Source organism: Phacochoerus africanus, chromosome 3, assembly GCF_016906955.1.
Source record: "Phacochoerus africanus isolate WHEZ1 chromosome 3, ROS_Pafr_v1, whole genome shotgun sequence".
NCBI classification, from domain to species: domain Eukaryota; kingdom Metazoa; phylum Chordata; class Mammalia; order Artiodactyla; family Suidae; genus Phacochoerus; species Phacochoerus africanus.
The window spans coordinates 124,751,480-124,989,898 of NC_062546.1; the positions used below are offsets into that span (position 1 = coordinate 124,751,480).

Genomic DNA, 238,419 nt, shown 5'->3' on the forward strand with positions numbered 1-238,419 from the left:
TTCTCCATTTAATATTTGTAGATTCGTTAAAGGTGTTACCTTTCTCATTTCCGTTATTGGTAATTTGTGTAATCTACCTTTTTCTTAATTAGCTTAATTAGAGATTTATTCACTTTAATTACTCTTCTCGAAGAACCACATTTTGCTTTCTTTGGCTTTTTAATTTATTTTCTTTCTCTTTCTTTCATTCTTTCTTTTCTTTTCTTTTCTTTTTCTAAGGTCCAAACCTGCAGCATATGGAAATTCCCAGGCTAGGAGTTGAAAGGGAGCCATAGCTGCCTGCCTACACCATAGCCACAGCAATACCAACCAGATCCGAGCTCCATCTATGACCTACACTCCAGCTTACAGCAACACTGGATCCTTAACCCACTGAGTGAGGCCAGGGATCGAACCCGCATCCTCATGGATGCTGGTCAAGTTCATTATTGCTGAGCCACAATGGAAACTCCTCATTTATTCTCTATTTTCATTTTCAGTGAAATTTTCTCTTTTATTTCCACATTTCTGCATGATTTAGGTTTAATTTGCTTTTCTCTTTCTAGTTTCTTAAGAAGGAAGCATAGATCATTGATTCAAGAACTTTCTTTCTTTTTTTTTTTTTTTGTCTTTTTGCCTTTTCTAGGGCCACTCCCGATGCATATGGAGGTTCCCAGACTAGGGGTCTAATCAGAGCTGTAGCTGCTGGCCTGCACCAGAGCCACAGCAATGCGGGATCCAAGCTACGTCTGCAACCTACACCACAGCTCACGGCAACTCTGGATCCTTAACCCACTGAGCAAGGACAGGGATCGAACCTGCAACCTCATGGTTCCTAGTCAGATTCATTAACCACTGAGCCACGATGGGAGCTCCCCATCAAGAACTTTCTTCTCAATGCTCTAAATTTCCCTCTAACTACTTAGCTGTGCTGCACAAATTTTGATATTTTGTATTTTTAATTTTCATTAAATTCAAAGTGTTTTCTAAATTCCCTATTTCCTCTTTGACTCATGAGTTATTTATTTATTTATTTATTTATTTATTTATTTATTTAGGACCACACCTGTGGCATATGGAAGTTCCCAGGCTAGGGGTCAAATCAGGGCTGCAGCTGCTGGCTGCACCACAGCTCATGGCAACACCACATTCTTAACCCACAGAGCGAGGCCAGGGATCGAAACTGCAACCTCATGTTTTCTAGTTGGATTCATTACCGCTGTGCCACGACGAAACTCCTCATTGATCTTTTCTATTATCTATTTAGTCTCTATTACATTCGCTTCCACTCTGATCTTTCTTATTTTCTTCCTTGTACTAGCGTTGAGTTTTGTTTTTGTTTGTTTGGCTGGTTGGGTTTTTTTGGTCTTTTCTAGGACAGCACCAACAGCATATGAAGGTTCCCAGGTTAGGGGTCTAATCTGAGCTGCAGCCTACGCCACAACCACAGCAATGCAGGATCTAACCTGCATCTGCGACCTACACCACAGATCACAGCAACGCTGGATCCTCAACCCACTGAGCGAGGCCAAGGATTGAACCCACAACCTTATGATTCCTAGTCCGATTCATTAACCACTGAGCCATGATGGGAAATCCAAGTTTTGTTTGTTTTTCTTGTTCTAGTTCCTTGAGGTGTAAAGTTAGGATGTTTAATGAGATCTTTCTTGTTTCTTAACACAGGCATTTATAGCTATCAATAGATGAGCTGATAAAGAAGATGTAGCATATATAAAATGGAATATTACTCAGCCATAAAAACATGCAATTTTGCCATTTGAAACAATGTGAATGGACCTGGAGAGTATTATGTTTAGTAAAATAAATCAGGAAAAGAAAGTGTCTATTTTCACTTATGTGTGGAATCTAAAAAATAGAAACCTAATGAATATAACCAAACAGAAATAGACTCATTGCTATAAAGAACACACTAGTGGTACCCAGTGGGGAGGGCCAAGATAAGGGTAGAGGGTGAAGAGGCACAAATTTCTATATATAAAATAAATAAGCTACAAGGATATATTGTATAGCACACAGAATAGAGGCAAAATTTTATAACTTTCAATAGAGTATATTTTTTTGCTTTTTTTTTTTTTTTTTTTTTTTTTGCTTTTTGGGCCGTACCCACAGTATGTGGAAATTCCCAGGCTAGGAGTCAAAGTGGAGCTACAGCTGCCCACCTACACCACAGCCATGGCAACTCAGGATCCAAGCTGAGTCTGTGACCTACACTACAGCTCATGGCAATGCCAGATCCTCAACACATTGATCAAGGCAGGGATTGAACTCTCACCCTCATGGATACTAGTTGGATTCATTTCCTCTGAGCCACGATGGGAACTCCCTCAATGGAATACATTCCTTAAAAATTGTGAATCAGGAGTTTCCATTGTGGCTCAGTGGTTAACAAATCCGACTAGGAACCATGAGGTTGCAAGTTCAATCCCTGGCCTTGCTCACTGGGTTAAGGATCCAGCATTGCCAGGGGCTGTGGTGTAGGTCAAAGACATGGCTCAGATCCCAAGTTGCTGTGTCTCTGGTGTAGGCCGGCAGCTACAGCTTCGATTAGACCCCTAGCCTGGGAACCTCCATATGCCACAGGTGCAGCCCTAGAAAAGACAAAAAAAAGACCAAAAAAAAAATTGTGAATCATTAAGTTGTATACCCAAGACTTACTTAATATTTTAAATCAACTATTCCTCAAAAATATGTAAATAATTTTTAAAAAAAGAAAAATCAGTGTATGGAATGGGAGAAAATATTTGCAAACCATATATATGATAAGGGGTTAATATCTAAACTATATAAAGAACACATACAACTTAATAGCAAAAAAAAAAATCTAATTTAAGAAGATGGTTTAAAGAAATGGAAAGATATACTATGCTCTTGAATCAGAAGAATCAACATTGTTGGCTAACTACCCAAAGCAATCTATAGGTATAATATGATCCTCATCAAATTATCCATGACATTTTTCACAGAACTAGAATAAATAATCCAAAAATTTATAGCAGAGTGATAAAAGACCCAAAATTGCCAAAGTAATACTGAGGAAAAAATTTTGACCAAAGCTGGAGGCATAACCCTCCCAGACTTCAGAAAATACTATAAAACTACACTAATCAAAACAGCATGGCATTGGCACAAAAACAGACATATGGACGAATGGAACAGAATAGAGAGCCCAAAAATAAATCCACACAGCTATGGTCAGTTAATCTTCAACAAAGAAGGCAAGAATAAACAAGGGGAAAGAAGCAGTCTCTTCATAAGTGGTGCTGGGAAAGTTGGACAGCTATGTGTAAATCAATGAAATTAGAACACTCCTTCATACCCTTCACAAAAATAAACTCAAAATGGCTTAAAGACTTAAATATAAGATATGCCATCACAAAACTCCTAAAAAATAACATAGCCAAAACATTCTCTGACATAAATCATACCAAGATTTCCTTAGTTCAGACTCCCACGATAAATGGGACCTAGTCAAACTGGAAAGCTTTTGCACACAGCAAAAGAAAACATAAACAAAATGAAAAGATAATTCATGGAATAGGAGAAAAATCTGCAAAAGATGTGACTGACAAGGGCTTAATTTCCAAAATATACAAACAGTTCATAAAACTCAACAACAAAAAGTGAACAACCAAATTAAAAATGGGAAGAAAACCTATACAGGCATTTCTTCACAGAAGACATACAGATGATCAAAGCACATGGAAAGATGCTCATCATCACTAATTATCAGAGAAATGCAACCTCAATGTCCATCAACAGAGGAATGGATAAAGAAGATATGGTACAGGGAGTTCCTGCTGTGGCAGAGTGAGTTAAGAATCTGACCTCGAGGGGTTGCTGTGGAGGTGCAAGTTTGATCCCTGGCCCCACACAGTGGGGTTAAAGAATCTAGCATTGCCACAGCTGTAGCATAGGTTGCAGCTGCAGCTTAGATTCTATCCCTGGCCCGGGAACTTCCATATGCTGGGGGTGCCACCATAAAAGAAGGAAAAGAAAAAAATTTCAAAGAAGACATGGTACATACAGGTAATGGAATATTAATCAGACATAAAAAAGAATGAAACAACGCCATTTGCAGCAACATGAATGGACCTAGAAATCATTACACTTAATGAAGTAAGTCAGGCAGAGAAAGACAAATATCATCTGATCCCACTTCTGTGTGGGATCTAAAATACGACACAAATGAACTTATCTATGAAAGCGAAACAGACTCACAGACATAGAGAACAGACTTGTGATTGCCAAGGGGAAGGAAGGTGGGAGGGGATGGACTAGGAATTTGGGATTAGCAGATACAAACTATTAAACAGAGAATAGATAAACAACAATGTTCTACCTACTGTATAACACAAGGAGCTATAGTCAATATCCTGTATAAATCATAAAAGAAAAAATATATATATTTAAATACATTTGAATCAATTTCCTGAGTAGCAGAAATTAACACAACATTGTAAATCAACCACACTTCAATAAAATTTTTAAAAAGAAGAACTTTGTCCCTTCTTTTGCAGTCACTATGCTTTTTTCCATTTTTTTTTATTGTGGTAAAATACGCATAACATAAAATTCACCATCTTCACCATTTTCAAACATTTAAGCAATTTTGACCAATGAGCTGATCTCGCACAAATCTTTACAGAGGAAGATATTGGAGAAGGGTCCCTCTGATCTGCACATGGTGTCTGGTGTTGAACGTGGCTTCAAGGAAAGCCTGAGTCTAATCTTCTAATACCACATAGAGTTGAATAATATCAGCATGGAGTGCATGTCCCAACAGCCTGGTCTATTGGGGGAAATTATTTGGGTGTATAGTGCTGGAAGCCACAAAGTTTTATGGTCCCCATGGTTTCAGTTAGGCCAGGGAATAGTCACCCAGGTCACAGAAGAGATATAGATGGGGTCCTGAGAGGAATGCTGGGTGGGTCACGATTTCATCAGGAGAACAGAAGCCACTCTAGATAGTCCAAGAAAAAAATAAGAGATTTACACAACTGTGCTGGAAAGACTCTCAGATGGCCGCAGAGATTCCCATCTCCTGCTGTGCACATTCTTATGTAATCACTTTCCCACAGATATGGGTGATCTAGCAACTTACTTTGAACCAGCAGAATGCAACAAAGACACATTGTACTCTAAGAACAGCCCAAGGAGGTTTTAAGGGAAGGTGACATCTTCCTAATGGACTCTTTCTACTGCCTTTTCTTTTCCTTTCTTTTGTCTTTTTTAGGGCCACACTGTGGTATATAGAAGTTCCCAGGCTAGGGGTTGAATTGGAGCTGCAGCTTCCAGCCTCTGCCACAGCCACTGCAATGCCAGATCCAAGCCATGTCAGTGACCTACACCAGAGCTCACGGCAATGCTGGATCTTTAACCCACTGAGTGGGGCCAGGGATGGAACCTATGTCCTCATGGATACTCGTCAGGTTCATTTCTGCTGAGCCGCAATGGGAACTCCTCTACTGCCATTTCTATTTGTATTGAAACAAGCAGCCATGTTGGCAAGGTTCACCGAGCACAGAATTGAGGGTGGCCCACCATCATCCAGCGGGGAACCTTCACTCCAACAGACCACAAGGACTGTTGAATGCTGCCAGCAATCACATGAGCTTGCAAATGGACTTCTCCCCACTCAAGCCTTCAGATGAAGCCCCTGCCCTGACCCGCACCTTGATTTCAGCCTTGTGAGAAACTGAAGCAGAGGACCCAGCTTAGCCATGAGCACACTCCTAGCTCAAAGAAACTGTGAAATAATTCATATGATTTATTTTAAGCTGTGAGTTTGTGGCAGTTCGTTTTGTAGTAATAGATAACTAGTACAATAATTATTGGAAGGCTCAGGAAGTGACTGTCTAGGAAATTGCCACCTTGGATTCTTTACTGCCTTCAGAATCTTGTGTAAAGGAAAATATGAGTCTGGAATGTGTTGGATGACAGAAAATAAGGGAGTGCTTGAATAAATATGGGGGAATATTGAAAGCACACAGAGACCACCAGAAGTTCTCAATGGTCAAATCTCAAGCAAGTGGGGAAATAAACTAGATAGTAATAGTAGTGGAGAATAACTCAGAGAATAAAATAAATATCCAAAGTTCCATCTGATATTAATTAATTAATTAATTGGAAAGAAGGGACAGCCATTCCCTATGAAATAATATCAAATTATTTGATAAAGAAGGGATAAGGGAAATGTGAACTAGTCATCAGGCAAATACCATAGCAGTAACTGCTGGAAGCAAGTTGTACTAAGGGATGCTAAAATCAGTGGACAAAACAGGATATTAGCATAGTCTCAAAGTAAACCTAAGGTATTTAGCAGTTACAAAGAGGGGAAATTAGTAATTTTAGGTTGGAGAAACCCAGCAAAAAACACCTTAACCAAGTGATCAAGGATCACCACCTGACATGATGCAAGATATACACAATATCCCATGCATAACTTCAATCTAATCACATGAAAAAATATCAGACAGGGAGTTCCCGTCATGATGCAGTGGTTAACGAATCCGACTAGGAACCATGAGGTTGCGGGTTCGATCCCTGCCCTTGCTCAGTGGGTTAAGGATCCGGCGTTGCTGTGAGCTCTGGTGTAAGTCACAGACTCGGCTCGGATCCCACGTTGCTGTGGATCTGGCGTAGGCTGGCATCTACAGCTCTGATTAGACACCTACCCTGGGAACCTCCATATGCCGTGGGAACGGCCCAAGAAATGGCAAAAAAGACAAAAAAAGAAAAAAAAAGAAAATGTCAGACAAATTCAAAGAGATATTCTACAAAATACCTGACCAATACTCATCAAAAGTGTCAGAGTTATAAGAGGCAAGGAAATGAGTTTGAGCAGAAGAAAGAAACAGTTGGTAGAGACAAGGATGTACAAAAGCTAAATGCAATGTGGGATTCTGGTTTGGTTTCTGGAACAGTGAAAGGATATTAGAGAAAAACTGGGGAAATTTTAAGAAACTCTAAGGTTTCATTAATAGTATTATACCCTTGCTCATTTCTTGATTCTTTTTTTTTTTTTTTTTTTGCCATGCCGGCAGTGTAGGGAAGTTCCCTAGATCCAACCTGCACCGCTGGAGTGACAAAGCCAGATCTTTAACCTGCTGCACCACCAGGAAACTCCCATTTCCCAATTCTGATAACTATACGTTTATATGACCCTATAAGTTAATATGAGGAGAACCTGGGTGAGAAGCATGTGTGAACCCTTTATGCTACTTTCACAAATTTCTATTTCTCTTTCTTTTTTTTCATCTATTTTCACAAATTTCTGAGTCTATATATTTTTTTCAAAACAAAACCTCAGGGCATGTACATAATCTCTTACTCTGATTTAAAATGCCAAGAACAACTAAAACTCCATCATCCCCATTCTTCCTAACACCCTGCTCCTGGTCCTCACACCATCAGAGATGATCTTGAGACCCTGTTTCCTCCAAGTTATTGTGTCTCTCTCTAGATGATGTTTATTCCTTTTCTAGATCAATTGCAGTACACTTTTGATATATTTTACTCTAAAATCTAAATTATTATAAGGTTAATATAAACAAATACAACTAAGGTCAGTAATAGCATAACATGCAGAGACATTTATAAACCAAGCCTGGGGGGAAAACTAGTCTTTCTCAGTGGGCTGGTCTTAGGAAACGCCCACAAAGCTATGATGTGGGTTGAGAGAGCAGTGTCAGTGCAGCAGGAGGAGCTACTGTGGGCTCTAAGCCATTTGCTCACACAGCTCACTTGTGTCTTCAGGACAGTTCATGCACAATCTTATATGCACTGTTGAACTTGAGGAATTATTGGGATGCGTGACCAACTTTATGGATTCATAGATCCAATAACACCCAGATCATGATAGCCGATTGGCGTCAGGTAGTAACTTAGTTTCCCTTTGGTTTCTGTTGTTGTTGTTTGTTTTTCTTTTCTTTCTTTTTTTTTTCTTCTTTTTCTTTCTTTTTTTTTTTTTTTGGCTTTTTAGGGCCGTACCTGGGGCATATGGAAGTTCCTAGGCTAGGGGTCGAATTGGAGCTACAGCTGCTGGCTAAGCCACAGCCACAGCAATGCCAGATCTGAACCTCGTCTGCAGCCTACACCACAGCTCACGGCAGCGCCAGATCCCCAACCCACTGAGCGAGGCCAGGGATGGAACCTGCAACCCCATGGTTCCTAGTCAGATTCGTTTCCACTGCGCCACAATGGGGACTCCTAAGAGTGGAATTTCTCTTCATATGTTAAAGCTATGTTTTAGGAACTGACAGACCTTTTACAAAGCAGCTGCACCATTGTACATTCCCACCAGCAGTGCATGAGTGTTCCAATTACACTACTTGTTCTCACAGTCCCTTTTACCACAGCCATCTTAGTGGATGTGGATTAGTACCTCATTGTGCTTTTGATTTGTACTTTCCTAATGACTAATGAAATTGAGCATCTTCTCAAATGTTTATTGGCCATTTGCATACCTTTGGGGATATATCCATTAATATCCTTTGCCTATTTTTAAATTGGGTTGTCCTTTTTTTTTTTTCCGCCGTGCCCATGGCATGCAGAAATTCCAGGGCCAGAGCTCAAACCCTTACCACAGCAATGACCCAAAGCACAGCAGTGATAATGCCAGGTCCTTAACCTGCTGAGCCACTAGGGAACTCCTTGAGTTGTCTTTTTGTTATTGAGTTATGATTCTTTGTATAGTCTAGATATAAGTTGTTTATCAGCTACATGATTTGAAAATATGTTCTCCTATTCTGTGGATTTGTCTTTTCAATTTTTTGGTGGACACCTAAGAAGATTTTGCCTAACACAATGTCATGAAGGCCTACTCATATGTTTCTCGAGCTCCTTCTTCTGAGAGTTTTACAATTTAAGTTTAGAGCTCTATTTTTAGGTTTATAATCCATTTGGAGTTAATGGTTGTGTACGATATAAGCAAAGGATCCCACTTTATTCTTTAGCATGTGTCTCAGCACCATTTGTGGAAAAGAATCTTCTTTGCCCCATTGAATTATTTTGGCACACTTTTTGAAAAATCTATTGATCATAAATATGAGGGCTTATTTTTAGATTCTCAATTCTGTTTCATTGACATGTATATATATATACATATATTCTTATGCTAGTACCACACTGTTTGATTAATTTAGCTTTGTAGCAAGTTTTGAAATCAGGAAATGCTTTTTTTTTTCTTTTAAGATTGCTTGGGCTATTCTGAGTCCCTTGTATTTCCACATAAATTTTAGTTTGTCAATTTCTGCACCAAAAAAAGGCAGCTGGGATCTTTAGAGAGATTATGTTGAACCTGTAAATGGTACACATTTCTAGATGGAGCTAGGTGCCAGGGTCTCTACTACTCTTAGCAGAAGGAAAATCTGAAGACTGCTGGGGAAAGAGTTAAATTTCCCTTTTATGAGTCAAGAAATCAAATGATTAATTCTGCATTTTTCTCTTTAAATAAATTATCAGTGTACCTGATAAATCAGCATGTATTATATTTATTAACTTGGAGTTATTTATTTTATAAAAAATTTTATATATTCATTGATGTTGAATCTTGTTTTGCCATTTAGTCTTGGAAGGAATTTAATCTGGTATTGAAAAGTCCATTGCAATTTTCCTGTGATCCGTCTACACAGATAAGAAACTTCTAGGTTTAGCATTCATTTGTGATATTACTACACATTCCCTGACCTATAAACTGCATAATTGTTTCCTTTTTTTATGGGCAAATGCAATCACTCTAACTTACAGTCTAATTTAAATGCTTATAATCTTAATAAATTGGTTTGTTTCTCAGTTGTTGCTAAATTTCTTGTCACTGTGAAAGATAAATATTGAACTAGTTTTTTCTTAATTACATTAAGCAATCCTGAAATTATATTTTGGATTTTTAAATTTTTTTATTAAAGCATAGTTGATTTACATTGTACCAATTTCTGCTGCACAGCAAAGTGACCCAGTCATACCTATATATATATATATATGTATATATATACACACACACACACACACACACACACACATATATATATATATATATATATATATATATATATATATACATCACTTTTCTTATATTATCTTCCATTATGGTCTATCCCAAGAGACTGGATATAGTTCCCTGTGCTAGACAGCAGGACTCCATTCTATGTGTAATTGTTTTCAAATGCAGTTTCAAACATTACTCAAGTATGATGAGGCCAACGGGTCAAGAAACAATTGCTATTGAAAACATGATTTTGGAGTTCACTTTGTGGTGCTGCAGAAATGAATGTGATTAGTATCCATGAGGATGCAGTTTCAAACCTTGGCCTTGCTCCATGGGTTGGGACAAAAAAATAATAATAATAAATTAAATTAAATTTGAAAAAAAGAAAACATGGTTTCTCACAGTTCCCAAGAGGAAGGGGCATGGTACATGATGCAGGGCCACCAGGATGAGTCAGGAGGCAGAGCAAGGAGAAAAATGTGGGAAAGAGTTTTTTATTACAGTTCCCAAGAGAATGAACGGGCTAGGCAGGGTCAGCAGATTAAGCACATGTAGGATTGTGTGTTTGAATCATTTCAGCAGGTTCTGGAGCATTGGGGCTGGCTACTAATTCTAATATGTTATCTTACACATTGGAAGGGGTACTTGTTGATATGACACACATTGTGCTGGGAAAAGATGGTGTCAATACTAAACTGGTTAGGAATATGTTTGGTACTAGATAGGACGGTCTTTCATATTAGGCAGAATTGATGGTGCTTGGCAGGAGTCTCCAGGAAAATCCCTTTGTAAGAAGGGAAGCTCCCTAAGGCAACACTACTTTCTGTGGTTACCAAACCATCTCCTAAAGCAGTGGAAACCTCTAGCCCTTGATATATAAATTTGGCTGTTATAGCTTGATTACAACAGATGAGTTTGAATTTAGGCACCAGTTTTAAATAAGAGTTTTGGAACCAGTTTTAAATATAAGAGTTTGCTTATCTTTTATATATATGTGTGTGTGTGTGTGTGTGTGTATATATATACATACACGTATATATGTGTGTGTGTATATATGTATATATGTGTTTGTGTGTGTGTGTGTGTGTATATATATATATATATACATATATTTTTTTTAATCTTTTTAGGGCTGCTCCAGCAGCATATGGAGTTTCCCAGGCTAGGGGTCTAATCGGAGCTGCAGCTGCCAGCCTAGACCACAGCCACAGCAACATGGAATCCAAGCCATGTCTGTGACCTACACCATAGCTCACAGCAACACCAGATCCTTAACCCACTGAGCAAGGCCAGGATCAAACCTGTGTCCTCATGGATGCTAGTCAGATTTGTTTCCGCTGATCCACAACAGGAACTCTGAGTTATATATTTTTTAAGCATTTATTGGAATAGATACAGAACAGTGTGTGTGATATGCTATTACATCTGAAATGAAAGAGGAGTTCCCATTGTGGCAAGTGGGTTAAGGATCCAAGTACAGTGGCTTGGGGTTGCTGTGGAGGCACGGGTTGATACCCGGCCGGGTGCAGTGGGTTAAAGGATCTGGTGTTGCTGCAGCTGTGGTGGCTAGGATTCAATCCCTGACCTGGAAAATTCCATATGCCACAGGTGCAGCCATAAAAAAATAAAATAAAAAAATAAAAAGAAAATAAATGAAAGTGAACAATTGATACACACATATTTACTTGTAAACATATCAGCAATCTTAGGAATGGCAAGAGAGAAGCTAGTAAGATTCCTTGAGGGGATTTGAGGGGCAAAGAGACAGAAGTAGGAAGGAGACTTTGTACTGCACACCTTTTTATAACACGTACAAGTATTTTCTATTCAAAGACAAGTTTAAGGAGTTCCCCTCGTGGCACAGCAGAAATGAATCCAACTAGGAACCATGAGGTTGGGGGTTCAATCCCTGGCCTTACTCAGAGGCTTAAGGATCTGGCATTGCTGTGAGCTGTGTTGTAGGTCGCAGATGCAGCTCAGATCCTGCATTGCTGTGGCTGTGGTGGTGGGCCGGCAGCTGCAGCCGAGACTCAACCCCTAGCCTAGGAACTTTCATCTGCCACAAGTAAGGTCCTAAAAGAACACGCATACACAAAAAGAATTAGGACTAGGCCCAGATGAACTAGAAAAGGCAGGCCCAGTGGGAAAAGCCTTATGCCTGAAGCTTGCAGCTGCTGACAGAGTGCAGAAAAGACCAGTCTCCCAGTTGACTAACAAATGGCCCTAGTCCCTTGGGGATGAAGAGCTCATCCAAACAATTTTTATGGTATTAAAATTTTGTAGGAGAAAGTTTTTATTCTTAGGAAATGCATACAGAACTTATTTATTTATTTTTGGCCTCGGCATGCAGTGGTTTGATGTGGGAATCTCAGTCCCACACCAGGGATTGAACCAAGGCTGCAGTGATGAGAGTGACAAGTCCTAGCGACTAAACCACCAGGGAACTCCCAACACTGAATTATTTTAGGTGAAGCATCTTTTTTTTTTTTTTTTGTCTTTTGTCGTTTGTCTTTTGAGGGCAGCACCCGTAGTATATGGAAATTCCCAGGTTAGGGGTTGAATTGGAGCTATAGCTGCCAGCCTATGCCACAACCACAGCAATGCAGAATCCAAGCCACATCTGTGACCTACACCACAGCTCATGGCAACACTGGATCCCTAATCCACTGAGTGAGGCCAGGGATCGAACCTGCATCCTCATGGATACTTGTCCGGTTTGTTAACCATTGAGCCATGACGGGAACTCCCTAGGAGAAACATCTTGATGCCTGACCTTACTTTCTGATGGTCTAGGGGGAAAAAGTGGGTGAAGACAAATACAATCACATACACATCAATATGAGAAGACAGATGAGGACATACAAAAAACAGATGTTAAAAATTGTTGGGAGGAGAGTTCCTGTTATGGCTCAGCAGATTAAGAACCCGACTAGTATTGATGAGGATACAGGTTCCATCCCTGGCCTCGCTCAGTGAGTTAAGGATTTGGCGTTGTTGTGAGCTGTGGTGTAGGTCACAGACTAGACCCAGATCTGGTGTTACATTGGTTGTGGCACAGCTATAGCTCCAATTTGACCCCTAGCCTGGGAACTTCCATATACCACGGGTGCTGCCATTAAAAAAAAAAAAAAAAATCACTGGGAGTTCTCTGGTGGCTGTAGCTCTGGTTACTAGTGTGGTACAAGTTCAATCCCTGGCCCGGGAACTTCCGCATGCTGAGGACCTGGCCAAAAAAAACTGTGCAAAATGTTGTAAATTGTTGAATCTAGTTGCATGGAACCTAACCATTCATTATGCAATACTTGCAACTTTTCTATGTGTTCAAAATATATCTAAATTAAAAAGTGAGAAAAAGAAAAATAGCAGTGGTAAAGTGCTTCCAACAATCAGCTGAAAGTGGGGAGAAAAAAAAAAAAAGCTAAACACGAGGCAGAGCACTGTTTATTCCTAGATAGATGCCTGGATGAGATGCATACATTTGTCCCAGATTGGTTCCTTTCTAGATATACCAACAGCACCTCTTTGCTAAAATCTAGAATCTCCATTAAAGGAGTGCTTGGTTACTGATGGTGGCCTGAGCGGCGAAGAATCTATCGGGATCAGTACAAAAGAAATTAACACAACATTGTAAACCAATTATAATTTAAAAAATAAACATATACCAAAAAAACAAAAAAAAAAAACAAAAAAAACAAAGATCTATTTGGATCTGGACCCCCACATAGATAAATGTCCGCTACAGGCAAAGTATGGTGGGGAGCAGATCAGATAGAGTAAACCAATTAGAGCATTCCTGCCCAAAGGACATCAGTGAACTTGGGATATATGACCCAGACATGAGCACCACTCCCCAGGATGGCTGGCGATTCGAGATTCTAGACCCCGCCCCCGCCCCTGCCCCCAACCCCCTGAAGCCCCAGGGCTGCTCTTCTTCATTCACAGGGCTCCCTCTAGAGGCCAGAGTGTGCTACTGACACAAAGGCTAAGAAGGGCCAGCTGCACATGGTAGGTGAGCTCTCCCTTGAAGAGGATGGGGTGGAGGAGATTTAACATGGTCCTTGCCCACCCGAGGAAGGTATCATTCTGTTCTTTGTAGGAGCGTGGAATTCCTCCAGCGTCGGCCAGGTGGGTCAGCTACAATGGGAGTTCGGTGTGCACGGAGAATCCACTGGGAGGAAGATCCCAATTACTGAAAACTGGCAGACACCGTATTGGGAGAGGTGGACATGCTCCCTGTGGCCATTGATGGTGGGTGATGGAAATGTGACATCTTGGGACTGGATGGCCTTGTTTGGGGATACCAATGCAGGTCATGAGCTGGAAGTCTAAATAGGAAATGAAGTGGTGAGGGAAGTCACAAAAATCAAACACCTTCAGAAGGCAGGAACAGGTCCCTGGGGCCTGGAACTGAAGGGTTCTTCTGTGCGGCTGCTGTTATTAGCTGTTTTGCTAATGGCCATAAGCTCTTGGGTAGCCTTGTGGCCCTGGGTGGCCAATTCACTTTCTTCTTCCTCCTCTTCTCTTTCTTCTTCCTCCACCTCCCCTCCCCTTCTTCTTTTTCTCCTCCTCCTCCTTGCAATTTTCTTTCTTTTTAAAAAACATTTTATTAAAGTGTAGTCAATTCACAATGCCATGCCAATTTCTGCTGTACAGCAAAATAACCCATTCATACATATATATACATTCCTTTCCTACATTATCTTCCATCATGGTCTAGCCCAAGAGACTGGATGTAGTTACCTGTGCTATACAGCAGGACCTCGTTGTTTATTCATTCTAAATGTATTAGAGTTCCCGTTGTGGCTCAGTGGTTAATGAACCCGAATAGTACCCATTCTAAATGTAACAGTTTGCCTCTACTAACCCCAAACTCCCTGTCCATCCCCCTCCCTCCCCCTCCCCCTTGGCAACCACAAGTCTGTTCTCTATGTCTGTGGGTCTGCTTCTTTTCTGTAGATAGGTTCATTTGTGCCATAGTTTAGATTCCTCATAGAATTGATATCATATATATTTGTCCTTCTCTTTCTGACTTACTTCATTTAGTATGAGAATCTCTAGTTGCATCCACATTGCTGCAAATGGCATTATTGCGTTCTATGGCTGAATAGTGTTTCATTGTACATATTAACCACATTTTCTTTATCCATTCATCTGTCCATGGGCACTTAGGTTGTTTCCATGTCTTGGCTCTTGTGAATAGTGCTGCTATGCACAGAGGGGTGCGTGTATATTTTGAATTATAGTTTTGTCTGGGTATATGGTCAGGAGTGGGATTGCTAGATCCTATAATACTTCTATATTTGGTTTTCTGAGGTACCCTCTATACTGTTTTCCATAGTGGTTGTACCAGTTTACATTCCCACCAACTGTACCACAATGTACCAGTACCAGTACCATACTGTCTTGATCATTGTATAGGAGGCTTCTCTTTTCTCCACACCCTCTCCAGCATTTGTTATTTGTAGACTAATCATGGCCGTTCTTACTGGTGTGAGGTGGTACCTCACTGTAGTTTTCATTTGCATTTCTCTAATAATTAGTGATGTTAAGCATTTTTTCATATACGTGCTGGCCATCCATATGTCTTCTTTGGAGAAATGTCTATTTGGGTCTTCTGTCCATTTTTCAGTTGGGTTGTTGTTTTTTTGTTATTGAATTGTGTGGGTTGTTTGTATATTTTTGAAATTAAGTTCTTGTCGGTTGCATTGTTTGCAAGTATTTTCTCCTATTCTGAAGGTTGTTTTTCTTTTTTTTTTATGGTTTCCTTTGCTGTGCAAAAGCCTGTAAGTTTAATTAGAACCCATTTGCTTGTTTTTCTTTTTATTTCTATTACCTTGGGATATTGACATAAGAAAACATTTACACAGTTTACGTCAGAGAATGTTTTGCCTCTGTTCTCTTCTATGAGTTTGATGGTCGTCTTATGTTTAAGTCTTTAAGTCATTTTGAGTTTATTTTTGTGCATGATGTGAAGGTGTGTTCTAGTTTCATTGATTTACATGCAGCTGTCCAGTTTTGCCAGCATCACGAGTTGAAGAGACTCTTTTTCCCATTTTATATTCTTGCCTCGTTTGTTGACGATTGATTGACCATAAAGATCTGGGTTTATCTCTGGGCACTCTCTTCTGTTCCATTGGTCCATATGTCTGTTTCTGTTTTGAGGGGGATTTTTTTTCTTTTTTCTTTTCTTTTCTTTTTTTTTTTTTAGGGCCACACCCATGGCATATGTAAGTTTCCAAACTAGGGGTTGAACCCCAGCTGCAGCTGCCGGCCTACACTACAGCCACAGCAACTCCAGATCTGAGCCCTGTCTTCAACCTACACTGCAGTTTACCTTACCTCCAGATCCTTAACCCACTGAGCTGAGCCAGGGATTGAACTCCCATTCACATGGATATTAGTTGGTTTCATTACCGCTGAGCCACAATGGGAACTTCAGTATGTCTGTTTTTGTAACAGTACCACACTATCTTGATTACTATAGTTTCATAACATTGTCTGAAATCTAGAAGAATTATGCCTTCTGCTTCCCCCCACCCCACCCCACCCCCAGGATCACTTTAGCAATGCTGGGTCTTTTACTGTTCCATATAAATTTTTGGATTATTTGTTCTACTTCTATGAAAAATGTCATGGATAATTTGACAGGGATTACTTTTTTTTTTTTTTGTCTTTTTGCCATTTCTTGGGACTCTCCCACGGCATATGGAGGTTTCCAGGCTAGGGGTCGAATCGGAGCTGTAGCTGCCGGCCTACACCAGAGACACAGCAACGCGGGATCCGAGCTGCATCTGCAACCTACACCACAGCTCACGGCAACACCAGATCCTTAACCCACTGAGCAAGGGCAGGGATCGAACCCGCAACCTCATGGTTCCTAGTCGGATTCGTTAACCACTGCGCCACGACGGGAGCTCCAGAGATTACATTAAATCTGTAGATTGCTTTGGGTAGTATGGCCAGTTTAACTTTTTTGTTTTGTTTTGTTTTTTAGGGCTGCAGCCATGGCATATGGATGTTCGACTAGGGGTCGAATTAGATCCGTAGCTGCTGGCCTACACTACAGCCACAGCAGTGTGGGATCCGAGCAGCATCTGTGACCTACACCACAGCTCATGGCAACACCAGATTCTTAACCCACTGATCGAACCTGTGTCCTCATGGATGCTAGTCAGATTAGTTAATTGCTGAGCCACAATGGTAACTCCAATATTATTAATTCTTCCAATCCAGAAGCCTGGGCTATCTTTCCATTTCTTTGAATCCTCTTTAATTCCTTGATTATTGTTTGATAGATCTCAGCATATAAGTGTTTCACCTCCTTGGTCAGGTTTATTCCTAGTTATGCCCGGGACTGATAACATTAACCCCTGTGACACCCACCCTGTTACTTCACCATCAGGCAGTCAGATGCTGATTGTGTTGATCACTTACCCTGTGACCCCTCTTCCTTACCTGACTTTGAAATGCTTTACAATTTTGATTCAGGCAATTCAGGCTTTTGGGGGGATACAAACCACCAATCCCGTTGCAAGGCCCCCTGCAATAATCCTTTCTCTCTCAAAATTCCTTTTTTTTTTTTTTTTTGGCCTAACTTTGCTTCAGGCCAGGAACTTGTGCTAACATTATCAAGGCAGGTCCGTTGCCCATAGGCTGCATGGCAAGAGCTGAGGTATAAATAAAAGCAGCCTTTGGGAAATGTCAAGTCAAAGAAGACCTCAGTTAAGGAATTCTCTTGAGGCACAGCAGGTTAAGGATTCAGGGTTGTCACTGCAGGGGTTTGGGTCACTGCTATGGTGGAGATTCAATCCCTAGCTCAGGAACTTCCACATGCCACTGGTGCGGCAAAAAAAAGAAGAAGAAAGAAAGAAACAAAGAAAAAAGTCTGGAGTTCCCATTGTGGCTCAGTAGCTAACGAATCTGACTAGGAACCATGAGGTTGCAGGTTTGATCCCTGCCCTTGCTCAGTGGGTTGAGGATCCGGTGTTGCCATGAGCTGTGGTGTAGGTAGCAGATGCAGCTCGGATCCCGAGTTGCTGTGGCTCTGGCGTAGGCCGGCGGCTACAGCTCCGATTAGACCCCTAGCCTGGGAACCTCCATATGCTGCGGTGTGGCCCCAGAAAAAGTCCTCTATTAAAAGAAACTGATCAGGAGTTCCTAATGTTTCTCAGCGGTAATGAATCCGACTAGTATCCATAAGATGCAGGTTCGATCCCTGGTCTCGCTCAGTGGATTAAGGATCCAGTGTTGCCGTGAGCCGTGGTGTAGGTCACAGATATGGATCAGATCTCGAGTTGCTGTGGCTGTGGTGTAAGCCAGCAGCTATGGCTCCAATTCTACCCCTAGCCTTGGAACTTCCATATACCATGAGTATGGCCCTAAAAAGCAAAGAAAGAACAGAAAGGAAGGAAGAAAAAAAGAAAGAAAGGGAGGGATGGGTGGAGGGAGGAAGGAAGGAAGGATTGATTTGAAAAAACAAAAGAAACTGGTCAGAAGGAAAGTCCTGGTCATATCCAAAAGGATGGAAACTAAAAGAAACAGATAAGAAAGGACTCAGGGAATTCCCATCGTGGTGCAGTGGTTAACGAATCCGACTAGGAACCATGAGGTTGCGGGTCCGGTCCCTGCCCTTGCTCAGTGGGTTAACGATCCGGCGTTGCCATGAGCTGTGGTGTAGGTTGCAGACGCGGCTCGGATCCCGAGTTGCTGTGGCTCTGGCGTAGTCCGGCGGCTACAGCTCCGATTCAACCCCTAGCCTGGGAACCTCCATATGCCACGGGAGCGGCCCAAGAAATAGCAACAAAAACAACAACAACAACAACAAAAAAAAAGACAAAAGACAAAAAAAAAAAAAGAAAGGACTTAGATGAAATGTAGCAGAGGCAGGATCTGAATCTATAAAAACATAGCTGTAGGGGTTTTCTCTTTTTTTTTAATTCAGGTGTAGATTTACACTGTTGTGTCAATTTTTGCTGTACAGCATAGTGACGCAGTCATACATATGTATACATGTTCTTTTTCTCATACCATTTTCCATCATGTTCTACCCCAAGAGATTGGAAATAGTTCCCTATGCTGAACAGTAGGACCTCATTGCTCATCCATTCAAAAGTAATAATTTATGGAGTTCCTGTTATAGCTCAGGGGTTAACGAAACCGACTAGTATCCATGAGGACACAGGTTTGATCCCTGGCCTTGCTCAGTGGGTTAAGGATCCGGCATTGCCATGAGCTGTGGTGTAGGTTGCAAATGTGGCTCAGATCCCAAGTTGCTGTGTCTGTGGTGCAGGCTGCCAGCTGTAGCTCCAATTCGACCCCTAGCCTGGGAACCTCCATGTACCATGGGTGTGGCCCTAAAAGACAAAAAAAAAAAAAAGTAATAGTTTGCATCTACCAACCCCAGTCTCCCATCCATCATACTTCCTCCCTACTGGCAACCGTAAGTCTGCTCTCCCTGTCCATGATCTATTTCTGTTTTGTAGATAGGATCATTTATGCCTTATTTTAGATCCCAAATATAAGTGATATCAGAGTTCTGGTTGTGATGCAGCAAAGATGAATCCAACTAGTGTCCACGAGGAAAAAAAATATATATATATATATGTATATATGATATAGATATCATATGACATTTGTCTTTCTCTTGCTTTTTTTTTTTTTTTTTTTGCTTTTTAGGGCCACACCCTTGGCATATGGAGGTTCCCAGACTAGGGATCAAATCGGAGCTACAGCTGCTGGCCTACACCACAGCCACAGAAACTCAGGATCCGAGCCATGTCTGTGACCTACACCACAGCTCATGGCAATGCCTGATCCTTATCCCACTGAGCAAGGCCAGGGATTGTACCCACAACCTCACAGTTCCTAGTTGGATTCTTTTCCACTGCACCACAATGGGAACTCCTGTTTTTCTCTTTCTGACTTACTTCACTTAATATGAGAGTCTCTAGTTCCACCCATGTTGCTGCAAATGGCATGATTTTGTTCTTTTTTATGGCTGAGTAGTATTCCACTGTGTATATATACCACATCTTCTTAATCCATTCATCTGTTGATGGACATTTAGTTTTTTTCCATGTTTTGGCTATTGTGAGTAGTGCTGCTGTGAGCATAGGGGTGCATGTGTCTTTTTGAATGAGAGTTTTGTCCAGATATATGCCCAGGAGTGGGATTGCTGGGTCATAATGGTAGTTCTATATTTGGTTTTCTGAAGTACCTCCATACATTTTTCCATAGTGGTTGTACAAATTTACATTCTCACTAATAGTTCAGGAGGGTTCTCTTTTCTCCACACCTTCTCCAGCATTTGTTATTTGTTGACTTGTTAATGATGGCCATTCTGACACATGTGAGGTGGTACCTCATTGTAGTTTTGATTTGAATTTCTGTAATAACTAGTGACAGTGAGCATTTTTTCATGTGCTTACTCACCAACTGTATATCTGCTTTGAAGAAATCTGTATTTAGGTCTTATGTCCATTTTTCAGTTGCTTTTTTTTTTTGGTTTTGTTGCTGTTGTTGAGTTGTATGAGTTGTTTATATATCTTGGAGATTAGGCCCTTGGCTGCTCCATCATTTGTAAAGATTTTCTCTCACTCTTTGGATTCATTTTTTTAAATTGTTTTCCTTTGCTGTGAAAAGGCTTTTGAGTTTAATTAGGTCCCATTTGGTTTTTTGTTTGTTTGTTTGTTTGTTTTTTGTTGTCTTTATTCTAGGAGGTGGATCAAACAAGATGTTGCTGTGATGTATGTCAAAGGGTCTTCTGCCTATGTTTTCCTCTAAGAGTTTTATACCATATGGCCTTCCATTTGGGTCTTCAATCCTTTGTGAGTTTATTTTTTTGTATGGTATTAGAAAGTGATCTGATTTCATTCTTTTATATGTAACTATCCAATTTTTCCAGCATCAATTATTGAAGAGACTATCTTTCTTCCACTGTATGTTCTTGCCTCCTTTGTCACAGATTTGTTGCCCATAGGTGCTTGGGTTTATTTCTGGGCTGTTTATGCTCTTCCATTGGTCTATATTTCTGTTCTTGCACCAGTACCATACCGTTTTCTGGTTTGTTGTTTGTTTGTTTGTTTGTTTTTGACTTTTTAGGGCCGCACCTGCAGCATATGGAAGTTCCCAGGCTAGGGGTCCAATCAGAGCTACAGCTGGTGACCTACACCACAGCCACAGCAACATAGGATCCAAGCGCATCTGTGACCTACACCACAGCTCACGCAATGCCAGATCCTCAACCCACCAACTGAGGTCAGGGATTGAACCCCAATCCTCATGGATCCTAGTTGGGTTCATTAACTGCTGAGCCACAAAGGGAACTCCAGTGCCATACTGTTTTGATGACTGTAGCTTTTTAGTATAGTCTGAAGTCAGGGAGTCTTATCGCTTCAGTTCCATTTTTCTTTTTCAATATTGCTTTGGCTATTTGGGGTCTTTTGTATTTCCATACAAATTTTATTTATTTACTTATTTATTTTTTTGGTCGTTTTTGTCTTTTCTAGGGCTGCACCTGTGGCATATGGAGGTTCCCAGGCTACAGGTCTAATCAGAGCTACAGCTGCCAGCCTACACCAGAGCCACAGCAACATGGGATCTGAACCGAGTTTGCAACCTACACCACAGTTCACGGCAATGCCGGATCCTTAACCCACTGAGCAAGGTCAGGAATCAGACCTGCAACCTCATGATACCTAGTCTGATTCATTAACCACTGAGCCATGACGGGAACTCCTGTTTCCATACAAAGTTTAAGATGTTTTCTTCTGGTTCTGTGAAGAATGTCCTTGATGATTTGATAGGGATTGCATTCAATCTGTAGATTGCCTTGGGTAGTATAGTCATTTTGACAGTTCTGATCCTTCCAATTCAAAAACATGGTATATTTTTCCATCTGTTTGTATCGTCTTTGATTTCTTTCATCAATGTCTTATAGTTCTCAGAGTACAGGTCTTTTGTCTCTTTAGGTAGGTTTATTCCTAGGTATTTTATTCTTTTTGATGGGATGGTAAATGGGATGGTTTCCCTAATTCCTCTTTCTAATCTTTCATTGTTAGCATATAGAAATGCAATTGATTGTATAGAAATCAATCAGTTGCATTTCTATGTAGAGATTTTCGTCAACAGTTATGTCCCACAGACTCCCTTTGACAGTTTTCTGAAGACTATGGACTCTTCTCAGAAAAGTGTTTTGTTTTGTTTGTTGCACCCATGGCATATGGATCTTCCTGGACCAGGGATTGCACCTCCATCACAATAGCTACCCAAGCTGCAGCAGTGACAATGCTGGATTCTTAACCTACTGTGCCACAAGAGAACTCCAAAAAAATGTTCTTAAATGCATAAGAAAAAAAAAAAACTAGTGTTCCTAGGATTTCCCGTTGTGGCTCAGGGGGTTAAGAATCTGACTAGTAACCATGAGGTTGCAGGTTTGATCCCTGACCTCGCTCAGCGTGTTAAGGATCTGGCATTGCCGTGAGCTGTGATGTAGGTCACAGACACAGCTTGGATCTGGCGTTGCTGTGGCTGTGGTGTAGGCAGGCCACTGTAGCTCCAATTAGACCCCTAGCCTGGGAACCTCCATTTGCCACAGGTGCGGACCTAAAAAGACAAAAGACAAAAAAGATAATAATAATAACATATCCTGAATGTGTTGAAATCATGCTTCTCTGTGGTTTCAAATGTAATTAAAAAGAATGCCAAAAATTAACTAAATATGCCAATTGCATTGCCCAAATATGATCTTCAAATATTTGGTGAGATTGATTTTCAACTAGAAAATGTGCTTCTCATTCTAAGCATAGCCCATGTTTGGTAATTTTCTTTTTCTTTTTAGGGTCACATCTGCCACATTTGAAAGTTCCCAGGCTAGGGTTCTAATCTGAGCTGCAGGCCTACACCACAGCCACAGCAACGACAGATCTAAGCCACATCCATGACATACAACACAGCTTGCGACAATGCTGGATCCTTAAGCCACTGATTGAGGCCAGGAATCGAATCTTCTCATGGATACTGGTCAGGTTTTCAACCTGCTGAGCCACAAGGGGAACTCCGTGTTTTTAACAAAGACTTGAATAATTTACAATGAATGGGTCTGATTTGCCCCAGCTTCTGATCAGAACATAGCTCAAATTTGGCTACTCAGCGATCTTCCTTGAACAAAAATTAACAACTTCCATGTCATTTGTCAGTGCATCCATGAGATCTGGCAAAATTTCTTTGGATACCAGAGCTTCATGATACATAAAACAGTGATTCCAACCAGAATTGATATTAGCAGCAGAGATGTTAATGATATGCTCTGTTCTCTGATAATATTCACTACACTCTAACTTCTCATTCCTTTACTACATTTTAAATTCGATTTATATTGTTCAACTTTGTACTTTTCCAATTCTCTAAATTACTGTTAATATTAGTGGTTCATTCTAGACAACACTAAGTTATAAATGCCATAAGAAAAGGTATATTTTTTCACTGCTATATCCCCATTGGATAATGGCTGGCTCACACCAGGCACTAATTAAATATTACATGATAAATATATGAACTAATATGATATATGACATATGATAGTCTTGCCACAGCTACAGACATAAACTTGAAAGAATTACACATCTTAGACTTATTACTGCTCTCATCAACTTGGACTGAAAATTCTATACATAGTCTTCTCTTTTGGCCATGCCCATGGTGTGTGGAAGTTCCAAGGCCAGAGAGTGAACCTGCAACATAGCAGTGACAATGTTGGATCCTTAACTGCTAGGCCACCAGGGAATTTTTTTTTTTTTTTTTTTTTTTGCTTTTTAGAGTTACACCTGCAGCATGTGGAGTTTCCCAGGCTAGAGGTTGAATCGGAGCTACAGCTGCCGGCCTATGCCACAGCCACAGTCACAGCCACAGCCACAGCAACATCAGAACTGAGCCATGTCTGTGACCTACACCCATAGCTCACCGCAACGCCAGATCCTTAACCCACTGAGCGAGGCCAGAGATCGAACCCAAAACCTCATGGTTCCTAGTGGGATTCATTTCCGCTGCGCCACATGGGAACTCCCACCAGGGACTCTTGTAAGTATTCTTTTAAATGTTTGTCAGTGGCACGGATTTGATGAAATACTCTACTGTCACTAAAATATAATTTAAATTTCTTACTTGATTTATAAAAAATCAAATGTCCTAGGAGTTCTCTTGTGGTGAAGTGGGTTGGGGATATGGAGTTGTCACTTCAGGGGCTTGGCTGGGTACTGTGCAGGTTTGATCCCTGGCCCAGGAGCTTCCATGCGCCACCAATGTGGTCAAAGTAAAAAAAAATAATAATGTCCTATATTCATGAATGATGGGAGATTATTTCCTTATATAGTCTCTTCCATTGCCACTTACTTCCTAAATAAGACATTTAAAAGGTGTTTTTATTAATATTTGTATAATAATTAAGAGATTGGTCCCATGATACAGCCACCATGAGAAGGTGGATGTGGAAGATGTCAATGACTTTTGAAAATCAACAAAAAATAAACAAGCTTGCATGGAATACAAGTAAAATGCGAATCTCAAACTTATAATTTATCCCTCCCCCACATACACACCTTTCCACTTTGGTAGCCATAAATTTGTTTTCTATGTCTGTAAGTCTGTTTCTAATTTGTAAATACATTCATTTGTATCATTGGTATTTAGATTCTGCATATAGGTGATATCATTATGACATTTGTTTTTCTCCGTCAGACTTATTTATTTATTTTATTTTATTTTATTTATTTATTTTTTTTAGGGCCACACCCGTAGCATATGGAGGTTCCCAGGCTAGGGGTCTAATCAGAGTTGTTGCTGCCGGCTTATGCCAGAGCCACAACAACGCCAGATCCTTAACCCACTGATCGAGGCCAGGGATCAATTCCGCAACCTCATGGTTCCTAGTCTGATTTGTTTCCGCTGCGGCACAACAGAACTCCTTCCTTCACTTATTTATGATAATCTCTGGGTCCGTCCATGTTGTTGCAAATGGCATTATTTCATTCTTTTTATGGCTGAGTAATATTCCATTTTGTATATGTACCACATCTTTATTCATCTGTTGATGGACATTTAGGTTGCTTCCATATCTCAGCTATTGTGAATAGTGCTGCAGTGAACATAGGGGTGCATTTATCTTTTTGGATTAGAGTTTTCTCTGGATCAATGCCAGTAGTGAGATTGCTAGAGCATATGGTTACTTCATTTTTAGTTTTTTAAGGAAACTTCATACTGTTTTCCATACTGGTTGTACAGATTTACCTTCCCACTAACAATGTAGGAGGGTTTGTTTTTCTCCACACCTTCTTCACCATTATATTATTTTTAGACTTTTTTTTTTTTTGCTTTTTAGGTCCATGGGTGTGGCACATGGAAGTTCCCAGGCTAGGGGTCAAATCAGAGCTACAGCTGCTGGCCTCCACCACAGCCACAGCAACATGGAATCCGAGCTGAGTCAGATTCGTTTCCACTGTGCCATGACGGGAACTCCCTATTTGTAGACTTTTTAATGATAGCCATTCTGACTGGTGTAAGGCAACACCTCATTCTAGTTTCGATCTGCATTTCTCTAATAACTAGTGATATTGAGCATGTTTTCATGTCTCTATTGTCCATCTGTATGTCTTCTTTGGAGAAATATCTATTAAGGTATTCTGAGAGGGGGAAAAAAAGGGAAGTCTTCTGCCTATTTTTTGGACTGGGTTGGTTTTTTGGTTTTTTTTTTTTTTTTGATAGTCAGCTATATGAACAGATTGCATATTTTGGAAATTAATCCCTTGTCAGTTGCATCGCTTGCAAATATTTTCTCCCAGTCCATAAGTTGTCTTCTCATTTTGTTTATGGTTTCCTTTACTGTGCAAAAGTTTTTAAGTTTAATTAGGTCCCATTTGTTTATATTTTCTTTTATTTCCATTACTCTAGGAGACAGATTCAAAGAAATATTGCTGCAATTTATGTCAAACAGTGTCCTGCCTATGTTTTCTTCTAGGAGTTTTAAAGTACACCGCTTACCTTTAGGTTTTCAATCCATTTTGAGTTTATTTTTATATATGGTGTTACGGAATGTTCAAGCATCATTCTTTTACATGTAGCTGTCTCGTTTTCCCAGCACCACTTATTGAAGAGACTGTTTTTTCTCCATTGTATATTCTTTCTTCCTTTATCATGTATTAATTTGTCATGTTGTGTAAGTTTATTTCTGATCTTTATATCCCGTTCCATTGATCTATGTGCCTGCTTTTTTTTCCTTTTAATGTATTTAAAGGGTTTATCTATACATTCAACATGAGTTAATTTTTATCTATACTTTGAAGCAGGAATCAAAGTTCATTTTTCTTACCATATGAATATCCAATTGTCCCAGAAATAGGGATTTGGAGGGGTGGTGTTTGTTTGCTTGTTTTTTGTTGTTTTTATGACTGCATATGGGCATTCCCAGGCCAGGGACTGAATCCGAGCTGCAGCTGTGACCTACTCTGCAGCTGTAGCCTCTCCAGATCTTTTAACCCACTGTACTGGGCTGGGTATCAAACCAGCCCCTCCACAGTGACCTGAGCCACTATAGTCAGATTTTTTACACACTGTGCCATGGCAGGAACCCCAGCAATAGTTATTGAAAAAATTATTATATCCCCACTGAATTACACTTGCACCATTTTGAAATGCCATTAATTGTATATGGGGGGGTACTTCTAAACTTTCTCTTCTGCTCCATTGAACAACATATCTATCCTTACCATACCATATAGTCCTGATTATGGTATCTTTATAGTAGGTCTTGAAAGACTTGATACCAGGTAGCGTAGGCCCTCAGCCTTTATTCTTTTTCAAGATTGTTTGGGCTCTTTTAGGTCATTTGCATCTCCTAATTCTAAAATGAATATTTCCAAACACATTTTAGAAACAGTCTATCAATTTCTGCAAAAAAAAAAAAAAAATGAGCTTGCTGGGGAGTTCCCATTGTGGTGCAGTGGAAACGAATCCACTAGGAACCATGAGGTTGCAGGTTCGATCCATGGCCTAGCTCAGTGGGTTAAGGATCTGGTGTTGCCGTGAACTGTGGTGTAGTTCACACATGCAGCTTGGGTCCTGCATTGCTGTGGCTGTGGCATAGGCCAGAAGCTGCAGCTCAGATTCCACCCCTAGCCTGGGTCTGAGAACCTCCATATGCTGCAAGTGCAGCCCTAAAAAGCAGGGGAAAAAAAAGCTTGCTGGGATTATGAAAGGGATTGTGTTGAATCTACTGATAAATTTGGGAGAAACTGTCACCATAACATTTAGCCTGCTAATCTAAGCTTTTGCCCTTAGACTCACTCTACCCTCATGCCTTCAGGGAACTGACCTGTCCCACCCACCCTGAGTCAACTTATATGACAGGTTCTGCCAATGTGGCTTACCAGGACATGAACTCTGGTGTGGCCTGCTAGCTCAAAGATAGGAGTTATCTGGCCCAGGGTCAGACAGCTGACTGGAGAAGAGCTGGGATAGAAATCAGATCCCCTGACCCCAGTGATTAATCAGTAGTGTGGTAGGTAGAATAATGGCCTACCAAAGATGCCCACATGCTAATCCCTGAAACTTTACATGGCAAAGGGAATTTGCAGGAGTTCCCATTGTGGCTCAATGGAAATGAACCTGACTAGAATCCATGAGGATGCAGGTTTGATTCCTGGTCCCGTTCAGTGGGTTAAGGATCCAGCGTTGCTGCGAGCTTTGGTGTAGGTCATAGATGTGGCTTGGATCTGGCATTACTGTGGCGTAGGCCAGCAGCTATAGTTCCTTAGCTTGGGAATTTCTATATGCTGCACATGTGACACTAAAAAATTTTTTTAATTTTTAAAAATTTTACCAAAAAGGACAGGAGTTCCTGTAGTGGCTCAGCGGAAATGAATCCGACTAGTAACCATGAGGTTGAGGGTTTGATCCCTGGTGAGATTCTCATTGGTAGGACAGTAAGACAACAAATGTGGGGTCTTTCGGCTTGTGGTATTTTGTTATAATAGCAAGAGAAAACTAGACACATACTGGAGAGCACACAGAATCAAAGAAAGAATCAAAGGAATAACCAAAACGGGAGGTGGCAAGTTGGGGTGAAGGCGTCCAGGCAGCACTGACTTTCTGTGCATCAGCACCTGGAGGGGCTGCCGTTGGTAACTGCGCTCCATGTATTTCAGTCTGCATGGCTCCACGAAGTTGTCAGTTCATGACAAAGGAGTCACTCCTCCAGTGAATCCACATTCATCCCTGTGATCAGAGGACAGGGCCATGCAATGGTCAAAATTACACTCCAGGTTATGAAAATGACAAGTTTACAACAAGAAGGCCTATAGATCAGCCAAAATCCTAGTTGCTCAATCATGGTTCTTCTACAAAAAACATTTGAGCAGTGGTTCTTAACTGAGATTTCCATGCCCACATAAGCCTGGGAGTAAAGGGACTGTCATAGTGATGGTCAAAAATGATTTATTCTGGAGTTCCCATTGTGGCTCAGCAGGTTATGGACCCAACTAATATGTATGAGGATGCAGGTTCAATCCCTGGACTTGCTCAGTGGGTTAAGGATCTGGCGTTGCCATGAGCTGTGATGTAGGCCATAGATGCAGCTTGGATCTGATGTTGCTGTGGCTGTGTTATAGAACAGTAGCTGCAGCTCCAATTCGGCCCCTAGCCTGGGAACTTCCATATGCTGCAAATGCAGCCCTAAAAGAAAAAAGAAAAGAAAAGAAAGAAAGAAAGATAGGAAGAAAAAAAATTATTAGTTCTTTGACTTATGCTCTCAGGGAGTTTTATTGCATGTATGTAATGCTCCCTGAGGGTGGTGATGAATCTGTTTTGTGGGCCTCTGCACTCCTAGCCTCTGTGGAGTACCCCTTACTGCATCTGTAGGGCCCACTCTTCCTGTCTGCTCAGTGGGGCATGTGCCATTGTTTTCTCCTCTGGCTGCTCGGGTAATCTCTCCTGTGCCTGCTGATACCACAGATGGTAACCTAGCACACTCAACTCTGATCTGGCAGCCACTCTTGGGCCTGGGGTCCAACACACCGGCAATTTTTACCATGGAAATTGCTCACAGCCACATTTAGTGGTTCCTTGACATCTCAACTTCCCACAAAGTGAAAGAACTTCCTTTCTACATTTGTGTTTATCTCTATCCCTTGGATAAGTTCTATGCAAATAGCACACGTTGCCTACCAAATAGCCTATCTTTCAATCTTTCTTAAAAATAGTATCATAAATTTGTTCTTTAGACATATTGTTGCCCAGGTAAAAATCACATTCCTCAGCCTCCCTTGCAGCACATAGTCTGTGTTCTGGCCATTGAGATATGTGTGGAATAGTCCTGTGCAACTTCCAGAAAGTATTTTTAATTATTATTTTTTTCTTTTTTAGCTGCACCCATAGCAAGTAGAGTTCCCAGGCCAGGGATCAAACCCATGCCATAGCATGCTTCCTGGAGAAGATAAATCATTTTTCCCCAGGATGGAAGGTGATTCCGGACATGAAATACCTCTACTTAGATCAGGTAGAGAGAGACTTCTCCTCTACTAGGCAGGATGGTGCCCACTCCCAGCAGGAGGTAGTTGCAGAAGAAAAGAGACTTCTGCCTCAATTACCAAGAAGTATCCTGAGTATGAAGTTTCTCAGGGGGATCTGTTAGGGACCCATTGACCAAAACTGCCTGCCCTGGTAAGACTTGGAAACAACCACTTGCATGAGTTATCTCACAACAAGAGGTCCTGATAAAGAGCATGGAACTGATGACAGGAAGAATTTGGGAGGGGCAAAGAGGTGGGCCAGCCTATAATATGTCCCATTAATTTCCCAGAAATCCTTGCGCTAGAAATCTTTTTTTTTTTTTTTTTCCCCTGGCCTTGCTCAATGGGTTAAGGATCTGGCATTGTTCTGAGCTGTGGCATAGTTTGCAGATACAGCTTGGATCTTACGTTGCTGTGGCTGTGATGTAGGCAGGCAGCTACAGCTCAAATTTGACCCCTAGCCTGGGAATTTCCATATGCCTTGAGTGTGGCCCTAAAAAGCAAAAGGGGGGGCGGGTATGCACAGATGCAATGAAGGGTATAAACTTTGAGATGGGGCAATTATTATGGATTATCCAGGTGGGCCCAGTTTAATCACGAGTCCTTAAAAGCAGAGAATCTTTCCTGACTTGATAATAGAAATGAGATAAAAGAAGAGGAAATTCAAAGCCTGAGAGGGACTTAACCCACATTTTGCTGGCTTCAGAGATGGAGAAAGGGACCAAGACCCAAGGGATGTGGGTAGTCTCTAGAAGCTGGGAACAGCCCTCAGCTGATAGCAGAGGGGAAAAGGATCTCAGTCCTAAAACCATAAGGAACTGAATCCTGCCAATATTCCAAATGATTGAAGACATGGACTCTCATCTAGATGCTGCAGAAGAGAAAGCAGCCTGAATTGTACCTAGAAAGCAGATGTGATAGTATGGTTTAATAAGCAACTTGTGTGGCCTTTGTGCTGGCATCAAGCTTCAAAAACCCTTGGGATTTCCCTGGTGATAGGAGTATCTTTGTTATGCTAATGAGGTGACACCTGGTGAGTCTCTAGATACCTTTAGAATGGGGGTAGGGACCTTCAGTTGCCCAACTTCCAGAGTTGAAAGAAGAGCTAAAGATTGAGTTCAGTCACATGGCCAATAATTTAATTCACCATGCCTAAAGAGGGAAACCCCGATAAAGACTCTGGACAATGAAGTTCAGAGGAGCTTCCTGCTTGGTGAACATGGTGATGTGCTGGAAGGCTGATGTGCCTAGTTGTGTGAGGAGAGGGCATGGAAGCTCTGTGCTCCCTCTCAGAACTCACCCTACGCATATCCTCTATAATAAAACCGTAATTGTAATTGTAATGTTTTGCTGAGTTCTATGAGTCATTCTACTGGCCTATTGAACAACTGCATGGGAACTCTCAAATTTGTAGCCAGGCAGCCAGAAGTGTGGGTGCTGTGGGGACACCCTGAGACTCAAGGCTGACACCTGAAGTGAGGGTAGCACTATGGTGGACCCTGTCCTCCACCTGTGGGCCTGGGCTAAGCCTGGGTGGTGAGTGTCAGGACTGAACTGCAGTCCACTAAGCATTAGACCATTTGGGGTGGAAACAGCATGGATGGCTAGAGCTGGAGCTGCCAACTAGGACCATGAGGCAGCAGGTGAGATTTTGCAGAGGGGAAGATACTTATCTGGATCCTTCTAGATTGAGCAGCTACCAAATCAGCTCTGTACTGTTGAATATGATTTTAAACTTTAACTTGACAGCTTTTGACTGCTGCTCTAAAACTCACTCAAGGTAACGAGAATTTATCCAAAAAAAAAGTGTGCATGGCTAGACTTTTTCTACTAAAGAAGATGACTGGAGTTCCCATTGCAGCTCAGTGGTAATGAACCTGATGAGTATCCATGAGGAGGAGGGTTCAATCCCTGACCTTGTTCAGCAGATAAAGGACATGGATCCAGCATTGCCGTGAGTGCAGTGTAGATCACAGACACAGCTTGGATCTGGCATTGTTGTGGTTGTGGCGTAGGCCAGCAGGTGCAGCTCTGATTCAACCCCTAGCCTGGGAACTTCCATATGCCATGGGTTTTCTTAAGGTTTTCATGGGGCTCAGGCTCTTCAGGCTTCTCTTCCTTCTAACTTTATATCATTTTCTAATTCTGGAGAGACTTGAGAAGTTTGGTAAATTGCATTCCTTCTAGGTTTTCCTTCCAGACAGCCTATAGAATAGCTGCCCTAGGATCAGATGCCATCCTGCTCTGGATGTATTGGTTAGCTCTTGCTGTATAAAAAAACACCACAAACTTAGCAGCTTAGAACAACACACACTGATTATCTCACGGTGTCTGTGGAACAGGAATCCAGGTATGTCTTAGCTCAGTCCTCTGCTCAGGGTCTCACAGGCTGCAATTAAGGTATCAAGTGGACTAGGTTCTCATCTACAAGCTCGACTAAGGAAGGATCAGTTTCCAAGCTCACTCAGGTTGTTGGCAGAACTCACTTCCTTGATGTGTAGGACCTCTTGCAGGGGTCTGGCTAGAGGCCACCCTCAACTCCTAGAGGTTGCTTGCAGGTCCTACAGACCATCCACACTTCCTTGCCATGCAAGCCACGTGGCTGCTTCCTCAGGCCATATACCAGAGTCTCTAGACTGAGTCTTGCAGTATGACAGTCGTCTAGAATGTAACATGGTCAGGGAAGTGACATCTCATCACCTTTGCCATATTAATTTTTTTTCTTCTATGGTTGCACCTGTGGCATAGGGAAACTCCTAAGCTAGAGGTTGAATTGAAGCTGCAGCTGCTGGCCTATGCCACAGCCACAGCAATGCCAGATCCAAGCTGCATGTGCAACCTTCACCACAAATCCTTACCCTACTGAGTGAGGCCAGGGATTGAACCGGCATCCTCATGGACACTATGTTGGGTTCTTAATCCAGTGAGGAATTCCCACAATGGGAATCCAATAGTCTATTGATTAGAAGAAAGTCACAGGTCCTGCTACATTCAACAAACCCCAGGAGGGGGATCATGAGGGGTCATTCTAGAGTCTGTTAACCATATGGAACATAGGTACATTTGGGGAGGGACAATGGTATAGAACATGGTGCCTGGAGGAGACAGATCCTGAGTTTGGTCTGGGTAATAAACCAGATAAAGGTCTTTTTTTAATTTTCTTTTTAGGGCTGTGCTCGAAGCATATGGAGGCTCCCAGGCTAGGGGTCGAATCAGAGCTACAGCTGCCAGCCTACACACAGCCACAGCAATGCAGGGCCCAAGCCACATCTGTGACCTACACCACAGCTCATGGCAATGCTGAATACTTAACCAACTGAGTGAGGCCAGGGATCAAACCCACATCCTCATGGATACTGATCGGGTTTGTTACCACTGAGACACAGTGGGGGCTCCATGAAACATGTATTTTCCTTCAAGTATCCACCATGTGAGGGACTAGAGACAGAAGTGGATAAAGCAGAGACTGTCCCTGGTAACTAAGGAGAATTCAGGTTTCATTCCTGTACTATGGATGTGTTTGTGATTATACTCTGAAAATATTTGTTGAATCCTTCCTGTTGACAGGAGATATAAAGAGTCATTTTCCCTCAACCTAATCCAGGAAGAATACAGGGGATATGAGTAGTGCTATAACAGGGATACTGAATATGCTCCATGGACATATTCTGTAGGTGGGGCAAGGCGAGGGATTCAAGGTAGGCTTCCTGGAGAAGATAAATCATTTTTCCCCAGTACAACATTGTATTATTGGCAGCATTTTGCCACATGATTGCTGAGGGGTAAAGCCTCTGGCATTCTGGCTTGAGCAAAACACTGGAAGCCAAGCTGTGTGTGGAGAATTGGTGGAAACTATTGTCGCTAGAGTACCCAGTGTTTGGAGAGGTAGGAGGGACAAAATTATTAAGGCCTTTGAACTGCGCTTAGAGGTTTGAAATATATTCTGAAGTTATGGGAACATTATGGCCGGGAAGAACAGATTCAGATAAATGCTTTAGGAAAAGATCTCTGTTGGAGTTCCCATTGTGGCTCAGTGGGTAACAAACCTGACTAGTATCCCTGAGGATGAGGGTTCGATCCTTGGCCTTATTCAGTAGGTTAAAGGATCCTGCATAGGTCACAGATGTGGCCCAGATCCCGTGTTGCTGTGGCTGTGGCGCAGGCCAGCAGCTGCAGGTCCGATTTGACCCCTAGCCTGGATACGTCCATATGATGCAGGTGCAGCCATAAAAAGCAAAAAGGAAGGAAAGAGGGAAGGGAGAGAGGGAGGAAAGAAAGAGAATTCTGTGCAGGGTAGGTTGGGGTAGGAATGACTTGAGTGGGGTAAGGACTACTATAATCCAGACAGGAATTAATGAAAGGTTGAGCCAAGGCTATGGAAGTGGCTGGAAAGGAAGTACAGAGTACATATGGTGACTCTGGGAGATGGAAGCACAGAAACCACAAAGAGTAAAACCAAAGGCAGAGAGAATGGTGACACCATTAATCCAACCCAGAAATCAGGAGGTGAGGCTAATCAATACAAGTGTTCAACATGTTAAATCTCAGGGGCTTGTAAGACATATGTTTGGAACCGTAGGTGTACAACTCAAGACAGAGGTCACTATGCAGATAAAACTGAGTCATTTTCAAGAATGATGCTGTAGGAGTTCCTAGAATCCAACTAGGAACCATGAGGTTGTGGGTTGGATCCTTGGCCTCCATCAGTGGGTTAAGGATCTGGCGTTTTCACGAGCTGTGGTGTAGGTCGCAGACGTGGCTCAGATCTGACGTTGCTGTGGCTGTGGCATAGTCCGGCAGCTATAGCTCTGATTAGACCCCAAGCCTGGGAACCTCTATGTGCCACAGGTGCGGCCCTAAAAAGATAAAAGACAGAAAAAAAATGCAGAAGAATGATGCTGTAAATTGTGAGAGTGTATTAAGCTACTTAGGAAGATAGTGTAGCATTAAGAGAGGGTCGGAGCCTTGGAGAAAAGAGAAGTATAAAACAGCTGAATAGGGGCAGAAGAAGAATCAGGAGAGAGTGTGGTTCTGGAGGCCAAGGGAAGACCATTTTAAGGAGGAATTACTGCTCTTAAACTAAGCAAGGACCACTGAGTGAAGGTGAGTAGGTTAGTGGAGGGAGCAGTGTAAGAAGAGAGGCAGGAGCAGGCAGAGTCTAGGAGAGAGATGGCTAAAGTATATCACGTCAGTTACTTATAGAAGAAATGTGAGAAGGGAAGAGTGTTAGAAAGGAAGATGTCTTGAGAAAGGAGAGGGGGCATAGCCTTGAGCTGCCCTTTTTGTACTAAGAATGTAGCTGTGCACGAAAGGAAGAAGGGATTTGAGCCCCATTTATTTCCTATCGCAAAACTCCAGACTAATTTACCATCTAGGAAGATTGGCGGAGGGACATAATCTCTATTATCAGACTCATTCTGCTTTCGCAGCTTTGGCTAAGACTTCCACAGCCGTATAACTCCAACCCTCTACCCCAAACAAAACAAACCACCACCACCTCCCTCCGCTTCTCCGTAATCCGGAAAGTCTGAGCAGGTGCACCGCGCCTGAGTCCTGCGCCAAAGGCACCTCTCCGAGATGGCTTTAACCCGAGTGTGCTCGGCTCCCGGCCAAGCTCCGCACGCAGCGAGGTCAGTGCAAACCCGACTGAGTCCCTTCGTTTCCGTGCACCCGAGCCTCCCATGACGCTCAAGCTTCGCGGGTGATGGCCTCAATGGGGACATCAAGTCCCACACTCAGCGCGGAGAATCCAGTACAGTCCGGAAAACCCTCAGCCCTGCCTGCGGCCCCTTCGGTACGCTGCAGTCGGCCTCCATTACCCTATTCCCGCGCCGCAACTCCCTCGGAAAAATTAAACCTGGTGCCATCACATGAGGCAAAAGGGTAGCAGCTTTTCACTAGGCAAAGAAAAAAGGCAGAACCGTCGCTAAATAGCTAAGGGGTGTGTTGCTTCGGCCGGGTCGCCAGGACGCCCCGCCCAGGCCCGCCTTCTCAGCACCAGAACTACCTTTCCCAGAGGCCTCTGCGGCCCCGAGGGGCAGGCCCGTCCGCTCTCCACTCATATTGAACGGTGATTGGCTTTCCCGGATGAGGGCGGGGCCTACCTCAGCCAGTGGGTGAGAGGCTCGTTACGGCGGCGGAAGCAGCGGCGCTGGGCAGAGGGGTGGGGGACCGAGTGCTAGCGCCTCGGCGGCGGCGGCGGGTTTTGGAGCCCGAGGACGTCGGCTCCGCAGGCGGAGAGCGCACGGGAACCAGCTCGGGGCGGCACGGCGGCCACTCGGCGCAGCACTCAGGTAATGGCGGGACGTGCGCCCAGGAGGGGAGGGAAAGGGGAGGGGAGGAGACGAGGGGGCGGGGCGGCCGAGCCGGGCTGCAGCGTCCGTCCCGCTGCGCGTCCCCAGAGAAGGGCAGCGGTGCCTCGTTTTCTGCGGCGTGGACCTGTACTCTTTCGTGAACTGAGCACGGCAGTTGGGCCGGCTGCAGGGGCCGGGTGTCCTGCGACAAGGAATGGAAAGCCGTCGGGAAGGCTGGGCTGAGTTGGGCTTGGGGGCGTGGCGGGCGTGGGCCTTGGCGGGGAAGCTGAGAGGCCGGGGGAGCGCGGGCGGGCGGGCGGCCCAGGGAGTTTGGCTCCTGGAGCAGTTTAAAGTGACTCTCCACATCCGGGCCCTGCGCCCGCCGCTTTCAGACCCCGACCGAGGCGGGGCCTCCCAGCTCTCCGCCCCTCTCGCCGGCAGCTCTTGTCTTCCTCTGCCATTGGCTCTTCCTCGGGGGGTTTGGGCTGCCCCGGCGAGGCTCGCGCCTGATTGGCTGGCAGTCGGCGGGAGGGTGGGGCGGGATCACAGCGCGCAGGCCGCGGTGGATTGGTGCAGGCCCTGGAGTGACGCACCCGGCGTGGGGCCAATGGGCGGGCGGGGGAGGTAGGAGCAGGTTCGGGGAAGAGGACTGGAGCAGAGCGGCGGCCGGGGGGCCGGGGTGAGTGGGGTCGGCGGGACTGGACAGCGACGGGCCCGAGGGGCGCTGCGGCACGAGCGGTCCTCGCGATCTCGGAGCCTAGCGCTGCCACCGCATTGGGTCCTCCGCAGCACCCCCGGCCCGGCGAGGTTGAATTAGGAGGGGCGGGCGGCGGCTGCAGGTAAAGAGGCACACTGGTCCTGGGGCTCCTCAGAACGCCTGCCCCCCTCTCCAGAGGATTCAGAGACCCGAAGTATCTGGAGACCTGTGTTCTCTGATCTCGGCGGTGGGCTTCACGGTGGGGGTTAGGATTGCGGGCTAATCAGGGATATCGGCAGAGCTTGGCTCCTGAGCGAAAAGTGGGGGTAGATTTTAGAGAAGGTGAAGGTCTCAGTTCCTTTTGGCTGAGCTGGGGTCTGTGAAAGGGGCGGGAGATGCGGGGTCGGAGAGAAATCTGTAAATGGAGCCTGTGCAGGATAGCATTGAAAATCCCTTTTGCGTCAGGTCTTGATGTAAGGTTTCTGATCCCGTCTTAGGACAGGGCTCTGCCTTCAATTTCTCCTGTGACACACTGATGACAATTCTATTCATCTTTGTATGAAGCTTAAGTCTTTCAAAGGCACATGCCACTTGTCAGGAAACTTTACATGTTTACATAAATGTTGTGTTAATACCTGTCGTGTGACTGTTGTACAGGATGCAATGTGGACTTTTTAGTGTGGCAGTCCACAAGTATTTTGGGGGGAGGTGTCACAATATCTCTCAGAACCGTGTAAACGATTTTACGATTTTGCCATTAACTGAACCTATGTACATCAGAAACTTAAAGAATTTAGACCATTTATGCACTGAATGTTGAACACAAGTGCTGTTTTAGATGAATGATGCTGCATTTGCTCCTCTAAGGGAAGATATAGGCACTAAAGATGATTTAATTTTCATTATTGGTTACAACCTCAGAATCCAGTAATAACCATATGACTATGCACTGCAGGTGGAAATGAGTTCTCAACAGTTTCCTCGGTTAGGAACCCCTTCCACCGGGCTAAGCCAGGCTCCTTCACAGATAGCCAACAGTGGTTCTGCAGGATTGATAAACCCAGCTGCCACAGGTGAGACGTGTGATATTCTATATTGCTTCCTGCTTTAAAGATATTGACAGTTTTCTACTTTAAAAATTAGCAAATTCCTTGTGGGATCTGAGTGAATACTAGGTTATTGAATTTGAAGAAAGAATATATTACAATTCTAACATAAATGAGACTTTTTTCCCCTTTTTTTTAACTGCTTGATTCACATGTACCAGAGTGTACATAAAACTTATAGTAAACCACATCTATAAGAACTATTTTTAAAATATTTTAATGTGTTCATATTTAATTTAATTAAGGCTCAGGGGTATAATAGTAATGCCATGAGGGAGCACAGAAGTACATAATGCATAGGTCTTGCCTTTTAGGTGCTTACTATCTAGGAAAAAAAAATCTTTTTATCTTTAAGATATTTATACATGTATATTTATCTTGGCTTTTAGTTGTATACTCTTTGAATTCTGTGGATCAGTGGTCCTCAGCTGGTGATAATTTTGCCCCCCTAGGGATTTGGCAGTGTCTGAATATATTTTTGGTTGTCACAAGTAGGGGGTGCTATTGGCATCTGATATTTATAGGCCAGGGGTGCTGCTCAACATCCTACACTGTGCAGAACAGCCCCCCACAACAAAGTATCCAGTCCAGTCAACAGTGCTGAAATCTAGCTACTCCTTCAAATAATCTGTGTTGTATGTATCAAAAAGATGACATTGCAAAATGAAATAAAAATACTCCCTTTTCTATTCCTTTTTTTACTGCCTAATTTCTTTGTTCCTTATCATGGTAAATGGTACTACCATCTACTCATTGCTCAAACCAGAAACTCGGGCATCCTATTTAATTGGTCTGTCTTTGGAGTTCCCATCATGGTGCAGTGGTTAACTAATCCGACTAGGAACCATGAGATTGCGGGTTCGATCCCTGGCCTTGCTCAGTGGGTTAACGATACGGCGTTGCTGTGAGCTGTGGTATAGGTTGCAGACGCGGCTCGGATCCCGAGTTGCTGTGGCTCTGGCATAGGCCTGTGGCTATGGCTCCGATTAGACCCCTAGCCTGGGAACTCCATATGCCGCAGGAGCAGCCCTAGAAAAGGCAAAAAGACCAAAAAAAAAAAGTTCTGTCTTTGTCTCTTACCTGTGAACTGTTGCCCTTTGTTTAATGTTTCAGCCTCATTTTCTATTACTTTTTCTCCTTCCTGCCAGTTTCATTTTTGTTACAAATTTATTTTAGTTCTGTTTAGACTGAAAGTATGTGTAAGCTCCTTTATTCCTCCTGCTTAACAGTAGCTACTCATATTTTCTGAATGAATGATAAAAAGTTCCTAATTTTCTTGACCTGAGGACATCAAATATTCTGGTTTGGGGGTGTTTTATTTTGTTTGTTTTTTCTTCTCCCCCCGAAGTCTTCTTCCTTTTCACACTTGCTCATCTAATTCTTTTTTCTTCTTTGAGGTTTCATCTCAGATGTCACCTTCTTGAGAAGTCTTTGCGGACTTCATTAGCCACAACAATTCAGGGTGGAATCTCCTCCTAGAATGGTCAGGACGCATCTGTCCACGCTCCTGTGTGTGGCTATACTTGCCACAGTGTAGAAGTCAACACATTCTCACAGAGTCACTGAAAGTTCTTTACTCCTTAGTAAATATTTTAGACAATATTTTGTCTTTGGTATAAAATCACAGTGGAATAATTTAAAGGAGCATCACTAAAGAGAATTTTTGAACATCTCTTTGCAAGGGATTAAACAGCTCATTTAAAAGTTACCTGTAATTGTTAGCAGTAATTGTCCTCAAATTTTGCTGAGAAGGAAATCATTGACTTAGACCAAAATTGTCTCTAATTTTACTTCTGAGATATGTAAGTATTTTTCTCCTTCAGTTGCTCTTAAGAAATAAAAGTTTTCCTCTGAGTTCCCTTGTGGCTCAGCAGGTTAAGGACCCAGTGTTGTTACTGTCATGGCTCTGGTTACAGCAGCCCCTCAGGTTTGATCCCTGGCCAAGGAACTTCTGACTCCTGCTGGTGCAGCCAAAAAAGAAAAAAAGTTTTCCTTAAGTAGTAGAGGTCTCATCATTTCCTCTTGCTCTCGTTGGAAGAAGTAATTTGGGATCCTAAGCATATCAGGATTTCAGTACATCCTTACAGTTCAAAAGTATAAATTACAACCAGTTCTCTTAGCTACTGCTTCAAGATTCCTTTCTGATAAAAATAAACTGAAAATAAAGAATTCAAAATGCTTAGAAACAACAAATTATTTCAAAAAAGAGCCTAACGGGCAATGATCATGCATTATATCTTAATGAAAGCATCAAAAATCAAGTCTTTCTGGACAGATAAGTTTGGGGAAAAGTTATAAAACTGTCCGCTTTCTTTAAAATTTTAATTATAAGAAATTCTGAGAGTTCCCATTGTAGCGCAGCGGAAACAAGTCCAACTAGGAACCATGAGATTGTGGGTTCGATCCTTGGCCTTGCTCAGTGGGTTAAGGATCCGGCATTACTGTGAGCTGTGGTGTAGGTCGAATACATACAGCTTGGATCTGGCGTTGCTGTGGCTGTGGTGTAGGCCAGCAGCTGTAGCTCTGATTAGACCCCTAGTCTGGGAACCTCCATATGCTGTCGGTGTGGCCCTAAAAAGACAAAAGGAAAAAAAAAGAAAAGAAAATCTGGACATTGGGGGAAGGTTAAAAATCAATAGATAATGGAAAGATGGAAGTAAAACTGTCTTTATTCACAAACATGATCATGTGTACAGAAAATACTAAAGAATGTTTTTAAAAAGCAGTTAGAACTATTAAGCGAAATTAGTAAAGATACAGAAATCAGTTATATTTCTAAATACTAGTAATAAACAGTGAATTTTTTTTTACTTTTTTTTGTCTTTTTTTTTTGTCTTTTTCTAGGGCCGCATTTGTGGCATATGGATGTTCTCAGGCTAGGGGTCTAATCCAAGCTGTAGCCGTCGGCCTACACCACAGCTCAACAGCACTAGATCCACACCACAGACATAACAACACTAGTTCCAAGCCACTTCTGCGACCTGCACCACAGCTCACAGTAATGCTAGATCCTTAACGCACTAAGCAAGGCCAGGGATCGAACCCGAAACCTCATGGTTCCTAGTTGGATTTGCTAATCACTGAGCCACAACGGGAACTTTGAAAAAAATTTTTGTTTTTTTTTGCCCTTTTTTCCCCCTTTTTTTAGCATCAAACCCAAAGCATATGGAAATTCCCAGGCTAGGGGTCAAATTGGAGCCGTAGCTGCTGGCCACACCCACAGCCTCGACCACACCAGATGTGAGCCATATCTTCTACCTACACTGCAGCTTGTGGAAATGCCAGATCCTTAACCCACTGAGCGAGGGGCAAGGGATTGTACCCATGACCTCATGGATACTAGTAAAGTTAACCCGCTGAGCCACAACAGGAACACCATGAGCAGTTAAAATTTTAAAATGTCATTTGCAGTAGCATCAAAAAAACACCCCGAGAAAATACTTATGAATAAATTAACAAAATATATGTAAGATCTGTGGTTAGAAAACTATGAGAAATTAACGACCTAGATAAATGGAGAGATCTGTTATGTTCGTGGATTATAAAACTCAGTATTTTCCTTTACCCAAAGAGATGTGTAGATTCAAATAAATTCTAATCAAAATCACATCAGGTACTTTCCTAAAAATTGAGTATCTGAATCTAAAATGTATGTGGAGGGAGTTCCCGTCGTGGCTCAGCAGTAACGAACTCAACTAGGATCCATAAGGATGCGGGTTTGATCCCTGGCCTCGTTCAGTGGGTTAAGGATCCAACATTGCCATGAACTGTGGTGTTGGTCGCAGACATGGCTCAGATCTGGCATTGCCGTGGCATAGGCCTGCAGCTCCAACTCAACCCCTAGCCTGGGAACTTCCATGTGCTGCAAATGTGGCCCAAAAAAGCAAAAAAAGAAAAAGAAAAAAAAAAGATTGCTCTTCAAAAGATACTATTAACAAAATAAAAAAGCAAGCCACAGAATGAGAGGAGGCATTTGTGATAAATATATCTGCAAAGGACTTATATCCCAAATACATTAAAAAACCTGTAACTCAATAGCAAAAAGATAGCCTAACTTTTTTTTTTAAGGGACAAAATGTATGACTAGACACTTCATCAAAGATGCTATATAAAGGACAGATATGCACAGATAAAAGATACTCAACTGCATTTTTCCTCAGGGCATTGCAAATTAAAACCACAGTGAGAAACTTTGTCACATTCACTAGAATGACTAAAATTAAAAGACTAACAATACCTAGTTTTGATGTGTTTGTGGAGCAAGTAGAACCCATACATTGGTGGGAATGCAAAATAATCTTGCCACTTTGGAAAAGTTTTGCACAGTATCTTAAAAAATTAAACATAAACTTGCTGTACAACTTAGCAGTCTCATTCCTAGGTATTTACTCAAGATAAATGAAATGTATGTGTCATACATACAAAGGCTCCTATTTCATTATTCACAGATGCATTATTCATAACAACCAAACACTGGAAAGAACCCAGATTTTATCACCTGAAGACTGGATAAGCAAAGTTTAGTCTAGCCATACAATGGAATACTACTCAACAATACAAAGAGCAGATTACCATAATATACAGTAACATGGATGAACGTCACAAGCGTTATACTGAGAATGAACCCAGACACAGAGGACCACATATTGTGTGGTTCTATTCATACGAAATTCCAAAAAAGACAAATTGATAGTGATAGAAGGCAGATCAGCGGTTTCTAAGGCGTAGGGCTGGGATTGACTCAAAGGGGTATGAATTCACTTGTTAGAGTAAGGGAAATAGTCTATGTCATGATTTATGTTGTGCTTACAGTACTGAGTACATTTTTGAAGATTTAATTTTATACAAAAAATTAATAGATGTTACTTTTAAGTTGTACGTCAATCAGTAAAGCCGATTGATTAGAAAGTGGACAAGGAAGTTCCCGCTGTAGCACAGGGGGTTAAGGATCTTGCATTGTCTCTGCAGCAGCATGGGTTTGATCCCTGGCCTGTAATAGTTAAGAATCCAGTGTTGCCACAGCTGTGGCGTAGGTCCCAGCTGTGGCTTGAATTTGATCCCTGGCCCAGGAAGCTTCCATTTGCCACAGGTGCAGACGAAAAAGGAAAAATAAAAATAGACAAGAGGTAGGAACATATACTTCACAAAGGAAGATATATATGAATAGCCTGTGGTCACATAAAAAGACTAGCTGTTATGGAAATATCAATGAAAACCACAGTGAGATACCCAATACACACCCACTAATGTCTGTGTATCAGGAGCAGTTGGAACGCTAAAACACTACTGGTGGGACCATAAGATGATATAACTACTTTGAAAGTACTTGGGCAGTTTCATATAAAGTTTACCGTTTGACCCAATCATTCTGCTCCTAAATTGTTGGTGAGAATGTTTGTAAAAAAGTTACTGAACTTTTTAACTATTGTAAATCTCAATAAAGTAGGTTTTTTAAAATAAAGCGGTTTTAAAAATCAAAATTAAGAAACATTCTGAGTGCCCTAGGAGAAAAGTCAATATATAGCAAAATATAAAACATACACCAGTGTTTTCTCCTAGTGTTTTTTCCTACAAGAAACTTTTTTCCTGAGGAGATGACTGAATAAGAACTGCAAGTACATATGGGTATTTACTCCAGAGTTGATAATAGCAAAAATTTGGAAATAACCTATAAGTCTGTGTATCAATGATAGGATATTTTATTTTATTTTTTTTTGTCTTTTGTCCTTTGAGGGCCCTGCCTTCTGCATATGGAGGTTCCCAGGCTAGGGGTCTAATCGGAGCTGTTACTGCCGGCCTATGCCAGAGCCACAGCAACACCAGATCCAAGCCGAGTCTGCGACCTACACTACAGCCCTTGGCAACACTGGATCTTTAACCCACTTGGCGAGGCCAGGGATTGAACCCACAACCTCATGGTTCCTAGTCAGATTTGTTTCCGCTGCGCCACGACGGGAACTCCCTATCAATGATATGATAGCTGAAAAGCTATAGTACATCCATGCAATAGAATTCCATTTAGTGGTTTTTAAATGGTGCAGTAATATATTCTGTGTTACTCAGCAATTCCACTTTTAAGTATATATCCAATAGAAATGCTGCATATGTTCACCAAAAGACACATACATGAATATTACTGGCTCTAATCTTCATAAGTAAAAAGCTGAAAACTAACTGCCTACTGGCAAGAAAATGAATAACTTGTGATTTATTCAAGCAATGGCATACGCTACTGAGTGGAAGATCTATAGCTACGTGCAGTAACATGGACGAATCATATACCTGTAAGTGAAAGAGGCAAGATGCAACCAGGTACATTTGTTAAGAGTGCATTTATATAAAGTTCCAAGATAGCAGTGATCTATAATGTTTGAAGCTAGCATAGTGAGTATCATTGGGAAGGGATAGTGACTGGAATCAGGCTGAACAGAGAGAACCCAGTAGCCTTCTGCTTCTTGAGCTGAGTGCTGATAACTCAGGTGTATTCCGTTTGTGAAAGTTCATTGAACTATACAGTTAATACTTGTGCTCTTGTCTCTTTGAAGGTTATATTTCAATAAAAAAGTTAAATAAAAACTCTCCCCAAATTAGAGAAGTGAGAAGTATCTGAAGGCTAGTCTTTGTTTCTTTTTTTTGGTTTTGATTTAAAAAAAATTTTTTATTACTCAGTGAATTTTATTACATTTATAGTTGTACGGTGGTCATCACAACCCAGTTTTATAGCATTTCCATCCCAAACCCCCCGTGCATTCCCCCCACCCTGAAGGGTAGACTTTGGAAGCAGTTTTACTTTCTTAATAGTTTTCCAAATAATTAAAATTCTTTACATAAGTATAATCTGTATTTTCAGAAAAATAACATTAATATTGTTTTGGGAAAATTATAATGCAAATTAATATTGTCACAAACTCTCTTTCATTACATTAGTTCCTTGATTTTTTAAACTTAATTATTAAATATGTTACGTGTTCCCATGACCCAAAATTCTAAAAGAAAAAGAGGATACAGTGAAAAGTATCTCTCCCATCCCTGTACCCTAGTCACCCACTTTTTTTCCCTTCAGGCAACCAGGATGGTTTGGAAATATGTTAGCCATATACACATACACATGCATTTATTTTGTGTGTGTTATCAACTTTTTCACTATTCTGTACCTTGCTATTTCATATTTTTTTTCATAATGTATATTACACATTTTTCCATTAGAGTATCTAAAAAACTTTTCTTGTTTTATTTCTGTATGGTTGCATGGTAGCCTATTGTGAGTATACCATAATGTATATAGCCAGTCCCTTGTTCACAGACACACAGGTTTTTCAGTTCCTTTCCTAGTCTAGAAATGCTGAAACAAATAATCTTATATTAGGGTCATTTTACACATATGCTCTGTATCTATAGGATACATTTAAGTAAGTGGAATTGTTGAGTCTCAAAGGGTTACATGCATTATAATAACAATAGAGATTTATTTGTTTGCTCTGTAGAGATTTTTTTTTTTTTTTCTTTTTACAGCTGTACCTGCGGCATATAGAAGGTCCCAGGCTAGGGGCTGAATCAGAGCTGCAGCTGAGGCCTGCACCACAGCCACAGCAATGCCAGATCCAAGCCACATGTGTAACAGTGCCATATCCTTAACTGAGCGAAGTCACGGATTGAATTTACCATCCTCATGGATACTAGTCATGTTCTTAACCCACTGAGACACAGTGGGAACTCCCACTCTGTAGAGATTTACACTCAGAAATTTGTTTTGAAATATTATACATTCTTAAACATTAAACTATGGTTAAATTATCTTTTTAATATTAGGTTTTTATAACTTTCTAAATAAATACTTTAAATGGGATTACCTTATATCTTACAGTCACAACCATTTGAGCTCATTTTAGATAGTTGTCAGGTCCTTTTTCATAGGAAAGCCATAATATCTAAAACAAGTCCCATGTTTCATAGGTATGACTTTTGGGTTTGATGTCCTTCAGGGGAATTTTATGCCTGGATTCTCCTTATCAAGAAAGTCTCACAATGAAACATTTTAACAGTCCTGAAACTTCACTGCAAGTGCCACTCTTGTGTGTGCTGTTATGTTGATATTGGAAGGACATGACATGCTGTTTCACCCTTAATGTCTTCACTAGTCAACGATGAATCTAGTCGCGATGCTGAAGTCACTGCCAGGGAGCACATGGGTTCCAGCAGCTCCCTACAGTCCCGTGAAGAGAAGCAAGAGCCTGTTGTGGTAAGGCCTTATCCACAGGTGCAGATGTTGTCTACACACCATGCTGTTGCATCGGGCACACCTGTCACAGTGACAGCCCCACCAGCCCATCTGACGCCAGCAGTGCCACTCTCATTTTCGGAGGGACTTATGAAGGTAATGGAGAGGTTTAAAATTACACATTGAACCCTAGCTAAAGACTGGCTAGTCTTTCTGACCATGTTCACAAAGTCTTAGGCTGTATCCTAGGATGACAGTTTTCCTTTTCGACCCATCAGTTCAGCCCTTCTCTGTAACTCAGAGGCTGCTGTTCCGCAGTGCCTAGTCTCGTGCCGCTGGGCAGTTGGCATCACAGGATCTCTTCTAGTATCCATCCATTTTGACACCAGTTTTATTCAAGTTATGGTCATGCCAGTATAGCTCTTGGCATAGCATCCTTCTCTGAGGTTTTGTTTTGAAAGCTTGCTAATTTGGGGGCATCTGAGAATACCTCCTTGTGTGTTACCTTGTGGATATGTTTCAGTTACTGGGAGTTTTTGTTTACTTCCACCCAAACTTGGGAGGCAGCATTGTATAGATGAAAGAATGTGGGCTGTAAGCCATACAGATCTGGGCTTTATTCCCAGTTCTAGTTTTTACTGTCTGTGTGGCTTTGAACAAGTGACTTAGTCTTGCTTTGTCTATTTCCTCATCTGTAAAATGAAATGCTAGTACTTCAGTGGAAAGGCTCTGATGCTAAGAGAGAAAATACGTAAGACTCCTGGCATCTTTCCTGGCCTTCTCCAGGTTTGATTTGTGAACATATATAGAATGAAATGCATCACTAGTAAAAAGCTATTGATATGTTTCGTGTGGTTTTCTGTTTGCAGCCACCCCCGAAGCCCACCATGCCTAGCCGTCCCATTGCTCCTGCTCCACCTTCTACCTTGTCACTTCCCCCCAAGGTTCCAGGGCAGGTTACCGTTACCATGGAGAGTAGCATCCCTCAAGCTTCAGCCATTCCTGTGGCAACAATCAGTGGACAACAGGTTTTTTTCCTCTTAATTTGCTGATTTTCAAACTGAGATGCCAAACTGTTGATCATTATTTATTGAATGCCAGCAGTACATTAGGCACTGGAGTAAATAAATAAAAAGTTAAATGGTCATTGGTATCTGCAAGGGGACATGAGTAGAGTTGACACAGAAAGGATGGCATAGGGGATAAGACCAGTAGGCACAGTGGTCTTGTCCTTTAGCCTGTGTGTACCGAGCATCTGCTGTGTGTGAGGCACCACCTGCAGCATGGGATACAAACCTGGATAAGACAGCCTATGACCTTGAGCTCAGGGTCCGGTTGTGCTTAGATATAGGTACAAAACTCTAGTGGGTAGAAAACGGCCCCACAGCAGTAGTGCTTCTCTAGGTTATTCTCTGAGAAGAGCAATGTGTATCTCTTGGGCAACTGGCAGGTCCCCTCATCAGCGTGCCAGTCGTGAACATTTACTTTGAAGTCTCATGTTTTAACTTAATTTTTTTGAAATTGCAGTCTTTCTCAATATGTATTTGATTTATTGAAATTTTGTAGATTACTTACCAATGGAAACTGAATCTCAAAACTCTTTCCCTTCAAGTTTTCAAGAAAAAAAAATGGTATTGCAAAAAGCTGCAGTGTGATTTTGTTCATTTTGTCACATTGCTGGATACTCCCAGAAGGGCTGGAATGTCCAGCTGAGAAGGGGGCAAGGGCTCCAGTGTCCATCAGGGGTGGGCAAGTTTGAGGAAGGGACACTCAAGGGCGAGCCTGTTGGGTGCTGACTGGATTTACTTAGAAATCCGGAATAGCGTAAAGAGTGGGTAAGCACAGTGGAGTGTAAAGGAGACAGTGAGAATAAGAAAAGATAAGCTTTTGGCCAAGACAGAAAACAAGGGCAAAAGACTAACATTGAAGATGAGTGTCTGAATGTGGTCTGTCACGTGTTACCAGTGACAGGGATCCAGCAACAAGCCAGACTCAAGGCGGTTGATGAGTCTTCCCAGTCACCTACCACATGCCTGCTGGCAGGTCATTGTGCAGTATGCTGGGTAAAAGAAAACTGAGTGTCCTTTCCCTTGGGTGCTCACTATCTAAAAGGAACAACCTGACCCACATTTGGAGGCAGCTGACTTTCTAGAAGCAATGGCTAAGCACCAGTGGCTAAGACCAGGCACTTGGAAATAACATCACCTCCTGTTTCTTGCAGGGACATCCCAGTAACCTGCATCATATCATGACTACCAACGTACAGATGTCTATCATCCGCAGCAACGCTCCTGGGCCCCCTCTTCACATTGGAGCTTCTCATTTGCCTCGAGGTAAAGCCTGCTCATTCTGTTCAAACTCTTGAAGTGCAACAGTAGGTATATGTTGGGTAGAAGATAACTGTAACACAAAGCATATCCAGAATCAGCTTATTAAAGATGCGGGGCAACAGAAATACACTTAGAGTAATGCACATTTTTAGCATGATCTAACAGGTGCTAATTTTAGTTGTGTTACAAGTATGTACATATGTCTATAAACTTAAAGAGTTCAGATTTTTAGAATGGTTGAAAAATTGTCCTTGATAGTGAGGAACTCCTCAAAGCTATGGTAGTCTAAACATGGTCATCAGTTTTAATAGGTGTCACAAATATTAATGCTGCATATTTTTGAAGTCTAGTGAGGGAGGTTACTCAAATCTGTTTACTCATAGCAATAAGATGAATTTATTCTTACAACTAAATTCTAAGAAGTTGTTAAGGTACTTTTTTTTTTTTTTTTGGTCTTTTCTAGGGCCGCACCTGAGGCATATGGAGATTCCCAGGCTAGGGGTCTAATCAGAGCTGTAGCTGCCGGCCTACGCCAGAGCCACAGCAACACTGGATCTGAACCATGTCTACAACCTATACCACAGCTCATGGCAACGCTGGATCCTTACTTAACCCACTGAGCAAGGCCAGGGATCAAACCCTCAACTTCATGGTTCCTAGTCAGATTTGTTAACCACTGAGCCACGACGGAACTCAAGAGGTTGTTAAGGTATTAAATGAGTTTTTTCAGTTACTTGATCAGAAATCATTACCTTCTACTGGAGAGTGTAAAGTTATTGTTAGCAAAATCTGTCTAATGAATGTTATGTTACAACCTAACTTCGTGGTTCTCAGAGTGCAGTTCATAGACTGCAAGAGGGTCTGTGTCACCTAACCCATCACATGCCCTTTTCTCAGTGCTGACATTTGCACTGATGCTGCAAAGGCAGTGGTGGTTCAAATGAACTCTGTCTGATGGTTAAACTGCTGGAGCCTTGGCTTGAATCCACGTAATGGCGCCGTGCTGTGCTTCACTGTCATGTACTTGCAGTTGAGGAAAAACAAAGAAGCCAGTTTCATTTAAGGACATCCTTGAAGAAGCAGCACAGATCATTGATCTTATGAAATCTCAGCCCTTGAGTGCACATTTTCTTTATTTTCTCTGTGATGAAATGGGAAGTATACATAAAGTGTTGACGCTGAATAGGAACATAATGAGTTTATAGGGAATGTAATCAGAGCTATTTAAATCATGAGCCCATTAGGCATACAAATGAAAAACTACTGTTTTTCCAGGTGCAGCTGCTGCTGCTGTGATGTCCAGTTCTAAAGTAACCACGGTCCTGAGGCCAACTTCCCAGTTGCCAAATGCCGCCACCGCTCAGCCAGCAGTACAGCACATCATTCACCAACCAATCCAGGCACGTCAGGGTGCGGGTGGTCAGCCAGCAAGTGTGAAGTGCCTCCTCTGAGTTACTCACTCTGTTGGGCCCTGTGAAAGCCCTTTGACCCTAAGTGCCTGTGGATCTAGTCACCAAGATCTAGGGAAAGTTGAATTATATACAGTGTCATGTGCTCCGCTGTAGGGATGTAGGAGAGAGGCGGTAAGGGAGGGCTTTCTGTAGGGGGGGGGGGAGCTGGCAGCAGGGAGTCAGAGAAGTGAAGGGGAGCAACGCTGAGCAAGGCAAGGAAGGTAGTGATGCTTGTACACAATGGAGAGTAAAGGCTAGTTAGATAGGATTAGAGTCCTAGTAAGGGATTCTAATTTGGATAGGGGTGTGTGAAACCCTGAACATATTATGCACATTTTTATACACATATGTAGGCTTGCTGAGGTCCATGCCTTTCAACTCCTTTTCAGGGAAATCTGTGGCCTTTGGCAAAAAAAAAAAAAGAAGAAGAAAGAAAAGCCCTTTGGAGGCCAGACTAGTAGTCTGTTTGAAACAGCTGGCTTTAAGATGCTAAGGAAGAAAGATGATAAGTTCTAGCCCAGAGCTTCCAAAAAATAAAACAAAATAAAAGACCTTGGTGGCTAATAAAACACATTTGGAGCCTGGCTGGGGCCCCAGGACTTTAGTGATAAATGGGAAGGATTGGAGGAAGAAGGGAGCCAAGGTAAGGAGCTGACCAGAGCTCACACTGTGCAGCTTTACTGGTGTAAGACGAACCGTAGCAGCAGTGCACTGGGTACGGGGCCTGGCTGAGAGAAACAGCCCAAGAGTGGGTGGAGCTTGCTCAGTTACCCTTGCGTCAGGATCAGGAAAGAGGGACTACTTGGAAGAGCTCAGATGACTGCAAGAAATGACAGTGGACAAGCAGGTGAAGCCCAGTGCAGAACTCCTCAGTCAGGTGAAGGTTTTACACGCAGACGTAGGGGTAAGGAAAGTATCTCCATGGGAAGACACCCAGAAGGCATCAAAGCACCCTGCGTCTCTCCCAGCAAAGAGTGCTGTTGCCAGGTGTTTGCCCTTAGCAGCTTGAGAGCCGGCAACTCCATCCAGCCCTGAGGAGGCCCTCTGTGAAAGGCTCCTGCTTGTGTGGTCATGGAAACTCCAGAACCAGCTAGATCTGAAGGGTCAGATCCCAATTTGTGCCATAAAATAGGACAGAATTTTGAATCTCATTGCATTTGAGAGGAGGGACTTCTGTATTATCCAACCAGAATTGAATTTTTTTTTAGATAATTCTGATTCTCAGCTTTCTAACAGCCTATCTGAAAAGAGAACAGCTTAATCAGAATGGCCTGAGTTTACTTTCATTTGAACATGAACATGCTTGTTTATAGGCCCAGGTTTCAAATCATGCTTGTGCTGTTTTTGGCATACTGTTTTATTTTGCTTTTAGTTTTCAATGCAATATTCTCTTCTCTGGGTAGTCTCGTCCACCTGTGACCACCTCTAACACCATCCCTCCTGCTGTGGTAGCAACTGTGTCCGCCACCAGAGCCCAGTCTCCGGTCATTACTACGACAGCAGCCCACGCCACTGATTCCGCACTCAGGTATATTTGGAGGTCTGAAGACCAAGCCATCCTGCTGCCCTCCCTTCTCTCTTTCCCTTTTCCTTTCCTTCCTTCATTCCTTTACTTAACTCAATACGTACATATTGAGTGCTTTTTTTTTTTAATGAGCTATTTAGTGTTCTAGATACTGAGGGTAAAGCAGTGAGCAAATACAAAAGAAATTCCCGCCCTTCAGAGTTTCTATTTTTTTTTTTCTTTGGTGTGTGTTCTTAGTTCTGGAAAATTATATACAGAGCCATGTGCAAAGTTCTCTTTTGCCATTGGGTTTATTTTTATTCTTTTTTTTTTTTTTTTTTTTTGCTTTTTAGGGCCACACCTGCAGCATATGGAAATTCCCAGGCTGGGGGTCAGATCAGAGCTGCAGCTGCCAGCTTACAGCACAATTCAGGATCCAAGCCACATCTGCAACTTACACCACAGCTTATGGCAAGCCAGATCCTTAACCCACTGAGCAAGGCCAGGGATTGAACCCACATCCTCACGGATACTAGTTGGGTTTGTAACCTGCTGAGCCACAGTGGCAAGTCCCAGTGTTTCTATTTTTAGAAAATGACTGGAGACACATAATAAAAATACATAGTTTTTCTTGGGTGGTAAGAAGTGCTTTGGGGAAAAATTAGGTAGGGCAAATGGGCTTTGGACTGACACGGGTAGTACAGAGGGTTTGTTTCATATAAGGTGGTCAGGGAAGGCTTCATTGATAAGAATATATTTGAGCAGAAAATTGAAAGATGTCGGAGTTCCCGTTGTGACTCAGCAGTTAACGAACCCAACTAGCATCCTTGAGGACACGGGTTCTGTCAGTGGCCTCGCACAGCGCGTTAAGGATCTGTCATTGCCGTGACCTGTGGTATAGGTCGAAGACATGGCTTGGATCCCGCATTGCTGTGGCTGTGGCCTCAGCTGGCAGTGACAGCTCAGATTGGAGCCCTAGCCTGGGAACTTCCATATGCCAAGGGTGCGGCCCTAAAAAAAAATTATAAATAAATAAATAAAGATGTGAAATAAACCATATGATTGTCTGGGATAAGAATGTTCTAGGCATTGGAAATAGTAAATTCAAAGGCCTTGAGACAGAAGTATCTTTACCATATAAAGAGGCTGATGGTAGGAGAGTGGCCAAAGGTTATTTTAGGAGGTAACAGGGTCCCCAGATCATGCAGGGCCTTATGAAGATGACTTGGACTGTGCTGGCCTGCAAGGGGAGGGAGGCTTTAGCAGAGGTTGGAGCAGAGCAGCACCGTGATCTAAAGTAGTTGGATCAGCTTGGTTGCTGGGGAGAGTGGCCTGTGGAGAGGCAAAACTGGAAACATTGTTCAGAAGGGTGTGGTGGGAATCCAGGAGAGAGGATTATTGGAGGTGGAAAGACTCAGTTAGATTCTGGATAGAATGTTGAAGATAATCGAGAGGACCTCTGAGAAGTTACACGTGGAGTTGGAGAGAATGAGAAAAGTCAGATTATGCCAGCACTGGTTGGCTGTGCATCTAGGAGAGTGGAGTGGCAGTAACTTGAGATAGGGAACAGGAGAAGGAGTAGGTTTGAGGGAGGAAGGTCAGACTTTGGTTTTGGGCATTTTAAAGTTGTACATGGAGATCTCCTGTGGTGTAGCAGGTTAAGGAGCTGGCATCATTGCAGCAGCTTGGGTCACTACTGTGGCGAGGGTTTGATCTCTGACCCAGAAACTTGCAAATGCCACCAGCATGGTGGAAAAAAAAAAATTAAAGTCGTGCTGATTTCTGAGCACTCAGATGAGATGTTAAGAAAGATGATTAAAAAGATCAAAAGATGTGGAGAAAGATGGAGGTGTCCTGAGTGTGCAGTCTACAGAAGAGTTCTGGAGGTGGCAGAGCTGGTAAGAGGTTTATGAGAGAGGGCATGGCTCAAAGAGACAGCTGTCAGGGAAACCGTGTTCTCATGTGAGAACTGGATTTACTAGGGCAGCAAGGTAAAGGGTGCGTTCACAGAAGAGGTGGAGGAGAGAGGGGATTTTGCTGAAGATGGATTGTAAATTATCTGTAATGAAAAATTCCAAATCTCTATCTTTGAATTAAGGAGATAGGTTTTTTGTTTGTTTTTGCTTTTTAGGGCTGTACTTGCGGCATATGGAAGTTCCCAGGCTAGGGGTTGAATCAGAGCTACAGCTTCCAGCCTACGCCACAGCCACAGCAACGTAGTATCCGAGCCGTGTCCACAACCTACACCACTGTTCACGGCAACACCAGATCCTTAACCCACTGAATGAGGCCCGGGATCGAACCCACAACCTAATGGTTCCTAGTCAGATTCATTTCTGCTGAGCCACAATAGGAACTCCAAGGAGATAAAAAGTTTAAACAGACCAATTTCCGTAGAAAAAAAATTTCCAAGCACTAGCTCCAAGAAAAGCACTTGGCCCAGACAGTTTCATGGAATTCTGCCAAACTCTGAAAGTTTGATTGACTTGTACCAAACTCTAAAAGACCAAATAAACCAACAATAGGTTCAAGGCATAGAAAAAGGAAAGTTTCCAAAAAAATTTAAGTTGTGTATCTTACTCCTTTCGTCAAATAGGTTCACATAGGTTCATTCTTGTTTGCCAGTTCTTTGATCACTTATTGGTGGTAGTTGTATTATATCACTTGGCTGAATGAAATTTATTCTCTTACTTTCATCAAGGGCTTATAGAACCAATATTTTAAGTTTTCACATATTCTAAATTGTTTTCTAGATATGCTTATACTCAAGCAGTTGTTTGGCTAGTAAAGATTTTATTTTTTTGTCTTTTTGAGGGCTGCTCCTGCGGCAGGTGGAGGTTCCCAGGCTAGGGGTCTAATTGGAGCTGTAGCCACCAGCCTACGCCAGAGCCATAGCAACATGGGATCCGAGCCGAGTCTGTGACCTACACCACAGCTCATGGCAACGCTGGATCCTTAACCCACTAAGCAAGGCCAGGGATCGAACCCACAACCTCATGGTTCCTAGTCGGATTCATTAACCACTGTGCCACAACGGGAACTCCAAGAATTTTTTTGGTTTCTATATTCTGTAAGTACTCTATAGGTATTTTTCTTCTTCTATCTAGATGTGGCTAATGCTGTACAGAAGTCTAAGTCTAGCCTAATTTTAACCCCTTAAAAAGACCTTGAGGAGTTCCCTTCGTGGCGCAGTGGTTAACGAATCCGACTAGGAACCATGAGGTTGCAGGTTCGATTCCTCCCCTTGCTCAGTGGGTTAACGATCCGGTGTTGCCGTGAGCTGTGGTGTAGGTCACAGACTCGGCTTGGATCCCACGTTGCTGTGGCTCTGGCGTAGGCCAGCGGCTACAGCTCCGATTGGACCCCTAGCCTGGGAACCTCCATATGCCGCGGGAACGGCCCAAGAAATACCAAAAAAAAGACAAAAAAAAGACCTTGATATTTTTTCCTGATTGCATAAGATTCTTTATCTTTTTTTTGTGTCTTTTTTTTGGTATTTCTTGGGCCGTTCCCGAGGCATATGGAGGTTCCCAGGCTAGGGGTCCAATCGGAGCTGTAGCCGCCGGCCTACGCCAGAGCCACAGCAACGCGGGATCCGAGCCGCGTCTGCAACCTACACCACAGCTCACGGCAACGCCGGATTGTTAACCCACTGAGCAAGGGCAGGGACCGAACCCGCAACCTCATGGTTCCCAGTCGGATTCGTTAACCACTGCGCCACGACGAGAACTCCAAGATTCTTTATCTTTGAATTTCAGCAACTTCACTAGGATGTTTCATAGTGACCATTATCTGTCAGTTTGTTTTATTTATAAAAAGTTTTCTTGAATATTCATAAATGTTTATGTATTATTTATATGTTCTCTTCCGTTCTATTTGAGGGAGATGGATGAGCATCCAGTTATGTGTTTGTTGCATCTCTGTGTGACTTCCTTATCTAAATCCATTTAACTTTTTCCTTTGAATCTGCGTACTTTTTCATGATCTTCTATGTCTCTTACTGAATTTTCAGCATTGGATCTCATGTTCTACTTTTAATTTTGCCTTCATTCCTATAGTAGCTGAATGGTTTTTTTCTGTTTTCCCGTTTATTTCGTCGTCTTTTGTTGTCTTGTCATCACTCCCATTGAGCTCTTAGATCTTTGCTTTGTGTTTTCATTTCATGGAAGCAATATGTTACTAAGTTTCTTAATTCATGGCATAATTTCCATCTGCTTGGTGAAAGCATTTGTAGTGAACATCCTCATATCTGTCCACCTTTTTTCTCTTTTTCTTTTTTTGACCGCACCCACGGCATGCAGAAATTCCCGAACCAGGGATTGAACCCGTACCATAGCAGTGACAACACCACATCCTTAATTCCTGTCCACCTTTTTTCTTGTTGCATTTTTTTTTTTGGTCTTTTTGCTTTTTCTAGGGGCGCCTCCCGTGGCACATGGAGGTTCCCAGGCTAGGGGTCTAATCGGAACTGTAGCCGCCAGCCTATGCCAGAGCCACAGCAGCGTGGGATCTGAGTTGTGTCTGCAGCCTACACCACAGCTCACGGCAACGCCGGATCCTTAACCCACTGAGCAAGGCCAGGGATCGAATCTGCAACCTCATGGTTCCTAGTCAGATTCGTTAACCACTGAGCCACGACGGGAACTCCTCTTGTAGCATCTTTTTAAATTTTATTTTATTTTTTTGCCTTTTGTCCTTTTAGGGCCACACCCACGGCATATGGAGGTTCCCAGGCTAGGGGTCGAATCAGAGCTGCAGCCACTGGCCTACGCCACAGCCACAGGAGTGCAGGATCCAAGCCACGTCTGCAACCTACACCACAGCTCACAGCAATGCCAGATCCTTAACCCACTGAGCGAGGCCAGGGATCAAACCCATGTCTTCATGGATGCTAGTCGGGTTTGTTAACCACTGAGGCACGCACGATGCTTCTTGTAGCATCTTTAAATAGAACCTTTCTGAGTCAAGATCCTTCTTTTGAGGCTTTTGGGCTATTACCTCTCTCCTGCTGATGAAGATATCACTGCTCAGAATGAGAAAGTTTCTCTTCCTGGGTCTCACCCACGTTGTTTCCCATGCAGGGATTACATGAATCTGTGTAACTCTTCATTCATGCCTTGCTCATTGGATCTTGGAACTAACTGGTCAGGGTCCAGGTACCACTTTACTGTCATCTCCCACTGTTATAAACTAAACATTTGAGTTTACCTAGAGTATGCTTATCATTTGGGAGAATTATACTTTACTGGGTTTTATCTCCTAAATTGTAGCTGCTGAAATCCTCTTTCCATTGGCTTCTGTATCCATGTTTGGTTATCACTGCCTTTGGCAGTTCTGCTACCTGTGCTGTGGTTCAAAGTTTCAGGTATCCTAGTTTTGCCAGAGATGAAGGATGCCTTCCCCTTTTCTCTTTTCCTTGTTACTGTTCCCTGAGAGGAGAAGGGGAAAATGCCAAACTGGCAGTCTCTGCCTCAGTCCTTCTTGTCCTCACTCCAAAGAGGTCAAAGAAGGACCCAGCTGAATATTGAAGGGTGGTTATGAGTCCCCTTGTTGTCAGTTAGCCCCTATTTTCTCTATTTGTCAAGTCTCTAATAGAGTCGCTATCCTTAGAGTCACCCTTGAGACCATTAAAAGAAGCCAGTCATGGAGTTCCCTCTGTGGCACAGCGGAGTGAAGACCCTGACTGCAGTGGCTCCCGTCACTTCACAGACGCGAGTTCAATACCTGGCCCTGCACAGTGGGTTAATGGATCTGGCATTGCCGTGGCTGTGGTGTAGGTCTTCCCTAAGGGAGAAAGCCATCCATTCTTCAATTTATAAACTTTATTCACCAGTATATCACTAGTGTGATTTTAAAGCATTTTGAGACAGGATCCTTATGATGAAGCATTGCTAAGTTTGGACATAGGAAATCCCAATCAGGTTTCATCCTTATGGCCAACTTTTCATGTTTTTTTCCTCCCAATTTATGTTCTCATGGTTCCAAAATACAAAAACCTGAAAAGATATAGAGTAAGGAGCATCACGCCTCTCCCCGACCTTCTAGGTTCCTTTGTTCCCTTTGCCTTTGTAAAGTAACATGTTAATAGCTTTGGGGTATCCTCCCACTGTTTCTTAAATATAGTTGAATTCAAATGCAGTTCTTAACTTTTACCCTTTTTACTCCAACGATTGTTTAATTCATGTATCATTATGTCAGTCTCCTAATTCATATGTTCCTCTTTTGGTTTTTTTTCCGTATAACAATATATATCAAAAGCTTTCCATTTCAGTACCTGGAGTTTCATTGTTCTTTTGGTAGCAGTACAAGGACCCATTGCGTTGTATAAATGGATCTGAGGTCTTTTCCAGTACTTTACTATCATAAATATTGTAGTGAATAACTTTACATTTATGTCACTATGCGTGTGTGTAAGAATATCTATAGGATAGAGTTCCCTTTGTGGCTCAGCAGTTAATGAACCCAATTAGAATCCATGAGGATGCAGGTTCTATCCCTGGCCTCGCTCAGTGGGTTGGGGATCTGGTGTTCCCGTGAGCTGTGGTATAGGTCGAAGACATGGCTCGGATCCTGCATTGCTGTGACTATGGTGTGGGCAGGTGGCTACAGCTCTGATTCAACCCCTGGCCTGGAAACTTCCATATGCCACCAGTGTGGTCCTAAAAAGCACACACAAAAAAAGAAATACCTATAGGATAAATTCCCAGAAGTGATCAGAGGGTATATGTGATTGTAATTTTGCAGCCTGTGTCTTACTGCTTTCCATGGGATTTGTACCAGTTTATACCCCCTCCAGAATATTTAAAGTGCCTGTTCCGTTATAGCCTGAACAACGGAGTATACTGTCAGTTTTGCCAATTGATTATCTCAGTCTATTTTTTTTTATGTCACGCCCTCAGCAAATTGAAGTTCCCAGGCCAAGGATCAAACCTTTGACCACACCAGCTCCTTAACCTGCTGCACCACAAGAAAACTCCATCAGTGTATTTTAAATTATATTTCTCTTCCTATGAGTAAGACTTGGAATATTTTCCCTTTGTTAAGGGGCCATTTGTGTTTTCTTTTTAGCAAACTGGCTAGTCATATACTTGGTCTGTTTTTTTGTTGGGCTGTTATTTTTCTTGTGGATTTCTGGGAGCTCTTAGTACATTAAGATTACACCTTCACCTTTGAGTCTTAAATTTGGCTGTGGGATGTTTAGTTATGTTAGGAGGTTTTCTTACTTATTCACAGAGTCAAATTTACTTATCTTTTATAGCTTTTGGATTTTGAGAACTTTTAATTTTTCTCTTCTACTTCAGGGTTATCAAAGAATTCCATCTTTTCTTCATGTGCTTTTTCATTTTCCATTATACCTTTCATCGCTTGCATATTTGTCCTGGTGTACTGTGTGAAGCATGGATCCAATTTTATTTTTTCCAAATGGAGCCATAGTCTTACCAGCCTTATTTATTAAATAATCCATTCTTCCCCTTCTAATTTGAAAAGTCAACTTTGATATCTTGTCAAGTTTTCTTACTATTTTTGCAGTTTCAGTAGCTTGTTGCCAGTTCATTTGATATGCGTTCTGTGTTGATATCCCTTTCAATTACTAGGCAGTCATAACTGAAACTTTATCATCTGGTAAGCGATGGTATAAACTTGGGGAAGGAAGTCAGTGCTTCAAGGGTCACAGGTTAAACTTATGTTTCTCAAGTTTTTCTCTAATCTTCCCACATGACATTTTGAATCTTAGTGTGTATCTTCAGCTTTGTTCACAGAGTGAAGTGTATTCATTACAATGATGCGTTCTTGTGATTGTCATAGTGTTGATTAATTGTGTCGAGGACACAAAGAATGACTTAAGGATTAATTTATTCCATTCATGGTACATCCTGATATCTTTTTTATTCTTTTTTCGGCCATACCTACAGCATATGGAGGCTCCCAGGCTAGGGGTTGAATCAGAGCTACAGCTGCCGGCCTATACCACAGCCACAGCAATGCAGGATCCGAGCCATGTCTGCGACTCACACCACAGCTCATGGCAATGCCCGATCCTTAACCCACTGAATGACGCCAGGGACTGAACCTCATGGTTCCTAGTCAGGTTTGTTGCCCCTGTGCCACAACAGGAACTCCCTTTATACCTTTTAAAATGAGGCTTAATGGCAGTTTTCTCAGTGGCCAGTTTACTTTATTGATTCACCTGTGGACTCCACAGATCTTTGAAAAAATAAAACTCTTTGGAATTCCCGCCGTAGCACAACAGGATTGGAAGCGTCTTGGGAGCACTGGGACACAGGTTTGATCCCTGGCCTGGCACAGTGTGTTAAGGATCCGGCCCTGCTGCAGTTGCAGCTTAGGATGTGACTGCAGCTTGGATCTGATCCCTGCCCCAGGAACTCCATATGCTATAAGGCAGCCAAAGAAGAGAGAAAAATAATAAATAAATAAATAAATAAATAAATGCTTTGATCCTGATCTAGCTCAAGACTATAAGTGCCTTGACTACCTGCATTGCATCTGGAGACAAGTTTGAGTCGTAACGTCTTTTTCTGTCTCCCTAGTCGGCCGACTCTGTCCCTCCAGCATCCACCATCTGCAGCAATTAGTATTCAGCGTCCTGCCCAATCACGGGATGTGACAACAAGAATCACTCTGCCCTCTCACCCTGCTCTGGGGACACCAAAACAGCAGCTCCATACCATGGCTCAGGTAAAACCAGAGGTGAAGAGCCATCTGTCTACTCTGTGGGTTAAAACCAGAATTGTGCAAAACTTGCTACAGGGCCAGCAGTGCTGAAGGCAGGGATTGCTTTGCAACGGGATCTAGTGGGAAATGTTCTTGTAATTCTCTTATGGGGTGTTCCCCCCACAGAAAACGATCTTCAGTACGGGCACACCAGTGGCTGCGGCAACAGTAGCACCAATTTTGGCAACGAACACCATTCCTTCAGCCACCACAGCCGGTGAGTCGGCAGCCCTTCCTGCCTGGGAAGCAGAAGGCACAGGTTATGGGTCCGTTTTTCATTGCTCAGCCTCTGTCAAAAGATGAGAATTAGGCTAGAAAAGCTCTCTTAACTTTCTCTAAGAGCTTTTCTTGAGTTCTTGAGAATCTTTTATGTGTGCAGAGAAGCCATTGTTGAAGAATTTCCCTTTTTCTCCTATTCCAGGATCTGTGTCACACACACAGGCACCCACGAGTACAATTGTTACCATGACAATGCCCTCCCATTCATCCCATGCTACGGCCGTGACCACCTCAAACATCCCGGTTGGTAAGTGTTGTGCAGCCTGCAGACAGAGGCTTAAAAGGAATTTTTCAGCACCTCTGACCAGGTCCTCATATAGACAGCTAGTGTTGATTTTTTGTATTGTTAATTTTCAAAGCAGCACTGACTTCGACTTAACATACAAATTTGGCATTTTGATGGTAGGGAGAGAAAAAGAAGATAACAGTAAAGCATTGAGAGCTCAGTGTAAACAATTTTAACTCTGTTTTTGACTTAATCATCGAACTTCATCTCTTCTATGTGTACCTTTAAAAAAATAAATATTAACTTTACTGATGCAAGTTTGGCAAGAACAACAGGAAAAGCAAGAAAGAAAAAGCTCTAGAACAAAAAGAACTTGTGCACTGATAGATAGTTCAGGAAAAATCTCTGGGTGATGCAATAGTGGGAAGAATGCTGAACCTCAGATTATTCACCCAAGGGTTCTTACCTGAGTGTCACCAAAGGTACTTCGTGACCATCCAAAAATTTCTTCCAGGCATTCTTATTCCCCTTATAAATATGTGTATATTTTTGATATTAAAGATTTCTGGCAGCCAAACTTCAAAGATCAAGAGCAGGGGTGGCAAGCTTTTTCTGAGGACCAGACCATGAATGCTTTAGGTTCTGCAGGCCTTACGTGTCTGTGCAGCCACTCCGCAATGGACCATGTGTAAATGTAGCATGGCTGTGTTTCAGTAAGACTGTTAATGGACACAGAAATTGAATTTCATATCATTTTCATGTGTCACACAATATTCTTTTGATTTTTTTTTTCCCCCCACAACGGCTTAGTAGTGTGAACCTATTGTTAGCTCAAAGGCCAAAACAGGCCTTGGCAGGTTTTGGCCACAGCTCATCGATGCCTGTCCTAGGAGCTAAGAGCTCACTGTTACAGCTTCCAGAGCTGAGACCATGTCCTGTGAGCCATAACACTTCCCTCTTTAACCCATAAGTCACAGGTTTTAGTTTCTGATGTTACCTGTGCCTTGTCTCTGAAATGGTAAGCGTGCCATCTTCTTTACTCCCAAAGATACAGGACAGCTGCCATGTTTTTAACATACTGTACTTTTAGAAGTAAGACTGCTTTTTGTGAGAGGATGAAGTGACACACTTAGTTGTCAGAAATCTGGTGACCAGACACAGAAGTGTGTCTCCCCTGCCTGTGGTGTCCCAGCATTGGAGTGGTCCCTCTCCCTCTGTTTCCTTCCTTTTGCATGTGAGATAAGCTGCAGCTGCCACGGACCTCTTAGCAAACTTCGAAGACACTGTTTTTTTTCTTTTTTTGACCATGCCGACAGCATGTGAAAGTTCCTGGGCCAGGGATCAAATCCACACCACAGTAGTGACTCCCCAAATCCTTAACTGCTAGGCTACCAGGGAACTCCCAAGGTCCCTTTTGCAGAATAATGGCAGGATCCAGGAAACCCTTGCTCCTCTTTTGGATCGCTGGACCATTCCAGTCCTTACATGGATATTAAGCACCACCGAAGGCTTAGCAGGGAGGATACGGCAGGCTTTCCTGCGTTACTGCTCCCTGAAACTTGCCATTGGAAAGACCAAATTTCTCCCATGCTCCTCTGAATTTAATATCACTTCTGTGAACTTTGGTGTGTGGGTTGGGGGAGTTCAGCTTTAATGCACTTTTGTTGAAAAAGATGATAGGTTTTTCCATATTGTCCTTGCAGACCGTTTTCTGGCTCTACCTTGCAGCATCATTAGTCATCCCCAGTGCTGTTAAGTCAAAGCCAGGCCTGTTCTTTTCAGTTTTGTAGTTGGAAATCTCACTGAGGAATGTGTAGTAGCTATGAAGAAAATTAGGCCAGTAAAGAGGGGAGGTGTACACTCTAGGGCTCTCTGGTTTCATCTTGAACCCTCTATGTGAAGAATTATTTACAGAGTTCTTGTTAATATCACTGTTAATATCACTCTTAGAGGGTACTAAGACACTTCCAAAGTAAACTCACTAAAAAATACCTGGCAACAAGTAATTAATATTCATTGATTGGGCTAACACTTTCAATTTTTACCTGTTCTGAGTTACTATATTGCTGTATTCTTTATTTCCCCAGCTCATTTATCTTTGTATTTTAACCGTTGACTAAATTCTACATATGAAAATCATTTGACAGAAGTGTCCCAACAGATTTAACATGTGCTACTTAATGTTATTGGTTTTGTCTAAGTTCTTTCAGGTTTATGCTCTAGTTTTGTTTTCCTCTTGTATAGTATCCCACATACTTGTTAAGTCATAATAGGATCTCTGAACAGAAGTGCCTTGGTTGTGAAAGGAAACCTGATATTAACCCTAGAGCATTGATTTTCAAGCTGGGGGAATAAGAGATATATTAAAATCACCTAAATGGCTTTTTCTAAATGTCATATGCTTTTTCCAGGTGAGATTAAATACTGAATTCAGCCATTGTTATTAAAAAGAATGTGTTCCAGGAGGAAAGCCTGAGTAACCACAAACATGAGGTTTTCGCCTGCAGTGAATTCCCGTTTCCAACAGAATGCCATCCTTATTTTCTCCACGCATAACAGTGGTCTCAGAATTATAAAAAGCAGAATCAGATGATCAGTGTTCAGAAAACAGGGATTATCTTTGGAAATAACCCCAACTTACAGTTTTCCTGTGGTTTTTTTTTTAATAATTGAAGGTAGTGACTTTTTTAATTTAGGAAAATGTAAAGATATAATTTGTGTGTGGGTTACCAACCTCTGCTTAGTTACTCTACCAAATGACAGCTGCTTTCCTACTGGAAGCATGATTTTTTCCTACTTCTATGCACACAGTGAAGAAACAAGGCTTTGTTGCTTTTAACACCCTCTCTACTTACTACTGATGGAAAATACATCATGCCAGTTTCTCTTTCTGCATTAGCCAGTGGAGACTGTCCTCACTGGTCAAACTGGGCATCCTACCCATCATCCTGCAGGAACTTCCCCAGCCGCCTCCCTCAGGAGACAGCTGTGCATTGGGGGTGGGGTGCTTATCTTTGTGCTGTTCATCTTTGGTGTTCAGTATGCTGCACTTTAGGTAATGTGATGGCACCATCTCAGTCTCTGGTGTTTCTGTGCTGGTCATTGGTGTTACTTGGGCCTTGAACCAAGTGGAGGCTGTCCCTCTATCTCTCTGAGGTGTTTTTTTTTGTTTGTTTTTTGGTTTTTTCAGATTCCCAGGCAGAGAGTTAACAGACAAGTCTGTAAGAATAGCTCAGCTGTACCTTTTAAACAAAATTTGACTGCAAATTGTAGAGGAGAGCAAACCTTGAGCCTCAGATTAAATTTGAAAACTATATGGGTTTTTGTTTTGTTTGGGGGTTTTTTTGGTGGTGGTTGTTTGTTTTTTTGGCTTTTTAGGGCACCACCCACAGCATATGGAAGTTCCCAGGCTGGGGGTCCAATCAGAGCTGCAGGTGTAAGCCAACAGCTCGGGATCTGAGCTGCGTCTGTGACCTACACCACAGCTCACAGCAATGCCAGGGATCGAACCTGCATCTCATGGATGCTAGTTGGGTTTGTTACCACTGAGCCACAGCAAGAACTCCTGTATGATCATTTTGATTTTGCCATAAAGTATTATGCAGACTCACAGGACATTCAGAAGACTTTGGTAATTAAGTGATCATCAAGAGAAGGCCTCGTCATAGATGAAGAAACTGCAACTTGGAAATTAAAGTGATCCTCTCATTACTATGACTAGCAGCATATTACTAATTAGTTATGGGCCCCAGAGTAGAATCTAAGTGTTTGCTATTTTTGCGTTCACATTTTTGTTGATTTTTTTTTTTTAACTTTCCTCCTTTTGAAAAAAGGTCTCCAAAAAAAATTTTTAATTAAGGAGTTCCCTGGGGGCTCAGCTGGTTAAGGATGTGATGTTGCCACTACTGTGGCTCAAGTTGCTGCTGTGGTGTGGGTTCAGTCCCTGGCCCAGGAACTTCTGCATGCCAAGGGCATGGTGAAATAAATAAATACATACGTTTACATTTAAATTTTTTAAAAGTCTCCAAGAAGCCAAGTCAGGGGTAAAAGGGCCTGGTTGCTCATATTTTTGTTCAAGTATTAATTTTGAACCCTGCTTTGACAAATAACAATATATCAGTGGATTATTAAAGTAATTCAGTTGAACCATATGTACTCATCTTTCATACTTTATTGTGATTAAAACTAGAAATCCAGGCGTCTTATTACTGTTTGCATTCTTAAGGTTGTTGCTGGCTAGGAATGCTTCAGCAGATGAGCAGTAATGTAATTGGATTATACTTTTTGTAGCTAAGGTGGTGCCTCAGCAAATCACACACACTTCTCCTCGGATCCAACCTGACTACCCTGCAGAGAGGAGTAGCCTGATTCCCATTTCAGGACACCGAGCCTCTCCAAATCCTGTGGCCATGGAAACCCGAAGTGACAATAGGTAGGAGGGGATGTGCCCCATTGTGTCGTTAATTATTTTGATTTTTCGGTAAAACAAATTGACCCACAAATATGGAATATGTTTCATTATTTTCAAGTTTTCCCCCCAAAACAATCTTTTAGTCGTATGAAAAGGTACTATACTTATTCAATCATTCTCCTTTTGATGAATGTTCTCCTAGTATCCATTCTTTTAAATTTGTGTATTTCTCTATTTAATTTATTTTGTGCCATTTTAAGAGTAACAGTGGCAGTATCGTGCCCCTTTATCCCTAGCTATTTCCATTTTCATCTCCAGAGAACAAGCTTTTCTTATTTAACCACAGTAAATAAGAAAAGTATGGGTATCTGCAGCAATCCTTTAGCCTTCCATTCTCTTTCATACATTGACATTTTTAAAGAGTGTATATAAATAGGCCAGTTGCTTTTGCAGACTATTCTTCAATTTGGGTTTGTTGGATTGTTCCTTGTAGATTCAGGCTGTGCATTTTTGGAGTGAATATCATTTAGGTGGTAAGTTCTAACCACTGTTAATACATCAGAGAGCTTATGCTCATGCTTTGTCCCATTATTAGTTATGTCAACATTAATTATTTAGAAAAGGTGATGTTTGCCAGATTTTTCTACTCTAAAGGTGTGTTTTTCTCCTTAGTAACTAATCTGTGTAGAATTCCCTTGAGACTGTAAATATCCAGATCCCCCAAAAACTGTCACTCAATAGTTTTTGCACCTGTTGATGATTCTTGGCTGAAGCTGTTGGTGCTTGCAATGTAATGGTTGCTAGATAGTGACTTTTTCAATCATTTTTTCCATATTTATCAGATGTAAAGAATTTTTTTCTTATCTGGAGTTCCCATTGTAGCACAGTGGAAACAAATCCAACTAGGAACCATGAGGTTGCAGGTTCGATCCCTGGCCTTGCTTAGTGGATTAAGGATCTAGCATTGCAGTGAGGTGTGGTGTAGGTTGCAGACATGGCTCGGATTTGGCGTTGCTATGGCTGTGGTGTAGGCCAGCAGCTGTAGCTCTGATTCGACCTCTAGCCTGGGAACCACCATATGCTGAGGGTATGGTCCTAAAAAAGGCAAAAAAAAAGAATTATTTTTATCTGTCACACTTTATTTTGTTGTGTATTTTATTTTTTTAAATCAACATGAGCTCATGGATTTGATTTTGTTTATTCATAATTGTAATCCATTACTGTCATCTGTTTGGATGCACTAATTGCCTCCGGGTTGGTCCTTGGGAGCCCCTTCAGACTAGTTCCTGTGGCTTTTGCTATGTCCTGGTGATTCTAGCCCTACCTTACTTCATACTGGAATGAGATACTTGAAGTTTCTCCTGAGCTTGGTCTGTCTGAGCCCTGGAATCTGCCATTTCTCCAAGGAGCACTTGGACCTTTTCATCATTTAGAATCCAAAATCTAGCATTAGCTCTGTTTGTTGTTACTAGATTATCATTTCTTCTAGGCCCTTTCAGCAGGTAGAGGTGGGAAGTAGGTAACATTTTAAAAACTAGTGTAGAAAAATCTGGCACATTTAAGTAGGTAACATTTTAAAAACTAGAGTAGAAAAATCTGGCACATTTAAGTCATATCATACGATTTTTTCTTTCTCTTTCCGCCTTATTTCACTTAGTGTGATAATCTCTAGTTGCATCTGTGTTACTGCAGATGTCATTATTTCTTTTTTTTTAATGGCTGAGTAGCATTCCATTGTGTGTATATATCTATATTATTATAGATGTATAGATATACACACACACCAGATCTTCATAATCCATTCATCAGTCAGTGAATATTTAAGTTATTCCCATGTTTTTGCTACTATAAATAGCATTGTTACGAACATAGGGGTGAGTGTATATTTTCAAATTAGAGTTTCCTCTGGATATATGCCCAGAAATAGGATTGCTGGATCGTATGACAACTCTATTTTTAGTTTTTTGAGGAACCGCTATGTTGTTTTCCATATTGGCAACAGAAATGTACATTCCTACCAGCATTGTAGGGGGTTCCTTTTTCTCTACACCCTCTCTAGCATTTGTTATTTATAGTTTTTAATGATGGCTCTTCTCATTGGTGTGAAATGGTACCTCATTGTAGTTTGGGTATTTTGTTTTTTTTGTTTGTTTGTTTGTTGGCAGCACTCACAGCATGTGGAAGTTCCCAGACCAGGGATCAAATCTATACCACAGCAGCAACCTCAGCCACAGCAATGACAAACCAGATCCTTAGCCCACTGACACCAGAGAACTCCACATTATAGTTTTGATTTGCATTAGAAATGCTTATTAGAGATTGATTGGGATGGCAGGGTAGTAGGATGTGAAGCTTGCCTTCTTCCAAAAACGTGTCAAAAATACATCTACATGTGCAACAGTTCACATAGAAAATCTACTGAATGCTGGCAGAAGACTTCAGACTTCTGAAAGAGCAAGAAAATCTCCATATAACTGGATAGGACAAAATAAAAGAGAAACTGAGAAGGAAATTGGGATGAGACCTGTGTCCCTGGGAGGGAACTGGTATAGAAGAAAAGTTCCTATACACTGGAAGTCCCTTCACCAGTGGGAAGATCAGCCATGACTGGGGTGGGGGTAGAGGTGGCTTTAGAGCCTTTGAAGAGAACACAGCAACAGGTTTGCAGCAGCCACATAGGAAACAGACCCACACAGTCAGTGCCATCACCCTGCACTCTCCAGACCAAGATGTGCCTCCATGGGTGTGAGTGGGGCCTGGGTGCTGAAGTTTGGGCTTTGGATATCAGACTTGGGGAGAATTGGGATTGGTTGTGCAGAGAGAACTGGGTTTGGTTGTGCCAAAATAGCCCGCAGGGCCTAAAGACTAGGGTAACCACATTTGAGAGTGTACGTGAAGGTACCCTGGGCTGCCTTAGAGACCAGGTGCCATTGTTGAGGGGTGCGGGAGGAAAGGGGCAGGACCCACCATTACAGCCTTGTTCCCTATGCAGGCTCTTAGGCAGTAGGAATCCTTATTCATGCTCCAGAAACAGTCACATGAACCATCACCACCACCTGGTTCTAGGAGTGGTCACAAACTACCTCTACTCCCATCACATACTTTGGATACATATATAAGCTGGTACCACTGCTGAGAACTCCAAGACCAGGAACCAGCCACCACATCTCCACATCTACTATCAAGAGGATAATGGCCAGCACAAGTTGAGGAAAGGGATGATGGGCACCTGTACTAAAAACAGCCTTTACACCAAAAAAGTTAAGCTCAAACAAGCTACACGGGTTGTTTCACATATAAGGAGCCCTCCATGACCACAGTAGACAGTTGTTTCTCCTAAACTCACAGAATAAAAGAGATATAAGTAAAATGAAGCAGAGGAACCATTCCCATTGAAAAGACCGAGAATTCTTCTGAAAGAACAATGAAACAGACCTGTTTAGTCTAGTAAACACTGATTTCAGAAAGGACATGATGAAAATACTGAAGGAACTAAGAAGGGCTATCAGCAGAAATGCAGAGTTGTCTAAAAGGAAACTAGAAACTATAAAGAGGAACCAAGAAACATTCAAAAATTCATTTGCCAAGCCAAAAGCTAAGCTAATGGCAGTGAATAGCACAGTCAGTAATGCAGAAGAACTAGTAAGTGATCTGGAAAATGGAACAATGGAAATTACTCAGGACAACAGACAGAAAGCCAAATTGGGGGGGGGGGGGGGGAAATGAAAGCAAACTAAGAGACCTGTGGGATAATATAAAGCATGCCAATCTACACATGATAGGTGTTCCAGAGGCAGAAGAAAGAAAAGGTGATTGAAAATATATTTGAGGAACTTATGGCTGAAAGCTTCCCAAACCAAAGGAAGGAAACAGACATTCACATGCAGGAAGCACAGAGGGTCCCAAGCAAGGTAAACCCAAACAGATCTACACCAAGATATATTATAATAAAAATGGCAAAAGTTAAAGAGAAAATTCTAAATGGCAGCAAAAGAAAAAGAGTTAAATAAAAGGGAACCCCCCCAACCCCCTGCAACGAGGCTATCAGCTGGTTTCTCTATAGAAAGGCGTTGCAAGATATATTCAAAGTTCTGAAAGGGAAAAATCTTCAAGCTACAATGCCCAGCAATATTATCATTTAGAATGGGAGAGAGAATTTCTTAGACAAACAAAAACAAAGAATACAGCAATACTAAACCTATCAAAAAGGAAATATTACAAGATTTTCTCTAACTAGAAAAGAAAAATCGATAGGAAAAAGAAGATCACAGTTGGAAAGTAGATCACTTAAATAAGCCAGTACACTGATTTAAAAAATAAACTGTTTAAAACTTTTCTTAGAGTTGGAGTTCCTGTTGTGGCACAGTGGGGTCAGCAGTGGCATCTTGGGAGTGCTAGGACACAGGTTCAATCCCTGTCCTGGCACAGTGGGTTAAGGATCCAGCATTGCCATAACTGCAACTTGGATCTGATACCTGGCCCAGAAACTCCATATGCTAGGGGGCAACCAAAAAAGAAAAAATAAGTTTTCTGTGAAAGTGATGGTATAAATCTATACCATCTATAATGGAAAAAATAAAAATCATTTAAGAAACAAAGTATATACATGAAATGAATGAATAAAATGAAAACACATGCAACCAAAAAATTAAAAAGAAATTGATGGTAACCACAATGAGCAGGAAAATGATGCACTTGAAGATATAAAAGAGGACCTCAAAATTATAAAACGAGGGGGAGGAAAGTAAGAAAATGTAGATTTTTTTTTTTTTTCCCCGGAATGTGTTTGAGCCTACATGACTACCAGGCTAAGGCAAGTAGGTATGGTTAGGGGGTAACATACTTGAAAACAGAGTAACTCCAAATCAAAAACATACAATAGATTCATAAAAACCTAAAAGAAGAAAGCATAAATGTAATATAAAACAAAATCATCAAACCACAAAAGGAAAAAGAAAAAGGACAAAGAAGAAGTATAAAACTAGTAGGAAAACAAGGTTTAAATGGCAATAAATACATACCTATCAGTAATTACCTTAAATGACTGCATTAAATCCTAAAATCAAAACACAGAGAGTGGCAGATTGGATTTAAAAAAAGAAAAAAACAGGAGCCTACAATATGCTATCCACAAGAGACCCATTTTAGGGTAAAGGACACACACAGATTGAAAGAGGATGGAAAATGTATTTTATGGAAATGACAAAGCGGAGGTCACAATGCTCATATCAGAGAAAGTAGATGTCCAAAGAAAGGCCATAAAGATGAAGAACACTATATAATGATAAAAGGATCAATAAAAGAAGAGGATTTTATACCTGCCAACATATATGCATCTAATATAGGAGCACCTATAATATATGAGTACTAACAAACATAAAAGGAGAAACCATTGATGGAAACACAACAAGAGTAGGAGACTTTAACACCCTACTCGAGTCCTTTAACAGATCTTCTAGCAAGGAAATCAGTAAGATAACAGAGACCCTAAATGATACAATAAAACAGAATTAATTGATATTTTTAGGATATTACTTCCCAAAAAAAAAGATATACATCTTTTTTTTTTTTTCTTCACTTTATAGGGCTGTGCCTATGTCATATGGAAGTTCCCAGGCTAGGGGTCAAATCAGAGCTGCAGCTGCTAGCCTGTGCTACAGCCATAGCAATGCCAGATCCAAGCCACGTCTGTTACCTATACTGCAGCTCATCCACATGCCTATCTCATTAAATGCAAAAAAAGCATTTAACAGAATTCAGCATCCATTCATGGTAAAAAGTCTTATCAGTATAGGTATTTCAGTACTTTATTATGTTGAGGAACATGTCTCAAAATAGCAAAAACTATCTTTCAGAAACCCATAACCAATGTAATTCTCAATGGTGAAAAGCTGAAAGCCTTCCCACTAAAATCTGGAACAACACAAGGATCCCCACTATCACCTCTTCTATTCAACATAGTATTGGAAGTCCTAGCCACAGCAGTCAGATAAGAAAAAGAAATAAGTTGTCCAAATTGGAGGGAAAGAGGTGTAATTGTCATTATATACTTGACATGATACTATATATAGAAAACACTAAACACTACAGAGAAACAGTCAGCAAGTAGGAGAGTACAAGATTAACATACGGAAATCAGGATTTCCTGCCATGGCACAGTGGGTTAAGAATGCGACTACAGTTCCTGTTGTGGCACAGCAGAAACAATCCAACTAGGAACCATGAGGTTGCGGGTTTGATCCCTGGCCTTGCTCAGTAGGTTAAGGATCCTGCATTGCCTTGAGCTGTGGTGTAGATCACCGATGCAGCTCAGATCTGGCGCTGCTGTGGCTTTGTCGTAGGTTGGCGGCTGCAGCTCCTATTAGACCCCTAGCCTGGGAACCTCCATATGCCATGGGTGCAGCCCTAAAAAGACTGAAGAAAAAAAAAAAAAGAATGCGACTACAGTGGCTTGGGTTATGGTATAGGTGTGGGACCAATCCCTGGCCTGATACAGTGGGTTAAAGGATCTGGCATTGCTGCAGCTGCGGCTTAGATCATGGCTGTGGCTCAGATTCAGTCCATGGCCCAAGAACTTCCATATGCTTTAAGTGAGGCTGTAAAAGCAAAAGCAAAGACAAAATTCATATAGAAATCAGTTACATTTCCTCATGCTAACAATGAAATATCAGAAAGGGAATTATAAAAACAATACCTTTTAAAATTGCACCCCAGGAGTTTCAGCGGAAACTAATCTAATCTAATAACTAATCTAATAACCATGAGAATGCAGGGTTGATCCCTGGCCTTGCTCTGTGGGTTAAGGATCCAGTGTTGCCATGAGCTGAGGTGTAGGTCACACACACAGCTTGGATCTGGCATAGCTGTGGCTGTGGTATAGGCCAGCAGCTACAGCTTCAGTTTGACCCCTGGCCTGGGAACCTCCATATGCTGTGGGTGCAGCCCTAAAAAAATAAATAAATAAAATTGCACCTCAAAGGTAAAATACTTAGGAGTAAAACTGACCAAGTGTTAAAGATATATATGCTAAGTATAAAACATTAATAAAGGAAATAGAAGGTGATTTAAATAAACAGAAAGATATTCTATGCTCTTGGATTGGAAGAATTCATATTGTTAAAATTGCCATACCTACCCAAATCAATCTACAGCTTTAATGTAATCCCTGTGAAATTACTCATGACATTTTTCATAGAACTAGAACAAGTGATCCTAAAATGTATATGGAACCATAAAAGACCCAGAATTGCCAAAGCAATCCTGAAGAAAAAGAACAAAGCAGGAGGCGTAACCCTCCCAGACTTCGGACATCACCATAAAGCTACAGTGATCAAAACAATGTGGTATTGGCACAGAAACAGACATATGGATCAATGAATGGAATAGAATAGGGAGCCCAGAAATAAACCCACACACCTGCAGTCAACTAATCTTTGACATAGGAAGCAAAAATACACCATTGGAAAAAGACAATCTCTTCAGCAAGTCGTGTTGGGAAAGTTGGAAAACTGCATGTAAATGAATGAAGTTAGAACACATCTCTTTACCATACACAAAAATAAACTCAAAATAGCTTAAAAACTTAAACATAGAGTTCCCTTGGGTTCGATCCCTGACCTCGCTCAGTGGGTTAAGGATCCGGTGTTGCCATAAGCTGTGATGTAGGTCGAAGATGCAGGCTCAGAACTGGTGTTGCAGTGGCTCTGGCATAGGCCAGAAACTGTACCTCTGATTTGACCCCTAGCCTGGGAACTTCTGTATGCCATGGGCGGGTGCAGACCTAAAAAGACAAAAGAAAACAAAAAAAATAAGACTTGATTCCATAAAATTAGGAGAGGTCGTAGGCAAAACATTCTCTGACATAAATGCCACCAGTGTTTTCTTGGTCAAGAAAGGCAATAGGAATAAAACCAAAAATAAACAAATAGGATCTAGTAAAACTTAAAAGCTTTTGTGCAGCAAAGCAAATCGTAAGCAAAATGAAAAAACAACTTACAGAATGGGAGAAAATAATTTGCAATTGAAACAATCAACAAGGGCTTAATTTTCAATATGTACAAACAGCTCATGTAACTCAATAACAACAAAAATGGACAGAAGACCTAAATAGACATTTCTCCAAAGGAGAAATACAGATGGGTGGTAGGCACATGAAAAGATGTTCAACATTACTAATTATTAGAGAAATGCAAATCAAAACTACAAGGTGATATGAAGTTTCCATCGTGGCTCAGCAGAAATGAATCTGAATAGTATCCGTGAGGACTCAGGTTTGATCCCTGGCCTTACTCAGTGGGATAAGGATTCACTGTTGCCGTGAGCTGTGCCGTAGGTCACAGATGCAGCTTGGATTCCTCGTTGCTATGGCTGTGATGTAGGCCAGCGGCTACAGCTCCAATTTGACCCCTAACCTGGGAACCTCCATATGCCACGGGTGTGGCCCTAAAAAGACAAAGGCAAAAGAAACAAAAAAAAACTACAAGGGGCTATCACCTCATACCTGTTTGAGTGGCCATCATAAAAGAGTCTACAAATAACAAATCCTGGAGAGAATGTGGATAAAAGGGAAGCCGTCTACACTCTTGGTGGGAATGTGTGTTGGCACGATCACTAGGGAAAACAGTACAAAGTTTCCTCAGAAAACTAAGAATGGAGTTACCGTATAATCCAGCAGTCCCACTCCTGGACATATACCCAGACAAAATTATAGTTTAAACAGATGCAGGCACCCCTATTTTCATAACAGCACTATTCACAATAGCCAAAACATGGAAACAACCTACATGTCCATTGATGAATGGATTCAGACAATATGGTACATGTATACAAGAGAATACTACTCCACCATGAACAAAAAAGAAATAGTGCCAGTTTGCAGCAACACAAATGCAACTACAGATTATCATGTTAAGTGATATGAGAAAGAGAAGGACAGATACCATGTGGTAACATTTATATGTGGAATCTAAAATATGACATGAATGAATCTTGTAGAATCTAAAATATGACACAAATGAACCTATCTACAAAACAAAAACAGATTCACAGACAAGGAGAACTGATTTGTGGTTGCCAAATGGGAGGGGTTTTGTAGAGGGATCGTTGGAGGTTGGAGTTAACAGATGTAATCTGTCATACACAGAGGAGATAAACAACAAGGTCCTACTGTGTAGCACAGAGGACTGTATTCGGTGTCCTCTGATAAGCCATGGAAAACGAAAAAAAGAGTATGTATATATTTGTATCTGAGTCACTTTGCTCTACAGCAGAAATTAATGCAAAGTTGTACATGGACTATATACTTCAATAAAAATAAACTTAAAAGAAGAAATGCTTGTTAGCTTTTAGTATTATTGATCTTGTGCCCACCCACTTTGCCGAACATGCTTATTAGCTGTGAAGGTTTATAGATCCTCTTTATTTCCTATGTAGATGTCTGCAAATAAGGACAGTTTTTTGAGGAATGGAGTTTTTTTTCTGTTCTGTATACCTATGTTTTTCTAATTGTTGGCTAGAGCTTCTTATATGGTGATAGTGAGCATCCTTGTCTTATTCCTGACCTGAATGGGAGTTCTGAAATTTCATTGTAAGTTTTGATAAGATACTGTTTTCAGTTTGAGGGACAAAATTTCTTTCTGTTCCTGTGTTCTTAGGCATTATATATCATGAATAAGTATTGTATGCTGCTAAATTTTTTTGTGTATCTTTTGTAAAGTTTCAAATGATTGTTCTCTTTTAATTTTTTAGTATCTGAAACATTAATAGAATTTCTTTTTTTTTTTTTTTTTTGGTCTTTTTGCTATTTCTTTGGGCCGCTCCTGAGGCATATGGAGGTTCCCAGGCTAGGGGTCCAGTCGGAGCTGTAGCCCTCGGCCTACGCCAGAGCCACAGCAACTCGGGATCCGAGCCACGTCTGCAACCTACACCACAGCTCACTGCAACGCCGGATCGTTAACCCACTGAGCAAGGGGAGGGACCGAACCTGCAACCTCATGGTTCCTAGTCGGATTCGTTAACCACTGCACCAAGATGGGAACTCCAGAATTTCTGATATTGAATCATTCCTGTCTAAGATAAACCTTATTTGATCATGATGCAGTTATTTTGTATAGTTCTAAATTCAAGTTTATTAATTTTTCTTCAATGTAGAAAGTGAGATTTGTTTATAATCTTTTCTCATACTCTCTGTCCAACTTTGGTATTAAGGCTATATTTTGCTCAAAAAGTGTTAGATCTTTTTTTTTTGTGGTCTCTGAATCAGTTTCTGTAAGGTTGGGATTGTATGTTTTATGTATGTTTGATAAAATTTGCCAGTCAAAACAGTCTGAACCTAGAGTCTCTCAAATGGAATTGAGCAGGAAAGATTTTTGATTACTGAGATTTTTTTGATCTGTTTTGTTAATTACTTTTCTATGTATGTGTTTTATTAATGTAGTTATTGATAGTATCCATTTCTTTTTTGATTTTTTATTTTATTTTTTTCTATATAATGATTTAAAATTTTTTTCTATTATAGCTGGTTTACAGTGTTTTGTCAATTTTCTGCTGTACAGCATGGTTACACATACATGTATACATTCTTTTTTCTCACGTCATCATGCTCCATCATAAGTGACCAGACATAGTTCCCAGTGCTACACAGCAGGATCTCATTGCTAATCCATTAGTATCCATTTCTTTGTTAAATATTCTTTCTGGGGAGTTCCCGTCGTGGCGTAGTGGTTAACGAATCCGACTAGGAACCATGAGGTTGTGGGTTCGATCCCTGCCCTTGCTCAGTGGGTAAGGATCCGGCATTGCCGTGAGCTGTGGTGTAGGTTGCAGACGCGGCTTGGATCCCGCATTGCTGTGGCTCTGGCGTAGGCCAGTGGCTACAGCTCCGATTCGACCCCTAGCCTAGGAACCTCCATATGCCGAGAGAGCGGCCCAAAGAAATAGAAAAAAAAAAAAGACAAAAAAAAATTCTTTCTGGGTCTGTGCCCTTTGATGTAATTAGGACATAATTCAAGAAATGTTGGTATGGCAGAAGAGTTTGTAGGGGATAGGATCACTTGAAGGGAAAGAGGAGAATTGACCATTTTGGTTCCTATTATCTGTGTTCCATCTGTAGACCGTCTGTTCCTGTTCAGTTCCAGTACTTTCTGCCAACGTACCCACCTTCAGCATACCCGCTGGCTGCTCACACCTACACCCCCATCACCAGCTCTGTGTCCACCATTCGACAATATCCAGGTATGAGCCCCACTGTGAAGATGACTTTTAGCATTTTAATTTTTGCAAGCAATGAGACAGAAATTGATCAGTGAGTATGTCTAGTATGTATTTAATTACTCCAGTTTCTATTTTCAAATTCCAATAAAGCTGAAATCTGAAGCTTTAAGGTTGCAAATCCCCATCTCTGCAATCTTTGAAAGGTTGTTACTTACTAGTGGTATTAGCATTCTTTTCCCACCCTGAAGATAATTATGTTAACAGTTTTTAATATAATCCCTTCAAGTGGTGGTACAGTTAAAATGAGTAAAGTGGAGTTCCCATTGTGACTCAGCAGAAACAAATCTTACTGGTATCCATGAAGACGCAGGTTCAATCCCTGGCCTCGTTCAGTGAGTTAAGGATCCGATGTTGCCATGGGCTGTGGTGTAGGTCGAAGATGTGGCTCAGATCTGATATTGCTGTGGCTGTGCTATAGGCCAGCAGCTGCAGCTCCAATTTGACCCTAGCCTGGGAACCTCCATATGCTGTGGGAGCGGCCCTAAAAAGACAAAAAAAATTAAAAATATAAAAAAAATAAGTAAAGCTTTATAGAGTATCTATTATTTTGTGGGATATTTGTTGTGGCTTTTTTTTTTTTAACCTTTTTTTGCTGCTCCATGGCATGTAGAGTTCCCAGCCTAGGGATCAGATCTGAGCCACAGTTGTGACCCAAGCTGCAGCTGACGCAATGCCAGATTCTTAGCCTACTGTGCCAGGCTGAGGATCGAACTTACGTTCCAGCACTCCCAATACACTGCTGATCCTACTGTGCCACAGCAGAAACTTCTGTTGGATTTTTAATGTTAGTCCAATTATGCTCAACATTCACCATCCAGTCTTGTTTTTTAAAAAAAGTTATTTTTGCCAATTCAGGATAAACAGTACTTAAAATTCACGGTTTATAGGATGTTTTCTTGTGGGACCCTTGGCTCACTTGGGGCTGAAAAAAAGCTGTTTCATGAAATTGTGACAGTTGCCCTTCTGCAGTACAGTCAAGGACTGCAGCCAGGGCCACATGTGGCCATTGAGCGTTTGAAGGGGGAGGATGTGGCCCAAATAAAGAACTGAATTTTTTTTTTACTTAATTAAAATGAGAGAAATTTCAAATGTGTTCAGAACAACTTAGTGATAGGAAACTACTTTTTTCAAAATTGTAGATTTTACGGGATTGAGATACAAAATGAAATATTTCTAATAAAAATTTATTATGTGAATTGAGAAGCATTTTAAGAGTTAAATGTACCCTGCATTTTGAAGACATAATATGAAAAAAAGAATGTAAATTGTCTTACTAATAATTCTTACAGTGATTACATTTTGAAATGATAATTTAGGGGGTATATTGAGTTAAACAAGATATATTATTAGGAGTTCCCATAGTAGCTCAGCAGTTAATGAACCTGACTAGCATCCATGAGGACACGGGTTCCATCCCTGACCTCGTTCAGTGGGTTAAGGATCTGGCGTTGCCTTGAGCTGTGGTTTAGGTCACAGACACAGATCGGATCTGGCATCGCCGTGGCTGTGGCATAGGCCAGCAGCTGTAGCTCTGATTGGACCCCATCCTGGGAACCTCCATATGCCACAGGTGTGAAAAGATGTATCATTAACGTTAATTTGGCTTGCTTTTTACTTTATTAATATGGCTATTGAAAAATACAAAATTACATGTATCACTTATATTTTCATTGGACAGTGCTAGTTGAAACCTTTCAAACACTAAGGTTTAAATAACTTTATTTTTATTTTTTATTTTTTTGGTCTTTTGTTTTTTTTTAGGGCCGCACCCTGTGGCATGTGGAGATTCCCAGACTAGGGGTCGAATTGGAGCTACAGCTGCCAACCTACACCACAGCCACAGCAATGCCAGATTAGAGCCACATCTGCAACCTACACCACAGCTCACGGCAACACCGGATCTTTAACCCACTGAACAAGGCCAGGAATTGAACCCACAACCTCATGGTTCCTAGTTGGATTCGTTTCCAGTGCACCATGATGGCAACTCCCCATAAAGATTTCTTTACAATCCTATAAGGTAAAATCATATTTGATTGATTGTTGCCAGAAGTACAATACAAAAACTATCATAGAAACATATCGACAGTTAGGAAGTAAATTTCATGCCTCTTTGTGTGTGTGTGTTGGCACTGCGGAAAATTCTTAAGTTTCTATATCAGTAACAGCACTTGCCTTCAGCTTCCTTCATCTACTGCCTTAGCCAATTGATATTTCTGTAACAGTGCAGTCATTTTGCCTGCACCAGAGGAGGTGATTCATTACCAGTATGTGTTTCTGAATGCTACTCAACTGAAAAGGGCATGCCAAGCTGCTGCAGACACTGTCACTTTGTATAAACATTTATTGTGAAAGTCCATCATAAGAGCACCGTCCGAAATGTTGGGGGTCCTGCCAGTCATCTCTTTCTCTTCATGATTCCTTTTTCAAGGGTCTTTTTTCACCACCACAGTAGCCCTGCTGGTTACTAACACAGTAAAGTGAATAGTACAATCAGTACATTATTTCATCCAGTAGCTATATACTGTCACTGGTGCAGATGAGAGCTAATATATTATTTCTCAGACATGTGAATCTATACATGGATGGACATAAATGAAAAAATGATTTAGTAATTAGCTTACACTGTACTGTTTTCCAGCATTATGGACCCATTAGCTTATTTTAAGGGAGATGTTTTTGAATCATGAAGAAACGGGAGGAGTTCCCTAGTGACTCAGTGGGTTAAGAATCTGTCATTGTCACTGCTGTGGCTCGGGTTCTACCCCTGGCCTGTGAATGTCTGTGTGCTGTGGCCACGGCCAAAAAATTTTAAAAATTAAAAACAAAAGAGAACGGAAAATTTGTATATATTAGGCTCTGGTGTTGACAAATATGGAATTACTCTAATACATAGTTTACGATACATTAAACCAATTGTTTGTGGTCTCTAGTTGCTTATAAAAATGGAATCTTGGAGTTCCCCTCGTGGCTCAGTGGTTAACGAACCCAACTAGCATCCATGAGGACACGGGTTCCATCCCTGACCTCGTTCAGTGAGTTGAAGATCTGGCACTGCTGTGATCTGTGGCGTAGGTTACAGATGTAGCTCAGATCCCAAGTTGCTGTGGCTCTGGAGTAGGCCAACCGCTACAGTTTCAATTCGATCCCTAGCCTGGGAACCTCAATGTGCAGCCTTAAAACACCAAAAAAAAAAAAAAAAAGGAACCTTGTTGGTCTATTAGTTATAAGTTAAATGGAGAGGTGAATATGTAATTATGAATGTAGATACATAATCTCTATCATTTGCAAGGAATTGATCCCTGTCTTTGTTCCTGAAACTTCACTTGTTTCAGAGATGTTTTCCACTTCATTTTTTCACTCATGCATTTATTGATTCCACAAATACTTATTGAAACTCTACTGTATGCAAGGTCCTATGCTAGGCTTTATTTATTTATTTGGTCACACCCACAGCATGGGGAAGTTCCTGGGCCAGGAATCAAACCTGCGCCACAGCAGTGACCAGAGCCACAAAAGTGACAAGGCAGGATCCTTAACCCACTGAGCCACCAGCAAACTGTTAGGCTTTATTTTTACAGTTGACTTTTAAACAGATGACACTTTCAACAAGCCTAGCATCTAGTAGGGAGATAAGATGTGAAGAGATACTGTAGTGTGTGCCAAATTCCAAGAGAGGGGCTTGAGCAAAGCTGTGTGGATTCTGAGCTAAGAGGGTTATTTTCATTTGACTCCTCAAGTAGGGTTGTAGGGTTGGAGGTCAGGAATGATTTCCTAAATGAAGTGACGTTTGGAAAGCAAGTCTCAGAATGGACAATCCAGAGCCATGGTAGGACTAGATAAAAGCACATTTCTGTCTGTAAATGAAGTATTAGCATAGAATATGTGCTTGAAAAAGAGTGGTTTGATTTTGGTAGGAGTGTAGTGTGAGTGAGAATGCAAAGCATGGAATAAGAATGAATCTTAAAAAGGCCTAGAGTAGTGACTAGACTGCAGGTTCTGCAACAGGCGCATAACCAAAAACTGTTATTGAAATAACAAAGATACACTTCTCAGGAAGAAACATTTCCAGTAATGCTCTGGAAATTGTCTATGTATGTATTTTACAAGCGAAGAATTGCAATACAGCAGTGACTATAAATTTACATGTACTATTCACTATACTTTTCATATTCATGATAATTTAATTTTTATCTCTGTGGTTTATAAAACTTTTTCAAAAGTTAGATCTTTTTTAAAAATGGAGTTATCAGAGTTCTCTTCATGGCTCAATGGTTAACGAATCCAACTGGGAACCCTGAGGTTGCGGGTTCGACCCCTGGCCTCGCTCAGTGGGTTAAGGATCCGGTGTTGCTGTGAGCTGTGGTGTAGGTTGCAGATGCAGCTTGGATCCTGTATTGCTGTGGCTCTGGCATAGGCCGGCGGCTACAGCTCTGATTAAACCCCTAGCCTGGGAACCTCCAAATGCTGCGGGAGCAGCCCTAGAAAATGCAAAAAGACAAAATGAAAATTTAAAAAATTAAAAATTGAGTTATAATTGACATATATTAGTGTCCCATGTACAACGTGATTGAATGTTTATATGTATTGCAAGTCTAGTTAGCATCTGTCACCATAGTTATAGATTGTTTTTTTCTTGTGATGAGAACTACTCTCTCAGCAACTTTTAAATATGACATATAGAAATTCCCATCGTGGCTCAATGGAGACTAATTTGACTAGCATCCATGAGGACGCAGGTTCAATCCCTGGCCTCGCTCAGCAGGTTAAGGATCCAGCATTGCAGTGAGCTATGGTGTAGGTCACAGACACTGCTTGGATCCCTCTGTGGCTGTGGCTGTGGCATAGGCCGATGGCTGCAGCTCCTATTTGACCCTTAGCCTGGGAACCTCCGTATGCTGCAGGTGTGCCCTAAAAAGACAAAAAAATATTAAAAATACAGTATTAACTGTTGTCGCCATGTTGTACATTGTATCGCCATGACTTCTTTTATCGTACAACTGGAAATTTGTACCTTTTGACCCCCATCACCTGTTTTGCCCACCCTCTACCGCTGCCTCTGGCACCTACCAATTTGTTCTCTGCATCTAACAGCTCAGTATGTTTTTGTTCTCTGCTTTTTAGATTCCATGTATAAGTGAGATCATACAGAATTTGTCATTCTTTGTGTGACTTACTTCACTATGTGTAATATTCTTTTTTTTTTTGTCTTTTGTCTTTTTTTGTTGTTGTTGTTGCTATTTCTTGGGCCGCTCCCGCGGCATATGGAGGTTCCCAGGCTAGGGGTTGAATCGGAGCTGTAGCCACCGGCCTACGCCAGAGCCACAGCAACGCGGGATCCGAGCCGCGTCTGCGACCTACACCACAGCTCACGGCAACGCCAGATCGTTGACCCACTGAGCAAGGGCAGGGACCGAACCCGCAACCTCATGGTTCCTAGTCGGATTCGTTAACCACTGCGCCACGACGGCAACTCCCCGCTATGTGTAGTATTCTTTAGACCCATCCATGTTGTCACGAATGGCAAGATTTCAGGGTTTTTTTTTTTTTTTAATGATTAACATACCATTGTGTGTGTATGTATGTGGATATATATATATGTGTATACACATGCACACACACGTACACATACCCTGTCTTCTTAATCCATTCATCCATTGGTGGACAGATTATTTCCATATCATGGCTGTTGTAAATAGTGTTGCAATAAACTTGGGAATACATATATCTTTTTCTGGATTGTTTTGATGACTGAGAAGAAAAGTCTTTTGTTTTCTTTACACAAATGGTGAGAAATCATTTTTGTTGCTTCCTGGGAATGTTTTTGTTTTCAGTTTTGCTGTTGTTGTGTTTGCTTTTAATATACACTGTAGGTGATATGTTTGCCTGATAGAAAAAAAGGAAAGCTGATTGTTCTCTGTCTTCAGTGGATATTATGGAACTTAAAATTCATAACTCCTGGGAGTTCCCGTCGTGGCTCAGTGGAAACGATTCTGACTAGTATCCATGAGGATGCAGGTTCGATCCCTGGCCTCACTCAGTGATCTGGGGATCTAGTGTTGCCGTGAGCTGTGGTGTAGGTCGCAGACGCAGCTTGGATCCCATGTGGCTGTGGTGTAGGCTGGTATCTGCAGCTCCCACTCGACCCCTTGTCTGGGAACCTCCATATGCCTTGGGTGCAGCCCTAAAAAGCAAAAACAGAAAAAAAACTACTGTATAAGGTAGGAGTTCAGAAATACCTGTGATAGTGGTTTTGTTAATAAAGCAGATTCTTAACCTAGAGGCATTGATGTAGCTCAGAAGTTTTACATTATTTGCATAGTTGCCTGCTCACATTTGGCATTTAATAAATGATTGCTTTTTTCTCGTTTGAATGCTATTTCTAGTAATCTGCAGAGAGATCATATCAAATTGGTAGAAAGTAAGAAGAAAAAAAGTCACCGATATATAGAATTTTATTTAATCCCCTCTTTAAAAAAAAAAAAAAACTAAGGGTTTAGATCTTAAACAGTAGAAAAATTCTGTTTTGATTTGAATGTTTTTCTCCTTGTATGGACTGTGTCTAATCAGATCTAACATTTTTGTCACTTTTTGCATCATTTTCAGTTTCAGCTCAGGCTCCCAACTCTGCCATCACAGCTCAGACTGGAGTTGGGGTGGCGTCCACAGTCCACCTGAACCCCATGCAGTTGATGACAGTGGATGCTTCTCATGCTCGACACATCCAAGGGATCCAGCCAGCCCCCATCAGTACACAGGGTATCCAACCAGCCCCCATTGGGACCCCAGGGATCCAGCCAGCCCCCATTGGCACACAGGGAATTCACCCCGCAACCCCAATCAGCACACAAGGACTTCAGCCTGCGCCAATAGGTACCCAGCAGCCCCAGCCTGAAGGAAAGACTTCAGGTAATTTTAATTTTTTCCGTGGATGGTGTGGAGGAAAAAGATAAAGGGATTTAAATCATGGTTCTGCCACTTGCTAGCTTTGTGGTCTCAGTTACCCTCCTGGGAAGCCATGTACATAAACAGCCTAGTATGCTTCTTCGTGTGGGCGGGAGCATTCTAAAAGAGCTTTTAGTTGAGAGAACACATTCACCTTATGGAGTAATGTTTTCATTCTGTTTTAAGATCTTCTTTGAAGTTGTGTGTAATGCTGTGAAGTTGGAATGTTAATACCATTATTAGGGACTGAGAGGCAGTGGTATTGTACAAGAAGAAAAAGCTGTAGAAGAATGTCTTAAAGTGTATGTGTACTTTATGTGTCTTAAAGTAGTTAACAATTGTAGAGGAAGGAAAAATGGCCATGGATCCTGTGTCATTAGACTTTGTCACCTCTTCCACTTTGCCGTCTGCTTTCAGCAGGTGAACATTGTGCTTTATCCCTCATCTTCTTGAAATCGGACAACCATAACATGGGTACTTTTTTTTAGGGCCACACCTTTGGCATATGGAGGTCCCCAGGCTAGGCATATAATCGGAGCTACAGTCATCAGCCTTTGCCACAGTCACAGCAATACCAGGTCCGAGCTGCGTCTGCAACCTACACTGCAACTCATGGCAATGCCAGATCCTTAACTCACTGAGCTAGGCCAGGGATTGAACCCACAACCTCTTAGTTCCTAGTCAGATTCGTTTCTGCTGCGCCACGATGGGAACTCGTGGTGGTCGAATCATTGTCTTTTTTCTTATGTGACGTGTTAGTAACATTCCTCCCATTTCCTTCTCTTCATTGTTCCTCCCCTTCCATGTCCTCTAGCAGTGGTGTTGGCAGACGGAGCCACAATTGTAGCCAACCCCATTAGCAATCCATTCAGCGCTGCTCCAGCAGCAACAACTGTGGTACAGACTCATAGCCAGAGTGCAAGCACCAACGCTCCAGCCCAGGGCTCATCCCCACGGCCAAGTATACTCCGGAAGAAACCTACCACTGATGGGTGAGTAGACCCAGAAGTACCAAATGGTACCTCTGGTTCTGGATGTAATGGGTAGAAACGACAGGCACCAGTCCAGTGTTGGTGGCAAAATAAATTTCCGCCAAAATAGCTGGAATGCAGCATTATTCCTAGGCCCTTGCCAAGCTCAGACTATAGGATAGTAAGAATCCAGGATTCACTTGGTGTCAGTTAGTAAGCATCTCTTATAGATTACTTTAGGAATTCTCTCTGGTTCTGAGACTTTAATATCAGAAGCCCTAAAGTAGCTTGTTAAGGAACGCTTCAGGCTTGTCTAGGTAGACACAGTGTGGAATGTGTCTAGTTGTATAGTTTTCCTAGTTGTCCTAAATGAATTATTGCTCAGGGCACACAATTTCCCCAGTGTGGTAAGGGTCATATATAATGGCTGATAGTGTTCTTTGTTGTCCCATAAGCTTCTGAGTTGCCAGGCCATAGGCGGGAAGGTATGTGCTTTCCTATGAAACAGACTATAGGGTTTCTTTCAACTCTAAGTCAGTCCATGACACCATGACCTTATCGATGAAAACCCAAGGCAGAGCTTGTAGTTAAGATGGCAGATTGAACACACGCGTCCTCTCAAAACCCTACAGAACTTCTTCTCAAAATACTACAGAACTTTTAGTAAGTTTAAGTCTAAACTGTATTTAACTGTTTCAGCTTTTTAAAAAAAAGAGTATAAACACACAAGGATGGGAATAGAAGACCACAACAGCAACTAGACTTTGAAGCTGGGAAACAGGCACTTGATCACCCACTCCCTTAGCTCTGAGCAAGTTGAACGTTAAATCTGCAGAAAAAAAAAGCTAAGAACCATCCTCATTTAAATTGTAAATTTTCAAAAGGACCAAGAACAGGAAGAACTGGAGGTAAGAGGAGGCTGGGCTGAAGTCTGTCTGAGAAGTGGTGAGAGCTCTGCCTCTTCTTCCCTACCCACACTGTGGGGTGCACTGCCCCGCCGCCCCAGCCCTGTGAACTCTGCACATGGTCCACTGGGGTCAGCCAGCACAATGCATGACCAGGATTATATCAGATGTTAGGTGGCCAAGCGTATCCCAGTCCACTTCTCCCTTATGGCTGAAACAGCCCTGGCAGTTGAACTTAAATCTGTTGACAGAAAGTGGGAGGAGAACTCTAATCTCCTTCGAGGGTCCATCCAGTCGAGCGGAAAGATCTAAAGATAGGACCACTGGGAGTTGCCGTCGTGGCGCAGTGGTTAACGAATCCGACTAGGAACCATGAGGTTGCGGGTTCGGTCCCTGCCCTTGCTCAGTGGGTTAACGATCCGGCGTTGCCGTGAGCTGTGGTGTAGGTCGCAGACGCAGCTCGGATCCCGCGTTGCTGTGGCTCTGGCGTAGGCCGGTGGCTACAGCTCCGATTCAACCCCTAGCCTGGGAACCTCCATATGCCGTGGGAGCGGCCCAAGAAATAGCAGCAACAACAACAAAAAAGACAAAAGAGAAAAAAAAAAAAAAGATAGGACCACTGGGGGCTTAAGGATGGGGAGCAAATCACCCTTACAGTAGACACAACTCAGAGCTTGCAGCCAGCTTCAGTCTTTGCTCCTCATCATGAGCAGGCAGCCAAGCATATCACATATCCGAGGGGGCTTTGGCCAGTGCAAGATAGATCTGTACAATCTGGAAGATGCAGAGGCTAGCCAAGAAGAATAAAACCAAAAATAAGAACACATGAACAAGACAGACACTGTCAATTCCATCTTCAGAGGACAAAAGCAAAACTGCATCCTTGAAATAGGAAGGCAGTCCTTCATAAAAGGAACATTTGGAGATCAAGAGTACATCCTGAAGTGTGATAGCAGAAATCAAAAACTCAGTGGAGTAACTGAAAGGTAAAATTGAAATCTCTCAAAAGTAGATCAAAAAAATAGGCAGAAAATAGGAGAGAAAAGACCAAAAGAGAAAAAGAAAAAAAAAATTAAAGAACTAGTTCACGAGATCCTATTTCCAGATATCGGGCTTTCAGCAAGACAGTTCAGAGAAAAGCTGGGGTCGGGGGGGCAGTCACTTAAAAATAATTCATAGAGGGGAGTTCCCGTCATTGCAGAGCAGAAACAAATCTGAGTAGGAACCATGAGGTTGTGGGTTTGATCCCTGGCCTCGTTCAGTGGGTTAAGGATCTGGCATGGCTGTGAGCTATGGTGTAGGTCACAGACGAAGCTCAGATCTGGCGATGCTCTGGCTGTGGTGTGAGCCAGTGGCTACAGCTGCAATTTGACTCCTACCCTGGGAACTTCCATATGCCAAGGGTGTGGCCCTAAAAAAAACAAAAACAAAAAAAATTTAAAAAAATAATTCATAGAAAGTTACCAAAACTCAAGGGTAGGAGTTTCCTGATTTCACAAACCATGAAATGCTCAGCACAGTAGACGAAGTGGACACAAACATCACCAAGAGAAAATACTTTAGAATTTCACAGCACTTTACACAAAAAGATCTGTCCTCTTCCCACACTTGGTCACCTCCAGAGGCCCTTCTGCTGCTGTGCCTTCTGTGATTGCCTGTTGTCATCTGAGTCCTCTGAGACCTGACCTCTTCTCCAAGTATGGCTTTTTGCTTTAATTCTGACTGGGCTCTTTCTCTTTTTCCCCAGGGTGGTGGCTGTCTCTCCCCCCACCCCCCCATCCCTTCCTATCACTGGGCCTGGGGCTGGGTAGATCATTGCCGCTTTCAGGCCATTCCTTCTCAAAAGCAAATGTTCTTTCTCATCTGTGTTTATAGTTCATAAAATCTGCAATTGAAAAAGCAGTTTCACATAACCAGGTTAATCCAGACATGCTGAAAAGTTTTCCAGTTACTGAATCAAATACCAGTTTTTATATATTTATTTGTTTATTTATTTGCTTTTTAGGGCCACACCTGTGGCATAGGATGTTCAGCTAGGGGTCAAATCGGGGCTGTAGCTGCCAGCCTACACCACAGCCACAGCAATGCCGGATCCGAGCTGCATCTACGACCTTCACCACCACTTACAGCAGCGCCGGATCCTTAACCCACTGAATGAGGCCAGGGATCAAACCTGCATCCTTGTGGATGCTAGTCAGATTCGTTTCCGCTGAGCCATGATGGGAACTCCAAATACCAGTGTTTAAATTCAAATTAATTTAAATGCAATATTGTTAAATATTGCTCATCACTTGCACTTACCAGCTTTCAGGTGCTTTGTGGTAACATATGGCTGGTGGTTACCTTCCAGGACAGGGAGGCTCTTGGGGCTTGATCAGATTCAGGTTTCATTTGGGGGCTGCATTTGTCCTTAGAAAGTACCTAGGATCTGGCTGTCACACTGTCTTTAATTTGAATGTTAACAGAAATGTTTTCTCAGCTCTCTGGCCTCCCAGTTGCTGGAATGCCCTCCCGCCTCTGCCCTCCCTCAGCAGTGCACACTCATTAGCGCTAGCAACTTCATCTGTGCTCCACATTCCACAGCCTGCCCCTCTTCCCACTCCAGCAAGACCCACCTGGGAGCCTTCAGACTGCTGGTCAATCTCACGCTTTGACTTGTCCTCACTGCCTTTCCTGGGTCAGACTCTATGGTCTGTTGCAATCATTTCCTTGCATACAGCCTCGGCTCCTCACACTGTCAAACCAGGGTTAAGTCCAACTCATTTGTGTCATGCTGCTTGCATCTTTGCAGAAGACTGAGGCAGGGAGCACCACGTCGACTGGCACTGAGACCTCACGGCAGACCAGTAGAGTATGCTTTCGCAGACCAGCCTTCTAGATACTGTGACCTCTGCTCCCCTCCAGGTGTCCACACCTCCTCCCCCACACTCACTTGTAGTTCATGAACAGAAACAACCAAAAGAGAACTTCACAAACTTTTTGTCATCTCTTACCTGTCAGCCCATCCCCTACTCTGCCTCCATCTCTCAGTACAAGTGAACACTCAGGCATCTCACTAAAGCTCCTGGTTGCAGCCCTTCTCACCTGCTTGAGAGCAGTGCTCCAGCTCTCCTCCCTCTCTTCTCCTTTATCAGTTTCTTGCTAGTGGATCATTCACATAAAAATTATAAACTCGCTGCCATTTCTTCCATCTTAAAAAAAAAATCCTATTGAGCCACTTTGTTCCACCATCTACCCCAATTTTTCTTTTTGTCGGTCCTATTTAAAAAGAAAATAAAGTAGTTGTCTCTATTTGCTGGTTCCTCTTCTTCCAGCCCCTTGTTTTCAACATTTTCACCGCACAGATAATGTTTGTACAGTGTAAAGAGTTAGCACAAGGCAAACACAACATACAACCACTGTATAGGTCAAGAAACAACATTACCAGCACCTTCTCCCAAAGGTGACTAGCCAGTTTGCTTTTTACCTTACCAAATTGTTTTGCCTCTTTTTGAGCTCCCATAGCATCCTGTGTTATACATTTTTTGTGTTAAGTCTGTCTTTCACGTGGTTTGGGGAGATTCATCCACATTACTGCATGCGATTGTAACTATTATACTATTATATAAAATGCCCTTGTATAAGAATACCATAGTTCATCCTTGGGTACTTGGTTTTTTTCCAGTTTCGGTCCATCATGTTGTTTTGATACATCAGTAAACACATTGCTGTTATGTACCTTGGAGGGGGTTTGCTAGGCTCTTGGCTGTGCTCATGTTCAGCTCCAGCAGAAAATGCCAGCAATCTGTCCGGGATTTTATAACCATTTACAGTTGCCAGCAGTGGGGTCGCTGCCTTTGTCAACATTTGTTAATCAGCACTCTTTTTAAATTTGGTCATTCTGTGGGTTCATAGTGATGTATCTCATTACAGGTTTTGCGGGGGGGGGGGGTTATTTTAGGTGGCCGGGGTAGAATTGGTCTTGCTTATTTTATTGTGGGAAATTTAAACATAATACAAATTTGAGCATATGAATTTATATCCATTGTCCAAGTTCAATTATTAATTTATTAACTCATGTTTTATCTGATGCTCATCTGCCCCCTTTCACCAAATTATTTTGACGCAAATCCCAGGGAACACGTCACTTCATTTGTATGCATTTCAGTGTGTGTTTATTGAGAGAGAATTTTTTTAAAAAAGTACTAACCCTTTAATGTTTTCCTTCTGCTCACTTTGGGTTTTCTCTGTTCTCTCTCTAGTTGCTTTAGGTGTAAAGTTAGGTTTTCTTATTTCCTGAGGTAGGCTTATATTGCTATAAACTTTGCTGTTAGAACTGCTTTTGCTGCATCCAATAGGTTTTGGATTGTTATGTCTTTGTTGTCATTTGGTTCTAAGTATTTTTTAATTTCCTCTTTGATTTCTTCAGTGATCCATTGGTTGTTTAGTAACATGTTGTTCAGTCTCCACATGTTTGTGTTTTTTACAGTATTTTTCTTGTGCTTGATTTCCAGTTGTATAGCATTGTGGTTGGAAAAGATGCTTGATATGATTTCAGTTTTCTTAAATTCACTAAGGCTTGATTTGTGGCCCAGCATGTGATCTATCCTAGGGAATGTTCTATGTGCACTTGAGAAGAATGTGTATTCTGCTGCTTTTGGATGGAATGTTCAATAAATATCTTTTAAGTCCATCTGGTCTAATGCATCACTTAAGGCCTGTGTTTCCTTATTAATTTTCTTCTGGATGATCTGTTCATTGCTGTAAGTAGGGTGTTAAAGTCCCCCCACTGTTGTGTTATTGTCAATTTCTCATTTTAAGGTTGTAATAGCAGTTGCCATATACAGTAAAGTGATTATTTTAAGGTCTGTTTTGTCTGATATGAGTATTGCTCCTCCACCTCTCTTTTGATTTCCATTTGCATGAAATATTTTCTTCCATCTTCTCACTTTCAATTTGTATGTGTCCCTAGAACTGAAGTTGGTCTCTTGAAGACAGAATATATACAGGTCTTGCTTTTGTATCCATTCAGCCAGTCTATGTCTTTGGTTGGGGCATTTTGTCCATTTACATTTAAGGTGGTTATTGATATGTACATTCTCATTACCATTTTATTAATTGTTTTGGATTTGGATTCGTTGGTCTTTTTTCTTCCCTTCTCTTGTTCTTTTCTCTTTTGGTTTGATGACTATTTTTACTTTTGTATTTGAGTTGCTTTTTCTTATTAATATGTATGTCTATTGTAGATTTTTGGTTTGCAGTTACCCCAGAGTTTTGCTATAGTAGCATGTGTACACACACACACACACACACACACACACAAGATTGTTTTAAGTTGTTGGTCTCTTAATTACAAGTGCATCTCCAGTATCCTGCATTCGTATCCTCCTCTTCTCATGATTTCTGGTTTTGCTAGCGTGTTTGTATGTGGATGACTTCCTACCTTTACTGTATTTATGCCTTTACTGGTGAGCCTTGTCATTTGCAATATTTTTATTTCTAGGTGTGGCCTTTTCTTTTCCACCTAGAGAAGTTCCTTTAGTATTTGTTGTAGAGCTAGCTTAATGGTGCTGAATTCTCTTAGCTTTCACTTTCTGTGAAGCTTTTGACTTCTCCTTCAAATCTGAATGAGAGCCTTGCTGGGTGGATTATTCTTGGTTGTAGGTTTTTTCCTTTCATCACTTGAAGTATATCATGCCACTCCCTTCTGGCCTGCAGAGTTTCTGCTGAAAAATCTGCCTATAGCCTTATCAGGGTTCTCTTGTATGTTATTTGTTTCTTTTCCCTAGCTGCTTTCAATATTTTCTGTCCTTAATTTTGGTCAGTTTGATTAATATGTGTCTCAGGGCGTTCCTCCTTGAGCTTATTTTATATGGTACTCATTGTGCTTCTTGGATATGAGTAAGTGATTCATTTCCCATGTTAGGGAAGTTTTCAGCTATTATCTCTTCTCATATTTCCTCTGCCCTTTCTCTCTCTTCTCCTTCTGGCACCCCTATAGTATGGATGTTTGTGCATTTAGCATTGCCCCAGAGTTCTCTTAGATTGCCTTCATTTCTTTTCAATCTTTTTTCTCTTTTCTGTTCCATGTCAGCTATTTCCACTACTCTGTCTTCCAACTTGCTTCCTTGTTTTTCTTTCTCCTGTATTTTGCTGTCAGTTGCTTCTAGTGAATTTTTTATTTCAGTTACTGTATTTTGAACCTCAGCTTGCTTAGTCCTTTAAATCTTCTATTTCTTTGCTAAATGTTTCTTGTAATTTGTCAGTTTTTGCCTTCAGTTTATTTCCAAGGTCTTGAATCATCTTTGCTGTGATTAGTCTAAATTCTTTTTCATGCAGGTTAGTAATCTTCAGATCACTTAGCTGTTTTTCTGTGGGGTTTTTTCCTTATTCCTTTATCTGAGTCCTAATTCTCTGCCTTTTCATTTTGTATAGATTTTTGGTGTGGTCTCCTTTTTGCAGACAAGAGAGTTGTAGCCTCTCTTGCTTCTGATGTCTGCCAACCCCCACCCCACCCCACCCCCTGACCCACCTTGCAGCTGAAGTTGGTACAGGGGCTTGCTGTAGGCTTCCTGACAGGAGGGACTGGTGCCTCCACTGATAGGTGGAGCTGATTCTTATCCCTCTGGTCTTTGCTCTTGGTGAGAGTAGAAGCAGCTGTGTGTCTGGGGGGGGTCCTTAGGGCAGCTGATGCGGGTTTTTTGTTTGGCCTGGGGCTTCTCAGCCCTGGTGGGTGGGGCCAGATTCTTCCAGAATGGCCACATCCAGAGGAGTTCATGCTGATAATTATTCTGAGACCTTTGTTTCCAATGTCCTTCCCTCACAGTGAGCCACAGTCACCCCCTGTTTTCCCAGGAGATCCTCCAAGAAGTGCAGGCAGGTCTGACCCAGATGCCTTTGGAGTCATTGCTTTGCCCTGGGACCCAGTGCACATGAAAGCCTATGTGCGCCTTTCAAGAGTAGAGTCCCCCTGTCCCGTGGAGCTCCTGTGCACAAGCCCTGTTGGCCCTCAAAGTCAAACGCTCTAGTGGCTCCTCCTCCCAATGCCTGATCCCCAGGCCTGGTAACCTGACATGGCACTCAGAAATGTCACCCCCATGGGTGAGTCTCTGGGGTATAGTTACTTTCCAGTTTGTGGACCCCCCAATCCTGGTGTTGCTTATAGCCCTTCCTACCGTCTTGATGTGGCCTCTTCTTTATCCTCTGGAGTAGGATATCTTTTCTGATAGTTTGCGGTCTATTTGGTTGAAGGTTGTTCAGCAGTTGGTTTTACTTTTGTTGCTTTTATATAGTGAGCTCCAGTCCTTCTACTCCACCATTTAATCCCATCTCCCCTTCTCCTTTCTGCCATAAGGATACCAGTCATTGGATTAGGGCCACTCTGTGTCTAGAGTAATCTGTTTATAGAGGGCCGCATTCATGGCATGTGGAAGTTCCCAGGCCAGGGATCGGACCCATGCCACAGCCACTGCAGTGACAACACCAGATCCTTAACCCACTGTGCCACAAGAGGACTTCTAGAATGATCTTATCTCAAGATCTTTAATTAAATTTGCAAGGTCCTATCTCTTTTTCATTCGTAAGTACGAGGGATAGGATCCAAATGTGTCATTTTAGGAAACGCAACTCAACCCACCACCCCCATTGTCTAGTTTCACTTGTTATTCTCTCCTCATTTTCTCTAAGTTGTTACTTGAATCTAAAGGCTTGGTTCGATTTACTTTATTTTTTCCCTTTTGGCAAGACTTTTAGTAGTCTTTTACCAGGAGGAATATGATGTGTGGTGGTCACCTTTTGGAGATGTTGGCTATCCTGATGATCAGGGTCTGGACCCATGAGGAAGTTCTCTGGTCGTCTGGCAGTTAAGACTCAGCACTCTCACCACTGTGGCCTGGGTTCAGACCCTGGTCTTGGAATGGAGATTTCCATATCAAGCTGCCGCAGGCAAAAAACAGTACATGTGTGTATTTGGACCCGTGAATGATTAGACATTGCAAAATGGTGTATTCTGGCTGTAGCCATTTTCTCTCAAACCAGCTCTCTTTTAGCATTTGCTTCCACAGCTCTGATATTTCAGGATCACTGGTGACTTCCACATTGCTAAGCCCCAGTAGTTAGTTATCAGTCTGAGCCACACATGGCCTCTCTCCTGAGTGCCAGTTGCTCACCAGCTACTTTGATCAACTTTTTTCACTTGGCTTCCAGGTACTTGCTCAGGTCAATGTAAGTACATAGATGTAATAATGACTATAAATCTAAATGGACTTGAATATTAATGTTAAGTAGAAAGGAGCTGTGGTAGAAGAAGCAGGTAAAAGAGTCACAATAGTTGCTTCCTAAAAAGAGATGGGCAGGAAGCGGGGAAGGGTGGGAAAAGGATCTGTATTTTGTTAAAAGCTTTTTAGTACTGTTTGGCTTTTTAAGTAATATACCTTTATTACTTTGATAAGATTTTTAAATAACTCGCAAGGTAGTGCTTTAATTTTGCCATAGGTACACTTAACACATGTGTAGTTCTTATCCTTTAATGCCCTCAGACTGTTGTATTCTGGGTTTGTCTCTTGTCTCTTTCAGAATGGCAGTTCGGAAAACCCTTATTCCTCCTCAGCCTCCTGAAGTGGCAAGTCCTCGAGTGGAGAGTTCTATGCGGAGTACGTCTGGGTCACCTAGGCCTGCAGGGTGAGCACATAACTGGAGACAGGAAAGTCTGATCCATGTGACACATTTCACATAATTTGCCCCTGTGCATCTTTTAGAACTACTTTCTAGCTGTGTTATCTGAACACATTTCTCAAACTCTCTGATCCCTATTTATTACCTCATTTGTAAAATGGGCATACAATAACATCTACCTCATAGGATTCTTGTTATTTAAATGAAATGATGCATATAAAGCATTTAGAACAGGGCCTGCCTTGTAGTAAGCACCAGTTATTTTTACTGTCAAAAATGGCATCATGAAAATAGTATATGCTTTTTTCTTTATTCTTTGTCTTCTTAATTCCAAAGGTATTATTTTGGAAAAGAAAATGAGGTAATATAAAAGTATTTAAAGTATGGTAGTTCCCTGGTATTCTAGTGGTTAAGATGTGGTGCTTTCACTGCTTCGGGCCAGGTTCAACCCCAGGTGGAGGAACTGAGATCCCTCTTCAACCCACTTCATGCCATGGCCAAAAAAATATCTATATATAAAGCATAAAGTGAAAATCATTGTCCTGTTCTCCACCCATTTCTCTAGTCCCACTCCCCAGAATAATACTGATCGGTTATAGTTGTGTTAAATATCTTTCAGTATCTTTTTCTATATACACGTATAGATAGGTTCATAGATTCTTAAAAACAAGATTTTGTTGGTTGCTTTATATATTCCATTTTTTTTTCTCTTTACAACCACATTTGTGACATATGGAAGTTCCTGGCCAGGGATGGAATCCAAGCTGCAGCTGCGGCCTGCACCACAGCCATGGCAACATCAGATCCTTAATCCACTGGCAAGGCCAGGGATCAAATCCATATCCTCACAGAGATACCTGGTCCTTAACCTGCTAAGCTATGACAGGAACTCCTACATATTTTTTTTTTAACTTATATTAGTAATAGCTTTCCATGTTAATATATTTAGACCTACTTCTTCATAAAACTTCATTCAAAAAAAAATTGTGGGCCATTCTCATTGTGCCTCAGCAGAAACAAACCTGACTAGTATCCATGAGGATGTAGGTTCAGTCCCTGGCCCTGCTCAGTGAGTTAAGGATCTGGCATTGCCGTGAGCTGTGGTATAGGTCACAGACACAGCTCAGATCCTGTGTTGCTGTGGCTGTGACATAGGCTGACAGGTGTACCTGATTCAACCCCTAGCCTAGGCCCCTAGGTGCGGCCCTAAAAAAACAAAAAAAATTATGAATGCCATGTGTGTGCCAAGTTTTGGAATCTAGGGATGTTGGAATGACTGAAACAAAATGCCAATTCTCTTTAACTATCTAGTGAGTATAGAGTATGTGAAGAAAAAGAAAGCAATGTAAAGGGAATGTAAGTGATGGAGGGAAGGGTGATGACTTTCAGAAATTTGTCTGAGCAGAAGTTTAAAGAGCATAAGGGAGTAAGTCACATGCTCCCTGATGTTAGACTGTTTCAGGCAGAGGAAGGAGCAGGAACCAAGACTTTGATGTAGGAGAACCTGCAGTCACCACTTTGCACACTAGCACAGCAATGTAAAAATAACCATACAGATGGAAACTGTGCATGCTTATTTATGGTTGTTCCATGACCTTAAAAACACTTGTGAAAATAGTTTTAAAAGAACTCTCCTAGTGTCAGTTTCATTACATAGGGAAATGAAAAAAAAAATAGTAAAACTAAAATTTACCTAGTACACTGAGAATTAAAGTGTTTTATTTCTTTCTAAAAGCTGATCAGGAGTACTGTATCCACGTATTCCACATCTTTTTTTTTTTTTTTTTTGGCCTGCACCTGCAGCATGCAAAAGTTTCCAGACCAGGAATTGAACCCGAGCCGCAGAAGTAACAAGGCCGAATCCCTAACTGCTAGGTACCAGGGAACTTCAAGGGTTCTATGTCTGAGCTTCCACAGGTTTTGGGGTCCATGGATTTTGGTATTTGCTGGAGGGTGGGTACCAAGGGACGAGTGTGATTGGAACAGTGCTTGCCTTGTTCACACTGCATAACTTCTGGTACAGAGCAACTTCTGTGCTCTGGTAAATTGTACTCCTTTCTCAGTTTGGATCTGCTCCTGACATTTTACCCTTTGTCTTTACAATATTGTAAATTATCTCCAAGAGTTCCTTAATAGGAAGTTTTTGCCAGCATCACTTCCAGGGATATCTTCATTCTTTTCATCAAAACCATGTGCCTTAACTTATCCTTGGGATCTGGGTGCACTTTTTATAGCGGCATCCTTATCTGTGCTAGCAACTTCACCAGATAGCTTAACATTAATCAGATTAATCCTGACTCTTGAAAAAAGTGAATCCAGCCTTTATTGGCTGTAAGAGGTTATTATTTAAAATTTTCCTTGTAATTTCCATCTTTTTTCACTGTGTCAGTTAATTCAGCACTTCACTGTGGATGATTGGGTTGTTGATGTTTTTACAGTCTTCAGTCCAAAGTAGAAGTAAATGCTCCCATTTCACTATTGTGGCCTTTTGCTCCTACTGCAGTTTCAACTAAAACATTATATGAAATGACTTTACCACCTTTTTTATATTGATTGGGCTTTCTCAATATGGTCCATATTACAGCTTCATACAAGCATAGGTCTCATCCTGTCTTCTCTTTGCTATTGCCATTTTCAGATCTTCCAGTCACATCCCATTTTACCTATAGAATCACCGCTTTTTTTTTTTTTCTTTGCTGCATTTTCATCTTTGTTGACCAGTTCTCTTTCTCTTCTGATCATTCATTTTGGTAAAATCTCGCCTGGGTTTATCTCTGAGAAATGAGACAGCACAACTACATGCTTTGCTGTCTACATGAACTGAGCTACAGATGTGCAGTGCCCAGTCACCAATGTACTTCAAAAGAAGTGATTATGATGTGCACATCTGTAAGTTACAGAGCAATTTGTGGCCTGAAGAGCTAGCAACAGAGTTTGCAGTTAATATACTGTAGTACCTGAAATGTGAAGAGTGTTGGTGGGGACTGGTGGGATATACTTACACATGTAGATGTGAAGGACACACATACCAGTGTTGTGGGAATTGAGCACTGCCTTTATATGAGAAACAAACAAGGAACTGCAAAGGAGAACAGCCTGGAACAGGGAGGGAGTTGGGATGATTGTACAGAATAGTTCACAGATGTAATTGTGTGTGCTGGCCTTTGTGGGCCGTTCAGAGTCCTTTGGATTTTATTCTGAATGAGACCGGGAGCCATCAGAGGGCTAAGGCATAGGAGTGACATGATTTGAGTTATTTCTAAAAGGTTTGCTCTGACTGCTTTGCTGAGAATAAACTGCAAGAAGAGTGGGAGCAGTGAGACAAATGAGCAATGGTAACACCATAGATTATTATCTTAGAGGCTTGGACCAGCATAGAGGTGATAAAAGTCTTAAGAGTTAAGATTCTGGATATGTATTGAAGATACAGCTGTTGGAATTTTCTGAGTGGAGAGAAAGGAGAGGAGTCAAGGAGAGCCATCCATTTTTGCATGCGCAACTGCAGATAAGAGATTATCCTTTCTGGAGTTCCCATCATGAATGTTGCAGGTTCGATCCCTGGCCTCGCTCAGTGGGCTAAGGATCCGGCGTTGCTGTGGGCTGTGGTGTAGGTCGCAGACATGGCTCGTATCCCAAATTGCTGTGGCTGTGGTATAGGCTAGCGGCTACAGCTCTGACTAGACCCCTAGCCTGGGAACCTCCATATGCCACAGGTTCCGCCCTAGAAAAGACAAAAAGACAAAAAAAAAAGAAAAAAGAAATTATCCTTTCTGAAGTGAGGAACCCTGTAGAATACCAAAGTCGGGGGTAGGGATCAAGAGTTTGGTATTAGCTTTTACATTTCAACTGTGGATGTCTGTGACTTCATCCTCAGTATACTCCCAAATCTGTGCTGGCATTGAATGGACAAAACATTATACTGGTGGGGTTTTTCTACTAAATATATTTTGAAGTGTTATTTTCCCAACACAAAAGAGCTTTTCTTCTCAGTGTAACAAAATCAAAATCCTATGTGTAGCAGTAAATAGACAAATTTTATTTATTTCCACTTGATGAGTTACATTTTGTATAAAAGTATACAAATAATGGGTTTTGATTTTTTTTCGGTAGAAAAAATATTGCCTTGATGGCATATTGTGATATAACACTAATTGCTTGTAGCACAGTTAAATGTCTGTATTGAAACCTAATCAGTAGCTGCAGTCTTATAGATGCAAACAAATGTTTACCAAGCATGTATTTTGTATACAATACTGCAAAAAATATGCCGAAGAATGAGCGTATATTAGGTGGATGTACTGTTTCTAGAAACCACAAACTAAGAATGATAGAATATCAAAGTAGTTTAGTATTTGCTAATTTTCCTTTACTCTTTATTTACATAGGGAAGTCATAGGGATTATAAATTCAACTTGAGTAAAGTTTAAAACTATATATTTTATGGGAGTTCCTGTCGTGACTCAGTGGTTAACGAATCCGACTAGGAACCATGAGGTTGCAGGTTCGTTCCCTGGCCTCGCTCAGTGGATTAAGGATCCGGTGTTGTCGTGAGCTGTGGTGTAGGTTGCAGACGTGGCTCGGATCCTGAGTTGCTGTGGCTGTGATATAGGCTGGCAGCTACAGCTCTGATTGGACCCCTAGTCTGGGAACCTTCATGTGCTGCAGGCACAGCCCTAGAAAAGACAAAAAAGGGCAAAAAGAAAACCAAGAAACTATATATTTTATGATAAAGGGCCTTTAACCTAAGATGGCCAGAGGACTGATATTATATATTTACTGTAAAGAGAATTATAAAAGTTTTGTCTTCTTTTTTTTTTCCCTTAGGGCCACATCTATGGCATAGGGAAGTTCCCAGGCTGGGGATCAAATCAGAGCTGCAGCTTCCAGCCTGTGCCACAGCCACAGCAACACCAGATCTCAGCCTCGTCTGTGGCCTATACCACAGCTCATGGCAAGCCAGATCCTTAACCCATTGAGAGGGGCCAGGGATTGAACCTGCGTCCTCATGGATACTAGTTAGGGTCGTTACCACTGAGCCACACAGGGAAGTCCGGAAGTTTTCTTTTTCTGATATTAAAAATTGCTTAATACTTATTTCCATTAACTTCAAAAAAAAAGTTTGGTTTTAAACATTTTATTTTGAGATACTTGGTTAGACACACCCAAATGGAGATGTCAGGTACATAGTTGGATATATAATCCTGAGGTTTGTACAATTCTAGAATTGATAGAGGTCTGTGCTGATAGTTAAGTTTTGGGAATTAAAGCAGGTGCTGGCATTCCTTGTTGTATTGCACTTTGCAGATATTGCAATTTTTGCAAATTGCAGGTTTGTGACAGCCCTGCATCAAGCAAGTCTGTCAGTCCATTGTTTTTTCAGCATTTGCTCACTTTGGTCTCTGTGTCACATCTTGGTAATTCTCACACTATTTCAAATTTTTTCATTATTATTGTATCTGTTATGGTGATCTGTAATTAGTAATCTTTAATGTCACTGCTATGATTCCCTGAATACCCAGATAATGGTTAGGTTTTGTTTTGTTTTTTTCAGCAATAATGTATGTTTTCAATTAAGGCATGTATGTTGGAGGTTTTGTCTTTTTTTTTTTTTTTTCCTTAGGGCTGCTCCTGCAGCATATGGAGGTTCCCAGGCTAGGGGTCTAATCGGAGCTGTAGCTGCTGGCCTGCACCACAGCCACAGCAACACCAGATCCGAGCCATGTCTGCGACCTACACCACAGCTCACGGCAATGCTGGATCCTTAACCCACTGAGCAAGGCCAGGGATCGAACCCGCAACCTCATGGTTCCTAGTTGGATTCGTTAACCACTGAGCCATGACAGGAACTCCTGTTGGGGGTTTTTTAGCTGTAATCCACACTTAATAGACTATAGTAGTGTAAACATAACTTTAAGTGCACTGAGAAACCAAAAAATTTGTATGACTCGCTTTCTGGCAATATTCACTTTATTGCAGTGGTCTGGAACCACACCTACATTATCTCCAAGGTACATTGTATATATGCTTTAACATCATGAGAATGGAAAAGATCCCATTGACAGTGATTATAAATAAAGAATAGAAGTGATACAAGGATCACATCTTAGGACACTCCCTCTTTAAAGGTCATAAAAATGCAAAGGCAGGAGTTCCCGTCGTGGCGCAGTGGTTAACGAATCCGACTAGGAACCATGAGGTTGCGGGTTCGGTCCCTGCCCTTGCTCAGTGGGTTAAGGATCCGGCGTTGCCGTGAGCTGTGGTGTAGGTTGCAGACGCGGCTCAGATCCCGCGTTGCTGTGGCTCTGGCATAGGCCAGCGGCTACAGCTCCGATTTGACCCCTAGCCTGGGAACCTCCATATGCCGCGGGAGCGGCCCAAGAAATAGCAACAACAACAACAACAACAACAAAAAGACAAAAAAAAAATGCAAAGGCAGAAAAGGAGACTGTATTCCTTTGCTCTGTGATGTTCCCAGATGTGTTGGTGCCTTAAATTACTCAATTAATGAACATTTGGGCTATTTCCATTTATCACAATGATCAACAGTACTGCAGTGAATCTCTTTATCTTTGAACACTTTTGTAAACATTTCTCTGGGATGTATTTCTGGAAGTAGAATTGATGGGTCAAAGTAAACATGCAGTTTAAATTCTGACTTCCAATCACTGCCTTTTACATTCTCATAAAACATGTGTTTCCATTTTCTCCACATTATTGCCAACACTAGCTATTAAATTTTATAAATGTAATACTTTATTTTCCATTGTTCTTTAAAAAAGTTTTGAACAAAGTAGCGTATGGAGTTACTTTTTAAATGATAGAAAAAAAAATTAGTTCCTGAAGGTGAAGGACACGCTGTAAAGTACAAGCATATTTCTTATGAGCAGTGTGTGCAGAAACTTGGGTGAGATGGAGCTCCTGTAGACTCTTGCCTGGGCTTAGTATGCTTCAGAGAAGCCAGGGGAAAGGGCCCCACACAGACATGCAGGCTGGCCTTTGTTGCAGTAGGCAGTCTGTTTCTGTGGCACCTGAAAAAAGAGAGCATTTGGATTGTCAAAAACAACCAGCTGAAAGAGCAGTCTCCCCACACTCCCTGCCCAAGGAAAAGGAATCAAGTAAATGGCTGATTTTTGAAATAGCCCAGCTCTTTCACTGATGAGTAATAACAGAAGGATTGATGTGAAGATAATTAAAAGTAGGAAAGAAGCAACTAAATATACTAATGTGTTCACTAAGAACACTGACCAGAAAAAATTTACAGGGGATAGATGAAATTTATAACAAGATATTTGACTGTGAATATAAATTTCTTAATGAAATAACCATCACCTCTATGAAAGAAAACATAAAGGTGATATCCAAAAATTTCCAAGAATAAATAAACAAAACATAAAGAGATGACAGATGAATTGACAGAAGTCAGTAAAACTCTAGAACAAACCATCAGAAAATGAAGACAAAACAGAAAAGTGTAGGCACAGAGGACAGAAATGAAAGAAGTGAACAAAAGGAAACAAAGGTAAAACAAAAACCTATACAGAACATATTATGATACAAGTAAGATCAAACATATGTTATCAGTGTCTCCGAACTCAGTCTTTAACTTTAAATTGATGGCATGTTAATATTCTATCATTAATATATTTTCTAAGTGGTACACAAAATATTGGTCTATTGTATGGTGTCAGCAACTTAGATTCAGTGAAATACTGAAATAGAGTGATGCTGTGTAGAGATGGTGATGTCTGGGTTAGAGCAAGAGGAAAGAAATGTCTCAGTACATCTTTTGAAACATGAATAGTAATTCAGACAAAACATTAAAAAAAAGTTGGAATATTATAAAACAGAAAACAGTGCACTTAGAGAGTAAATCCAAAATCTAGCAAAATAAATTTAAAGCTTGAATTTGAGAAGTCACATAGTACTACAAGGCTACTTCCCATGTTTGCGTAGGATTTCTCTGCCAGTCACTAATCCATCCTCAAACTCTCCAGCAAACCTGTAGAAAAACTGAATAAAGGTAGACCCATCCAATTTCTGTCAGTTTCACTTGTTCTTGGTGGCATCCCTCCAGTCTGCATCGGTTTCTCTCTAGGCTTGATGCCCAGCTTTTGTCCCTGGTGCTGCTTTTTTTGAATTCCCTGCAGCTCATCACCTGGAGCCTGTACGTGTCCTCTTTCTTGGCTTACTCTCTGGATTTGTTAGAGCACCTCTTGTGTAACAGAGAAAGAGTACATATTTTTCAGTTCTATAATTTCCATTTGATTCTTTTTATAACTTTGATTTCTTAACTGAGCTTTTTAATTTTTTTGTCTCACAGGAATTCGTGATTGCTTATTGAAACATTTAAAGATCTCTCTATTAAAGTCCTTGTTAGATAATTGCTGCATTATTCATCTCATACTCAATTTGTGATTTACCTGGCCCTTGATTAGGGGAATGGTTTCCTATTTTAGGCATTATGGACTCCGGAATTTTTGTGGGCTCTTGAACAGTAAAGGTTTGAACGGCACGGGTCCACTTATACACAGATTTTTAAAAATAATTACAGAGTAATATGAACACTATACGCCTATAGAGGTCTGCAGTTGGTTGTAGAACCTCAGGTATGGAAGGTCGCCTGTAAAGTTACACGTGAATTTTCAACTGCACAAGGGTTCTCACCCCTAACCCCTGTGTTGTTCAAGGATCAAGTATATATGCAGCTTTAGTCACCTGTAAAGTTACACGTGGATTTTCAACTGCACAAGTGTTCTCACCCCTAACTCCTGTGTTGTTCAAGGATCAAGTATATATGCAGCTTTATTTTTGCAGTCCTCCTCTCAAACTGCCCCATTTGGGGAAGGGAAAACATTGCCTCGTTACCTCCAATATGGGGGTTGAAGCCCAGGTTCTCTTCTTGGCCCCTGTTGATACAGCTTTAGTAGTGAGGTGAGGGGGAGGGAATTAAGGTGTGTCATTACATCCTGACAAAGTGTGGAAGTCTAGGTTCTCCACAGCCTTTGCTGGAGTGAGTGGGGCCACAGTTGTTTCTGTGATGCTTCACTAGAGTAGAGCAATTATTGTATAAAAGTTTCCATCTTGCTAAGCTGCTCCTTTCTTGGTTCTTTGGCTAGAGGGAGACTTTTCTTGGGACTTCTGTCTGTTCCCTTTGACGTTCCCATGGGCCAGCTCCCCAGCACTCAGTCTGGGATCAGGGAGGCAAAAAGGAATCTCAGTCCTGGTCATTCCCAGTGTCCTGCGATTCCAGCCAGTCTGTCTTCTCATCATCTTCAGCAGCCCTTTATTTTATATGTAATAATAGTGATTCTTAACTATACTTATTAGCAAGAGGAATAGGAAAGTTATGCCATCTTTCCATAAACGGAAGTCCTACCCATACTCTTAAATTATATAATGGCTGGGAGAATTTTAAATTGGAAATAATTCTTTTCTTTCTAGGTGATATCTTCAGTTTTACCTTACAGCATTTTCTCTTTAAGTTCTTAATATGAAAATCTATGAATGTAGAGAAAAATAGAGAAAATAATACTATTCAACCAGATTTAACTGTTTTACAATTTTGCTCATATATTACCCGTTTAGTGCAATTAAATTACAGAGTTTAATTTTTAAATACTTCCTCGTGCATTTTGATTATTATGTGTATTGGTATGTGTTTCCTTCAATTTATCCTGCTTGGGGAAATTGAACTTTTAGATATGTAGCTTTCCCCCACTATCCAAAAGTAGAGTGTTCTATGAAACCTTTTGCAAACTGAAATGGCACAAAGTGAAGAAGTTAGGACACATTTTGCTAAGGGATGCACAAAATACATCAAGATAAAACACAGATGCACCCACAGTCCAGGGCTGTGGCAGCTTAAATCTAGGATGCTGAGTGTAGTTCTCAGAAGGAGCTTGGCAGTGCCACTTTCACTGCTTGAGGTGCAGTGCCTCTAAAAACAGCACACTTCAAAACAAATACTGAACGCTACTGTTAGCTTTTTTCATAAAAGCAAAAATCCTCTTGGGATTTCTTTTGGTTAGTGAAAACAGGTACTAATGTAGATCATTTGCAAAAACGAAGTGACGTAAACTTGCAGCAAGCAGAGGATACCTGTATAGATGCTTTTTGTCAAATTTGGGGAGATTTGGGACATTATTTCTTCACATATCTTTTCTGCCCCTCTCTCGCCTTCTTTTCTGGGATTCCCATTATGCATATATTAGATACGTTTATTACTGTTCAAAGATCCTTGAAGCTGTTTGTTTTCCCTGCTTCTCCCCCCACCCCCTCATTTCTCAGACTGGATAATCTCTCTCAGTTGACCTGTCTTCAAGTTTGTTGACTCCCTTATGCCTGCCAAAATGTGCTTTTGAAAACACTCTAGTATTTTTCCTTTAAGCTTTTATACTTTTCAACTGCAGAATTTCTGTTTGGTCTTTTTTATAATTTCTATTTATATTCTGAATTTATAGAGATGTTTTCATGCCATTCTTTAACCATAATCTAATTTTTGGAACTTATTTTAAATAGCTAAGTTAAATTGTCTGACTAGCAAGTCTAACATCTGTGCTTCCTCAGTGATAGTTTTATTACTTTTTTCCTCTGAACAGTCCTTTCTTGTCTGTTTACATACATACCTCAGAATTTGTTGTCAAAAACTGTTTAAACAGCATAATCTGGCAGCGCTGAAAATCTGATTCCCACCCCTCCCTGGCTTTACTTTTGCTCCTTGTTGTAGTTGTGGTGGTTTAGTAACTTTTCTGAACTAATTCTTTTAAACCTGTGTCTTTGTCTAGTACAACCACTGAAATCTTCACTTGGTTAACTTTATAGTCAGCTGATGAAAGAACAAATTTCTTTAATCCTTAGAACTAATAAGGCACTGTAGGTGTTTGCCTGTAGGTGTTGCACTGGGTATGTCTTGGGTACCCCAGAAACACTCAGGCACTTTACAGCTCTGCCCTAGCCCACTCTTCCTGTGTGCACAGTCTCACAGTCAGCCAGAGTTGAGTGCTTAGGGCCCTTGAGTTCTTCCCTAGGCCCTTTGAGTTCTTCCCTAGGCTGTTGGAGTGTGGAATTCCACAGCCCTGGATGGGTATGCAGACAGTCCTGTGTATTTGTGTTGATTCCTAGACTGCCAGAAATGCTACGTCAGAGCTTTTCACAGCCCCAGTGGATATCACCTTTCAAGTATTTTAGCTAGCTCATTGTCTGCCCTGTTGTCAGCAGAGAACCTGACTGATTGCCTCTAATTTTTTCCAGAAACACGCCTCGGGAAAAGGATGTTTGTGCTGATAAGCTCCAAGTCAGGTCAAATAAGTCAGTCTTACATATGATAATGACCAAACAGGTCCTATAATGGTCATTCTTTGGCGAGGAAGGTTTGTAGTGGTTATGACCCCTCTGGTAGCTGTCAGGCTGCTGGTTTTCACTGGGATGTGGTGTTGGCTGATAAGAGGACTGTTGGAGTGTGGAATTGGAGATGAAAGAATGGAAATAGTGCAGGTTAAAACACCGCAAAATTTACTGTTCTTACCAAGATTCAGTCTGTTTTCTGGAATAATTTTGCCAGATTGTTGATAGCCTTTGATTAATTTCTATGTTCAGAAAAAGTTGTTGTTGTTTGACTTTTCTTTCATTCTTTTTTGGGGGGGGCAATTTTTTTTGTTGCTTTTATGAAAGGGAGTTTTCAGAGATCTTGTTGTGTTTTTGCTGATGTCTCTGGTTACTTCATCTTTTAATTCTCTTTAATTCCAGGATAATTCTTACCTCTGGTAAGAATTTTTTATTTTTAAAATACTTATTTTGGGAGTTCCTGTCGTGGTGCAGTGGTTAATGAACCACCGACTAGGAACCATGAGGTTGCGGGTTCGGTCCCTGCCCTTGCTCAGTGGGTTAAGGATCCGGCGTTGCCGTGAGCTGTGGTGTAGGTTGCAGACGCGGCTCGGATCCCGAGTTGCTGTGGCTCTGGTGCAGGCCGGTGGCTGCAGCTCCGATTGGACCCCTAGCCTGGGAACCTCCATGTGCTGCAGGAGTGGCCCAAGAAATAGCAAAAAAAGACTAAATAAATAAATAAATAAATAAATAAATAATAAAAAATAAATAAATGTTTAAAAAATAAATAAAATAAAATACTTATTTTGAAATAATTTAAGACTTGCAAGAAGCTGCAAAAATAATAAAGTTATCATGTACCCTTTATCCAGCTTCCCCAAATGATTACATTTTACATAACTAGTACATTTTCAAAATGAAAGAATTGGCATTGGTACAATACTGTTGACTTAACTACAGATGGTATTAAAATGTCACCAGTTTGTATAATTTTTTTTCTTTTGGTGTATACTACTTTGAGATTTTATCACATGAATAGATTTGTAGGGGTGTAGGTTGCAGGCACAGCTTGCATCCCCTGTTGCTGCCGCTATGGTATAAGCAGGCAGCTACAGTTGTGATTTGACCTCTAGTCTGGTAACTTCCATATGCCACAGGTGTGGCCCTAGAAGAAAAAAAAAATATGGATATACCAGAATTTATTTGTCTATTTGCTCACTGAAGTACATTGGGGTTATTTCTAGTTTGGGGCTATTACAAATAAAGCTGCTCTAAATATTCATCTGCAGAGTTCTGGATAAACACACATTTCATTTCTCTAGGATAAAAATCCCAAGAGTGTAGTCGCTGCATTACACTGTACATTGTATTTTTTAAATTAATTTATTTTGGGAGTTCCCATCGTGGCTCAGTGGTTAACGAATCCAACTAGAAACCATGAGGTTTCGGGTTCGATCCCTGGCCTTGCTTAGTGGGTTAAGGATCCAGCATTGCCATGAGCTGTGGTGTAGGTCACAGACGTGGCTCGGATCCTGTGTTGCTGTGGCTCTGGCGTAGACCGGTGGCTACAGCTCCGACTAGACCCCTAGCCTGGGAACATCCATATGCCATGGGAGCAGCCCTAGAAAACACCAAAAAATATATATATATTTTTTTTTAGGGGAGCACATCTTCAGCATGTGGAAGGTAGTTCCCTGGCCAGGGATCAAACCCCGTGCCAGAGCAGCGACCCAGGCCGCTCCAGTGACAACACCTGATCCTTAACCCACCACACCACAAGAGAACTCCAATATTTTTTAAATTTTGTCAGAAACCACCAGACTATTTTCCAGAGTGACTGTACCATTTTAAATTCATACCTGCAACACGTGAGATCTGTTTATTATATAACCTTGCTTAACTCATTTATTAGTTCTAAGAGGTTTTTTGTAGATACTCATATTCTTTCCTATGCTTGATATCATAGGATATATATTTTTTTTACCATTCTAAAAAAAACAAACAAAGAAAAAGAAAAAAGGGGTTCCCTTCTTGGCTCATCAGTTAACAAACCCATCTAGGATCCGTGAGGATGTGGGTTCGATCCCTGGCCTTTCTCAGTGGGTTAAGGGCCCAGTGTTGCCGTGAGCTTTGGTGTGGGTCGCAGATGCAGCTCAGATTCCGCATTGCTGTGGCTGTGGCTGTGGTGTAGCAGCTCAAATTCAGGCCCTAGCCTGGGAACCTCCATAAGCTGCAGGTGCAGCCCTAAAAAGCAAAAAAAGGATGTATATTTTCACCATTCTGATATGTGTGTGGTAGTATATCATCGAAGCTTTACTTTGCATGTTTCTAGTAGCTAATCGTGTTGAGCATCATTTTGTGTGGTTATTAGCCATCTGAATATTCTCTTTAGCAAAGAATCTGTTCATCATGCATGTGTTGAGCCCATTTTCTAATGGGATTGTTTCCTTAGTGTTGAGTTTACAGAGTTGTTTACATAGTCTGAATATAATTCCTTAATTAGATACAAGTTTTGGGTTTTTTAACCATCTTAACCATTTTTTAATTACGCATTTTAGTGGTATTAAGTACATCCACACGGTTGCACAACTGATCTCCGATTTTTCATCTTGCAAAATTGCAACTGTATACCCATTATACAACATTGTTCCTCACCTCAGCCCCTGGAAATCACTGTTTTGCTTGCTTTTTTAATGAATTGGACTATTCCTGGTACTTCATATAAGTGGAGTCCTACAGTAGTCATCCCTCAGTATCCGAAGGGCATTGGTTCCATGACTAAGGTAGGCCACTGCAAATGTCAAAATCCATGAACGCTCAGGTCTCTTATATAAACTGGCTTCCTGGCCTCACTCAGTGGGTTAAAGAACTGGCGTTGCCATGATGAGCTGTGGTGTAGATCGCAGACACAGCTCTGGTCCCAAGTTGCTGTGGCTGTGCCGTTGGCCAGCAGCTACAGCTCCAATTCTGCTACTAGCCTGGGAACTTCCATATGCCATAGGTATGGCCCTAAAAAGGCAGAAAAAAAAAGAATGTACTTTTATCTTTTCTTTTTTGGCTTTAGCCATAGCATGTAGGGCTATAATCTGAGCTGTTGCAGAAATAATGATGTGTGGTTATGCTTTGGTCACAGTGAAAGTCCAAAATATGTATTTTAGAACACTGTAGTTACTTTAGATATCTGGAGTATCTTTGGTAAAACATGCTGGAAAGTTATAAGAATGGTGTCCTTGGGTAAAGGGCTGGACGTGTGAAGTAGATGAAGTTATTTTCAATTTGTATTCTTTTATATCTTTTGGATCATTGCCATATTCATGAGTTTCCTCTTTTATAAGAAAAAATAAGTTTACAAGAAACTACATATGAAGTAGGAATACAATTGTTATTTTTTAAAAACGCTTCAGGCAACATGAATTAAGGAATTCTTGGAGGAAAAAAGTACACTGTAATGAAACTTGGTTGTCTTTCATTGATGTGGTTTGATTGATTCCTTTAAAATGTTCTTTGTTTTATAAGTTAAATCCATTACCACCTTATGAAAACTTGATTGGAATGGGTCATGGTGGAGATAATTTTTTTTCTTTAATTTTTTTTTTCTTTTTAGGGTCACACCTTCGGTATGGGGGTTCCCAGGCTAGGGGTCAAATCAGAGCTATAGCTGCTGGCCTACACCACAGCCACAGCAAGGCATGATCCGAGCCACATCTGCAACCTACACCATAGCTCACGACAATGCCGGATCCTTAATCTACTGGGTGAGGCCAGGGATTGAACCCCCATCATCATGGTTCCTAGTCAGATTTGTTTTCACTGCACCACAACAGGAACTCCAAGGTGGAGATAATTTTAAAACTTGAATTCCTTTTCAAAGTTACCTTTAAGTTCATTTTTAAAATCAAGGATTATGGAGCTCCCATTGTGGTGCAGCGGAAATGAAGCCAACTAGGAACCATGAGGTTGTAGGTTCGATCCCTGGCCTTGCTTAATGGGTTAAGGATCTGGCATTTCCATGAGCTGTGGTGTAGGTCACAGACACGGCTCAGATCCCACATTGCTGTGGCTATGGCATAGGCTGGCAGCTGCAGCTCCAAGTTCGACCCCTAACCTGGGAACCTCTGTATGCCACAGGTGTGGCCCTAAAAGGCGAAAAATAAATTAATTAATTTAATTTAGTTAAATCAAGGAATAGAGTTTTAGTTGTGCTGTTTGTTGTACAAAAACAATTGCACAAATAACTAATTTTCTGTGATGCTCCAAGTTAAGGCAGTTTGTTCTTGCTTTCTACATCATCTTTGCTTTTGTATTTCAGTGCCAAACCCAAGTCAGAAATCCACGTATCTATGGCTACTCCAGTCACTGTGTCAATGGAGACCATATCCAATCAAAATACTGATCAGCCCACCATTGCAGTCCCACCCACCGCCCAGCAGCCTCCACCAACCATTCCAACCATGATTACAGCAGCTAGCCCCCCATCACAACCAGCCGTCGCCCTTCCAACCATTCCTGGAGCAGTTCCCATCACTCCACCCATCACTACCATTGCAGCTGCCCCTCCACCATCAGCAGCAGTAGGTGGCAGTCTCTCCTCCGTTTTGGGCCCTCCTGTTCCTGAGATAAAAGTTAAAGAAGAAGTGGAACCAATGGACATCATGAGACCGGTTTCCGGTAAGTTCATTATCAGAATACTCTTAATTGGTAATTGCTTCTTACCCAGTCTCTAAATCTCCTGAGTCCAAACTCTTGTGTGACCCTCAGGCAGGAAGCCTGACTCCTTGATGCCCATTTTATACTTGTATTTTATTAGTTTTTAATAAATAGAAGAAGCATAAAGTGCCTTTTGAAAACTAAAACCATTTTGCTGCCCTTTTGTAATTAATTTTCTTACCAAAATCATGAAAAAGATTATTATTTCCCTAAGAATATCTTTAATCATAGCCTCTTGTACTCATTAAGAAAATTTTGCCATGTTGGAGTTCCCGTTGCGGCACAGCAGAAATGAATCTGACTAGGAACCATGAGGTTGTGGGTTTGATCCCTGGCCTCACTCAGTGGGTTAAGGATCCAGCATTGCCGTGAGCTGTGGTGTAGGTTGCAGACACAGCTCAGATCTGGCATTGCTATGACTGTGGTGTAGGCCGGCAGCTGCAGCTCCGACTAGACCTCTAGCCTGGGAACCTTCATATGCCGCAGGCATGGCCCTAAAAAGACAAAAAAAAAAAAGAAAAAGGAAAAGAAAATACTGCCATGTAAAAAGGGATCACAATGTGATTATAGCAAAGGGGTAAGTAATTTACAATTTATTCCCTGACATTTTTTGTTGCCGTGTATGTGCAATAAAGTAAAATTTGTATTGTTGAAAATAGTTCTAAACTTATTTGTGATTAGTTAAATCTTAAAACTACCATTACCCCTTTTCTTTCTTCCTAGCTCTAAACTTTTAGTTTGGAAAAGGCAGGTCACTTTGGAGGTTTTCTTTTCATTTGTTTTGTTTTCTGTTTTTTTAACAATTTATTATGGAATCTTAATTTTTCCTGACTATGAAAGTAGCATTCTGTGTATGATACTGATGAAACACAGACAAAACCAAAGTGGAAAGTAAGTAACTTGGTGCTGTAGTTACCACATATCACCCTCTTACCATTTTGGCATGACGGCCCCCATCTCTTGCTGTCTTTTCAGTTAAGAGGTGTGGCCATGCTATGTCTACAGCTGTTAAACCTGCCACAGAAAAAAGAAGAAAAAATGAGTTCCCATTGTGGCTCAATGGGTTAAGAATCCAACTAGTATCCACAAGGTTTCCCACGTTGCTTGGATCCCGTGTTGTGGCTGTGGTGTAGACCGGCAGATGCAGCTCCAGTTTGATCCCTACCCTGGGAACTTCCATGTGCCACAAGTGCAGCCCTGAAAAGGAAACCTGCTATGTATTTATTTCCTTATTTATTGTCATTAATCACACCATGAAATACCCTTCCGTGGTACCCATGTTTAGCCTCAGCAATTCCGTTGAAAGATGTGCATAAACCCTGGAGGGGAAATAAAATAGTCTCGATCTTGCTGTCCATCTCTCTCATTGTTCTGGATAGTTCCTCTTACCCTTCTGTACTAGGAGGCTGGCAGTAGTCATTCCTCACACTGTGGAGGGCTTGGCACCAGACATGCACGATACAAGCTTGTTCAAAACAAGCACGTCGCCATCCTCTTAGAGCTTACATTATAGCAAGGACAGTAGACAGTAAAATAAAGCAGGGACAAAGTATAAGGGAAAATTAGGGCTAGAGCTGTGATTTTTAAAAGTGTTTTAAAGGGAAGGCCTTACTTGAGACATTAAAGAGATGAAATGCTGGCCACGAGGATATATAGATAAAAAGCAGTTCAGACCAAGAGAGCAGTAAATGTAAAAGCCAAAGATAGGAACATGCCTCGCGTGCTCAAAGAATAGCAAAGAAGCGGTGTTAGATGAGCTGAGTGAGTGAGGGCAGTGGGAGAAACAGGTCAGGATTGTGAGAGCCTTGGACCTCTGTAAGGACTTTGACTTTGCTAAGGGCAGTGGGGAGCTATTAGACGGGTTCTGAGCAGAGAAGGGAGTTGAGCTCACTTCCAGTTATAACAGACCAGTCGCTGCCCTGTGGGGAAAGACTGTGGGAACAAGGGTCACCTTAGGGGCACATGTTCAGAGGCTGGTGCACTAATTTCAGGAGGCAGTGAAGGTTTCAACCAGGGTAGCAGTCACGTGGTATGAAGTGGTGACAGTCTAGATAGACTGTTGGTGTGGAACGGAGAGGACTTCTTCAAAGATTGGATGTTGTAAGTGAGAGACTGGCATCAGAGGCAACGATAAAAGTTTTGGTCGTAGTAACTGGAAACATAGAGGTGCTGCTCGCTGAGACAGGAGAGGGTGCAGGGACTCTGTTGTGTAGGGAGAGGTTAGGAGTTGGTTTTTGCTGTGGTGAGTGGGAGGCCTCTGTTAGACCTCAGATGGACACATCAGGTAGGCAGTTGGATCTGTGAGCCTAGCTTTTGGAAGAAAATTAAGTCGCAAATAGAAATTGGGAAGTTGTCCTTGTATTTATGAATTATGTTTAAATCCATGAGCCTGGATAAGCTCACCTGAGGAGTGAGCGCTGATAAGAAACTAGCAGTTGTGAACTGAGCCCTGGGGCAGTGCACCATTTTGAGGAGGGAGAAGAGGCAGAGCCAGCAAAGGAGACTCAATGCAGGGGCCAGAGGAGAGGGATAAAATACCCTGGTATATGTGGTGTCCTGGAAAGCCAGGACAAGGGTCACGGCTGCTGAGAGATCGATTAAGGTAAGGACTGAGCAACACTAAGGTCATGGAGATCTTGAGCAGTTTCCATGTAATAATATTGGTCAGAACATGATGCGGAGTGGGCTCAAGAGAAAGCTAGAAGGGGGATGTTAGAGATGGTGAGTATAAACACCTTGAGGATCTTGTTATAAAGCACCCAAAAAAGGAAGGGCACTGTCTGAAGGGAAATGATGCCAACAGGAAGTTACTTTTAAGATGGGACAAATGACTTGCATATGTTAATGGGAATGATCCATTAGAGGGGGGAAGGACTGATAATGCAGGGAAAGGAGATGAGAATTCCTGAAGTGATGTCTGAGAAGGTGAGAGTGAGTGGGACCTGTTGTGTCTGTGAAGGGATCTGTCTTTGTGGAGACCAAGAGAAAGAAGTGCCTGCTCACCATGCAGGTAAGTGGGCACATGGGATGGGAATTTAGGGATGTTTCCTTCTGATTATTTCTCTGTTTTTCGGTAAAATAGAAAGAAGGCTCATTGGCTGGGAGTAAGGTGGTGTGGAGGGTGAATGGATTTAGCAGATGCAGCTGAGTTGTCCAGCAGCAGCAAGGCCTGCCTGAGGTCAGTGAGCAGCTGATGGGAGACCTGTCTGAGTTGCTGTTTTTCTCTGGTTACATTCAGCTGCACAGGTGCAGATAGTTGAAGAGTTAGATTTAAGCTGTTGTGCTTTTGCTCAGTGAGTACAGTGAAGCAAGAGAAGGGACAGGAAATGAATAAATAAAGCAAATGATGATGGGAGAATTAAAACCCAGTGATAGGAGAGAGAGGATATTAGAGGCATGTGCGACAGCAAAAAAAGGAGGGGGAGGGTCTGGATAATGGGTAACAGTTGCAAATGGCTCTAGAAATTGTTGGAGGTGAGTTACAAAGAGCTGTGATCTGTAAAGGTATTGCTTTGGGCTGGAAAGTCGGATGCTAGAAATTGAGATGTAATCACAGAGTTGAGGGTATGACTATTGGGAGTGGGTGGCTGAGGAAGATGGAGGGGAAGGATGGAGCCAAAGTCAGAAGAAAAATCAAGGTGAACTCTCATCATGGTTTGACCCATACAAGCCCAAGCAACAGTTGTTGAGTCCATACTAAGAATGAAGCTTATCTGGAGGCAGAGGACTAAAGTAGTTAAAGAGTCCAAGCTCTGAACTAAACCAGACTGTCTCGCTCAGCTCCCACCTCTCTCATATCCTGCTTGTATGATTTGTGCCACATATTCTCATCTTTAAATCAGGACATGATAGAATGCCTGCTCACTCAGATTATTAAGATTGTCTGAGTTAATGAGTTACCTCCTAAAAATTTATGCTCAATGGCTTGAAAAATAGTGGCTTGAACATAGAAGGTTTTATTATCTTCCTCAAAGCAAATCCTGAAGCAGACAGTCCAGGCACAGTATGTGGACACCATAAAACCACTAGGGATCCAGGCGCCAGCCACCCCTAGCATTGACCCTCATGCTCTTGATGCAAGATAACTGCTGGAACTCCAGCTATTCCATCTGAGCTCCAGAGTCACAGGAAGACAAGGAGTGAGTCATGCCTTCCTTCTTTCATGGAAACTTCTTTAAAGTACTTCAGGAGTTCCCTGGTGGCCTAGCAGTTAAGGACTCAGCAGCAAGGAGTGAGTCATTCCTTCTTTCTTTCATGGAAACTTCTTTACACCAGGAGTTCCCTGGTGGCCTAGCAGTTAAGGACTCATCAGCTGCTGTGATGCAGGTTGAATCCCTGGCCCAAGAACTTCCACATTACCCTAGCATGGCCAAAAAGAAAAAAAAAAAAAAAAGATCTTCAGAGCACTAGCATTTTCATTTCAAGTGCCCACACTGAGCTCTGGGGGGAGACTGGTCCATACGGTCTTTCAGCTGAGTGGCAGCATTCCCATTTTATTTTTTTATTTATTTATTTTTTTAAAGGAACTCTTTTTTTTTTTGTCTTTTTTCCTTTTCTTGGGCCGCTCCCACGGCATATGGAGGTTCCCAGGCTAGGGGTTGAATCGGAGCTGCAGCCACCGGCCTACGCCAGAGCCACAGCAATGCGGGATCCGAGCCGCGTCTGCAACCTACACCACAGCTCACGGCAACGCCGGATTGTTAACCCACTGAGCAAGGCCAGGGATCGAACCCGCAACCTCATGGTTCCTAGTCAGATTCATTAACCACTGAGCCACAATGGGAACTCCAGCATGCCCATTTTAAAGTGAGGGGAGCTCGCTGAGGGAGGTGAAGTTGTGAGGAACTGGGAAGCAGTTGGCAGCGTCTGCCACAATTAGAGTGCTTAGCACAGTCCTGGGCACACAGAAGACTCCATAAATGTGAGCTCTCTTTCTTTTCTGTCTCTCCTCTTTCTCATTGATGGAAATCAAGTAGCACTTGCCACTGTGTTTGGGTTCTCATAGACATGTGCGCTCTTTTTCCTATGATAGCAGTTCCTCCCCTGGCTACCAACACCGTGTCTCCATCACTGGCATTGCTGGCTAACAACCTGTCCATGCCGACAAGTGACCTACCACCCGGTGCCTCCCCAAGGAAAAAGCCTCGGAAGCAGCAGCACGTGATTTCAACAGAAGAAGGGGATATGATGGAGACCAACAGCACGGACGACGAGAAGTCCACTGCCAAGAGTCTTCTGGTGAAGGCCGAGAAGCGCAAGTCTCCTCCCAAGGAGTATATTGGTAATGCACACTTGAGCTAACTGTTGTCTCGGGAAGCATCCCACTTGAGTCCAGAGTCCCTCCTTGAAACTGTCTACCAGCCAGATTTCACTTACAGCTCACCTGCAGGAATTACACCAGGAGGATCATTGCAAATAGATCGTAAGCTATTTAATGTCTTCTTTTTCTTCTCTTTTGAATAGATGAAGAAGGTGTGAGGTATGTCCCAGTGCGTCCAAGACCTCCCATTACTTTGCTCCGACACTATCGGAACCCCTGGAAAGCGGCTTACCACCACTTTCAGCGGTACAGTGACGTCCGGGTCAAAGGTAAGTTTCTCCAGAAATGTCTGATGTGAATGCATGCAATTGGCCTTTCACTCAGCTATATCGAAATAAACAGTAGAATAGAGGAGAGTTCCTGTCGTGCTGCAATGGAAACGAATCCCACTAGGAACCATGAGGTTGCAGGTTCCATCCCTGGCCTCACTCAGTGGGTTAAGGATCCAGTGTTGCCACCAGCTGTGGTGTGGGTTGCAGACATGGCTCGGATCTGTGGCTCTGGCGTAGGCCGGCAGCTGTAGCTCCAGTTAGACCCCTATCCTGGGAACCTCCATATGCTGCACATACAGCCCTAAAAAGCAAAAAAGTAGAATAGAAAGACAGAATCAATATTCCAGTTTCAAAAAGAACCATGTTTTTGTTATAAAGTCTCAAGACTTTATTAACTTAGGCAAAATAAACACTTGAGTTTAAAATTTGGAAAATTATCTTTTGCCTCAGAAAGCTACTGAAATCTTATTGTAATGAGTAAGTGATAGCAGGTGTTGCCAGCTCCCCAAGTGGTGACAGATGACCCCTTTAGCCCACAGAGTAGTTGAGGAAGAGCTGTAATGGACTGTTATTGGACATGGTCTAACATAGTCCCAAGATGTGCAGGTGTGTGGACATCACAAGCCCTAAGAAGTGTATTTTCCAAAAGACTTTTTAGGAGTTCCTGTGGCTCAGTGGAAACAAATCTGACTAGCATTCATGAGGATGCAGGTTTGATCCCTGGCCTCATTCAGTGGGTTAAGGATCCAGCATTGCCTTGAGCTGTGATGTAGGCCACAGACACGGCTCGGATCCCACGTTGCTTTGGCTGTGGTGTAGGCTGGCAACTACAGCTCCCATTCCACCCCTAGCCTGGGAACCTCCACATGCCGCCAGTGCAGCCCTAAAAAGACCAAAAAAAACCAAAAGGGGACCTTTTATTTATCATATGTGAAGCCCTTGGAATGGGCCAGGGATAGCACTCAGTAAATGTTTTTGTGGTTATTGAACGTGAGAATAAAACCCACATGTAGTAAAAATGGCTGGAGTTCCTGTCATGGTTCAGTGTAAACGAATCTGACTGTATCCATGAGGATGCAGGAACCTCCGTATACCGTGAGGGTGGCCCTAGAAAGACCAAAAAACAATGGATGATAGCACTTTGCAAATATCTGCAAAATCTCTCTGGATAAATTTGAAGTGTCATTAGTCTCAAATATAATCATTGCACAGAGAAGCGTAAGTTTTCAAAGGAGTTGTCACATATCTCATTCCCTCAAATAAATTCTAGTGGGAAGCTTCTCTGAGAGTTTCCTTGAAGTCTCAGGATGAATCTGAATTGGGTGGCACTGACTGGTACCTGTTAGCAGGAGTGAAGGGCCTTGACAGTTCAGTTTCTGAATGGAAAAGCTGCACTGCCCAGCTTTTTGTCCTCACAGAGGGAAAGATTTCCAAAGTCAGAGAATGTGGGCTCTTGGTGGAAGCAGGATAAGAGCCACCAAACATTTCTTCATACCACAAGAATTCCATATCATAGCAATAAAATATTTACAGTTTTCCTTGGTAACATTATAATTCATATTAAAGGAGTCTTAGTGCTTTTTGAAACTCCCTCTGCAAAAGCCATCTCAAGAAAGGCAATTTAACAGCTGAATATATTGATTCCTAAATCTTCTATTGGAGTATGTATGTACATGTTAATCACCTTGTGCCAAATCTTTTGACTATTGCACTTAATTGAACTGTTTTGCCTAGCTTTAAAGTCATATTCATATAAAGAAATAAAGATGGAGAAGTTCCCACTATGGCACAACAGCATCAGTGGCATCTCTGGAGCACTGGGATACGAGTTCTATCCCTGGCTCAGCACAGTGGGTTAAGAATCTTAACATTGCCGAAGTTGCACCGTAGGTCACATTTGCAGCTCGGATCTGATCCCTGGTCCAGGAACTCCATATGCCACAGGGCAGCCAAAAAAGATAAGGGAAAAAAAAAGAAGAAGAAATAAAGATGGAAAAAAGGAAAGAAAAGAGAAATAGGAACAAGAAGCACAGAGAACAAATAGAAAACAAATAATGGACTCAGCCTTATGTATCAGTAGTTACCTTCAGTGTAAACAGTCTGAACATACCAATTAAAACAGATTGGCAGAGGGAGTTCCCGTCATGGCTTAGCAGTTAGTGAACCCAACTAGCATCCATGAGAACATGGGTTCGATCCCTGGCCTCTCTCAGTGGGTTAAGGATCCAGCATTGTTGTGAGCTGTGGTGTAGGTCACAGGCAAGGCTTGGATCCAGTGTTGGCTATGGCTCTGGTGTCTGCTGGCAGTTGTAGTTCCAGTCAGACCCCTAGCCTGGGAATCTCCATGTGCCTCAGATTTGCCCCTAGAAAGACAAAAATACCCAAAAGAAAAAGAAAAAAGATTGGCAGAGAGAATAAAAAAAGGGATCCAACTTTATTCTTCCTATAAGAAACTTCAGATACAATGTGTCAGATTGACAGTAAAAGTATGAAAAAATATATCCAGTACAAAAATTAATCAAAAAACAAGAGCGGTTAATATCAAAGTAGACTTCACAAGAAAGGAAATTATTAGAGACAAAGAAAGACATTACACGTTGATTAAAAATACATAGGCAGTATTGGGGAAATAACTACTAAAAAAATAATAATAAATTTTAAAAAAAATACATAGGCAGGAGTTCCATGGTGGCTCAGCAGGTTAAGGATATAGCATTGTCACTGCTGTGGTGTGGGTTTGAATCCCGGGCTCTGCAATTCCACATGCCATGGACGCAGCCAAAAAAATTAATTAAATAAATACACTGAATATGTATTTATTTATTTATTCATTTATTTGCTTTTTAGGGCCTCACTCATGGCATATGGAGGTTCCCAGGCTACAGCTACCGGCCTATGCCACAGCCACAACAACACAAGATCCAAGCTGCATCCGCAGCTTACACCACAGCTAATGGCAACACCCGATCCTTAACCCACTGAGTGAGGCCAGGGATCGAACCCGAAACCTCATGGTTCCTAGTCATATTCGTTTCTGCTGCACCACAACAGGAACTCCTTGCACTGAACATTTAAATAAATATAAATGGGCAACAGAAACCAAGAGCTTCAGAATACTTGAAACAAAAACAGAACTGAAGGAGTAATAGGCAAATGTGCGATTATAGTTAGAACGTCAATGCCCCATTCTCAGCAATTGATAGAAGTACTTGACAGAGGGAGTTCCCGTCGTGGCACAGTGGAAACGAATCCAACTAGGAACCATGAGGTTGCTGGTTCAATCCCTGGCCTTGCTCAGTGGGTTAAGGATCTGGCGTTGCCATGAGCTGTGGTGTAGATTGAAGACGTGGCTCCAATCTGGCGTTGCCGTGGCTCTGCTGTAGGCCAGAGGCTACAGTTCTGATTCGACCCCTAGCTTGGGAACCTCCATATGCCAAGGGTGGGGCCCTAAAAAGACAAAAAAAAAAAAAAGTACTTGACAGAATATCAGCAAGGATGTTCACAAACCAACATCTTGTAGACATTTATAGAACACTCCAACACCTGCAGAATACAAATTCTCTCAAGTGCACACAGAATATATCAAGATAGACCATATTTAGAATCATAAACCTCAACAAGTTTGGAAGAATTGAAATCCTACAGAGTATCTTCATTGACTATGGTGGACTAGAAACCAGTGACAGAGATAACTGAAAAGCCTCCAAGCCATGGCAATTATACAACACATGTCTAAATAATGGCTCAAAGAGCAAGTCTCAAGGGAAATTTAAAAAACTGAATGAAAATAACAATCAACATACCAAAGTATGTGAAAGGCAACTAAAGCATAAATGTATACTTTAGTTGCATACATTTATAGGCAAATGTATAGCACTAAATGCCTATATAAGAAAAGAGGAATAGCTCAAAGTTTCTACATCAAAAAAACTAGAAAAGGGAGTTCCCATCGTGGCTCAGCAGAAATGAATCTGACTAGCATCCATGAGGATGTAGGTTCGATCCCTGACCTTGCTCAGTGGGTTAAGGATCTGGCGTTGCCTTGAACTGTGGTGTAGGTCGCAGATGCAGCTCAGATCCCTTGTTCTGTGGCTGTGGCGTAGGCCTGCAGCTACAGCTCCAATTCATCCCCTAGCCTGGGAACCTCCATATGCCGTGGGTGCAGCCCTAAAAAGACAAAAAAACCTAGAAAAAGAAGAGCAGCATGAACTTATCAGCAAGATCATGCCCTTCCTGAAGGCTGTGGGAGAGAATCCTTCCTCACCTCTTTTTAGCTTCTGGTGGTTGCCAGCAACCCTAGGTACTCTTCAGCTTGGAACTGCATACTCCAATTTCTCCCTAGTATCTCCACCTAGCACTCTCCCTGTGCTTCTTGACTCTTTGGGTTCAGGACCCACCCTATCTCATTATAACCTCTTCACTTGATTACATCTGCAAAGACCTTCTTCCAAAGGTCACATTCACAGGTACCAAGAGTTAGGACTTACACCTATCTTTTGGAAGGACACAGTTCAACCCACAACAAAAGCTAAAGCAAAGTCACATGATCGTATCAATTGCTACAGAAAATTCAAAACTTATTCATGATAAAAACTCAAAAATACGAAAAGAGGAAGACTTCCTCAACTTGGTAAAAAAGTCTACCAAAAAAACTGGAGCTGACATTTATACTTAATGGCGAAAGACCATAAGTCTTTCTACCTGAGATTAGCAAAAAGTCAAGGCCTGTTCTCTTACCTGTTAGTAAAAAGCTGGAAGTTCTAGCCACATTGTAAGAAAAGGATAAAATGCTATACATGTTGGAAAGCAGTAAATAAAAGTGTCTCTATTTGCAAATGACATCATTTTCTTTTCTCTCTCTTTTTTTTTTTTTTTTAGCTTTTTGCTTTTTAGGGCCACACCCAGAGCATATGGAAGTTCCCAGACTGGGGGTCCAATTGGAGTTGCAGCTGCCATCCACAGCCACAGCCACAGCAACACCAGATCCTAGCCACATCTGCGACCTATACCACAGCTCTTGACAACACCAGATCCTTAACCCACTGAGCAAGGTCAGGGATCAAACCCTCATCTTCATGGATACTAGTCAGATTTGTCTCTGTTGCGCCACAATGGGAACTCCAACATCATTTTCTACGTAGAAAATCTCAAGGAGTCTACAAAAAAAAAAAAAACAAACAAACCCTCCTGTAACTAATAAATAAATTCAGCAAGTTCACAGAATACAGTATCAACATGAAAAATATCTATTTTAATTTTAGATACCTGGAATATTGAGGAAACATTGAAAACAAAATGCTATGTATAGTTATTCCTCCCAAAATGATAGACTTAGGTACAAATTTAGCAAACGTATAGGACATGTTCGGTAAAATCTGCAAAATGCTCATAAAAGAAATGAAAGAAGATCTAAATAAATGAAGAGACAATATTCATGATTTTAAAAATTCAAGGATGTCAATTCTCCCTGGATTGACTACAATTCCTACCAAAATCTCAAAGGTTTTTATAAACATAGTGAAGCTTGTTCTAAACATTATGTGGAAAGACACAGAAACAAGAATAGCGAAAATTGGAGTTCCCGTCGTGGCGCAGTGGTTAACGAATCCTACTAGGAACCATGAGGTTGCGGGTTCGATCCCTGCCCTTGCTCAGTGGGTTAATGATCCAGCATTGCCGTGAGCTGTGGCTCAGATCCCGCGTTGCTGTGGCTCTGGCGTAGGCCGGTGGCTACAGCTCCAATTCGACCCCTAGCCTGGGAACCTCCATATGCCGAGGGAGCGGCCCAAGAAATGTCAAAAAGACAAAAAAAAATAAATAAATATAGTGAAAATTATCTCAAAAAATAAGAGAAATCGTTGTTACCAGTAATAAAACTGATTTAGCTGTAATACTCAAAACAGCTTGGTATTTGCAGAGGGATAGGTGTGTAGATGACTGGACTGGAGTAGAAAATGCAGAAATAGATCCACACATGCCCAACTGATTATTGATGAAAGTGCAGAAGCGGAGTTCCCGTCCTGGCGCAGTGTTTAACGAATTCGACTGGGAACCATGAGGTTACAGGTTTGATCCCTAGCCTTGCTCAGTGGGTTAAGGATCCAGCATTGCTGTGAGCTGTGGTATAGGTCGCAGACCTGGCTCGGATCCTGTGTTGCTGTGGCTCTGGCATAGGCCGGTGGCTACAGCTCCAATTGGACACCTAGCCTGGGAACCTCCATATGCCTCCGGAGCGGACCTAGAAAAGGCAAAAAGACAAAAAAAAAAAGTGCTGAAGCAATTTAGTGGAGGAAGGAAAGCCATCTTAACAAATAGTGTTGAACATCTATATGTTTGGAGAGGAAAAAAAGAACCTCAACCTAATCCTCAACACTTTATACAAAAATTAACTGAAAATGGATAATAGATTTAAACATGAAATATAAAACTATGAAACTTTTAGAAGAAAACCTGGGAGCAGATCTTTAGAACCTAGGGCTTGGTGAACAATTCTTAGACATGACACCAAAAACACCATCTATAAAAGACAAACAATCAGTAAAATGGACTTCATAAGACCTTTTTTATCTGTGAAAGACTCTCTTAGGAAGATGAAAATACAACCTATAGACTGGGAGGCAATATTGGCAAATCAGGTATCTCATAAAGGACTGATCTATAGGATATATACTTACAAGTAAATAAAAACAATGATCCAGTTAGAAAATGGACAAAGATGTGAGGAGACATTTCACCAAAGAAGATACATGGATGGCAATCACCTAAGATGTTCAGGAGGACCTAAATCCTAGTCCTTGAGGATTAGGTCCAAGAGGACATAAATCCTACCCTTGAATGTAGGCTCTGCATCCAAAGCATGCAGTATGGAAGAGGGAGGTGGGTGAAACAGCATTATAGTGGAGACCCCTGATAAACATCACCTCAGCCAGGTGGTCAAAGTCAATTTCAACAGTGATGAATCACTTTGATAGTACATACCCTTGTGGCCTAATGGTTAAGGAATGCTTGTGTTGTCACTGCTGTAGTTCAGGTCCAATCCCTGGCCCAGGAACTTCCAGCCAAAAAAAAAAGTAGTATGTACCCTCACAAGCAGTGATGACAGTATTTCTCTGTGTGCTCTCAAAAACCCATAACCACAATCTAATCCTAAGAGAAACGTCAGACAAATTAAATAGAAGGGCATCCTACAAAATACTTAACCAGTACTCTTTAAAATTGTCAAGTTCATCAGAATCAAGGGAAGTATGAGAAACCTATCAAACCAAAAGGAATGTCAGGAGACATGACAAACAAAAAAGAGTAAAAAATTTAATTTTTAAAAAGTGGGCACAATGGGTTAAGGATCTGGCGTTGTCACTGCAGTGGCTCGGGTCACTGTGGTGGTGTGAGTTCAATCCCTGGCCCAGGAACTTCCACATGCTCTGGGCATGGCCAAGAAAAAATGTTTATCCCTAGCCATTAGAGGAATTTAAATTGAGATGCTTATCAAAGTAGCTGAAATTAAAAATACTGGTAATGCCAAATACTGGTGAGGATGTGGAAAAACCAGATCTCTCATATTTTTCTTTGAGCATTTTGAATTCTCGCTTCCATTGCCTTCTAGCCTTCATTTTCAGCTGCTGGGCTTTGGGGGTTTATCTTGTAAGTGATGCATCATTTTTTGTCTTGCCCCTTTGAAGATTTTCTCAGCTTTGACTTCCAACATTTTTACTATGATATGTCTCTTTTTATCTTTGCATTTATCATACTTGAAGTTCCTTGAGCTTCCTGGATGTATAGGTTATATCTGTTTTTCAATAGATGTGAGAAGTTTTCAGCCATTTTTTCTTTGAATACTTCTTCCTTTTGGTACTCCATGATACATACCTTGGTGCTCTTAATGGTGTTCCACATTCCTCTGGGGCCCTGTTCATTTTTCTTCATTTCTTTTTTTCCCTCCATTCTTCAGCTTGCATAACCTCTATCAAGCTGTCTTCAACTTTACTAATTCTCTTTTGTACCAATCCAGTTCTATTCTTGAGCCCCTCTAATAGATTTTTAAATTTCCTTTACTGTACTCTTTAACTCCAGAATTTTCACTTGGTTCTTTTCTTAAAAAGTAATTTCTATGGAGTTCCTGTCGTGGCTCAGCAGAAATGAATCTGACGAGTATCCATGAGGACGCAGGTTCAATCCCTGGCCTCGTTCAGTAGGTTAAGGATCCTGCATTTCTGTGGCTGTGGCGAAGGCTGGCAGCTGTAGCTCCTATTCCACCTCTAGCCTGGGAACCTCCATATGCCACAGGTGTGGCACTAAAACGACAAAAAAAAAAGAAGAAGAAGAAAAGGAAAAAGAAAATAAATAATCCCTATGTCTTTATTGTTATTCTCTATTTAATGTGACATGATCATCATACCTCCTTCACTCATGCTTTCTTTGCATTCTGAATTTATCCATAATGGCTGCTTTGAAATCTTTTTCTGATAAATCTGAAATCTAGTCACTCTTCTCCTGCAGTTTCTGATGCCTGTCTCTTTTTCCCCATATGTGGGTCATACTGTCCTGTTTCTTTGCATGCTTCATAATTTTTGTTGGAAACTGGATGTTGTAAACTATTGTTAAGTCTGGACACTAATCTCCCTGCCTCCTCCAAGACTTGCTATTGTCATTTGCTAGTTTGTTTAGTGACCAGCAAGATTTTTGTATGGAAGTCTAATCCTTCTGTCCAAGCAGCAGCATGGCATGTTCAGGCTCTGATGTTACTCCTTGGGGAGGTGTGGCTTTGGGTGCCTCCACAGTCACCCTGGCATGACAGTGGTATTGATAGGGTTCTTTCCCACTGTTGCCCTGACCACATCCAGCTGATGATCCACTGAAACTTGCATGCCATCTGCTCTGCTAGCACACAGCACTGGAGTATGCCTTGAAACACAAACTCCTCTTCAGACTAACACAGTCACATTGTAGCTCTTGGGCAGGATGGTTCCTGAGGTCAGTGCATGGTATTCTTCCCTCAGGAGCACTCCTGCCAGCTGTCTTGTTCCATGTTCTCTCCTGCACAGTCTAAGCTGTGTGTCCATCGGGTCTGTGCATTTCGACCCATTTTCCTTTCCTACACCCTCCACTGTTCTTGGGAGCACCTTTAATTTTGAACTTCACACTGTTGAAAGTAGAGCTTGTTCCTTTGGAAAGAGATTAGAAGTTTTCTATTTCATGGCCTCTTGCTCCCTGCAGGCAAAAGCTCTGAGCCTAAGGCTCTGGAGATGGTGTGGAGTTGGGGGTGGCAGCCTTCTCTGAGTAACACCTCACTCTAGGAGGTGAGCACTCAGTGGAGGGAAGAGGAGTGAGCAGCCTGGCGTTGACTTAACTTGCCTCTCCTGGCCTGAAGCCACTATGTCACAAGCCAAAAAAAGGCCTCCTGGGGCCCCAGTGTTCTCAGCACCCCTTGCCTAAGGCATAGCCTCCATTCTACAAGTGGGGGTTTAACAGAAGGGAGCCCCCCACTTGTCACTTAGACTCAACTGGGACTTAGCCTTGGCACTAGGGATCAGGATGAGAAATGACCTGCTACTCCTGGGAAGAAATTCCTCTCCCTAGGAGTTGGAGGACAGGGGAGCCTGGGTTCTAGGCTGCAACAATCTGGAATGGAGTCTCAGCCTCTCTGAACTGGAGGAGAAGGAGAACGAGAACAGCCTTGGTTCAAACACTGCAGACTTACTGTTGTTACCACATTTTAGTAGACTTGCTTGAATAGATCTTCCTACATTGCCGTTTGCCCTTGGGGACCTTTCCCAAAGACTTTAAAGGATTGTTTTAAAATTTCCCAGGTTTCACTGGGGAAGTTGCTTAGCAGAACACTGTCAGAGCACAAGTCAGTTGTCTCATACATTGCTGAGCCGCTGTGGAAAGAGTTTGGCAGTTTCATTAAAACTAAACATAGACTTACTGTATGACCCAACAGCTGCACTCGTGGGCATTTATCCCAGAAAAATGAAAACCTGTGTCCACACAAAAACCTATACACAGGTGTTCATAGCAGCTTTTTAAGTAAGAGGCAAAAGCTGGAAACAACACAGATGACATCAAATGGTTAAGCAAACTGTAGTATCATTGAGTACTACTGAGGAATGGATAGGAAAGAACTACTAATGCAACAGCTTGGATGGGTCTCAAGGGCATTGTGCCTGTGCTTAGTGGAAAAAGCTAATCTTACTTAGAAGGACACATACCACGTGATTCTATCTAACAATCTTGAATTGACAAAATTACACAGAACAAATTGGTGATCTAGGGGTTAGTCATGGGGCAGGGGTGGTGTGATCATAAAAGTGTAGTACAGGAGAGATGTCTGGTGATGCAGTAGTTCTGAATCTGCACAGGACACGATGTATCTTCCCTTTACGTCAGTGTCCATTTCCTGGGTATGATACTGTGCTGCACTTATTAAGGTGTTCACAGTGGGAGGAACAAGGTGAGGGGGAAGAACTTGACCTCTCTTTACTTTTTTTTTTTGCTTCTGAGGGTCACACCCGTGGCATATGGAGGTTCCCAGGCTAGGGGTCCAACTGGAACTGTAGCCACTGGCCTACACTAGAGCCGCAGCAATGTGGGATCTGAGCTGTGTTTGCAACCTACACCACAGTTCACAGCAATGTCAGATCCTTAACCCACTGAGTGAGGCCAGGGATTGAACCCACAGCCTCATGATTCCTAATCAGATTTGTTTCTGCTGCATCATGACAGGAACTCCTCTCTTTACTATTTTTCCCCCCAGTAATAGCTTTATTAAGCCATATTTCACATAGCGCACAACTTACCCATTAAAGTGTACAATTCATTGATTTGTCAGAGAGTTGCCCATCCATCACTGCAGTTAATTTTAAAATATTTTCATTACCCCAGTAAGAAACTTTACCACGCTTAGCCACCATCCCCACTCCTGCCACCTTCACCCCTCCACACCAAATACATTCTGGGAATTCCCATAGTGGCGCAGTGGTTATCGAATCCGACTAGGAACCATGAGGTTGTGGGTTCGGTCCCTGCCCTTGCTCAGTGGGTTAACAATCCAGCATTGCCATGAGCTGTGGTGTAGATTGCAGACACGGCTCGGATCTCGCATTGCTGTGGCTCTGGCGTAGGCCAGTGGCTACAGCTCCGATTCGACCCCTAGCCTGGGAACCTCCATATGCCAAGGGAGCGGCCCAAAGAAATAGCAAAAAGACAAAATAAAATAAAACAAATACATTCTGTTTTATGGATATATACACCACATTTTATTTATCCTTACATCACTTCATGGACATTTGGTTTGTTTCCACTTTTTGATGATTATGAATAATGGTGCTGTGATTATTTTTGTCCAAATTTGTGTGGGAACATCTGTTTTCATTTCTCTTGGGCATATACCTAGGAATGGAATTTCTGGGTTGTGTGGTAACTATATTTAATACCTTAGGAACTCCCAGACTGGTTTCCCAAGTGAATACATTTTATTTTCCCAGCAGCAATGCCTGAGAGCTGTGATTTCTCCACATCCTCACCAACCCTTGCTTTTTCTCTATAGCATCCTAATGGGTATGAAGTGGTACTTCACTGTGGTTCTGATGTGCACTTCCTAATGCCTAATGATGAGTTTATTAGCCATCGTATCTCTTTTTTGGAGAAATGTCTGTTCAGATCCTTTGCCCTTTTTAAATGGTTTATCTTTTTATTATTGAGTGGTAAGAATTCCTCACATATTCTAGATACCAGTCTCTTACCAAATCTCTGTACTGTCTTTGCAATGTCTATGAATCTATAATTTATTTCAAACTAAAAAGTTTCTTTTAATGCTCACAATGAAATATGCAAGTACCTTTTTTTAAACTCAGTAAATTTTATTATATTTAATGCTCACAATGAAATATGCAAGTACCTTTTTTAAACTCAGTAAATTTTATTATATTTATAGTTATACTACCATCATCACAGCCTAATTTCACAGCATTGCCATCTCAAACTCCCACCTCATCCCTCCCCACCTCCCATCCTGTCTCCTTTGGTAACTGAAATACAAGTACTTTCAGGTGCTCTAAGAAGTAACATTCATCCCTTTTAGGTTTAAAGCAAAATTGAATGGAAGATAAAGAGATTTCCCGTTTCCCCCCCCCACCCCCACACACATGTAGCCTCCTCCATGATCAACACCCCTCACCACAGTGATATATCTGTTACATTTGATGAGCCTAAGCTGACATATAATTATCAGCCAAAGGTCATCATTGGAGTTCCTGTTGTGACTTAGTGGGCTAAGAATCCAAAATAGTATCCATGAGGATGCAGGTTCGATCCCTGGCCTCACTCAGTGTGTTAAGGATCCAGCGTTGCCATGAGCTGTGGTGTACATCACATGTATGGCTCCATCCAGCATTGCCAGGGCTGTGGCATAGGCCGGCAGCTGCACCTCAATTCAGCCCCTAGCTCAGGAACCCCTGTTTTTAAAAAAGCACAAAGGTCATCATTTACATTAGAGTTCAGCCTTGGTGTTGTACATTGTATCATTTTTGACAAATAGTTGTCAAAATTATTTTTTTAATAAATAACTGGGGTTTTTTAATGTTTCTGAATTACCTATGTAATGTGAAAAAATATTTTAAGTCTTAGTTAAACAGTAATGTTAAAACTTCACAGGGAGTTCCCTGGTAGCCTAGCAGGTTAAGGATGTGGCATTGTCACTCCTATGGTGCAGATTTGGTCCCTGGCCCAGGAATTTCTGCATGCTGTGGGCATGGCCAAGAAAAAATACTAAAATATACTTTTTTTTATGCTTCCAGAGGAGAAGAAAGCTATGCTGCAGGAAATAGCTAATCAGAAAGGAGTATCCTGTCGTGCCCAAGGCTGGAAAGTCCACCTCTGTGCCGCCCAATTGCTGCAGCTGGTAGGTGGCTATTTAGGGGTTGCTACGTCTTGCTGGAGACATCTCAGTTCATAGAGCATTTTCTTTTGAGTGATTGACTGAAGCATTTCCAGTTAACGTGGGTCATGGTGAAATTTTTATATGTGCCATGTAATATAATTACTGTGTCTATTCCATGGGATGTAATTGTAATCTTGATATATCTTAGTTTTGGTCTCCATAACCAAAATATACTGAACAACTGTAATGTAAGACCTACAATGAAGGTTTAGTTTTATGTGCTGCTGTGACATCTGAAACAGAGGGAGCCTCAAATGGCTGAACTGTAAGCCCCTCCTCCTCAGTCTGCTCCTTATCATGGGGACCAGGCACAGTTCCTACTTCTCCCTGAATAGTGGGCTTCAGTTCTCTGCCAGCTTATTCAAATAAATGCTCCCTCTTAATACTACAAAGCCTGCCTACTCCAGCGCCTGCTTGTGCACTGTATTCCCTGCCCGTTCATGGAGTGCAGCCCTCATGTGGCCCTGTGGGGTGTGCAGTGTCTGCCCCTAGGCTGAGAGTATATTGACTAGTAAACTGCTGTTGATCCCAGCTGTCCAGTGTGTTATGTGTTCGGCCATTTCCATCACCCCAGGGTCGGAATCCTTCCTTCAACAAGATAAAGAGGAGGTGATGAAAATAATAATCTCATAGAGTCTTTCATCTAGAGTAGCAGTAATCTGAAAAACAATGTCTTTTATGAGTATTTTTTTAAGATGTGGTGCCATGACTGGTTTTTGTCTTTCATTAAAGCAGATTTCTATGAAACTTACAAGACTTGTTTTTGAGAGGAATTGTAATAAGGGCAGTATTTAAAAGTTATCTGGGAGGATGGACTCTGAATTATAACAAGTTGTTGATGAGTTTTCTTTATTGTACTGTACCTTACTCATTGGGGGAAAATTTTATCACCCAAACAGATCTTATACCAGTTTACACAGGTGATTCAATGTGGGTTGTTTGCCTAAGTTTGACAAAGACAAGCATCCCCAAGGTCATGATGCCCTCCCTCTTGTTTGTTGCAGACGAATCTAGAACACGATGTTTATGAACGACTCACCAATCTACAGGAAGGGATTATCCCAAAGAAAAAAGCAGCAACTGATGATGATTTACACCGAATAAATGAACTAATACAGGTTTGAAAGGGCCCTTTTCTCTTCTTACTTCTCCCACTTCTGTCCACTAATACCTTTAGTAAAAACTTATTGGAGTTCCTGTCATGGCACAGTGGAAACAAATCTGACTAGGAAGCATGAGGTTCCGGGTTCGATCCCTGGCCTCGCTCAGTGGGTTAAGGATCTGGCATTCCTGTAAGCTGTGGTGTAGGTCACAGACTCGGCTTGGATCTAGTGTGGCTTTGGCATAGGCCGGCCGCTGTAGCTCTGATTTGACCCCTAGCCTGGGAACCTCCATATGCTGTGGGTGCGGCACTAAGAAGACAAAAAATAAAGAAGAGGAGGAAATACTAAGGCCTTTTTTCTATGTGAAAGCCTCAAAATGGCTTCACCCAAAGATGAGAAGTTCTTTAAAAGCCAAATTGTCTTGAAGACACTGATTGACTACGTGTCTTTTGTTGCAGGGAAATATGCAGAGGTGTAAACTTGTGATGGATCAAATCAGTGAGGCCAGAGACTCCATGCTTAAGGTTTTAGATCATAAAGATCGGGTCCTGAAGCTTCTCAACAAGAATGGGACTGTCAAGAAGGTGTCAAAATTGAAGCGGAAGGAAAAAGTCTAGACCCCAAATCAGGTCTTTGGAAACAGAATTTATGAAGAATGACGTTGGGGGTGGGGGGAGGGCCGTGTTTATTTTCAAAGTGGAACATTGAAATAAAGGAAGCGTTCTTTAATTCACCTGTGCAAGCAGAGGGACCCATAGCATCCAGAGACACAGAAGGGTCAGAGCTGATCTGGCACAGTGGCCTCCAGTCTTTCCTCCAGGCGTCTCCCTCTCCATGTACTGTGTCATCCACGACTCCTGATGCCTCAGTGTCTCCCACTTGGAATCAGTGACACAAATAACTGGCTGGCACTTTTCAGCCTTCCAGTTGCTAAACTGTATTTATCTGATGGATTCCCGCCGGACCCATACTGAGCCTGGACTGAAAGTATCCGCCCGGACCATCCATTCTCTCCCTACACTGAAAATCCAACCTCTTCCCCTCACCCCAGTCGGTTCTCCCTCTGTCTGACCTTCAGATGCCCACGCTGGCCTTCTAAAGCAGTGCCATGGCACCGAGAGACCTGCCACATCTCTCTCTAAAGGGTTGGAACTATCAATTCTTACCATTTTTTTTTTTTAACGAACCATTTCAAAGTGAACTTGTTATATTGTCTGTCCTGCGTGTGTCAGAGTTGGGTTTTTGTGGAGGTTCAGAGCAGGCAACAGCACCAAGTTGCTCTGAGATCCTTGTTCTGAAGTACATTCTTGGTTACCTGTACTTCTGTAGCTGGTGTGATGCTGTTAATTGTCTGTACTGCACATCTCCAAACGTCAATAAAAGACTCAAAGAGGTTTTTGTACATAAGCAGTTTGCATCTTTTTATAAAGTTCATCACTATCTGAGCCTCACTCAGTTCTTTACCCTGCTATAGTTTCTCATTCATTGTTGAGTCTTCTCTGTTGTGGTTGTGCTGTTCCATGTGGAGTTCCATTTGCCCTGGTATTTTGAAGATGTCACAATGGTGAAGTCTGTTGGCCTTTGGTTGTATTGTCTCCCATGGCAGATATAAATTGGTCATAGTATAGGACACTTAAGGCTGTGGTAATGGGAGTGAACCTTGAGGAGAGTAGGTTTTCTTTACAGGCCTGCTATTGCTCCCTGTGAACTAGCTTTAATGATAAGGTAGCCCAGGCTGGCTTTTTGCCTTAACCTGAACAGACTTGAGACAGGAATCTGTTCTGATTCTGATCCAGTCTCTGGGACCCATGTTCTGGCTCTCCTGAGACAGCCTTCCTCAAAGGGGAAAGATGAACTCTCACTGGTTGTAGGATTGGGGAAGAGGGAAGCAAAGCAAGCCCTCAGCCTTAGTCCGGTTAGGCCGTAGGGATGGCATAGCCCAAGCTAAACAAATCCTTGGCACCATCAATGCTGCTGCACTGGAGTATTTGAACTTGAAGGTGCTCCTGATTGTGTACTAGATGCCAGTATAGTGTGACTGCGAGAACAGGGATGCTTTGCCTCCATTTCTCAGCTGTGCATATGACCCAATGGCACGTGGTGTGCTGGCACGTGAAGGACAGACCCAGGCATTTGGAATCCTACACTACAGGCCTGTTCTCTCTAAAGGAGTTCTTCCCTCTGTTTAAACAAAACTTCAGTAACTCCGGTCAAAGGAAGTTTGTCAGTGCTAGTGTTGATGTCAGTGCAGGTTAGAACAAAAGTGTTTTCTATCTTCCCTCACGTTGTGAGGATAGTATGATCAGAAGTTGGAAAAGAATGGGAGTTTCTGTTGTGGCACAGCGGAAACGAATCCAACTAGTAACCGTGAGGTTGTGGGTTCAATCCCTGGTCTTGCTCAGTGGGTTAAGGATCTGGCATTGCCATGAGCTGTGGTACAGGTCGCAGAGACGGCTCAGATCTGGCATTGCTGTGGCTATGGCATGGGCCGGGGCTGTAGCTCCGACTTGACCCCTAGCCTGGGAACCTCCATATGCCGTGGGTGCAGCCCTTAAAAAAAAAGTTGGGAAAGGATGGATGGGGGAGGGGGAGATAAATCCTATCTACATATACAACGTTATTTAAGAACAGCTTGTTGGAGGAGTTCCCGTCGTGGCGCAGTGGAAACGAATCCGACTAGGAACCACGAGGTTGCGGGTTTGATCCCTGGCCAGGCTCAGTGGGTTAAGGATCTGGTGTTGCCTTGAGCTGTGGTGTAGGTTACAGATGCAACTCGGATCTGGCGTTGCTGTGGCTCTGGTGCAGGACAGCGGCTAAAGCTAGATTAGACCCCTAGCCTGGGAATCTCCATATGCCACGGGAGCGGACCTAAAAAGATAAAAGACAAAAAAAAATAACAGCTTGTTGGCATTCCCACTGAAGCTCGGTGGGTTAAGAACCCGACATGTTGGTGAGGATGTAAGTTCGATTTCTGACTTTAGTAGGTTAAGGATTGATTGTTGCCACAAGCTGCAGTGTAGGTCATAGATGCGGCTCAGTCTGGCATTGCTGCGGCTTTGATGTAGGCTGGAAGCTGCAGCTCCATTTCAGCCCTAGCTTAGGAACTGCCATGTGCTATATAGGAACAGCCCTTAAAAGAAATACAATTAAATTTAATTTAGTAAAAAAAAAAAAAAAAAAAACAGCTTGATTTTTCCCATTGTGGCTCAGCAGAAACAAACCAAACCCAACTAGTATCCATGAGGATTCATGTTGGATCCCTGGCCTCACTCAGTAGGTTAAAGATCCGGCATTGCTGTGAGCTGTGGTGTAGGTCGGCAGCTGTAGCTCTGATTGGACCCCTAGCCTGTGAATTTCCATGTGCCACAGGTGTGGCCCTAAAAAGTCACACACAAGAAAAAGACTTTAATTTGGATTCTGTTCTTTACAGTAGAAAACCAAAGATACATAAATCTGGGGGGTGGGGGGAATTGATCTGCTTGGTCTAGGAAATCTTTCATATAGTGGTTTAAAACCTGGATATTTCAAAAGATCATTAAATGTCTGAGAGTATTTTTATTTTCAGTGATTATCATAGTAATATAGAATCACACAATTTTTGTATATAGTTCAACCCAACCTGTGGTAAAATGGATACCTTTAAAAGAATGTAAGTTTTTATACTTTTTTTATTGTAAGATACAGCACAGATACAGAAGAGTACATGAAACAAAAATGCAACTTTGTAAGTTCTTAAGAACAATTTTTTTTTGTCTTTTTAGGTCCACACCTGTGGCACATGGAGGTTCCCAGGCTAAGGGTCATATGGGAACTAACTGTAGCCACCAACCTATGCCACAGCCACAGCAACGTAGGGTCCAAGCCACATCTTTGACCTACACCACAGCTCACAGCAATGCTGGATCCTTAACCCACTGAGCGAGGCCAGGGATCAAACCTGCATCTTCATGAATACTAGTCAGATTCGTTTCCGCTGAGCCACGATGGGAACTCCCTTAAGAACAATTTTGAAATGGCCCCCCAGGCTAAGAAATAGAACTTTGCCAGTCACCTCATAAAACCTCTAACAGCTCCAATCTACTGACAACCTTCTACCTCCCCTAAAATAATCAACCGTCTTGACTCTCCCCCCCATAGTCAATTTCATTGTGGTATAATTACAGAGAGTAAGATACCTAAATCTTAAATGTACAGTTTTATGGGGTTTGACATTGTGATTAACATGCATATAAAGATATAAGATGTTACTGTAAACCAGGAAAAGTGCTCCTCTGTAGTCAATCCAGCTCTGCCCTCCCATCACCACCCCACCAAGGTAAACACTGATCTACTCTCCCTTATGGATTAGTTTTATTTTGTTTTTTGTTTTTTTTTTAGGACCACAGTTGAGGCATATGGAAGTGCCCAGGCTAGGGGTCAAATTGGAGCTGGAGCTACTGCCTACGCCACAGGCACAGCAACGCAGGATCCGAGCTGCACCTGCTCACGGCAACGCTGGATCCTTAACCCATTCAGCAGGGCCAGGGATCAAACCCTCGTCCTCATGGATGCTAGTTGCGTTTGTTAACCCCTGAGCCATGATGGGAACTCCCTATAGTCGTATCTAATTGTTTTCATTCGCAGTTCCCTAACGACATGATGTTAAACATTTTTTCAAATGTTCATTTGCCATCTTTATATCTTGCTTTTTTTAATCACACTTTTAATCTTTTTTTTTTTTTTTTTTTGGCAATGTCTACGGCATATGCAAGTTCCTGGGCCAAGAATCGAATCCACACCACACCAGCAACTGGAGCCACAGCAGTGACAACACTGGATCGTTAACCTACTGTGCCACAAGGGGACTCCTTCATATGTTTTTCTGTTTTGTTTTTGGGGCTTTGTTTTTTTAGGGGGGTTGCTTTTTAGGGCTGCACCCACGACATATGAAAGTTCCCAGGCTAGGGGTCAAATCAGAGCTGCAGCTACTGGCCTACGCCACAGCCACAGCAACACCAGATCCTTAGCCCACTGAATGAGGCCAGGGATCAGACCACATCCTCATGGATACTGGTAGGGTTCGTTACCACTGAGCCACAACAGGAAGTCCTTTATATGGTTTTGATGAGGTATTTGTTCAGATCTTTGCCCATATTTTATTTAATTTGTTTGTTTTCTGATTGAGTTTTAAGAGTTCTTTGTATATTTTGGATATCCGCTCTTCTTCAGATATGTGTTTTGCAAACATTTTCTCCCTGTCTGTGGCCTGTCTTTTCATTTACTTAATAGTGTCTTTTTGAGAGAAGCTTTTAATTTTAGTAAAGTACAACATCAGTTTTTTCTTTAATAATTGTGCTTTTGGATTATATTTAAAGATATTATCAAAATCCAAGGTCACCTAGATTTTCTCCTGTGTTTTGTTATAGTAGTTTCATGGTTTTGTGTTTTACATTTAGGCTTTAATGATCCAGTTTGAGATAATTTTTGTGAAAGTTGTTAAGAACCATGTAAACTTTTTGGTTTTTATTTGTTTTTTTTTGGGGGGGGGGCATGGATATCCAATTGTTCAGCACTATTTATTGAAAAGACTATTCTTAATTAAATTGCCTTTGCCCCCTTGTCGGAGATCAGTTGAATGTTTATGTGGAAGCGTATTTCTGGGCTCTGTGTTCTGTCCCATTGACATAATTTTCTGTTCTTTTGCCAATACCACTCTGGGTTTGTTTTTTTTTTCCCCTAAATATTAAATTGTCTAGGAGTTCCCATCGTGGCGCAAGGGAAATGAATCTGACTAGGAACCATGAGGTTGCAGGTTCGATCCTTGGCCTTGCTCAGTGGGTTAAGGATCTGGCATTGCCGTGAGCTATGGTGCAAGTCGCAGATGCTGCTTGGATCTGGCGTTGCTGCAGCTGTGGTGTAAGCCGACAGCTACAGCTCTGATTTGACCCCTAGCCTGGGAACCTCCATGTGCCACAGGTGCAGCCCTAAAAAGCAAAAAAAATTAAACTGTCTATATATTTTAATATATAGTTGATTTACAGTATTGTACTAATTTCTGCTATACAGCACAGTGATTCAGTTATATATGTATATATATTTTAATTTTTATATTCTTTTCCATTATAGTTTATCATAGGATATAGAATATAAAATTGCCTGTGCTATACATTAGGACCTTGTTATTTATCCATTCTGTATATAAATAGCTTACATCTGCTAACCTCAGCCTCCCACTTCACCTCTCCATGAGCCTTCTCTCCCTTGGCAATGCCAAGTCTGTCTCTATGTCCAGTATCCCTCTGTTTCAATCTCTAGCTTTATAGTAAATTTTGAAGTTGAGCAGTATCAGTTCTCTAACTTTGTTCTTCAGTGTTGTGTTGGTTATTCTAGGTCTTTCATCTTTTCATCTAAAGCTTAGAATCTGTTAATATCTACAAAACAGCCTCCTGAAATTTTGATTGGGATTACATAAATCTATAGATCAAGTTGGGAAGGAATTGACATCTTAGTAACATTTCATGTTCTAGTCTGTGAACAGGGACTGTCTCTTCATTTATTTGGATCTTCATTTTCTTTCATCAGTTTTGTAGTTTTCCTCATATACAGCCTATACATATTTCATTAGATTTATACCTAAATATTTCATATTTATGTATTTGCTATTATAAGTGGTACTGTGTTTTTTATTTCAAATTCTAATTGTTCCCTGGTGGTCTATGGGAAATCAGTCCACATTTATATACTACTAACCTATGTGCTGTGATGTTGCTACATTCACAAGTTTTTTTAGTCGATTCTTCATGACTTTTTACATAAGCAGTAATTCCATCTGAACAAATACAGTTTTGTTTCTTTTTTTTTGTCTTTTTTTTTTTTTTGTCTTCTTGCCTTTTCTAGGGCCACTCCTGCAGCATATGGAGATTCCCAGACTAAGGGTCTAATCAGAGCTGTACCCACTGGCCTACGCCACAACCACAGCAACACCAGATTCGAGCTGTGTCTGTGACCTACACCACAGCTCATGGCAATGCCAAATCCTTAATCCACTGAGCAAGGCCAGGGATCGAACCCCCAACCTCATGGTTCCTGATCAGATTTGTTAACCACTGAGCCACAAGGGAACTCCTATTTCTTCTTCCTTAATCTGTATTCATTTTATTTCCTTTTCCTATTGCACTGGATAGGCCTTCCATTAAGGTGTTGAGTAGAAGTGATAAGAGTGGGTATCTTTGCCTTGTTCCCAGTCTTAGTGGTAGAGTGTCTAGTTTATCACCATTAAGTATGATGTGAACTGTAGGGGAGTTTGGTAAATGTTTTTTCTCAAGTTGAATTTCTCCCCTCTTCCAAGTTTGCTGAGAATTTTTAGCCATAGAATGAAGGGTGGATTTTGTCGAATGTTTTTCCGCACCGCTAATATGATCATATGAGTTTTCTTCTTTAGCATGGTGGTATCTTAGATTACATTAATTTTGTGCTATTGATCCAGTCAGTCAAACCAGCATACTTGGAATAAACCCCACTTGGTTATGGTATATAATTCTTTTTACATATTGTTAGATTCAATTTGCCATAGATTCAGTTGCATCTATGTTCATGAGATATGCTGGTTTGTGGCTTGTTTTCTGTACATGCCTTTGTCTGGTTTCAGTGTCTTGGTAATGTTGGCCTCATAGAATGAGTTAGGGAATGCTCTCTCTATTCTCTTTTTAGGAGGAGATTGTAGAAAATTAGCACAATTTCTTCTTTAAATGTTGGTCAAATTCAACAGTGAAAACATCTGGACCTGGTACTTTATTTGGGGGAAAATTATTATCAACCTTTCTATTTTTTTATTTATTTTTTTTTTTTTTTGCTTTTTAGAGCTGCACCCCTGGCATATGGAGTTTCCCAGGCTAGGAGTCCAATTGGAGCTGTACCCGCCAACCTATGCCACAGCCACGACAATGCCAGATCCAAACCACATCTGTGACCTGCACCACAGCTCATGGCAACGCCAGATCCTTAACCCACTGAGCAAGGCCAGGAATCGAACCCACATCATCATGGATGCTGATCAGGTTCGTTAACCATAGACCCACAATGGGAGCACCTCAACCTAATTTTTTAAAGAGACATAAGTCTATTCAGATTGTCTTTCTGTCCCTTATTGTGTGAGTTTTGGTAGTTTCTGTCTTTGAAGAAATTAGACTAGCACAGATTCAATCCGTGACCTGAGAACTTCCACAGGGTACAGGCATAGGTAAAAAAAAGAAAAAGGAAATTGGAGCATTTCATCTAAGTTATTCAATCTGTGGGCATAAAGTTGTTAATAGTATTCCTTTATTATTCTTTCCATGTCTGTGGGAAGAGTATTTATATGATTCTTTTGTTTCTTTCTTTTTTTGTCTTTTTTTTTTTTTTTTTGTTATTGTTGCTATTTCTTGGGCCGCTCCCGCGGCATATGGAGGTTCCCAGGCTAGGGGTTGAATCGGAGCTGCAGCCACCGGCCTACGCCAGAGCCACAGCAACTCAGGATCCGAGCCTCGTCTGCAACCTACACCACAGCTCACGGCAACACCGGATCGTTAACCCACTGAGCAAGGCCAGGGACCAAACCCGCAACCTCATGGTTCCTAGTCAGATTCGTTAACCACTGCGCCACGATGGGAACTCCCTTTTGTTTCTTTCTTTTTTGGTTTGTGCCCATGGCATGTGGAACTTCCTGGGCCAAAGATCAAACTGGCACCATGGCAGTGACCTGAGCCTCAGCAGTGACAATGCTAGATCCTTAACCACTAGGCCACCAGGGAACTCCTCGTATCACTTTTTAAAATATCAATTGAGATATAACCCATGTAACATACAATTCACCCACTTGAAATATGAAATTCAATGACTGTATTCCCAGGGTTGTGTACCAATCACCACAATCAATGTTGCCCCCAAAACAAGCCCTGCACCCTGAAGCCATTACTCCACTTTAGGAGTTTAATCTCCTTTGAATTAATTTTTGCATCTGATGTGAAGTAGGGGGCCCAACTTCATTCTTTTGCATATACCAAGCCAGTAGTCCCACCATCATTTGGTGAAGACTATTCTTTCACCATTGAATTGTCCTGGTAACTTGTGAAAGACAAGTTAGTTGTATTTGTAAAGGCTTATGTCTTGATTCTCAATTCTATTCCATTGACCAAACTCAGGCCACTACCACACTGTCCTGTTCACTGAAACTGCAGTAAGTTTTGAAATTGTGACGTGTGAAGAGTTCCCACTGTGGCTCAGCGGGTTAAGAACCTGACTAGTACCCGTGAGGATGTGGGTTCAATCCTGGCCTTGCTCAGTGGGTTAAGGATCTGACATCGCCATGGACTGCGGCATAGGTCGCAGATGTGGCTTGGATCTGGGGTTGCGTGGCTGTGGCGTAGGCCGGCAGCTGCAGCTCCACTTCACCCCTAGCCTGGGAACTTCCATGTGCCTCAGGTGTGGTACTAAAAAAATAATAATAATAATACTGTAACAAAAATTAGCATGTAAGTATCTGTTTAAGTTCCTGGTTTCATTTCCTTTGGATATATATCTAAAAGTGAAATTTCTGGTTTGGGTGATTTGTTTTTTATTTTTTGTTGTTTTTTTTTTTTCTGGCATGCCTATAGCATGTGAAAGTTCCCAGGACAGAGGTGGAACCTGCACCGCAGCATCAACCAAAGCCACTGCAGTGACACCATATTCTTAACCACTGTGCCACAAGGAAACTCCCAGAAGTGGGATTTCTGAATCATATGATAATTCTGGGTTTAGCATTCTGAGGAGCCACCAAAATATTTTCCATAGCAGTTATACCATTTTACCTTGTTAAGTATTTTGTTCTTTTTGATGCTATTATAATTTGAATTGCTTTATTTATTTATTTTTATTTATTTTTTTTTTTTTTGCTTTTTAGAGCCGCATCCACAGCATATGGGAGTTCCCAGGCTAGGGGTTGAATCGGAGCTACAGCTGCCGGCCAACGCTACAGCCACAGCAAAGCCAGATCCTAGCCATGTCTGCAACCTACACCACAGCCCATGGCACCGCCGGATCCTTAACCCACTGAGCGAGGCCAGGGATCAAACCCACAACCTTATGGTTCCTAGTTTCCACTGCGCCACGATGGGAACTCCGTGTTTTGAGTTTCTCATGGGAACAAGGCTTAGGTCTAAGATTAAGGACAGATAGAATAAAGCACGTTTGTATTTCTCCAACTGTTTTATTGTAGACTGTGTACATTAAAAAAAAAAAAGCAATAGACAGCAGCATTGCTAAGGGGGTAAATCAGGTGCACAAAATGAAAGTGCTGTCAGGGTTTAGAGAAGGAAATCATCCTAAGATAGTGACAGAATGAGGTTAACAATAGAACTAAGTCTCAAAATGGAATTGACCAAATATTTATTGAGCCCCGAGTGACACTATGGGAGTGGAAAGATGCATCACGCAGTCTCTGCCTTCCAGGAATGGATAGTCTGATAGGACAGACAAACATTGAACCAAATGAATGTGGGCAGATTAAAAAGTGGGTAGATTGGAAATAGAATGCATCAGGGAGAAATCCTATGCATTGTAAAGGATAAATGGGGGGCTGCAGGAAATGGGAAAAGCAAGAAATGACACAGCTGAAAGGCAGGGTACAGGGGAAAGAAAAACCAAGCAAGAGGACTGAGAACATGCCAGAACCCAAGGCTCGGGTCTCAAACACCCCACTACATGATTTCCACTTAACCATAGTGTCCTGGATACTGACTCACAGACTTTGAAAAACTTAGGGTTTCCAAAGGAAACAGGTTGGGGGGTGGGGGGATGGGCTGGGAGTTTGCGATGGAAATGCTATAAAATTGGGTCATGATGATCGTTGTACAACTATAAATGTAATAAAATTCATTGAGTAATTTAAAAATCTGTAAGTGTCCTGGGAATTCTTCATGGGCCTTGGAGAGAGAAGTGGAGGGCAACAAAGGCACCAAGTTTTCCTGCATTTCTTCAGTTACCCACAGGAAAGCTAATTAACATCACCAAGCCTCAACTGTCACATCTGTTAAACTGGGATAATAATAGTTTCTATTTCTGAGGTGTTGATGAGAAGATTAAATGGAATATTCTGTGCAAAGCCTTTAAAGTAGTTTCAAAGGGCCAGTATTGAGAAACTGATGAATATTTAGCTACTTTAGTCAGAGATAAGGAATCTCTAGTCAAGAAATTAGTCAAGTGTTGGAGGAAGGGAAATTGGGTGAAGGGGGTTAAAAAAGTGTGCAGAAGTTAAAAGTCCTCTGAGGAGTTCCTGTCGTGGCGCAGCAGAAACGAATCCAACTAAGAACCATGAGGTTGCGGGTTCGATCCCTGGCCTCGCTCAGTGGGTTAAGGATCCAGTGTTGCCGTGAGCTGTGGTGTAGGTTGCAGATGGCTCGAATCTGGTGTGGCTGTGGCATAGGCCGGTGGCAACAGCTCCGATTCAACCCCTAGCCTGGGAACCTCCATATGCCGCGGGTGCGGCCCTAAAAAAGACAAAAATAAAAAGTCCTTTGAGTTCCTGCTGTGGCACAGTGTGTTAAGAAACCCACTGCAGAGGCTTGGGTTTCTGCAGAGGTGCAGGTTTGATCCCCAGCCTGGCACAATGGGTTAAATGATCTGGCAATGCAACTACAGCTTGGATTCAATCCCTGGCCTGGGAACTTTCAGTTGCCACAGATTCAGCTATTATAAAAAATAAATAAAGATAAATCCTGGGGCTGTAATACATAATAAGGTGACTATAGTTAATACAGTTTTAGGGAGTTCCCCTTAAGGACTTGGTACATTATCGATCAGGATGCAAATTTGATCCCTGGCTTCACTCAATGGGTTAAGGATGGAGCATGTCACGGGCTACAGCATAGGCCAACAGCTGAAACTCCAATTCAACCCCTAGCCTGGGAACTTCCATATGCCACGGGTGCAGCCCTAAAGAGCAAAAAATAAATAAATAAAAATTATATATTCTCATTATTAAAAAATTAATCCACTCAGAGAGGTACAAAGAAAAAATTAGTGTATCTCCTGAAGTTCTATCACTTAGAAAAAAAAAATCGATGTTAACAGTGATCATGGTTCTGGATATTACTCTGTGATGGGGGGAGAGATAATCAAGATAAGGGCAGAAATCATTTTATAGAATGGATTGTGCCACACTGGCTATTTTTAAAATATAAAGAGCATTAAGTTTTATTAACTTTAGAAATTTCCCCCATGGCACAGTGGGTTGAGAATAAGACTGCAGGACTTCCCACAGTGGCTCAGCAGTAACGAACCCAACTAGTATCCATGGAGACTCAAGTTCGATCTCTGGCCTTGCTTAGTGGGTCAAGGATCTGGCTTTGCCATAATCTGTGGTGTACGTCGAAGATGTGGCTCGGATCCTATATTGCTGTAGCTGTGGCGTAGGGCGGCAGCTGTATCTCTGATTCTACCCCTAGCTTGGCAACTTCCATATGCTGCACCTGTGGCCCTGAAAAAAAGAACAAGACTTCAGTGGCTTGGGTCCTGACAGGGGTGCAAGCTCAATCCCCAGCCCAGCACAGTGGGTTAAAGGATCCCATGATGCTTCAGCTGCAGCTTAGGTAACAGCTGTGGCTCAGATTCAATCACTGGCCTGGGAACTTCCATATGCCACAGATGTGGCTATAAAAATAAATAAGTTTTGGGGGGTGGGGGGATGCCTGGGCTGTGGGATGGAAATCCTGTGAAATCAGATTGTTATGATCATTATACAACTACAGATGTGATAAATTCATTTGAGTAATAAAAAATAAATGTTTTATTAATTTAAATACAAAAAAAAACTTACTGAATTTTAGAAGAGATGTTAATTCTTTTTGGGAAAAAAAAAAAAAAACCCTCTTAGCATGCAATATAGTTTTCCATGAGATGAACCTACCTAAATAGCATAGGAACAGGAAAAAGAAAAAAGTGATACAGAACAATTGCCATAAAGACCCTTTCTGCTTACATTTCTGAACTTTAAATGTAAAAAATCCTTAGGAGTTCCCTGGTGGTCTAATGGTTAGAATTCAATGCTTTTACTGCAGTGTCCTGGGTTCATTCCCTGGTCTGGGAACTGAGGCCCCAACCCCACATCAAGCTACTGCATTCTGCAGCCAAAAGAAAGATGACAAAAATCCTGCAGACATCCAGGCATAAAGAAGAAGCCTCCAGGTTTCCCTGGTGCCTCAGTGGTTAAGAACCTTGTGTTATCAGTACTGACAAATCTGAGCCTCAGAAAGAAAGAAAACGAAGCCTCCATGTGAAGACAATACAATGGGGAAAAATAAGGTTTTCAACAAATGATACTAGGGCATGTGGATATCTACATGCAAAACAATGCTTTTGGGAGTTCCCGTCACGGCTCAGTGGTTAATGAAACTGACTAGTATCCATGAGGACACGGGTTCTATCCCTAGCCCTGCTCAGTGGGTTAAGGGCTGTGAGTTGTGGTGTAGGTCGAAGACTCAGCTTGGATCCCAGGTTGCTGTGGCTGTGGTGTAGGCCTGAAGTTTTAGCTCTGATTGGACCCCTCGCCTGGGAACCTCCATATGCCTCCAGTGCAGCCCTAAAAAGACAAAAAACAAAAACAAAAACAACAAAAACCTACAATTAAAATTAAAAAAAGAATGCTTTTGGGTCCTCACCTCATGTTATATGCAAAAATTGAATCAAAATGCCTCAAAAACATGTAAGAGCTAAAAGTATAGAACTCTGAGAAGAAAACATAGTAAGTACATTGAGTTAGGCAATACTCTCTTAGATATAACAAATGCACAAGTGATAAATTTAAGAATTGATTATTTGAACTTTATCAAAATTTAAAACTTTTGTACTTCAATCAATACCATCAAGAAAGTGAAAAGAAAATTCCCAGAATGGGAGAATATATTTGTAAATCTTGTATATGCTAAGGGACTTGTATCTAGACAATTTAAAGAACACTTACATGTTCTAAAATTAGGTTGATGGTTGTACAATTAAATATAATAAAATTCATTGAATTAAAAAATCTCTTAAGACTCAATAGTAATAACCCACTTTTTAAATTTTGTTTTATTTTATTGATTGATTTATTTTTTTAGGCCCACGCCTGCAGCATATGGAGTTTCCCAAGCTAGGGTTCCAATCAGAGCTACAGCTGCCAGCCTACACCACAGCCACAGCAACACCAGAGCCGAGCCAGGTCTGCAACCTACACCACAGATCATGGCAAAGCCAGATCCCCAACCCACTGAGTGAGGCCAGGGATGGAACCCGCATGCTCATGGATACTAGTCAGATTCATTTCCGCGGTGCCACAACAGGAACTCCATAACCCATTTTTTTAAATGGGCGAGAGATTTGAATAAACATTTATTCAAAAATACATAGGAGTTCCTGTTATGGCTCAGCGGAAATGAGCCTGACTAGCATCCATGAGGACGAGGGTTTGATCCCTGGCCTCACTCAGCGGATTAAGGATCCGGCGTTGCCATGAGCGGTGGTGTAGGTCGAAGACAGGCTCAGATCTGGTGTTGCTTTGGCTGTGATGTAGGCCAGCAGCTGCAGCTCTGATTCCATCCCTAGCCTGGGAACCTCCATATGCCACAGGTGTGGCTCTAAAAAGCAAAATAAATAAATAAACAAACAAGTAAATAAAATACATAAACGGCCAGTAAGCACATGAAAAAAAAAATGCTTAACATCATTAGTTTTGCAATAAAATTAAGACAAAAATGCACACAGTTTAGGATTACTATTATAAATGACAAAAACAAGTACTGTCCACAACGTGGGGCAGTTGGAACTCTCATATATTACAAGTTGGAACCTAAAATGGTGCAGCCGCTTGGAAAACATTCTGGCAGTTGAACAAAATATTAAACAGTGTTACATATGATCCAGCAATTCCACTCCTAGGTGTACAACCAAAAGAACTGAAAGATAGGTTTACACAAAAATTTGTACATGCATATCATAACAGCATTATTTATGAGAGCCTAAAAGTAGAAACAACTCACATATCCATCAGCTGGTGAATGATAAACAAAATGCCATGTGTCCATTCTTACAGCGGAATATTATTGGCCATAAAATGGGACTGATACATGCCCCACACAGAGAAACCTTAAAAACATGCTAAGTGAAAGAAGCCAGACGCAAAAGACCACACGCCGCATCATTCTGTATGCATATGAAATGTCCAGAATAGGCAAATCCATCATAGATCAATGGTTGCTAGGGACTGGAGGGAGGAGAGAAGGGGAATGATGGGAATGGATGGGCTAATGGCTAATGGATGGGAGATTTCTCTTTGGAGCAATAAAAATGTTCTAAAATTAGATGACGCCTTCTGCTTGGTTTTTTTCCACAGGATTGCTTTGGCAATTCTGGGTCTTTTGTGGTTCCATATAAATTGTTGGGGGTTTTTGTCTGTTTGTTTTTGCTTTTTAGGGCTGCACCCATGGCATATGGAAGTTCCCAGGCTAGGGGTCGAATCAGAGCTGCAGCTGCCAGCCTACGCCACAGCCACAGCAACACGAGATCTGAGCCCCATCTGTGGCCTACGCACAGCTCCTGGCAATGCCAGATCCCCGACCCACTAAGCAAGGACAGGGATTGAACCTGCATCCTCATGGATACTAGTCAGATGCTTTTCCACTGTACTGCAATGGGAAGTCTTCCATATAAATTTTTTAATTGTTTGTTCTATGAAAAATGTCATGGGTAATTTGACAGGGATTTTATTGAATCTGTAGATTGCCTCGAGTAGTATGGCCATTTTAACAATATTAATTCCTCCCATCCAGGAGCATGGAATATTTTTCCATTTCTTTGAATCCTCTTTAATTTCCTTGATTAATGTTTAACGGTTCTCAGCATAAAAGTCTTTCACCTCCTTGGTCAGGTTTATTCCTAGGTATTTAATATTTGGGGGTGTGATTTTTAAAAGCTATTTTTATATTATTTTTCTAATATTTTGCTGTTGGTATACAGAAATGCAACAGATTTCTGAATGTTAATCTTGTATCCCAGACTTCACACAATATTACAAAACTACAGTAATCAAGACAGTGTGGTACTGGTACCAAAACAGACATACAGACCAATGGAACAGAACCCAGAAATAAACCCAGACACCATGGTGAATTAATCTTTGACAAAGGAGGCAAGAACATAAAATGGGAAAAAGACAGTCTCTTTAGCCAGTGGTGTTAGCAAAACTAGACATGTAAATCAATGAAACTAGAACACACCCTCTCACCATGCACAAAAATAAACTCAAAATAACTTAAAGAAATAAAAATGACAACATCAAACTCCTAGAAGAGAACATAGGCAAAACATTCTCTGACATCAACCTTACATATGTTTTCTTAGGTCAGTCTCCCAAGCCAGCAGAAATAATAACAAAAATAAGCCAATGAGACCTAATCAAAATGGCAAACTTTTGCACAGCAAAGGAAATCATAAAAAAAAAAAAAAACAGTCTACAAAGTTGGAGAAAATAGTTTCAAATGATGCAACTGACAAGGGCTTAATTGATAAAATATACAAACAATTTATACAACTTGATAGCAGAAAAAACAACAACCCAATTAAAAAGTAGGCAGAAGACCTGAACAGACATTTCTCCAAAGACGACATACAGATGGTCAACAGGCACATGAAAAAAATGCTCAACATCACTAATAATTAGAGAAATGCAAATCAAAACTGCAATGAGGGGAGTTCCCTTCGTGGCTCAGTGGGTAACAAACCTGACTATGATCCATGAGGATGCGGGTTCAATCCCTGGTCTCAATCACCGGGTTAAGGATCTGGCGTTGCTGTGAGCTGTGGTGTAGGTCGCTCGAATCTTGTATTGCTGTGGCTATGGCATAGGCCAGAAGCTGCCACTCCAATTGGACCCCGAGCCTGGGAAACTCCATATGCTGTGGATGTGGTCCTAAAAAGAAAAAAAAAAACTGCAATGAGGTCCACCTCATTCTGTCAGAATGGCCATCATTAATAAGTCTACAAATAACAAATCCTGGAGAAAGTGTGGAGAAAAGAGAACCCTCCTACACTGTTGGTGGGAATGTAAATTGGTACAACCACTACAGAAACAGTATGGAGGAATCTCAGAAAACTAAATATAGAACTACCATATAATTCAGCAATCACACTCCTGGACATACATCCAGACAAAACTTTCATTCAAAAAGATACATTCACCCCTATGTTCATAGCAGCACTATTCACAATAGCCAAGACATGGAAACAACCTAAATGTCCATAGACAGGTGAATGGATTAAGAAGATGCAGTACATGTACACAATGGAAAAACTACTCAGCCATTAAAAAGAACAAAATAATGCCTTTTGTAACAACAAGGATGGAACTAGAGACTCTCATACTAAGTGAAATCAGAAAGAGAAAGAAATACCATATGATATCATTTATATCTGTAATCTAATATATGGCACAAATGAATCTATCCACAGAGAAGAAACAAATTCATGGACTTGGAGAACAGACTTATGGTTGCCAAGGGGGAGGAGGAGGGAGTGGGATGGACTGGGAGTTTGGGGTTAGTAGATGCAAACCATTGCATTTGGAGTGGATAAGCAATGAGATCCTGCTTTAGAGCACAGGGAACTATATTAATCACTTGTGATTGAACATGATGGAGGATAATGTGAGAAAAAGAATGTATTTGTAAAACTGTGTCACTTTCTGTACAACAGAAATTGACAGAACATTGTAAATCAACTATAATAAAAAATTTTTAAGGGAGTTCCCGTCGTGGCGCAGTAGTTAACGAATCCGACCAGGAACCTTGTGTTTGCGGGTTCGATCCCTGCCCTTGCTCAGTGGGTTAACGACCCGGCGTTGCCGTGAGCTGTGGTGTAGGTTGCAGACACAGCTCGGATCCTGCATTGCTGTGGCTCTGGTGAAGGCCGGCGGCTACAGCTCCAATTAGACCCCTAGCCTGGGAACCTCCATATGCCGCAGGAAGCAGCTCAAGAAATAGCAAAAAAAAAGACAAAAAAAAAAGATGTGATACATATATACAATGGAATACTATTCAGCCATAAAAAAGAACAAAAGAATGGCATTTACAGCAACATGGATGGAACTAGATAGAGATTCTCATACTAAGTGAAGTAAGTCATAAAGAGAAAGATAAATACTATATGATATCACTTTTATGTGGAATCTAAAATGATGGAAGAGGGAGTTCCCACTGTAGCACAGCAGAAGCAAATGGACTAGTATCCATGAGGAGGCAGGCTGGATCTCTGGCCTTGCTCAGTGTGTTAAAGGATACTTTGTTGCCTTGATCTATGGTGTAGGTCAAAGACCTGGCTCTGATCCCATGTTGCTGTGATTGTGGCTGTAGCTGGCAGCTGTAGCTGGCAGCTGTAGCTCCAATTGGACCCCTAGCCTGGTAACTCCCAATAACCACAGGTGTAGCCATAGAAAGCAAAAATTAAAAAAAAAAAAAATGATGGAAGATAATATGAGAAAAAGAATGTAGGAGTTCCCGTTGTGGCACAGTGGAAACGAATCCGACTACGAACCATGATGTTGCAGGTTTGATCCCTGGCCTCGGTCAGTGGGTTAAGGATCTGGTGTTGCCATGAACTGTGGTGTAGGTCACAGAAGCAGCTTAGATCCTGCGTTGCTGTGACTGTGGTGTAGGCCAGTGGCTGTAGCTCCAATTCATCCCCTAGCCTGGGAACCTCTGCATATGTCTCAGGTGCGGCCCTAAAAAGCAAAAAAAAAAAAAAAAAGTATGTGTGTGTGTGTGTGTGTGTGTGTGTGTGTGTGTGTACACCTGGGTCACTTTTCTCTAGAGGGTAAATTGATAGAATATTGTAAATCAGCTATAATAAAAAATTTTGTTAAGAAATAAAATTACGTTATACGAATGGTTGCAAAACTGTAAATATACTAAAAATCCATTAAACTATATAGTTTAAACAGATGAATTTTAATGGTATCTAAGTTATATCTCAATAAAGCAGTTTTTAAAAGGGGAGAAGGGGAGTTCCCGTCGTGGCGCAGTGGTTAACGAATCTGACTAGGAACCATGAGGTTGTGGGTTCGGTCCCTGCCCTTGCTCAGTGGGTTAACGATCCGGCGTTGCCGTGAGCTGTGGTGTAGGTTGCAGACGAGGCTCGGATCCCACGTTGCTGTGGCTCTGGCATAGGCCGGTGGCTGCAGCTCCGATTCAACCCCTAGCCTGGGAACCTCCATATGCCGCGGGAGCGGCCCAAGAAATAGCAACAACAACAACAACAACAACAACAACAAAAGACAAAAGACAAAAAAATAAATAAATAAAAATAAAAGGGGAGAAGGGATAAATTAGGAGTTTGTAATTAACAGATAAACACTACTATATATAAAATAGAAAACCAACAAAGACCTGCTGAATAGCACAGAGAATTATACACATCTTGTAATAACCTATAAAGGAAAAGAATCTGAAAAAGAATATATACATATATATATATGTCAAAAATTAGACTTCTCCATGCAAAATCCAGTAACAAAACCATTATGCAATGTCTACAAAATTCTAAGGGAAAGATTAACTAAGAATTTTATACACAGTCAAGATATCTATTCAAATACAAAAGCTGAAAAAGCAAACAAAAAATGAAAGCTAGCCAAATAAGAAAGATTCAGATTAAAGAATTCAACAGGAATTTCCCTGGTGGCTCAGTGGGTAAAGGATCTGGCATTGTCACTGCTGTGGCTCAGGTCACGCCTGCAACATGGATTCGATCCCTGGCCTAGGAATTTTCTCATGCTGTGGGCACAGCAAAAAAAAAAAAAAAAAAAAGCAACAACAGCGAAGTCAAGGTAAAAGGACTGGAGTTGAAAATGAAATCAAGCTAAAAACAGAACCAAGATTGAACAATGGGGGAAATATGATTTGAAATAAAATGTAGGAGTTCCCGTCGTGGCACAGCAGAAACGAATCTGACTAGGAACCATGAGGTTGTGGGTTCAATCCCTGGCTTGCTCAGTGGGATAAGGATCTGGCATTGCTGTGGCTCTGGTGTAGGCCAGCAGCTGTAGCTCTAATTTGACCCCTAGCCTGGGAACTTCTGCCCTAAAAAACGACAAAAGACCAAAAAAAATTTTTTTAAGAAATAGAATATAAATATAAACAAAGGAAAATCATTGACTCCTGTTTTTCAGAGATGAGGAGAGAAATATTAAACTTTCTTCCTCTTCCCCTTGTTGTACCTTTTGATCATGTTGTTTGTATGTATTTTTTAAGGTGCTTTGTAGAGGCTCTATGTTAGACTGTTCCACAAGAACAAACAACTGTGTACTCTCAGTGCCTCTATAGCACAGATGTTCCTATGCGCCATACCTAACACGGGTAGTCCCAAGGCTCTGTGCCACACATTCACCTGATCGACAGAGGATCACTATCTTGAACACCTGGCCCTCACTGTCAACACCCCAGGGAATAACATGCTGAGCGGGTTTCACACAAGAAATCAAATGCTTTAACCTAGAAGTGAAATGTGTCACATTGAGTGCTAGCCCATTGCCCTGTCTTTTTTTCTTTCTCTCTCTCTCTCTTTTACTTTTTTCTTTTTGGCTGCTCCTGCAGCATGCAAAATTTCCCAAGCCAGGGGTCAGACCCGCACCACAGCAGTGACAATTCAGGATCCATAGCCTGCTGCACCACTAGGGAACTCCCCCTACTGCCCTGTCTTAACTGCAAGGGAACTTGAGAGCACAACTTTATAGATGTTCCTGGAAGAGAGGGAGGACTGAGTATGGGCAAGCTCTAGAAGGGTCATCCATGGCCTTGAGTATATTACTAAGGTGCAAAGAGTCAGGAGGGAAGAGGCTCCTATGCCTCTAGTGGCTGTGAAAGGCTTCCCTGGGGTGTTTATACCCACAGCCTGGTCCGTGGGTGAGATTTGGAATCTAGTAGGGGATCAGTGGTAGTCTTGCTGTCCTCACAGGACCTGGGGGAAGATACAGTCTTTTATTATTAATATTATTCTTAAAGTATAGTAGATTTACAATGTTGTGCTAATTTCCGCTGTACAGCAAGTTGACTTCTTATACACATATATACATTCCTTTTTTTTTTTTTTTTGGCTTTTTAGGGCTGCACTTGCAGCATAAGGATGTTCCCAGGATAGGGGTCGAATTGGGCTGTAGCTGCTGGCCACAGCCATGCCAGATCCAAGCTTCATCTGAGACCCACACCACAGCTCACAGCAATGCCAGATCCTTAACCCACTGAGCAAGGCCAGGAATCAAACCCACATCCTCATGGATGCTAGTCGGGCTTGTTACCACTGAACCCCTACAGGAACTTCCTCTATTTTATTTTTTATTTTTTGTTTTTTAGGGCCGCACCTGCAGCATATGGACGTTTCCAGGTTAGAGGTCAGTTCTTTAAAACTGAGTACTTTGGATGTTTCTTCTTTCAGTAGTTGAAACCCACCTATCTCTCTGCCAACACTTCAGACTGAGAGATAGGAATAATTTCTCACTTACTAAACTCCAACCAAACTATTGTGGAGGAAAGGGAGAGTTCAAGGAGTTTTCAACTACAGAATGGGCACATACAATCCACAGACTGAGAGAGAATAATTGCAAATCACATATATGACTTGCAACCAGGATATGTAAGGAATACATATAACTCAACTATTAAAACTCAGGTAAATGGATTTCCCATCGTGGCGCAACAGAAACGAATCTGACTAGGAACCAAGAGGTTTCAGGTTTGATCCTTGGCCTCACTCATGGGTTAAGGATCTGGTGTTGCCATGAGCTGTGATGTAGGTCAAAAACGCAGCTCAGATCTGGCATTGCTGTGGCTGTTGCATAAGCCGGCAGCTGTAGTTCTGATTTGACCCCTATCCTGGGAACCTCCATATGCCGTGGGTGTGGCCGTAAAAAAGCCAAAAAAAAAAAAAAACAACTAGGTAAAGGATTTAAATAGATATTTCTCCTAAAAAACAACAGATCATAGGAAAAATAATTTTGAGAAAAAAATAAAAAGCAAAAAAATCTGCAAATCATTTAAAATTAAAAAAAGAATGCATATATGTATGTGTGACTGGGTCACCTTGCTGTACAGTAGAAAATTGATAGAACACTGTACACCAGGTATAATAGAAAAAATCACTTAAATTTTTAAAAATCTACAAATCAAAATATAAACATTAAAAGATATTAGGAAAATGCATATCAAAACCAATGGGTTAGGACCCTGACTAGTATTCATGAGGATTCAGGGATCCTGGCCTCGCTCAGTGGGTTAAGGATCCGGTGTTGCTGTGACTATGGTGTAGGCTGGTAGCTGCAGCTCCGATTCAACCCCTAGTCTGGGAACTTCCATATGCTGCAGGTGTGGCCCTAAAAAGAAAAAAAAGGAAAAAATCCACAATGAGATACCACTGAACACACAGTAGAATGGCCATAGTTTTAAAAGATGGACAATAATGAAGATTGTGGAGGATGCGAAGTAATTGAAAGTCTCATGCATTGATGGCAAGAGTGTAAAATGGTGCATCCATTCTAAAAAACAATCTGGCAGTTCCTCAAAATGCTAAACCTAGAATCGCATATGAAACAGCAGTTCCACTCCTGGTGAACTGAAATGAAAACACAGGTCCACAAAAATACTTGTATGCAAATGTTAACAGCAGCATTATTCATAATGACCAAAAGGGGAAAATTATTCATATGTTCATCAGCTGATGTGTGGATAAATACAAGGCAGTATATCCATACAATGGATTATTATTTGACCATAAAAAGGAATGAAGGACTGACACATGCAATAACATAGAGGGACCTTGAAAACATTAGGTTAAGTGAGAGAAGCTGACCACAAAGAGACCACATATTGGATAATTCCATTCATAAGAATGGTCCCTCCCAGAAGAGGCAAATCCATAGAGACAGAAAGTCACTCGTGGTTTCCAGGCCCTGGGGAAAAAAGGAGGGGAAGTGGCTGTAAAGGGGGTGGAGTTTCTTTGAGGCGATGAAAATATCCTAAAGTGAATTGTGATCATTGTCCAATGCTGAATATACTAATAACCATGGAACTGTACACTGTTAAAAAAAAAAAGTGAGTTTTGTGGTCTATGAACTCTGTCTCTATAGAAATACTATTTTTTCAGTTTTTGAAAGTGACTGTGTGAAAATAAAAGGGATCAGCCTCTTTCCAGTAAGAGATGGTTTAACTTTTGCTTTGGGGAAAAATAGATTGGGGCTTATACCCTATTAAATGTACTCAACTGCTTCACTCTCCCCTGAGGCCACTCTCTCCTTGGCAAAGAAGCATTTTTCCAAGAAGTGAGAGTCTAAGCATGTTGACTTACAGTCATGTACAGAATTTGGGGACAGGAATGACCTCAAACACCCTGTCCACTGGGGACTGGGACCTGAAGCTCCAAGACAAGGCTGGAGGGGTCCACACCCTTGCAGGATCCTTCCCCACCAGCCCCTACCCCCACCCCCAAATCTGGGCCTCTTCTGGAGGGTTGAATCCCAACACACAGCCAGGCCTCTGCAACATAACATATCTCAGAAGTTCAGCGTAGTCAGGAGGGTAAGCATTTGGAGAGAAGCTGCTGCTCCGTACATTGGAAAAGCGCTGCCCTGGTGGTTTGGAGACTTTAACAGAGCTCCTGATGTGGCTGACTACTCTGTTCTGACAGGGGCAGATCACTCTCCCTTTGGGGGCCTCAGTTTCCTCGTCTGCAAAATGAAAGTGTGTGGACTGGATAATTTTTAACTCTTGGGTTACATTTTCTTTCTGTAATAGATACAGGTATGGGAATTCCTGCGTGATGAAGGAGGTTAAGGATCTGGCATTGTCACTGCAGCAGCTCTGGTGGCTGCTATGGAGAGGATTTGATCCCTGGCCTGGGAACTTCCACATGCTGTGGGCACGGCGAAAAAAAAAAAAAAAAAAGACAGATACGTGTGGTCACGGCTAACAAAACCAATATTCACACTTAGCACTTCCTTCTCTACTTTTTTTTCCTTTTAAGGCCCCACCAGCAGCATGTGGAAGTTAACAGGCGAGGGGTCCAATCAGAGCTACAGCTGCCAGTCTATACCACAGCCACATCAACACCAGATACAAGCCACGTCTGCAACCTACACCAACACTGGATCCACAGCAACACTGGATCCTTAACCCACTGATCCAGGCCAGGGATCGAACCAACATCCTCATGGATACGGATTCATTACCACTGAGCCACAACGGCAACTCCCTCCTTCTCTCCTTTTATCAATATTTCTATTTCCTTAGTTTTGGTGTTTTTTTCTTTAATAGCCACACCTGCAGCATATGGAAGTTCCCAGGCCAGGGTTCAAATCCAAGCTACAGCTATGACCTACACCACAGCTGTGGTAATGCTGGAGGAACCTGGCACCCAGCTGGGGATCGAACCCATGCTGTGGCAGAGACAATGCTGGATCCTTAACCCACTGTACAACAGGAGGAAATCCATCTGATTGTGGGTGGTTTTTTTGGTCTATTTTCTATTTGTTTTAATAAAAATTAATATCAATTCCAGATATTTTATTTATCTTTTACAAGCTAATTTATACTTGTAATGTTTAATTTTATTCTTTTTCTTTTTTTTTCTTTTTAGGGCTGCACCAAGGCATATGGAAGTTCCCAGGCTTCCCAGACCAAATCAGAACTACAGCTGCCGGCCAGAGCCACAGCAACGCCAGATCAAAGCGGCATCTGCGACCTACACCACAGCTCATGGCAACATCAGATCCTTAATCCACTGAGTGAGGCCAGGGATCAAACCCATGTCCTCATGGATACCAGTCAGATTCGTTTCTGCTGAGCCATGATGGAAACTCCTTAACCATTTTTAAGTGTACAGTTCAGTAAGATTAACTACTCACATTGTTGTCCAAAAGATCTCCAAAGCTTTTTCACCTTGCAAGAATGAAACACTATTCCCACTGAACAATGCCCTGCTTCCTCCTCCTGCCAGTCCCTGATGACCACAGTTCTACTCTCTGTTTCCACGTCTGACTATTTTAGATATTTATAAAAGTGGAGTCATACAGCATTTGTCTTTTTGTGACGGGCTTATTTCACTGAGCATAATGTCTTCAAGGTTCATCCATGTGGTAGCATGTGCCAGGATTTTCTTCCTTTTAAGGCTGAATAATATTCCATTATATGTATATACCACGTCTTCTTTATATATTTATCTATCAACAGACATTTGGGTTGCTTCTACCTCTTGGCTCTTCTTTTTAGTTTTTGTTTTTCCTTTTTTGCCTGCCCCTGTAGCATATGGAAGTTCCTGGACCAGGGACTGAATCTGAGTGGAAACTGTGACCTATTACACAGCTGCAGCAACACTGGATCCTTAACCCACTTGTGCCAAGCAGGGGTTCCAACTGGTGCCTCCACAGAAACAAGACAGATCATTAACCCAATGCACCATGTTGGGAACTCCCCAACTATCCATTCTTTTTTTTTTTTTAAGGGCCGTACCTGTGGCATATAGAAGCTAGGGGTTGAATCAGATCTATAGCTACAGGCCTACTCCACAGCCGCAGCAATGTGGGATCTGAGCTGCATCTGTTACCTATGCTGCAGCTTTCAGCAATACTGGATTCTTAACCCACTGAGCAAGGCCAGGCATTGAACCCAAATTCTCAAGGATACTAATTGGGTTCTTACCCCAGTGAGCCACAATGGGAACTCCCTGTCTACTCATTCTTGATCTTTGATGTATAGATGCTATGCATGTGGTATGTGGACCTTGTATACCTAGAACACTATGATGTGTGGCCTTTTAGTCCTTGCAGAGCCAAAGCGACATGAGAGAGAATAGGGGCTATAGGGCCTCCTTGCCTTGGTTAAGTAAATCCTGGAAATTGTTGTTATGGAAGTAACATGTGGACATTCTTACTTCATGTCTGTCACAGCAGAGCTTGAATCAGTGATAGAAATGAATACTGTGCATGTTAAAACACATTTAAAATCATGTTTCACGAATCTGATTAGTATCTATAAGGATACAGTTTTGATCCCTAGCGCCGCTCCATGGGTTAAGGATCCAGCGTTGCCATGAGCTGTGGTGTAGGTCACAGACCCTGCTCGGATCTTACGTTGCTGTGGCTTTGGAGTAGGTCAGTGGCAAAGGCTCTGATTTGATCCCTAGCCTGGAAACCTCCATATGCTGCAGGTGCGGCCCTAAAAAGGCAAAAAAAAAAAAAAAAAAACCAAAGAAACCATGTTTCAGTGTTCACGTTGTGCCTCAGCAGTAACAAACCCAACTTGTATCCATGAAGATGTGGGTTCAATCTCTGGCCTTGCTCAGTGGGTTAAGGATTCAGCATTGCTGTAGCTGTGGTGTAGAGTGGCAGCTGCAGCTCCAATCAACCTCTAGTCTGGGAACTTCCATATGCTGCAGGTGCAGCCCTAAAAAAAAAAAAAAAAAAAAAAAATTCACAGGATAGCCAAGAGCCATTTTAATCTGCACTGATATAATTTCCTGCTGAGTTTCTTAAGAATGTCCAGGCTGAGATGTAGGCAGAAGAGGCCAGGATTGGCTCTTGTTGGCAGTGAATAGACAGGAAAAGCTTCCATAACACATAAAATTGCCATTAGCTTAGTTTTTTTAAGGTCGCTCCGGAACGCTGGATTTGGCACAACTTCGTTGGCACAGTCATGACCAGCCATAAGCTTAATATGAGGACGTGGCAGCTGGAACTGCAAATGATTTCCTGGAAGGTAGATTGTGAACAGTGTTTCTTAGAAAGTTTAACTTTCGAGAGCAACATTGAAAGCTTCAGCCAATAAAAGCTTCAGGGTTCTTGGCCACTGGGGAATCTGTAACTCAAGCTGCCAGCATGTTCGCGGTGCAGGATGCCAGAGTGTGGGGACTTTGCCACGTCCAGGATCCCCAACTGTCCTCTAATAGGGAAGAACTTGTGTATTCTATTATAAGTTAATCAACAAAGGGATGTTGCCTATAAACTTAAATTATACATAATAGCCCATCTCTGGGAACCCTGCCTCCCAGGTAATGAGCATTAAGCTAAAATACCTTTGTTTAGCTCATAAGGAACATCCTGAACAGGCGCACCTGCAGATGGCTGCAGGAAGGGAGAAATTAAAACATCCCCTCCAGAAGCTGACCAGACCAGGAACTGTTTGACTTTACTCCTCTGCCTTTAGTATAAAAGAAGTCTGAATTCTAACCCAAGCAAGATGGTTCTCTGGGATGCCAATCCACCATCTTCTCAGTCTGCTGGCTTTCTGAATAAAGTAGCAATTCATTGCCCCAACAATTTCTCTCTCAAGAAGTTCCCATTGTGGCTTAGTGGGTTAAGAACCTAACACAGTGGCTGTGAGGATGTGAGTTCAATCCCTGGCCTCATTCAGTGGATTAAGGATCTGGTGTTGCTGCAAGCTGCGGCGTATGTCACAGTGCTGCTCGGATCCAGCATTGCTGCAGTTGTGAGATGGCAGCTGCAGCTCTGATTCCAGTCCCTGCCTGGGAACTTCCCATATGCTGCAGGTGCGGCCCTAAAAAAAAAAAGAAAGAAAGAAAGAAAGAAAATCCTCTCTCAGTTTATCAGCCTGTTGGGCGGAGAGCAGTTCGAGCTGGACTCAGTAACCATCACCATTACGCCTACCACCTTCCGAGCAGGAGTGTATGTGCACAGGTGGAGTGCCAGGACAGGGTGTGTACGTACCTCATTTCACCTTGGCAATCACCTGTTGGACAGTTAATAATCTAATGAGAAAGCTGAGGTTCTGAGACTTTTAGTTACTGGCTCAGAGGTGGAGGGGCTAAATGCACAGCCCAAATCTGTGCCCTTTTCTCCGCGGGCTATCCTATTCTTCATCATGGACTGGTGATCCTTTCCTCAACCACTCTAGCCATTTGCACACTCACTTGGCCTTTCATCTACTGAGCAGAGCTGGCACATAACTCTAACGAGTGTGTCCTGTGTGCTAGAAACTGTCAGGTGGCTTATGTACAGAGGTGACTCTTAATCTTCACAGTTCTAAGAGGTAGTCACCTTTGAACTTTTTATTTGAATAGTGTCATTTATTTTCTAAGCAGGAGTCCATACAGAAAAGTACACAGATCCTAAGTATACATCCCAGGGGATTTTCACAAGATGAACACACCTAGGTGGGATCACACCTGGATCAAGAAACAGAACAGCATCTCCCCTCCCCTCTCCTGAGCATCCACCCTCTCTCTTGAATACCATTATCTCTGTGCAGCAGGCATGAGGATTTTTGTGTCTGATTCAGAGACAGTTGCAAATAATTAAAGAAACAATTTTTTTTTAAAAATACAGGTTTATTTAATTTATTTTTTCAGCCGTGACCTCAGCATGCTTCCTGGGCCAGGGATCAAAGCCAAGTCGTAGCAGTGATAACATGAAATCCTTAACTGCTTGGCCACCAGGAAATTCCCAAAGTTTTATATTTTATAATCTCAGAATGAGTTTAATAAGCCAGGCCTCTCCTGTCATGTGGGACTAACTTCAAAGAGAAGGGTACAGATAACAATTTTAAATCAGAATCTTTGAAATGTCCTATGACTTCTGTGAGAATAACTTAAATGCCCCATATTGAAAGGCATTTCAGCAATATTTGTTTTATTTTTTAAATTAATAAAAAATTTTTGGCCACATCTGTGGCACACTGAAGTTCCCAGGTCGGGGACTGAACCAATGCTGCAGCAGTGACAACTTGGGATCCTTAACCACTAGGCCACAAGGGAATGCCAATATTTAAAAAAAAATTTTTTTGTCTTTTTAGGGACCCACCCACAGCATATGGACGTTCCCAGGCTAGGGGTCAAATCGGAGCTGTAGCCACCAGCCTATGCCACAGCCACAGCAATGCAGATCCAAGCTTCGTCTGTGACCTACACCACAGCTCATGGCAATGCCCGATCCTTACCCACTGAGCGAGGCCAGAGATGGAACCCATATCCTCGGAGACCCTAGTCAGGTTCGTTACTATGGAGCCATAATGAAACCTCCTTAAAAATTTTAATTTATTATTATTTTTTTTCTTTTTATGGCCACACCTATGATATATGGAAGTTCCCAAGCTAGGGGTTAAATAGGAGCTGCAGCTGCAGCAACTACAATGCAAGATCCTTAACCCACTGAGCAAGGCCAGGGCTTGAACCCACATCCTCACATATGCAATGTCAGGTTTATAACTTGCTGAGCCGCAACAGGAACTCCCCAATATTTATTTTATTTATTATTATTATTATTATTATTATTATTTATCTTTTTAGGGCCACTCCCGCGGCATATGGAGATTCCCAGGCTAGGGGTCTAATTGGAGCTGTAGCCGACGGCCTATGCCACAGCCACAGCAATGCAGGATCTGAGCCGCGTCTGCGACCTACACCACAGCTCACAGCAACGCCGGATCCTGAGCAAGGCCATGGATTGAACCCGCAACTCATAGTTTCTAGTCGGATTCCTTAACCACTGAGCCATGATGGGAACTGCCCCAGTATTTATTTTAAATAAAAATTTATTCTATAGGCACTGAGCATCTGATATGCACCTTTGCTTGCCTGCCCGAGCTCCTTTCCCACAGACGTCTCCTTTCAGAGTCAGAGAAAAAGGCCACCTGTAATTGTGGTTCTGACACCAACCCTCACACATTCCCTGACACCAACAAGATGTCCAACACTTATTCTGATTCTGACACTAACTACCCAGGATTGGGGCGGACCTCAAAGGATTTTTTTTTTTTTTTTTTTTTGCTTTTTAGGGCTGCACCAGTGGCATATGGACGTTCGTAGGCTAGGGGTCAAATTGGAGCTGCAGCTGCCAGCCTACACCACAACCACAGCAATGTGAGATCCAAGCCCCACGTCTGTGACCGACACCACAGCTTACAGCAACGCCACTGAATGAGGCCAGGGATTGAACCCAAATCCTCATGGATATTAGATTCGTTTCTGCTGTGCCACAACGGGAACTCCTCAACGGTTTTAAGAAGTTAGTTCCATGGGAGTTCCCACTGTGGCACAGCAGAAACAAACCCAACTAGTGACCCAACTAGTTACCATTACCCCTAGCCTGGGAATTTCCATATGACTCAAGTGCAGACCTAAAAAGAAAAAAAAAAGAAAAGAAAAGTCACTTCCACAAGACCACCCCCATTTCAAATGCCAATTGCAAGTTCTGGGGGGCCACTTCTGACAGACCAGCTGCAGATCAAAGGTTTCCCCAATTCCTCCTCAGTTTCCATAATTGGGTAGAACGACTCACAGAACTCAGGGAAACACTATTTACTTTTACTGGTTTATTATTATTATCTTTTTAAAAATATCATTTCTTAGGAGTTCCCATCATGGTTCAGTGGAAAGGAACCTGACTAGCACCCACGAGGGCACAGGTTCAATCCCTGGCCTTACACATTGGGTTAAGGATCCAGCATTGCTGTGAGCTGTAGTGTAGGCCAGCAGCTACAGCTCTGATTTGACCCCTAGCCTGGGACCCTCCATATACCATGGGTGCAGCCCTAAATGATGCTATATATATATAATTTAATTTATATATATATATATAAAATTTCTTTTTCTTCTTTTTTCTTTTCTTTTTTTTCTTTTGGTCTTTTTAGGGTTGCATCCGCTGCTCATGAAGTTCCCAGGCTAGGGGTCAAATCAGAGCTGTAGCTGCCAGCCTACACTACAGTTACAGCAATGTAGGATCCGAGGTGCTCAGGGCAATGCCAGATCTTTAATCCAAAGATCGAACCCACGTCCTCATGGATACTAGTCGGGATCGTTACCGCTGACCCACGACGGGAACTCCTACTGATTATAAAGGTTACAACACAGGAATAGCTAAATGGGAGAGACTCAGAGGGCAAGGCATGCAGGTGTGTAGGGCTTCCGTGTGGATTTGGGCCACATAAGCATTCAGTCTATGGGCACTTCTTCTATGGTAAATTTTTCCTTTCTTTCTTTTCTTTTTAGGGCCCCACCCATGGAATATGGACATTCCCAGGCTAGGGGTCAAATTGGAGCTGCAGCTGCCAACCTATGCCACAGCCACAGCAATGCCAGATCCGAGCTGCATCAGCAATATTTGCTGCCGTTTGTGGCCAAGTGGGATCGTTAACCCACTGAGAGCGGTCAGGGTTCTAACCGGCGTCCTCATGGACACTATTGAGGGTTCTTAACCCACAGAGCCACAAGGGGAATTCCCTGTAATTTCTTTTTAAACATCACTTTCTTCACAATTATTTGAAAAGATGTTCAGCTTGGATATTTTGGGGAAGTTGCCACTTCCTGCCAAGTTTCCTGAAATATCTCACAAAAACTGTCATTTTGTGATGAAATTTTGGAAGTAATTTTCTGCCAAAATAGTTGCAATCTCTGGGCCTTAATGATAAGGTTGGCTAATATAGCTTATCATGATATGGTAGCTTGGAATTTGGGGCCAATAGTAAGTGTCATGTGGGTGAGGTAGATTAATGTTGAGATCAGATGACTGGTGAGTTGTTTGCACTATAACCAGGTCTCATCCCCACAATGTCTCCCTCTTCTTGTTAAAAATCAGGATCAGGAAGTTCCCGCTATGGTGCAGAGGATTAATGATCCAGCCTGTTTCTATGGAGGCGCAAGTTCCATCCCTGGCCCGGTGCAGTGGGTTAAGGATCCAGCGTTGCTGCAGCTCCGACTCAAATGTAATCCCTGGCCTGGGAACTTCCATATACCATGCATGCAGCCAAAAAGGGGGAAAAAAAAGTCAGCATCAGGAGTTCTCTTGCTGTTCAACAGGTTAAGGATCTGGTATTGTCACTGCAGAGGCTTGGATTTCTGCAGTGGCGCAAGTTTGATCCCTGGACCGGTTACTTCCACATTTTGCAGAATACTGCAAAAAAAAAAAAAAAAAGGTTAGATCAGGTGACTTGTCACAGGGAGGGTATGGTGGCCAGCCCTTTAGATAGACGGAACAATAACCAGGCCCCTGGAACTTGCCACTTCCTTGGCACCTGCTGAGAGAAATGAACTCTAACAAAGAAGGACACCAGTTTCCTTGAAGCTGCTAAAACCATACTCATGTCTCTTCTCCAGTAAAGTCTGAAATGTGAGAGGGTGTGACCTCTCTTGAACCAACGACGCTCCCCCCAACACCCCAGTTCTGCTCAAGGGAACAAAAGAAGCATAACGCCTTGCTTGTGTGTTACCCATATTTTAAGTCTTTCTCTTTAGAGTCAAAAGAATCTGATTTTGGCTCCACTGATGGAACTAGAAAGTTATTCCTTAATGGAACTGACACAAAAATAGGGTCAGAAAAACGGGAGACTGCTCCTGCAAAAATATTGATTCCTTTAAGATCTACTGATTTTTGTGAGAATGGAAGATAGGGTTCGGGGAACCCTGAATAATTCTTCTCTGACTTTTTCCTCCTTCCTGTCGACTTTGGGTGTTCTGCAACTCATTCAAAACAGATGCTTTTTTTTTTTTTTGTGGCACCCACAGCATGCAGAATTTTCTGGGCCCAAGCCACAGCAATGACAACCCCAAATCCTAAACAACTAGGCCATCAAGGAACCTCAAAGCAGAGGCACTTTTGGTGTCTGTGGTCATTTGACTTGTTCCTGGGACACTTTATAGTTTTTTTGTTCTTTTAATAGAAGACTGGAGTTCTCTTATGGTGCAGTAGGTTAAGTATTTGGAACTGTCACTGCAGCGGCTAGGGTCCCTGCTCTGGCACAGGTTTGATCCCTGGTCTGGGAACTTCCACATGTCATGGGTGTGTCCCCCCAAAATTTTAAAGACATAGTTTATTGGCGCCTATAATTCTGGCAGAAGTTTCACCTCCAGGCATAGACTGTTGCAGAAGCTCAGACAATTATAATTATGGTTTCTTTCCAGCTGCTCCAGGTCACGAGCCAGGCGTTGGCAAGACCCCAGGCAGCAACACCAGGAAAAAGGCAAGCTGCCACTCTGGCTGGGCAACTGTCTTTGGCCTCAATTAGGCTATGGGCTCAGGCTTGACCACTCAGTGGGGACAAAGAGGATGAGAGGCCAGGCAGAGTCCCATCCTGTCCTTGCAGTGAAGAGGAAAGTGGAGCCAACCTGAAGGCCAGGTGTGAAAGCAGTAAAGGCGTGCTCCCTGGAGAATCTCAGCACATGGACCCCAGGTCCCTGATCCTTGAGCTTCCCCCAGGTAGAGCAGTCATCAAGATTTTTTTTTTTCTTTTTTCTTTTTTTGGCCAACCCTGATGCATGTTGGAATTCCCATGCCAGGGATCAAACCCACCACACAGCAGCAACCTAAGCTGCTGCAGTGACAATGCTGGATCCTTAACCTGCTGTGCCACAGGTGAAGTCCAAGAATTTGTTCATTTTTAACTTATCTATAAAGCAGAAATGGATTCAGAGACATAGTGAACAGACTTGGGGTTGCCAGGGATGGGGTGAGAGAAGACGATGGGGAGGAATGTATTTGGAGTTTGGGATTAGCAGACGCAAACTATTATATATAGAATGGATAAACAACAAGGTTCTACGTAGAGCATGGGGAACTATATTCAGTATCCTGTGATAAACCATAATGGAAAAGAGTATGAAAAAGAATGGATGTATAGCAGTACAAGCGACGCATTTTGCTATACAACAGAAATGAACACATTGTAAATCAACTCTACCTCAGTAAAACTTGCTTAAAAATAAGTTTGTTCATTTTTATGACTGAGCAGTATTCTAGTTATAGATTAGTACAAATAAAACCGCTATGACAATCGTGTAAGGGTTTTTATGAGGACATACCTTTTCACTTCTCTAGGATAAACGTCCACTGGTGCCATTGTCAGTTCATATATAAGTATGTTTAGTTTTTCAAAAGCTGCCAAACTATTTCCAAAATGGTTGTACAATTTTTTTTTTTTTTTTTTTTTTTGCTGTTTATGGCCACACCTGCAGCATATGAAGGTTCCCAGGCTAGGGGTCAAATAGGAGCTACAGCTTCCAGCTTACACCACAGTCACAGCAACGCAGGATCCGAGCTGCATATATGACCTACACCACAGCTCATGGCAATGCCAGATCCTTAACCCACTGAGGGAGGCCAGGGATAGACCCACAACCTCATGCTTCCTAGTTGGAGTCATTTCTCCTGCGCCCCAGTGGGAACTCCGGTTGTACAATGTTATATTCCTATTAGCAATGTAAGAGATAGCCGGTGTCTCTGTATCTTTGCCAGATTTTGTATTATCACTTTTTTTGTTGTTGTTGTTGTTTTAGGGCCACACCCTCGACATGTGGAGGTTCCCAGGCTAGGGGTCTAATCAGAGCTGTAGCTGCGGGCCTACGCCACAGCCACAGCGACGCCAGATCTAAGCCTCGTCTTTGACCTACACCACATCTCACAGCAATGCAGGATCCTAAACCCACTGAGGCCAGGGATCAAACATGCCTCCTCACGGATACTAGTCAGATTCATTCCCACTGAGCCACAACGGAAACTCCTCACCTTTTTTTTTAAGTTTTTTGGTGGCACCTGAAAGTTCCTGGGCCAGGGATTGAATCCAAGCTGCTGCTATGGATTATGCCACAGCTGTGAAAATGCTGGATCCTTTAACCCACGCCTAGGCTTTAAACCAAGCCACAGCAGTGATAGCACCAAATCCTTAATCCAGTGATCCACCAGGTAACTCCTTCCTCTCATGTTTTTGTCTTTATTTTGTTTTGTTTTGCCCAAGGATGTCTAATTAGTCCAGCACCATTTGTTGACAAGATTCTTTTCCTCCCCTGAACTGATTTGTCATCTTTGTCAGAAACCAGTTGGCTGTACTTATGTAGCGTCTCTGTCCTATAATCTGTGTGTTTGTCCCTCAGCCAATATCAGTCTTGGAGTTATTTTGCGGAGCAGTAGTTAAGGATCCAGCATTGTCACTGCAGCAGCTTGGATCACTGCTGTAGAATGGGCTCTCTCCCTGGCCCAGGAACGGCTGCATGCCTGAGGCACAGCCAAAAAAAAAAAAAAAGAAAAACCAAAATCTTGATTACTGTAGCTGTATAAGTAAGCCTTAACATCAGGTAGAGTGTGGAGTTCCCATTGTGGCATGGCAGAAACAAATCTGATCAGGAACCATGAGGTTGCGGGTTCAATCCCTGACCTCGATCAGTGGGTTAAGGATCCTGCATTGCTGTGAGTTGTGGTGTAGGTAGCAGATGGGGCTCGGATCTGGCATTGCTGTAGCTGTGGCATAGGCCGGTGGCAACTGCTCCAATTAGACCCCTAGCCTGGGAACCTCCATATGCCATGGGTGCAGCCCTAAATATATATATATATACATATATAACAGGTAGAGTGAATCTTCCCATTTTATTTTTCTTTTCAAAATTGTTATAGATATTTTAGTTCCTATACCCTTCTGTATACATTGTAGAATAAGCTTTTCTATGATTACAAAAAAACCTTGGTAGAATTTTGATAGGAGTTGTATTAATTGATCTTCATATAAATCAAGTTGGGGAAGGCCAATATCTTTATTCTATTGAGTCTTCCAATCTGTGAGCACAGTATGTCTCTTTTTTTAGATTTTTTTCTTTCACTTTTCATAAACATTTTATAGTTCTCATTATATGGGCCCTTAAATAAATTATACTTAGGTGTTTTATTTTCTTTATTGAGCAATTGTTACTGGAATATATATATATATATGTGTTTATTTGGTTTTTTTTGGCCGCCCCACAGCATATGGAATTCCCGGCATATGCCGGATTCTTAACCCACTGTGTCAGGGGTTGAATCTGCATCCCAGCACTCCAGAGATGCTGTGGCTCCTGCTGCACCCCAGTGGGAACTCTGGTATATATTTATTTTTAATTTAATTTAATTTCTTTTTTATTTTTTACAGCTGTATCTGTGGCATATGGAGGTTTCCAGGCTAGGGGTCGAATCGGAGCTACAGCTGAAGCCTATGCCAGAGCCACAACAATACCAGATCTGAGCCACATCAGCAAGCTTTGCTGCAGTTTGCAGCCAAGCTGGATCCTTAACCCACCGAGCAAGGCCAGGGATTGAACCCTTATCCTCATGGATACTATCAGGTTCTTAACCCACTGAGCCACAATGGGAACTCCAGGCATATATATTTTAATTTCATCTTTCATGTGTTCATTGCTAGAATGTAGAAGTACAATTGATGTTTTTGTGTTGATTTTGTATCCTCTGGTCTTGCCGAACTCATTTATTAGCGCTAGGAGTTTTTGGCAGCCTCCTACGGATATTCTACAAAGACAATCATATCATCTGCAAATGGGGACAGCTTTCTTTACTTTTTTTTCTTTCTTTCTTTCTTTTGCCTTACCTTTTTTTTTTTTTTTTTTTCCTTTTCTAGGGCTGCTTCCCGTGGCACATGGAGGTTCCCAGGCTAGGGGTCAAATCGGAGTTGTAGCCGCTGGCCTACGCCACAGCCACGGCAACGCAGGATCCAAGCCGCGTCTTCGACCTACACCACAGCTCACAGGAAAGCCGGATCCTTAACCCACTGAGTGAGGCCAAGAATCAAACCTGCAACCTCACGGTTCCCAGTCGGATTCGTTAACCACAGCCATGACAGGAACTCCTGCCTTACCTTTTTTGTCTTTTTTTCTTTTCTTTTCTTTCTTTTTTTTTTTTTGCCTACAGCATGCAGAAATTCCCAGGCCTGGGACCAAACCCATGCCACAGCAACGACACAAGCCACTGCGGTGACAGCCCCAGATACTTAACCCACTGAGCTACACAGAAATTCCAGGGACAGTTTCTTTAATTGCCTTCCAGTCTCTATCCTTTTACTACCTTTTCTTGCTGTATTGTGCTGCTTATACCTTAAAACTTCTAGTGCTACGTTGAATTCATACTTCATTGCAGCTGCCAACCTACATGACAGCTCACAGCAAAGCTGGATCCTTAACCCCACTGAGGGAGGCCAGGGATTGGACCCGCAACCTCATGGATACTAGTCAGGTTCTTATCCTACTGAGCCACAATTAGGACTCTGAAATCCCAGTTATGATGGGGGATTTTTCAGGTCCTGTCTCTGTTTAGGCAAGACGTAGAAATATGTAAAGGAGGCCTTATATCTAAATTGAGCTGGCAGAAACTGAACTATGGTTGTTCTGTCAAGGTGCAGAGTCAGAAATACTTCTGTTTAGAGTTCCTGTTGTGGCTCAGCGGCTTAAGAACCTGACTGCTATCCATGAGCATGTGGGTTTGATCCTTGGCCTTGCTCAGTGCGTTAAGGATACACCACTGCCCAGAGCTGTGGTGTAGGTCACAGATGCTGCTCTGATCACATATTGCTGTGGCTGTGGGGTAGGCCAGCAGCTGCAGCTCCCATTCAACCCCTAGCCTGAGAACTTCCATATGCTGCACAGCCCTAAAAGGAAAAATTTATGAAAAAAAATCCCTCTGTGTTTAGAGGCTAGAAATACCACATTCAAGAGATCCTGCTGTGGCACAGGGATTTCTCTGCAGTGCCAGGATGCAAGTGAGATCCCTGGCCCAGCACAGCAGGTTGAAGGATCTGCCGTTGCTGCAGCTGTAGCATAGGTCAAAACTGCAGCTTAGATCTGATCCCTGGCCCGGGAATTCCATAGGCCATGTGGCACCCCCTCCAAAAAATAAAACAAAGAAACAAACCACATTCACAGGGAATAGTGGGCCCAGTGATCTGTCCACCTGTGCACAGGTCTGTCCTCTCCTCTCTCCATCCTGGACCCGCTTGACTTGTTCTCCCAGCATCCTCCTTCCTAGAGCTTTGTGGAGTTTAGAAGAAAAATAATCACTAGATTGAGATATCTGGGCTCTGTTTCTCTGGAGAAATGTATGCCAGGGTCCTAAGATTCTAAGCTTAGGAACTCAGCTTTGTCATCAGTTAAGATATTTGCCCTGAGAAGTCAAAAAATACTAATGGCTTTTGAAATTCACTTGTGTTATCATGCTTCTGGATGGACACACCTGTTCCCAATGCTGTAGCTACATGTTACTTCATGCTTTGACATCTTTAACATACCAGCTGCATGCTTGAGCTGGAACGCCTTCATGAGTTTTGGTGGACAGCGAGGGACAGAGTGGTCAGTGAGCAAAGACTGAAGACACATTCAAACATACTGAGCTTCTTTTACTCTGCTTTGGTGTCCACCCTCTGTGACTTTGTGTTTTCTACTGCTCTGTGTCTGTTCAGGGATTTCCACTCAGCGTGGCTACTTCTGTTTTCCCTGAGCAAAGCCCAAGCTAATTGTAATCTTTCTGAGCAGAAATCAGTCCCTATGCATGTGACTTCACCACGGCTCTTTCCTTCTGGGCCCCCATCTTCTACCTTTCCTTGTGCAGTTGTTGGATGTTAACTATTTTTTGCTTTGTTTTGCTTTGCTTTTTTTTAGGGCCGCACCTATGGAGGTTCCCAGGCTAGGGGTCTAATTGGAGCTACAGCTGCAGGCCTACACCACAGCCACAGCAGCGCCAGATCTGAGCCACGTCTGCAACCTACACCACAGCTCACAGCAACGCCAGATCCTTAACCCACTGAGCCTGGCCAGGGATCAAACATGCAACCTCATGGTTCCTAGTCAGATTTGTCTTCGCTGCGCCATGACAGGAACTCCGGATGTTAACTGTTTTAATACCTTTGTCCCCCCATCATTTCTGCCATAAAGCTCTCCTAACAGAGTTCCCATCATGGCTCAGTAGTAATGAACCCAACTAGGATCCATGAAGACTCAAGTTCAACCCTTGGCCTTGCTCAATGGGTTAAGGATCTGGTGTTGCTGTGAGCTGTGGTGTGGGTCATAGACGTTGCTCAGATCCCAGCATTGCTGTGGCTATGGTGTAGGCTGGCAACTGCAGCTTCGATTGAGCCCTAGCCCAGGAATGTCTATGTCCTAAAGAGGTGGCTCTTAAAAAAATATTAAAAAAAAGAGAGAAAGATCTCCTAACAGAAGAGTGAAGGGGAAAAGATGGTAGTATTCAACTGCTGTCATGTGTTTCCATCTGAGAAACATGAACTAACTATATTAAGAGGCTCCTTGTAACATCTGTAAGGCACTGACTTTTAGAATAGGTCCCACCGACCTCAGATAGAGCTAAGAAAGAAAAGTATATCTGACCTTAGGCCCTTTCCTTCCTGTGTATCTGACCACTGCAGCTTTAGAAGCTAGAACTTCAGGAAGTCAGCAAGGCCTAAGGTGCTAGACAGTTCAGGGATGGTGCCAACTTTCAGCATTATTGGGATAATGTCCAAAACTTTTAAGGTTTCAACCCAAACCTGAAGGATCTGCTACTGGCATATTCCAGAAAAACCAGAGAGCCATCTTATTTTGGTGGAAGCTTGAAGTGATGGCTGTGCCATTATTTACCTATTATTGCTTGGGCCAAGCCTACCTTTCTCTGTTCCACTCTGCCTTGCTGGGCCTGGAGTCTGTAAACTGCATTTCCCAAGTTCCCTTGCCACCTGATTTCTTTCCAGGTCCTGCCCATGGAAGGTGCTGGTGGGAGGCTGGAAGGTGGCAAGGAAGGGCATCCCTCAGTCTTCAGCTACTGCAGCTCTCCCCAAGGGCACCCCCCAAAGGCTGGAGCCCCTGCTGCACAGACCCTCTTAGAGATCCCAGCACCAGCTGGTGGTGGCCCATCCCTTTTGCATGAAATGCCTAGAGTGGATTCTAAGTCCTGGGTCTTAATTGATAGGATACTTGGTACCAGGATTAGGAGTTATTTCCCACCTAGTGGAACACATTGGACTTTCTCATGAATCTGAGGTACTCTCCTCCTCCTGTTCCCCAGTCTACTCAGTGAGATGTCACGAATATAATGGATCTGTGTGATGCTCTGTGGAATGTCAGGAAGATGACGTTCTCTGCTGATACAATGATGGGAAGGAGAGGTGATGTGACCCTGAGGCTAGACAAGTAATGTATTGCTGTCTCTGAAATACCTCCTTCCCAACTGGGTCCTGACAGATACAATAGCCATTTTTAGGCTTTGCTATTTGAGGATGAACTACACTGAGGTTGCAAAAAACATGAGATTTTGCTTTTTAAAAAAATCTTAAAATTTTAGATTGGAGGAGTTCCCGTCATGGCGCAGTGGTTAATGAATCCGACTAGGAACCATGAGGTCGCGGGTTCGGTCCCTGCCCTTGCTCAGTGGGTTAACGATCCGGCATTGCCATGGGCTGTGGTGTAGGTTGCAGACGCGGCTTGGATCCCACGTTGCTGTGGCTCTGGCGTAGGCCGGTGGCTACAGCTCCGATTCAACCCCTAGCCTGGGAACCTCCATATGCGAGGGAGCGGCCCAAGAAATAGCAAAAAAAGACCAAAAAAAAAAAGATTTAGATTGGAGAAAGGAACAAGATTGTTTGAAAATAAAGCTGGATAGACAAATTATGGCATGTTCATTCAATATGTATGTAATCGCATAGTAGTCTATGCAGCAAAGAAAAATAGTGAGTTATAACTACACATAATCAAAGAGATGAATTCCTGGGAAAGAGGAAACTAGAAACAAAGGAATCCATTGAAGCTATTTCTTTTTTTCTCCTTCCTGCCTTCATTTCTTGCTTTCTCTCTCTTTTTCTTTCTTATTTTATTTTTTGCCACATCCAGGGCAGGTGGAAGTTCCCAGGTCAGGGAACAAACCCAAGTCGCAGCAGTGACCCAAGCCACAGTGGTAACGACACTGGTTCCTTAACATGCTGCACCACCAGGGAACTCCCATTGAGGCTGTTTCTTTCTTACTTTTCTTTTTTGGCTTTTTAGGGCCACACCCACAGCATATGAACGTTCCCAGGCTAGGGGTCCAATTGGTGCTGCAGCTGCTGGCCTATACCACACCTCACAGCAACACCATATCCTTACCCCTCTGAGTGAGGCCAGGGAGCAAACCTATGTCCTCATGGATACTAGTTGGGTTGTTACTTCTGAGCCACGATGGGACCTCCTGAGGCCATTTCTATGACATCCAAGCACAAGCAAAATTATTCCATTGGGATAGTAGTCAGAATAATAGTTCTCTTTTGAAGGGAAATTAATAACTGGGTGTAGGCACACAGAAGCCTTCTGAGCTACTGAAAATTTTTTTCTTTTTTTTAGGGCCACACTGCAGCATATAGAAGTTCCCAGGCTAGGGGTCAAATTGGAGCTACAGCTGCCAGCCTATGCCACAGTCATAGCAATGCCAGATCTGAGCCACTTTTTTGACCTACACCACAACTCACAGCAATGTTGGATCCTTAACCCACTGAGTAAGGCCAAAGATAGAACCCGAATCCTCATAGATCCTAGTTGGGTTCATTAGCCACTGAACCATGAAGGGAACTCCCTGGGCTGCTGGAAGTTTCTACACCTTAATTTGGATGGCAGTTACATGGATGTATATCAATGTAAGAATTTGCTGAGCTGTACACTTAACATTAGAGCATTCTTTGTTGGTGGGAGTGTAAATTGGTGCAGCCAAATGGCTGCAGTAGGGAGGTTCCTAAAAAAAACTAAAAATAGAGTTACCATGTGATTCAGGAGTCACACTTCTGGGTGTCAATCAGGAAAAAACTACAATTTGAAAATATACATGCACCCCCAATATTCATTGCAACACTATTTACAATATCCAAGACATGCAGACAAACTAAATGTCCATTGACAGAAGAATGGATTAAAAAGATGTGGTAAAGCCAAAATAAATAAAATAAAAAATGAAATAAAATAGTTGTTCCCATCATGGCTCAGCAGGTTATAAACCCAACTAGTATCCATGAAGACGCAGGTTCGAGGAGTTCCCGTTGTGGCTCAGTGGCTAACAAATCTGACTAGGAACCATGAGGTTGCAGGTTCGATCCCTGGCCTTGCTCAGTGGGTTAAGGATCCAGTGTTGCCGTGAGCTGTGGTGTAGGTCAAAGACACAGCTGGTATCCTGCGTTGCTGTGGCTCTGGCGTAGGCCAGCGGCTACAGCTCCGATTTGACCCCTAGCCTGGGAACCTCCATATGCCGCAGGAGCAGCCCTAGTAAAGGCAAAAAGACAAAAAAATAAAATAAAATAAAAGATGCAGGTTTGATCCATGGCCTTGCTCAGTGGGTTGAGGATCCTGAGTTGAAGTGAGCTGTGGTGTAGGTCGCAGACCCTTTGCCTGGGAAATTCTGTATGCCGCAGGTGCAGCCCTAAAAAGCAATAAATAAGATATAAAATAAAATAAAATAAGACAAAATAAAATATGACACAAATGAACTTATCTAGGAAACAGAAACAAACCCACAGATATAGAGAACAGATTTTTGGTGGAGGAGTGGGAGGTAGGAGAGGGAGGATTGAGAGATTGGGGTTAGCAAATGCAAACTCTTATACGTAGGATGGATAAACAACAAGGTCCTACTGTATAGCACAGGGAGCTACAGTCAATATCCTGTGATAAACCATAATGGAAAAGAAGATGAAAAAGAAATGTATACATAAGCATAACTGAATCACTTTGCTATACAGCAGAAATTAACATCATTGTAAATCAACTATATTTTAATAAAGTATTTAAAAAGTAAAAACAAGCTTTGTGCGTTCTACATGTGTATCTCTCAATAAAAAAGCAATACAAAATCCTCAGTACAGATTAGACATTAAGAGTGTTTATAAGATAGGAGTTCCTGTCATGGCGCAGTGGTTAACGAATCCGACTAGGAACCATGAGGTTGCGGGTTCAGTCCCTGCCTTTGCTCAGTGGGTTAAGGATCCGGCATTGCCGTGAGCTGTGGTGTAGTTCGCAGACGCGGCTCGGATCCTGTGTTGCTGTGGCTCTGGTGTAGGCTGATGGCTACAGCTCCAATTCGACCCCTAGCCTGAGAACCTCCATATGCCGCGGAAGCGGCCCAAGAAATGGCAAAAAAAAAAAAAAAAGAGTGTTTATAAGATAAATGTTCTGTGGTAATCTATGTGGGAAAAGAATCTGAAAGAGAATGGATGTGTGTACATGTATAACTGAATCTCTTGGTGGTACAGCAGAAATTATCATAACCTTGTAAATCAACTATACATCAATAAAACTTTTTAAAAAATGGGGAAAAAAAGATAAATGGATATGTGATTTGAGCTTCCCACCTAGGTTTCATTTACTTCACCAATAATACTAATAGAAGCTTAGGAACTTTTTGATGAATTACGTACCCAAGTGAATACAAAGTTTAAAAACACATCTTCTCAGAGTAATATAATTTAACTCTACCACAAACAAAACACTGTTGGCCTTATTAGTTTATTTAAACTACTTCATACTTCTGAAACACTCATGTACTTTCTATATATAAAGATTTACTTTATCAACTATAACAAAAAAAATTTAAGATTCATTTTAATCAGACAAGTACCCATCATCTTTTTTTTTTTCTTTTTTTTTCAGCCATGCTCACAGCATGCAGAAGTTCCTGGACAGTGACTTGAGCCACAGCAGTGACAACACCAGATCCTTTAACCACGAGGCCACCAGAACTCCTCCCATACTCTCTTTGAAGTACCCAACTGGGCTTCTTCTGTAGTGGATACACAGAAGACAGGCACTTTTGTGGAGTCCAGAGCACAGAATCAGGTTCTGTATCTCTTACCAAGACCAGACTCATGTCAGTCTGAAAAGTGGGACAAACGAAATCTATAACACCCATCAATATATCCTGTGAAAACTTATTTCATTGCCAGAGGCTGGCAAATGCCCCTGGCGCATCAATGCACTGCCCATCCAATGCGCATATCCAAAATAGCATGTGTGCTTGGTGTGCAGGCTAACTTCATGTGTATTCAACATCTCAATACCGATGAGGATCAGTTATGAAGCATTTTTTGACATGCTAACCCTATCATAGCTTTCTACGCAAAAACTTATTTAAATCTCTCAACAACTCTGAGATAAGTATTGTAATCCCCATTTTACAGATGAAATATACTCACCTCACTTAACATCGCAGGTTTCCAGGGCAGGGCTGGAATTTGAAACTATGCAGTCTGATTCCTTTCTCTCTTAATCATTATCATTTATTCTTATTCTTATTCTTTTCTTAAGAAACAGTAAGAGGAGTTCCTTCTGTGGTGCAGTGGAAATGAGTCTGACTAGTATCCATGAGGATGCAGGTTTGATCCCTGGCCTCACTCAATAGGTTGGGAATCCCATGTTGCTGTGGCTGTGGCGTAGGCTGGCAGCTGTAGCTCCAATTCAACCCCTATCCTGGTAACCTCCATATGCCTTGGATGTGGCCCTAAACAGCAAAAAAAAAAAAAAAAAAGAAAAAAAAGAAAGAAACAAACAAAAAATTGAGATATAATCGACATACAACATTGTATAAGTTTAAGGTATACAATGTGTTGATTTGACACATTTACATACTGCACTCTGATTACCATCAGGAGAGTTAGCTAATATCTCTATCATGTCACATAATTGTCCCTTTTTTTTTTTGCCTGCATCCATGGCATACAAAAGTTCCTGGGCCAGGGATCGAACCTGAGCCACAGCCATAACCCCAACCACAGCAGTGAAAACTCAGAATTCTTAACCCACTGGGCCATCAGGGAACTCCTATCATTTCTTTTTTTGGGGTGGAAACATTAAGATCTGTGGTAAGAGTACATTACCATATATATTCTTAACCATTCAAGGTAAGAGATGATGAAAAGCTATGCCTTGTTTTTATAGTGGTACAGCTATATCATGGCAAATTGGGGTGACATTTTAGGTTCATGCACAGGGCTTGAGCCACTTAGCTTTCCCACAGTTCCCCTATCCCAACTATATTACATTCCCACCACTTGCTGGTTTTCTTCTTCATTTAATTATTCAGGCTACAAAAAATTACCTTATGCCTACTATGTAACAGGTTTTTGCACTATGTGCAGGAAATGAGAAAATAAATAAGACATAGCCACTTCCATATTTATGGTAAAAATTGTCCTCTTCTTTCTTCTTCTTGTTCCTAATTTCACTCTATTTTTTTTTTAATCTTTTTCATCTTTGTAGGGCCGCACTGGTGGCATATGGAGGTTCCCAGGCTAGGGCTCCAATCAGAGCCATAGCTGCTGGCCTACACCACAGCCACAGCAACTCAGAATCCAAGCCATGTCTGCAACCTACACCACAGCTCACGGCAACGCCGGATCCTTAACCCACTGAGCGAGGCAAGGGATGGAACATGCAACCTCATGGTTCTTGGTCGGATTCATTAACCACTGAGCCACGACAGGAACTCCTCACTCTGCTATTTTTGCATCAGTGCATACTATTGCTTGCTGATGTGAAGTGACCCCAAAGTGACTTTTTAAAAAGTCCTGCCTTTCAGTGTCAGTAAACAACAGCAGGTCCTACTTCTTGGTAAAATGCCTTTTGACAGCTCAAAGCAAGGTTTGTTTTTGTTTTAATTTGGGAGTGTTTCAAGTCCAACTTAGTTTCATCATTTACCTCCTGGCAGCTTGATAACCAGGGAGCAATAACTCCCTTATCTGTGAGCTGTTCAATGACAACATAGTACCACCCTGGGAGCAATAGACTAAGGCCCTTTTCCAGATTTCAAGACTTTCAGCTGGAAAGACTTTCACTATATGAAATTTATTCTGATTATTTTAAGTCAGGATCTGATCCACTTATTCAGAAACCAACAAAGGAATGACCTCTGGCTTGCTGCCTCCAGCATTTCTGGCTCCAGGCCATATGATCATCTAATTTGTAGTTTTTCAGGACTACAGAGGTTAGAAACTGGGAAAAGTGGAACTCAACAGCAGATAAGCACCTCCAGTCCTTGACAGGAATTATGAAGACTGCTCTAAATGGCTTTTGTAAAAAAAAAAAACTGACCTCTTGTAGATCCCGTTGTAGCTCAGCAGTAACGAACCCGAACCCGACTAGTATCCATGAGTATGAGAGTTTAATCCCTGGCCTCGCTCTGTGGGTTAAGGATCCGGCATTGCTGTGAGCTGCAGCAAAGGTCACAGATGTGCCTCAAATCTTGCATTGCTGTTGCTGTGGCTGTGGTATAGGCCAGCAAGTGTAGCTCCCATTTGACCTCTAGCCTAGGAACTCCCATATGCCACAGGTGCGGCCCTAAAAAGAAAGAAAAAAGTCACCTTCTTATTCTACAGCCATGTCTCTTCCTTCCACTGTTTTGCTCTGCCAGGTTCTCAGAGTTCCAGGTCCAAGGGGCACCAATCACTGTTTCCTCCCTTTTTTGCTGCCTACAGGTAATTTTGCTATAAGTCTGTAGTAGCAGATCTTACTATGCTTTAGTACATTATGCATTCTAGAGCAGAAGGTTTTTGCTGGAAAGCTTCACTGTTAGATATGATTTGCATTTTTTACTAGAGACTTTTCTTTGCTCTTGGAGGACAAACATGTTAAGGATTCCTTTCTGCGTAAACAGAATAGCAAAACACAGAACTGTCGATCTGTGGGCTTGAGTCTGTGTTCTCAACTAGACTGGCAATGCTTTAAAACAGGGCATGCCTTTGCTGCAGGGCCTAAACAGTTTGGAGTGGTTAGGGTGAGGGAGCAGGGCAGAAATGAGACTTTTAGTGCAACTCCATCTGTCACTACAATAAAAACGTTAAGTCGTCAAATTAAACACCAAATATTTGAAACGAGAATAATTTTCTATTAATTTTTTTAAATGTTTCTTGTATTGCTCTCTTTGAGGCCCTTGCCCTGCCAGTGCTGAGGTATCTGCCAAGTCGACCAAATGAATTAACCCTGCACTGTAGATAGTGGCCACTTGAGTCGTTTCCGGGCTGGGGGCTGGGGACTGGGGTGGGGGTGGGGGGGTGGGGGGGTCAAGACCAAGATTTGGGCTCCTGACACCACCTAGGGTGGTCTGTCTTTCCAGTACACGAGGAGGCTGGCACTGAGCCTGGAACTCCTTCTCAAGAGCCTGGCCGGATCCGATGGGTCTGCTGAATATAAGGCTGCTCCGAGCTACCCCTTCCTGGCTGCCTTCGAAGGCTTCGACTAGGTGGGGTGAAGCGACGCGAGCCTAACTGCTCCGGGAAAGCCGTGGGCGGCTGAGTGTTGGGCGGGGAAGGGCGGAGCGGCGAGGCTGGGCATCCCGGTTACATCCCAAGCCGGTACCTGGGCCGCGTCACGGACAATGCCGCCGGCCCGGGCCGCACTACAATTCCCGACGCGCTCTGCGCTCGCTCGCAGAAGCCAAGGCAGCCCGGCCTGCACTGCGCCGACCGGCCTCACAGCCAGGAGCTTCGCTCCGCAGGCTCAGCGACCCGAGGGGTCCGACCCACCGGCCTCCTCCTGCGCCTCACCTCCCACCCGTCTTTATTTCAACCGCCTAGGCTTCTACCCCAAGAGTGGAAAGCAGCCTCCTAATTCAACCCGTAGAGTCGACTCCAGCCAATAATGTGCGCGAAACTAGGCCACGTGACAGCAGCGGGGTGGTGCTCCAGAGGCTCTCCGATCTCTATGGTCTTGGCGACTAGCTAGAGGGCGTGTGGTCCACTGGAGGACTACCTAACATTCTTCCTCCATTACCTCACTGCCTCCGGTGGCTGCTGGGATACCGGAAGACTCGGGTCCCGGCTCGGCTCAGTCCTCCAGCTGCCCGGGGAATACCTCTAGCAGTTCTTCCCTGCCGCCACCGCCGCCCCGCCGCTTCCTCCTCCGCCCGCCCCCCGCCGGCCTTCTTCGCCCCGCCCCGTCCGCGCCGCGCGTCCGGCCCGTCTGCGGCCCGCTTCTCTCGCGAGCCCCCACCCAGGCGCATGGCTCCATGAAGCAGGAGGAGGAGGCAGAGCGCGAGAGGTCCCGTCTGCCCCAGCTGCGCCTGGGCCAGGAGAAAAGGTGGGAAAGTCGGTCCGCGCCGCGCCCTCCTCCCCTGTCCCCGCCAGGCTGTCCTCCCAGGGGTTGCCGCCGTGCGTGTCGGGCCTCCTCACCCCGAGGCGACCGGAGGGGCCGGCGAGTGGGTCCCCGGGGTTCGGGGTTCGGGTCCCGGGGCAGCATGGGGGAGGGGCTCTGGGGGGCGGTGAAAGGAGGCGGCAGGGCGGGGCCTGCGGGCCGCGTGTGCGGGCGGGGAGCTAGAGGGTCGGAAGGCGTGCTGGGGTGGGGGTGAGTGGATGCCCCTGCCCCGGGCCGCGAGGCGAGGCCAGGCGAGGCTCCAGCTCCTTTCTGCACTCCCTCCAGGAAACAGTGGCGGGTCGTGTAAAGTTTGGTGGTCTCCGGCGCCGCCTGGCGGCCCTCGCCCACCGTCCCGCCGCCCCGCCGCCCCCTCCCCCGCCCGGCGTCTGGATTCCACCCCCGCGGCTCTGCCCTCTAAACCCTACCCGTCGCCTGGTCGTCCCCCTACTCCTCCCAGAGCCCCGCGCTCTCCCCTTCCACCTCCTTTCTTACCTTTCACCTTTTTCTCTGTCTGCTTTGCACCTCCCGTCGCTGGCCTCTCTTTTCCCCGCTGTATCTCTTTTCCTTGCTGAACTCTGTTTTACAAGCACGCTTTCGTCTCTTCTTCCCTTTTTTTCCAACTCCACCCTCATTCAGTCTTTCCTTATGTACCCATAGTCCTCACTTCCATTATTCCTCCACCTGGCACTCTGGGTTTTATGCCTCCCTCCTTCCCAGGCTGTGGGTTTTGCCCTTCACTTCTTGCCCTCCTCCATTCCCTGTCCTGATGTGAACTCCTCACTTTGCCACACGCCCTCACCCAGATCCCTCTGGGCCTATCCCCTTTCACTGCCCTCTCCTTGGATAGAGTGGGTGGGGCCTGGAGTCTCCTGTTTACATCTTTGGGAAAAACTCAATTCTCTACTCCTGGCGGGTGGAGAGAGTTGGTGAAGAGATTATAAAGAGATTTGTGCAAGCCTCAGTGTAAAGATGGGTGGCTTTTACCAACAGTTATCCTCCCCACCTGGGATAACAAGATGGCCTGTCCTCAGGACCCTGGCATGCTGTCCAGTAATCCTTCGGCACCATCTTTGCAGAGGATATGGCAGTATGTTTGTATTCTGAAACCAGTGGAGAACCTTGAAGTGGTATATCTTAGCCTGGGAGCAAGTTTTTATCTAAATTAGTGGTGGAGGAAGTTTTAATGTCTGTCTCATGTTCGGTTTCAATTAAATCTTTGATACTCATTGTCCTCCCTTCTTGGTGATGACGCCAAGGATGAGGTGATATAATGTATGGGACTGCCGTTGCTGCCTTATATTTAGATTTTGAAATGTTTTGAATTAAGGAAAGCCTGTTCCTGTTCCTTAGTTGTTTTTTTTTTCCCCTAGAAATGGCTCTGTTTAGTTGTAGTTTTTTCAGAAACCATCCCTTACCTTGGCACTGCCTTGATTTTGTTCATTCACTGTACCTACATTTCCATCTTAGGTACAGGAAGAAGGAATGGAATCGGAAGGAAGAAAATTCATTTCAGAGACAAAATAGCTCCCCTCCTCTGTTATAGCTGTTCCCCTGGCAATACAAACTTTCAGCTTTAAGTGAGTATTACCTTGGACATACTTAGACTAGAATTTTGTTGCCCTTTTAAAATTTAAAAAAAAAAAATTTTTTTTTTTTTTGTTTTAGGCTGGTGCTAGGACTTCAGGATGTAGGTTTACTTTGTTCACTTCTATTTTTCTACTTCTTGAGAGGGGGTCCTAATGTTGATGAATTGCCTTCCACTTGCTCTCTTTTAAAATAATTTGAATATGTAAAGACACATTTATTTTCCACAATCCCATTAGAGTTACCTAGATGGTGGTGTGGCATTATCCGTAACCTTTATGTACATAAAGTCTGCCTCCCGCCCCTTCCCAATTATTCATTTTTTAAAGTCAAAGAGCATAATAACTCAGAGGTTAATGTAGTTCCTATCAAGGTCAATTACTGAGTGTCTTCCATATGGTTATAATCTTCAGGGAATTTTGGAACATTTTGTCCTAAATCTGCTAGGGTGATACTATTTTCTTGAAAATAATTAGAGTTTTATATGTAAACAAAGTTCTGGAAAAATTTTTATTACTCTTGAATTTCTTGGAGGTTTTTTTGTGTTTTTTTATAATGATTTTTATTTTTTCCATTATAGCTGGTTTACACCCTGGAGTTTATTAGTAATGGTATGCAAACATTTCTAAGAGAATTTTTGAGTGCTTCCCATCTCAGGGAGACTCACAGTCCCTCTGTGAGGAAGGCAGGGAACAAATATTTTCATTTTGTAAATGAAAGAAACGAGGCCCAGAAAGACTTGGCTCACTGCCATAGCTCATAGTAAAGGAAGGGGATCTAAAAAGAAAACAAAACTTCTGACTCTTGATATTCAAAGTTTGGCTTAAGCTAACTTGACATGAAAGTGTGTAGTTCTGTGTATTTTTGTAAATCTATAAAAAAATGGATTATACAGGTAGATCTGGTATTTTTGGAGGAGATATTTTTACACAGGAAATGTTTTGGATTGTTTGTGTGTGTGATGGGCTTTCAGAAACATAGAAGTGATTATTTGAAATGATTACCAGAATGTTTGTGGGCTTTTCATTTGAGTGTTTTTTGGAATAGTTCCATAAGTAGGCCAGAATTATAGCTCAGGTGCCATTTCACTAATCACATAATTATTAAATTGAATTTCAGTTCAACTCTTTGTCACAAAGGAAACAGTATCCTGTTCCTTCTGTATGAAGCTTGGTTTGAATAGACATCTGGACACTAAATAATAATAACAGGATGCAAAGACTTATTTTCTTTTTGCCTTTTTCCTACCTCCCAAATCCCTTTTCTTCGTTAGAAGTTCATACCCCTCAGTAGGCTATGTTGAGGTTTGTCTTTTTTTTTTTGTCTTTTTGTCTTTTCTGGGGCCACACCCATGGCATATGGGGGTTCCCTCCCAGGCTAGGGGTCCAATCAGAGCTGTAGCCACCGGCCTACACCAGAGCCACAGCAACGTGGGATCTGAGCCACGTCTATGACCCACACCACAGCTCATGGCAACACCGGATCCTTAACCCCCTGAGCGAGGCCAGGGATTGAACCTGCAACTGCATGGTTCCTAGTTGGATTCTTTTCTGTTGCGCCACAACAGGTACTCCTTGAGGTTTGTCTTTGAGGTGAATCAAGATTTCACCCCCACACCTCCAGGCTTTTCTAGGTATTTCAGTCCGGTTGTTGGAACTCTTAACTACTTGGACTCAATAGTTAGTACTCATTATATATCAAGATTTCTGCAATAATAGCATATCTAGCAAGTTGACTTTTTTTTTTTTTGGTGCATAGTTATAAGTTTCAAAAAAGACCCCGACAGAACAGAACTGCGCACTCCTCTCAGCCCAATATTCCTTATTTTCTGGCATCTCACGATGAATTGTGGGTGATTTATTCGAAGCATGGCTCTCCAAAGTGCAAAAGTATCAAGTTCGTTAGAATAATAACCCTATATGAGTAATATGATCTACTATCCACATGGTAGTTCTTTATTATGACGATGTTTATCCCTCCAGAAATCGTGAGAGCTCAGAGCTCTGTAATTTTTAAAACCAACTTTTATCGGTAGAGGTAGACATAGTATTAGTACTAGCAGATGCTTTAATAAATGGTAGTTCTGTGTTAAAGAACTGCTAAGGTGCTTTTCATGTTGTACTCATTGAATGCTCACAAATGAGCCTCTATGGTAGCAGGAGTCCAAGTCTGCAGAAGTGTGACAGCCTGCCTGAGCTGGCATAGCCAGTACCTATTAAGTTAGATTTGGAGTTGAGCCTGGGCTCTGCCCTCTGAAGATGGGGCTGCTCTGGGAAGGCATCATCTAGTTGTTTTCAGTGGACCTAGGAGCCCTGGAAGGGACCTCCAGTGAGGGAGACGGGCACTCCTGCCCAGCCAGCCTCTTCAGTCAGGGTGACCTCACATCCTCTGCTCCATACTGGTCTCTATACCTTGTTTATAAATATCAGGAATCTATGAGATTATATTAATTCCTGAAATCATGAATTGCCCTCCAGGCAAATAATGCTCCAGTGGGTAGCTCTTAAAGTGCCCTGTCATCCAAAAAAAAAAAATATATATATATATATATTCTCAAGTGCGGTTTAGAAGTTGGGTATGGCCTTGGGAGGAAAGCTGTGCGCAACCTAAAGTTAAATAGCCCCCAAGGCCAAATCCAGGACTGACTAGTGACTGTGTTTTAGCAAAGAAGACAGCTACCAGCCTAAACCAAGAAGTTAGTGTAGGAGATATTTGACCTGTCTTTTAGAATGAATTGTCCACCTTGACTATCCATATTGCTCTGAATTAAGCTGTCCCTTGGTGTGAGCTGAGCAGAGTTGACAGTGTCGATAAGAACAAATAGTTGTAATTCAGTCACCTTCAGACATACTCAACAGTCAGCACCTCATGTGGAACCCGGTGTCTGAAGGTCAGGTAGTGCCATAAATACTGCTTTCTTTAAAAAAGTCTATTAACTTAAATGAAATTACCAGGAGATTTGTAGATAAGACTGGTGGTGTATATATCATATATAGAGCACCTTTTGAAAAGGAAAAACACAAAAGTAACCAGGGAGTTACTGTTGTGGCTCAGCAGAAGTGATTCTGATTAGTATCCATGAGGATGCAGGTTCAATCCTTGGCCTCCCTCAGGAGGATCTGGCATTGCCATGAGCTGTGGTGTAGGTCACAGACGCAGTTAAGTTCCCAGCATTGCTGTGGCTATGGCATAGGCTGGCAGCTGCAGCTCCGATTCAACCCTTGAGAACTAACACACATATGCCAAGTTTGGCCCTAAAAAGCAAAAAAAAAAAAAAATGCAACCAGGAGGAGTTGAGTGGTGACTGGAATTTAAGTGGCTTTGTGAGCCACCTGGCCCAGATCAACAATGCACTGCTCCAATGCCTGTTTTGTGGACTGTGTTGAAGGGCAGGACCTTGAGTGCTGCCTGTCAGGTGAAGAGTGTGGTGACTCGAGAGCAACTTCATATGACACTTGCTAGATTAGGAGATCTTACCTGGTAAAACAGTGATTCCTGTTTTTTCCTCCAGCTTTTTGTGGAGGTATTGTCTCCATATAGTGGAAATCCAGTTTTAACTAGTCCATTCTCTTTGTTCTAAAGGAAACAAAGAGGAAAAGGAGAGCACTACTGTTGGTCCTTAAAGTGGCCCTCAGGTTAAGCTTACAGCTTCATTTGGAAGCATCCTAGTGATGTATGAGTTTTTACCTAATTCCAGCTATTTCAGATGAACCAACTTCATAGTAGTAACCATTCAGTTACACCTACTATGATAAAAGTATCATTGCTGGCAGTTTGTATGAGGTTTTGGGGAAGGGGGAGAACAAATGCATGTAGTTCTAGAAACGGCAGAGCATGTCATTGGGGTATTTGTTTTTAGCTGGTCAGACAGCAGCTTAGTCTTTGGTATTGAAACGCTGTTATTCTGGGAGATTTTACACTACACCTCAGAAGCCAAGCTGTTGAAGAAACAAGTATGTCTTTGATCACTGTAGGACAGTCCTGGGAGCTGAGTCTGGGACATTTAGTTGTGGGGAGACGCCCACATAGTTGGAGTTTGAGTTAGCAGAGCCTCACACCTAAAGAGAAACCTGATGAACTTGATAGATAGTGGTTGATTTTGTAAATAAAAGTGCATACTACCACTACCTTCACAGTCTTTACTGTAGTTCACTTAATATTTGCCTCCTGCTGACGTATAGTAAGATATTGGTCCCCTTAAACGAACATTAAAGGGAGTTCCCGTCATGGCTCAGTGGTTAACTGAGCGTAGGCCAGCAGCAGCTATAGCTCCAATTAGACCCCTAGCCTGGGAACCTCCATATGCTGCGGGAGCAGCCCTAGAAAAAGCAAAAAGACAAAAAAAAAAAAAGAGCATTAAATAATAGAGTAGGAGGAGGGGAGATGGCATGAGAAGTACAGCTTATATAAGATTGGCCCTGTGTTGAAAATTGTTCAAGTTGGCTATTGGGTTCATTATATTATTTTACTTTATGTCTGAAGTTTTCTATGTGTTTTAAATTCATGGAACAGAAATTCCCTTTGTGGCTTAGCGGTTGAAGAATCTGTCTAGGAAACATGAGGTTGCGGGTTCGATCCCTGGCCTTGCTCAATGGATTGAGGATCTGGTGTTGCCATGAGCTGTGGTGTAGGTCACAGACGCGGCTCGGATCTGGTGTTGCTGTGGCTGTGGCGTAGGCCAGCGGCTACAGCTCTGATTAGACCCCTAGCCTGGGAACCTCCATATGCCCTGGGAGTGGCCCTAGAAATGATAAAAAGACCAAGAATAAATAAATAAATCATGAAACAAATTTTTAAAGAAATGCCTTCTAAAATATTTCTGATGCAGAAAGTCCCTAACTCTCCCTTGAGTCACTAATTGAGAACATCAATTGAATTGTTTGCTTAGTAGCCTCCAGAGAAGGCTTGGGCTGGTTCTACTGATTACAAATCACAGTTATGGAGGGTGTGGGGAGATTGTTAGCTGTAGTCTCTTGGTGTAAGTTGTGATCATGCCCCCTTCAGGTACAGTCGGCAATTGTACGTGATGTGTGGGCAGAATTTTCCTTTGGTGATTGTACATGGTGTGTAGGCAGAATCTTCCTAGCCTTGAGTTCACCTGCCTTGGCATGGTTTGAAAAGCCCTTCTGTTTCTCTCTTGTAGGATGTTTCACCAGGCAGGTAGCTGAGAACACCTGTGTTACCACTAGCTCATGACATTTTGTTCTTTCTTCAGGTGTGCTTTGGAGTAAGGAAAATGAGGAAGAATCTCCTTTTTTAACCTGTTTCACACCTTCTTTTTGCTGCTTTGAATTTTGAAACTCTCTGGAGGCAAAGCCTCAGGGCCCTGTTCATGCTGTTAAAACTCTGGCTCTTGAGAGATGGTCCTTCTGCTTCATTCCATGAGTGTCCTAAACCCCCTGCCCACAGTTATATACAAGGTGGAAAGTCGACTCAGAGGGCAGTGACATCTCTTGTGGACTCAAATGACATGACATGGCAGGGGTCCTGATAATTGTCAGAGTGATGGTGGAGATACAGATGTTGGGCTGAGGGTTTTTTGGTTTGTTTTTGCTTTTTAGGACTGCACATGCAGCATGTGGAAGTTCCCAGGCGTGGGGGTGGAATTGGAGCTACAGCTGCCAGCCTACACCACAGCCACAGCAATGCAAGATCTGAGCCACATCTGCAACCTACACCACAGCTCATGGCAGTGCCGGATCCTTAACCCACTGATGGAGGCTAGGGATGGAATCCTCATCTTCACGGATCCTAGTTGGGTTCATTACTGCTGAGCCACAACAGGAACTCCTTGGGCTTAGGTTTCGACTTTTTTTTTTTTCCCTACTCCAGTTTCATTGGCAAGATTTTTCAAACTATTAAGTTAGTTTTTAGTATACCCTTGATTTGGTTTTTTGTTTATTGTTTTGGGAGGTTCGTTTGTTTGTTGGACCTGCCCAAGGCATGTGTAAGTTGCCAGGCCAAGGATCGAACCCAAACCACAGCAGCAACCTGATGCTGAATCTTTAACCCACTCACTTTGCTGATTTTTTTCTCATGCCATTAGGAAAGGCAGCGGATCCAGTGGCTATTGGTAGGCCTCATTCTTCCATCGGGCTTAGGGTGGGGAGATCCAGGCCTTTGAGTCTGACAGATGTGGTCCACATCCTGACTCTGTGTTTTAGTGACTTTGGGCAGATTGTCTTGCTTATTAAATCTTAGGTTTCTCCTTTGTCAAATGATGGTAACATCATTTGTTTTGCTGAGTGGTTTTGAGGATTCAGTAAAATCCTGTTTAAGGAGCACCTGTTCAGTGCGCTAAGCCCTGAGTGCATGGCAAAATCCTGACCTTCAGGGAGTTTCCATCCTCGTGGAAACAGTCAAACAAGAGCCCAGATGATACAATCAGCTTATGTTATGCTAGACACTGTATTGAAGCCCTTTACATGTATTAACCTCAGTTCTCCTGACAGCCCCATGAGGCAGTCAGTACTGCTGTTTATTCCCATTTTTAGGGAACTGAGGCATAGAGAGGCTAATCCCGGAGGAATCGGGATTTGAACCCGGGCATTTGGTCCTTTGGGCAGCAGTTTTTTTTTTTTGGTTTTTTTTTTTTAGCTTTTTAGTGCCACACCTGTGGCATAGGGAGGTTCCCAGGCTAGGGGTTTAATTGGATCTATACCTGCTGGCCTACACCAGAGCTCACTGCAGTGTTGGATCCTTAACCTGCTGAGCGAGGCCAGGGGTCAAACCCACAACTTCATGGTTCCTAGTCAGATTTATTTCCGCTGTGCCACGATGGGAACTCCCTTCAGGCAGCATTTTTAACCAAGACATTCTGCTCCCTCTTTTAACAGTCTAAACAAGACAGTGACCTCCGCGCTCAGAAACAATCTAGTCATTGGAAGTTTTACTGCATCAAGTGCATAAAGCTTTCTCAAAAAGAAGCCCCTGTTTCAAGCCAGACGTTGAAGCTTGCAAGCTGTTATCCTCTGCTCGAGACAACTTTCATCTTCTGAAGAATTGCCCTAGATTTAGAAATGTGTATTTTGTTAGGGATCAGCATATATCAAGAACATAAGCAATATTTGAAATTTTTGTATCAACCTGAAGTGACAGGTTGTTTTTGTAGAAACAGTGCCATTGCAAATGGGTACATAAATATCTAATTTGATTTAAAAGGTTGTAGAATTTACGGACAAAATACCATATTGTAGAGCAAGTGCCTAAAAAGGCAATTATGTGCTACATGTTCAAAACACAGGGAAAATTTTAGAAATTATATATTCATCTGAGTGGGGGGCTAAAACTAACATGTAATGACTTGAGAAAAACCGAAGTATATTTTTCTCAAGTCAGCAGGATTTTACAAACTTTGATATTGACATTGAAATAACTAGAATCTGTTTTCCTGATCCTGTTGATGACTGACACAGACAACAGAAAGGATCTTGGTCTTGTTACAGCTGTATTGTCTTTACCTTAGGCTTTTTAAAGAAAAAGAATTTAGTGAAAAAAGATTCCTTCCTCCAGTTCACATCATCAGATGGGACCCTTTGGTTTCCTGGCACATGTGACACCACATTTTGTTAGGCTGATGGCTTTGCCTCTGTCTGCCTTCCTATGACAGGGCAGAAATGGCTACCTCACAAAAGGACTGTGAAGCTTGGGTCATTTGTGTGAATAAAGGTTTCTACCAGGTTGTAGCTTTTTTTGAATGGGGTCTTGAAGGTATAGAAGTGTAGAAACTGGAGTGAGGTCAGAGGAGAACCAAAGAAGATGAGTCAGGCTGTAAACATGAGCTGTGAAGATGGAAAGGTGGGAGGGGAGCCTTGTGTTTGAAAGCAGCTGCTGCCTTTCATCATCCCAGAGATCTGGGGCTAAAATTACACAGATAGGTTGAGGTTAGTGACGAGGAGAATGTGGAAAGGATGTGGTTAACAAGGAAAAGCAGGAACGTTCCTGTGGGGTTCTTTAAAAATAGGATGGTTCAATTTGGAGCCTCTAAAAAGGTAGAGGAAGCATCCTGATGAAGAGTCTTGACAGGTCAAGCGCAGTTTTCCAGTCACTCCTGAAATGTCCCCATTCAGCTTCACGCTGGCTGCTACTCCATCCTTATGCCCTGAGAGTCCTGGGCAAGAGGGAGCTGCTTGTTGCCTGCCTTCAGCCATGATGATCATAACCTTATGGAAAATTAAAAATAGTTGCCCTTTAGGAAAAGGTTAGGTGTCCCTGGTCTGGAATTCAGGGTCTCTTCTAGCCCATTGGTCTACGACCCTTTGTGACCAGTGTGACCTGGGTAAGAAAGAATTTGATGGCTCCTACCCTCTCTGTGTAGACCCCTTCCTCTTTGATTTTTGTGTTCTCCTGACTAACCATTTGAATGAATGCCTGCCTGTTCTCTTTTGGGTTAGGGTTCTGCAGCATTCCGGACCTCAGGCACTGAATCAGGATGGGAAAAAGACGTTGTGTTCCTCCACTCGAGCCCAAGCTGGCAGCAGGCTGTTGTGGGGTCAAGAAGCCTAAGTTATCTGGAAGTGGAACGCACAGTCACGGGAACCAGTCCACAACTGTCCCCGGCTCTAGTTCAGGACCTCTTCAAAACCACCAGCATGTGGACGGCAGCAGTGGTCGGGAGAATGTGTCGGACTTAACTCTGGGACCTGGAAACTCTCCCATCACACGAATGAATCCCGCATCGGGAGCGCTGAGCCCTCTCCCCCGGCCCAATGGAACTGCCAATACCACCAAGAATCTGGTGGTGACTGCAGAGATGTGCTGCTACTGCTTTGACGTCCTTTACTGTCACCTCTATGGCTTCCCACAGCCACGACTTCCTAGATTCACCAATGACCCCTAGTGAGTAAATGAGTCCTGTGGGGGAACAATGAGAAAGGCAAGCTAGCCTCTTGAAAGAGGCTCCTGATTCTAAAATGCTTCAACATGATTTGGGCAAAGGGTAGTGGGATCAGGATGGTGAAAAAAGTCCGGACATTATCTAGACCATTCCCCAGGTTTAGTAATAGGATGGTTTGCTCAGCTGTGTTTGAAGGCGTTATTGTCCTATTGTTCATGTTCTGGGAATAAGGAGGGTTTGGTTCTTGGTCTTTGTTGGTTCCTGTGGCAGTAAGCGGGTCATTTACCTTCTCAGGTGGAGAAGCCACGGCATCACACCACTGTGGACCCAGGCACTGTTGAAGTCCAGGTCAATTGCCAGGGCCTAAGGGCTAGGCTGGAGACTAGGGGCTCATTTAGTGGGAGCTGGGATGCTTTTAACATGGTCCCCTCACTTTGTTCCTTGTCAGTCCCATGTGGCTGCTGGCACCCCATCAAGAAGATCAGAATTTGCTGTTTTTATTTTTATTTTATTTTTTTGTCTTTTTGCCTTTTCTTGGGCCGCTCCCGCGGCACATGGAGGTTCCCAGGCTAGGGGTCGAATCAGAGCTGTAGCTGCTGGCCTAAACCACAGCCACAGCAATGCCAGATCCGAGTTGCATCTGCAACCTACACCACAGCTCACACTCACATCGATGCTGGATCCTTAACCCACTGAGTGAGGCCAGGGACCAAACCCGAAACCTCATGGTTCCTAGTCGGATTCGTTAGCCACTGTGCCACAACGAGAACTCCACTTTGTTGTTTTTAGTTCAAGACTGTTATTTGTCCCAGGTCCCCTCAAGGTATCCATAACTTAAATAAGAGATGTATGTAAAGAACAAAGTCAAGTGAGGAAAGTCAGGCCAGTGTTTTCTTTCTCAGAATTGGAAGCAGCTTTGAGCTGGCTTTAAAGAGTCCTGCTGCTTTTTAATTTTTTTAGGATGTACTTTAATAGCATTCACAGACTGGTCATTCATTCTCCACTGTTCGCTCCATGCTGAGGTGGGCACAGGCCCTCTGGGCAGGGAAGGGAGGGGAGGTGAAGAAAAAGTCCTCGCTTCCTGGAGACTTGTTGAGTTGGCAGATGACATGACCACACACAAAAGCCAAATAGTTTGTGTGGCATGCTGTCTCGGCAGAGGTAGAGGGGAAGTTGCTCCTTTGATTGTGTCAGAGGACGGGAAATGTAGGGGGAAACGTGTTGACTTTTTAGGGAAGTATTGCCAAGGGACACATCCTGAGTAGGTGAGAGTCGGAACCTTGATCTGAGTGGGATCGAGTTGTGTCCCTTACAGGAGAGGACACTGGTTTGGAAGAGTAGGTGGTAGTTGCAGCATTGTAGGGTGTGGAGACAGTAGAATTCTTGAAGGATTTTTTTAGTAGGTTTTGGTATGTTAACTTGGCTAGTGCTGGTCAGGTGTTTTACTGGAAGGAAAAGATGGGTGGGTGGGATATGCTGCTTTGTAGTAATGATCAAGGAAGTTAGATAACTTTAAAAACTTATAAGTTGCTTTTTGGAAGTGTTAACTCAAGGATCTAAGAGGTAGGGGCATAGGGATGTAGAGGAATTTCAGGAAGAGGGGACAGCTCTGTAACCTCTTTCTAAGAAAGTCTGTTACCGTTGATCTGAGCATAATGAAGCATGACTCTAGCCTAGAACGTTGTGACTTCTACAAAGAGTAAGCTTTCTTCTTTTTTTTTTTGGTCTTTTTAGGGCCATACTTGTGGCATATGAAAGTTCCATGCTAGGGGTTGAAGCTAGGGCTTGAATCGGAGCTGCAGCTGCTGGCCTATGCCAGAGCCAGAGCAGCAGGGAGATCAGAGCCATGTCTGTGACCCATACCACAGCTAGTGGCAAGTTCGGCTCCTTTAACCCACTAATCAAGGCCAGGGATCGAACCCTCATCCTTGTGGATACTAGTCAGATTCTTAACCTGCTGAGCCACAAGGGGAACTCCTGCTAAGAGTAAGCTTTCTTGAGGAGACTTTTTTTTCCCCCTGGACATTTATGAGCAGGAGAGGCAGAAAGAATGATGGGAACAATGTGGGTTGCAGGGAATGCTTTCAGATAAGGGGGAGCAGGTGGGCAGGCCCAGCATGTCTTCATGAAGGATGGAAGTGGGGAACATAGACATAAAAAGAGAGTTAAGAAGAGAGAGCCATGGAATACTAGAGGAAGAAAAAGTTGGGCAGAGGAAGAAGAAAACAGCATGCTCCCGTGGGGTCAGAGTGAAGTCCCCCTGTGAGCAGAGACTGTGGGCCAGGCTACAGAGCCTCTCTTCCCGTGCCTTGCAGCGATTCCCTCCCTGTTCCCACCCAGGGCTGCATGGCTCCCAGAGGCCAAGAGCCTTTCCGACAGCCGGCATCAGAACACAGGCCTTTTGGGGAAGAAATGAACAGGGATAGAGTCAGGCTTTTCTTCTTCTCCATGATTGATTTTTGCTTTGCTCTTTCAGTCCCCTCTTTGTGACATGGAAGACAGGGCGGGACAAACGGCTTCGTGGCTGCATTGGGACCTTCTCAGCCATGAATCTTCATTCAGGACTCAGGGAATACACGCTAACCAGGTAACAACACCACACATCAGATTTGTAGATACTTGGCCAAAACTGAAAACAATTGCCCAACTGTTTCTTCTGAGTGATAGTTTGAGCGCTGTCTTTTTGATAATCAGAAAGTGTGGGGGCTTTGATCTGGTGAGTCACTTACCGGTTCAGGTATACACAGCTAATAGCGTAAAGTTGTTTTTAGCATGTTAGTGCTGAGTGATGATAGATGTTTTCTTCAGTAGCTCACGATTAATGTTTGGGCAAGTGCTGTTGGCTCCCAACTCCAGAGCAGCCTCACTTATGTTTTCTGTCCCCCTCCAGTGCACTTAAGGACAGCCGATTCCCCCCCCTGACCCGAGAGGAGCTGCCTAAACTATTCTGCTCTGTCTCCCTCCTTACTAACTTTGAGGATGCCAGTGATTACCTGGACTGGGAGGTGAGAACAGCCGCATTTGGAACTCTGCATCTCTCGTTGCATTTGGGTTCGGGTTAGTACATGGTAATGTATCTCCTTCATTGAGAGAGGGTATGAGAATGTGAAAGCTGAGGTCAGAAGTGATTGTAGGCAACTTGGGTGACAGAAAAGGTGCTTTGATATATAAGAAGTAAGAAGAGTTGTAAAGGCTTTCTTCTCCCATTTTTCCCAGTCTGCTCTGTTCCACATCCTTCTGCCATGTCTAGTAAGGAATAATAATGGGGATAAAGGAGAACATTCCTGATCCTTCTTGGTTAGCCCTTGAATAAAAGTTGTTACCAGAAGCTCTATGTGAAGAGTCATGAACCCAGATCAAAACCCTACAGCATGTTGGAGTTAAGGATCTGGCACTGTCACTGCAATGGTTTAGGTCACTGCTGTGGTGCAGGTTCACTCCCTGCCCTGGAAACTTCCATATGCCATGAGCACAGCCTAAAAAAAAACCCAAACCCCTGTGGCATGTTCTTTTAATGGGGTAGAGCAAAGGTAGACTAGTCCACGTTATTGGATAAGCTCCTGAGAGAATGTATTTCTCTAACCTTCATGCTCTCAGAGTGGTGGCTGCTCAGAGATGCTCACTTTCCCTCAAGCTGCAGATTCTTTGGTTTCAATGCCTGAGAGGCATGAAAAGCAAGAGGGCCCCACTTTTTTCTCAGACCTGGGTCAAGCTGGTCAGGGGACAGTGTCAATTTATACAAGATGATTGAAGGTCCATTAAAGTAAGTAAATGCCATTTATTGGTTGTGGGGTTTTTTTTGTAGGTAGGGGTCCATGGGATTCGAATTGAATTCGTCAATGAGAAAGGCGTCAAACGTACAGCTACATATTTACCTGAGGTTGCAAAGGAACAAGGTGAGTTGGACAAATGGCATTTCCATGAACGATACTATTTATGGTGTTGCAAAGTAAAGGTCAGGAAAGTGGAGTGTGTTGCCTCTAAGCCCTTTCTTCCTCCCCATATCTATCAGTTTCTTACAGAATGAGAACAAATTCCCCAAAAGATATAGTACTATTTCCTGGCCCCTAAAACCATAGTGGTAATTGTAGGAAAATTCCAGCAATCAGCTTGACCACATTATAGAGTTCATTGTAAAGGGGAGTTCCCCACATTAGTGGGTTTTGAACTTTATGATTTTTTTGTGTGTGTGTGTGCTATTTTTAAGGGCCTCACCAGCGGCATGTGGAGGTTCTCAGGCTAGGGGTTGAATTGGAGCTGCAGCTGCTGGCCTACACCACTGCTACAGAACACCAGATCCTTAACCCACTGAGCAAGGCCAGGGATCAAACCTTCATCCTCATGGATCCTAGTCAGGTTTGTTACCTCTGAGCCATGACGGGAACTCCTGGCTGTGAATTTTTAAACTGTTATAACTGGGAAAATGCAAAACGTAATCGCACCTATTTCTTTTTAAAGAACTCAGTAGTTACCCAGTTTTTATACTGGGACATTAAAGGCAGGAAGTGGGTTAGGCAGAGTTTCTCTTTAAAGAATATTTAGAAGAATACCTTAAAATGCTGCTTGGGCGTTTATGTATTTGTTGGGTGTAAACCTGGAATAAAGAAAAATATCCACAGTAATTATATGGAGAGGGATTACCTTGTTAGTAACTTTTCAGAAGCAGCAGCAGGGATGTGGCATAAAAAGGAAGCTTTTTAGCCACCTCTTTGAGATCATAAATCTGACATTTTCTGTATAAGGAGGCACACCAGGAGTATTTTCTAATAGTGAGGTGTGGTGATAACTTCAGTAAATCAAGGTATTTTTGCCTTTTGAAAATGGAAAATTAAAAAATCAGGGTACCTACTACAGTAATTTGAGGGGTTCTCTTTGGTTTTCAATTGATATATTTGGCTTTATCTGTTGAAAATGTTCAAGAACAACACAGCAGTAAATGTCTGAACAACGTTCCCATCCTTCCCAAAGAAATAGTTTCCTTGCCACTGTCAGTTCTCTGTAGTAGACTGCGACTCGTAGAAATCATTGGAGTGAAGGATTACAAGCTGCAGACTTGGAATCCTCTCTTCTCCTAGAATAGCCCTACTCATAGCCTAGGCCAAAAGGCTGGGACCCTGTTTGTTCTGGATAATTATACTGGCATCATCTCTGACAGGAAAGACTCGGATGCAGGGAGCCTGGGGCCAGTCACTAAAGCTGTGTTGGCTCTCGTCTCCCATCTCAGATTCTCCTCAGCCTGCCAGTGAGGCAGCCGGGGCTCCAGGCATATGGGGCAGGGCCCAGACTTTCTCTGCCCCAGCCAACCTGGCTGCTTCTCTTCTGCCCCCGCGTTAGAGTGCGTCCCGTTCTTGTGTCACCGTGCGCTGACCTCCGTGTGCCTCTCCTCCTCAGACTGGGATCAGATCCAGACGATAGACTCCTTGCTCAGGAAAGGTGGCTTTAAGGCTCCAATTACTAGTGAATTCAGAAAAACCATCAAACTCACCAGGTAAGCCACTGTCTCGTTTTCCTTGCCATTCTAATTTAGTTTGGGTTGGATGGAGTATACTTTTGATGAAAAGGAGAAGAAAAAAATTTTCTCTGCTAATGTCTCTAAACCGAAGAAGTGCGGGTGAGGTTAAGCTCTGAGGAAGCAGGGGCAGCAAAAGCAGAGACCCCCCCCCCCCCCCCCGCCACCAGCATTCTGGGTGTGTCCACAGCTGAACTCATAGCACAGTGGGAGCAGAGTAGCCACTGAGCCAGACCCACTTGGGAGGCTGAGCGGGAAGACTGAAAGCAGATGGGAATGCTCTCAGGACAGAGGTCCAGGGGCAGTTGGCATCACATGCAGTTAGGTGGCGTGTTGATGGAAGAGTCAGAAAATGCCTTTTACAGAATTACAAGGAAACACCTGTCTACAGCAGATACTTCCATGGGGAGGCTGCTTGGTGTAGTAAATGAGCGTGGGCTGGGTTCTCAATCTCAATCCCAGCTCCACCACTTCCCGGCTATGTGGCCTGGGCCATGTATTCCGCCCCTCTGAGTGGAAAAAAATTCTTGCCTGAAGAGGTAAATGATGACACTTTGGGGTTGTTTTGGGTGTGGTAAGGTCATGTATGAAGAAGTTCTACTCCAGGGCCAGGCAAAATCTAGGTGGTCAGTAGATGTCTGTTCTCTTCCCGTCCCTATTGAAATCAGAAGCACTGAGAGGCTTAGCTTCTGTGGGCCTGTTGGCCTCCTCATCTGTAAAATGCTGAATAATCATATAATAATCTCACAGGTCTATTTGGAAGAGAACCCAGTGTTTTTGAAATGCTTTGGATTCCAAAAGAGAAAAAAAAAAAAAACTTCAAATACAAAGCATTATTATCATTATTATTATAATTTATTTGAACAGCCATTTCCCTGTCAAAATTCAGGAATAATCACCTTGCAGTGGAGGAGTGATTACAGTGGGAAAGAGATGGCTCTGGGTAAGGATTGTCACACCCAGCTCCTGTGGTCTGTAGTAGGCTCCATAGGTTTGTAACACCCCATGCTTCGCATCCTGACTCATGGCTCTTTCCAGAGCAAAGCCAAAGTGCTATGGATTCTGTTCTGATGACCCTGTGGTATGATACAGCATATTCATCTGGGAAGTGAGACCCTATATATAGCCCCAGGAAGTTTTAACCTGCTTCATCAGAATTTGACCCAGAATTAGGTATCTGTGCCCCTTTTAGTTATAAATAACTTGTTCATTGCTTTTCTTCAAGTTGAGGTTGCATTTCTGTCAAATTTACCACATTTTAGCCTGAAAGTAGATAGGCATTTTACACTGGGCATTGGTACAGCGATCTTCCAGTCTGCCTCCCATGTAATTTGACCTTGAAATTTTTCATCCAAACACCCTAGTAGTAGCAGATTGCTTAAGAGCAGCCTGATGATAAGCAGCCTGATGATAAGTGTTTAAAGGTGGGATGTGCAGAAAACCACATTCTCAGGGGTGAATTGTGATTGTGCTTTTTCATCTTGTTCATTTGTAATAACAACACTGTTTTCTTGTGCTGTCTTTCATTTTCTGTAAGTAAGGTTGCTCTCGGTCTTCCATTTTATTCTTTCAAAATGTGGAGTAAGCTTTCTTTGGTTTTCTCTGCTGCGTGACTACAAATGAGATGTTCAGGGTTCCTAATAGCCTTTCCTGTTTACTTATACAGGTACCGAAGTGAGAAGGTGACAATCAGTTATGCAGAGTATATTGCTTCTCGACAGCACTGTTTCCAGAATGGCACTCTTCATGCCCCGCCCCTCTACAATCATTACTCCTGACACACGGCTGCATGACCAGTCCCACCCCCCTGTGGCCACCAATGGCTATGACATCATTGGAGCAGATGCCTCCTCTTCCTGGTCCAGTTACTTCTATTACTGCACCATTTTATGATGCTAGCTTCCGTTGCCAAGTCTGCCTCCAGCTGACTGAGGAGGGGGGGCGGGGTTATACTGAATGAAACAGAACTTGAGGGGCCCAAGCCTTATCTCAGCCTTTCCTCAATATGGGGTTCCGTTGGATTGGGGCTCCTCCATGACTAGTGAGAATTCCGTGTGGGTTCAGAAGACCTTGGCACGTGGGTGCTGCAGGTGATTTGCTGCCTGTGTGTTGGCCACACAGTGGAAGCTGGAATTGATTGATGAAGGCTTACCCCACACACACCCCTGCAGCCTCCCCAGATCAAGTAGGTGTACTCCCCTGGCAGTCTGGGCAACGGAGACCAACAAGAAACATTTTTAGGTTGTTTTAAATTCCTTTTTTTAAACTTCCAGTTTATTGCGTACCAAGAGTTGATCACAACCTCCATGCTTCATAAGTGGATGCCACGTTAGGGTGGAAGGTGGGCGCCATGAGTCCTTTGAGGCTCCTGGACAGAGACCTACATCAAGATCGGAAGCCCTTTGGATGGCGTTGCAGATCTCATTGCTCAATTAGCCACGAAGGTTTTAATTTTCATCCCACTGTCAGTTGGATGTTCTGGCACTCTTCCTGCTCTGAGTCTCCTGGCGTTGAGCAGAGCTCTGTGGTGTAGCCTGCCGAGGAAGGACTGGGATGCCCGCCGGAGGTCCTGACAGCGTCACTGCCTGCAGTGTCGGAGAGAGACCTCCTCCTTACCCCCCCCCCGCCCCCGGCTACCTCACTCCTCTGCCGGTAGCAGTGCCTCTAGCTGGATCTAGGTTCTCAGAGGGCAGAGATGTTCAAGCAAGCACTCGGGTTGGGCTCTAGAAGGACACGTCTAGGAGAGAATGGAGGGTCTCCAAGCTGTTTTTCTTTTCAGGCAAACATCCTGAAGGACCTTCAAGCAGAGGGTTTCCTTTTCCTAGTTTGCCTGTAGAAGTGGGAAACGTGTTGCAGTTTTAGTCTTTAGGGACTTTAGAACAAAGCTGTATGATTAAACAAGGTGAGTCTTTGTCTTGCCTAACATGCTGGGAATCTTCATCCCACCGTGGCAGTTCCAGATAGTTCATGTTATTCTGGGTCATTCATGTTTTCATGTGGCATATTTCCCTTTTCCATTGTTGCTGATTCCAAATAGCTGTCAGCAAGTTTCTCCTCCCTCTTTCTGTTCTTCACTTACATGGTGGCAAAGGTCATAGAAATTGGGGACTTGGAGATACTTTGAAACATTGTCACAGAGGCACTGCTGAGATGATTCACAGGAAGAGGTGGCCAGTGGGAAGAAAGGACCCTAAGGGTGGTGCACTGGTTTTCAACAACATGTTTAGAGAACTCTTGAAGTGGGTTGGGTGTCAACCCAGTGAACATGATGTTTTGTTTTAATTTATTCTTAATGTTTATGTGGTATTGGTGTGGCTTTCCAATATGGGCAAATAGTCAAGTCAAAGGATCTTTGGAGTTTTCTTTTGCCAGGAGTGGGGGAGAGGAGCAGGGACACAGTCTAAAGAACAACACAGGTGCTGGTCTAGACCTAGCTGTCTTCATTTCTCGAAGTGGTGGGTTAAGGATGGACAGGTGTGTTTGGTGCCAGCCTCTGCTGTGGTGAGAATGCGGGATGTGCCAGGGAAATGTGGGCTGACCGCGGACACGCAGGCCCGGCTGCAGTACCACCTGGCTGCTGTGCTGAGCCCTCAGGTCCCTCACAGTATTAATGGAAACAGGCTTCTGAAGATGAAGGGATTGTTCTGTGATTTCCTGCTGCTGAGAATAATAAATGTCTTGTTACAAACAAATGTCATGACAGTTACTCTTAGGTGCCATGGATTGATGTCAGGGTGGCCAGCTCTGGGCTACACCACCCACCTCCAGTTTGTACAACAGTGTTGATATATAGGGCTACACTCATTAATGTTCAAGTCTTCTGTGTTGAAAGTTGTGTTTAATTTCTAAAGTTTAAAAAAAGCAAAAAAAATGGTGCTAAACTTTCACCCCTGAGCACGCTCAGTGAGACTGGTCATGCAAGCATTTACAGTGCCATGCTCTTTCAAGCCTATCTTGTAGAAATGTTGCCCTATTTGTCTTCCCCAATGTATAGTATGTTTTTTATTTTATTGAGGGTCAGGTAGGATACCTGCCATTTAAGAAAATGAACAGAAAATTTTAAAACCCAGGAAATGGGGAAAAAAAAAAATCAGTGCACAAGAATCGGGCTTGTTAAGCCCAGCACCACACTGAAGTGGGCTCGGTGGTTTTTGGAGTGAAGAAGCCTTACTCCCTGCACATTCCCTCATGCTCCCATCCAAGTCCAGCAATGGAGATGGAGATGCTCGGGTTCCTCTTGGCTTGGCAAGGGGACTCAGGAGTCGACCAAGGAAAACTCTTGGGCCCCATGAGGAATGGCACTTTCGGTGTCTGTCCTGAATGGAGCCTAGTCAGGAAGTGGTCTGGAAGTGTACGGTCATGGTCACCTCATGAAGATGTATGGCAGGTGGCTCTCAGGAAAAATACTAAGTCTGGATCATCCATGTGGCAGCTTTGCATAGGGAGATGACAGCTCCGAACTGGAACTTAACTGCCTTCCACGCGCTTGACCAAAGCAGTGATGAGGGTGGCCAATACATGTGGTATGAGTGGTAGGTTTAAAGAGAAGGGGGTGTTTTCTGCTGGCGTTTCCTTTGTCCTTGGGCTGCTCAAGCTGAACAGTAGGTAACCACTGTTTTCAAGGAACCAGCCTACCTTGGCTGGTTTGGTTCGGAGTCCGTTTCATCCCTAGCTGTGAGTGCCTTTTGGTCTGGAACGTTGGCTTGTCTCATGATACCCACAGCTAGGACATTCTCTCTGTAATTTCAAATTGTCTTTGTTTTACATTAACTAAAAGAGAATGTCTGATCACTAGAGTTTGTTGGTGTTGGTTTCCACTGTGAGGTTCTTAAACTTTTTCGCTTCATAATACTAAAGCAACACACGTTAGATACCCTTTCAACAAGAAAGGTTTGTAGTTGAGACATTACATATATTTTATTGTTTATAAGAAAAATCATCTATACAGGAGTCCTGGGTGTTAATTTTAATATTTGCACAAGATCTGTTTTCCATGATGTGTTAACACCTACAATTTCACTAACTGTTGATGTTATTTTCTATTGAGATTCTGGAGCCTAGGGAGCTATATGTTCTTTTTGTTTGTTTTCATTCTTATTTCCCTGAAGCAAGAGACTTTGTATGGCCTTCAGTGCAAAGACTTCAGACCAATTCTTTGTATTACACTTGGTTGCCTCTTGGCTATATAACTTCTGAGTGCAAATCATTGAACTCTTTAACAAAAGTATTGTAGAGAATAAATCATAATGGGTAAAAAGTGGTCTTTGTCTTGCCTCTTTTTTTTTTTTTTTTTGAATAGCAGTTAATAGTCATTTTATTTTGGACAGCCAACTAGATAGTATTTATTCAGCCTGCATACTCTTTGTGGTGTTGATGATCCCTAATAACCTTATACTCTTGTTGGTAACAATGCCACTGTTTTTTTTTTAGAGCCAAGTTTTCTTGGCATAAACCTAAGGTTTATGAGCCCTTTTTAAAAAAACTTTTCCCCTAGGAAAAAAGTTCGTAGTTGTCATTAAGTTTTCCAATAACACAGACCTTGCCCAGGAAGCTACAACCTGAAGAGGGAGTAGGGGAGCAATGCTCAAATTTAACATAACATTTGATGAGGTTAATTAACCCAAACAGAGGCTTTGGGATATGGGTGTGGTGTGACCTAGAAGAAAACATTGCTCGATTTTGGATGGCCCAGAAAGGATGAGGTGTGTTTGGAGAAAATGACAAGTAATGATTTTTCAAACTTTACAATCACATGTTGATATTGTTAGTCTTTGGTTTAAATTTTTATTTGCAAGTATGTAAAATTTTTAAGATACCCAGTTCTGAGGCCCTTACAGTTGGCAAGAGGTTTATATGGTCAGGGTTAGATGATAAATTTGGAGATACAAACAACTGGTTAACCACAGACCGACTGTGTGTGAGAGGAATTCTGTTTCTTCAAGAGAAATGGTTCTAGAGATGAGTATTCCATTTCTGTAATTCCACCTGTAAACAGCATGGAATTCCATATCATTCTTTTTGGGGGGTATATCAATCCAGGGTCTGTGTGACCTTGGTCTAAATATCTGCTTTTGAAAGGCACTCACTGGGATAGTGGAAGGACTTGACTGAACCAATAATGTACAAAGAACCATTGGAGTTCCCGTCCTGGCTAGTGGTTAACAAATCCGACTAAGAACAATGAGGTTGCTGCTTCAATCCCTGGTCTTGCTCAGTGGGTTAAGGATCCAGTGTTGCCGTGAGCTGTGGTGTAGGTTGCAGATGCGGCTCGGATCCCGCATTGCTGTGGCTCTGGCATAGGCTTGGCAGCTACAGCTCCAATTGGACCCCTAGCCTGGGAACCTCCATATGCCACGGGTGCAGCCCTAGAAAAGGCAAAAAGACAAAAAAAAAAAAAAAAAAAGAACCGTAGTAGCTCCTGAGCAATGTGATGACCTCTTTGTATGCTTCCTTACTTCTCAGACCACTTGCCACTTTGTCTGTCATTATGAAAAATAAGTCCAGGTCTTGCATCAACTACCTGTAGAGAGCTCCTTTTGGGGACAGCTCTAGGACTGATTCACCTTTTTATCTTCAGGGCCTTGCACATAAGTATTTATGGTTTCTTGAATGAAAATGTGGACAAATCACCCTGTGACACGTTATTGGATGTATTATCCTCTTTTCTTCTTTCTTCACCTGTTGACTTCTCTCCTGCTGTGTGTGTGCAGAAGATCCAGCTAGCCTTGGGGCCAGCACATGATGAGGTCCGATAAGCAGTAGGTGCGCTGTAAAGTCCTGCTGGGTGGCTAAATTGGAGAAAGAGGCCTACACTGAGCTCCAGAACCACCTCCCATACCCAGCAGCTACCTGTCCCCCAGGCTCTTCATCAGAACATCAATCCACAGGTCTGTTGGATTGTGTAGGAAAGCACTTTGAAGCAGTAAAAAGCTCTGCCAATACTATACAAACTACCATTGATTTACCCAATACATCTCTTTTGGAAATACAGATAGAAGGCAAATTAGGAGTTCCCATCGTGGCGCAGTGGTTAACGAATCCGACTAGGAACCATGAGGTTGCGGGTTCGGTCCCTGCCCTTGCTCAGTGGGTTAACGATCCGGTGTTGCCGTGAGCTGTGGTGTAGGTTGCAGACGCGGCTTGGATCCCACGTTGCTGTGGCTCTGGTGTAGGCTGGTGGCTATAGCTCCGATTAGACCCCTTGCCTGGGAACCTCCATATGCCGCGGGAGCGGCCCAAGAAATAGCAAAAAGACAAAAAAAAAAAGAAAAGAAATAAAATTTTTAAAAAAGGCAAATTAATTTTGTAAAAATTAGTCTTGTCTGGTAATGCCTTTTTTTGTTAGCAGAGTTTACATGATACTTAAGCACTGTTCATTGCTGAGCCAAGTAGTGCACTATGATTATTCCTTTCACTGTACAACCATCTGTTTTCTCTCACATTGGAAACAAAATCATTTTTCATTTGCTTAGTTTTCTAAGTATCACCCAAATATTCCATCAGGCCTCTCGATATCACTATCCACGTGCTCAGAAGTATTAGAAAAATCCACTACAAATAAAAAATTTTAAATGCTTAAGGCTATAAAGGAAATCATACGTTTTCAGTCACCTACCCAGCTTCCCATCAAGGAGAGTTCCTCTCGTTCCAGCTGCTCGGAACCGCGCGTTCCCGCATCTCATCTAATCCTTCCCTCTGCCCTGGGAGGCAGGTATTCTCATCCACACCCCACAGGTGAGTTAACTGAGCCTCAGATAAGTATAGCGACCGGTCGCCACGCCGCGCGGCGAAGGGCGTAAGGGGGAAGAGGCGAGGATGGCTTCTCCCGCGAGGCCAGTGCAGGACGCCCCTCGGCGATGAGTGAGCCCCGCAATCCCGGTCTCTGGCTCCTTTCCACTTCCTTGGGAGCAGCCTAAGGTCGCTTCACTCCTCTCTGTCGCCTCCCAGCTTCGCCCGCCCCATCCAGGTCCCGCCCAGCCCAGAGGTTCCGCCCAGCCCAGAGGTTCCGCCCACATGTGGGGGCCTGCTCAACCCTATTCGGACTCCGCCCTGTCTCCAAAACCACGCCCCTTCCGTGCTGTGTTTCGCGGATCGGCGCTTCCTTTTCCGGCGGTGTGAGTGGAGGTTCGCGGCAGGTCAATGGCGGCCGGTGGCAGCGATCCGCGGGCTGGTGATGTAGAGGAGGATGCCTCACAACTCATTTTTCCCAAAGGTGCGGCCTGGGGCTTCCCGACTATCCCGATTGTCCGGTGTGGTTGGCGTAGGCCTAGCTGGGGCTGGCGGGCGCGGCGAAGGGCTGGGAGGAGGGGGATGCAGGCCAGCGGGGAGCGGTACCGTGAGAGCAGGCCAGCTTGATTGCACACCTACCGCTCTGGAGCCTTCGGCGCCCAACTCCACACTGGCTCTGGGCGGCCTCTTACTCCTGTTTAAGTAATTCGTTTTGTCTGATAAACTCTGCGAAGTTCTGGAGGGATGTGTCAAAGATAAAACCGGCACTAAAGGGGTCAGGACCGATTTTAATCAGTAATATACCATTGCAGTAGAGAAAAGAGTCAAGCGTAGACTAGTCCCAACTTGGACTTGTAGAGAGGTGACTGAACGTTTTAAAGAGAGAATGAGGGAATAGGGAGAGGTGAGCGGGGCTTACTAGGGTCAGGGAAGTGAAAAATGGGAAGAACAAAGTATAGCATTTGGAGTGAATAAGCAGTGAGATTCTGCTGTGTAGAAATGGGAACTATATCTAGTCACTTGTGATGGAGCATGGTGGAGGATAATGTGAGAAAAAGAATATATATGTGCATGTGTGACTGGGTCATTCTGCTGTACAGTAAAAAATTGACAGAACACTGTAAACCAACTCTAATGGAAAAAATAAAAATCATTATTAAAAGAAAAATGGGAAGAGAAGAGTTGGTCAGTTTGAAACCCATTTGGATTTGTTAACTGTCACTTAGGAAAGTTAGGCTCCTGAGAGTCTGCTGTATAGCACAGGGATCTGTGTATAATCCCTTGTGATGACACATGATGGAAGATAACGTGAAAAAAAGGTGTATAAATGTATAACTGGGTCACTTTGCTGTACAGCAAAAATTGACAGAACACTGTAAATCAACTATAATAATTTTTTTTTTTTTTTTTTAGGGCCGCACCTGCAGCATATGGAGGTTCCCAGACTAGAGGTCTAATCGGAGCTGCAGCTGCTGGCTTATACCATGGCCATAGCAACATGAGATCCGAGCCGTGTCTGTGACCTACACCACAGCTCACAGCAATGCCAAATCCTTAACCCACTGAGCAAGGCCAGAGGTTGAACCCGCCACCTCATGGTTCCTAGTCGGATTCATTTCCACTCTGCCACGACAGGAACACCAAAAAATCAGGTTCCTACCCTCCCACTTCTGCTCTGGGCTGGGGATGGGGGCTCTATCTCCAGGAGGTGGCTGGAACAAATAATGAATTATTTTGGCAGCCTTTAGTTTTCATAGGCAGCTACTTTATTTTACTTTATTTTGTTGCTTTTTAGGGCCACATATGGAAGTTCCCAGGCTAGGGGTCAAATCCGAGCTGCAGCTGCTGGCCTGCAACACAAGATCCGAGCCACGTCTGTGACCTACACCACACACAGCTCTCGGCAACACTGAGCAAGGCTGAGGATCGAGCCCGATTCCTCATGGATGCTAGCTAGGTTCATTACTGCTGAGCCACAACTGGAGCTACTTATAGTATAGTTCCTGTTATAGACAGTTACTTTAAAGGAGCTAGACTCATCCCAGGAATGCAGTTAGAAATCATGTAATCTTGAGCTGTTAGAAATCATGTTAGTGTTTTGTTCAAGTCTGTGGGCCAAAGTTGAGTCCTAGCCAAGAAGAGGGTGCAAAGGATTCTGCCTAGAGTTTGGTCAGAGAGAGAATCTTTGTCACGTGGCAGCAAGTAAAACACATTTTTGCTATAAGGAAACTTCCTTTGTGCAGTGTGATGTACTTAATTTGTAATTTAGACACCCAAAATGAGTAGAAAACTTAAGATTTTATTTATTTTTTGCCTTTTGTCTTTTTAGGGCCGCACTTTTGTCATGTGAAGGTCCCCAGGCTAGGGGTCTAATAGGAGTTGTTGCTGCTGTCTGAGCCACGTCTGCAACCTACACCACAGCTCACCGAAACACTGGATCCTTAACCCTCTGAGGGAGGCCAGGGATCGAACCCACAACCTCATGGTTCCTAGTCAGATTTGTTTCCGATAAGCCATGACGGAAACTCCTAGAAAGCTTAAGATTTTAAAATGTCGTATCTTAGGAGTTCCCAAGTAACTCAGCAGCAACAAACCTGCCTAGTATCCACGAAGATAAGGTTTAATCCCTCACTCACTCAGTGGCTTAAGGATCTGGCATTGCCATGAGCTATGGTATAGGTCCCATGGCTAAGATCCCATGTTGCTATGGCCGTGGTATAGGCCAGCAGCTATAGCTCTGATTCATCCACTAGCCTGGGAACCTCCATTTGCCACAGGTGCAGCCCTAAAAAGCAAAAAATAAAATAAAAAATTACTATATCCATAGTAAAATGTGAAATTCCCCTCCCTTTCACCCTGAGGAAACTACTACTGTAAAGTTTCCAAACTATGCTCATTTATGAATATATACATGTACATTCTTTTTCTTTGCAAATGTAGGATTTTGCTATAAAAATTAGAGATTTTTTTTTTTTTTTTTAGCCATATGTGCAGCATGTGGAAATTCCTAGTGCAGGGATGAAACCTGCACTACAGCAGTATAGCACTGGATCCTTAACATACTGCACCACAAAGGAACTCCTCTTTTTCTTTTTTAAGGTGTTGTAACAAAGAGGGAGGATCTTTTCTTTTCTTTTTATTCTTTTTAGGGCCGCTCTTGCGGCATATGGTTGTTCCCAGGCTAGGGGTTGAACTGGAACTGCAGCTGCCAGCCTTTGCCACAGCCACAGCAACATGGGATCAGAACTGCATCTGCAGCCTATGCCACATCTCATGGCAGCACCATATTCTTGACCCACTGATTGAAGCCAGGGATCAAACTCATGTCCCCATGGATACTAATTGAGTTTGTTACTTCTGGGCCACGATGGGAACTCCAGAAGCTGACTTTTGAAAGAATGTCTTTGGTTGACATTTATGCTTCTCACAAACAGAGTTTGAAACAGCTGAGACGCTTCTAAATTCAGAAGTTCACATGCTTCTGGAGCATCGAAAGCAACAGAATGAGAGTGCAGAGGATGAACAGGAACTTTCTGAGGTCTTCATGAAAACTTTAAACTACACAGCCCGTTTCAGTCGTTTCAAAAACAGAGAAACCATTGCCAGTGTACGTAGGTGAGTGCTGACAGAAAGTTTTTATTAATCCACACTATTAGGCATCAGCATGTAGAATGCTGTCACCCTCTGCCACCCCATGGGAATCCGCTATACTGTTAATGTAAGTAAAACAATGTCTTTGTCAAAAAGTTTACAATAGCTTATAAAACCAAAATTTTCCTTGGGCACCTTTTGCTGTACCACAAATCTCAGGTACCTACCTGTGGAGTGACTGCTGTCAGAAGTTTGTATGAGCCCTCTAGAGCTTTCTCCGTGCATTCACACTATAAACATACAGTATTGTTTTGGGTTTTTATTTTTGAATAAAGTGGGTTTATTTATTATTCACTTGCGACATCCTAGAGGTCATGATATGTTAATAAATATAAATTTGCAGCATTCTTTCTGGATCTTTGCTTTACCTTTCACAAGGTGGCCAGCTATTAGCTTTTTCTTTCTTTTTTTTTTTCTTTTTTTTTTTTTGGTGTTTTTGACATTTCTAGGGCTGCTCCCGTGGCATATGGAGGTTACCAAGCTGGGGGACTAATCGGAGCTGTAGCTGCCGGTCTACACCAGAGCCACAGCAACACGGGATCCAAGCTGCATCTGTAACCTACACCACAGCTCACGGTAACACCGGATCCTTAACCCACTGAGTAAGACCACGGAACTTCATGGTTCCTAGTCAGATTCATTAACCACTGAGCCACGATGGGAACTCCGACATTTGCTTTTCAAATTGGGTTGGATGTACTCTGGGAAAGTGAGGTGCTGGGGCATACAGGAGGCCCAAGTGAAAACAACAGCTATTTTGCCTTTTCTTTGATTTCCATGAAGATGAACACTACTTCATATAAATTAGACAGTTACTTGAAGTTCTCATATAAATCGAGCTACTAGATTAGTCTTTTATAAATTGAGTATGATCTGTTTTCCTGAAATAACAGTTTTACTTGACAGGAGATTTAAAACATTCTGCATTAGTGTAGTCAGACACCAGTGTATTGTGGAGTAAAAGATGTGTATAAATTCAATTAAATTATGAGACTTATAATCCTTGCAATTGCAGGACATCATTTGCACCTTTGCTCCCAGGTTGCCCAGGCGTACTTATATGCTCTACTCCGGTGAAAATGTTTGAGAAGTACTGTCCTAAGGAAAAGCAGGTGGACAGAAAGATGTATATATGCAGATATCCTTCAGAGGCCTATTTGTAGTAGTCAAAGGCAAAAAACTAAATATTCCACAGTAATTAAATAAACCAGGGTAAATCCATTTGATGGACTTTTATAATGTCATTAAAAATTATGATAGAAAATGAAAGATGTTCACATAAGTGTGCAGGAAATGAAATGATAAAGTCGTATGTGAAGTATAACCTGGTATGGAGACTGGGTGTGTGCATGGGGAGAAGATTCCGTACGAAACTACAAACTGGGAGATCCCATTGTGGGGCAGTGGAAACGAATCCAACTAGGAACCATGAGATTGCAGGTTCGGTCCCTGGCCTCGCGCAGTGGGTTAAGGATCTGGCATTGCCGAGAGCTATGGTGTTGGTTGCAAATGAGCCTCGAATCTGGCATGGCTGTGGCTGTGGTGTAGGCCACTGTGGTGTAGCTCCAGTTCGACCCCTAGCCTCAGAACTTCTATATACCACGGGTGCAGCCCCCAAAAGCTAAATAAATAAATAAATGGGTACTCTCCAAAAAGATCTTAAATTTGTAAGCATTGTCAGAAAGAAATTTTAAAAAGAAAAACGAATTATAAGATGTTAACATACATTAAAAAGTGACAGTAATTAAACTAGTGACACTTTGGCATGATAATAGATCATTGGAACAGAATAGAGATTCAGATCCAAAATCTGTTATATGAGTCCATTATGTGGTAAAGATAGCACTGTAAGTTAGTGGAAAAAAAATTTTTTTTTATTTTATTTTTTTTTTGTCTTTTTGCTATTTCTTTGGGCCGCTCCTGCGGCATATGGAAGTTCCCAGGCTAGGGGTCGAATCGGAGCTGTAGCCACTGTACTACGCCAGAGCCACAGCAACGTGGTATCCGAGCCGTGTCTGCAACCTACACCACAGCTCACGGCAACGCCGGATCCTTAACCCACTGAGCAAGGGCAGGGACTGAACCCGCAACCTCATGGTTCCTAGTCGGATTTGTTAACCACTGAGCCACGACGGGAACTCCACACTGTGTTTTAATTAAATTGGATTTGAATAAGGGAAAGTCTATATTTTATATTGTTGTAATTTTATTAAATCACAAATCACCATAGGAGAATAAGAATGGAAAATAAGAATAATAAGCAAATAACAGGAAAGACTGAGGAAAAACTGAATAACAAGTAAAACAACAGGAAAGACTAGGTGATCCGGGAAACAGTCCATGTTCTCTGGCGGTTTTTCACTGTACAGGCAGGCTTTTATCCTGACCAGAAGCCCACCTTCAGCTTGTACCATTCAGGTGAGCTCCTTTCCTTGGTTAGGAACCTGCCTTCGGGTTTTTCTGCCATCAGGCAAGGTCCCTTCCTCAAGTCCCTGCATTTTCTCGGCTCCCCTCAAGTCTACGCCACAGCCACAAAAATGCCAGATCTGAGCTGCATCTGCAACCTACACCACAGCTGACCACAATGCCAGATCCTTAACCCGCTGAGCGAGGCCAGGGATCGAACCTGCATCCTCATGGATACTAGTCAGATTTGTTTCCACTGAGCCACAACAGGAACTCCAGCATAGTCTACCTAATTGTGCAAAGAAAAATATATCTTCAGCTATGGAAGATAAATAATAATAAATAAATGGGGTGTTCTCGTGGCTCAGCAGAAACTAATCTGTCTAGTATCCACGAGGATGCAGGTTTGATCCCTGGCCTCGGGTCAGTGGGTTAAGGATCCAGCATTGCCAAGAGCTGTGGTGTCAGTTGTAGACACGCCTTGGATCTGGGGTGGCTGTGGCATAGGCCAGCAACTGTAGCTCCAATTCACCCCCTAGCCTGGGAACTTCCATATACCACTGATTTGGCCCTAAAAAGCAATAAATAAGAAAATAAGAATAGGAGTTCCCATCCTGGCTCAGTGGAAACAAATCCCAACTAGGAACCATGAGGTTGCAGGTTTGATCCCTGGCCTTGCTCGGTGGGTTAAGGATCCCGCATTGCCATGAGCTGTGGTGTAGGTCACAAGACACGGCTCGGATCTGGCATTCCTGTGGCTCTGGCTTAGGCCGGTGGCTACAGCTCCGATTCATCCCCTAGCCTGAGAACCTCCATATGCTGCAGGTGTGGCCTTAAAAGGACAAAAGACAAAAAATTAATTAATTAATTAAAAAAAAAAATAAGAAACCTAGTATAAGAAGTAGGAGAGGAGTTCCTGTTGTGGCTCAGCAGGAACAAACTCAACTAGTATCCATGAGGATGCATGTTTGATTCCTGGCCTCACTCAGTGGATTAAGGATCCAGCATTGCCATGAGCTGTGGTATAGGTTGCAGCTATGGATTAGGTCCTGCATTTGCTGTGTTAACATCATGTTAATATTGGTTATTGCTGGGTAGAAATTCAGCTTGTTTTCACATTTGGGTTGGTTGGGTTTTTTCTTTTGTTTTGTTTTTGTGGGTTTTTTTTTTTTTTATAAATCAGCATTTGTTCATTTTACAACAAATCTTCTGTATATATAAATATACTACATTATGAACATCTACCCATGTAGCTAAGTTCATAGATTTTCTTTACAAAATGAAAACAGCCTTATTAGTTGACTCATAAGAATGTGTGAGTTTATATTCTAAAATGTAGAAAAAGTTTGGGATGGTATACTAAGATATATACATTGGTTGTTTAGGTAGTAATATGGGTAACTTTCATTTTTCTGTCTTTATTTTCTAAATTTTGTACAGTAACTAAATATGCTTATAAACAAATATAAGGACAGTAAATGCTTGTTTCTGAACAAATAGTTAAGGTCCTCGCTGAAATCAGGTTTACCATGGACGACTTTTGTTTTAAGAATTAGATGTGTGAGCATCCAGGTTATGATTTGTATTGACAATGGTCTTTTTCACAGTTTGAACTAGAAATACATTTAAAATAAGATGAGTAGTTCCCGTTGTGGCGCAGTGGTTAACGAATCCGACTAGGAACCATGAGGTTGCGGGTTCGGTCCCTGCCCTTGCTCAGTGGGTTAACGATCCAGCGTTGTCGTGAGCTGTGGTGTAGGTTGCAGACACGGCTCGGATCCCGTGTTGCTGTGGCTCTGACGTAGGCCGGTGGCTGTGGCTCCGATTGGACCCCTAGCCTGGGAACCTCCATATGCCGCAGGGGCGGCCCAAGAAATAGCAAAAAAAAGACAAAAAAAAAATAAGATGAAGTTTGTACATAGATTTGTACAAAGTAAGATATTCCTGTATTTATTTATTTATTAGAAACATTTAAAAGAGAATTTCCTCCAAGCCAGGGATGTCTCGGATATATTTGACATAAAATTACTAACAAAGGAAGCAAAGAACAGTGGTAGGAAGAGCAGAGAGCAACAAAATAAATTCCCGGGGGGAAAGTCTGTAGAGTACTAGAGGTACATAGCGAGTTTTTCTTAAGCGTTCATCACAGCACTCTCTGCCTTTGTGGGCTTGCTCACTTTCATTGTCTCAGCCTGATTTCATTGTAGCTTCTTGCTCTCCAGGAAGAGGAACAGGAAGTGATTTGAAAGTGGGATTGTGGAGTTCCCGTCGTGGCGCAGTGGTTGACGAATCCGACTAGGAACCATGAGGTTGCGGGTTCAGTCCCTGCCCTTGCTCAGTGGGTTAAGGATCCGGCATTGCTGTGAGCTGTGGTGTAGGTTGCAGACGCGGCTCGGATCCCGCGTTGCTGTGGCTCTGGCGTAGGCCGGCGGCTACAGCTCCGATTGGACCCCTAGCCTGGGAACCTCCATATGCCACACGGGAGTGGCCCTAGAAATAGCAAAAAGACAAAAAAAAAAAAAGAAAGTGGGATTGTGGCAAACCTAACCATAATGGAAAGATTGCAAGTGCTTTATTTTTTCTCTTTCTTGCTACCTTTATTTGATCCTCTTTTTCCTAGTCATCATTCTCTGATTTTGTTTTTTTTTCCTTTTATTAAAGTATAATTGATTTACAATGTGCCAATTTCTGCTGTACAGCACAGTGACCCTGTCATACATGTATATACATTCTTTTTCTTATATTGTTTTCCATCATGTTCTGATATTATCTCTTTTGGTTTTCTTCCCTGTGATTAGCTTGCTGCTCCAGAAGAAGCTTCATAAGTTTGAGTTGGCCTGTTTGGCCAACCTTTGTCCAGAGACTGCTGAGGAGTCCAAGGCTCTGATTCCAAGGTCAGGACTGGTTGTGATTAAGTTCTGCATGTTTTGGATGAATTCTTACAATTACTGTGTCTAAAAGCTGTGTGTGGAGTTCCCATTGCAGGGCAGTGGAAACAAATCCAACTAGGAACCATGAGGTTGTGGGTTCGATCCCTAGCCTTGGTCAGTGGGTTAAGGATCTAGAGTTGCTGTGAGCTGTGGTGTAGGTCACAGACACTGCTTGGATTTGATGTGGCTGTGGTGTAGGCCAGCAGCTATAGCTCCTTGGACCCCCTAGCCTGGGAACCTCCATATGCCACGGGTGCGGCCCTCAAAAGCAGTAACTAACTAAATAAATAATAAAAGCCTTGTGCATTTAAAATCTGGGTAAAGGGAGTTCCCTTTGTGGCTCAGTGGTTGAGAACCCAACAGAGTATCTACAAGGATGTGGGTTTGATTCCTGGCCTTGCTCATTGGGTTAAGGATCCCGCATTGCTGTGGCCAGCAGTTGTAGCTCCGATTAGACCCCTAGCCTGGGGACTTCCATATGCCACGGGTGCAGACCAAAAAAGAAAAAAATTAAAAAATAAAATCTTGGTGTTCCCACTGTGGTACAACAGGATTGACGGCATCTTGGGAGCCCTTGGACGTAGGTTCAATCCCCAGCTCAGCACAGTGGTTTAAGGATCTGGTGGTGCCACAGCTGCAGCTTGGGTTGCCACTGCAGCTCAGGTCTGATCCCTGGCCCGGGAACTCCATATGCCTTGTGGGAGCCAAAAAAGAAAATATACAGACAGACAGACAGATGATAGATAAGAGAAGAAAATAGGTGGATAGATAGGAAGAAAAGATAGATGGACAGACAGACAGATAGAATCTGGGTAGGTATCACCAACACTGAATGAGTGCCTTTGTAATGAGATTGATGGTTTTATAGCATGCCAGTTAATAGCTAAAATGTGCAGTAGCTGAAACTCTGGTACACTGATGATAGGATGTAAATCGGTACAGTCACTTTGGAGAGCAGTTTGGCTACCTCCAGTAAAGTTAAAGATGAATATACCCCATGACCCAAAGTGCATTCCTGGGTACATGCCCTAAAGGCAGTTCATACATAGTTTAGAAGAAGATATCTATTCTGGTATTTATTGTTGAATTATTAGTGAGAGCAGAAACTTGACAGCAGTCTTTAGTCAACAAGACTGAATAAATAGGAGTTCCCGTCGTGGCGCAGTGGTTAACGAATCCGATTAGGAACCATGAGGTCGCGGGTTCGGTCCCTGCCCTTGCTCAGTGGGTTAACGATCCGGCGTTGCGTGAGCTGTGGTGTAGGTTGCAGACGCGGCTCGGATCCCGCGTTGCTGTGGCTCTGGCATAGGCTGGTGGCTACAGCTCCGATTGGACCCCTAGCCTGGGAACCTCATATGCCGCGGGAGTGGCGCAAGAAATGGCAAAAAGACAAAAAAAAAAAAAAAAAGACTGAATAAATATATCATTGTATGATCATACAATGTTTATGATATAACAGTGAAAAAATTAGTAAACTAGAACAACTTGGAATAATGTCAACAAATGCCAAAATGAATTTTGAGTGAAAAAATTGCAGAAGGATATATACAGTACAAGCCATTTCTTTCTGTTTAAAAAATAGTGCTGCGTATTGTTTATAGATACATTTACATATACTGTCGTAAGCATGAAACTATGTGTAGGAGAGTTCCTGCTGTGGCACAGCAGGTTAGGGATCCATTGTTGTTTCTGGCAGCATGGATTCAATCCTTGGCCCAAGAACTTCCATATGCTGTGGTTGTGGTCATAAAATATATATGTGTGTGTGTGTGTGTAGGGATGTTAAATGCCAAATTTAGGATAATGGTTACTTCTGGGGAAGGTAGAGAATGTGTTGGGGTGGGGAGCACACTTTGGTTTGTGTCTGTTATGTCTATTAAAGAATCAAGTAGGGGAAACTGTTAATATTAGCTTATTTTCTATGCCTTTTATATGTTTGAAATACTTCATAATGTTTTTTAAAGGAAAAGCAGGAAAGAAAGAGTTAAGTGGGAGGGATCGGGAGCTTGAGCTTATCAGACACAACTTAGAATAGATTTATTTACAAGGAGATCCTGCTGAATAGCATTGAGAACTTTGTCTAGATACTCATGTTGCAACAGAACAAAGGGTGGGGAAAAAATGTAATTGTAATGTATACATGTAAGGATAACTTGATCCCCTTGCTGTACAGTGGGAAAATAAAAAATAAATAAATAAATAAATATTTCAGGGCAATACCTAGAACTTCTAATAGATAGTAAAGGAGCATAAAAATAAGTTTCATCCCATAAAAAAAGAAAGAAATTTGCCATTTGCAGCAACAGAGATGGACTTGAAGGGCATTATGCTAAGTGAAATAGGTCAGACAGAAAAAGGCAAATTACTGTATAATATCATTTACATGTGGAATCAAAAAAATACAACAAACTAGTGAATATAACAAAAAAGCAGGCTCACAGATAAAGAGAACAAACTAGTGGCTACCAGCAGGGAGGGGCAATAGAGGGGTATAGAATTACAAAATACAAACTATTGTGTATAAAATAAGCTACATGGATATATTGTACAGCATTGGGAATATAGCCAATATTTTATAATAACTATAAAAGGAGTATAACCTTTGAAAAAAAAAGAAGTAGAGTTAAAATGTAAAGTTGTCAGTGTTTAGGGCTAAGTGGAGAGGTGGGCATGTGGTGCTCAAAGATTAGTGTACATGAAAGAAGAATGGGGGAACATTGTCGGTCACTAAGGCACTCATTTCTTTCGGTTTTCTTGTAGCCTGGAGGGCCGATTTGAAGATGAGGAGCTACAGCAGATTCTTGATGATATCCAGACCAAGCGCAGCTTTCAGTATTAATCTCCAGATATCCCTGCTGCTGGGGGAGCCACAGGACATCTGTGACAGGGTCTGGGACTGGCTGGCACAATTCTATTGCAGAAGACACTTGGGCTTCCTTTGGTTGTTAGAACAACCCAGAACTTGGTCTTGGTTGAGAACCAGGCTGTTTCACACTTGACTGTTGGACCATGATAACCACTGTAACCCTGGGAGGCTTTGCAGTGGCTGCCTGAGCTTATTGACTACTGACTGCTTCATATCATGGTTTTTGGCCCTTTTGTTTTATTTTTTGATTTGTAACATTTTAGGTTTAATTTCAGTGTGTTTATAACTTTTGAAACTATACTAGAACATATAAAACTGGTGTGGGAAACAGTCTTACCTAAATGCAAAAGGAGAAATTAAACCAGACCTATATCATTGTTTGAAATTCTTAAAGAAGGGATGCTGGAGCCTTGGCATCATTGTACTTAACTCAGGAGACAGGGAGAGGCTATAGGAAAAAGAGTCACACCTAAGGATAATTGCTGAGTGTTGTGGCTTAAGATGGACGTGTACTGTGTTTTTTTCCTGGATTGTTTTGGAACATAGATTTGGAGTAAGAAGTCTTACTTTGTCACTCGCAAATTCAGATTTTTCCTTCCTTGGCCAGATGTGAAAGAGAACACTTCATAGTGTCCTCATATGGGCCATCAGGTTCAAACCTCTGGTTTCGTGCTTAGCAGCAGGCTTTCTATAATGAAAGTAACTTGAAAGGGGGGAGCATGCCACTTCCTGAGCCACTGCAATGACATCCCTCCATCTGAGGCTGGTTGGGGGAAGAACACTTTAGTAGCTGAGCACCGTGGCTCTGAATTTTCTGAAGGGAAATATGCCTCTTTTCTTCACAGTTTGGGGATTTCTCTTTGAGGCACTTGTTGGCTCCAAGTGAATTCATGATCCATGGAAAAAGTTGGGGAAAGAACAAGTTGGCTTTTAAAGTCAAAGTAGGGGTTCCTGTTGTGGCTCAGCAGTTAACAACCTGCCTAGTATCCATGAGGACACAGGTTCGATCCCTGGCCTTGCTCAGTGGGTTAAAGGTCCAGCATTGCTGTGGCTGTGGTATAGGCCGGCAGCTGCAATTCCAATTCAACCCCTAGCCTGGGAACTTTTCTTATGCTTCCGGTTTGGCCCTAAAAAGAAAAAAAAAATGTTCTTTTTAATAAAAAGGTAGTTTTCGGAGCTCCCGTCGTGGCTCAGTGGTTAACAAATCCGACTAGAAACCATGAGGTTTCGGGTTCGATCCCTGGCCTTGCTCAGTGGGTTAAGGATCTGGTGTTGCCGTGAGCTGTGGTGTAGGTTCAGACGTGGCTTGGATCCCGAGTTGCTGTGGCTCTGGCATAGGCCGGCGGCTACAGCTCCAATTCGACCCCTAGTCTGGGAACCTCCATATGCCACGGGAGCAGCCCAAGAAAATGGCAAAAAGACAAAATAAAAAAAAAGAAAAGAAAAAAAAGGTAGTTTTGTGTCAGATGCTAAGGCAAAAATAAAATTTTGTTTTTATAAATTCTTTCAATTTCTGAAATGACATGGTTTAAGTCACCAGTATTCTTGACCATTATTTGAAGGAAATGTCAATTATACCTCAGTTAAAGAAATATTTGAAGGAATAATCTTTTCATCCTTGGACAACTTCACTTCTTTGAGACTCCTCAGTATTCTCTATTGTAAAATGTGGATAATAATATCTATCCCATAGATTTTGAAGATTGATTGAGAAAATTATTAAAAAGAGCCTGTTGGTGTCTGACATACACTATGGCCCAGTAAATATGGACTGTTACTGGTTAGCTTGTTCATGGAAGTTAGTGCAGGCATTTGGTAGCATCCCCACTAATACAAACCAAACTGCCTCTTCCTTAAAGCCTGTAGAATTTTTAAGAGGCGAGCAGTAGAACAGAAAGAACAGACCTGGGAGTTCCTGCTATAGTGCAGTGGAATCAGTAGTATCTCTGTAGCACCAGGATACAGATTAAATCCCTGGCCTGGCAGAGTGGGTTTAAAAGGATCCAGCTGTGGCATAGGTCACAGTTGTGGCTCGGATCTGATCCCTAGCTTAGAAACTCCATATGCCAAGGTGTGGAAAAAAGAAAAAAAAATAGTGAGCTTGAATGGCAGACCTGAGCTGTAATCCAGGTGCACATACTGTCTGGGAAGAACAGTGCAGTGCTGCCATCTTCACGGGTTGCCCACCTGTGAGCCGGCAGGCTATGACCACCTGAGGATGTTAAACTGTGGGAAGCGCCTGGCATATAGTTAGTCACTAGTAAAAAGTAGTAAGGTGACTAGAATCAGATTTAAAACAATAGCTCATACCAGGGAATTACATGTAAAATCACCTTCATGTTATGGTACAGGTTCCAAGCCTGGTTTGTGCCTTTTGTTGAACCTGGTTGTCACTCTTTTTTTTTTTTTTTTTTTTTTTGCCATACTCATGGCCTGTGGATGTTCCCAGACCAGGGATTGAATCTGCACCACAGCAGTGACCCAAGCCACTGTAGTGACAACACAGACTCCTTAACCCGCTGTGCCCCCTGGAACTCCCTGGACATGATTCTCTATGGACAATAGCTCACTATATAGTCAACAGGAGACCCTGAAAAATCTTTTATCATCCGTGAATAAACTTGAGTCTTGAAAAACAGCATTAAGGGAAGGAGCCTGAGCACAAGCCATTCCTTTTTGTCTTTTTTTTTTTTTGTCTTTTTGCTATTTCTTGGGCTGCTCCTGCGGCATATGGAGGTTCCCAGGCTAGGGGTCGAATCGGAGCTGTAGCCTCCGGCCTATGCCAGAGCCACAGCAACGCGGGATCCGAGCTGCGTCTGCAACCTACACCACAGCTCACGGCAACGCCGGATCCTTAACCCACTGAGCAAGGGCAGGGACTGAACCCGCAACCTCATGGTTCCTAGTCGAATTCGTTAACCACTGCGTCACGATGGGAACTCCCTCACAAGCTATTCCTATTAAAAATTATTGGGGTTTTATTGTTTTGTCTTTTTACCTTTTCTAGGGCCTCTCCCCAGGCATATGGAGGGTCCCAGGCTAGGGGTCTAGTCAGAGCCGTAGCCACCGGCCAATGCCAGAGCCACAGCAATGCCAGATCCAAGCCAAGTCTGTGACCTACACCACAGCTCACGGCAACACCGGATCGTTAACCCACTGAGCAAGGGCAGGGACCGAACCCGCAACCTCATGGTTCCTAGTCGGATTCGTTAAACCACTGAGCCATGACAGGAATTCCTATTAAAAATTATTGTGTTGGAGTTCCTGCTGTGGCATAGTAGGTTAAGAATCCAATGTTTTCTCTACAGCAGCTCAGGTTGCTGCTGAGGCATGGGTCTGATCCCCATAGCTTGAAGAGTCTGTGTTGCCGCAGGTGTAGCATAGGTTGCAGATTTGGCTCGGGTTTCATACCTGGCCAGGAATTTCCATAGGCCACAGGTACAGAAAAAAAAATGCTGTTTTAAGGTTCTTTCTAAAACCATTGAAGCCTAAACAAACACTTGCATGTGACTAATTATTGCAGCATTATTCATAATAACCAAAAATTGGAAATAATACGAATGTCCACCAGCTAGTGAGTGGATCAACGAAATGTGATATAGCCATACAGTTAAATACTATTTAGGAATTAAAAGGAATGAGCTAAAAAAAACAAATGAGGAGTTCCTATGTGACTCAGCAGGGAAAGGATCTGGCATTTTCAGTGCAGTGGCTTGGGTTGCTGCTGTGGCACAGGTTCGATCCCTGGCCTGGGAAATTCCACGTGCTGTGGGTGCAACCAAAAAAAAATAAATTTAAAAAGTAAAAAAAAGAAAAAAAAAATATCCCTTGGTGGCACAGAATTAAGGATCTGGCATTGTCGCTGCTATGGTGTGGGTTCAGTCCCTGGCCCCGAATTTCCACATACCTCTAGTGCAACAATAAAAAAAATTGGAAAATAATGCTTTTCCTTTCTCAGTACAACTATTGCAATTAGGAAAAACATCATCAAGAATTTCCTGAGGAGTTTCCATTGTGCCTCTGTGGTAATGAACCCAAGTAATATCCATGAGGATGGGGATTGGATCCTTGGCCCCACTCAGTGGGTTAAGGATCTGGTGTTGCCTTGAGCTGTGGTGTAGGCTTGCAGCTACAACTCCCATTTGACCCCTAGCCTGGGAACTTCCATATGCTGCACTTTAGGCCCTAAAAAAGACCCCCCCCCCCAAAAAAAAGAATTCTGATTCTTAAAATCCAGTTCAAATTCAGATTTCTCTTGGGCAGAGTTTTGGGCCAAAGGTCAGTCCCAGTGTTGGTATAATTTAGTATATAAAATCAGTTGTCAAATGTTCCTTTTTGGGTGAGGGGGTTAAGGATCTACTGTTGTCACTGCTGTGGCGAGGGTTCAGTCCCTGCCCCAGGAACTTAAATGACACAGGCGCAGCCAAAAAAATAAACTGACACCTGTGACAAAGAAATGCATGTGACTACGGCTCTCAGGTCCAGTCCCTGGGGAAAATGGGCTTAGATAGAGTGCAGGCCCTAAACAGTGATCAGTAATGTGTCTGCATCTGGCTCTCTGTGTCTGTTCCTGCAGCAGCAGGAGGAAGGCAGTTTGAGACTAAATAGGCAGAATGTGTGAATGTGACAGCAGAGCGAAGGCAGGTCTGTCAGAGTCACATTCAGATTTGAGTTGTGTGCACCTCACTTCCCTCTGCGTGACACCAAGTAGGTGCTTAGTAAGTGGGGTGTTTTTGTTTTGTTTGTTTTTGTCTTTAGGGCTGCACCTATGGCATATGGAGGTTCCCAGGCTAGGGGTCCAATCAGAGCTGTAGCTGCGGCCTGTGCCACAGCCATAGCAATGCCAGATCCTAGCCGCGTCTGCCACCTATGCTACAGGTCATGGCAACTTGGGATCCTTAACCCAGTGAGCAAGGCCAGGGATCAAACCTGCAGCCTCATGGATGCTAGGCAGGTTCGTTTCCACTGAGCCACGACAGGAACTCCCTTAGTGTTGAGTAAATACACTGCCCCCATTTTCAGAAGGTCAACACAGAGTGCAGGGAGAGCAAGACTGTACCTGAACTCGTATTGGAGGAGAGGGCTCAGGGAGACATGGTTGAGGTGGAGAAGCAGCTCAGAAGACACCTAGGAATTTTTCAGGACAAGCAAAGCTGTCCAGCAGAACCTTTGCAAGCTAGGAATGTTCTACACTGTCCAGTGTGGCAACTGCTAGCCACAGGTAGCCTGTGAGCATGTGAGGAACTGAACTTTAAATTTTATTACATTTTTAAAAAGTGTAAATAGTCACACGTTGAAGTGGATTTTAAGTATCAGGAAATTCTTTTTTTTTTTAAGGTCAGATGTGCAGTGTATGGAAGACCCCAAGCTAAAGGTCAAAAGCAGAGGTGCAGCTGCCAGCCACAGCCACACTGGATCTGAGCTGTGTCTGAGACCTACATCACTGCTCACGGCAACACCGGATCCTTAACCCACTGAGTGACACTGTGGTGCAGGGTTGTTCCCTGGCCTGGTAACTTCCACACTCTGGGGGTGTGGCCGAAATAAATAAGTAAATACATTCAGACCAACCTTTATCCCCTGAGCCATATCAGCACCAGCCTGTGGCCTCACAAGTCCTAAATACATCATTCTTATTAATACTTAACTGTTCTCCCTATTCAAAGGAATTTGAAGTTAGGAGGATTTTTTTGTTTGTTTTTGTTTTTATTTTTGTTTTGAGAGTTGGAGGGACTGGCTCTCTTTCAAAAAGACGTCAGGGAATTCCCGTCATGGTTAACAAGTCCGACTGGAACCATGAGGTTGTGGGTTCAATCCCTGGCCTTGCTCAGTGGGTTAAGGATCTGGCGTTGCTACGAGCTGTGGTGTAGGTCATAGACTCTGGCTCAGATCCTGCATTGCTGTGGCTATGGTATAGGCCGGCGGCTACAGCTCTGATTAGACCCCTAGCCTGGGAACCTCCATGTGCCATGGGTGTGGCCCTAGAAAAGATTGAAAAAAAAAAAAAGAAACAGGAGTTCCCGTTGTGGCACAGTGGTTAACGAATCCGACTAGGAACCATGAGGTTGCGGGTTCGGTCCCTGCCCTTGCTCAGTGGGTTAAGGATCCGGCGTTGCCGTGAGCTGTGGTGTAGGTTGCAGACGCGGCTCGGATCCCGAGTTGCTGCAGCTCTGGCGTAGGCCGGGAGCTACAGCTCCAATTCGACCCCTAGCCTGGGAACCTCCATATGCCGCGGGAGCGGCCCAAGAAATAGCAAAAAGACCAAAAAAAAAAAAAAAAGAAAGAAACAAAAAGACATCAGTTTTCAGTGTCAAAACAGTTAAACTATGAAGTTCACTTCGTGGCTCAGTGGATAACAAACCCGACTAGGATCCATGAGGATGCAGGTTCAATCCCTGGCATCACTCAGTGGATTAAGGATCTAGCCTTGCCATGAGCTGTGGTGTAGGTCACAGGTACAGCTTGGATCTGGCATTTCTTTGGCTGTGGTGTAGGCCAGCAGCTGTAGCTCCAAATCAACCCCTAGCCTCGGAGTTTCCTCGTGCCGTGGGTGTGGCGTTAAAAAGCAAACAAACAAAACAGTTACACTATTGGTTTTTCTTTCTCCCAGTGGGCCCCTAAAGAGACAACACCTAAGGAGAGTACATTTTAAGCCAAGTAAGTTGCAAGATGCACACCTAACACACCTCACTGAAACCTCACCAAAAAGGGGGTTGAGGGAGCAATTATGTAGGGAAAGCAACTTTGAAAGATCAGCTCACTGCCAGCCCACAGACTGTAGAGAGCTGTCACAGCCAGATAGAGTGACTAGTGTACCTCAAGCCCAAAGAAGCACAGTTTCAAAATAATATAAAAAATAAAAAGTTTTTTACATAAGCTATTCAAGATTTCTACAGCACTGATGCAAAGCACTTTTGATAGGGATGGACTAAGATAGTTAGACACAGGTAGTTGTAGAAGTCCCAGGAGGGGACCATAAAGAGGGAAACCTGGGGAGCTTTGGGAGACCACTGTAAGTTAATAATCATCAAGAAAGCCATCAGAGGAGTTCCCATTGTGGCTCCGTGGGTCAAGCATCTGTGAAAATGCAGGTTTGATCCCTAACCTCGCTCAGTGGGTTAAAGCTCCGGTGTTGCTACAAGGTGCGGCATAGATCACAGATGTAGCTCAGATCTGGTGCAGCATAGATCACAGATGTAGCTTAGGAGAGGCAGAGACAGTTTGGTGAAAAGGGCAGAGGGGTTGGGATGGGAGAGGTGGCAGGAAAAGGAGAAAGCAGCCTTCCAATTGAAGATCAGCCCTCAGGAGTTCCTGTTGTGGTGCAGCCTCAGCGGAAACAAATCCGACTAGGAACCATGAGGTCGCATGTTCGATCCCTACCCTCACTCAGTGGGTTAAGGATCTGGCATTGCCATGAGCTTTGGTGTGGTTCTCAGGCGTGGCTCGAATCCCGTGTTGGAGCTGTAGCTCCTATTGGATCTCTAGCCTGGGAACCTCCATATGCCGCGAATGCAGCACTAAAAACAAAACAAAACAAAACAAAAAATCAGCCCTCAATTTTAAGGTCAGCTTCAAGGAGGCTCACCCCAGGCAGAGTCGGGGTCAGAGGGAAGAGCAGTGGCAGGGCAGGACTGAGGTTCTCAGGTCCTGCCATTCAGGTCAAGCAGTTTCTGGTCCAGCAGACTTTGTGTACCTCTTTGGTGCCTTTCAGTTTATCTTCCAAATCAGTCAGCACAGTCTCTGCCTCCTTGAGTTTATCAGTTAAGAATCTTTTTTTTTGTCGGGGGTAGGGGGGAATGCACCCGTGGCATATGGAAGTTCCCAGGCTAGGGGTCGAATTGGAGCTGCAGCTGCCATCTTCCGTCACAGCCACAGCAACACCAGATCCAAGCCACATCTGCCACCTATACCACAGTTCACTGCAATGCTAGATACTTAACCCACTGAGGAAAGCCAGGAATGGAACCTGCATCCTCATGGGATGGAATCTGAGTCCTCATGGATACCAGTCAGACTTGTTACAGCTGAGCCACAATGGGAACTCTATCAGTAAGACCCTTTATCTGTTCCTTGTATTTCCTCTTTTTCTGAGAGTACTTCAGCAGCAGGCAGACACTTCAGGCTCTGGTCCCTCAGTCTGATCTGCTTATCCGTCTCTTGGCAACGAGACGCTGCTTGCTCAGCTCACCCCTCTATGTTCTAAGTTTCCTTCAATATAATCTCCAGCTTACTGCCAACCTCCTCATGCTTCCTACCTATGTCTTCTGTGGTGTGCTTAGCTTCTTTGAATTGGATTTCCTGGAGTTCCATTTTTCCCTAATCTTGTGGCAAGAAGGGGGACCCCTTCCAGGGCCCGAGCATGGGCTCTTGTCTAACACTCGGGAATGAATTGTCTGAGGAGACACACTGGCTGACAAAGCAAGAGACTTATTGGGAAGGGGTGCCTGGCTGGAGACCAGCAGGGTGAGGTAACGCAGGAGAACTGCTCTACCATGTGGCTGGAAGTCTCTGGTTTTATGAGAGTGGGGTTAGTTTCTGGGTTGTCTCTGGCCAGTCATCTTGCTCAGCCCATAATTGGTCTGGTTCAGGGTCCTTTTTGGTGGCACGTGTGTCTTTCAGCCAATATGGATTCCAGAGCCAATGGTTGTCTCCTCCCTCCTATGGGCCCCTCCCACATCCTCCTAGTTAGTCTTCAGGGCTGCACCCTGTTCCTTATCAGGGCCTCCTCCTGTGAGACAGCTCATGCAAGGGCTATTACAGTGCTTGGCCAAGGTGGGCAGTTTCAGTCAATAGTACCATAACAATCTTACAAGGCTCAGTTTTCAATAAACTTCCAGCCTCTCTCACTCTCATCCTCAGCTTTCTCAGCTTACTCCAGCTTCTGCAGGGAGGGCAGCGGCCAGGCACTCTTGAGCTCAGTCCAGCTCTTCAACCAGCTGGATCCTGTGGTTCAGGGAGGCCACCTTAGCCTCAGCCTGTTCCCGAGCAACCTTTCCCCATTCACTTCCTACTGGAGGGGCTTGGCCCCCTCCCCTGCCTCATCAGCCTGCAATGCAGAACCTGGGTCTTGCACTTTCACTGCCTCAATTGTGGTGATCCCAGCCCTGGTGCCCACTTACCTATTGCTCCCACCCTAGTTCCTGCCTCCATTGCTCCAACTTCCATTGCCCAGCTTCTTACCCCTACTTCCCTTGTGGTGCAGCAGGTTAAGGACCCAGCCTGGGAACTTCCACATGCCGAGGGTGCTGCTATAAAAAAAAGATAAAGAATCTCTGATAGGGAGCATATGTAACCCACAAAGCCCGAAGTAGTCTTGGACCCTTTATATAAAGTGTGTTGAGGAAGTTCCCACTGTGGCAAAGCAGAAACGAATCCACCTAGTGTCCATGAGGATTCGGGTTCGACCCCAGCCTCACTCAGTGGGTAAAGGATCCAGCGTTGCCATGAGCTGTGGCTTAGGTCACGGACACAGCTAGGATCTGGCTTTGCTATGGCTGTGGTGCTGGCAGGCAGATGTAGCTCCAATTCAACCCCTAGCAGCATATGGGGGAATTCCACATGGTGCCGGTATGGCCCTAAAAAGCAAAAAAAAGAAAGAAATTGTGTTAACTTTTGTTCTAGTACAAGCCTTGTTTGCCTGGACTATTTCAGTCTCACCCTAAATGTTCTCCCTGCTCCCCTTTTTCATCTCAGCTTCCCCTCCCACCCAACTCTAATCTATTGTCTACACTGCAGCTAGAAGGACCTGTTTCAAACAAAACCTAGATCTTTTTTCTCCCTTACTCGAAACCTCCAAATGGCTTCCCAGTGTGCAGAGTATAAAATCCAAACCTCTTGATCTCAGAGTTCCCACTGTGGCACAGCGGAAATGAATCTGACTAGTAATCATGAGGTTTCAGTTTTGATCCCTGGCCTTGCTCAGTGGGTTAAGGATCGGGCATTGCTGTGAGCTGTGGTATAGGTCGCAGATGAGGCTCGGATCCTGAGTTGCTGTGACTGTGGTGTTGGCTGGCAGCTGTAGCTCTGATTTGACCCCTAGCCTGGGAACCTGCATATGCCATGGTGCAGCCCTAAAAAAAAAGCAAAAAAAGAAAGCAAGCCTCTCCATCTCAGCTCCTGCTACATTTCCAGATTATTGAAACTCCAGCTTATTACTCTGCTCCCTGGGCCCATGCCTTTCCACTTAGCACCCTCTTTCCTGATCTGGAACGCTTTCCCCCCTAGATTGCACCATCTTTGGCAGCTCAAATAGCACCTCCTCCTAGAGACCATCACCAAGCACCATACCTAACCCAATTCATTTAGTTGCTTTTTCTCATATGTCACTCTTCACCAGAATGTTAGCTCTAGGAGAGCTGGAAGCTTCTCATCTGGGTCTTCTTTTGATTCTCAGTCTATTTTGTGGCTGTTCAATAAAATATATTGAATGAATAATCAGATTTGAGAAGGTTATAAAGGCATTAGTGAGCATAAGTGCATAAGGGCCTGTCTAGGAGTGTTTTAAAATATTCCCCACGGGTTGTGGTGAAGTTTCAATAAGATCTATAAAAGACACTGTCGGAGTTCCCGTCATGGCGCAGTGGTTAACGAATCCGACTAGGAACCATGAGGTTGCGGGTTCGGTCCCTGGCCTTGCTCAGTGGGTTAAGGATCCGGCGTTGCCGTGAGCTGTGGTGTAGATTGCAGACGCGGCTCGGATCCCGCGTTGCTGTGGCTCTGGCGTAGGCTGGTGGCTACAGCTCCAATTCAACCCCTAGCCTGGGAATCTCCATATGCCGCGGGAGCGGCCCAAGAAATAGCAACAACAGCAACAACAACAACAGACAAAAGACAAAAGACAAAAAAAAAAAGACACTGTCTAACCACAAACACCTGGGCTCAAGGGCCTGTCCTTGCTCCTTCTCTATTTCGAATGCAAATAAACTTGGGAGTGACAAGACCTCCATGGGTCTGTGTGTGAGACAGAGGCGGAAAGAGAAAGAGGAGAGATTCAGCAGAAATTACCCCAGAGCCATACAATATTGAAATACTTCCATAAGGAACCTGTGACCACCCCCAGCTCCCCAGGACCTCACTCTAATCTGGCAATTATAGTGTGACTGCCTGACAACGCCCAGGCCATTGGTTTCTTCCTTTTTTTTCTTTTGTCATTTTTATTTTGTTTTGTTTTGTTTTGTATTTTGGCCACACCTGTTGCACGTGGAAGTCCACAAGCCAGTTATCGAACCTGTGCCACAGCAGTGACAATGCTGGATCCTTAACCCACTTAGCCACCAGGGAACTCCCTAGGTTGTTAAATATTTTGAAAACCATCCTGCTTATTGAAATTTAGAAACCTGCAGAAGCAAGTTACTGAGAAGCTGAGTCCTGATGAGATGCTGAAAAGACTGCCTCTGTGCAGTCTTATATAGGAAGACAGGATATTACTATTACTAAAACCAGCCCATTTTTATCCACCAAGAACAGAACATATTAATGATAGTTTTGCTACTTCACGGAGGCATATACAACTGCAAGGCTCTTCATCTGATACTGAAATGCAAATAAAGATGTCGAAAGCTGTGAGATTCAAGAAGGAGCTGTGGTTTCCCTCACTGTGAGTTTGCTTTAAAAGGGAAGTGTTTGCTGGGCTGGCCCCAGAAAGGGAAGCACTGGAGCTGTGCTAAAGCTTGCTGGGGGCACCCTGGGTGAGCTGAGGCTAATTGCCCTTGTCAATTTAGGGATCAGCAGGCTGAATCCCCAGTTTGCACGTCTATTCATCTATTTGGGGAAGGAGAGGCAGGCATTTGGCACTTCCCTGTCCGCAATGAAGTGCACTGACCTGGGTGAGAAGGCAAGTTCAGTCCTCAAACCTCCTTTAAGGAAGTATAAATGTTTACCCTCTTGGTGTCTGTTTACTCAAGTATCTAATTTTTTTTTTTTTTTTTTGCTTTTTTAGGGCCTCACCCTTGGCATATGGAAGTTCCCAGGCTAGGGGTCGAATCAGAGCTGCAGCTGCCAGCCTGCACCACAGCTCACAACAATGCTGGATCCTTAACCCATTGAGCGAGGCCAGGGATCGAACCCTGAGTCCCCATGGATACTAGTTGGGTTCATAAACTACTGAGCCACAACATAAACTCCAAATTTGGTTTTTTTTAGATTCCACTTATAACTGAGATTGTGTGATATTTATCTCTGTCTGATTTAGCATAAAGCCCTCAAGGTCCATCCAAATCAAAATACTTTGATTATTAAACTGCTTACCTCCTGAAAAGAAGGTCTCCTGTTTAATAGGTGAGTAATAGGTGTTTTGGCTCAGTGGTTTAAGGACCCGACATTGTCTCTCTGAGGATGTAGGTCCAATCCCTGGCCTTACTCAGTGGGTTAAGTATCTGGTGTTCCCAAAACCTGCAGTGTAGGTCATGGGTGTGGCTCGAATCTGGTGTTGCTGTGGCTATGGGGTAGGCCTCAGCTGCAGCTCCAATTCAACCCGTAGCCTAGGAACTTCCACATGCTGCAAGTGTAGCTGTAAAAAGAAAAAAATGAAATTGGTGAGGAATATTCCATGAACAGGTGACCACAACATATTGTGCCATTTCTCTACTGGAAAAAGAGGTAGAATCAGCTCTGGATGCGGAGCTTTCTCTGTACTCACGATATTTAGTGGCTCAACGGTTAGTGAATCTGACCAGATCTATGAAGATGTGGGTTTGATCCTTGGTCTCTCTCAGTGGGAAAAGGATCTGGCGTTGCCGTGAGCCGTGGTGTGAGTCTCGAACGTGGTTCGGATCCTGAGCTGCCGTGGCTGTGCATAGGCTGGTGGCTGCAGTTCCAATTCGATCCCTAGCCTGGGAACCTCCATATGCCCCAGGTGCGGCCCTAAAAGACAAAAATACCAAAAATAAAAAAAGATATTTGGTATACAAGGCAGTTCTCAAAATGGAATCACCAGGCCAGAGTATGAACATTTCTGGTACTTGATCAACCTAGGGGGATGCTTTTGTTTATATAACCCATCAAGAATGGCTTCCTTCATCTGTGAACAGCACCTCCACCTGCTTGCTTCCTGCAATCCCGAGGTTCCTTGGGGACGTGGAATGTTTTTATAGATTTATCTCCACAACCACCTCCAGGGTGAGCACCAGATACAAACCAGATTGTTCAAAGTCCTTCCCTGGGATTTCTGATTCTGAGTCCAAAGAGAGCCTTAACCCAACCCCTCTCAGGTGGTAGAAGGTCAAAATAATGAAATCCAGGAGCAGTTAGAAGTGTGATCATTGCTACATGGAGGAAGGTAGTCAGGAGAGAGCAGAGTTGAGGTAAACAAACAAGCAAAACCAGCAGGAGATCCAGGATTTGAGTGCCTGGTTTAAGTTGTCCCAGCTTCCCTGCTCTTCCTAATGCTTTCAGTGAAGCCATTACCCTTTTAAGAAGTCCCCCTTTTTGTACTTTCATTGGGCTTATAGCACTTTTAATGTTGTGTGGGCAGCCTCAGGGCTTTCCAGACAACTGATGACTTTTCTTTTCCCTGTCCCTTCAACCTCACACTCTCCAAAATGACTATTGCACACCTCCTCTCAAACCTTCCTGTCTGGAGTTCCCGTCGTGGTGCAGTGGTTAACGAATCCGACTAGGAACCATGAGGTTGCGGGTTTGGTCCCTGGCCTTGCTCAGTGGGTTAACGATCTGGTGTTGCTGTGAGCTGTGGTGTAGGTCGAAGACGCGGCTCGGATCCCGCGTTGCTGTGGCTCTGGCGTAGGCCGGTGGCTACAGCTCCGATTAGACCCCTAGCCTGGGAATCTCCATATGCCGCGGGAGTGGCCCAAGAAATAGCAAAAAGACAAAAACAAAAACAAAAACACCTTCCTGTCTGGTAATGACCTGTTTGTTGTGACAGCACTGTCAAGTTTATGAAACCTTCCATATAAAGCTTGAAGATACAGACATTTGATAAAACAAAAACGTGCTGTAGATAAAGTATAGTGAGGCCATTGGACATGAGTGATATTGGTATTTAAAGGACCCTAGAGACACTGTCTCCACAGGACTAAAATCTAAGAGCCTACATGCCTGCCCTCTATGTCCACACACTCTGCCTTCTTTCTTTCTTTTCTTTTTCTTTCTTTTTTTTTTTTTTTGTCTTTCTGCCATTTCTTGGGCCACTACCGAGGCATATGGAGGTTCCCAGGCTAAAGGTCTAATCAGAGCTGTAGCCACTGGCCTACAGCAGAGCCACAGAAACAGCAGCATAGGATCTGAACTGCATCTGTGAACTACACCACAGCTCACAGCAACACCAGATCCTTAACCCACTGAGCAAAGCCAGGGATTGAACCCACAACCTCATGGTTCCTAGTTGGATTCGTTAACCCCTAAGCCACGACAGGAACTCCTCTGCCTTCTTTCTTATCAAACAGATAAAATAAACCAGGAGTTCCCGTTGTGGCTCAGCAGAAATGAATCTGACTAGCATCCATGAGGACCCGGGTTCAATCCCTGACCTCAATCAGTGGGTTAAGGATCCAGCGATGCTGTGAGCTGTGGTGTAGGTCACAGACAGGGCTTGGATCTGGTGTTGCTGTGGCTGTGCCACAGGCCAGCAGCTGTACCTCCAATTAGACCCCTAGACTGGGAACCTCCATCTGCCACCAGTGCAGCCCTAAAAAGCAAAAAAAAAAAAAAAAAAAAAAAAAAGAATCTGACTGAAATGGCTCAGGTCACTACAGAGGTCTAGACAGCTTGAAGTGAAATTGTAAAACACAAAAAACAGAAAGAAATCATAAAAGCAATTGGAAACAATGGATTATTTACAGAGGAACAACATTAAGACAGATTTCTTATTCCTAGGTTGTTCTGTAGCAACACAAGATCCTTCACCCACTAAGTGAGGTCAGAGATCGAACCCCCATCTTCATGGACGAGATGTTGGGTTCTTATTTATTTATTTATTTATCTATTTATTTATTGACTTATTGTCTTTTTGCCTTTTCTAGGGTCACTCCCATGACATGTGGAGGTTCCCAGGCTAGGGGTCTAATCGGAGCTGTAGACGACGGCCTATGCCAGAGCCACAGCAATGAGGGATCCAAGCCACGTCTGCAAACTACACCACAACTCACAGCAACACCGGATCCTTAACCCACTGAGCAAGGGCAGGGACCAAACCCAAAACTTCATGGTTCCTAGTCGGATTCGTTAACCACTGCGCCACGACGGGAACTCCCCTTTCATACATTTTTATCAAGAAAAATATCGGGAGTTCCTGTCGTGGCTCAGTGGAAATGAATCTGTCTAGCATCCATGAGGACGAAGTTTCGATCCCTGGACTTGCTGAGGTTAGGGATCCTGCGCTGCAGTGAGCTTTGCTGTAGGTGGCAGACGAGGCTGGGATTCCACATTGCTGTGGCTCTGGTGTAGGCCAACAGCTACAGCTCTGATTTGACCTCTAGCCTGAGAACTTCCATATACCATAGGTGTGGCCCTAAAAAGAAAAAAAAAATTCACCTCATTTTAAAACTTTTGAAAACTAATTAGGTTGAACATTTCCGCATTAATTTGGTAACTGGATGTAACTTATATCTGTATTCTTTGTGCTTTTTGAAATTGGGTTCCTGGAAGTTCCTGTTGTGGCTCATTGAAAACGAATCTGACCAGCATCCATGAGGATACAGGTTCGATCCCTGGCATCATTCAGTGGATTAAGGATCTGGCCTTGCCCTGAGCTGTGGTATAGGTCACAGATACAGCTCGGGTGTGGCATTTCTGTGGCTGTGGTGTAGGCTAGCAGTTGTAGTTCCAGTTGGACCCCTAGCCTGGGAACCTCCATATGGCACCAGTGCAGCCCCCCCCCCCCCCCGCCCAAAAAAGTAAAGAATTCCATAGGTCGGATCCCGCATTGCTGTGGCTGTGGCTTAGGCCGGCAGCTGTAGCTTGGATTCGACCCCTAGCCTGGGAACATCCATGCCATGTGTGTGGCCCTAAAAAAAAAAAAAAAATTAAATGGCAACATGTTATACATGGTTCTATACTTTCTATTTTGTTTTATTTAAAAAAAATTTTTTTTTTTTGGTCTTTTTGCCTTTTCTAGGGTCACTCCTGCGGCATATGGAGGTTCCCAGGCTAGGGGTCTAATCAGAGCCATAGCCACCGGCCTAAGCCAGAGCCACAGCAACGAGGGATCCTAGCTCAGTCTGCAACCTACACCACAGCTCATGGCAACACTGGATCCTTCCTTAACCCACTGAGCAAGGCCAGGGATCGAACCTGCAACCTCATGGTTCCTAGTCAGATTCGTTAACCACTGAGCCACGACGGGAACTCCTCTATTTTTTTTTCTTTTTAATTGAAACACCTTGGAGTTCCTGTTGTGGCGCAGTGGTTAACGAATCCGACTAGGAACCATGAGGTTGCGTGTTCGATCCCTGGCCTTGCTCAGTGGGTTAACGATCCGGCGTTGCCCTGAGCTGTGGCGTAGGTCGCAGACGTGGCTCGGATCCCGCGTTGCTGTGGCTCTGGCGTAGGCCGGTGGCTACAACTCCGATTCAACCCCTAGCCTGGGAACCTCCATATGCCACGGGAGCAGCCCAAGAAATAGCTAAAAAGACAAAAAAAAAAAAGAAAGAAAGAAAGAAACACCTTGGAGAATGTTCCATATCATAAATACAGATTTTTACATTTTAAAATTGCTTATGTGGCATTCCATACTGTGGTTGATCTGTAATTATCATATAAACCCTACTGTTGGACATTTGGTTGTTTATACACTTTGGCTAATTTATTTAACTGATGCTCCAGTTATTATTTATTATGTATTATTTCTCATGAATTCCATAATACATAAGGAAAGTTTCCTGTTGTATGTAATTTTTGTTATTTGGAAACCAGTTTTTCTTTAGACTAGTATTTAAAAACTATCCGTTTGAAGAGAGATGTGAGCAGTTAACCACTGAAGGCTTCCACATGACCCAACCTTATCTTGAGGATTTCAGGATTCTTCCTAAGATGGCACGCATGAACCTCTAGATGTGGCCTCCTCTTTGTCTTCTGAAGTAGGATATCTTTTTGAAAGTTTCCGGTCTATTTGGTTGAAGAGTGCTCAGCATTTAGTTGTAATTTTATTTTTAGGAGAGAAGTTGAGCTCCAGTCCTTCTATTCCATGATCTTAATCCCACCTCCCCCCCCCCATTTCATTTTTTCATCAAATATTTTTTTCTTCAAGCATGGTTTGGCTCTCGTGCTCTATTTTGTTCATCAGGAGCATACTGGCTTGGTGGGGAGGGGGGGTCCCAGTTGCTTTGTTAGGGCAGTTTCTGTTAATCTTTGAATAAGTCCCCTGGCACAAGGAATTATACAACATGCAACTAAGACAAGGACACTAACTACAGCAATTAGAGGGGTAAAGATTGAAGCTATTAGTCCCTTCATTTTCGAAACCAATTTTCTAAAAGGTCTGTGAAGGGATCATTAATACCAGAATTCTCTGAAAGCGCATCTGCTAGGGTCATTAATCCTCATAGGGCCTTGGTGATGGTGCCATCTGGGGCAGTGTTGTTGGGACTGAATGTACAGCACTGGATACCAATCACTACACAGACTCCACCCTTTTCTGCCAGCATCATGTCTAAAGAAAGTCTATTTTCCCATGCCATCTGACTAGTTGGCCCTAGCTGTTCAGCTATTTCTTTAATGGTGTCTCTAGTGTAATTAATGAATCTTTGTTGATTGTACCAGATGTAGTTTATCCAATCAACATTTTATGGTTGACCACCAAAAGAGAACAGATTCAAATGCAGCAGCTACCTGATTTCTTGCCCTAAATTTGTTTGGAACACCCATGGGACACCTATTGAGTCAATGTAGACCTGGGGGGGTCAAAGGACACCTCTCCCCCACCCCTGCAGTGATTTCTCATTCCCTCAGGATTGGCTGAGTTTGAGATTGGGGCCTAAATGCCAGGGTGAAAGGGATGGCCAATTGCACCAAAGTACGGTTGTTACTTTAATTTTCTGAAAGTGTGCCCATTATTCGACTCCCACAATACCACCAGACATCTGCCCAAGGCATTTCAAACTGGGATTTATTGTGGGGGGTGGTGTAGGACCAGTTTCACTGCACCTGGTCAGGTTGCCTCACAAAGTCGCCTTTGCCTCTTGTCTTGTTTTAGACACAAGAAGTTGACATGCAGCGTTCTCAGGGGCTGACCACAGAACTTTTGACCTAGTGACAAAGTCTGACTGGACTCTTTTTTTTTTTTTCCATGCCATTTTGTCCTGGAAGAGGGTCATCACAAATTCAAGACCCTGCGGGTCTGATGACCATCCCAGATGAAAGGGAACCGCTTGGAACTCCCATCTCCCTGTGGCACAAGCGTAACAGCTGCCTTTGTGTAGTGTGTCCACAGAATATTTACGCCATTTCAACCAGGCATTTGTGTCCCCATATCCTGGGCTTTTTTTTTTGTCTTTTTTGTTTTTTTGCCATTTCTTGGGCAGCTCCTGTGGCATATGGGAGGTTCCCAGGCTAGGGCTCTAATTGGAGCTGTAGCCACCGGCCTATGCCAAAGCCACAGAAACTTGGGATCCAAGCCACGTCTGTGACCTACACCACAGCTCACGGCAACGCCGGATCCTTAACCCACTGAGCAAGGCCAGGGACTGAACCCGCAACCTCATGGTTCCTAGTCAGATTCGTTAACCACTGCGCCAGGACAGGAACTCCCCATATCCTGTTTTTATACTCAGTCAGACTTCCTCCAAAGGTGAGTTTTCTGTTTCCTTCAGTTAATAGGGCAGTGGCAGCTACTGACTGTATGTACTCAGCTGTCCTCTGGCGACAGACAGGGTCCAGGAGACAGGAAAGGAAGGCTAACCAGCTGGTGGCTTCTCCCATGTTTCTGTGTGAGGACCCCTAGAGCTGTTCCCCAGCCCATGCTTACAAATAAATGAAAAGGGTTTTCAAAAGGATGATAGAGGAGTTCCCGTCGTGGCGCAGTGGTTAACGAATCCGACTAGGAACCATGAGGTTGTGGGTTTGGTCCCTGCCCTTGCTCAGTGGGTCAACGATCCGGTGTTGCCGTGAGCTGTGGTGTAGGTTGCAGACGCGGCTCGGATCCTGCGTTGCTGTGGCTCTGGCATAGGCTGGTGGCTACAGCTCCGATTAGACCCCTAGCCTGGGAACCTCCATATGCCGCGGGAGCGGCCCAAGAAATAGCTAAAAAGACAAAAAAAAAAAAGGATGATAGAGCCAGAAGAGGGGCACATGTCAGCGCCTCTCTTAAATCCCTAAATTGTTGTACCTCCTCCTGGCTCCATAGTAAGTGATCAGGGTTGTTGGGGACATGGCTCGGATGATCAGTACTGAAAAATGAGACACGTGAACATGGGGAGATCTCGACAAGTCTCTTTACTTCTACAGAAGGGTGTGGGTACTCAAAACGCACACTCGCTGAGCAAAGGACCCTCCCCTATTTATTTCTAATGCAGGTGATGTACCTGTCCCCTTCCCATTGGTCAGATCGGGGCACACATTCTTCTCGGTTGGCTAATTTGAAACAAATTTTTACTGGGAGAAGAGGGAAGGAGGAGGGGGATGTCGCAGGAGGGCGTTTCAGCCTAAACCAGAGCAAAATGGAGTAACCAAAGGATTTCCTTTGATAGAAAAGACATTGTTACTTTCCACAGGGTCTTCCTCTACAAGCTTGGAAATAGTCCTTTTATATCATGTCCTTTTTAGTAGGCATAGTCCCCTTGTTGCAAGTTTTGTGGCATCTGATCTTTATCCAAAAATAAATTACTGAGATAAACTTTAGAAACAAGCTTAGAATGTTCTTTTAGAAGCTCAGTTAAATTTTGCAGCAATATAACATAATAGCAAAGAACTAAGAAGTAAGTTTTAGTGACACTGACCACAATTAAAAGAATGAGATTAACAGATTTAGCAAGTGTTCATTGAAACATCTCTTTCTCTCTAAAATACCCTCATTTTTATCAAATGTTAGCCAAACCAAGACTAATTTATTTGCCAATTAAGTCTGGTGTCGACAACCTTGGCCTGATGATTTACATGACTAAAATTGATCATACAGGTTTGTTTTTTTTTTAATTGGCTTTGTTAGAACTTTATGAGGAATCTTAGACTAAGCTTTTAAAAGTTATCTCAGGGCTAGGAAAGTCATGCCAAGTGTTTAAAGAGCTCTGTGAATTCCTTCTCTTTAAAAAACCCAGATACTTTGAGGCTTTTACAGGCTACATACAAGGTGGCCTTCCTAATTTATCTGATAAACCTCCCAGGAAACTGAGAGTTTCCATTCACTGAAGAAATCTGGTAGAGAAGAGAGAAATGTTTCAGTTCTGCTTACAAAGGTATAATTTGCCAAATTGCTTGTTGGGGAGGATATCTTTATACCTGGAAAACACAGATTAAAAGCCAGTATTATTTTAAATAGAAACCATAAAATTATAACCATATTCACCAGTTCACATAGTTTAATATAACCAATCCTTTTTGTTTATTTATGAAACCATCAATTTCCTTTTTAGGATTTTTAAATTTCTTACCCAGCTCATCATTAAGGTCTGTAAGTCAGAAACTTGTTTTTGTCTTTTTAGGGCCCCACCCACAGCATATGGTGGTTTCCAGGCTAGAGGTCTTGGTATCAGGGTGATGGTGGCCTCATAGAATGAGTTTGGGAGTATCTCTTCCTCTGCAATTTTTTGAAATAGTTTCAGAAGGAGAGGTGTTAGCTCTTCTCTAAATGTTTGATAGAATTCACCTGTGAAGCCATCTGGTCCTGGACTTTTGTTTGTTGGAAGTTACTTATTTATTTAAATTTTATTTATGTGTTTATTTATGTATTTATTTATTTATTTATTTCTTGTCTTTTTTGCCATTTCTTGAGCTGCTGCCACAGCATATGGAAGTTCCCAGGCTAGGGGTCCAAACGGAGCTGTAGCCGATGGCCTACGCCAGAGCCACAGCAACGCAGGATCTGAGCCCCATCTGCAACCTACACCACAGCTCATGGCAATGCTGCATCCTTAACCCACTGAGCAAGGCCAGGGGTTGAACCCACTACCTCATGGTTCCTAGTCGTATTCATTAATAGTTTCACAATGGGAACTCCTATTTATTTATTTATTTTTTTTTGTCTTTTTGTCTCTTCAGGGCTGCACCCCTGGCATATGGAGGTTCCCAGCCAGAGCCACAGCAACGCGGGATCTGAGCCGCATCTGTGACCCACACCACAGCTCATGGCAACACCAGATCCTTAACCCACTGAGCGAGGCCAGGGATTAAACCTGCAACCTCGTGGTTCCTAGTCAGATTTATTTCTGCTGTGCCACAACAGGAACTCCTTGTTGGAAGTTTTTAAATCACAGTTTCAATTTCAGTTCTTTTGATTGGTCCATTCATCTTTTCTATTTCATCTCGGTTTAGTCTTGGAAGGGGGGGGTTGTCTCTGGATGGGATTAGAGGCAGCTGTGTGCCTGGGGGGTCTTTAGGCAGCCTGTTTACTGAGGGGCGGGGCTGTGATCCCACCTGGATTGTTGTTTGCCCTGGGGCTTTTCAGTGCTGATGGGTGAGGGCAGATTTTCCCAAAATGGCCACCTCCAGAGAAAGGCAGCTGCTGAATATTCCCAAGAGCTTTGCTTCCAATGTCCTTCTCTGCAACAAGCCACATTCACCCGTTTTCCCAGGAGGTCCTCCAAGAACTGCAGTCAGGTTTGACCCAGATTCCCTTGGAGACTTTGCCTTGCCCTAGGGCCCAGTGCACCTGAAAGTCCACGTGCGCCTTTTAAGAATGGGGTCTCTGTTGCCCCCAGTCCCATGGAGCTCCTGCGCACAAGTCCCACTGGCCTTCAATGCCAGATGCTCCAGGGGCTCTTTCTCCCAGTGCCAGATCCCCACACGTTGGAGTTTGATGTGGGGCTCAGAACTCTCACTCCTGTAGGTGAGTCTCTGTGAACCAGTTAGTTTTCGGTCTGTGGGGCTTCCCACCCAGGAGGTATGGGGTTGCTTGTATCGTGTGATCACTCCTCCTACCTCTTAATGTGGCCTCCTCTTTGTCTTCCGGAGTAGGATATCTTTCTTTAAAGTTTCTGATCCATTTGGTTGAAGATTGCTCAGCCTTTAGTTGTGAATTTTATTCTTTTTAGGAGAGAAGTTGAGCTCCAGTCCTTGTATCCTGCCATCTTAATCCCATCTACAGGCCAGAGATCTTAATCAGAGCTGCAGCTACCAGCCTATGCCACAGCCACAGCAATGCCAGATCCAAGCCACATCTACCACCTACACTGCAGCTTAGGGCAACACTGGATCCTTAATCCACTGAGCAAGGTCAGGGATTGAACCCACAACCTCATGGATATTGGCCGGGTTCTTAACCAGCTGAGCCCCAACTGGAACTCCTATAGTCAATATTTTGTAATAACCCATAGGGAAAAGAATCTGAAAAAGAATATATAGGAGTTCCCTGGTGGTGCGGTGGGTAAAGATCTGGCATTGTCACTGCTGTGAGTATTTGACACTGGCCTGGGAACTTCCACATGCCCTCCAGTGTACCAAAAAAAAACAAAAAACAAAAAACAAAAAAACAAAAAGAGAAGAAAAGAAAGGAAGAGTTCCCTCCATGGCTCAGCAGTTAACAAACCCGACTAGGATACATGAAGATGTGGGTTTGATCCCTGGCCTCACTCAGTGGTTTAAGGATCTGGCATTGCTGTGAGCTGTGTTGTGGGTCACAGAGGAGGCTTGGATCTGGTGTTGCAGTGGTGCTGGTGTAGGCTGGCAGCTATAGCTCTGATTGGACCTCTAGCCTGGGAACCTCCATATGCGGCTAGTGCGGCCCTAAAGAAAAAGAAAGAAAAGAAAGAAAAACCAGGAGGCAAAAGTAATTTATTTATTTTTATTTATTTATTTTTGGTTTTTTTTTTAGGGCCTCACCTGCAGCATATGGAAGTTCCCAGGCTAGGGGTTGAATCACAGCTGCAGCTGCCTTCCTAAACCACAGCCACAGCAATGCAGGATCTGAGCCTCGTCTTCGACCTACACCACAGCTCACGGCAATGTGGATCTTTAACCCACTGAGCAAGGCCAGGGATCAAACCCCCATCCTCATGGATCCTGGTCGGGTTTGTTAACCACTTAGCCACGACAGGAACTTCGAAAAATAATTTAAAAGAGGAGTTTCTGATGTGGTGCAATGGATCGGTGACATCTTGGGAGCACTGAGATGAAGGTTTTGTCCCCAGCTGGGCACAGTGGGTTAAAGATGTGGGTGGCGTTGCCACAGCTGCAGCTTAGGTCAAGACTGCGATTCAGATCTGATCGCTGTCCCAGGAACTCTTTATGCAGCGGGGTGGCCAAAAATGGGAAAAAAAATTAAGAGTGGGAAGATGAAAGACAGAACAAGGGCAAAGAATATAAAACATTTGCAAATATGGTATGTATTAATCCAACTATCTCAATAATCACTTTAAATATGAATGGTCTAAATACATCAATTATCAGATAAAGACCATCAGAATGGATAATGAACATTGCCTGTTGTAGTCTAGAGACCTTTAAACTTTACTGAGCTCCATGGCTATCACTTTTTCAAAAGTCCTGAGGCACAGCCCAAATGGGAATTTGGAGCAGGCGTTCATGATTCAAAGTTAGCTTTCTGACAGGTCCTTCCTTCTCTAGCTAGGAGTAAGTGCAAATGACGCTCTGATCAGGAACCAGTCCTTACACTTGGAAGATATTATAGAATCTGGAGTTCCCGTCATGGCGCAGTGGTTAACGAATCCAACTAGGAACCATGAGGTTGTGGGTTCGGTCCCTGCCCTTGCTCAGTGGGTTGACGATCCGGCGTTGGCGTGAGCTGTGGTGTAGGTCATAGATGCGCCTCGGATCCCTCGTTGCTGTGGCTCTGGCGTAGGCCGGTGGCTATAGCTCCGATTGGACCCCTAGCCTGGGAACCTCCATGTGCCGCGGGAGCAGCCCAAGAAACAGCAAAAAGACAAAAAAAAAAAAAAAGATATTGTAGAATCTGCTGATAATAAAGTTGCCCAATAAAATTCCCTGGACACTGGCTAAAATTTTTTTGATGAAAGGATAACCTTGAGCAGGTCTCAGACGCAGCTCAGATCTGGCATTGCTGTGGCTGTGGTATAGGCCAGCAGCTATAGCTCCAATTGGACCCCTAGCCTGGGAACCTCCATATGCCATGGGTGTGGCCCTAAAAAGCAAAAAAAAAAAAAAAAAATTACAGTTCTTCCTATTCATGTTCCACTAAAATTAGATAATTGGTATTTCTGGTGTCATCATAAAAACTTTGTATTGAAACTTTGTAATGTCCAGGTAATATTATATGGTATGTATGTGCCATTATTTAGCCATTATCTGCTATTAGACATTTAAATTGCTTTTTTTTTTTTGCTTTTTTTGGTTTGTTTGTTTTTTTAGGGCCTCACCCTCGACATTTGGAGGTTCCCAGGCTAGGGGTCTAATCAGAGCTGTAGCCACCGGCCTACACCACAGCCATAGCAACATCAGATCTGACCTGCAACTTCCACCTATAGGACAGCTCAGGGCAACGCTATCAATATTTCAATGAAAATTTTGTACATATTTTTTTTAACTTTATTTTTTTTTAGGGTGACATATGTGGCACCATGGAAGTTCCTGGGCTAGGAGTCAATTGGAGCTGCAGCTCCAGCCTATGCCATAGGCCCAGCAATGCCAGATTCAAGCTGAGTCTAAGACCCTGGTGCAGCTTGGGACAACACCAAATCCTTAACTCACTGAGCGAGGCCAGGGATCAAACCTGCATCCTTATGGAAACTAGTTGGGTTCTTAACCTCTTGAGCCACAATGGGAATTCCCTTTTTGCACACTTCTGAGAATATCCTTAGGATAGATTTTTAGAAGAGGAATTAGAATGAAAAGTAATACATTTTTTTAAGATTCTTGATTCATGTTGACTTAAATTTTTTATCCTAAAATTAGAAGGCAACTTGCTTGTTTTAGTTGTATTCTTAACTTCCTATAAATGGGATCATCCAGTGTCTTCTTTTGTGCTTGACAAAAGGAAATTTATGATATTCATCAAGTTTGTTGCATTTATCAGTAGTTACAGACAAACCTTTTTTGTTTTTGTTTTTTTTTGCTTTTAAGGGTTGCACCCACGGCATATGGAAGTTACCAGGCTAGGGGGCAAATCGGAGCTGCAGCTGCCGGTCTATGTCACAGTCACAGCAAGGTGGGATTGGAGCTGCGTCTGGGATCTACATCATAGCTCAGGGCAACACTGGATCCTTAACCCACACAGCGAGGCCAGGGATGGAATCAGCATCCTCAGGGATACTGGTCAGATTCCTTTCCGCTGAGCCACAACAGGAACTCCCAGACATACCTTCTTTTATTGTGCTTCACTGGTATTGCCTTTAAAAAAAAAAAAAAACTAAGTGAAAGTTTGTGGCAACCCTGCGTTGTCAGATAAAGGATTTTTTTTTTTTTTAGCAATAAAGCCTTCTAAAAGTAAGGTGTGTACTTGTTTTAACTTAGTGCTATTGCACACTTAAAGACTACAGTATAGTGCAAATATAACATATGCGCTAGATACCAAAAAACTTGTGATTCACTTTATTTAAATATTAGCTTTATTACAGTTGTGGGGAATAGAACACGCAGTATGTCTGAGATATGTCTGAATTTCCTGTTGCTACATAGTAGCTCACTGCATGACCACATCACAATTTGTTTACACAACTGCTGATGGGCGTTTGAGTTACCAGTGATTATTACAAAAAACAACAACAACAACAAAAAACTGCTTTAAACATTGCTGTGCATGCCTTTGGTGAACGTAT

At 42.9% G+C, this 238,419-nt stretch overlaps 3 protein-coding genes and 1 long non-coding RNA gene across 14 annotated transcripts; 3 read left to right on the forward strand and 1 right to left on the reverse strand.

Moving 5' to 3' along the window:
• Window positions 1-35,678: 35,678 nt before the first annotated feature.
• Window positions 35,679-130,601, forward strand: SAP130 (Sin3A associated protein 130). Of its 7 annotated transcripts, none has more exons than XM_047772593.1 (21): window positions 35,679-35,834; window positions 37,487-37,604; window positions 45,776-46,011; window positions 46,725-46,883; window positions 48,077-48,188; window positions 49,461-49,585; window positions 51,040-51,164; window positions 59,690-59,837; window positions 60,000-60,090; window positions 60,295-60,399; window positions 64,669-64,810; window positions 75,900-76,021; window positions 82,667-82,969; window positions 83,820-83,997; window positions 93,435-93,539; window positions 109,165-109,523; window positions 114,595-114,843; window positions 115,026-115,151; window positions 127,949-128,052; window positions 129,096-129,209; window positions 129,653-130,601. In XM_047772593.1, the coding sequence occupies exons 2-21, from the start codon at window positions 37,493-37,495 to the stop codon at window positions 129,809-129,811; spliced, it is 3,174 nt and encodes a 1,057-aa protein (XP_047628549.1). In that variant the 5' UTR covers window positions 35,679-35,834; window positions 37,487-37,492; the 3' UTR covers window positions 129,812-130,601. The 7 variants fall into 7 exon arrangements, with proteins under 7 accessions (XP_047628549.1, XP_047628552.1, XP_047628553.1 ...); XM_047772596.1 differs by having other exon boundaries at window positions 83,823-83,997; XM_047772598.1 differs by lacking the exon at window positions 35,679-35,834 and adding an exon at window positions 36,490-36,513 and having other exon boundaries at window positions 83,823-83,997.
• LOC125123195 (uncharacterized) lies at window positions 100,338-177,862 on the reverse strand. Its single transcript, XR_007134003.1, has 3 exons — window positions 177,567-177,862; window positions 110,497-110,576; window positions 100,338-100,561 (listed from the first exon to the last, which is right to left on the reverse strand). It is a non-coding gene; the product is annotated as an uncharacterized LOC125123195 (long non-coding RNA).
• AMMECR1L (AMMECR1 like) lies at window positions 176,631-198,263 on the forward strand. 5 transcript variants are annotated; one of them, XM_047772602.1, is made up of 9 exons: window positions 176,631-177,020; window positions 178,542-178,651; window positions 185,495-186,936; window positions 187,052-187,496; window positions 189,971-190,081; window positions 190,385-190,499; window positions 191,300-191,390; window positions 192,829-192,982; window positions 194,670-198,263. In XM_047772602.1, exons 4-9 carry the CDS (start codon window positions 187,090-187,092, stop codon window positions 194,779-194,781), a joined length of 990 nt encoding a protein of 329 aa, XP_047628558.1. In that variant the 5' UTR covers window positions 176,631-177,020; window positions 178,542-178,651; window positions 185,495-186,936; window positions 187,052-187,089; the 3' UTR covers window positions 194,782-198,263. The 5 variants fall into 5 exon arrangements, with proteins under 5 accessions (XP_047628558.1, XP_047628559.1, XP_047628557.1 ...); XM_047772603.1 differs by having other exon boundaries at window positions 185,495-186,337; XM_047772601.1 differs by lacking the exon at window positions 185,495-186,936.
• Window positions 198,264-201,086: 2,823 nt separating this feature from the next.
• Window positions 201,087-212,950, forward strand: POLR2D (RNA polymerase II subunit D). The gene is made up of 4 exons (XM_047772606.1): window positions 201,087-201,215; window positions 204,166-204,346; window positions 209,587-209,682; window positions 212,479-212,950. The coding sequence occupies exons 1-4, from the start codon at window positions 201,143-201,145 to the stop codon at window positions 212,555-212,557; spliced, it is 429 nt and encodes a 142-aa protein (XP_047628562.1). The 5' UTR covers window positions 201,087-201,142; the 3' UTR covers window positions 212,558-212,950.
• The last annotated feature ends 25,469 nt before the right edge of the window (window positions 212,951-238,419 follow it).

Excerpts from the sequence above, each read along its gene's own strand:
- SAP130 (XM_047772593.1), top strand. The coding sequence starts at position 37,493 with ATGAGTTCTCAACAGTTTCCTCGGTTAGGAACCCCTTCCACCGGGCTA. Across the intron at positions 51,165-59,689 it reads GCCACTGATTCCGCACTCAG|TCGGCCGACTCTGTCCCTCC; the intron begins GTATATTTGGAG and ends CTGTCTCCCTAG. Across the intron at positions 129,210-129,652 it reads GAATAAATGAACTAATACAG|GGAAATATGCAGAGGTGTAA; the intron begins GTTTGAAAGGGC and ends CTTTTGTTGCAG.
- AMMECR1L (XM_047772602.1), top strand. The coding sequence starts at position 187,090 with ATGGGAAAAAGACGTTGTGTTCCTCCACTCGAGCCCAAGCTGGCAGCA. Across the intron at positions 190,082-190,384 it reads AGGGAATACACGCTAACCAG|TGCACTTAAGGACAGCCGAT; the intron begins GTAACAACACCA and ends GTCCCCCTCCAG. Across the intron at positions 190,500-191,299 it reads GTGATTACCTGGACTGGGAG|GTAGGGGTCCATGGGATTCG; the intron begins GTGAGAACAGCC and ends TTTTTTTTGTAG.
- POLR2D (XM_047772606.1), top strand. The coding sequence starts at position 201,143 with ATGGCGGCCGGTGGCAGCGATCCGCGGGCTGGTGATGTAGAGGAGGAT. Across the intron at positions 201,216-204,165 it reads ACAACTCATTTTTCCCAAAG|AGTTTGAAACAGCTGAGACG; the intron begins GTGCGGCCTGGG and ends TCTCACAAACAG. Across the intron at positions 204,347-209,586 it reads ACCATTGCCAGTGTACGTAG|CTTGCTGCTCCAGAAGAAGC; the intron begins GTGAGTGCTGAC and ends CCCTGTGATTAG.